This window comes from Lichenostomus cassidix, chromosome Z (genome assembly GCF_008360975.1).
Source record: "Lichenostomus cassidix isolate B80296 chromosome Z, HeHo_3.0, whole genome shotgun sequence".
Classification (NCBI taxonomy): Eukaryota; Metazoa; Chordata; class Aves; order Passeriformes; family Meliphagidae; genus Lichenostomus; species Lichenostomus cassidix.
In genome coordinates this window covers 74,151,325-74,356,043 of record NC_139511.1, presented here as the reverse complement: position 1 = coordinate 74,356,043, position 204,719 = coordinate 74,151,325, and the positions used below count along the sequence as shown (strand labels likewise).

The 204,719-nt window shown below is 51.3% G+C and overlaps 5 protein-coding genes across 19 annotated transcripts; 1 reads left to right on the top strand and 4 right to left on the bottom strand.

Moving 5' to 3' along the window:
* The first annotated feature begins 19,709 nt into the window (after positions 1–19,709).
* On the top strand, positions 19,710–27,021 carry MEX3C (mex-3 RNA binding family member C). The gene is made up of 2 exons (XM_085042401.1): positions 19,710–20,212; positions 25,489–27,021. Exons 1-2 carry the CDS (start codon positions 19,816–19,818, stop codon positions 26,712–26,714), a joined length of 1,623 nt encoding a protein of 540 aa, XP_084898527.1. The 5' UTR covers positions 19,710–19,815; the 3' UTR covers positions 26,715–27,021.
* A 13,216-nt stretch (positions 27,022–40,237) lies between these two features.
* SMAD4 (SMAD family member 4) lies at positions 40,238–71,647 on the bottom strand. Of its 2 annotated transcripts, XM_085043844.1 has the most exons (12): positions 71,455–71,647; positions 61,136–61,500; positions 59,462–59,636; positions 59,053–59,082; positions 54,993–55,208; positions 53,265–53,384; positions 53,021–53,131; positions 49,685–49,735; positions 46,686–46,869; positions 45,094–45,262; positions 43,880–44,018; positions 40,238–41,590 (listed from the first exon to the last, which is right to left on the bottom strand). In XM_085043844.1, the coding sequence occupies exons 2-12, from the start codon at positions 61,382–61,384 to the stop codon at positions 41,379–41,381; spliced, it is 1,656 nt and encodes a 551-aa protein (XP_084899970.1). In that variant the 5' UTR covers positions 61,385–61,500; positions 71,455–71,647; the 3' UTR covers positions 40,238–41,378. The 2 variants fall into 2 exon arrangements, with proteins under 2 accessions (XP_084899970.1, XP_084899971.1); XM_085043845.1 differs by lacking the exon at positions 53,265–53,384 and having other exon boundaries at positions 71,455–71,646.
* A 5,457-nt stretch (positions 71,648–77,104) lies between these two features.
* On the bottom strand, positions 77,105–83,941 carry ELAC1 (elaC ribonuclease Z 1). Of its 11 annotated transcripts, none has more exons than XR_014846764.1 (5): positions 83,915–83,941; positions 81,668–81,841; positions 79,859–80,326; positions 78,322–79,150; positions 77,105–78,288 (listed from the first exon to the last, which is right to left on the bottom strand). XR_014846764.1 is itself a non-coding variant. In XM_085042380.1 (4 exons), the coding sequence occupies exons 2-4, from the start codon at positions 81,822–81,824 to the stop codon at positions 78,687–78,689; spliced, it is 1,089 nt and encodes a 362-aa protein (XP_084898506.1). In that variant the 5' UTR covers positions 81,825–81,841; positions 83,915–83,941; the 3' UTR covers positions 77,105–78,686. The 11 variants fall into 11 exon arrangements, 2 of the variants coding, with proteins under 2 accessions (XP_084898506.1, XP_084898507.1); XR_014846766.1 differs by having other exon boundaries at positions 77,105–78,267; positions 78,338–79,150; XR_014846765.1 differs by having other exon boundaries at positions 78,349–79,150.
* Positions 83,942–84,866: 925 nt separating this feature from the next.
* On the bottom strand, positions 84,867–122,372 carry ME2 (malic enzyme 2). 2 transcript variants are annotated; one of them, XM_085043770.1, is made up of 16 exons: positions 122,219–122,372; positions 115,387–115,521; positions 105,229–105,362; positions 103,736–103,885; positions 101,215–101,290; positions 100,702–100,863; positions 100,084–100,187; positions 99,664–99,773; positions 99,457–99,554; positions 97,853–97,966; positions 97,648–97,762; positions 96,601–96,743; positions 92,208–92,310; positions 91,421–91,491; positions 90,660–90,758; positions 84,867–89,895 (listed from the first exon to the last, which is right to left on the bottom strand). In XM_085043770.1, exons 2-16 carry the CDS (start codon positions 115,492–115,494, stop codon positions 89,746–89,748), a joined length of 1,737 nt encoding a protein of 578 aa, XP_084899896.1. In that variant the 5' UTR covers positions 115,495–115,521; positions 122,219–122,372; the 3' UTR covers positions 84,867–89,745. The 2 variants fall into 2 exon arrangements, with proteins under 2 accessions (XP_084899896.1, XP_084899897.1); XM_085043771.1 differs by lacking the exon at positions 122,219–122,372 and adding an exon at positions 119,780–119,971.
* A 16,991-nt stretch (positions 122,373–139,363) lies between these two features.
* On the bottom strand, positions 139,364–188,857 carry MAPK4 (mitogen-activated protein kinase 4). 3 transcript variants are annotated; one of them, XM_085042062.1, is made up of 6 exons: positions 188,797–188,857; positions 164,446–165,151; positions 154,441–154,585; positions 149,041–149,202; positions 146,230–146,431; positions 139,364–142,808 (listed from the first exon to the last, which is right to left on the bottom strand). In XM_085042062.1, the coding sequence occupies exons 2-6, from the start codon at positions 164,989–164,991 to the stop codon at positions 142,121–142,123; spliced, it is 1,743 nt and encodes a 580-aa protein (XP_084898188.1). In that variant the 5' UTR covers positions 164,992–165,151; positions 188,797–188,857; the 3' UTR covers positions 139,364–142,120. The 3 variants fall into 3 exon arrangements, with proteins under 3 accessions (XP_084898188.1, XP_084898189.1, XP_084898190.1); XM_085042063.1 differs by lacking the exon at positions 188,797–188,857 and adding an exon at positions 188,510–188,702; XM_085042064.1 differs by lacking the exon at positions 188,797–188,857 and adding an exon at positions 182,561–182,713.
* Between the last annotated feature and the right edge of the window lie 15,862 nt (positions 188,858–204,719).

Here is a 204,719-nt window from a genome sequence, read left to right as displayed (position 1 = left end):
TTTTTTCTGAATTTTTTTGGATTTTTTTGGAATTTTTTCGATTTTTTTTCGATTTTTTTCGGATTTTTTTTCGAATTTTTTGGGATTTTTTTTGGATTTTTTTTGTATTTTTTGGGATTTTTTTTTTATTTTTTTGGGATTTTTTGAGGATTTTTTGAGAAATTTTTTTGGAATTTTTTTGGATTTTTTTGAATTTTTTGGTTTTTTGGATTTTTTTGGAATTTTTTGGAATTTTTCCGATTTTTTCGGATTTTTTTGAGTTTTTTTGTAGTTTTTTCGGATTGTTCTGGAATTTTTTTTGGATTTTTTTTCCAATTTTTTTCCCTATTTTTGGGAATTTTTTGGGATTTTTTGGATTTTTTTGGGATTTTTTTCGATTTTTTTTCGAATTTTTTCGGATTTTTTTTCGATTTTTTTCGATTTTTTTTGGAATTTTTGGGGATTTTTTTCGAATTTTTTTCGAATTTTTTGTGATTTTTTGGGATTTTTTTTCGAATTTTTTGGGAATTTTTGGGGATTTTTTGGGAATTTTTTGGAATTTTTTGGGATTTTTTTTGGTATTTTTTTTGGAATTTTTTGTTATTTTTTTGCAATTTTTTTGGATTTTTAAGGAATTTTTTCCGAATTTTTTGGGGTTTTTTTTGGAATTTTTTCGTATTTTTTTTATTTTGTCGATTTTTTTTCGATTTTTTTCGATTTTTTTTGGATTTTTTTGGAATTTTTTTCGAATTTTTTTCGAATTTTTTTCGGATTTTTTGGATTTTTCCTGATTTTTTGGGGAATTTTTGGAGATGTTTGGTTTGGTTGTTTTGGGATCGGGGTCTGGAACGTTCCAGAAAAGATTTTGGGAATTTTTGGGGATTTTTTGGGAATTTTTCCGATTTTTTTTCGATTTTTTTTGGATTTTTTTTGGATTTTTTTCTGATTTTTTTCGATTTTTTTCTAATTTTTCCTGATTTTTTTTCTAATTTTTTTCTGATTTGTTTTCCGAATTTTTTCCGATTTTTTCCTATTTTTGGAATTTTTTCGATTTTTTCCTATTTTTTCCGTATTTTTCTCTCAATTTTTTTCAATTTTTTCCCAATTTTTGGTCAATTTTTGAGATTTTTTGGGATTTTTTTTTGAATTTTTTAGATTTTTTTCAATTTTTCGAATTTTTCGGGATTTTTTGGGCAATTTTTTGAGAATTTTTTTGGATTTTTTTTAATTTTTTAGAATTTTTAATTTTTGGGGAATTTTTTTGGAATTTTTCCCCAATTTTTCCCCAATTTTTCCCCAATTTTTCCCCAATTTTTCCCCAAGGTCGGAGGGTTGGCAGAGGAAGCACAGGGAGGAGAAGGGAGGGAGGTTGGAGGCTGAAAGGAGAAAAATTTGGGAATTTTTGGGGATTTTTTGGGGATTTTTTTGGAATTTTTTTCGATTTTTTTCGGATTTTTTTCGAATTTTTTTCGAATTTTTTTCGAATTTTTTCAATTTTTTTCTGTTTTTGTTTTTCGATTTTTTTTTCGATTTTTTTGGAATTTTTTTGGAATTTTTGAGAAATTTTTTGGGAATTTTTTCGAATTTTTTCCTATTTTTTTCCTATTTTTTTCGATTTTTTTTCGATTTTTTTTTCGAATTTTTTTGGAATTTTTTGGGATTTTTTTCGAATTTTTTTCGGATTTTTTTCAGATTTTTTTCCTATTTTTTTTTTTTTAAAATTTTTGGGGATTTTTTTGACATTTTTGGGGGATTTTTTTGGAATTTTTTGGATTTTTTTCGATTTTTTCGATTTTTTTTCGATTTTTGGAATTTTGGATTTTTTCGATTTTTCGATTTTTCGATTTTTTTCGATTTTTTCGATTTTTTCAGAATTTTTGGGAATTTTTGGGAATTTTTTTGGGATTTTTTTGGGAATTTTTTGGGAATTTTTTCTGATTTTTTTTCGATTTTTTTTCGAATTTTTTCGGATTTTTTTGGATTTTTTTCGATTTTTTTTTCGAATTTTTTCCCAATTTTTTGGGAATTTTTTTGGATTTTTGATTTTTTTTCTGATTTTTTTTCATTTTTTTGGGATTTTTTTCGAATTTTTTGGAATTTTTTTCCATTTTTTTTGGATTTTTTTGGATTTTTTTCGGATTTTTTTGCGATTTTTTGGGATTTTTTATGGATTTTTTTGGGATTTTTGGAGGAATTTTTGGGAATTTAAATTTTGTTCTTTTCCAATTTTTTTTTAAATTTTCTTGTGATTTTTCTGGATTTTTTGGAATTTTGTGGATTTTTCCTGATTTTTAATTTTTTTGGGAATTTTTTGGGATTTTTTTCCGATTTTTTTCGAATTTTTTTCGAATTTTTTTCGATTTTTTTCGGATTTTTTTTCGATTTTTTTCGATTTTTTTTCGAATTTTTGGGGATTTTTTTCCGATTTTTTTCCTATTTTTTGGGAATTTTTTTGGATTTTTTTCCGATTTTTTGGGGAATTTTTTGGGATTTTTTTCGAATTTTTTTCGATTTTTTTTCGATTTTTTTTGGAATTTTTTTGGAATTTTTTTGGAATTTTTTTGGGTTTTTTTCGAATTTTTTTAAAATTTTTTCGGAATTTTTTCCATTTTTTATCTAATTTTTTCGGATTTTTTTCGATTTTTTTTCGAATTTTTTAGGATTTTTTTCGAATTTTTTTTCGAATTTTTTGGGAATTTTTTCGATTTTTTTCCGAATTTTTTGGGATTTTTTCCTGTTTTTTTGGGGAATTTTTTCGATTTTTTTTGGAATTTTTTTGGAATTTTTTCCAATTTTTTTCCTATTTTTTCCCAATTTTTTTCGATTTGTTTGGAATTTTTTTCCGATTTTTTTCCTATTTTTCTAGAATTTTTTTCGATTTTTTTCCTATTTTTTCCCAATTTTTCAGAATTTTTTACAATTTTTTCGGAATTTTTTCAATTTTTCTATTTTTTCCAATTTTCCCAAATCCCAGGTCGGAGGTTGGCCGGAAGCTCGGGAGAGAAGGAAGAGGTTGGGGCTGAAGGGAAAAAATTTGGGTAATTTTGGGGATTTTTTTGGATTTTTTTGGGATTTTTTTGGAATTTTTTTGGAATTTTTTTCGAATTTTTTCCGAATTTTTTTGAATTTTTTTCGATTTTTTTTCGATTTTTTTTTGAATTTTTTGGGATTTTTTTGGGATTTTTTCAGATTTTTTGGGGAATTTTTTTGGATTTTTTTCCGAATTTTTTGGGAAATTTTTTGGAATTTTTCCCGATTTTTTGGGGAATTTTTTCAATTTTTTTCGGATTTTTTTTCGAATTTTTTTGGAATTTTTTTCTTATTTTTTCGAATTTTTTTCGATTTTTTTTTCGATTTTTCTGATTTTTTCGATTTTTTTCGATTTTTTTTCTAATTTTTTCGGATTTTTTTGGAATTTTTTTCGAATTTTTTTGGATTTTTTTTTGATTTTTTCGATTTTTTTCGATTTTTTCGATTTTTTTTCGAATTTTTTTTGGAATTTTTTTCGAATTTTTTTCGAATTTTTTTGGATTTTTTTCGATTTTTTTCCGAATTTTTTCGGAATTTTTTTCGATTTTTTTCGATTTTTTTTGGAATTTTGGGGGATTTTTTTCCGATTTTTTTCCTATTTTTTGGGAATTTTTTTGGATTTTTTTTCGAATTTTTGGGGAATTTTTGGGGATTTTTTTGGAATTTTTGGGAATTTTTTGGATTTTTTTCGGAATTTTTTTCGAATTTTTTGGGAATTTTTGAGAATTTTTTGGGAGTTTTTTTGGATTTTTTTTTCGAATTTTTTCCGAATTTTTTTTTTTTTTCCGATTTTTTTTCGAATTTTTTGAGATTTTTTTGGGAATTTTTTGGGAATTTTTTTTGAATTTTGAGGGAATTTTTGGGGAATTTTTTGGGAATTTTTGGGGAATTTTTTGGAATTTTTGGGAATTTTTGGGAATTTTTTTGGGATTTTTTGGGGAATTTTAGGGAATTTTTTGGGAATTATTTAGGAATTTTTTGGGGAATTTTTTGGGAACTTTTTGGGGATTTTTTGGGAACTTTTTGGGAATTTTTTAGGATTTTTTTGGAAATTTTTTGGGGAACTTTTAGGGAATTTTTGGGGAATTTTTTGGGGAATTTTTGGGGAATTTTTTGGGAATTTTTGGGGAATTTTTTTGGGGAATTTTTGGGGAATTTTTTGGGAACTTTTTGGGAACTTTTTAGAAATTTTTGGGGAAATTTTTGGGGATCTTTTGGGGAATTTTTTGGGGAATTTTTTGGGACTTTTTTAGAGAATTTTTTGGGGATTTTTGAGAATTTTTGGGGAATATTTTGGGAATTTTTTGGGAATTTTTTGGGGAATTTTTGGGAATTTTTTGGGGAATTTTTTTGGGAATTTTTTGGGATTTTTTGGGGGAACTTTTGGGGAATTTTTTGGGAAATTTTTGGGGGATTTTTTGGTGAATTTTTTGGGGATTTTTTTGGAATTTTTTTGGAATTTTTTTGGAATTTTTGGGGAATTTTTTTGGAATTTTTGGGGATTTTTTTGGGAATTTTTTGGGAACTTTTTGGGACTTTTTTGGGAATATTTTAGGACTTTTTTGGGGGGAATTTTTTGGGAATTTTTTTGGGAATTTCTTTTTAATTTTTGGGGGAATTTTTGGGAATTTTTTTGGAATTTTTAAGGGAATTTTTGGGGGATTTTTTTTTCATTTTTGGGAATTTTTTAGGGGAATTTTTGGGGAACTTTTTGGGATTTTTTGGGATTTTTGGGGGATTTTTTTGGAATTTTTTGGGACTTTTTTAGTGAATTTTTTGGGGAATTTTTTGAGAATTTTTGAGAATTTTTTGAGAATTTTTTGGGGAATTTTTGGGGAAGTTTTTGGGAATTTTTGGGAATTTTTTGCGTAATTTTTTGGAATTTTTTTGGAATTTTTTTGGATTTTTTTGGGAATTTTTGGGGAATTTTTTGGGAATATTTCTGGAATATTTTTGGAAATTTTTGGGGAATTTTTTTTAATTTTTGGACAATTTTTAGAGAATTTTTTGAGAATTTTTTGGGGAATTTTTTGACAATTTTTGGGTAATTTTTTTGGTAATTTTTTTGGAACTTTTGTGGAATTTTTTTGGAATTTTTTGGGAATTTTTGGGGAATTTTAGGTGAATTTTTGAGGAATTTTTGGGGAATTTTTTGGGAATTTTTTGGGAATTTTTTGGGGAATTTTTGGGGAATTTTTGGGAATTTTTTTGGAATTTTTGGGGGAATTTTTGGGAATTTTTTGGGAATTTTTTGGGGATTTTTTTGGAATTTTTTGGGGAATTTTTTTGGGAATTTTTTGGAATTTTTTGGGGAATTTTTTTGGGAATTTTTTGGGAATTTTTTGGGGAATTTTTTGACAATTTTTAGAGAATTTTCTGGGAATTTTTAGAGAATTTTTGGGAATTTTTGGGGAATTTTTAGTGAATTTTTTTGGAATTTTTTGGGGAATTTTTTGGATTTTTTGGGGAATTTTTTGGGGCATTTTTGGGGATTTTTTTGGGATTTTTTTGGAATTTTTTGGGAATATTTTAGGACTTTTTTTGGGGGGAATTTTTGGGGAATTTTTTGGGATTTTTGGGGGAATTTTTTGGGGAATTTTTAGAGAATTTTTTGGGAATATTTTGGGGAATTTTTTGAGAATTTTTTGGGAATTTTTTGGGGATTTTTTGGGGAAATTTTTTGGAATTTTTGGGGATTTTTTGAGGAATTTTTTTGGAATTTTTTGGGGATTTTTTTGGGATTTTTTGGGAACTTACCAGGAATTCTGGGATAGGATGAGAACAGCAGGAAAATCCATGGGAAAGGAAATTTGGGAATCATAATTTTTCCATCCAAATTCCCCAAATTTTTTCGGTTTTTCTGGGAATTTTCGGAGTTGAAGAACCTGGAAGGGAAAAAATGGATTTTTTGGGTTAAAATTGGGAATTTTTGGGGGGAAAATTGGGAATTTTTTGGGGATTTTTTGGGGAAAAATTATTGGAATTTTTGGGGATTTTTTGAGGGAAAAATTGGAATTTTGGGGGGATTTTTTTGGGAATTTTTGGGAGAAAAATTGGGAATTTTGTGGGAATTTTTGGGGCAAAATTGGGAATTTTTTGGGGATTTTTTTGGGATTTTTGAGGGGAAAATGGGAATTTTTTGGGAATTTTTTGAGGGAAAATTGGGATTTTTTTTGGGAAAATATGAATTTTTGGGGAATTTTTGGAGGAAAAAATGGGAATTTTTGAGGGGAAAATGGGAATTTTTGGGAGGAAAAATTGGGAATTTTTGGGGGAAAAATTGGGAATTTTTTAGGGAATTTTTGGGGAAATTATTGGAATTTTTGAGGGAAAAAATGGGAATTTTTGGGGAATTTTTGGAGGAAAAAATGGGAATTTTTGAGGGAAAATTATTGGAATATTTGGAGGAAAAAATGGGAATTTTTGGTGGAAAAAATGGGAATTTTTGGGGGAATTTTTTTGGGAAAATTATTGGAATTTTTTGGGAGAAAAATGGGAATTTTTTGGGGAAAAAATCCCCTAAAAGTCCAAAAAAAATCCCAAAAAAATCCCAAAAAAATCCCTAAAAAATCCCAAAAAAATCCCTAAAAAAATCCCAAAAAATCCCCAAAAAATCCCAAAAAAATCCCAAAAAATCCCCAAAAATTCCCCAAAAAATCCCAAAGAAATCCCCAAAAAGTCCCAAAAAATTGCGGAAAAATCCCCAAGAAATCCCCCAAAAATCCCTAAAAAATCCCCAAAAAATCCCCAAAAAAATCCCAAAAAAATCCCAAAAAATCCCCAAAAAATCCCCTAAAATTCCAGGGATTTTCCCTCTTTTTTAGGCCCCAAATTCCCATTTTTTCCCCAAAAAATTCCCATTTTTTCCCCACAAATTCCATTTTTTTCCCCAAAAAATTCCCATTTTTTCTCCCATTTTTTCCCTAAAAATCCTGGAATTTGTGGCCTAAAAAGGGTGAAAAAATGGGATTTTTGGGGATTTTTTGGGGAATTTTTTGGGATTTTTTGGGGATTTTTTGGGGATTTTTTGGGGGATTTTTTGGGGAATTTTTGGGGAATTTTTTTGGGAATTTTTGGGAATTTTTGATTTTGTGATTTTTTGGGATTTGGGGATTTTTAGATTTTTTTGGGGATTTTGGGGATTTTTTGGGGAATTTTTAGATTTTGGGGATTTTGTGGATTTTTGATTTTGGGATTTTTTGGAGATTTTTTTTGGAGATTTTTGGGGATTTTTGGGGATTTGGGATTTTTTGGGGATTTTGGGGGATTTTTGGGGATTTTTTGGGATTTTGGGGGATTTTTTAGGGATTTTTTGGGGACTTTTTGTGGGATTTTGGGGATTTTAGGGATTTTTTGGAATTTTTGGGGATTTTTTTGGGATTTTGGGGATTTTAGGGGATTTTTAGGGAATTTTGGGGATTTTTTTGGATTTTTCCGCAATTTTTAGATTTTTTGGGGATTTTTAATTGGATTTTGGGGGATTTTTAGGGGATTTTTGGGGGATTTTTTTGGGGATTTTTTTGGGGATTTTAAAGGGATCTTTAGAGGTTTTTTGGGAATTTTTTTTTGGATTTTCAGGGGATATTTAGGAGATTTTTAGGGCATTTTTTGGGACTTTTAGGGGATTTTGGGGGATTTTTATGTGATTTTATGGGGTTTTTTGGGGTTTTTTTAGAGGATTTTTGGGGATTTTTTTGGGATTTTTAGGGGAATTTTTGGGGATTTTTTGCCGATTTTTTGGAGTTTTTTGGAGGATTTTTAGGGGATTTTTTGGGGTTTTTTGGGGGTTTTTTCCGAGTTTTAAAGGATTTTAAGGGGATTTTTTGCAGATTTTTGGGACATTTTTTGGGGATATTTTAGGGATATTTTGGGGATTTTTTGGGATTTTTAGGGGAATTTTTGGGGAATTTTTGGGGATTTTTAGGGGATTTTTTGCCGATTTTTTGGGGTTTTTTGGGGGATTTTTAGGGGATTTTTAGGGGATTTTTTGAGGGTTTTTTAGGAGTTTTTTGGGCACTTTTAGCGGATTTTTAAGGCACTTTTTGAGGCTTTTTTGGAGATATTTTGGGGACTTTTTGGTGACTTTTTGGGGATTTTTTGGGCTTTTTTGGGGGATTTTTTGGGGATTTTTTTGGGACTTTTGGGGGTTTTTTGGGGATTTTTAAGTAGTTTTTTGGGGATTTTTAGGGGAATTTTGGGGATTTTTTTATTTTCTTGGATTTTTGGGGATTTTTTGAGGATTTTTTGGGGGTTTTTTGCACCTTTTTTGGGGATTTTTTGGGGGAATTTTTGGGGATTTTTGGAGGATATTTTTTGGGGATTTTTAGGGGATTTTAAAGGGATTTTAAAGGGATTTTTGGGGATTTTTTTGGGATTTTTTAGGGGAATTTTAGGGGAATTTTTAGGGGGTTTTTTGGGGCTTTTTAGGGGATTTTTGGGGATTTTTAGGGGGATTTTTTAGGGATTTTTTGGGCATTTTTAGGGGATTTTTTAGGGATTTTCTTGGGGATTTTTTGGGGATTTTTTGGGGATTTTTTGGGGATTTTTTGGAGATTTTTGGGGGATTTTAAAGGGATTTTAAAGGGATATTTTGGGGATTTTTTTGGGACTTTTTAGGGGAATTTTAGGGGAATTTGTAGGGGATTTTTTGGGCCTTTTTAGGGGATTTTTGGGGATTTTTAGGATTTTTTGGGGATTTTTAAGGGATTTTTTGGGGATTTTTGGGGATTTTTTAGGGTTTTTTTAGGGATTTTAGGGATTTTATTGGGGATTTTTTTGGGATTTTTAGGGGATTTTTAGGGGATTTTGGGGAATTTTTAGGGGAATTTTTGGGGATTTTTTGGGGATTTTGGGGATTTTTTTGGGAGTTTTTAGGGGAATTTTAGGGAATTTTTAGGGATTTTTTTGGGGATTTTAGATTTTTTGGGGATTTTTAGGGGAATTTTTGGGGATTTTTAGGGGATTTTTTAGGGGAATTTTTGGGGGAATTTTAGGGGATTTTCTTAGGGATTTTTGGGGTTTTTTTGGGAGGATTTTTTGGGGATTTTTAGGAGATTTTTAGGGTCTTTTTAGAGGATTTTTAGGGGAATTTTTTTTGATTTTTAGGGGATTTTTTTGGAGATTTTTTTGGGGGATTTTTAAGGGATTTTTAAGGATTTTTTGGGGTTGGAAAGGAGGAAAAAATAGGAATTTTCTGGGGAAAAATCTCTGGGAAACAAAGCGAGAAAATACCTGGAATTCTCCTGGGAAAATCCTTGGAATTCGCAGCTGGACAAAGGTTGGAAAAATCCCGGAAAAAAAAGAAGGAAAAATCCCTAAAAAAATAAGGAAAAATCCGGTTAATAATAGGGAAAAATCCCCCCAAAAAATAGGGAAAAATCCCCAAAAAATAGGGAAAAATCCCCCAAAAAATAAGGAAAAATCCCCTAAAAATTAGGGAAAAATCCGGTTAATAATAGGGAAAAATCCTGGAAAAAATAGGGAAAAATCCGGTTAATAATAGGGAAAAATCGGGTTAAAAATAGGGAAAAATCCGGTTAAAAATAGGGAAAAATCCGGTTAATAATAAGGAAAAATCCGGTTAATAAATAGGGAAAAATCCGGTTAATAATAAGGAAAAATCCGGTTAATAATAGAGATAAATCCGGTTAATAATAGGGAAAAATCCGGTTAAAAATAGGGAAAAATTCCCCAAAAAATAGGGAAAAATCCGGTTAAAAATAGGGAAAAATCCCCTAAAAATTAGGGAAAAATCCGGTTAATAATAAAGATGAATCCGGTTAATAATGAGGAAAAATCCGGTTAAAAATAGGGAAAAATCCCTAAAAAAATTGGGAAAAATCCCCTAAAAAATAAGGAAAAATCCGGTTAATAATAGGGAAAAATCCCTAAAAAAATAAGGAAAAATCCGGTTAAAAAATAAGGAAAAATCCCTAATAAAATGAGGAAAAATCCAGTTAAAAATAGGGGAAAATTCCCCAAAAAATGAGGAAAAATCCGGTTAAAAATAGGGAAAAATCCGGTTAATAAATAGGGAAAAATCCCCCAAAAATTAGGGATAAATCTGGTTAAAAATAGGGAAAAATCCCCTAAAAAATAAGGAAAAATCCGGTTAAAAATAGGGAAAAATCCCCTAAAAATTAGGGAAAAATCCGATTAATAATAGAGATAAATCCGGTAAATAATAAGGAAAAATCCGGTTAATAGTGGAGATAAATCCGGTTAAAAATAGGGAAAAATCCCCCAAAAATTAGTGATAAATCCGGTTAACAATAAGGTAAAATCCGGTTAAAAATAGGGAAAAATCCGGTTAAAAATAGGGAAAAATCCGGTTAAAAATAGGGAAAAATCCGGTTAAAAATAAGGAAAAATCCGGTTAATAATAGGGAAAAATCCGGTTAATAATAGAGATAAATCCGGTTAATAATAGGGAAAAATCCGGTTAATAATAGGGAAAAATCCCTAATAAAATGAGGAAAAATCCGGTTAAAAATAAAGAAAAATCCCCTAAAAATTAGGGATAAATCCGGTTAAAAAAAGGGAAAAAATTCCCCAAAAATAAGGAAAAATCCCCAATAAAATAGGGAAAAATCCGGTTAAAAATAGGGAAAAATCCCCCAAAAAATAAGGAAAAATCCCCCAAAAATTAGGGAAAAATCCGGTTAATAAATAGGGAAAAATCCCCCAAAAAATAGGGAAAAATCCCTAATAAAATAGGGAAAAATCCGGTTAAAAATAAGGAAAAATCCAGTTAAAAATAGGGAAAAATTCCCCAAAAAATGAGGAAAAATCCGGTTAAAAATAAGGAAAAATCCCTAATAAAATGAGGAAAAATCCAGTTAAAAATAGGGAAAAATTCCCCAAAAAATGAGGAAAAATCCGGTTAAAAATAGGGAAAAATCCCCAAAAAAATAGGGAAAAATCCCCCAAAAAATAAGGAAAAATCCGGTTAATAAATAAGGAAAAATCCGGTTAATAATAGGGAAAAATCCGGTTAATAATAAGGAAAAATCCCTAATAAAATGAGGAAAAATCCGGTTAAAAATAAGGAAAAATCCCCAAAAAAATAGGGAAAAATCCGGTTAATAATAGGGGAAAAATCCGGTTAAAAATAGGGAAAAATCCCCTAAAAATTAAGGAAAAATCCGGTTAATAATAGGGAAAAATCCCCCAAAAATTAGGGATAAATCCGGTTAAAAATAGGGAAAAATCCCCAAAAAAATTGGGAAAAATCCGGTTAATAATAGAGATAAATCCGGTTAACAATAAGGAAAAATCCGGTTAATAATAGGGAAAAATCCGGTTAAAAATAAGGAAAAATCCGATTAATAATAAGGAAAAATCCGGTTAATAAATAAGGAAAAATCCGGTAAATAATAAGGAAAAATCTGGTTAATAATAGAGATAAATCCGGTTAATAATAGGGAAAAATCCGGTTAAAAATAGGGAAAAATTCCCCAAAAATTAGGGATAAATCCGGTTAAAAATAGGGAAAAATCCCCTAAAAATTAGGGAAAAATCCCCTAAAAATTAGGGAAAAATCCGGTTAATAAATAGGGAAAAATCCCTAATAAAATGAGGAAAAATCCGGTTAATAATAGGGATAAATCCGGTTAATAATAAGGAAAAATCCGGTTAAAAATAGGCAAAAATCCCCCCAAAAAATAAGGAAAAATCCGGTTAATAAATAGGGAAAAATCCGGTTAAAAATAGGCAAAAATCCCCCAAAAAATAAGGAAAAATCCGGTTAACAATAAAGAAAAATCCGGTTAATAAATAGGGAAAAATCCGGTTAATAATAGAGAAAAATCCGGTTAATAATAGAGAAAAATCCGGTTAATAATAAGGAAAAATCCGGTTAATAAATAGGGAAAAATCTTGGAAAAAATAGGGAAAAATCCCCTAAAAATTGGGGAAAAATCCGGTTTAAAATAGGGAAAAATCCCTAATAAAATGATGAAAAATCCGGTTAAAAACAGGGAAAAAATTCCCCAAAAATAAGGAAAAATCCCCAATAAAATAAGGAAAAATCCGGTTAATAATAGGGAAAAATCCGGTTAATAATAGGAAAAAATCCGGTTAATAAATAGGGAAAAATCCGGTTAATAATAGAGAAAAATCCGGTTAAAAATAGGGAAAAATCCCTAATAAAATGAGGAAAAATCCGGTTAATAATAGGGAAAAATCCCCAATAAAATAAGGAAAAATCCGGTTAATAATAGAGATAAATCCGGTTAATAATAAGGAAAAATCCGGTTAATAATAGGGAAAAATCCAGTTAATAATAAAGAAAAATCCGGTTAAAAATAAAGAAAAATCCGATCAATAAACACGACAAAAAACCCGAAAAAAATATTTAAAAAACCCAAACAAACCGAAAAAAATATATAAATTCACCTCAACGATCCAATCGATCCGGATGCACCGAAAATTAGGAGAAAAATCTCTTTTTTCTTCCCAAAAAATTAGGATTTTTCCATCCAGAAATCCTCCCCGCTCTCCATCGCCGCCATTCCAAGCGGAGAATTCCAAGGAAAAGGTGGAAAAAAAATAACAATAAAGAGGTTTTTTTTGGGGTTTTTTTCTTTTTGTTCTCCTTTAGCGCCGCCTGTGGATCCGGAATGGGATTTTTTTCCTGGTTTTGTTTTTTTTTATTTAAAGGAGAAGTTGGGATTTTTGGGGTTTTTTTATTCTTTGGGGTTGTTTTAGTCTTAATTATTCTGATTTTTTTGGGATTTTTTGGGATTTTTTTGGGATTTTTTTCCGATTTTTTTCCGATTTTGGATTTTTTCGGATTTTTCGATTTTTTCGGATTTTTTCGGATTTTTTCGGATTTTTTCGGATTTTTCGATTTTTTCGGATTTTTTTCCCATTTTCCCCCATTTTTCCCATTTTTCTCAATTTTATCCCATTTTTTCACATTTTTTACCCAATTTTTCCCATTTTTTTCCCATTTTTTCCCATTTTTTCCCATTTTTTCCCCATTTTCCCCCATTTTTTCCCCATTTTTTCCCATTTTTTCCTCATTTTTTTTCTGATTTTTTCCCATTTTTTCCCCATTTTTTTTCTGATTTTTTCCCATATTTTTCGATTTTTTTCCCATTTTTTCCCCATTTTTTCCCCATTTTTTCCCCATTTTTTTCGGATTTTTTTCGGATTTTTTTGGGATTTTTTCCCCATTTTTCCCCAAATTTTTCTCCATTTTTTTCCTGATTTTTTCCTGATTTTTCCCAATTTTTCCCCATTTTTTCCCCATTTTTTCCCATTTTTCCCCATTTTTTTACCATTTTTTCCCCATTTTTTTCGGATTTTTTGTCCTGATTTTTTCCCATATTTTTCCCCATTTTTTCCGATTTTTTTCTGATTTTTTCCTGATTTTTTCCCCCAATTTTTCCCCAATTTTTCCTATTTTTCCCCAATTTTTCCCATTTTTTCTCCTATTTTTGCCCATTTTTTCCTCATTTTTTCCGATTTTTTCCTGATTTTTCCCCCTAATTTTTCTCCTATTTTTCCCCAATTTTTCCCCATTTTTTCCTGATTTTTTCCCTATTTTTTCCCCAATTTTTCCTGATTTTTTCCCCATTTTTCCCCATTTTTCCCTATTCCGGAATGGGATTTTTCCTGGTTTTTTTTTATTTAAAGGAGAAGTTGGGATTTTTGGGGTTTTTATTCTTTGGGGTTGTTTTTATTGGTAATTATTGTGATTTTTTGGGATTTTTTGGGATTTTTTGGGGATTTTTTTCGGATTTTTCGGATTTTTTTCGGATTTTTTTCGGATTTTTTTCGGATTTTTTTTCGGATTTTTTTGATTTTTTCTGATTTTTTTCCCATTTTTTCCTGTTTTTTTCTGATTTTTTTCTGATTTTTTCCGGATTTTTTCGGATTTTTTTCGGATTTTTTTCTGATTTTTTTCGGATTTTCCCCCATTTTTCCCCATTTTTTTCCCATTTTTTCCCATTTTTTTCGATTTTTTCCCATTTTTTCCCCATTTTTTCCGATTTTTTTCCCATTTTTTCCTGATTTTTTCCCATTTTTTCCCCATTTTTTCCCCATTTTTTTCTGATTTTTTTCTGATTTTTTCCGTATTTTTTCCCATTTTTTCCCCATTTTTTCCCCATTTTTTCTCCTATTTTTTCTGATTTTTTCCTGATTTTTTTTCCCATTTTTTCCCCATTTTTTTCCGATTTTTTTCTGATTTTTTCCTGATTTTTTTCCCCAATTTTTCCTATTTTTCCCCAATTTTTCCCCAATTTTTCCTGATTTTTCCCTATTTTTTCCCCATTTTTCCCCATTTTTTCCTATTCCGGAATGGGATTTTTCCTGGTTTTTTTTTATTTAAAGGAGAAGTTGGGATTTTTGGGGTTTTATTCTTTGGGTTTGTTTTATTTCTAATTATTGTGATTTTTTCTGATTTTTTTCTGATTTTTTTCTGATTTTTTTCTTGATTTTTTTCCCATTTTTTCCCCGTTTTTTCTGATTTTTTCCCATTTCTTCCCATTTTTTTCCCATTTTTTCCCCATTTTTTCCCATTTTTTCCCCATTTTTTTCGATTTTTTTCCCATTTTTTCCTCATTTTTTTCGGATTTTTTTCGGATTTTTCCCATTTTTTCCTCATTTTTTTCGGATTTTTTTCCCAATTTTTCCCATTTTTTCCCCATTTTTTTCTCCATTTTTTTCTGATTTTTTTCTGATTTTTTCCCCATTTTTTTCTGATTTTTTCCTGATTTTTTTCCCCAATTTTTCCCCAATTTTCCCAATTTTTCCCCATTTTTTCCCCATTTTTTCCCCATTTTTTCCTATATTTTTCCTATATTTTTTCCCTTTTTTCCCTATTTTTCCCATATTTTTTCCTGATATTTTCCTATTTTTCCCCAATTTTCCCTATTTTTTCCCAATTTTTCCCAATTTACCCCCCAATTTTTTTCTATTTTTTCCCTATTTTTTCCCCATTTCCCCAATTTTTTCCCCAATTTTTCCCATTTTCCCCAAATTTTCCCCAATTTTCCCTAGTTTTCTCCAATTTTTCCCCATTTTTCCCCAATTTTCCCCCCAATTTTCCCCAATTTTTCCCTATTTTTCCCCATTTTCCCCCAATTTTCCCCAATTTTTCCCAATTTTCCCCCATTTTTTCCCCATTTTTCCTCAATTTTTCCCATTTTTCTCCTATTTTTTCCCTATTTTCCCCCCATTTATTCCCCATTTTTCCCCCAATTTTTCCCTATTTTTTCCCTATTTTTTCCCCATTTTTTCTGCAATTTCCCCCAATTTTTCCCCATTTTCCCCAATTTTCTCCAATTTTTTCCTAATTTTTTCCCCAATTTTCCCCATTTTTTCCCCAATTTTCCCATTTTTTCCACATTTCCCCCAATTTTTCCCCAATTTTCCCCATTTTTTCCCCCAAAAAATCCCCAAAAATCCCCCAGGGAATCCCAACTGCTCCTTCCCCATTCCCCCTTTGTCTTTCCAACCCTTTTTTCCATCACAATAAACCCAAAAAAAAAACCTGGAAAAGCTCAGCGGGAACAGCTGGAGAATGAAAAAAAACCCAAAAAAAACTTGGAATTTTTCCCAGCTGGCAAGCGAGAGGATTTTTTTGGGATCGATCCTGGAAAATTGGAGTTTTTTTCCCATTTTATTCCCATTTTATTCTTATTTTATTCTTATTTTATTCCTATTTTATTCCTATTTTAATCATATTTTATTCCTATTTTATTCCTATTTTATTCCTATTTTATTCCTATTTTATTCCTATTTTATTCTGATTTTTTGGGGATATTTTTCCCCATTTTTTCCGCGATTTTTCCCACTTTTTTCTGATTTTTTTTCCCATTTTTTTTTATTTTGGGACAAATGGGGAAAAACGGAGAAAATTGGGGAAAATTGGGGGAAAATTGGGGAAAATTGGGGAAAAATGGGGAAAAAATGGGGAAAAATTACCAAAAAAACAGGAAAAAAATATGAAAAATTGGGGAAAATTGGGGAAAAAATGGGGAAAATTGGGAAAAATGGGGAAAAAATGGAGAAAAATTGGGAAAAATGAGGAAAAATTGGGGAAAAATTGGGGAAAAAAGGGAATAAAAAAGAGGAAAACAGGAAAAAATAGGAATAAAAAGAGAGGAAAAATGGGAGTAAAAATGAGAAAAAATTGGGGAAAAATCTGGGAAAAAATAGGAAAAAAATCGGAAAAATGAGGAAAAATTGGGGAAAAAATGGGGAAAATGGGAAAAATGGGGACAAAGAAGGAAAAGAGAAAAAAAAACTTTTCCAGTTTTTCCGGATTTTTCCCAATTTTCCCTCATTTTTCCCACTTTTTTCTCTCACTTTTCCATCATTTTTCCCAATTTTTCCTCATTTTTCCTTCCGTTTTCCCACTTTTCCCTCATTTTTTCTCATTTTTCCCTCAATTTTCCCTCAATTTTTCCTGATTTTTCTCTCACTTTTCCCATTTTTCCTCACTTTTCCTCATTTTTCCCACTTTTCCCCTCATGTTTCCCAATTTTCCCTGATTTTTCCCACTTTTCTTTCACTTTTCCATGTGTTTTCCCAATATTTCCCCATTTTCCCCACTTTTCCCTCACTTTTTCCCTCAGTTTTCTATCATTTTTCCTCATTTTTCCCTCAGTTTTCCCTCATTTTTCCCACTTTTTCTCTACTTTTCCCTCATTTTTCCCACTTTTCCCCTCACTTTTCCCTCATTTTTCCCAATTTTTCCTCATTTTTCCCTCATTTTTCCCAATTTTTCCTCACTTTTCTCCCAATTTTTCCCTCATTTCCCCCATTTTTCCCCATTTTTTCTCACTTCCCCCCCAAAAACCCCCAAAATTCCCCATTTTCTCCTCCCTTCCCCCACCATTCCCAAAAAAAAACCTGGAAAAAAAACCCCAAAAAAAAACTCCTCTTTGTTCTCCTCCCTCCTACCGGCAACATCTGCTGCAAATCCCAGCAATAATTAGGGAATTATCCTCATTTTCCTGGGATTTTCCAGCCCGGGGAGGGGAAAATTCCCGCGGGAATTCAGCTCGGTTGCCATGGAAACGGCGGGAAATGGATTTTTTTGGGACTGATCCTGATTTTCCTGATTTTCCTGGTTTTTCCCGATTTTTTCCTGATTTTTTTTCTTGTTTTTCCTGTTTTTTTTCCTGATTTTTTGCTCATTTTTCCTCATTTTTTCCCAAGTTTTCCTTATTTTTTCCCTGATTTTTTCCTCATTTTTCCTCATTTTTATAGATTTTTCCTGATTTTCCTCATTTTTCCTCATTTTTATAGATTTTTCCTGATTATTTCTTTTTTTCCCTGATTTTTCCTGATTTTTCCCCATTTTTCCTGATTTTTCCCGATTTTTCTCGATTTTTCCTGTTTTTCCTGATTTTTCCTGGTTTTTTCCTTATTTTTCCTGATTTTTCCTAAATTTTCCTAATTTTTCCTGATTTTTTCCTCATTTTTTCCTCATTTTTCCGGATTTTCCCCTCATTTTTCCCGATTTTCCCTTATTTTTCCCAGTTTTCCCTTAGTTTTCCTTCATTTTTCCCAATTTTCTCTCATTTTTCCCAATTTTTCTTCACTTTTCCCTAATTTTTCCCAATTTTTCTTCACTTTTGCCTAATTTTTCCCAATTTTTCCTCATTTTTCCCTGAATTTTCTGAACTTTTTCCCTCATTTTGCCCAATTTTTCCTCATTTCTCCCAGTTTCCCTCAGTTTTCCATCATTTTTCCCAATTTTTTTTATTTTTCCCACTATTCCCTGAATTTTCCCCACTTTTCCCTCATTTTTCCCAATTTTCCCTCATTTTTCCCACTTTTCCCTCATTTCTCCCAGTTTCCCTCAGTTTTCCATCATTTTTCCCAATTTTTTTTTTATTTTTCCCATTTTTCCCTCAGATTTTCCTCACTTTTCCCTCATTTTTCCCAATTTTCTCTCATTTTTCCCACTTTTCCCTCATTTCTCCCAGTTTCCCTCAGTTTTCCTGGATGGTCTCTGGATTTTCCTTGGGAAAATGAGGGAAAATTGGGAAAACTGAGGGAAAATTGGGAAAAATTGGGGAAAACTGAGGGGAAATGAGGGAAAATTGGGAAAACTGAGGGAAAACTGAGGGAAAACTGAGGGAAAACTGAGGGAAAATGAGGGGAAATTGGGAAAACTGAGGGAAAACAGAAAGAAAATTGGGAAAACTGATGGAAAACTGAGGGAAAATTGGGAGAAATGAGGGAAAACAGAGGGAAAACTGAAGGAAAATTGGGGAAAATGAGGTAAAATTGGGAAAACTGAGGGAAAACTGAGGAAAATTGGGAAAACAGGGAAAACTGAGGGAAAAGTGAGGGAAAATTGGGAAAACAGGGAAAACTGAGGGAAAAGTGAGGGAAAATTGGGGAAAAGTGAGAGAAAATTGGGAAAACTGAGGGAAAAATGAGGAAAAATTGGGAAAACTGAGGGAAAAATGAGGGAAAATTGGGAAAACTGAGGGAAAACTGGGAAAACTGAGGGAAAACTGAGGGAAAACTGAGGGAAAATTGGGAAAATTGAGGGAAAACTGGGAAAACTGAGGGAAAACTGAAGGAAAATTGGGAAAACTGAGGGAAAAATGAGGGAAAAGTGAGGGAAAATTGGGAAAACAGGGAAAACTGAGGGAAAAGTGAGGGAAAATTGGGGAAAAGTGAGGGAAAATTGGGAAAACTGAGGGAAAACTGAGGGAAAATTGGGAAAACTGAGGGAAAACTGAGGGAAAATTGAGGGAAAACTGAGGGAAAATTGGGAGAAATGAGGGAAAACTGAGGGAAAACTGAGGGAAAATTGGGAGAAATTAGGGAAAATTGGGAAAACTGAGGGAAAAATGAGGGAAAAATGAGGGAAAATTGAGGGAAAATTGGGAAAATTGAGGGAAAACTGAGGGAAAATTGGGGAAAATGAGGGAAAACTGAGGGAAAACTGAAGGAAAATTGGGAAAACTGAGGGAAAAGTGAGGGAAAATTGGGGAAAAGTGAGGGAAAAATGAGGGAAAACTGAGGGAAAATTGGGAAAAATGAGGGAAAATTGAGGGAAAACTGGGGAAACTGAGGGAAAATTGGGGAAACTGAAGGAAAACTGAGGGAAAACTGAGGGAAAATTGGGGAAACTGAGGGAAAATTGAGGGAAAATTGGGGAAAATGAGGGAAAATTGGGAAAACTTGGGGAAAACTGAGGGAAAACTGAGGGAAAATTGGGAGAAATTAAGGAAAATTGGGAAAACTGAGGGAAAACTGGGAAAACTGAGGGAAACCTGAGGGAAAAAACTTGGAAAGTCTCCTCTTTTTCCATATTTATCCCTAGTTTTCCCGCATTTTCCCATATTTTCCCCTATTTTTCCATATTTATCCATATTTTTCCCATATTTCTCCATATTTTTCCCCTCTTTTGCCCCTATTTTGCCCACCTGTCAATCAATTAAAGACCACGCCCACTGGGTCAGCTGTCAATCGCTTTAAGCCACGCCCACTCCCTATTAAAAGCCTAGAGGTCGGGGTGAGGCTGACCTGTCAATCACACGAAGCCACACCCCTCATCCAGCCCCTGCACCGTGGCCATCACCTGTCAATCATCCAAAACCACGCCCCTCACCAGCCTGACCAATGAGCACCTCTCCATCCCTCCTCGCCCCGCCCACCTCCGCCCTCCAACCAATCAGCGCCCTCCCTCTCGCTCCGCCCCCCGCCGCTTCCTCCTCCGCCGAGCCGCCGCGGCCGCGCCGAGCCGCCATGGCACCTCAGCGGCCTGAGCGCTCCGGCCCGGCCGTGGCGGCTCGGCGATCCTAACCACGCTTTGCTCTCTCCGCCATGCCCAGCGGAGCCTCCGCCAGCACCGCCGAGCCGGCGGAGCCGCCGCTGCTCCTCCTCCAGCAGCGCTTCGCCGGGCTCGGCCTCGGCCAGCAGGGAGGAGACGGCGGAGAACCGGAGCTGGAGGAGGAGGAGGAGGATGAGGAGGAGGAGGAGGTGGAAGATGCGGCCGCGCTGATGTTGCTTCCCTCAGCGAGCTCGCAGCTGCTCTTCTCGCCCGGCCTCGACGCTGCGGGCGGCCGGGCCATGATGGCGGCCGTGCTGCCCCAGCCGTACGGCGGAGCTGCCGGCCTGGGCGGCGAGCAGGCGGCGCTCCTCCGCCGGAAGAGCTTCAACACCACCGAGTGCGTGGCCGTGCCCAGCTCCGAGCATGTGGCCGAGATCGTGGGGCGCCAGGGTGAGCTGGGGACGCCAAGGGAGCCGTGGCGGCGGCCGTGGTGGGGATTGCACCGGGAGGGATTGTTGTCTTCGCCCCCTGAGGGTTGGGATTCTCCTCTTCCTCTTGACACTTTTCTCCCCTCACGGCACCGGGTGGGAGCCTCATCTTCACCCCCTGAGGGTTGGGATCCTTCTTGTCCTCTTCCCACCATTTTGGGACACTTTCCTCCCCTCACACGCCTTGGTGGGACCCTCATCTTCACCCCCTGAGGGTTGGAACCCTTCTCTTTCTCTTCCCGCCATGTTGGGACCCTCATCTTCATCTCCTGAGGGTTGAGACCCTTCTTGTCCTCTTCCCGCCATCTTGGGACACTTTTCCCCCCTCACACCCCTTGGTGAGACCCTCATCTTCATCCCCTGAGGGTTGGGATCCTTCTTGTCCTCTTCCCACCATTTTGGGACACTTTCCTCCCCTCACACCTCTGAGTGAGACCCTCATCATCATCCTCTGAGGGTTGGAACCCTTCTCTTCCTCTTCCCGCTATGTTGGGACCCTCATCTTCACCTCCTGAGAGTTGGGATCCTTCTTGTCCTCTTCCCGCCATGTTGGGACACTTTCCTCCCCTCACATCTCTGGGTAAGACCCTCATCTTCACCCCCTGAGGGTTGAGACCCTCCTTGTCCTCTTCCTGCCATCTTGGGACACTTTCCTCCCCTCACACCCCTGGGTGAGATTGTTCTCTTCACCTCCTGAGGGTTGAGACCCTCCTTGTCCTCTTCCCGCCATTTTGGGACCCATTTCTCCCCTCACACCCCCACTTTGGGGACCTTCCTGTCCCTTTTCCATGCTAACCCTAAACCCAGCCTTATTACCCCTAAAAACCTGCCCTTAACAGCCCTTCTAAACCCTAATTCCTGTCCCGCCCGAGAATCCCAAATTCTCTGCCCCTCTTTTAAGCAAAGACAAGAAGTTTTTTCCCCTTCTCGTGGCTGCAGAAAAAATCGCAGAAATCCTGGAGCACCAGCATTGGGAAAAACCTCCGGGGCTGGGCTGAGCTGTTAAAGGAGCAGCTCTGCTGAGTGAGCTGTCGTGATGAAATGTTCTTACTCAATAAGATTATTTTACTCAATAAATCAGGAAAAAAATCCTGCCAAAAGTGTGGTGGAGGGGAGGGCAGGAGGACGTGATGGTGTTGGAGTAACTGTGAGGGAAAGTTTAGCGCAGAGATGTTAAAACCACCACTATCTCCAAGGAACCACACCTTATTCATATTTTTTAACTCTCTGCCTTGGCATCCTGTCTTTCCCATGGCCTGGGGAGCCCTAATTAGCCCAGGGCTAATTAACAAAATTAGCCTGGGGAGGCTGGAGCTGTCAGTGGTCAGGCCTTGCTCTCTCACGGGGTCTCTCTGCTTGCCTCTGGCTGCAGAAAAAGCTGGCATGAAAAGAAATGAACACCTCCCTCCGAAAAATTCTACTCTCCAAGTTAAGCTGCCTCTTAAAATCGGTCCGTCATTAAGTTTAAATATTTTTTTATAGCTCTTGTTCTTCAGATTACAGTGCTGGAGGGGTGATGAAGAGCTGCCTGGGGATGTGGATCTGAGGGGTTTGTGCAGACAAGTTGCTTTCATCATTTTCCTTGAATCCCCTGGTGCTGTTCACCAGCCGGTTGGATAAAAAGTAGCGTTGGCGAGTTGTAATTCTTCAGAGGTGTGAGGTGAATTATTCCATGCTGGGTGGAGGGAGAGGACAGCCAGCCAGCACCACCTCTGCCTCATCCCACGGGGCGTTTGGGTTTCCTGCTAACCCCAAACTGAGGGTGCATTTAAGGAGATTTAACCAGGAGCCATTTAGGATTTCACCTGCTGTCCCAGCGCAGTGTCACCTCGGCCTCATCCCGCGGGGCGTTTGTGGGTTTTCTGCTGTCTAACCCCAAACTGGGAATGTATTTCTTAAGGAGATTTAACCAGGAGCCATTTAGGATTTCACTTGCTGTCCCAGCGCAGTGTCACCTCGGCCTCATCCCGCGGGGCATTTGTGGGTTTTCTGCCGTCTAACCCCAAACTGGGGGTGTATTAATTACCCCCGCTGCTCTCTCCGGTGACTCGGGATCGCCTTTCGTCAGAAAACCCAGAAAAATCCGCAAATTAGCTGTTTCAAACGGTGGGTCAAACAACCCTCCGAGGGGAGTGAGGCTCGAGGCAAGTCCCCTTTCTGCTCTTTTTTTTTCACCCCTGCGCTTCGTAATCTTAGACACAGCGCCCTGGTGATTTATTGCAGCATGTGACAAAGTGAACTTGTCCCTTTGTCTTGCTGTCTCTGCGCTCAGGACACTGGGAGACATCCCTTGGCCACTGTGTAGGTGACCAGCCCTGTGTCACCATGGCCGGAGAGGGGACAGGACCGCCTGTGCCCCACAGGAGGGTGGGAAAACAGCCGCTGAGCGAAAGCAAATTAAAAGAGTTGCAGCTGATCCAGCTGGAGCAGCGTGACAAGCTGCCGACTGACGGCGTGTTTTGACCTGAGGGGCTTTCCAGCCCCCCTTGGAGGCAAAGCCCAGCGGGTAGTGAGTGAGTCGCTCAGAAATAGTGGGGTTTGGGTGCAGGGGCTCCCTTCAGCCCCTTCCTTCAGTCTGAGGTGACCGTGGCGGTGTGGGACACAGCTTTGCGCTGAGGCTGGGCTCGCCGCGCTGGAAAGCCTCGCGCTGTGCCCGTGCTCGGGAGCTGGGGCGGTTTGTCGCCTGCTTTCTAGGGATGTGACTCACAGCTCCGTGAAAGGAAAGCTCTGCCCGCCGCCGTCTCACTCGGCAGTCTGAGAGGTGGATTGGGAGTGCGGCTGTGGCACGGCAATCTGGGCGAGTTCAGCTGAGTGTGAAATGCAGCTGAAGCTGCAGACTTAGACTGGATACAAGTTTCTAAAATACGGGGGAAGTCTCGTCTTTTAAGGAGTCTGGAATTACCAGTCCCCGAACTGTGGTCTGTAACGAGGAATTGTATCGCTGTGTAGGTGCCGTGCTAGGTGCTCTCGGCGCTCTCTAGATGACTGTAATTTTTGTGAATAAGGAGACAGGCTGATAAGCACAGCTAGGTGGGATGGAGCGAACAGAGCGGCCTGCGTGGGCTGGGGAGGCTGCAGGGGAGCTGTCCCGCTGAGCAGCAGGGTGTGACAGGCCCGTGTTCGTTCCGGGAGCCCTGCTGGGTTCTGGTGTTGGGCTCCTGTGAGCCCCCCGCGTGTGCCGAGTGCCCGGGAAGGAGCGGGGAGCGGGGCGAGCTGCCGGGCGAGGTGCAGCTGCCTGGCCCGGCAGGGCTGGCGCGGCTTCAAAGCTCTGCCGCTTCCTCTGCGCCTCCCGCCCGGCTCTGCCTTTGTCCTTATGTGGCCGAGCGCCGCTGAGCCGGGTGTCCTGCCGCGTCCTGCGGACACTCCCTGCGCCCAGCTCTGCCTGCCCCCGGGCTGGAGCTGCCCGCGCCTCCCTGCCCCCGCCAGAGCTCGGGAGCTGCCCGGGATAACGAGCTTCCTCTCCAGCTGTGTCCTTGGGCTGCGGGCTGTTGTGTGCCCGCTGGGGCCCTGCGAGGAGCAGCCCTTCCTCCCCTGCGCCAGCCTGCATCGGCACCTTGCCGGCTTTTGTCAGGGCAGATTCCTGCATAAAGTGCACCCCAGGGGCTTTTTAGCTGTCACATTGTGTCTGCGAGGGGTGCGAGGGGCTGACAGACACTGCTTGGGGAGACTGCTGTGTGCCCGGGTGTCCTGAGGGACTCTGCTGTGTGCCCGGGGTGTCCTGAGGGACTCTGCTGTGTGCCCGGGATGTCCTGAGGGACTCTGCTGTGTGCCCTGAGGGACTCTGCTGTGTGCCCTGAGGGACTCTGCTGTGTGCCCTGAGGGACGCTGCTGTGTGCCCAGGGTGTCCTGAGGGACTCTGCTGTGTGCCCTGAGGGACTCTGCTGTGTGCCCTGAGGGACTCTGCTGTGTGCCCAGGGTGCGAGGGGCTGACAGACACTGCTTGGGGAGACTGCTGTGTGCCCAGGTGTCCTGAGGGACTCTGCTGTGTGCCCGGGGTGTCCTGAGGGACTCTGCTGTGTGCCCAGGGTGCGAGGGGCTGACAGACCCTGCCCTGAGGGACTCTGCTGTGTGCCCTGAGGGACTCCTGTGTGCCCTGAGGGACGCTGCTGTGTGCCCAGGGTGTCCTGAGGGACTCTGCTGTGTGCCCTGAGGGACGCTGCTGTGTGCCCTGAGGGACGCTGCTGTGTGCCCTGAGGGACGCTGCTGTGTGCCCAGATGGTTTGAGGCACTCAGAGTAAAAGAGGAAAGTGGAGCAAACTGCTGCAGGTGAAGTGAGGCTACAAGCCCTGGTCTGCAGTCGTTGCTTACGGCTGGTTCCAGATGAGGAGTGCTGTGAAGTGCCATCAGCATGTTCGGTTGGGTTTGATAGTGGCTGAGCTCTGTCAAGGCAGAATCCAGGGACTGTTGTCTGTTTCTGGGATGTTTCAGAATCCTGGGACTGCTTCTCTGGCCCTGTGACAGGTGAAAGGTCTTCTGTTTGCACCTCACCAAAACACCTGGAGCGTCTTAGGGAGGGGCTGGCTGTGCCACTGCGTCCTAGCAGACTTTATCGTTCACTCCCTAAAAATCAGAGGCAAGTGTGCTGTTAACTTCTTATGTCTGCTTCAGGCTGCATTGACTCAGGCAACGAGAGAAATCCCACAGAGTCCCGTTTGCAGGCAGCAGTCTGCTTGAGCTCCTGCTTGAGAGTGCAAGGAGAGGCTCCCTCATCCCACAGAGACAAGCAGAGTTTGAATAGCACTGATAACAGGAGACAATGAGGAGTTTTCAGTAAATTGGTGATTTTATCTGTGTCCCACACAGGCTGTGATGCAGGTCCTTCTCTCACTGGGAAGTGTTTGATTTCCCTTTGAGTTAATGATGGTTGTCAGCCAAGGGCTGATGTGTCAGCCGAGCTGTGTGTGTCTGAGAGGCTTTTGCATGACCTTAGGGACAGCTGAAGGATAGGGAAAAAGCTGCAATTCACTGATCTTTGCAGGATATCATGAGCGTGGCTGTCACAGAGGGAGAGCCATCGGTGTTTGTTCACTGTGTGGCACCGGCTGAGGAGGTGCTGGGGATGCTGCTGGGGATGCTGCTGGCATAGCTGTGGGCTCTGTCGGAGGCACCAGCTGCTGGCTCTCAGCTTGCAGAGGTACCAGCAGCACTCCTGGTTCAGCCCGTGCTTCGGGAGCAACACGCGGCTCTGGCGGCGTCCCGGCCGGGCTGCCGGCTGACTGCGTGTGTTTCCCCGCACAGGCTGCAAGATCAAGGCGCTGCGGGCCAAGACCAACACGTACATCAAGACGCCGATGCGCGGCGAGGAGCCGGTGTTCGTGGTGACGGGGCGCAGGGAGGACGTGAGCATGGCCAAGCAGGAGATCCTGTCGGCGGCCGAGCACTTCTCCGTGATCCGCGCGTCGCGGGGCAAGGGCGGCGGGGCGGAGGGCGGCCCGTGCTGCGCGCCCGCGCTGCCGGGGCACACCACGGTGCAGGTGAGGGTGCCGTACCGCGTGGTGGGGCTGGTGGTGGGGCCCAAGGGAGCCACCATCAAGCGCATCCAGCAGCAGACGCACACCTACATCGTGACGCCCAGCCGCAACAAGGAGCCCGTGTTCGAGGTGACGGGCATGCCCGAGAACGTGGACCGCGCGCGCGAGGAGATCGAGATGCACATCGCCATGCGCACCGGCAGCTTCGTGGAGCTCAGCGACGACGACGACTTCCACGCCAACGGCACCGACGTCAGCTTCGAGGGCGGCCCGCCCGGCCCCGCCTGGCTCGGCGCCCCCGCCGCGCCCCCCGCCCACGCCACCATGACCTCCGGCTACAGGAACGACAGCTCCAGCTCCCTGGGCAGCGGCTCCACCGACTCCTACTTCGGGGGCAGCAGGCTGGCCGACTTCAGCCCCACCAGTCCCTTCGGCGCGGGCGGCTTCTGGTTCGGGGAGGCGCTGCCCGCGGTGGGCGCGGAGGAGCTGGCGCTCGACTCCCCCCTGTACGACCCCCTGCCCGGGCCCCCCCAGGCCCTGTGGAGCCCCTTTGAGCCCGCATCCCCCCTGCCCGGCCTCGGCGGCGACCCCGCGGGCAGCGCCGCGGCCGCGCACCACGGCAGCCGGCCCTCCACGCCCTGCCTGTCGCCCACCTTCCCGGAGAGCCTGGAGCACCCGCTGACCTGCAGGGCGAGGAGCGACCTGCCGGGCTTCGGCCACCAGCCCGGGCTGCCCATCTACATCCCCGCCTTCTCCAACGGTACCAACAGCTACTCGTCGTCCAACGGCGGCTCCACGTCCAGCTCGCCCCCCGAGTGCCGGCGCAAGCACGACTGCGTCATCTGCTTCGAGAGCGACGCCGTCGCCGCCCTCGTGCCCTGCGGCCACAACCTCTTCTGCCTCGAGTGTGCCAACAGCATCTGCGACAGGGAGGCTCCCGCCTGCCCCGTGTGCCAGACCGCGGTCACTCAGGCCATCCAGATCCACTCCTGAGCGCCCCGGCAGCGCGGGCTGACCGCACCTGGAGCAGGCTGACCGGCTGCGGCTGCCCGGCGTGCGGGGCTGGGGCTGGAGCTGGGAACGGCTCTGAGTTCACAGCTGCTAGGGAACACTAAACACAGGGCTCTGTGCTCGGCGTGAGCAGGGCGTGAGCAGAGATGGGTCTGGGGGCATGGTGGGCACAGGGAGCCAAGGCACCAAGGGTCTCTGTCCACAGAGGAAAGGTCTCTGTCCCTGAAGGGTCTCCATCTGTCTCTGAAGGGTCACTCTGTCTCTGAATGGTCACTCTCTGTCCCTGATGGGTCTCCATCCCTGAAGGGTCTCTGTCTGTCCCTGAACAGTCTCTGTCTGTCCCTGAAGGGTCTCTGTCTGTCCCTGAAGGGTCTCTGTCTGTCCCTGAAGGGTCACTCTCTGTCCCTGAAGGGTCTCTGTCCCTGAAGGGTCACTCTGTCTGTGAATGGTCACTCTCTGTCCCTGAAGGGTCACTCTGTCTGTGAATGGTCACTCTCTGTCCCTTGCCCTGCTGCGAGGGCTCTGTGTGCTCAGCGCTCGCGTGGCACGCAGGGCTCCTGGCATCACTCAACACTTGCACCGCTGCCTTCTTTACACTGCCAGTGCGGGAAACAGGTTTGGGGAAACTCACTTTCTTTTGCTTCCTGCGACAACTTACGCCTAATCCTCCAGCACTGCAAAATCCTCTTTGTGTTTCGGTAGCAAGGTTTGATTTATGGCATGGATCGCAGTGAGGGGAGCTGCCAAACGGGCACAGCTCCCCAGCGGGCACAGCTCCCCAAACCAGGAATCCCAAACCGGCACAGCTCCCCAACGGGCACAGCTCCCCAACCAGGAATCCCAAACCAGGAACCCCAAACCAGGAATCCCCAACCGGGAATCCCCAACCGGGAATCCCCAACCGGGAATCGCCACGCGGGGCGCCGACATTCCGCTGGATCAAGCTGTTCGAAATTCCCTTTAGAGAGGCTGTAGATGGAAACGTGGAGCATCTTTGTGTTGGATCCACGTCTGTCTCGCACGTGTTGCAGATAAATGTTGTGTTGAGTGAGGAGCAGGAGAAACGGGGAGCTGTGCCCCTGTCGGGTTGCTCGTCGCTCAGCGGCTGTCACGGTGGCCCTGCAGTCAGTTTGCTTCATTTCAGAACTGTTTTTCTGATCACAAGTTTAAGGAAAAAGAGAAAGAAAGGAGTCTCTCGGATGCTCTTCTTGCTTTTCAACCTGTGGGTGTTTCTAGCTTTTCATCCTCTGTGTGTTCCCAGATCTGTGCTGGCATATGTCAAAACCACAAACACAAGCAGACAAGGCTAAATGAAAAACCAAAAAAGAAAAAAAAAGAAGATAAAAAGATATAAAATGGAGTTCTGGTGGATTTTTTCTAGTTTTTGTTTTGGTGGGGTTTTTTGGGGTTTTTTTTTTTTGGAAGCATTATTTTCCCACGACAAAGCATTTTTCTCAGTATAATGAAGAAAAAAAAAGAAAAAAAAAAGATGAAATGAAAAATACGTGCGTTGAGCTAGTAAATACACAGAAAACTTTATTTTTTCTTTCCACTTGAAGAGTTACATTTCGTACCGAAGTTTACAGATAAGGGTTTTGTTTTGTGATTCCCAGTGCGGAACCACCGGCGAGCACGGCGAGGAGCAGCTCTGGACAGCGTTTGCTAATTTTGCTACACCTTTGTTATGTATATGTAGGGAGGTCGTAGGGATTTCAGACCCAACCTGAGTAAAAAAGAGTAAAAAATACATCTATTTTATGATAAAGGGCCTTTAACTTGTGACGGCCAAAGCACTGATATTATATATTTGCTGTAAAGAGAATTACAAGAGTTATATTTTTCTGATGTTAAAAGTTACTTAATAAAGACTTGTTTGCATTAACTTGAACGCTTTGCTGCCTGGATGTCACTTGGGGAGCCTGGGGAGGTGCGGAGTGGCAGACAGACTGTCCCCAGAGCCACCAGCTGTGTGTCCCCAAACTGTCCCCAGAGCCACCAGCTGTGTCCCCAAACTGTCCCCAGGGCCACCAGCCTGTCCCCAAACCCAAACTGTCCCCAGAGTCACCAGCCTCTTCCCAAACCCAGCCTGTCCCCAGAGCCACCAGCTGTGTGTCCCCAGCCTGTCCCCAGGGCCACCAGCTCTGTCCCCAAACCCAAACTGTCCCCAGGGCCACCAGCTCTGTCCCCAAACCCAATCTGTGCCCAGAGTCACCAGCCTCTTCCCAAACCCAGCCTGTCCCCAGAGCCACCAGCTGTGTGTCCCCAGCCTGTCCCCAGGGCCACCAGCTCTGTCCCCAAACCCAAACTGTCCCCAGGGCCACCAGCTCTGTCCCCAACTTGTCCCCAGAGCCACCAGCTCTGTCCCCAACCCCAAACTGTCCCCAGAGTCACCAGCCTCTTCCCAAACCCAGCCTGTCCCCAGAGCCACTAGCTGTGTGTCCCCAACCTGTCCCCAGGGCCACCAGCTCTGTCCCCAGCCCCAACCTGTCCCCAGGGCCACCAGCTCTGTCCCCAGCCCCAACCTGTCCCCAGGGCCACCAGCTGTGTCCCCAACCCCAAACTGTCCTCAGGGCCACCAGCTCTGTCCCCAACCTGTTCCCAGGGCCACCAGCTGTGTCCCCAAACCTAGCCTATCCCGAAACCCACCCTGTCCCCAGAGCCACCAGCTGTGTCCCCAAACCCAGACTGTCCCCAATCCCACCCTGTCCCCAGAGCCACCATCTGTGTGTCCCCAAACCCAGCCTGTCCCCAAACCCACGCGCTCTTCCCTGTTCAGGACGGAGCAGAGCATCTCTCCGGTGTCACTGTGCCCAGCCGTGTCAGGGACAGCACAGCGCTGCCGTTTGTCCCATCAGGGCACGTGTGGTGTCACAGCGGCACAGCCACACGGGGATTGGGGACCCTGGCATTGTCACACGGGGATTGGGGACCCTGGCATTGCCACACGGGGATTGGGGATCCTGGCATTGTCACACGGGGATTGGGGATCCTGGCATTGTCACACGGGGATTGGGGACCCTGGCATTGTCACACGGGGATTGGGGACCCTGGCATTGTCACATGGGGATTTGGGATCTGAGCAGACTGCAGGATCTCATCATTTCCGATCAGACCAGCTCTGCTCTCAGCCATAGCAGAGATTTCGGGATCTCCTCATTCCGGGGCAGATCCGCACCGCGCCCTCCTCACAGCTTGTCCAGCAGAGCGAGGAGTGAGCGCTGCGGCAGGGCTGGGGGGCTGCGGGGCTGGGGGGCTGTGGGGCTGTGGGGCTGCACAGACTATGGAGCTGCACAGACTATGGGGCTGTGGGGCTGTGGAGCTGCACAGACTATGGAGCTGCACAGACTACGGGGCTGCACGGCTGAGCCCAGGCCCAGCAGCTCTGTCTCTCCCCACTCTGCCGTCCCGGGTCTGTTGTACCTGCCCAGGAGCGCCTGTGGAGGTGACTAACCCGCCTGGAATTCCCCCTCATGGGGAGGGAAGCGCTCGCCACCGGCCACCAGCCACCAGCCATCGGCACTCGCCACCGGCCACCGGCCATCGGCACTCGCCACCGGCCACCAGCCACCAGCCACCAGCCACCGGCCACCGGCCACCGGCCACCAGCCACCGGCCATCGGCACTCGCCACCGGCCACCGGCACTCAGCGCGCTCCGCGCCGCCGGTTAATTCCGTTTTTCAGAGTGGAAGCGCTAAACTCAGACCTTTCCCGTGCAGCTGCCGGAGCGCTGCGCTGCTTCCCCGGCGGGCCCTGCTGCTCCGGGAGCTCCGGCAGCGCCTCTGGGGCTCTGCGGGACCCGGCCGGGCAGGGAGTGCCGCGCTGCGGGGCTCTGCGGGACCCTGCGGGACCCTGCGGGACTCTGCTCTGGGCAGGGACTGACAGCGCTGCGGGGCTCTGCGGGGCTCTGCGGGACTCTGCTCTGGGCAGGGACTGACAGCGCTGCGGGGCTCTGCGGGACGCTTGGGCACGGAGCTCCATCTCTGCCCCCGCGGCTCTCCGTGCCCCGCGCGGAGCCAGGCCGGCAGAGCAGCTCGGGCTGATCGCGGAGCTCCATCGCTGCCCCTGGAGCTCTCCGGCAGGGCAGCTCGGGCTCATCGCGGAGCTCCATCGCTGCCCCTGGAGCTCTCCGGCAGGGCAGCTCGGGCTGATCGCGGAGCTCCATCGCTGCCCCTAGAGCTCTCCGGCAGGGCCGGCGGCGCTCCCGGGCGGAGCTCTGCCCGCGCTGCGCTCCCGGGCTGCCCTGCCGTGCCGCAGAGCTGTGCCCGGAGCAGCAGTGATGGCACAAGCTAAAAGTTAACGGTTTTGTCGGTTTTTCCCCCCAGAATAGCCCTGGACCAATTTCATTTTCAAATCCTGCTCGGGTAAAGTTTAAAGGAAACTTTACAGCAAAACGTCTGAAGGAGCTGCGGGTGCAGGTTGTGAAGGAAATAAACGGATTGGGGATTGGGGATTGGGGATTGGGGATTTGGGATTTGGGATTTGGGATGAGGATGAGGATGAGGATGAGGATGAGGATGGGGATGGGGATGGGGATGGGAATGGGGATGGGGATGGGGATGGGGATGGGGATGGGGATGGGGATGGGAATGGGGATGGGGATGGGGATGGGGATGGGGATGGGGATGGGGATGGGGATGGGGATGGGGATGAGGCTCCAGCTGGACACCGCCCATGTCCAGCTGTCCGGAGTCAGGGCGGGGTGAATCCAGGTCCGTGAGCTGAGAGCAGAAGGTGTGGGTTGAGGTGATCACGGATCCCAGGAGCCCCAGGGAGGACAGGGAATCATGGAATCGCTGGGGCTGGAAAAGCCCTGCGACCATCGAGTCCAACCATTGCCAGCACTGCCCAGGCCACCACTGACCATGTCCCCAAGTGCCACATCCCCACAGCTCTGGGGATGGGGACTCCAGTACTGCCCTGGGCAGCTGGGCCAGGGATGGACAACCCTTTCCATGGAGGAATTTGTCCCCAAGTGCAGCCTGAGCGCCCTGGGGTGACCCAAGGCCATTTCCCCTCCTGCTGTCCTGGGCTGCTCCAGGCCTGTGTCCCCTGTGCCACCACTGTCCCCCTGGTCACAGCGGTCACTCCCCCTGTGCCACCACTGTCCCCCCGGTCACAGCGGTCACTACCCCTGTGCCACCACTGTCCCCCTGGTCACAGCGGTCACTCCCCCTGTGCCACCGCTGCCCAGCTGTCCGTGGTGACGTCTCTGCCCCCAGGACAGCCTCACCCCGAGCCCCACGGTGCCACCCCAGCCCTGTCACCTGTCACCCCCTGTGCCTGGCTGTGCTGCTCGGTGTCACTTCGGCTGCATTTCTGTGACAAAGACCTTCACTGTGACTCCTCACATCAACAGAGCCACCTGACACTGCCCCGGGGTGTCCCCATTGTCACCAACACCCCAAACTGCCCCAAGGTGTCCCCATTGTCACCAACACCCCAAACCTGGCTCTGCCCCAAGGTGTCCCCATTGTCACCAACAACCCCAAACCTGGCTCTGCCCCAAGGTGTCCCCATTGTCACCAACACCCCAAACTGCCCAAGGTGTCCCCATTGTCACCAACACCCCAAACTGCCCAGGGTGTCCCCATTGTCACCAACACCCCAAACCTGGCACTGCCCCAAGGTGTCCCCAGGCCACTGACCCCCTGTGGCCATGCAGAGCAGCACTGGGACAGCACTGGGACAGCACTGGGACAGCACTGGGACAGCACTGGGACAGCTCGCGCCCCTCACCCACTGCAGGACGCTGCTGCTCCCAAAGCCACCAGGTCCCCATGTCACCACCCGGGCTGGGCCCGTGGGGCTGCTGTGGCCAGGACAGGACTTTGTCCCCCTCGCCCAGAGCACCAAGGACACCTGGTGGCACCAACCCCGCGGCCCCAGGGACCCAAAACCTGCCAGGACAAGGCCACTGCCACCCAGGGCTCCCCAGGACAGTGACCTTCTGCCCCTCGGGTCACTGCTGGGAATGAGGCTGGAACCCGGCGGGCAGGGGGTGGCAGGGGGACAGGGATGTCCCCAACCCCCAGGCAGGGCAGGGACACCTTGACCTCACAACACAAGGCTGGACAGTGCTGTGGTCACCTCCAGGACAGCACTGTGCAGCTGCAGCTGCCTCCGGCCTGGTGGCTCTGGTGGCATCTGTCGCCAGCCCTGCCAGGCCAGGGAGCCCCAGCGGCCCCAGGAGCCACCAGAGGCTCCACAAGGGGTGAGTGTCACCCACGGGAGCCACCAGCCCTGCCCCTGGGGGCTCTGGGGTGTCATTCTGTCCCCACGCCGTTCTGCAGGAGCAGCCAGGAGCAGCTCAGCTCTGCCGCAGTGCAACTGCAGGTGAATCAAAAGGAACTAAACAAAAATGTGTAAAAACCCCAAACTGCCAACACCTGCCGAGCAACCCCTCCGGGTTTTGCGGGATTTCAAACCTCCGCAGCCCGGCGCCCGATTGGCACCGGATTGTCGCCGGGCTCTGTCTGGGGTCCCTGCGGGGCAGGAGGGCAGAGCTGCCCCCGGAGCGCTGCGAGCCCCGCGGCCATCTGCTCGGGACAGCCCTGGGGCAGCGGCACAGCTCGGCCGGTGACATGTGGCACTGCGGCCAGCGCAGCTGGGCACTGCGGCCGGAGGGCGTTGGGGGTCTGACCGCGCTGACCGCGGCTGGGCTGAGGGCTCCGTCCGGCTCTGTCCGGCCCTGTCCGGCCCTGTCCGGCCCTGTCCCGACAGCTGGCAGCCGCGCAGGGCTCAGCGGGAGCTCCGCGGCTCCGCTCAGCCCAGACCCCGCAGCCTCTCCCTCCCCGCGCCCAGCGGCAGCGCAAACTCTGCTCGTTCCTGAAGCGCGTCTGTGGAGCCCCGGGGAGGGGAGAGAGCTCAGCCCGAGCGGGAAAGGGCTCAGCCCGAGCGGGGAAAGAGCTCAGCCCGAGCGGGGATACAGCTCAGCCCGAGCGGGGATACAGCTCAGCCCGAGCGGGGAAAGAGCTCAGCCCGAGCGGGAATAGAGCTCAGCCCGAGCGGGAAAAGAGCTCAGCCCGAGCGGGGATACAGCTCAGCCCGAGCGGGGATACAGCTCAGCCCGAGCCGGGAAAGGGCTCAGCCCGAGCCGGGAGCGCCGCGCTGCAGCCGCGGCTGAGGAGCAGCAGGAGCAGCAGGAGCAGCGCTCAGCCCTTCGCTCCCGGCTCAGCCCCGCGGCACAGACCCGCTCCGTGCCGGCAGCCTCAGGCCGCGGCCGGGCGGTCAGACGGGCAGCGGCTGGGCGTGGGGTGGCTCTGTGTCCAGCACAGCCACTCCAGCAGGCTGGCAGCAGCGCCGGGAAGGAGCCGCGGGGAAGCTTTTCCCGAGCGGGCAGCAGCTAAAGTGGGCTCCAGGCGGTGACTGGCGGCTGGCAGAGCGGCTGGGCAGCCAGGCGGGAACCTGCGGGAAGAACGGCGGGTTCGGTGTTTCCGCGGATGCAGGAAGATGTTTCGGGGGAATCTCGCCGCTCTCAGCCTGGCTCCTCAGGCCCTGCGGTGACTCCCGCAGCAGCACCCTCTGTCCCCGCGGCTCCTGGCGCGGCGCAGGGCACAGAGCGGGACATCCCACCGCGCAGCTCTCGCTGCTGCTCCAGAGCCCAGCGCTGCCTCAGAGGAGCAGCTCTGTCCCGCGCCGTGCTGGTGAGTCGCTGCGGCTCGCAGGGCTGCTCTGTCCTTGTCTCCTGGCTGTGATCAGACACAGCTGGGAGCAGAGGAGCCCCGAGGTGCCTCAGCCGCACCAGCAGCCTCCTGACCCATCCCTGCGCCGCACAGCCCGAGCCGGCTGGTGTTCCGTTCACTGTCTGGGGCAGGGGAGCTCCGGGCAGCTTTCAGCAGGGGACATCACCCACCCAGTGTCACCTGCCAGGTGTCACCCACCCAGTGTCACCTGCCCTGTGTCACCCACCCAGTGTCACCCGCCCATTGTCACCCGCCCAGTGTCACCCACCCAGTGTCACCTGCCCGGTGTCACCCACCCAGTGTCACCTACCCAGTGTCACCCACCCAGTGTCACCCACCCAGTGTCACCCACCCCGTGTCACCCACCCAGTGTCACCCACCCAGTGTCACCCACTAGTGTCACCCACCCAGTGTCACCCGCACAGTGTCACCCACACAGTGTCACCTACCCAGTGTCACCTGCCCGGTGTCACCCACCCAGTGTCACCCACCCAGTGTCACCCACCCAGTGTCACTCACCCAATGTCACCCGCCCAGTGTCACCCACCCAATGTCACCCACCCAGTGTCACCTGCCCGGTGTCACCCACCCAGTGTCACCCGCCCAGTGTCACCCACCCAGTGTCACCCACCAGTGTCACCCACCCAGTGTCACCCACCCAGTGTCACCCGCCCTGTGTCACCCACCCAGTGTCACCCACCCAGTGTCACCCACCCAGTGTCACCCGCCCTGTGTCACCTGCCCATTGTCACCCACCCAGTGTCACCCACCCAGTGTCACCTGCCCGGTGTCACCCACCCCGTGTCACCCACCCCGTGTCATCCGCCCAGTGTCACCCACCCAATGTCATCCACCCAATGTCACCTACCCAATGTCACCCAGCCAGTGTCACCCACCCACGGCACTCCCCCTGGCCCCCGATCCTCCCCCAGGCCGCAGCACACACTCAGCCTGGCCAGCGCATGAAAATAATTAATTTCCACCACCAGCAAAGCCCCTCAGACCTGCTGTGCCCCTCGGGCAGCAGCTGCAGGCCCACGCTGGACACTCGGCCTGGCCTGGGCTGACCACGCTGGCCCTCAGGGCTGCAGCCTGCCCGGAGCTCTCCCGGCCCCAGCCCTGCAGAACGGGGTAAACGCTCCTGCTGAATGAAACAAAGCAGCCAAGGACTGGAATCCTCACCTTTTTAATCAAAAACATACTCTGTTACAGAATTTCAGGGAAGTTAGCTACAGTGTATTATCCACAAACTAGGTCTAATTAAACAGACAGGAAGCTACAGAGGAACTACTGGGAACTCTGTTGACCGCTCATCAAAAGGCAATGGCTGGGAAAAACAAGTGCTTAGCCAGGTTTTCATGCTCAAAACCCCTGTCACGGTGAGCTCGGGGCGATGGGAACTCCGCAGCTCTCCCTCCAGCCGAACCACAGCCTCGTGGTGCTGCCAAACCTCCCCGGGATGCAGAGCAAGGGCCTGGAGCGAGACAGGGACAGCTGGACAATTTGGGAGCAATGGTCACTCGCAGGGCACAGCAGCAGCCAAGGGAGCCAGAGCCTCTGCAGCGCTGCCAGCGGTGACCCTGCTGTCCCCAGGGCTCACCCGGTGACACCTGCAGTGTCCTGGCGCCTCACAGCCCCACCAGGCAGCCGTGGGTCAGCACGGCCACAGCCCAGGAGCACACAGGAACCATGGTCAGCAGGGGGATGTGGGGTGGGTGACACACGGAAAGGGGATGAGCGTCCCACGGGATGAAAGGGAAGAGCTTTCCGTGGGTTTGGTGTCCCTGCCCAGCCCAGAGTGCCGAGAAGCTGCACGGGGACAGGAGGGACAGGCAGCGCTGGTGACAGTGACAGGCAGCTGGCTCGGCTCAGCGCTGGTGAGTGACCCCGTGCTGGTGACAGTGACAGGCAGCTGGCTCGGCTCAGCGCTGGTGAGTGACCCGTGCCGGTGACAGTGACAGGCAGCTGGCTCAGCTCGGCCCCAGCGCAGCCCTGGGTGCTCACCCTGTCCCCAGCAGGATCTGTCCAACCCTCACCCTCAGCTCCACGGGAGCAGCCAGCAGTGTCACCGCAGGGCAGGTTTGGGGCACGGTCACTGTCACTGCAGGGCACGGTCACTGTCACTGCAGGGCATGGTCACTGTCACTGCAGGGCACGGTCACTGTCACTGCAGGGCATGGTCACTGTCACTGCAGGGCACGGTCACTGTCACTGCAGGGCAGGCACTGGGGCACGGTCACTGTCACTGCAGGGCACGGTCACTGTCACTGCAGGGCAGGCACTGGGGCACGGTCACTGTCACTGCAGGGCACGGTCACTGTCACTGCAGGGCACGGTCACTGTCACTGCAGGGCAGGTTTGGGGCACGGTCACTATCACTGCAGGGCAGGTTTGGGGCACGGTCACTGTCACTGCAGGGCAGGTTTGGGGCACGGTCACTATCACTGCAGGGCAGGCACTGGGGCACGGTCACTGTCACTGCAGGGCAGGCACTGGGGCACGGTCACTGTCACTGCAGGGCACGGTCACTGTCACTGCAGGGCAGGTTTGGGGCACGGTCACTGTCACTGCAGGGCACGGTCACTGTCACTGCAGGGCAGGTTTGGGGCACGGTCACTGTCACTGCAGGGCAGGTTTGGGGCACGGTCACTATCACTGCAGGGCAGGTTTGGGGCACGGTCACTGTCACTGCAGGGCAGGCGTTGGGCACACGGGGAGCGAAGGGGTTTCTGCAGGGCAGAGTGACCCCACTTGGGAAGGTCCCACCCGCTGTCCCCAAGGGGCTCCATGGAGCAGGGACAGGCGATCCCAGCCGTTCCCTGCAGCAGAGATCCAGCGGGGCACAGAGCCCTGCCCGAGGCGCTGCTCCCGGGGAGGAGACCAAAGGGTCTCAGCAGAGACCCCTCAGGCTGTGAACGATGCCGGCAGGGCCTGGCAGCCACAGCCAGCCCTGTCTGCACCAGTGTGGGACAGGAATCCTGCAGTTCCCGGTGGCAGAAGGGGGTGACAGCCACAGCCAGCCCTGTCTGCACCGGTGTGGCACAGGAATTCTGCAGTTCCTGGTGACAGAAGGGAGTGACAGCCACAGCCAGCCCTGTCTGCACCAGTGTGGGACAGGAATTCTGCAGTTCCCTGTGACAGAAGGGGGTGACAGCCACAGCCAGCCCTGTCTGCACCAGTGTGGGACAGGAATCCTGCAGTTCCCGGTGGCAGAAGGGGGTGACAGCCACAGCCAGCCCTGTCTGCACCAGTGTGGGACAGGAATCCTGCAGTTCCCAGTGACAGAAGGGGGTGACAGCCGCTGAGCTGCGCAGAGGGGACAACGTGGGTGCCAGGGGTGTCACAGCGAGGGGATGGCCTGGGACATGAGGCACACAGCCCGTGCTGCTGCTGCTGCTGCCCTGCCTGCCGCCCAGGGATGCCGCGGTCACCCAGGGATGCTGAGGTCACCCAGGGATGCCACGGTCACCCAGGGGACACAGCGGTCACCGAGGGTCACTGCGGTCACCCAGGGGACACTGCTGTCCCCTCTCCAGGAGCTCTGCGGGGCCAGAGCCCCAGGGAATGTCTCACATCACAGCACCTGCACCAAGCCCAGAGGAGGTATTCAGGAATGGCCGTGGCTCCCCAGGGGACTCCTGCTGGAATCAAACGCTTCCAAACCATCCCAGCGGAAAGGTTTCCTCTCCTGCACCCCTAGCTGATAACTCGGAACGCCCTCAGCCTCCCGAGCAGCAGTGACAGGGACAAAGCCATCCAAACCCCGCGGCGCCAGTCCCAGCCTGCCGGCACACCCAGGAACCACAGAACTCCAGCGCAAAGGGCTGCTCGGGGTGAGCAGCACGGGGCAACCGCTGCAGCGGCACAGCCAGCGGGCAGGCGGGGAGCAGGAGAGGCTGCAGGCTGAACAAACACCCGCGGGGTTACCTGACGGGAGGATTCCTAGCTGGAGAGAGCCGCGGCACGCTGGCAGCGCTGCCGGCAGCGCTCACGGGACCAGCGCAGCTCTCGGGAGCCGCAGCTCGCCCGCAGCTCGCAGACATAAATGCAAGCCTGTCAAAAATTCACTGTCTGCTGCTGCCAAGCAGGTTCCAGCCCATTATCTGCTGCCTTTTATGCCTTGTCATAAAAGTACAAAAGTTAATTTAACAGCATATTAAAAACTAAGAATAAGATTGTCTCATTTTCCTTTAACAGCTGCAATTGCATCCTTTTGGGAACTGCTTGGTGGAGAAGATGAATTTTCAGGTTTTACTGCCTCACATTTCTCCTGATGTACATACAGCGATTTCCTGTAACAAAATCATCAGATACTATTTTTTTGTTCTGCTCTGAACATTTTGGGCCATCTAGGTACTCCACTGCAGGTGGAGACCTGCAAAACACCTGCCAAAAAATCCAACCTCAAGCAGTGAATGAAACGTTTGAGGATGTGACAGGAGCAGGACAGCGAGGGGCTGAAGCAAAGCTCTGTTTTGCCCGAGTTTGGCACAGTTACACCGTTTGGGTGAGCAGAGGAGGCTTTGAGCGAGGCAGCCCGGCAGGGATGAACAGCCTGCAGAGCTCCAGAGGGGACTTGGCCAGGCTGGCTGCAGCTGAGGAGGCTCGAGGATGGGGTCAGAGCCCTCCCCTCAGCTCCTCAGAGCAGCCCCAGCTGCCTCGGGGTCACTGGGGAGAGAGCAAACCAAACAGCCCTGCAGGAAAAGCCTGGAGAACAGCCAGCACTGCTTTGCCAGAGATCAGCTGCTGGCTGGGAGGGAAGGGAGAGATCTGGTGAGGAGCTGGCCTGAGGAAGGCACCAGCTAATGACAATCCGGGACAAAGGGATGCACTGCTGGCCACGGCTCTGGAGCCACCCGTGTGCTCTGCTCAGCACAGAGAGCTCCCAGCTCCCTGGGAAAGGCAGCACTGAGCCCTGCTGGCTGCAGGAACCCCACAGGAACCCCGCAGGAACCCTGCAGAAACCTCACAGGAACCCCACAGGAACCCAGCAGGAACCCCGCAGGAACCCCGCAGGAACCCCGCAGGAACCTCACAGGAACCTCACAGGAACCCCACAGGAACCCCACAGGAACCCCGCAGGAACCCCACAGGAACCTCACAGGAACCCTGCAGGAACCCCACAGGAACCCCACAGGAACCCCACAGGAACCTCACAGGAACCCCACAGGAACCTCACAGGAACCCCACAGGAACCCTGCAGGAACCCTGGCACAGAGCCCCTGGATAACCTCCGCCAGGACCTGTGCTCTGCTGAGCATCCAGCTGTGCCAGAGGAGCTCACAGGGAGCTCCTGCTGCTGCCCACTGACCTCCAGCTCCCTGCCCACGCCGGGGGAGAAGCCATTCCTGAGCTCCTGCTGCCCACTGACCTCCAGCTCCCTGCCCACACCAGGAGAGAAGCCATTCCTGCTCACACCCATCCAGCTGTGCCAGAGGAGCTCACAGGGAGCTCCTGCTGCCCACTGACCTCCAGCTCCCTGCCCAGGCTGGGGGAGAAGCCATTCCTGCTCACACCCATGCAGCTGCCCACACCACACATCTCCTCAGGACATGCTCCATGGAGAGGCAGCGAGGGAAGCTGGAGTTGTTTCATCTCAGGACATGCTCCATGGAGAGGCAGCGAGGGAAGCTGGAGTTGTTTCATCTCAGGACATGCTCCATGGAGAGGCAGCGAGGGAAGCTGGAGCTGTCTCCTGGCGAGTTCAGCCCAACAAAAACCCCCTGGCACAGTTGGCTGCTGCTGTCCTTGCAGAGGGGAGGAACCATCGCTCAGGACGGATGGTCTCGAGGTGCAGAATTACATATTGGAAGCAAACTACATTTGTATAAATCAGGGTTTCCATCCTTTTATTTGCACTACTAGCTAGAGAGAAAGCATACATGTCGTATCTGTCATACAGCTGATACATGTGCATGTTCTTCTACCGTAATTCTCTATACAAAGTCATTGCCAGTTGATTCGGTCACCGATGGCTTAGGGCAGAAAATAACCAGAGGTATAAAAACAGGTTTGCCATCTTGCCCTGAGTGGAAACCGCGAACAGTACAAAACTCAGTCCTACACTGACATGATTTCATGGTCTGTGCCAGTAAAAACAGTCATGCAAATTTCCCTGCGATACCTGGTGAGGGTAGCTGCACCTCACCGGATTTACCTGCAGTACCTGATAAGGGTTTTTTGGAAAACTGACAGAAGGCAGCAGTAATTATGGAAATACACTTCTGCCGTTAGGTACTCATGATGCAGTTTCATGGCAGCTTTGCAGGCTGGGTGTTTCGCGTTAAACCGAGCGCCAGCACTGAAAGTATCCACTTCCTTTAGTGTTTTAAAACTCACGTGGCTACATAAATAAAAATCTAGGATATCTTTTTTTTCAACACAAGTGAAGTTTTTGATGAATGCCAACAATGTATGTGTCATCCCCTCACTTTTTGGCAGTTGCTAGGCTTTAACCTGGAAAAATCATAACATGATCATCAGCAAAATAGAGAAGTCCTCTGATAACTACTGCTCCCTAAACAGAATATCACAAATCAGTTGGAATTTTAAAGTCGCTCTAAGGTAAATGTTTTTAACTACTAGAAGGAATTTTCAGATATAAATATATATATAATATATATTCTGCATACAAAAGGCTCCCGTGAGGCTGGTCACCAAGATGCCATCATAGAGAAGGAGAGTTTCAAAGGGAACAAACCCAACACTGTCAAGTCTCTATACAGCGTTTACCTTCCACTTCAAGCCCCGTATTACAGCCATTGAGTTCTGAGAGTAACTGAAATCCAAATTCTGCACGTTCAGTTTCCTTCTGCTAAGAGCAAGGCGGCAAACACATTTTTAACACCTGTTTTTAGGAGATTAAGCAGAACGAAAGTAGAGTATCTCTGAGGTTATAAACAGAACCGTATTTTACAGCGCAGCCTCCTCACGGCACGGCAGGGCAGGGCAGGGCAGGGCGGGTCAGTCCAGGGGCTGCGGGTCTGCGATGGGCATGGTGTGCAGCACCTCGTCCAGCAGCTGCAGCGCGCGGTGCAGGTGGATCTCGATCCAGCACGGCGTCTCCTTGATGCTCTGCCGCGGGTAGTCGGGGCCCCAGCCCTTCACAAAGCTCATCCTGAGAATGCACAGCCGCCGAAGGTCGTCCACGCCGATGCCGGCCGCCGCTGACAGGCCTGAGGGATGGAGGGGACAGGAGGGGACAGGATAGGAGAGGACAGGAGAGGACAGGAGAGGAGAGAAGAGGAGGCTGGTGAGTGCTCAGCGTGCTGCACAGCTGCCCCGCAGGCACTGCTGCACACACAGCTCCCTGCTCCAGCCCACCCTGACACAGCTCCGCTGCAATCAGTGCCCCTGCACTCCTCACAACAGTGCTGTTCTCACCGTTCTGCAGCCCTGCAAGGCTGCTGAGGCACAAAACTCCCTCTGAGCAGAACCACAGTGCCCCGGGTTGGGAGGAACCTTCAGAGCTCATGCTGTCCAACCACTGCCCAGTCCACTGTCCAGGCTGCTCCAAGCCCCAATGTCCAGCCTGGCGTTGGACACTCCAGGGATCCAGGGGCATCCCAGCTGCTCTGGGAATTCCATCCCAGCCCTCACCACCCTCCCAGCCAGGAATTCCTTCCCAATATCCCACCTAGCCCTGCCCAAGGCAGATGGGATGAAACCCAAATGCTTTACGTGATACAGGGCAGGTAAACCACTCAGGGGATGCAGTCAAAACCACCCATTTCTGAGGTTTGCCAAACGCTGCATTTGCAGGGTGAGAGCTCAGGCTGGGCACCTGCGGGGAGCTGGATTAACAAACAGCACCAATCGCAGCTGATACAACAAAAGGTAAACACAGCTGGCAAACGTCTAATCACGAGTATGGCTGAGACAAAGAAGTTAAACATGCCCCAAAATGCCTTCAACAATCTGCAGGACAGCTGCAAAGAGCCACACAGCAACACAGGCAATCCTGCGGCACACAAAGCAGCCTGAGACACGTGAGCTCTTAACACTTCCAAAAGTTCTTAGGAACAATTTAAAGAATCCAGAACCTAGAAACTGAGAATACACCAGCCCAGGATAACCATAAATAAATAAATAAATAAATAGAGAGGAAAACCAGCGTCAGTCCTCCTCAAGGACCTCAGTAGTAGCTGCTCCTACACCTGGTCAAGGACTTTGCTGCCCAGTAATCCCCGTTGTTTTGAGTAACAATTTCACGAGCTTAGATACAAAGATCATTTTTCAAGCTGTGTCGGAGCAGCCAGAAATACCTCAGTTTAAAGGAACAGTGTTACATTATTCCACCTCGCACAGAACAAGAGCTGTGCAGGACAACCAGCAGCCATGGGACATGCGACATTCCCTGGAGACCAGGGAGTGGAGTGGCGTGTGGGACAGGGACAAAGTTACCTACACTGACAGTGGGACAGGGACAGAGCTACCTACACTGACAGTGGGACAGGGACAGAGTTACCTACACTGACAGTGGGACAGGGACAGAGTTACCTACAGTGAGAATGGGACAGGGACAGTTACCTACACTGACAGTGGGACAGGGACAGAGTTACCTACAGTGAGAATGGGACAGGGACAGTTACCTACACTGACAGTGGGACAGGGACAGAGTCACCTACACTGACAGTGGGACAGGGACAGAGCTACCTACACTGACAGTGGGACAGGGACAGAGTCACCTACACTGACAGTGGGACAGGGACAGAGCTACCTACACGGACAGTGGGACAGGGACAGAGTCACCTACACTGACAGTGGGACAGGGACAGAGCTACCTACAGTGACAGTGGGACAGGGACAGAGTTACCTACAGTGAGAATGGGACAGGGATAGAATTACCTACACGGACAGTGGGACAGGGACAGAGCTACCTACACTAACAGTGGGACAGGGACAGTTACCTACAGTGACAGTGGGACAGGGACAGAGCTACCTACAGTGAGAGTGGGACAGGGACAGAGTTACCTACATGAATGGGACAGGGAAGTACCTACACGACAGTGGGAGGGACAGAGCTACCTACACTAACAGTGGGACAGGGACAGTTACCTACAGTGACAGTGGGACAGGGACAGAGCTACCTACAGTGAGAGTGGGACAGGGACAGAGTTACCTACACTGACAGTGGGACAGGGACAGAGCTACCTACACTGACAGTGGGATGGGGACAGAGCTACCTGCAGTAACAGTGGGACAGGGACAGAGCTACCTACACTGACAGTGGGATGGGGACAGAGCTACCTACAGTAACAGTGGGACAGGGATAGGATTACCTACACGGACAGTGGGACAGGGACAGTTACCTGCAGTGACAGTGGGGTGTGGGACAGCAACAGGAACAGGAACACAGCTGCAGCTGGTGCTGCTGCCCTGGTCCCAGCCCGTGTCCCACCAGAGGGAGGGAGGGAAGGCAGAAGTTAGGGAGGCAGCAGGCAGGAGGGAGCAGCAGTACTCACTGATGGCAGGGGCGATGCCCCCCACGGATCCCGGCCCCGGGATGTTGCCAGCCACGGCGGCAGCCTGGGCGGCGGCGGCAGCCTGGGCCGTGGCTGCCTGCTGCTGCATCTGGCGGTGGCACTGCCGCAGGTCAAACACCTGCAGGGACACCAGCAGCACGGGTCACACGCAGCCCGACACAGGGATCCTGCCCCCAGCCCCAGCCCCACACCCTGCCCCCAGCCCCAGCCCCACACCCTGCACACCCTGCGGTAAAGCAAACCCTCCCGACTGCGTTACTTTCTAACAGAAATAATCCACTGAAGGCTCTCAGAGATCCTGCTCACCATGTCACCACATGGCAATACCAACACCTGCCTAAAGCTGTGCCATGTGTGGATCACAGCCTGAAGGATGCTGCAGGCAGGTTAAATCCCAGCTTTCTTGTTAAATACCAGGATTTCCAGAAAAACAGGCATATGAATAAAAAAGCCAGCAAGTCCCACTTTACTTTACTGAAGTATGACAGTCCCTCTGAAAGAAACACCAGTAACTGACAGGGCCGAGGCTGCAGGCTTCAGGCTGGTGGCATTTTGTATCTTTGCCATCACCAAGCACTCCTTGCCACTGACATATCCTCTGGACTGTTTTCATATCAGAAAGCTCATACACACAGGCTGTGGGGTTTCCTTCACCTCAACTGCACAACTGCCTGCAACACTGATGCTTAAAAATAAACCCTGCAAACTTCAAGCAGTTTAATGCAAGACTGGTTTTTTATGTGTGACTTGTCCTGCACAAAGTATCAAGTCAGTCCAAGTAAGAATCTCCTCAGAATGATTTGTTTCCATGAAACTTCCCCTGACCTCTGGATCACTTCATGCTCTTGACACTTTAACACATGGCTTATACTTCTGCTGCTTTTATATTTACTTTCACAACTGTGCTTTTTTAGCAGAAAAGAAACAGATAACCTACACTAGAAATTTTAGCTGCAGTTAATTTAAACCTGTTAGGCTAAAAATACAAATAACTGCTATAACATTGTTTGTGACGAAGTACAAAATTAATTACTTCCATGGCACGCAGATGACACTTTGAGTTCAGAGCTGTTTTTAGAAGTCATCTCCAAGTGCCTTGCCGATGGAAACGGCTGGGGTGTTTGAAGGCAGAGCTGTGCCCAAGGCTTGTTTCTGTGCCCCAGCACAGGCAGGCTGCCCGGGGCTGCACTCACCTTGATGTAGGCGCTGGGGTAGATCTTGTGCACAGCGTCCCCCGGGGCTCGGCCAGCCTCCCTGTCCAGGTAGTAGCTCTGCACGAACACGGCGTGGTCGCTGAGGCACCTCACCCACACGTCACCCTCGCCCTTGCACTCCAGCTGCACGCCCTTGCCGATGTGCAACCTGCAGGGACACACACCTTACAAGTTCTGTGTAACTTTAGTCTAAGGGTTGGTTTGTCTTCACCCCGGGGAGAGGAGTTTTAGGTTTCTCTCCAGGCCATTGCTCTACCAGGTGAGGTGTGATGGACTCAGCAGATCAACAGGCTGGAGGAACCCAAAGCTAAAGAGCTCTCAGCAGAACATCAGCAGCCAGCAGTGGCTATCTACAAACAGCTACCCCAGAGCACCTCCAGCAGGGCTGAAGACATCTGGGCAGGAAAGGACTGAGAGGAGAATTGGAGAATGAAAAATCTAATGAACATCAGAGGTGAGGAGATTCAGATCCAATGGGAAACTGAATACTGGGGGTTTGCTCAGCTCTAGCCCAATGAACACTGACCCAATATATTTCTATGTATTTTGACTGTATAAAATATCTGAAAAATTAGTAAAATCATGTATCCTGGAATGATTCTCTGTGCACAGCCGGGCAGTGTGTGGATGAGATGATTTCTGTGGTACATCCTGGCCAGATAATAAAGCAATGCCTTGACTGTCTAACACTGAACTCGCTGCTGGAGGGTTTTGTTTTTCCCGCAGTTCCGGTGACAAGTGCCCCCTGCACATTTACAGAGAACAAAGCAGAGCTGCCAGCTCACACACACCTGCAGCACCTGCACTGCCACTTGAAATGGCATTATTGTTTGAGGTGTAAGCTGTATTTACGTGACTCTGTAAAGCAAAACCCACCTGTGACCTGTGTGAGGATCTGTGGGAACACAGAACACCTGACTAGCTGCTGCCACACTCACTGCCAACACAGCTGGGACACCAAACACTCAGCTCTCCCCAGAAGCATCAAGTGCCACGAGCACTTTTTTACAAAAAGTCACTCAGGAACACACACAGAGCCACACTTCAGTGAACTGTGAGTTTGTTTGGATGGCACCACGGCGATCCAACACTTTGATTGTCACAGTGTGACATTTCTGGAGATGTGGAATCATTTTCTTCCATCTCCTTTCAAAGAGGGGAAAAAAAAAAAGCTGCAGGATTGCTTCAGTTCTCTGCGCTTCCACTTCAAAGGCCAGAACATGCACGGTGAGAAGGAATGAAAACCAACAACTCTCCATCAACCTTCCTTAGCTCCTCTGACAAATCTATATCAGAGCTGTTCTCACATCGCGCTGTGGTGTGGAGAGCCGGCATTCAGCCTGCATACATAATGGCAGAGCTGCTAATTTTATCCCCGAGGAGCAGCCCTGGAAGCAAAGAAAGGCAATTGCTACAAACCCTGCAGGGCTTTGTCACACGAGTGGCCCAGAAAAATACACTCCGAGACGGTTCAGTTCAGACAGACAGACCCCACTTGACACTGGAAGGGAGGAAACACGCTGAGCACAACACGCTGTGCAGTCCCACAGCCAGCCAGCCCTGGGGAATACCTTGCTCTCTCGATGGCTTCTGTTCTGTGCACGTTGGACAGCTGGCCCAGGCAGAAACGGTCTCCTCCTGAGGGATCCACGTACCCATCCACAGTGACAATGGGACAGCTGGAAGGGACCTTAAATGTCTCCCCGACTTGCACGTCCATTTCAAAGTACGCGATGGAACACCAGTACTCTGGGGCTGAACGACAGACAATTAACTGGCTGAAAGGCACAAAGAACCTGCAAAACCATTGCAATCCATTCTGCAGCTGCATTTGTCATGCAGAGGAGAGGCCCTCATAGACAAAGACGTGTCTGCCAGCCCAGAAACACGCTGCATGCTACGGCAAACATGGCTTGTTTTCATCTGAGCACACACCAGCGCTCGAGGGTTTTGTTCTGAGGATCTCACAAGTTTGTAATTCCAGTCAGATTTTACAAGCCATCTGCATTCCCGCAGTCCAGGGCTGCAGCTCTGGCACGCAGCAGTACCCATGTGGCTCTGCAGGGACCACAGCAATCCCTGCCCAGGTGCAGCAGGGCTCCCCAGCCTCCTGCAGAGCACACCGGACTGGGAAAGGACACAGGAACGAGCATCAGAGACCTCACACTGGTCCTGTCTGCACAGCCTCAGGGACAGCAGAAAACCAGGGAGCACAGCCCAGGGAGCAGAACAAAATGGCATGTTCTGAAGGCAAAGAGGTGCCTTTCAACAGCTTTCATGTATTTGAAAAAGAAAATCTGGCTACAAAGGAAAGATGGCAACAGGAACAATCTACCTTGTGAGGAAAGAAGCCTAAGGCACTGCACTGAAATCCAAACACTGTGGTAAGCAGTGAAACCTGACAAAGCACACAGGGTGGTGGTGCACGAGTGTCAGTTACTTGTGTGCCACCTGGGAGCAGCTGGCCTGTCAACCCCTCTGGCTGTTGCGTGTGACAGTTTCTGTGTTTAGACACCCAAAACCTGGAGCTGCCCTGAGCTCAAGGCACTGTGGGTTCTGGGGAGCTCAGCACCTGTGCTGACTGTGAGGATCCTTTTCTGCAAGGGGGTAGCACAGCTGGGATCTGCTCGTTGGGAGCACAGAAAAACCATGGAATCTCAAAAGGATTCGGGTTGGAAGGGACCTTGGAGCTCATCTCATTCCAAACCCTGCCATGGCAGGAACACCTTCCACTGTCCCAGGGTGCCCCAGCCTGGCCTGGGACACTGCCAGGGATCCAGGGGCAGCCACAGCTTCTCTGGGCACCCTGTGCCAGGGCCTCACCACCCTCACAGGAACAATTCCTAATTCCCAACAGCCCATCTCACAGTCCCTCAGTAAGCCATTCTCCCTCGTCCTGGTGCTCCAGCAGCACCACAGAGCACTCAGAGCAGTCAGAGCTGAAGGAGGAATGACAGAACCTAAATACAACATCCTGACAAGCCAGGGGAGCAGAGCTCTCCCAGCACCCGAGTGACACTCATCCTGTACCAACAGCACACCTGCTTGCCTTAGGAAACTGCTCTGGCTTCCTCAGAAAATAATAAACCAAGATGCCTCAATTCCTTTGAGGTTTTTTACCTTCAAATAAACACTCCTGTCTGTGAGGACTCAGATGAAAACAATAGGGTGAAAGAGATACTAAACAATGTGGAATAAAATTCAGCTACAGTTAAGTTCACCCAGCAGTTATCACAATGGCATTCCTGGCACTGCTTTACTAACTGAACAAGAAACACGTTTAACTTTCAGGCTTTTCAACTAGGTAGCTCTGGCTCTGCAGACAAGTGTTACTGTTGTCACAAACAGAATTCCACCTGGCATGGGCAGTGAGACCAGAACCTCTCATTCCATGCAGTGCTACATCCAGAGAGAACCCGGAGCTTCCAGCCAAGGGCCACAGAGGGACAGCAGGGACAGCAGGGACAGCAGGGACAGGAGGGACAGGAGGGACAGGAGGGACAGGAGGGACAGGAGGGACAGGAGGGACAGGAGGGACAGCACTTCTGCTCAAGGTGTAGGGCTGTGATGACTGAGACTCTGCAGAGCTTCCAGCCAAGGGCCACTATGGGACAGGAGGGACAGGAGGGACAGGAGGGACAGTACCTTTGCTCAAGGTGTGTGGCTGTGACGACTGACTGAGACTCTGCAGAGCTTCCAGCCAAGGGCCACAGAGGGACAGCAGGGACAGGAGGGACAGGAGGGACAGCAGGGACAGGAGGGACAGGAGGGACAGGAGGGACAGCACCTCTGCTCAAGGTGTGTGGCTGTAATGACTGACTCTGAGACTCTGCAGAGCTTCCAGCCAAGGGCCACAGAGGGACAGCAGGGACAGCAGGGACAGGAGGGACAGGAGGGACAGCACTTTTGCTCAAGGTGTGTGGCTGTGATGATTGAGACTGTGCAGAGCTTCCAGCCAAGGGCCACAGAGGGACAGCAGGGACAGGAGGGACAGCTCCTCTGCTCAAGGTGTGTGGCTGTGACGACTGACTGAGACTCTGCAGAGCTTCCAGCCAAGGGCCACAGAGGGACAGCAGGGACAGCAGGGACAGCAGGGACAGGAGGGACAGCACCTCTGCTCAAGGTGTGTGGCTGTGATGATTGAGACTCTGCAGAGCTTCCAGCCAAGGGTCACTATGGGACAGGAGGGACAGCAGGGACAGCAGGGACAGCTCCTCTGCTCAAGGTGTGTGGCTGTGATGGCTGACTGACTGCAGGTGGGTCTCAGAGGGGTCTGGTGTCACCTGAGCTCCAGGACGCTCTGAGCAGGCACAAAGTACACCCATGGGCTCAGGGCAGAGGCTGGGATCAGGACAAGCAGGAGTCAGAGCCCCTGGCAGGCAGCAGCCAGGGCTGAGGTGAGGGCTGCAGGGCTCATCTCAGGGATCTGAACTGAACTCTGTTCACAGCTGTGTCCCCATTCCCACAGACACGCCAACCCAAAACAAGAGCTATCACAACAAGGTTCCTCTCCTGTCTCACAGTATCAGCACATCCCTCTCACAACAGCACATTTCAGGGTTTTACTCACCAGGATGATTGGATATAGGAGGCTGGAATGCAAGTTCATTGTGAACTGGCCCTTTAAAAGAAAACATGCAAATTGTTTCACATGAGCAAAAATAAGGTTTTCTTTCCCAAACTGCCTTGCTATGAAATCACACTTCATCAGCTTCATCAATCACACAAGTCGCCCAGCATGCTGTGGACTTGATCATGAGAAACAAGCACTAAAGACAGAAAAAAGCCCCAGAGAACATGTTTTCTAAGGAGAAATAAACTGAATACAATCTTGTTATCAGATTGCTCTCTCCCCTTTATGAGCTAGGTTCCCAAGAGGCAGCAGAGAACAGGGACGGAAGACTTAAACATTTATAAGTATTGTAAGTAACAGCAGCTTTTGCAACAAGATGTCATCGGGAGGTGTCAAAACACCAACTTCGGCAAGTGATAAACGGCAGCAGCCGAGAAAAGCTCAGTGTGGCACCAGCAGCCACTCAGATATGAATTCTGGAGACACACATGCACTCAGAAACACCCTCAGAGTACCTACAGCGCCACCAGCGCTTTTTACAGCCTGCTATTCCTGACAAATAATAACACAGCTGCAGGGGGATCCTAACAGAATGTAGTAATCAATCTCAATGTTTGTGTCTAAACCACAGTTTTACTAATAAAGACAGGCTGAAAAGTTATTCTGAGGTTAATTTATGATATACTCTCCCCTCCATTAACAACCACTGCTGCACACAGGTGATCTACATTAGAATATATATTCTACCACAGAAAATATACTATATATTCTACTATAGAATTTATATTATATATTCTAATATAGGGAACATTCTAAAATAAAGAAACTGTTATAAAAATAAAGAGCTATTATAGTTTTTTGCCACAAAATTTAGAAATCTTTTATTTACGTTGGAGTTTTTTTCCACTACGCTCTCATAATGCATTTACTGTGCTACACTCCTACAACAGAAGCTTGACTTTTTTCCCTTCCCACCTCCTGTGTCTTACAGTAATAGACAGCAGTCTTATTTCACAGATGAGAAAGGTTTTCAGGTTTGTGTGCCAGTGCCAGTGAACTGACAGGTCCTTTACTGCACAAGGCTTCACTAGGTGGGCATGGACATCACCCAAAGCTCAGGGTGACTTCAGAATCTCTAAAACATGAGACCAGGCGAGAATTTCCAGGTTTTGAAAGAAAGAGATATTTGAACAGCACACTGTGAATCAGGTTCCTTTTCTGCAAGGGCAATGCTCACTCCAAGGTGGCAAAGCTCCAGCAGCGAGGTGCAGAGAGGAAATGCTGTTTTTGTCAGGTGTGGGGTGGCTGTGACACTGATGGCATCAGCACAGCTATCTGAGTTTGGTCAGGCTGTGACACTGATGGCATCAGCATAGCTATCTGAGTTTGGTCAGGCTGTGACACTGATGGCATCAGCATAGCTATCTGAGTTTGGTCAGGCTGTGACACTGATGGCATCAGCATAGCTATCTGAGTTTGGTCAGGCTGTGACACTGATGGCATCAGCACAGCTATCTGAGTTTGGTCAGGCTGTGACACTGATGGCATCAGCATAGCTATCTGAGTTTGGTCAGGCTGTGACACTGATGGCATCAGTGCTGTATCTGAGTTTGGTCAGGCTGTGACACTGATGGCATCAGTGCTGTATCTGAGTTTGGTCAGGCTGTGACACTGATGGCATCAGTGCAGCTGTCAGTTTGGTCAGGCTGTGACACTGATGGCATCACTGCTGTATCTGGGTTTGGTCAGGCTGTGACACTGGTGGTCTCTGCTGTTTGGTTTGGTCAGGCTGTGACAATGGCATCATATCTGAGTTTGGTCAGGCTGTGACACTGATGGCATCACTGCTGTATCTGGGTTTGGTCAGGCTGTGACACTGATGGCATCACTGCTGTATCTGAGTTTGGTCAGGCTGTGACACTGATGGCATCACTGCTGTATCTGGGTTTGGTCAGGCTGTGACACTGATGGCATCACTGCTGTATCTGAGTTTGGTCAGGCTGTGACACTGATGGCATCACTGCTGTATCTGGGTTTGGTCAGGCTGTGACACTGATGGCATCACTGCTGTATCTGGGTTTGGTCAGGCTGTGACACTGATGGCATCAGCACAGCTATCTGAGTTTGGTCAGGCATGGTGTGGCTGTGACACCGATGGCATCAGTGCAGCTGTCAGTTTGGTCAGCCTGTGACACCGATGGCATCACCACAGCTGTGTGAGCTCCTGATCTCTGCTGCTCCCTCAGGTAGAGCCCACCCCATTTTCGCTGCCCCAACAGACTGACGCCACCCTGCTGGTTTGTCACCAGAATCAAAGGGTCTGAGCGACTGACCCTAAATGGCTGATTGACCCTAAAGGGTTGATTGACCCTAAATGACTGACTCACCCTAACTGATTGATTGACACCAAATGACTGACTGACCCCAATGACTGACCGACCCCCAATGACTGTCTGACCCCAGTGACTGACTGACCCCAATGACTGACTGACCCTAACTGACTGACTGACCCTGACTGACTGACCCTAACTGACTGACTGACCCCCAGTGACTGACTGACCCCCAGTGACTGACCGACCCTAACTGACTGACTGACCCTAACTGACTGACTGACCCCAGTGACTGACAGACCCCCAGTGACTGACTGACCCCCAATGACTGACCGACCCCAATGACTGACCGACCCCAATGACTGACTGACCCCAATGACTGACTGACCCCCAATGACTGACTGACCCCCAGTGACTGACTGACCCCCAGTGACTGACTGACCCCCAATGACTGATTGACCCCAGCGACTGACTGACCCTAACTGACTGACCCCAGTGACTGACTGACCCCCAATGACTGACTGACCCCAATGACTGACTGACCCTGACTGACTGACCCCAGTGACTGACCGACCCCAGTGACTGACTGACCCCAGTGACTGACTGACCCCAGTGACTGACCGACCCCAATGACTGACTGACCCCCAGTGACTGACTGACCCCAATGACTGACTGACCCCAATGACTGACTGACCCCAGTGACTGACCGACCCCAGTGACTGACCGACCCCAGTGACTGACTGACCCCAGTGACTGACTGACCCCAGTGACTGACCGACCCCAATGACTGACTGACCCCCAGTGACTGACTGACCCTAACTGACTGACTGACCCCAGTGACTGACTGACCCCAGTGACTGACTGACCCCAATGACTGACCGACCCCAGTGACTGACCGACCCTAACTGACTGACCGACCCCAGTGACTGACCAACCCCAGTGACTGACCGACCCCCGTGGCCAGCAGCGAGCGGAGCGGAGCCCCGCGGCGCAGAGTGCTTACAGTAGTGCCCGGGGTGCATGGGGGGGTGGTGCTGCAGGTGGCCGTTCTGGTGGTGTGGGATGCTGGGCGTGTAGGCGGCCGTCCGGCTCCCCGTCCAGGTGGTCGTGCTGTCTGAAAGAAAGACCAACGCGCCGTGGGTCTCACGGCAGCCCTCCCGCCGCGCCCTGCCAGCCTCTGTTCTCCTGAGCCAACGTCGGGAAGCTGCGATTAGGAGCTAAGGAGAGTGCACGATGTGAATACTCACTGTGGTGGTAAGTGGCTGGCTGAGCTGTGAACCCATTCTGCTGAGTTCCTGGCTGAGGCCCTGAAGCAATCTGTAAGAGTCCATCACTATGGCTACCTGTCAATATACTGGTCGGTTGACCTGGTAAAAGAACACACTACCTATTCATGAACGTTCCAAAATTTTGATTAAGAAGAGCTCAGCACTACTGGGTAGGAAAATACACCCCACTAAGGGCACTGCAATACACAGCTCCCACAAGTTTGGTTTCAGTATTTTTTCCACCCGCCAGAGTGTCTCAGGAAACTCGAAGCAAATGCTCTGCCTCAGATAATTTTGACTCTGACACCCTCACCAGTTCAGGAGTAGCAGTATGCAGAGAACTCTGTTTATCAACCACACTTCTGCTTTGGTCACATCTCATTTTTCAGATTGAACGGAAAGCAGGAGAGATGTCACAATTTTTACTGGGTGACATAACTGGGACATGTTTGGTGTGGATCCAAACAGGCCAACAGCAGGTCCAAATAAGCTGCTTGTTTTCACCATGTTTTAACTACTGTTCCTAAGGAGGACACTCACTGAAATTCACGTTCCTACAAAACATTCTGAACAGTATCTTATTTTTATAAACACTGCTTCAGTAGAGCTGCATACATCACTGGACTCAGAAAGTCCCTGCTGCTTTTTCTTTTTTTTTTTCCCAAATAAATATTTCAAGAATTGTCTAAGATTAATAGTAAAACTACATGCACTTTAGAACAGGTGAACAGAATCTGACTTTGCAAGGCTTCAGCTCAGCCATTAACACTAAACTTATCAACAGTTTCACAATTGCACTCTCAAACTGGTGTGGCTAGCAGAATTTAACACGTTGAGAACTTGAATTACAACATAAAAATGAACTTTTTTTTTAATGTCCACTTGCCTCCAACAATTATAGCACTGATGAGAAAAAGCTGCTGACTATAAACCATGGTGCAAAGGCAGTTAAACTAACTATCCATATCCTTTTCATCTCTGCTGGAGACAAACACAGACACAGTGTTTCAGCTTGGCTGAACCACCATCAGTTTTAGCCAGAAGTGGTCAGCTGAAATTAACGAGCATTATCAAGACACCGTGCCACTGTAATTCAAATCTGCTGCGGAAATCAGGGACAATCACACACGTTTCAGGTGAAACCCTCCAACCCTGGTGGTTTCCCTGCCCTTGGGCTGCAGGATGCTCTGGGAGCTTTGCTGTCCTGCTGCAGCGCAGGCTGGAGAGGTGTTGGACACCAAACTCTCCCACTGCACCGACACACTCACAGAGCAATAAGAACCTCAGGGCAGCGCTCAGACTTATGGAAATACTCACTAGGGCCATCATTTGGCAGCACAGTGAGCCATTGTACAAATAACTAACTGGGAACTGGAAAACTGAATAATTGCCCAAAATTCTCTCGACACTGCCCCCTGACAGTACATACACCTGTATATGCCAGGTGGCAGCATAGGTGTACTGACACCTGTATATACATTTGCTGTTGTGCTTGCTGCTGCAATAAATCAATAGAACCCCTCGATTTCTACAGCAATTATCAAACCACAGCCATAATATTGCTAGAGGTCAATGGGTGTAACATTCTGCCACCGAGCCGCTGGCACAGCCAACGCAGCGTCCCTTCAGGGAGAGAGGCTCCAGTTAATTAACACCTGTGCTAACGACCGCGCGCTCGCGCCGCTCAGGCGGCCGATGGCTCCTTACTTGTGGAGGCCACGGGAATGTTGGGGAAGTTGGTGGTGCTGGTGGTGCTGGCGTCAGCGGGCGGCAGCAGTGCCGGGCCGCTGTAGGGCTCCGAGGGCGCGCGGCTGCTGGGCGGGTGCTGGATGGTCTGCACCGAGTGACCCTCGGCCGACGACAGCGACGGCTGCGCCTCGTAGTCGTGCACGTACTCGTCCTTCACCAGCATGCTCGGCGGCGCTGCGGGGACAACAGTGTCACACCCTGACACACAGTGACACACACACAGAGTAACAGTGACACACACTGACACACACATTGACAGTGACACACAGTGACCCTCACAGTGCACGTACTCGTCCTTCACCAGCATGCTCGGCGGCGCTGCGGGGACAACAGTGTCACACCGGGACACACAGTGACACACACACAGAGTAACAGTGACACACACTGACACACACATTGACAGTGACAGTGACACACACAGTGACAGTGACACACACTGACACACACATTGACAGTGACAGTGACACACACACTGACAGTGACACACACACTGACAGTGACACACAGTGACCCTCACAGTGCACGTACTCGTCCTTCACCAGCATGCTCAGCGGCGCTGCGGGGACAACAGTGTCACACCGGGACAGTGACACACACAGTGACACACAGACAGAGTGACAGTGACACACACACTGACACACACACAGTGACCCTCACAGTGCACGTACTCGTCCTTCACCAGCATGCTTGGCAGCGCTGCGGGGACAACAGTGTCACACCGGGACAGTGACACACACACAGAGTAACAGTGACAGTGACACACACTGACACACACATTGACAGTGACACACACTGACACACACATTGACAGTGACAGTGACACACACACAGTGACAGTGACACACAGTGACCCTCACAGTGCATGTACTCGTCCTTCACCAGCATGCTCGGCGGCGCTGCAGGGACACCAGTGTCACACCGGGACAGTGACACACACACAGTGACAGTGAAACACACACACAGTGACAGTGACACACACAGGGACACACACACAGTGACAGTGACACACACTGACACACACAGTGACCCTCGTAGTCGTGCACATACTCATCCTTCACCAGCATGCTCGACAGCGCTGCGGGGACACCGGTGTCACACTGGGACACACAGTGACACACACTATGACAATGACACACAGTGTCACACACTGACACACACACAGTGACCCTTGCAGTCGTGCATGTACTCGTCCTTCACCAGCATGCTCGATGGCACTGTGGGGACAACAGTGTCACACTGTCACAGTGACACACACAGTGACAGCGACACACACTGACACACACAGTGTCACAGAGTGACACACGGAGTGACACACGCGGTGTCACACACTACCTATTTGGGTAGGTATACATGGGGACACGCACAGAGTCACACACACAGAGACACACACACACACAGTCACACACACACAGTCACTCACACAGTCACACACAGAGTCACACACACACACAGTCACACACACACAGAGTCACACACACACACAGTCACACACAGAGTCACACACACACACAGTCACACACAGAGTCACACACACACAGAGTCACACACACAGAGACACACACACAGTCACACACACACACACACACACACACACACACACACACACGGTCACACCCCCAGGCTCACACCCCGGCACAGCCGCAGCCAGCGCTCAGAGTCACACACATACACAGTCACACACACAGTCACACACACACAGTCACACACACACAGAGTCACACACATACAGAGTCACACACACAGAGTCACACAGTCACACACACACACACACGGTCACACCCCCAGGCTCACACCCCGGCACAGCCGCAGCCAGCGCTCACAGAGTCACACACATACACAGTCACACACACACACACACACACGGTCACACACACACAGAGTCACACACACAGAGACACACACACAGTCACACACACACACACACACACACACACATGGTCACACCCCCAGGCTCACACCCCGGCACAGCCGCAGCCAGCGCTCACAGAGTCACACACATACACAGTCACACACACACACACACACACGGTCACACACAGAGTCACACACACACGGTCACACACATACACAGTCACACACACACACAGAGTCACACACACACACGGTCACACCCCCAGGCTCACACCCTGGCAGAGCCACAGCCAGCGCTCACAGAGTCACACACACACACAGTCACACACAGAGTCTCTCACACACACACACAGTCACACACAGTCACACACACACAGTCACACACACACAGTCACACACACACAGTCACACACACACAGTCACACACACATACACAGTCACACACATACAGAGTCACACACACACACACACAGTCACACACACACACACACACACAGTCACACACACAGTCACACACACACACGGTCACACCCCCAGGCTCACACCCCGGCACAGCCACAGCCGCAGCCAGCGCTCACAGAGTCACACAGACAGAGTCACACACACAGTCACACACACAGTCACACACACACACACGGTCACACCGCCAGGCTCACACCCCGGCACAGCCGCAGCCAGCGCTCACAGAGTCACACACACACGGTTGCTGCAGGCAGCAGCCATGCCAGCTCCATCCCGGGGGGAGACTGAGCCACACGAACAGGGCTGGGGAGCTCCACATACAAACACACAGCCCCAGCAGCAGCAGGCACTCCGGGGCGGAGCTGGGCGGCAAACCAGGCTGTTTATTTTGCTAAATGCTCCTCAACAACAGCTCGGTCCCACAGCAGCAGCCTTCAAGGGCTGTTTGCTCCCCAGTCCATCACTGCCTGATCAGACGCAGCTAATACAAGGCAAAACATGTTTTCTCAAGCAGCTGAAGACAGCGAAGGCAGCAGCTAACAAACCAATCTCGAGAACACAAGCAGCAGCACACAAGGCTCCAGTGGAAAGGACAAATCTGTGAACATGGCACATAAACTTCATGCATCCCTGGAGTAATTTTAAGCAACTCCCATTCAAACTGACTGGAAGCACCCAACTCACATTCAAACAGCACGGAGCGCTGCTCTGTGCTCAGCAGTGTTGTCAGTAATTCAGACTATTCCACGCACAGCGCTAGGAAATCACTGCTATTGCTGCTACATCTGTTTTTTTTCTATATATGCTATAAAGCACATTCAAACAACTCTCACATTACCTCCCATGCCTGTTTCTAAAGAAGCCTAAAATATGTTTACAAATTTCTGTTTCCTCCTGCAAAACCAGGAGCAGGACAAGGAAACACTGAAGATGTATTTGATTCTGTACAAAAGGGTGAATTTTCAGAAGACACAGGCAAATGAGCACAAAATGAACTTGTGAGGTTAAGTTTGTTGGGTTGTTTGGTGAGGCTGTTTCAGCTCATTTTTCTTGGGTACTTCTAATAATGTGCCAACATCATCGCATCACAAATTTATTTCTCTGTGAGTTTCTTCTGGAAGGAGAATAAAATCAGTTTTGAAATAAATTGGTTACCAGCCTCACAATCTCAGATTTCTGAATAATGTTCATTTGAGAGCTCATGTCCAATTTCTCTCAATTTTCAGGGAAAGCTAGAATATTAGACTCCTCCATCCATCTGCACATTAATGGCAGAATTTCTATTTTCTTCTTCTTATCCTGCTTGTTAAACTGCATTTCCTATTCCCAATCAACTGATTAGCATATCCTGCAGGTGTGAGCTGTGGGTGTGAGTTTTGACTGATCAGCAGCGCTCAGTCAGTGAGGTTTTGTTTTTTGCTTTGTCCCCAGCAGTGTCCCAAGCCATGGGAACAGGGTGTAGCTACAAGCTGGGCTGAAGGAATTTATCAATATACTCTGGTATTTATCAATATACTCTGGTATTTATCAATATACTCTGGTATTTATCAATATACTCTGGTATGGTCCCTAGCTGGGCTTTCACAGCCAGACAGACAAACGCATTTCCATCTGCTCTTTACCCTCCTGGAGACACAGAGGAACAAACCCTGAAGGTTTAACTGACCCTCTGCCCACGGAAACACAGCAGCAAGCAGCTACTCACCAGAGCTCTGCAGTGTCAGTCCTGAGAGATCTTTAAAGAGAACAGAGAAAAGGGTGCAGGGAATATATTCAGAGACCTCCAAACACGTTTAAACATTTACAAGCCTTTAAAAGCCAGTACATGTCAGACCCCTTCCATCCCCTCCAGCCTCCCTGCTAGGTCATCCCTGACACACACCAGCTGCAACAGATGAGCAAGGCCAGCAGAAAGGCTTCCACTAAAGCCACCAGCTTTTCTTTCACTCTTTAGTGGAGTAATTCCACCAAGAAGACAGGTGAGAGTGTATGAGGGCAGTCTGTGATCAGACCATTAAATGTTAACGTTTCCAGTCTAGGCCTGTGTTTCCTACACTCAGAACCATCCCACATTTCATCCCCACTGCTCCACCTTAATTCAAGAGGCTACTTACCGATGCCAGGCGACACTACGCGCTCGTAATGGTAAGGGTTTACACAGACACTGTCACACTTTAGGTCAAAAGCATACTGACAATATTTAACATGCTTGAGTTCATTTTTATGAAGATCAGGCCACCTCCAAAGACGGGCGTAAATCACATGAGGGAATCCCTTGCGACCAGCCACCTGGAAAGCCAGACACAAAGGTTCATTGGGAAAGTAGCAAAGCATCGAGCTCTGCACAGTGAGAAGCACAGAGGGAAGGGACAAACAGCACCACAGCCTCTCCCCATCACCAAAATACATCAAAATAAAAATCAATAAAAGGTGGTGTACACTCTACCCAAGATCTGTGCTCAACGGAAATAAATTTCTAGTGGGGTTTAGCCACAGTTAAGTCACCACTGTGATTCTGAAGTCAAAAATACTGGGTACAAAATGGCAGAAGCAGAACTTGTGCTTAATGCAGTGCATTTGGCCACCTTGCCCACCGTGGATGCGAAGGAGCTTTGCCCCACAAGAGGAATGAGGCACCAAGCCACACCGTCAGGAATTTACAACACAAGAATGCCAATCTGTTGTAACAAAAAATAAATTTAAAAAAATGCTTCTAGGGTAGACAGAGAGCTCGCCAGCAAAGATGCCATGTGCCCTGCAAGAAGGCAGTCGCAGCCCCAGCAGGACAGGAACTGAGCTGTGACCATGCAAGGCCAGTGCAAATCCTCAGAGCTGAGACTCCAGCTCAGCCCGGGCTCACAGAGCTCCTCACCCTCTGACCCTCACACAGCTCACAGAGCTCACAGCAGGAGAGCCCAGCTCGGCACAGGAGCTGCTCCACTGCCACAAGCGCTCCTCCAGCACGGCTCACCAACGCCTCTGCTCCTCTGGGAAACAGCACAACTCCTGCAGCATGCAGAGCTCAGCCTCAGCACACCCGAGCAGGGCCAGGGCTGCCGGCAGAGCTCAGCCTCAGCACACCCCGAGCAGGGCCAGGGCTGCCGGCAGAGCTGCTCAGCACACCCGAGCAGGGCTGCCGGCAGAGCTCAGCCTCAGCACACCCGAGCAGGGCCAGGGCTGCCGGCAGAGCTGCTCAGCCTCAGCACACCCGAGCAGGGCCAGGGCTGCCGGCAGAGCTGCTCCTCAGCACACCCCGAGCAGGGCTGCCGGCAGAGCTGCTCAGCCTCAGCACACCCGAGCAGGGCTGCCGGCAGAGCTGCTCCTCAGCACACCCGAGCAGGGCTGCCGGCAGAGCTGCTCAGCCTCAGCACACCCGAGCAGGGCCAGGGCTGCCGGCAGAGCTGCTCCTCCTCAGCACACCCCGAGCAGGGCCAGGGCTGCCGGCAGAGCTGCTCAGCCTCAGCACACCTGAGCAGGGCTGCCGGCAGAGCTGCTCAGCCTCAGCACACCCCGAGCAGGGCTGCCGGCAGAGCTGCTCCTCAGCACACCCCGAGCAGGGCTGCCGGCAGAGCTCAGCCTCAGCACACCCGAGCAGGGCTGCCGGCAGAGCTCCTCCTCAGCACAACCCGAGCAGGGCCAGGGCTGCCGGCAGAGCTGCTCAGCCTCAGCACACCCGAGCAGGGCCAGGGCTGCCGGCAGAGCTCAGCCACAGCCCTCCAGGACTGTCACTCCCTGCTGTGTCACCCTGCTGCGCCAGGAGCAAACATCTCATTGTCACTGGTACTAACCTGAAGCCTCCCATCCAGCGTTCTCTGTATTGTAACACACTTGCTAGGATGAGCTCCATTTGTGGTTATGGCTGTAATCAAAGAATCCAATTCATCCTTTTTCTCCTTTAGCTTTTTAACTAAACTTTCGATCGCGCGTTTTGCAAAAGTTTCGCTCTCTCCACCTTGTCGATGGCACATCAAGCTGTGAACAATGCTCAGACAAGCATCATTACTTGTTGGTGTGTTAGTAATAGACATATTGTCCATTTGTCACAGCTTTTTCGTTCGGATCAAATGTCAGGTTGGGGGCTCCTATGATTTTCAAGCTGATGAACAAGAGGTGATCCAAGTTAAGTGTTAGATGTACTGTGTCTTGGTAAAACCTAGGAGGAAAAAATATCTACATTAGAATTGTTTTTAACAAATTGCAGATCATGTTTCTAAGGAAGTTTGTGGCTTTTTTCTTCTTTTCTTTTCAAGCTAAGTGCAGGATATTAAAAGCACATGAAAAAACTGCATTGCTTGTCCCATGATAGCTAAAACATGCCTAGAGGCTGCTTGCACAGTTTAGATATAAGATTTATTTTTCCCCTAGTAACAGTATTTAAAACGGGTTACAGTTTATATGCACGTACACCTAGTATGTGCATATAGAAATGCAGGGAATATTAAATGAATCAGGAAAGGAGAATGGTGACAATGATTTCCTGTGTTTGACACTGGCAGGATGAAAGCAAGTGAAAATACTGACTGGGGATGCAGGAGCATTGATTTAAACAAAGCCTGAGTAGTGAAGAAGCTGAAATGCACACCAGAATCGTCTGTCATCTTGACTGAGCAGCCCTGCTCATCATTCAGCTGTGTTCTGACCGCACACCAACTCCATTTCTCTTTGCTAAGCAGAAAGGCAAACTGTACCTGGCCATTCTCTCAATGCCCAGTCAGGTGAATCAATACCGTGTGCATTTCAGACACGGAAATCCCAACGTTTGGGTGGACCTGTCTTCACCTGTGTGCAGCCAGCCTTTCTGGATCCAGACAAAGCGGAAAAAGCCCTTCCAAAGGGTGACAGCCCTTGAGGAGTCTCAGTGACACCAAGACAGAGCAGGAAGGAGTCCCCAGCACCCCTGGCCTCGCACCGCGCCTGGGAAGGAGCTGCTGGTTCCTGGGCAGAGCTGCTCCTGCAGAAACCAGCAGAACCCATCCTCTGGAGCTCCTCCAGCCCCCAGATCACAGTGTCTGACCTGCCCAGGGCTGGCAGAGCTCCCCACGACCTGCAGCCTGTTTCCCCCGAGCAGCAGGGTCTGTGCAGCTGATGGTGCCACGGGAGCTCTCTGGGTTCTCATCACCACCAGCCAACACCCTTCCACAGGCTCTGACTGGCAGGCTCTGACTGCCCCAAAACACGGGTGACAAACACACAGCAGTGGTTTTACCACACTGCCTCAGTGAGCTTAAAATACGAGCCTTTCTGAAAACTGCCGCGTCGTTCTCAGCCACGAAAATAAAATATAGCTCATTCCAAAAGTTCAGGGGAACAGAACCTGCCACATTGTCTGAGGAACACATCCAGTCAAAGACCTGCTCCTGCGCTGGAATTTTCCATGTTACTGGAGGCGCAGAAGTAGCAGCTATTTATTGGAAACAAATGTGTTGCACAAAAATAAGAGTGGGATGTTAATTTAGAAAGGTATCGCATCACAGAAATTACAGTGTGAACGCATGGCTTCCCTCCTTGTAAAATGAATGCTGTCACACAAATCCAGCACAATTTTTAAAAGGAAACAAACTCTTTCTAATTCGATATTTTCTACAATTTTAACTTGAACACACCACGCTTTGGTGTACTTGAAAAAACACGCAGTGCAAATCCCTCCCCCTCCCTCCCTTTTCAAGCCTTTTCTTCTATTGTAAGGATGCTTCTGCACCTAATTTTTCCCAAAGGAAAACAATTATCTCCAGGTTTGAGCAGGATCACAGATTTTACCTAGCTATTAAAATTTCTCTGTCAGTGCTAGGGGTTTTTTTTGTGCTTCAATTCAATAAGCCCCTTTTAAAAGTCAAGCTTAACCTGCCAGTCATTCTCTATGGCAACTCACACTGGCACTAATCTGTAAAAGCCTGCCAGCTAAAGCAGAATAGAACATCATTTTCCTTAAATACAAGACAGCATCCCAGATAGATATGCATAACTAATCACAAATAAATGCCCTGATAAAGCTATTAGCTAAAAGAGCTTTAAATAAAGAGCTGATTAAAATTAGACACGCAGCTTTATCTCTCACAGCCTTAAAGCCACGAATGAGAATTCTGTTTGCTGACTTTCAGGAGGTTCAGATCAGGCAAATAAAACCTTATTTAAGTGGAATGGTCTTCAGAAACGTTGAGTCACCCCTCAGCTGCCACTGTGCTCAGCGGGAGCTTCTGGCTGCTCAGCACTTCTGAAAGCCAGGCCACTTGTTGAGGATTTAGGGCGCTGCTGCTGCGTGACCACACGGCAGGAATCCTGCCCACCCTGGACCCAGGAAAAGGGCTGAGGACAGCACTGATTGTCATCAGCACTGATACATGCTGTGACACATTTCTTGAGGAGCACCAGGAGCATCAGTGTACTGATGCAGGCAAGGCAAGGGTTCACATCCTACTAATTTAGTTTCTCACAAAATAGCTGGAGGAGCCCATCTTTAACTCAGTCACACATCTGGGAGGTGCCTTAGCACCTCCTCACTACGCTCTCCACGTGTGCTACAGGAGCAGAGGCAATCCTGGAGTCTGCACACACAGCCCAGCAGGGCCAGCACAGCAGGCAGGTGTTCCTCACACCACAGAGAACCTGACCTGTGCTACAGGAGCAGAGGCAATCCTGGAGTCTGCACACACAGCCCAGCAGGGCCAGCACGGCAGCCAGGTGTTCCTCACACCGCAGAGAACCTGACCTGTGCTGTGCCAGCCCTGCTGGGTGTGAGCAGTGATCTCCACACCCATCCCTGCACACCTGAGATCCCCAAACCCATCCCTGCACACACAGCCCAGCAGGGCCAGCACAGCAGGCTGGTGTTCCTCACACCACAGAGAACCTGAGCTGTGCCACACCAGCCCTGCTGGATCTGAGCAGAGATCCCCAAACCCATCCATGCCGAGCAGAGATTCCCAAACCCATCCCTGCACACCTGAGATCCCCAAACCCATCCCTGCACACCTGAGATCCCCAAACCCATCCCTGCACACCTGAGATCCCCAAACCCATCCCTGCACACCTGAGATCCCCAAACCCATCCCTGCAGAGCAGAGATCCCCAAACCCATCCCTGCACACCTGAGATCCCCAAACCCATCCCTGCACACCCGAGATCCCCAAACCCATCCCTGCAGAGCACAGATCCCCAAACCCATCCCTGCACACCTGAGATCCCCAAACCCATCCCTGCACAGCAGAGATCCCCAAACCCATCCCTGCAGAGCAGAGATCCCCAAACCCATCCCTGCACACCTGAGATCCCCAAACCCATCCCTGCACACCTGAGATCCCCAAACCCATCCCTGCAGAGCAGAGATCCCCAAACCCATCCCTGCACACCTGAGATCCCCAAACCCATCCCTGCACACCCGAGATCCCCAAACCCATCCCTGCAGAGCACAGATCCCCAAACCCATCCCTGCACACCTGAGATCCCCAAACCCATCCCTGCACAGCAGAGATCCCCAAACCCATCCCTGCAGAGCAGAGATCCCCAAACCCATCCCTGCACACCTGAGATCCCCAAACCCATCCCTGCACACCTGAGATCCCCAAACCCATCCCTGCACACACAGCCCAGCAGGGCCAGCACGGCGGGCTGGTGTTCCTCACACCACAGAGAACCTGACCTGTGCTGTGCCAGCCCTGCTGGGTGTGAGCAGTGATCTCCACACCCATCCCTGCACACCTGAGATCCCCAAACCCATCCCTGCACACCTGAGATCCCCAAACCCATCCCTGCAGAGCTGAGATCCCCAAACCCATCCCTGCACACCTGAGATCCCCAAACCCATCCCTGCACACCTGAGATCCCCAAACCCATCCCTGCAGAGCACAGATCCCCAAACCCATCCCTGCACACCTGAGCAGCAGTGGTGCCACACTCACAGCACAGTGACAAACACGGAGCAGGGATCTCAGCTCCTTTAACCAGGAACGAGTGACACAGGGCTTCGGGGAAAAGGGCACAAGGAGCAGACAGGGTGACAACAGAGTGACAAGGGCAGGACACAGCACAAGCTCGCAGTTCAGCCACCACACCACAGAAGGGGATTCTCTCCCTTCAGCCCTACGGGGATGCAAGAGTAACACATTGAAAAACCGGACAGGATAATATGAAAAAACAAGTTACAAAGTTGTAGAGAAGTTACAAGTTACAAACAAGTTACAAAGTTATGGAGAAAAACCTGACTCTGTTCAGTCTCAATGATTTTAACGTCTTTTCGAGCGCTAACAAGTCGATTATTCTATGTACACACAGGAATTCACTGCATTACCTAAGAATTAACAAGTGTGTTACAAAACAAGCAAACAAAATCCAAGCATCAGAGCAATAAGAACCTCTGAAGGGGAGATAAATCTGAAAGACAAAAGAAGTTTAATTGCCTTGTAATTAAAATCACCTTTGACGATCTGCAGTAAACTTCTATCTCAGAGAACCAAACCCAACTGCTAAGTAAAACTCTCCCAGACAGATGCAGGCTTGAACAAACCCCATTATTCTCCCGCACACCCTGCCTCGCTGAGGGGAGATGAGTCTTTTCAGCCCAGGCAATAAAATGCAAAACACGGAGCAGCTGTCTAAAACTGAAAATACAGCGCTGGTGCCACATGCCTCATTTTCATGCCTGTGGATAATTCTGCCAGAAATGGTTACCTGAGCAGTGCAAACAGACTCTAAGAATGCAAGCCTCTCCAGCAGCACGCTGCCCTGCAGAGCTGAAGCCAAGCCAGCACTGACTTACCCAGCGGAGGAAGGAGCTCCAGTGAGCTGCCAGGCTACTGCCCCTCACTCTACTTATACTTGTCCTGGGGGCAGGAATGCAAAACAAGCCCCCCACGGACCCAGACTGTGACACTGCTGGAGGACCAGCTGGGACATTCTCTCTCCAAACAGCGATTATCTCGCCGGGGTGACCAGATAACGACTGACGAGGTTTCACAGTCAGCATCTCCCCCAGAAGCTGCAGAAGGACATTCCCTTGAAGGAAGGCGAGGTGTTCCTGATCAACCAGAGAACACCAGGCCATGTACAAAGAGCAGATCAAGGGACAAACAACATATTTATGGAACAGAAACTTCATAAACTTGTGCGCCAGCATCTCCTCAGACAGCAGCACAGCTAGCACAGCCGAAGAACAAGTGCTTTTACGTGCCAAAAACCTAAAAAACGGGTAAGAAAAACATGGCTTGAAACACTCGCAGCAAATTAAGTGTTTAAGAGATACAATCACTTGGACAGCCTCACTTGAGGCCCACAGTTTGCTGAGGTATGTTCCAGCTTGAAATTCTTCCACCAAAAAACAGGCAGACACACACACAGACAGAGGAGACACACACTGATGTAGCCCGAAGAAGGTACAAGGGTTTGAGAAGGAGAAAAAAGTCCTTCTGTTTTTCATGGTTAGAAGAAAACCCACGTGGATTTAATTTCCTTGCTTTCACGGAGATGCTACCACAGCTGTGCAGAAGCACAAGGGCAGGGGCTGCTAAAAAATATCCCCAAAACCTTGCTACACCCCTGTCAAAGTGCTTTAGCCATTCAGCCACGCAAATTTTAAAACTTAGCTGGAAAATCCCTTTGTCCAAATAACTCCCGTTTTCAATACTGCAATCTGGCTGAAATCTGCTTTCAAGTTACGAATCCAGATCCTCAAAAACAACTCACATCCTCTTCTACACATTAAAAGCAACCTTAAATGAATACTCTACACACTCAGAAGTGGTTTATCTTCCCCCTCTCCTCCCACAAAAGCCACACTTTGCAATTTGGGGAGAACCATCAACCCCAAGCAAGAAAGTAAGAGACAAACCAGGCAGTTATGGATGGAGCTGGAAGTCAGGGACATAACCCACAGGAATATGATCCAGGCAGCCCGCAGTGCCACAGCCCGGGCAGGAGGGCTAATCCAGGCCCTGCAGCACAGGGGGTAGGCCAATGGCAGCTGCGCAGGGATCGGGTTCACCGAGAAACTCGGGCTAAAAATGTGACAGCCCAAATGCCACCGATAATTACTGTAAGATACAGGCCAACGCCCCCTCCATCTCACTTTCCCAGCATATGTGTTTTATTCCTTAACTTCCTACTAGGTGTTTTCCAAACGTGAGGCCCCTTGAGACTCTTGGGAGACCTCGCTGTTTACAGGGAGAATTGTGTGAGAGGCAGTGTGACTAGGAGGATCACGGAACGCTTTGCTGTTGAGAACTGAGATGCTGAATGTGCTGATTAAGGAAAAGAAAGTTGAAATACGTCACACAGCTTTGGCACAACTGGGAGGACAGTTCCGGCAGGTGTCAGGGCTGGCAAGGCCCGCTGGAAAGGTTCAGATGGAGGAAGGGAAGTGGTGCTGCAGATGAGCTCAGAAAGGTTCAGACACACACAGGGCTGCTGGGGAGGGAGATAAGCACAACAGGGAACGCACAGCACACTGACAACCAGAGGAACAATCCAGCACGGGTCTGCCACTGCACGCACAGGAAGCCCAGATACACCCTTGTGATGGAAATCCAGCCAGCCCGTGAAGCCAAAACCAAAGAAGAAAAGGTTTTACACATGCTAATGTGGCACGCTTGGGGCTCAGGAAGCCTGCAAGCAGCCAGGCAGAGAGAACTGCCATCTCTCTGCACAAACTGCTCAGGAAACAGCCTCGAGTCACCGCGGAGCATTTCAAACCATCATCCACACACAGCCCTCTGAGGTCCCTTCCAACCAAACTCCATTCCAAATCAGAGGTGTTCAGCAGCACCGGTGTGGAAATGCTGTCTGACACAAGGCAACCCCCAGGCCCCAGGGTTTTCAGTGCCAGCAGATCTGTGCAAAGTTACAAACAGGGATGATGGATGCACACGAGCCCGTGTGTCTGCTGGCATCCAGCAGGTACCACACTGCCCTCCTGCCCACGCTGTAAATCCAGGGATATCCTGGCCATCACCCACACCGCCCTGCCCCAGCCTGTCAGCAGGGCTGCAGGCTGAAATCCTGCACCGTGAGCCACGGCTGCAGGGAATACTGCAGCCACAGCTCAAAAAAACCCCAAAACCAACAAAGCTGCCACGTCAAAAAAGGAAATAAGGCATGGATGTTGCAGTAACCAAGACTGACCACAGCCAGATCAAGGGAAGGGAAGGATGTAGAGGATGCAGTTCTGGGCAGTCATGTGCCAGGGTGAGGAAACGAACTAATGCAAAACACAAAGATGTATTTCCAAGCTGCCGCTATGAAGGCAATTTTTGGGAAAATATATCAGAGATAAAACCCCAAGAATTGCTTGCTAAAAGCTGGCAGTGATGCTCTGGGAGGTGATTTAGGAGTAACAGCCATCCCAGACAGATTTCAGCGTTTTGATACCAGGCAGTAACGCGACACTAACGAACTGGCTAATTAGAATAGTGTGCAAATTGACATCTTGCTAGAACATTTCACACCAATAAAGGACAAGACAGGCTCCTGCATCAGCTGCTGCCTCCAAAATTAGACAAACACGAAGATGCCAGAGAAGCAGCATATACATTTGATGGCTTTTAACCACCAAAACATTACTTCAGAGTTTTGCTGTTTAATAATGCAAGGGCAGAAGTTTTATGATAAACACGATACAGAAAAATCCATAAACCAATGAAACGAAAAGCATCTCGTGATCTGACGAAGATATGAATAAGTGATTAAAGTGCAGATACTTTCCAGCACATTAGACTGTTATCCACTTGCCTGACGGGTGAACAGAACAAGATGTTTGCAGACATGAGAACAATTAGTGTTGAAGAGCACGGGAGAGAGCACCGGGAAGGCACCACACTCCCCGAGCTCCGTGCAGGGAGAGCTGACAGTCCCCAGAACACTATTTCTGTGCGTGCATCTGAATCATCAGTATCAATCCTCCCCACCTCACTGGCAGTAGCTACCGAAATTTAAGACACATGGCAGCAGCATAAAAGGAACTGGAGAGGAGCTTTAAGCAAACTGAGCGGCAACTGTGTTGTGTTAACACAGATTCACGTTTGGGAAGGAGGAGCAGCCATTTCTCGTGGAGAGGCTGGTCTGGTGTGGCTGCCCAGGGGTGTTTGCTCCTCTCAGCTCCTGCCAGAAGCACCTCACGAGAGCAGTGGCCTGGTGCAAACCTTCCTGCTGCACGGGCTTACAGGGTTTGCAATCCTGCCCAACACAACAGTGACACCACATCCAAACCCTTCTCTGCACGTGGGAAAAGGTAAAGCTGCTGTCATGATGTGACTGCACACATCCTTTAAACCCCAGGAAGATTTCTGCCCCTTCCCCCTTTCTCCTTTCTACGTTTTGAGAAAGCACACAGCTGAGGGAAACCTCCTCTTTTCAAGGCAGGGTTCTGTGTGGTCAGAGAAGGAAGAGCTGCACGTGTCAGCAGCACAGAAACTGGCCTGCAGCTCAGCCCCAGACACCTCCCTGCTGAGGGGAGCCCAGCACCCCACCAGGATGGCCCGGGCTCAGGGGGAGAGGAAATCCTGGGAGATGAAATCCTTCAGAGAGCAGAAGGTGCTGGAATTCCGTGTGCAATGACAGGGCAAACCTGATCCCGAGGGTCCTGCAAGACCCCATCCCTTCCTTCTGACAGCGATTTGTCCAAACCTCCCACCCAGGGGAAAGGGCTGTGGCTACAGCGAGCAGCAAAGGAAGAGTGGAGCCCTGTCTGCACAGCACTGCTGTGATTTCTCTGCTCTGTCACGTTCCATACCCCAGCAATAGGTGTGTTAGATAACATCTGCTCTTTGTTGTAATCTGCACGGGGACAATGTTCCCTGCACTTGTTAGAGCTTAAAAAAAAATCACCTCTGGGCAAAGCAAGCATGGAAAATTCCAGCCCCGACCAAAAGTACGGTTTTCACTAGGTTAGCAACACAGAGGAACAGAGCCCCAAAATTCCAGCAGGACCTTAGCATGCAGCTCCTCACCGGGATCTGCCCCCAGCACTTTGTTCACACCAAATCGGCTGATTCCTCTCAAAGCTCACATCCCCATTGTGCCAGCCGAGCCTGAATGCATTATGTAAAGAGTTATCTACTTAAAAACGGAATTCTAATCAGCGTGAGGCACTCAGCGCTTCTCCCGAGGCCTCAGCCCTTTGAAACAAAGTTCCTGAATCAATATTAAACATGCGTGCTTATGCAACAAGCAAATCCAGGGAGGCTCGTGAATGCAAAGTGAGGAGAAACTCCTCGCAGGCACGGGGGAAGGGGAGGGCCAGGGGGACAAGTTGCCACTTTATTCTGTCGCTGGAGAACACGTCAGGCTGGCAGGCCCGTTCCAGGGTCCTGGCAGAGCTGTTCCAGGGTCCTGGCAGGGCCAGCTGCACACTGAGGGGACAGGAGGCACAGGAAGCTCCCAGGCTAACAGGTGACAGGAGCCCTGAGCTCCCTGCTGCCCGCTGACAGCACTCCACACCGAGACCAGCCCCGCTGGTGCTGGCTGTCTGAGAACACAGCGTGAGCACCAGGCTGGGCTCCAGGTAGGAGCACACCTGAGCCGCAGCCGGCACGGCCACACACCAGCCAAACGCCCCGCCGAGGCTCAGCGAGCCGCCAGCCTTCCTCCCGCCAAGTCACACCCGCGGGGAGCACGGCAGCGAGGAGTAATGTGTAATTAGCACCGCTCTGTGCAGCCCCACGCCTGCGAACGGCTCACTGCACCGCTCTCTGCGCCCCACATAAGATGGCAGATGCCAGAGGACCGAAGAGCCCCCGAAAGCACCGGCGGGCTCTGCCGGCATGCGGCAGGGAGCAGGGACAGCGGGGACAGCCCGGCCGGGCAGGACGGCTGCACAGCGCTTCAAACACAAGGCTGAAAAGTTTGGCAGCGGGAGGGGTGCCTGTTTGGTTCCGGGCGAGGCACGGCTCGGGAGCGGGCAGGGCGCAGGGGCGGCAGGGCCGGGCCGGGAGGTGCGGTGAGGCGCGGGGCTCAGCGCAGGGGAGGTGGGCAGCGGGCCGGGCAGCAGGGCAGCGCGGCGGGGAGGAGCCCGGGAAGGGCCGGGGAGGCAGCCCGGCAAGGCTCAAGTGCCGGGAAGAGGCCGGGAAGGGCGGGGAGGACCCCGCGGGGATCGCGGCGGCGGCGGGACCGGAGCGGGGGTTACCTGGGCCGGCCGGGCGCGGCCCGGGCCGCCGTGAGGGGCGGCGGCGGGGCAAGGCCCGGGCCTCCGCCCCCTGCCCTCGGCGCGCCGGGGCGGGGCGGGGCGGCGCTCGCAGGGGCAGGGGGCACCGGCCGCCCGCTGCCGGCCGCCCCCGCCGCCTCCTGCCCGCGGTGGCCGCGCGGCGCTGGCGTTTGTTTGTTGTCGCTGTCCCGTCGCGGCCGCCGCCGACACCTCCGGCCGCCGCCGCCGCGCACGCGCCACATCCGGGTCCCGCCGCGCCTGCGCCGGCACAGAGGGGCGCGGGCGGGCGCGAGGCGCGTTGGTTCTGTGGTTGGCGGGCAGCGCTCCGGCGGCGCGGGGAGCGGGCGGGAGCGGCGGTGCGGCTGGGGATGGAGAGGGATGGGCGAGGATGGGAACGGAGAGGGATGGGAACGGAGAGCGGGATGGGCGAGGGTGGGGATGGAGAGGGATGGGGATGGAGAGCGGGATGGGCGAGGATGGGAACGGAGAGCGGGATGGGCGAGGATGGGAACGGAGAGCGGGATGGGCGAGGATGGGGATGGAGAGCGGGATGGGGATGGAGAGGGATGGGCGAGGATGGGGATGGAGAGCGGGATGGGGATGGAGAGGGATGGGGATGGAGAGGGATGGGCGAGGATGGGAACGGAGCGGGATGGGGATGGAGAGCGGGATGGGCGAGGATGGGGATGGAGAGCGGGATGGGCGAGGATGGGGATGGAGAGGGATGGGCGAGGATGGGAACGGAGAGAGATGGGGATGGAGAGGGATGGGCGAGGATGGGGATGGAGAGAGGGATGGGCGAGGATGGGGATGGAGAGCGGGATGGGCGAGGATGGGAACGGAGCGGGATGGGGATGGAGAGCGGGATGGGCGAGGATGGGAACGGAGAGGGATGGGCGAGGATGGGGATGGAGAGGGATGGGGATGGAGAGCGGGATGGGCGAGGATGGGGATGGAGAGCGGGATGGGCGAGGATGGGGATGGAGAGGGATGGGGATGGAGAGCGGGATGGGCGAGGATGGGAACGGAGAGGGATGGGCGAGGATAGGGATGGAGAGGGATGGGCGAGGATGGGAACGGAGAGGGATGGGAGAGGATGGGGATGGAGAGGGATGGGCGAGGATGGGAAACCCTGCGGGACAGGAGCCACGCTGTGCCCGGGGACAGCCCTGCCACCAGCCCTGAGCGCGCAGTGACACGGACAGGCCATCCTTGGGCACCTGCAGGGACGGGACTGCAAACCTGGGCAGCTCCTGCCAATCCTGAGCACCCTTTCCATGGAAAAATTCCTCCTGCTGTCCACCCTGCCCCTCCCCTGGCCCAGCCTGAGGCTGTTCCCTCTCCTCCTGTCCCTGTTCCCTGGAGCACAGCCTGACCCCCTGGCTGTCCCCTCCTGTCAGCAGCTGTGCAGAGCCACAAGGTCCCCCTGAGCCTCCTTTGCTCCAGCCTGAGCTCCTTTCCCAGCTCCCTCAGCCTCTCCTGGTGTTCCAGACCCTTCCCAGCTCCGTTCCCTTCCCTGGACACTCTGCAGCCCCTCAGTGTCCATCCCTGCCCATTCCAAGGGGCTCACAGTGCCCAGAGCCAGCACGGGGAACACACAGGGCCACCAAGGTGACCCTGCAAATGTGTGGCCATGGGACCAAAACCCCAACAAATGCACAGCAGAAGTGCAGAATCCCTCAAGTCATAGAACTGTGAGATGGTTTGGGTTGGAATGAACTTCAGAGCTCATCCAGTGCCACCCCCTGCCATGGCAGGGACACCTTCCACTATCCCAGGCTGCTCCAAGCCCTGTCCAGCCTGGCCTTGGACACTGCCAGGGATCCAGGGGCAGCCACAGCTTCTCTGGGCACCCTGTGCCAGGGCCTCACCACCCTCACAGACAGCAATTCCTTCCCAATATCCCATCTCTCCCTGCCCTCTGGCACTGGGAAGCCATTCCCTGGGTCCTGTCCCTCCATGCCTTGTCCCCAGTCCCTCTGCAGCTCTCCTGGAGCCCCTTTAGGCCCTGGCAGGAGCTCTGAGCTCTCCCTGGAGCTTCTCTTGTCCAGCTGAACACCCCCAGCTCTCCCAGCCTGGCTCCAGAGCAGAGTTGCTCCAGCCCTGGCAGCATCTCCGTGGCTCCTCTGGCCTGGCTGCAGCAGCTCCAGCTCCTTGTGCTGTTGTTCCCAGGGCTGGGGCAGCTCTGCAGGTGAGCTCTCGCCTGAGCATAGGGCAGAGGGGCAGAATCCTCCCCTCCCTGCTGCCCACCAGGTGCGGCTGGACTCAGGAACTGAGAGCCCAAAGCCAACAAGCACAGCCCTGCAAACACAACTGCTTCCCTTCCACACCACCTCACCCAGCAGAAGCAAGCTCCCCAAGGAAATTCAGCTGAAAAGGAAAATTTCAGAAAAAAAAAAGGAAAATTTCAGAAGCAGAATGTCCCATCTTCCTGCCTTTGTGGAGCTGAACCACCGTCAGAACACAAAACAGAATGGAAAGGTGTATGGAATACCTTATCCCCTGAAAATGCAATGTATTTTAGCTGGATACAGTGGGGTTTGGGCAAGGGGCTGCTGTGCTCTCACACCACTCTAACAAGAACCACGAATAATGGGAATTTTGAAAAACTGTTCTATTGCCCTATCTAAGTTTCCTGCTCACACTGTTCAGTCATTTTCAGTCACTCCCACCTCCCCCAGAGCTCAGCGTTCAGGAGCAATGTAAAATGCTCCCATATTGTCACCTATAGTGTCACCCTCTCCTGGGCAGATGTGACTGACATCTCCTCGGGGCAGGATCTGCTGAGTGCATCACAAACGTTCTGTTCCTACAAATCTGGCAGACCCAGGGGTGGGAGGTGAGCTGCAGCTCAGTGTCCCATGCAGGACTCTGGCACAGCAGCTCCGTGTGCAGAGCAGCCACTGCCCTGCCCTCCCTGGTGAAAAACACTTTATTGGAGCATTCATCAGCACAGCCTCTTCCCCTCCGTGCCTGCAGAACCTCCTGCAGCTCCCCATCCACGGAGATTTCCCCAAATGCAGGCAGGAAAGCTGCAAAATGCCACCAGGCAGGGCAAGGGTCAGATTTATCATGTGTGCAGAGTGGGAAATGGTCATTAAATACACTAGGTTGGATTTATTTTACAGGGTTGGGAATGTTCAGATTCATCATGTGTGTGGAGTGGGAAATAGTAATTAAACACACTATGTTGGGTTTATTTTTTAGGGTAGGGAATATTCAGATTTATCATGTGTGTGGAGTGGGAAATGGTAATTAAATACACTATGTTGGGTTTATTTTACAGGGTGGGGAATGTTCAGGTTTATCATGTGTGCAGAGTGGGAAATAGTAATTAAATACACTAGGTTGGATTTATTTTACAGGGTAGGGAATGCTCAGATTTATCATGTGTGTGGAGTGGGAAATAGTAATTAAATACACTACGTTGGGTTTATTTTTTAAGAATGGAGACGAAGGGGCACTGTGAAATTCGGGGCAATTTCAGTTTATTTCTCAAGTGAACAACTGCAAAGCCCCCAGGGAGATGCCCAGGTGACTGCACTGTGCAGCAGAGTGACTAACCCACCCTGCAGCACAGGTGTGTCAGATCTGAGGGGATCTGAGCTGGGAATCCTAGAAGCACTCAGTGTGTTTATAAAAATAGTCTGTTCCGAGGTTCACAGAGCAATTACTGTGCCCCACCCTGCTCCCCAGAATGCTTCCATCAAATTTCTGCTGCTTGCTGTACCTCAAGACGCCAATCGGTGCGTTGTCATTAATAATAAAATTAAAAAGTGTGTTTATCAATAATTAAGTTGTCCTGTGGCTGTGCCAAACAAACCACTGATTTCAGTCAGACCTGGGCCAGTCCCACCACCTCGCCAAAAACGGATTTCTAGAACCAAACCACCCGAGGTAAATAATTGATACGCTTCTCCTCACAGATGAACACAGTTCAGTAGGAGCCATTTCTTTTTAGAAGCCTGTTTAAAAAATCAGATCAGAAATGCTCCCAAGTGAAGCTCGTGTTTTTGGCAGCTGGAGAGTCCCCCGTGGGAGCGGCTGACAGCTGAACATCCACAGAACACTTTCCTCTCCACAGGAATCGCTGCCCAGCTGGGCTCAGAACCCAGAGTGGGGCTCAGGATCTCCATCCCCACACAGAGCCACCCCAGCCCTCCGTGCTCCCTGCTCAGCACCTCCTGCAGGCTCGGCAGGATGCTCAGCCTCCCCTGGGAGCACCTCTGCTGGGACAGACTCCCCGCAGCTCCTCTCCTCCTCTTCCTCTTTCCCGGAGTGAAAACAGCTGCTTCTGCAGTTTCAACAACTCCTTCCACTGATAACAGCTGAAAAAAAAGGGAACTAAGCTTGGAGGGACTATTCCAGGAAGCCAGAAGAATGTTTAAAATAAGTTATTCAGAGCTAAAAATCTTTTAAAAAAACATCTCCCCTTTCATACCCAGATCTTGCTAAACTCCCTCACAGTCCCTACAGGACCAGAGCAGCTCCTTGTCTGCTGTCAGATGAAGCTCTCAGATATATTTGAATATATTTGAAGGAATAAAATAATTTATTTTTTAAATTTATTTTATTTATTTATTTTTAAGGAATAAAATAATAAACTTGAATATATTTGAATATATTTGAAGGAATAAAATAATTAATTTTTATAATTTATTTTATTTATTTTTTTATGGAATAAAATAATAAATTTGAATATATTTGGAGGAATTTTGCTCTCTGCTAATCTGATTAATGGAAGGATAAACTCATTGAGAAAACAGGCAATTTATGGCCCAAACTTTTCCTTATGGCACACTGTTCCAATTAATCCAACCCGGGTCTCATTAGCAGCCAGATTTATGAAGCAATTTATCAATTTAGCATCCAGCAGAGCAGACCATGGTAAGCAAGGACACATCGGCCTGCTAGGAAAGAGGCAACTGCAACTTGTTTTCAAACACTGAAAGATATTAAATTGGAAATATAGAAATTCCGCATAACTGCAGCACTGAATGTACTCTGCTTCGCTGACATACCCAAAAGCAATCATTTTTTAAATTGATAGCGTCTGATCTGCCCTTGAGCGCAGACCAAGCAGCCTTCAGCTTTTCTCCAGTTCAGGGAAAAGGAACAGTTCCTGCCCTGACCTTCCATACAGAATAAATAGCATTAAAAATGCACTAGCAGATCAATTGCGCAACAAGGTCCCCAGAACTATTGCTGGGCAGGACCTGAGCTGCTGCTTCAGTTTGGTTCTCTCTTCCCCTGGCTGTCCTTTCCCCCAAATAACCCTAAAACTCGCTTAGGATGTAGCTGTACAGCAGGACTGACCCAGAGAATTCCCTTCCCCAAATCAGATGTGACACCAACGTTTCTGCACTGGTTTTTATCAAGGAAAGACAATTTATGGGGAGACAGAGCACATTACTGCGTGATTGCCATTGGTTTTTATCAAAGAAAAGAAAGACAATTTATGGGGAGACAGAGCGTCTTACCACGTGACCCACAGACTCTGCCAGTTTTACACAATATTCCTGAGAAAAACACAGAGATCAGTGAGTTTCTGCTCCACAAGTCACGTTCTTCAAGTCTGCAAGACATATGTAACAGATACAAAATATCTATAAGATGTAAAATAATACTTCCCATTATTATTTTTTAAAGAAACCAAAGAATCCCCGCAGGTTTGAGGCATATTTGAAGCACAAGTATTAATGCTGGTGTAACTGAGCTCTGATTTACCACAAGCACCAGCAAGGCAGAGTCTGTCTGAGGGACAGGGATAGGATGTAGGATTCACCTCGATCCATTCACGGGAAATCACACTCCTTTTTTGTGTTCTGAGGGCTTTTGCTGAACTACAGCACGGCAGCACCGGCACAGCTCTGGCACTCAAACCCGCTGCAGCTCTCAGGGCTCATCAGGGTTCGTTGGCTCATCATCCTAGGGGGTGCTCAGGTTTTTCAGGAACACTGATTTTGCTTTGGATCGGCAAATCCAGACCAGCTTTGGGAATCTTCAGCTTCTAGGCTGAGGTGGGGAGAAAAGGAGATGAAGTTGGGTCCTTAAGTGAAGGAATGAAGGCACTGCAGGAACAGACTGAGCACGTGCAGGTGGAATTCTCTTGCAGGGCTATTTCTACAGACACTAGTGCTTCTGTCGGGGTAATTTATCCTTTAAAATGCATTTTGAGGAACAGTTTAAGAAAGGTTATTTGCCATCTGCCTAGAGACTTCCAGAGCATACTTCTAAAACTATACTGGGTGTGCAAATTTAGTGCTGATGGTTTGGAGCTTTAAATGGATTGAACTGCTAAGGGTAATTCCCTTCTGCCAGGAAGCCTGAGCTGTGTTTATTTATGAGGAAACTTCCTGTGCAAGTGGAGGATTGAAGAGGTGCTGCACTGGAGCACAGCCCCAGCCCCAGTTACACACACCCAGCAGTGCTCTCAGTGCCCTGTGAATTTCAGTGTCCCCTCAGACAGCAACCGGGTGACAGTGACAGGGCTGTGCCCAGCTCTGACTGAGATGCATCCAGAGGGTTTTGCAGGCACAGAGCTGAAACGCTGCGCAGGAAAACCCTCCCGAGGATGCAGAGCTGTGCCCGAGGAACCAAGGGAAGCCCCTGTCCCTGAAGGTTGAGCTGCTGGGTGTCCATGGCTGACGGGTGCAGCCCGAGCTCCAGGCGTTGAGCAGCTGCTCCTCTCGCCTTGCAGGAGCACTGACTGCTGGGCTGCACAGATGGACCTCATGTGGACACCAAACACAATGGATCTGATGTGGACACCAAACAGAACAGAACACAACAGACCTGATGTGGACACCAAACACCCTGCTGTGCTGCACAGATGGACCTGATGTGGACACCAAACAGAACACACCTGATGTGGACACCAAACACTACAGACCTGATGTGGACACCAAACAGAACAGACCTGATGTGGACACCAAACAGAATGGATCTGATGTGGACACCAAACACCCTGCTGTGCTGCACAGAACAGACCTGATGTGGACACCAAATACAACAGACCTGATGTGGACACCAGACACCCTGCTGTGCTGCACAGAATGGACCTGATGTGGACACCAAACAGAACAGAACACAACAGACCTGATGTGGACACCAAACACAATGGACCTGATGTGGACACCAAACACCCTGCTCTGCTCTGCTGCTGTCCCACACCCCCTCCGTGTCCTCACAGGCAGCTCCCAGTGCTGCTGTTTTCACTTTTTCATGGGAATTTCTATGGTCATGAAGTCCTCAGCCAGCGTCACCTCTTGTCCATCCAGCACGGCCTCAGCCTGCCTCTTCAGCTCGGTGACATCGGCGTCGCTGTCCCCTGCGAGGGCGGCAGGCTTGTAGCGCTGGCTGAAGTGAGTCAGCACCAGCCTCCTGGCCTGGCACAGCCTGGCGAAGGCCGAGGCCATGGCAGGGGTGCTGTGGCCGTGCTCCCTGGCCTTGTCCTGCTGCGTGTCACCCAGGGTGGCCTCATGCACCAGGAGGTCAGCCCCGTGGCACAGTTGCACGGCGGTGTCCCCAACCACCCCCGAGCAGTCCCCCAAAATGCAGATCTTCCTGCCGGGAATGGCAGCTTCCAGCACATCTGAAGGAGAAATTGTTGCTCCATTTTCTAGAACAATCGCAGTTCCACTCTTCAGTTTGCCATACAGAGGACCTGGTTGGACTCCTGGCAGGGAAAGGCAAAAGAGATCCTAAGTATTATATTAATTATTAATTGTACTAGCGTCAGCTTTAAAAAAACAGCACCTGAGATGTGCTATGCATAAAGCTGTCTCACTGAAAACCCACAACCTCAACAGAAAAATCAACTGGTATTTCACATTTTGCACAGAAATTAAGAGCTTGTGACATCAGCAGGAAGTGTTTGAGGAAAATCACAGAATCGTAGAATGGTTTGGGTTGGAATGACCTCAAAGCTCATCCATGGCAGGGACACCTTCCACTGTCCCAGGCTGCTCCAAGCCCTGTCCAGCCTGGCCTTGGACACTGCCAGGGATCCAGGGGCAGCCACAGCTTCTCTGGGAAATTATACATATGATTATAATATATATAATTGGCTTTGTATTAAAGCCAATAAAATCATGCAAACGCACCGCCCATATGTTTTCCTGCAAGCCACACTGAGCTTTTTAAACTTCAGCACCTGAATTTATTCGCTCTTTCAGTATGAAATGGTGTTTAACATTAGCTGGCCCTAGTGTTACACCCCAATTCAGACTGCCACACGGGTGTCAAAATGTCTCTGACAGGAAATAGAAAACCGAATTAAAACAGGTTACGGGGAGAGGCAGCAGCTGTGACCTCCTGGGACACGCAGGACACAGTCACAAAAGCAGGTCACAAAAGAGGAGGGACAGCCAGCGGCGGTAGTTACCGAGGTGCTTGAGCTTGAGCACGTCGAGCCGGCCGGGGCGCGGCTTCTCCTGCAGCACGAAGCCGAAGGAGGGCACGCGGTGGAACAGCCGGAACGCCCGCAGCACCAGCTCCTCGTCCTCCAGCAGCACGAAGGAGCTCTCCCCGGGAGCCAGCCGCAGCACCGGCCCCGGGGGGCTCTGGGCACAGTCCCTGTCGCTGTCCAGGGCAGAGAAATCCCTGAACTCCTCGGCGGGGCATTGGTCAGGCGTGGGCACCAGCTCGTGCACGGCGTAGGCGAAGGGCAGCTGGCAGTGCGACAGCTCCAGGCTCCTCCGCAGGAAGCCGCGCAGCCCCAGCGGCCCGTAGATGTCCAGCGGGGCTCTGCTGGAGCCAGGGCTGCTCTGCAGGCCCAGCGTGCACAGCAGCCCGGGAAGCCCAAAAAAGTGGTCGCCGTGCAGGTGAGTTATGAAAATCTTGGTAATTCTGGCTGTTGATTAGAACGACAGGGAAAGGGAAAACCAGAGAAAGACAGCAAAACACACAAGGTAACAACTCAGAAATAATCACTGTTTGGCAAGGAGTTTGAAATAAGCAAGGAGGGAAATAAAAACAAAACAAATGTGTAAGAAACAAATCCCAACCCACAAGGTGTTTTTCTCCCCCATCCCTCCCCCACAAGGTTTATTTTGGCCTGATTTGGCAAGAAAAGGCTGTAGAGATGGAGGTTTTAGCTCCTTCTAAGCCAAGCATGGAAAGGAACCAGCTGGTGACAACTGCCATGCTGAAGGCAAGGAGGTGCTGGGAAGCATTTCAGCTTAAATGGTACAGGAAAACTGCAGACTTGTGAGGAACACTACATGGAATTGGTATTGCTCCTCCTTTTGACCCTAGCACACGAAATTAACACAATTAAAAAAAAAAAACCCAAACCAAAACCAACAAACCAGCACGGAGTTCTGATTGCAAAGTCCTGCAGGAGGCAAGAACCCCAGTTCCTGACTGATTCTTTTAAAACCAGTGCAGAATTGCAAGGGAAATGTCTGGGCTCTGTCTGGTGCCTGGGCTGTGTCGCCGAGCTGCCCCCTTGCTGGCCCTGACCCTGCAGGGGTAGAAAAGCCCAGAAGCCTCTCTCTTCACAGACACTCTGGTCTTTACTCTAGTCTTTACTGCCTCTGTCCCCTCTGCTGAACTCCCACTGCCACTCAGCAAGACATTTTCTCCATCATCCGTTGGGACTGAGCCACAGCAATGACAGAATCTCCTTTTGTTTTAAGATGAGTTCAGTAAAAATCAGTGGATTTAATAGAAATTAGTCTATCTACCTGTCATTAAGTTCCCTGATAGCTTCAGATTTTGGAGGAGCTTGTATTTGTGTCTGTAACTGACAATTCATCTTCACAGCCTGGGAGACAAATCAGCTCTGCCACTGCGGACTGTGACAGAAGCACAGTGACCAAAGGCGAGCTTATTTCCCACTTATTTTTCACAACGTGAAAGTTACCACAAACACACACAGCCTCACTCAAAGGTAACATTTGGCCGCAGGAAGGTCTTGTCGAGAGCTGCCTCCAGACAAACAACAAACCGTTCCTGTTCCAAGCCGGTCTGTGGCCCACGTCTGAAATCACCAAGCCCAAGGAATTAACTCAGGGAGGTTTGGCTCTGGAAGGCAGCTCCTCACACGGGGCAATCAGGGATCACCGCAGAGCAGGTTCGGCAGCCCCCTCCGGTGCTCACACCCATTGCTCTGCATCCAAACACCACCAGGGACTCAGCAAAGCACCGGTTTAGATCCCACGGAACTCCCTCCCCTCGCGGCAGCACCAACCTGCCCGGAGGTGGCTCCTCATGAGCTGTGTCTGCGTGCCCTCGCCGCAGTCGAAGAGCCAGCACTGCCCCTCCCTGCGCAGCACCAGCGCCGAGGCGCCGCGGCTCGGGGACGGGTAGGCTGAGCCCGTGCCCAGGAAGGTGATATCCAGAGACATCCCAGCGGGGAAAGCACCTGAGAGAGAGAGAGATTCGGAGCTGCAGGATGGCAGGCGCTGACCTCTGCTCCCTGTGACAGGGACAGGACGCAGGGAAAGGCTGGAGCTGTGACAGGGAGGGTCAGGCTGGGTATCATGAACAGGTTTTTCCCCCAGAGGGTGCTGGCACTGCCCAGGCTCCCCAGGGAATGGGCACAGCCTGAGGCTGCCAGAGCTCCAGGGGTGTTTGGAAAACAGGCACAGGGTGGGATTGTTGGGGTGTCTGTGCAGAGCCAGGAGCTGGATCAATGATCCTGTGGGTCCCTCCCCGCTCAGGAGATTCTGTGATTCCATGTATTTATACAGGGAAACCAACAAACATTTCTGTTTTAAATGAAAGCATCCTCCACAGTTCAGTGTGAGGATAAAATTCCCCTTCCCTTAAAACATAAAAAGAAAACCTCCCTGGAGCAGGATATGACTTTCCGACAACACATTATTTACAAGCAGAGATTTCCCTTTCATGTCAGAGGAAGGTTGCAAACACACAGCCCAAGCATAAGACCTTTGTGGATTACCAGAAAAAACAGCTCTATCCAGTTGGAACAGCTCTAATCTCTAACCCCACTATTATTTATTTTCTGAGCTCTGTTTAAATGTTGAGTTTTCCTTCCCTCTGGAAGCCTTTCCAGAATGCCTCTCAGCACACAGCCCTGATGGCATTCAAACACCATTCCTGGGGGTCAGGGAGCCCAGAAATGCAGAGGGGGATGGCTCAGCTCCCTCTGAACGACTTCCGAGCCCCCGAGAGGCAGGAGTGAGCCCAGGGCTGGGTGCCACAGGGAACCCCTGTGTCACCTGAGTGTCCGTGCAGCCACCTGCCCTACCCCAGCTGGGATGGCTTCACCCTCAGATGGTGTCTAGACAAAGAGCCTGGCTGGTCTGCAGCAGGACAGCCTCTGGAGAACTGCGTTAGGAGCAGAACGCCCACCTCATGGGGTGTGCTCTAGCCTAATCTTCCCAGAATTTGCTCCTGCCTTGTCCTCAGAAGTGTTTTAACTGATTTAAAACTCCAGCTGCCTCAACATCTTAAGATACCTATCAGAAGAATTACCATTTCTCAACTTAGTTGTTTTCAGAACAGCTTCAACAGCCTGGGATAGTGGGAGGTGTCCTGGGACAGTGGAAGGTGTCCTGGGACAGTGGAAGGTGTCCTGGGATAGTGGGAGGTGTCCTGGGACAGTGGGAGGTGTCCTGGGACAGCGGAAGGTGTCCCTGCCATGGCAGGGGTGGCACTGGATGAGCTCTGAGGCTCCTCTAACCCAAACCATGCTGGGATTCTGGAATTCCCTGCTGCACTTGCAGGGCTCTCCCAAGCACGCCAAGGAGCAACCGGACCTTGGGGGTTCAGGGGGAGCAATGATAAATGTCCAGCACACCCCAAAATGCAGAAATAAACACTTGGCAAATGAAAGTGTTTGTGTTTTCCTTTTACTCTGTGTAAAATCATGAAATCATACAAGAATTGAATGGTTTGGGTTGGAAGGAACCTTGAAAACACTTGCATTACAAACTCCCTGCCATGGGCAGGGACACCTTCCACTGTCCCAGGCTGCTCCAAGCCCTGTCCAGCCTGGCCTGGGACACTGCCAGGGATCCAGGGGCAGCCACAGCTTCTCTGGGCACCCTGTGCCAGGGCCTCACCACCCTCACAGACAGCAATTCCTTCCCAATATCCCATCTCTCCCTGCCCTCTGGCACTGGGAAGCCATTCCCTGTGTCCTGTCCCTCCATGCCTTGTCCCCAGTCCCTCTGCAGCTCTCCTGGAGCCCCTTTAGGCCCTGGCAGGAGCTCTGAGCTCTCCCTGGAGCTTCTCCTGTCCAGCTGAACACCCCCAGCTCTCCCGGAGCCCCCTCAGGCCCTGGCCGCACAGACCGTCCCTCAGCCAGCCGCGGCTCTGCCCGCGCTTCCCGGCCGGGGCTCGGGGGCACACAGGGGCTCAGCGGGGACACGGGGATGGCTGCGGGGTGTGGGTGAGGCTCGGCCCCGCTCCTAGCCCCCTCTCAGCCCCGCTCCAGCCCCGCTCCCGGCCCCAGCCCGGCCGGGCCTACCTCCGTGCCTGCGGCGCCAGGCGGGCGGGCGGCGGGCGGAGCCGTGAGGGCAGAGCCCGCCCTGCGCAGCGAGACGGGAGATTGCTTCTGGGAACTGATTGTGTTGAAAATGAACAGCGGCTGCAGCTGCACCCAGGCCAAGGTGACCCCGGTAGCAATCCAGGCTGGGATGAGCAGATGGAGCAGCCCTGGAGAAGGGAGAAGGTGCTGTGGGTGAGAGCTGCTCCTGCTCTGAACCCTCTGTGCCCTGGGCTGAGCCCAGCGTGGGCAGCAGGGAGGGGAGGATTCTGCCCCTCTGCCCTATGCTCAGGTGAGAGCTCAGCTGCAGAGCTGCCCCAGCCCTGGGAACAACAGCACAAGGAGCTGGAGCTGCTGCAGCCAGGCCAGAGGAGGCACGGAGATGCTGCCAGGGCTGGAGCAACTCTGCTCTGGAGCCAGGCTGGGAGAGCTGGGGGTGTTCAGCTGGACAAGAGAAGCTCCAGGGAGAGCTCAGAGCTCCTGCCAGGGCCTAAAGGGGCTCCAGGAGAGCTGCAGAGGGACTGGGGACAAGGCATGGAGGGACAGGACACAGGGAATGGCTTCCCAGTGCCAGAGGGCAGGGAGAGATGGGATATTGGGAAGGAATTGCTGGCTGTGAGGGTGGTGAGGCCCTGGCACAGGGTGCCCAGAGAAGCTGTGGCTGCCCCTGGATCCCTGGCAGTGTCCAAGGCCAGGCTGGACAGGGTTTGGAGCAGCCTGGGACAGTGGAAGCTGTCTCTGCCATGGCAGGGGGTGGCACTGGATGATTAAAATTCCCTTCCAACTCAAGCCATCCTCTGATTCTGTGATTCTGTGAAAAAGACCTTAAAGACCATCACATCCAGCCATTTACAAAGCCCCTTGGGAAAGGCACTTGTTTCAATCTTTGATAGGTAAAGTGTTATTTTTTTCCAGAATAAACAACATCAGGTACGACTTAGGCAAAGGGAATGCATTTTACTAAGAAAATAGAAGACCGGAACACACATTTCAATAGAGTTACAACGTTATAAAGTAGGAAGAAACCCCAACCAGTTCACATTTTACACACAGTTTTAGTTTCAGCTGAGCAACGACCCTCTCAGGCACAGCCAACCCCGCGCAGATCAGGCTGGAAATGTTCTCACAAGCGCCCCAGCAGCCTTACATTGATTTGCGTAAGGTAGATATGTTCAAGGTAGAAATAAACGTAGATTATTTTGCTGTTTTTTTGACAAACCAGCCCTCTTTAGTCCAAAGAGTATTTTTACTCCTGTTAGGCAGGATCTGCTCGAAGGATGGATGAGTCAAAGTCAGTGGTATGCGGAGAGCCGAGTTCAATCCAGTGCCAAGCTCACGTTTGGGGAGCACAACCACCCAGCTCAGGGCTCCTGCAGCGTGAGCAGAACAGCTGAGGACAGAGAATTCTTTCCTCCTTTTCCTTTGCCATCACCTCCGTGAGTCAGTGCCATCACCACGGAGAGTGACAGGGGAGTGACGGCTCTGAGCTGTGCTGATCACCCTGGCGCTCACCGCAGCATCCACAGGGTCTCAGGATCTCAGGATCCCCACATCAGGCTCCCGGGGACAGGCAGGTAGGTCAGGTGTGTCCACACGGAATCCATGTCCCCTCAGCAGCAGCAGCAGCTGAATTGCTCTGCTCACATCCAGCTGCCAGTCAGGTGCAATTAGAGCTTTGCTGATTTCCTCCTTGCTGCAGTACTCCGTGGAACACCATCCCCGCCTGCTGCATATGGCTGTTAGGGAGCAGAGAGCAGCACAGCTCATCCTGAGAGTCCAGAGGCGACAGTGGTTCTCCCCAGCTGGGGCAGCGCTGGCAGTGTCCCTGCAGTGTGACCCGAGTGCTGCAGATCCCCTGGTGTGAGGGCAGAGGAGCTCAGCCCTGCCCCGCAGCAGGCTGAGAGCTCGGAGCCAACGGGACACAGCTGGGACTGCCTGCCTGAGGCGCAGAGCAGCTGAACTGCAACACGGGTTGGAGCTGCACAGCAGTGATCCCCACGCTCCCTCAGGAACAGCGCCACGGAGGGCTCCCACGAGAAACTAAAAGGTGTATCGTTCATCTTTGCAGCTACTACCAGAGGAGTGTGACAGAGTTACTTTATCCCCATAAAACAGCGTGCTGGAAACAACAGTACAAGAGGAAAACACGCACCTACCACAGGAAACCTGCTACACACCACTCTGCAGGTAAAGTGTCACTTGGTTTGAAGCTTGGAAAACAAACACAACGCATCAGGATGCATCACTGCTCACAAACGTAACCGAGAACTTGTGCCACGAGTCACACCGGGGGTCAAAATCTATCAGACACAACGTTTTACTAATTCTTCTACATGTCACGTTGGCACCTGGGCAGAGGCTTCAGGAACACACAGACCCCTGTAACATCTTTGAACAAAAACACACACAGCTTGTAAAGAAAGGTGCTTCATGAGCTACCTTCACTATCCCCTAAACATTCCTGCAGGCTGCTGACAAGAGGCTCAGTCTGCTCCTGCTGATTTTAAGGAAGCAAGTATTGGACAAATCCTGGGAAAGACTGACCTCAGTGCAAGCTCCTGATCCTCTCAGAAGGGCTCTGCGTACCCCAAGGAGACATGGAAGACAGTCTTTTGTATCATTTGGAGGACTGTGTGGCAAGCTAGAGCACTGGTTGTCCTGTAGCTGATGTCTTTTTTTAACTTAACACTACGTAACATGACAAAATGCATCCTGGTGACACCTGTTTCCCTTTGCATACTGCGTAAGAGAATTTTCTGTACAGATAAAGGTCAGTAAGTACTTCTCAATAAGCCAGCAAACAGAAAAAAATCATGTTAAGTAGAATATGAAAAAGGAAACTGTGGTTCCTGACTAGGCAGCAAGATTAGCAGTTGTAATTAATGCAAGGATTAACTGTACCTGAAGAAAAACTGAATATGAACCCATGTATCTTGAAATTCCATGTGTCTAAAAAAAAAAAAACTCTGGAGAAGACGAAAGAGGGAGTGAAACAGACTTAAATCTCAGTGAGCTGACAGGTTACCTGTGGCCAATGGGAAGCGATGGCTGCACATCAGAGGGGAGATCCCACCTTGCCCACTGCAGGCTGCAGGAGATGCACAGAGCCTGGTCAGACAAAGCTCAGTGCATGTGTGCATGGACCAGCTGTGACTGCACCACCCAGCCTGTGAGGGTGACAGGGGACAGAGCCAGCCAGGCCTCCTCTGTCCCCTGACTGCAGCCTACAGCTCTGCAAGGGCTGCCCTTTCCCTCACCTGTGCAGTGGGATTTCCAGAACAACCATTATGCAGGAGCATTAATCCTTGGGAAAATCCCACTGCCAGTTCCCAGCAGTCCCTCCTGGCAGCTGCAGCAGGGAGCCTGAGCCAGAAAGGGAAAGGGCTGCACCTGGCAGAAGAGGCACCTTCCCTCAGCTGACGGCAGCCACTGCCTCCACAAGGGATCCATCCAAAAAACCCGCCGGGATCCACTGAGGATTCCCCTTTGGGAGCTCCCTTTGGGAACCAGAGCCCTGCTGCTCACAGGTAACGCTGCTTTCCCAAGGGCTGCAATGGACACTGAGCAGGGACAGAAACTGCAATTCTGGCCTGAAAATAACATCATCAGACTGAAGGGGTGGACGTGGATCTTTATTTCCCAAGTCAGAGTTAGGGACCGACTCCCCTGCCTCTGTGATCATTCCTAGCTGGGACATGAGATCAGTGCATTGGGTGTTTTTGTTACTCATCTGTCTAATTAGACAGTTGGCAGAAGGCAGGAAGTGTGTGTTCCCAGCACACTGGAATCCAACGGTGCACAACTCCGCTGGCACAGTACAACAGGCTTCAGATAGAGCTGAATTTTCAGAAGGCAAAAACAATTTGTACATTGAATAAATAATTTTTTTCAGTAAGATCACTAATTTAAATACAATAAAAACAAGGCATAGCAAAAATAGATGAAAAAAACATTTTTTGTAAAAACTTCCTATGTGTGTGTTGGTGTCTTTTGTACATTTAATTACAAGTGCAACTTCCTATCCAGATACATGGCCTGACTCAGCAATGCAGCACTTTGAGCCCCACCAGACAACACTTTACCACAGCTTGAATACCACAGTTTTTTCCCCACATCACTGTTTTCTGTGTTTAAATAATCAGTCTTCTTTGCCTGCTGAGGCAGAGCCTTGACTGTGCTTGTGTGAAGGTAATTTTAAACCAGAGATCAGGCTGTAGGCACCCAAGGGGGCACTGAGACCATTTTCCCTGCTCTGTTCTGGGCCTGTTGTGTGGAGACTGCATTTTGCTGTACAGCAGAGGATAAGAGAGCAGTGCTTGCCATGGGTAAATCCTGAGCAAGCATTACTTTATCTCTTTGGATTTCAGCCTCACGTTAGCCACTACAGTGCTGGCACATCTGCGGTCATTCACTGCTGTCCTTTCCTCGCCTTGAAGCAGCAAATGGTGGCACAGCTCAGTATCTTTATTGCTGTTGTGCCGTATCACTGTCACTGCCACAGAGGCACTGCGGCCCTCACGGGTGTCCTTGCTGCTGCTGCAGTGACGAGGACACCTCACCCTCACACCATGGACTCCCTGTGGGGTCTGACAAACCTGCAGGGCTGCCCACAGCCAGGAGAAGCTCTGCTCGGAGTGCTTGTTTTCACACAAGATCCGTGAGGACCCAGGTCTGTGAATGGAGGAGTAAGTCGGAGTGACCAGCGCAGAGCTTGTGGGCACTGCACGCTGTGAGCTCAGTACTCACACGATACAGGAGACTGAGGGCACAGGAGACACCCAGCGAGACACTGAAAACGGGTGGGACACACCTGACAGCAATTCCTGCTCCAGCCTCAGCAGTGCCTGGGGGCTGTTTGTCCAAACCGAGTCCACTCTGGAGTTTTCCAGTCAGCAATGCCAAAAAACATCACACACGAGTCTCATTTTGAGAACAAGGGGATGCAAGGCAGAAAGCAACCTGACTTAGAAGAAACAGAATCTTGAAAAAAATTCAAAAATTAAATAAAAATCCTTTGGTACATCATCTTGCAGTCCTCTCTGTAAAATCCCCTTGTAAAATCTCTAGAAGATTTCTGTAAATTACTTCCAAGTCCTATCTTTACCCAATAAAATTCATTCTGTGACAGTGCAGCTTTGTTTTTAAAAACTGTTAAGGGATTAGCATTATTTTCAGGCTTCCCAAGGATAATTTGAACTAGTTCACATTTTTCCTGAGGACAGTCGTGATGAAAACAAAACTGCAAACTTTGCTGCAGACTCCACACTTGCTGCTCCTCAAGGAAACAGCAGCCAGTGCCACAAGGATGTCTGCACATGGGCATCTTTAAACATTAAACAAAACAGAAAGCCCATGAGACTTAAAATTGTCTCTAAGTGTCCTATTTTTTTCCACATGTGGTCTCCCTTGACCTCACAGGTAATGCAGCATGGCAACACCAGGACAATTAGAAGACTGATTATTAAAGGCAGAAATAAATCATTCAGCAGTGATGAGAGAGCTATAGTTCATCATGTAGCTAAAATATCATGAATGGAATTCTTCAGCACAGTGCTGGCTCTAAGCTAGAAATGCAATATCATTATTTAAATTAATTTTGGAGGGCTCTCTCATCCCTGCAGCAGATGCCATCACCCATACAGTTTATCAGGTACTTGGGAGAAATCAAGTGTAAAACAGGGTATAAGGGGGGGGAAAAGGCAACAAAACGAGTGAAAATAAATTAGAGGAGTCAAAGATCATGATTTAACTTGGTCTGAGGAAGGGATCCCTGCAGAGTAGGAGGTACTGCCTGGGCAGTGCGTGGTGGTGCATCAGTGGACCTTGGACTCGGGCCAGTCGTACACGTCCGGCATGAAGGACTCGTACTCGTAGCTCCACACCTTGGAGCGGATGTAGCGGTTCTTGTCCTCGGGCTCGGGGTAGTGGAAAGCCATGTTGTTGGCGTACAGGAACTCCATCACCTGCACGGGGTGACACCAGAGCGGGGTGAAACCAGCGCAGGTGAAGCCAGCATGGGGTGAAAGCAGCGTGGGGTGAAACTGCGCCAGGGGAAAGCAGTGCAGGTGAAACTGCACAGGTGAAACTGTGTGGGGTGAAAGTGCACAGTTGAAACTGCATGGGATGTGATCACCATGGAGTGAAACTGCAGGGTGAAACTGCAGGTGAAACTGCACAGGTGAAACTGCATGGGGTGAAACTGCATGGGGTGAAACTGCACAGGAGAAACTGCACACAGTGAAACTGCACAGGTGAAACTGCACACAGTGAAACTGCACAGGTGAAACTGCACACAGTGAAGCTGCACAGGTGAAACTGCAAGGTGAAACTTCATGGGGTGAGAGCAGTGCGGGGTGGAACTGTGTGGGGTGAAACTGCACGGGATGAAGCCATCACCATGGTGTGCACTGCTGCTGCAGACACACAGCACCTGTGCCCAACACAGCAACACCAGCAGCTCTGTACAGCCTCCACACTGCTGATCAGGAACATGGAAAGTTCACTGTGGCAATCAAAGGGGCATCATTTTGGCCCATTGTCACTGTCACTGCCAGGCTGGAGCATCCAACACACTGAACATTTCAATGAGCACCTCTTACTGACAGCACACAGAGCGGGTGTTTTGTGCCCGAGCACCTCGAGTTCGAGGGTCACACTGTGTGATTCAGCAGGTTCATGTACACATAAACCACTTCTAGCACAGGGCAATTTTGTGTTTCACACTCACCTTGACAGCGATATGAATAGAAACTTCCCTGATATTGGACAGTGGAGGATAAAGCCTTCCTTGTGAGAGCTCTTCATCTGTCAGCTGCTCTGCCAGTGCCTGAGTTAGAAAAACAAACCCTTTTTATTTACTGCACCCCAAATGTGTCTAACACCACCCTAGAACACCTGAGACAATCCAGCTGCAGTGTTCTCCCCACCAGAGTGCCCCCAAAGCACTGCAGTTAGACAGTCAGGACCTCAAATACTTCCATCTGTGGAACTGAGAATCAGCACATTCTGACTGTAAGCATTTAGCAGGATAAGCAGTGGTATTTTGGAGGATGATCCCCATACCCATGGAAACTGTCAGAGCACAGCCACAGCACTGCCCACATGCCCAGCTGCTGATCCCTGGACACTCGGTGTGGAATGTGCTCCTGGCTCCAGGGCGGAACAGCAGGACAGGACAAGATGCTGGGGCCACCTGGTCACCATGCCAGCTGCAGGACCCGGGGCAGGGCAGGGCAGGGGTGGCCCTGCTGCCACAGCTACGAGGCTGGGAGGCAATTCACACAGGGACACACTTCCTGCTTAACTCAAATTGCCATGGAACCTGATTCTTCTCACAATTTTTTAAAATCAAAACACTTTTATTTTCCACCGTGGAGGGACAAGCCAACAGAAACCGAAGAGGAAAGCCCTGTGTTTCACCAAGATTTGACCACGACAAGCCATCCCTGTAGTGTCAGAAGCCACAGCCTGCTCTGCTCCCAGACTCACCTTGGCAGCCTCTAGGAAAACCTTGTCACTGATGTGCCGGACACTGCTGAGGATCACAGCCAGAGCCACGCCTACAAACAAATCATTGCCATTAGCACCACATCACTTTGAAATATGCAGCCTTCTGCTGAGAAGCTGCAAATCATCTAGAACGTTATTCTTAAAAACCTTCCCTTAGCTTTCGACACACACTGATAGAGTCATAGGATGGTTTGGGCTGGAAGAGACCTCAGAGATCATCTCGTTCCACCCCCTGCCTGGGCAGGGGAGCCTTCCACATCCACAGAACCATTACCATGTGGGCAGCCATTGGCCACAGCAGGAGGCTTTTGACAAGGGCTTGGAGCGCAGCAGCTCAGGGGGAAAGGGAGAGAAAGGGGAAGGCAGAGAAACATCCCCAGTGCTACTTCTCTACCCTCATTTGTGCAGATTTAACTAAGAACTGCTAACTTCAAGCACTACTAACACAACTTCAAGTGCATATTAACATTTATTTTCTGTGTTCCTCCCAAAACAAGCAGAAGAACCCACAATGCAGCAGGTTCCAAAGCCTTTAATTACAGCCTTCTGTTTCCTCAGAAACACCCAGCTGGGTTTGCTTGCTGTGCTGCGTGTGGAGCTGCACAGCCCAACACCCACCCCGAGCTGATTGTCATTCAGTCACTCATTCCCCAAGCGCTGGGCTTCAAACGCCAGCAGCACCTCCTTGTGCTGCTGCACTGTGCTCTGCGCAGCAGGGGAACCCGGGGAGAGGGGCAAGCAGCCCAGTGACAGCTTTATTTGTTACCTGGGAAAATGTAAGCGTTGTTTCCCTGGCCCGGTTTGAAGGTTCTGCCATCCCTCAGAGTGACCAGCTCGAAGGGACTGCCGCTGGCAAACAAGCACCGGCCCTGCGGACAGGGAATGGTCAGTCGGTCAGCTGTGAGAGCCGGTGGCACAGGGCGATCCGAGGGCTAGGGAGGAACAGCCACAGCGGCTGTGCAGCTCCCCAGGCAGGCAGGAGCTGCTTGTCTAACCACCATGGCTCCGTAAGGGCTGAGAGGAACTCACACAGAGTGGAGTGCCTGTGTGCTCACTGCTGTCCACCCAAAACCACACAGCAGCCACCACCACGGGGACCTGCAGGCTGAGCAGTGACCAGGGACACTTCTGAGGGACACTGCTGCACAAATAACAGGTCACTTTCCTAAGGCAGGGTGTGAGAGCAGAGGGAGGAACTGCTGTATCAGACTGCTGTTGCCAAGAGCTGTGAGAGGAGTGAATAATGTGGTTTGCTTATCCTTCCTTTGGAAACGATTTTAGTTGGCACAAAATATTAAAACACATCTAAATGTGAACTACACCCTCTAAATAAATTACTTTCTCAAGCAGTAAAACCACCGAGAGCAAAAAAATCTTGTTACTTTCTTTTGAGTAACAGGTTTAAGAACATCAGTTTGAAACCTTTAAGGCTCTCAAGGACCACTGTGTTTGAAAAAAAATTGCCAAAGGAGCTCCAGAGTTTGGAGCTGTGTTTGAATGTCAAGGCAAACCCACAAAAGAGCCTTTTTGTGTAGGGAGCAAAGCACATGGATGCTTCAGAGGACAGGACAGAAAGACAAAGCAATTAAAAAGCAGCAGAATATCCAGGGGCATCAATAGGCTTTTACAGGTGCCATCTAGTGGGAAAAAATAAGGAATGAAAGGTTAGCGATGGCGTCTTTGTTTCCTTGCTGCCTGAGGTCTCCGCCCAGGCAGGATCAGGCTGTCCCAAGGGCAGGGGACACGCGGGGTGACAGCTCTGATCCCCAGTGCCTGACTAATGGTATTAGCTACTGCACAAAGAGGGTGAAATTGGGGATTTTCAGAGAACCACACAATAGTCAGGGCTCTGGAGTACATTTCCTAGGTAATTACTGTACCTTGAAGGGAAAAATATATTTTGAAGGGCAAACTGTGGGTCAGCTGAGTGCATTTCAGAGAACCAAACAGCATCAAGAAAACAAACAGCAGAACTGGAAAACAGTTTAAAGAGACAGAAACATCACAAAATTTATGAGTAAGGACTGGAATAAAACTACACCCATCCATTTACTGACCAGCAGTCTTCATTGTCCAAATAACCCATGTGTATAAATAACTGGAAATATGGAAAATTATGAATAAAAAACGTATGGATCAAATACATAAGGATCCAATACAGAAAAAGAACCCCAAAAGATCTTCCAGATGCCACCACCCAACCCTAAGGAGCTCTGTGCTGCTTCTGCAGCTGACAGTGACAACAGCCCAGGCTCCAACACTGTGGGACTCAGCCAGGGGCAAACAGTCAGCCTCTGCCCTGGACACAGCTGCTGATATTCTGTGAAAAGTGCAGCCAAAAACTGGGCTGATTCCCCCTCTGGTTGTGCTCCTGGCCTCCTTCAGCTAGAGATGGCAGCAGTTTTTCATGTATTATGCCAGCTGAAGTCTTGGCTGGGTAACCAGCTCTTGTTTACCTTCCATCCAAGATGCTGGAATTTATACACTGGAACACTGCCCAACTCAGTGCTCTGGTTAATGCCAGATAGGTATCTGAGAGATATTAAACCATTGTGATCTAAAACTTTGTCCAGGGAAGGGAACAGAGCTGGGAAGGGTCTGGAGCACCAGGAGAGGCTGAGGGAGCTGGGAAAGGAGCTCAGCCTGGAGCAAAGGAGGCTCAGGGGGACCTTGTGGCTCTGCACAGCTGCTGACAGGAGGGGACAGCCAGGGGGTCAGGCTGTGCTCCAGGGAACAGGGACAGGAGGAGAGGGAACAGCCTCAGGCTGGGCCAGGGGAGGGGCAGGGTGGATATTTGAGAAAATCCCTTCATGGAAAGGGTGTTCATCCCTGGCACAGCTGTCCAAGGCAGTGCTGGAGTCCCCATGCCTGGAGGGATTTCAAAGCCATGTGGATGTGGCACTTGGGGACATGGGTTACTGTTGGCCTTGGCAGTGCTGGGGAATGGTTGGACTTGATGGCCTTGGAGGGCTTGTCCAACCCAACGATTCTGCTGTTAGAAGGTAAGATCTGGACTTTGTCCCGAGGCTGCTGCTGCTCCCTCTGAGCCACAGACTGCAGCAGGAGCTGACAGGCCCAGGGACAGGGAGCAGAGCCTGGGTGAGAGGGGGGACAGTGCAGTGCCACCCTCCGTGTGACACTGCCACTGCTGGGCTGCAGTGCTGGACACCGAGCCACGCTAGCAGTGCACAGGAGGAGCTCACAGGCTGCACCAAGATACTAGCAAAGACCTCCTGCCACCCATTTTCACGAGTCACTGGATTTGGGACTGTATTAAAACAGAAACTAAAGAAGTCCTTGGACAGTCCTGGGAGGGCAGGCCGGCCCTGTGGCAGGACAGTGCTCACAGCAGCTGCAGTGTCCAGCGAAGGCAGCAGCAGCCAGGCCAGAGGCTCACAGCCACTGCCCTGTCTGCAGTGCCACCCTGCCTTCCCCAGGCTCCCTTCACAGGCCAGCAGCCTCACACCAACACTGTGCACAAGGAAAAGAGACTTGCCCCACTAAAGGCAGAGCCAAGGTCTGGATGTGCTGTTAGATAACAACACAGTTATCAAGAATAGAACCAGCCCAAAACCCCGGCTTGCAAGCCCCACGAGGTGCCGTGGCTCCGAGGGAAGGGCTCCTGGCTGGCTCATTTCGGCGCAGGGTGGTGCCAGTGTGTGACACGGGCGCTGCGGCGGGGACAGAGCCACCCCTGCCCGGGTGACAGGGCCCCGCGGGTCACTGCTGATGGCACCTGCAGCCCGAGAGCACAGCACAGCCCCTGCCCTGCCGCAAGGACAGCTCCTGCTCCAGGCACTTCACTCGGCCGTTACACTGCAAAGCTGCACTGGTCTCTAGTAGATTGCTAAAACGCTTCATTAAAACACAAAATAGTGACACAGAGCAGGGAGAAACAGTTAATTGATCTCAGCCATGTAACAGTTCTGGTGATCATTCCCTCAAAAAAGTGGTAACAAGATTTAGGCTATTTTAAACGTAGCAAAATGTTGTTACCTAAAAATCAAGACCTGTTTTCACATCAGCCCCATTTACTTCTGGCAGAAGGAAAGAAAGATTTGTATGATGATGCACTGAGTCCAAGCACTAATGAAACAATCAGAGTTCTGGTGCTCAGACACTCACAAACAGTGCTACCCCTGACACCTCTGGATTTACACACCTCTGTTATCTGTGCAGGGTGAAACTGCATGGGGTGAAACTGCATGGGGTGAAACTGCATGGGGTGAAACTGTGCGGGGTGAAACTGCGTGGGGTGAAACTGTGCAGGGTGAAACTGTGCAGGGTGAAACTGCGTGGGGTGAAACTGTGTGGGGTGAAACTGCACGAGGTGAAACTGCATGGGGTGAAACTGTGCAGGGTGAAACCAGCATGGGGTGAAACTGTGCAGGGTGAAACCAGCATGGGGTGAAACTGTGCAGGGTGAAACTGCGTGGGGTGAAACTGTGCAGGGTGAAACTGTGCAGGGTGAAACTGCGTGGGGTGAAACTGTGCAGGGTGAAACCAGCATGGGGTGAAACTGCATGGGGTGAAACTGTGCGGGGTGAAACTGTGCGGGGTGAAACTGCACAGGTGAAACTGCATGGGGTGAAACTGTGCAGGGTGAAACTGCATGGGGTGAAACTGCATGGGGTGAAACTGTGCGGGGTGAAACTGCACAGGTGAAACTGCATGGGGTGAAACTGTGCAGGGTGAAATTGTGCAGGGTGAAACTGTGCAGGGTGAAACCAGCATGGGGTGAAACTGCATGGGGTGAAACTGCATGGGGTGAAACTGCATGGGGTGAAACTGTGCGGGGTGAAACTGTGCGGGGTGAAACTGCATGGGGTGAAACTGTGCAGGGTGAAACTGTGTGGGATGAAACCTGCATGGGGTGAAACTGCATGGGGTGAAACTGTGCAGGGTGAAACTGCATGGGGTGAAACTGTGCAGGGTGAAACTGCGTGGGGTGAAACTTTACAGGTGAAACTGCACAGGTGAAACCAGCATGGGGTGAAACTATGCAGGGTAAAACCAGCATGGGGTAAAACCAGCATGGGATGAAACTGAATGGGGTGAAACTAACATGGGGTGAGTCCAAGCAACAATGAAACAATCAGAGCTCCGGCGCTCAGGCACTCACAAACAGTGCTACCCCCGACACCCCCAGGTTTACTCACATCTGTTACTGTGTAAGCCTCCTCGGCAGTGCACTCAGCCTTCACGGTGGGGTTGCTCAGGGCAAAGATGATGGGTCGCTCGTTGATGGCAGCCATGGCTTGGAGCACGTCCTGGGAAAAGAGACGCCCTGCTCCCGCGACTCCTGCAGGAAATGGAAACACAGAAATGGAATCAGCCCTCGGCTGCCTCAGGGCAGGTGACAGCAACCGTGTGTTCTGCTCCTGTCAGCCCTCCAGCCTCCCACTCAGAGAAAAGCTGCTCTGGCAGCTGTGGATGGAAACCAGGCACTGCTCCTGGCTGATTGAAATTCACCATTTTCACGGGAACATCTACTGAATGTGTTCCCAAAGCCTATTGCTCGTTATTTTCTGGTGCTGATGTGCACTGTCCTGGGTGAGCAGGTGGGAATTGCAAGCTCTCTGTGGGTGATTCATCCCAGCTGGGTGTTAGCTGTGCAGTGCACACCTGGCTGGTGCTCCTGGCCACACCCAAACCCAGAGGTACAAAAATACAGCCATGCCATGTTTGTGCAGTGCCTACAAACGTCAGGCTAGTCAGCCAAAACCACCTTTTCTTTTCCAAATAAATCACATGCAAAGGAATTCGCAGTCATACCAGGAAATACCTGCAATCCTATCTGTCCTCTGCAGATACAACAGCTGTAAATCAATACCTACAGATGTCAGTGACCCAACAGGTGCTGGTCATCTGCAGCACCAAACTGCTCCTTCCAGCTGTGCAGCTGGCAGAGTCTGACCAGAGAAGCTGACGGGGGAAAGGAGGTCAGAAAATACCAAAACTAGCCCAGTTAGGGAGTGCCTGTGGAGCAGAACCAGGGTGGCTGAGGCTGCTCTCTGTCACCAAGGACACAGCATTCACAAGGAGCACCACAGCTCACAGTACCTTCATGCAGAAAATTGACCTCACATTTTCATCTTATTTACACCAGCAGAAATGCAGATCACTGCCACCGAGCTCCCTGGAGCCATGTTAGCAATTAAAGGCAGCAAATAACCAAATTATAGAAACAAAAACTCCTCACTTACCAATGATAGCTGAAGGCTTAAGTACATTCACTGCCTCTGCAAATGTACTTGGCATTTGCTCTGGAGCCCCATGTGCAAATGGTTCTTGGTTGGAATCCACCTTTTGCTCTCGGCCCTGTGGACAGAGCAGTGGTTTGGGCTGTGACAAGGACAGGGACAGCAGTGCCACCCACACCACGGCATTCCCAGCGTGCTGCACCCCTACCTGGAACAGCAAGCCGTGCTTGTCAAACATCCATATTCTCTGGTGGGCCTCCTCAGAAGAAAAGCCATTCTCCATCAAAGCCATAACAATGAGGTTGGCAATTCCCAGGGCAGCCTGGTGGATAAAAGCACTTTGATTTTTGACAGGTCACAGAACAGGTCTGTCCTCACAAAGCCCACCCTGTCGAGAATCCCCACAAAAACCCCTCAGTATGCCTAACTGAGACACAGCCAATGTGTCCCTGCACAGGGCAGACTCCTGGGACAGTGGTGACACATCTGCAAGGACCAGGGCTGGCACTATGTCCCTGTCCTGTTTCCCTGCATGGGCAGACTCCTGGGACAGTGGTGACACATCTGCAAGGACCAGGGCTGGCACTATGTCCCTGTCCTGTTTCCCTGCACAGGGCAGACTCCTGGGACAGTGGTGACACATCTCCAAGCACCGGGGCTGGCACTATGTCCCTGTCCTGTTTCCCTGCATGGGGCAGACTCCTGGGACAGTGGTGACACATCTCCAAGCACCGGGGCTGGCACTGTGTCCCTGTCCTGTTTCCCTGCACAGGGCAGACTCCTGGGACAGTGGTGACACATCTGCAAGCACTGGGGCTGTCACTGTGTCCCTGTCCTGTTTCCCTGCATGGGCAGACTCCTGGGACAGTGGTGACACATCTCCAAGCACCGGGGCTGTCACTGTGTCCCTGTCCTGTTTCCCTGCATGGGCAGACTCCTGGGACAATGGTGACACATCTGCAAGCACCGGGGCTGGCACTGTGTCCCTGTCCTGTTTCCCTGCATGGGCAGACTCCTGTGACAGTGGTGACACATCTGCAAGCACCGGGGCTGGCACCATGTCCCCTCTCCTGGCTCCCTATGCGCCCCTCTGCCCCTGCTGCCCAGGCTGGGGGACTGGCTCCATGTCCCCTCTCCTGGCTCCATGTCCCCTCTCCTGGCTCCATGTCCCCTCTTCTGGCTCCATGTCCTCACTCCTGGCACCGTGTCCCTGTCCTGGCACTGTGTCCCTGTCCTGGCTCCCTGCACGGGGCCTGGCAGCAGAAACAAGGCACGGCGAGATGCAGCACAGGGCTCAGAGCAGCACTGGCCAATTACTGCAATCAGGGCCTTTCCCCAGATGGAGAACTTTCCAGATAATTAAGTTATTTTGTCAGCACCACAGGAGCAATTGTGCTGATGGACCCAGAAGCTCAGTGCTGCTCCTGGCACTGCAGCACCAGTAACCAATTCCTGCTGCAAACTGAATCACCTTGCTGGGAAAAGCTGCCCTACTTCTCTCCAGAGCTATAAAAATTAACAAGGTGGGCTTACTGCATCATCATTTTATAGTGAGTTTCCCTTCAAATACAGTCCCTGATGCTTTTTTCAAGGCCATGCAAGCAAATGAAAAAAGTGAGTCCCTGCAGGTGATAAACACCTTTCACACAGTCCTGTTGAAGCAGAGTCCCTTCTGCTAATGTATTTCAGCCGGCCTTACATAAAAAGTTGTGCAATGGAATTCAGAGAATGCAAATCTCCACGAGTCCTTCAGGATGAGAAAATACACATTTAAATATCTCCTGCTGCTCTCGAGCCCTGCAGAGAACTGACCTCTCCTGCTCCAAGGAACAGCACTTTCTGGTCTGTGAGTGGTTTTCCAGTGGCTTTCTGTGCTGCCAGCAGTCCTGCCAAGGCCACCGCGGCTGTCCCTGCAAAAGCAGTGCACATCTAAGGGCAGCTGAACACATCTGCGTGGCAGGTTGTGGTTTTGGGCAAAGTTTCTGCATGTATATTGAGAAACACACACAAAGGGTATACCTTGAATATCGTCATTGAAGGTACAGTACTTCTCTCTGTATTTTCTCAAAAACCGAAAAGCATTGTGGTTTCCAAAGTCCTCAAACTGGATGAGTGTGTTCTGCCCATACCTACGGAACATGGCAAACATTTCCATCACTGGACAGACAGAGGAAAACAACGAATCCTGCACGTAACAAATTATCTCTGGGAGCAGGGTGTGCTCAGGCCTCTCGCTGCTGAGCGGCTCTGTCTCTGCTCTGTGCCTATTTACAGACAGCCACAAGCAGCATGTTCTAGGTCACTGAGGATGTCACTCCAGGGACAGATGCACACGCTGTCTCAGCCTCCAATCCTTTCCCTACTCCTTGAATGACTGCTCCAAGGACAGCATCAGGGATTTCTGTGCCATCCTTCTGCGCAGAGCACTCAGAGTCATACCTGTCTGTAATTGCTTCCATAAATTCATCTATCAGGTCGTCGTAGACCTGGGAGCGATCCCTCTTCTGGTACAGCCCCATGTAAAAGGGATCTTTCAGCAGTGTCTGGAAGAGAACAAACCAGAAGGAGCAGCAGGATGAATCACTTTCCCAGGATACACCTGCAGAGTTCACAGGAGCACATTTCACACCAGAGATAAGCATTTATACAGCCCAGTAACAGCCTCCAGTCTGTGGCACTGCTCTGCAATTTCAGCTGGCACTTGGGGCTGGTGATGGCTGCTTCTAAAATGGAACAAATCAATACTGTGAACAATAAACTGCTTTAATAAATCTAATTCCCACTCCCAGCTTCTTAAAGTCAGGTCAAAACCGACTGCCTATTTTGCAGTGTTCCAGCACTCCAATTACTTCCAAATGCACCCTTTCATGGACAAATCAACAGGCACTCTAAAATCACTGTATACTGAATTCCAAATAATTTACCTATTGCAAAAGTATTTGGGTTTATCTTAAACAAAAGTGCTCAAATAAAAACATTCTCTTTTAGCGCTGTAGGTTCTTTAAACACCCCTTTTAATAGGGGTAACTCATGGCAGGCAAAGCTCAGGCAACTCACAGGGTTATCAGTTCCCACGTCGATGCAGACAGGCAGGCATTTATCCGGACGTATCCCCGCACAGGCTGTGTACAAACACAGCTTTCCCACTGGGATTCCCATCCCGTACACCCCCAGGTCTCCAAGGCCCAGTATTCTTTCTCCATCAGTGACGACAACAGCCTGGAGGGGAAAAAAAAAGGTAGGTGAAATCATCTACGATCACTGAAATTTATAAAGATTCAATCAATGCCAGTTGCGGTTCTCTCCCAGGCAAAAATTCAGGCATGTTTGCACAGTCAGAGAAAGAGGAGAGTGCAAGGAGTATTTTCCTCAACCCATAAACCTCATACACAGGATAAAACACTGATCTTCAAGACATGCATTACCTTAATTAGCTGCACTTTGCTATTGTCATTAAACAGCCAAGGATGCATTATTTAATATTTATGTTTCCATCAAACACTAGTAAATCTTAAAAAGCTCAACTGAGATGAAATAACAGCTAGAAATTAAATCACACAGTGACAGTACCTTGACGTCGTTCTCTGGCCAGTTGTTCACAATTGACCTTATGTGGCCTCTGTCTGAGATAGAAATAAATAATCCCCTGAAAGAAAGAAAACCCACAAAACAGAAATATTTGATGTGTGACAATTAGAAATTTCACCTTGCTTTGTAAATCTAAATGTCAAATAAGACAATTTAAAATTCAAAGCGTTACAAGCACTGACATAAATCACTCAAAGGACAATATCTAATGAAAAAGTGCATTTGGATACTTTGAAAATCTAAAGTAAGAGTGCTTTTCATGATTCTACCTGGATTTTACACTACTGAAGACCTTTAATTATTGACCTTAAATTCTCCTGTAGTGTTTTAATCAATATGACAGGACCCCTCCACTCCCCTGTAAGGATATGAAACAGGATCCTAAAAGCTTGGCTTTAGCTCAGGGAATCTCCATGCTGACATTACAGAAGGGGATGGGAGGAGAGGAAACACAGAACTGAGCATTCTGCACCCCAGAGCTGGAGCAGAGCAGTGCTTTCCCTGCTTTCACTTCTCCTCCAGGGGAGAGGAAACACAGAACTGAGCATCCTGAGCATTCTGCACCCCAGAACTGGAGCAGAGCAGTGCTCTCCCTGCTCCTCCAGGAGAGAGGAAACACAGAACTGAGCATTTTGAGCACTCTGCACCCCAGAGCTGGAGCAGAGCAGTGCTCTCCCTGCTCCTCCAGGGGAGAGGAAACACAGAACTGAGCATTTTGAGCATTCTGCACCCCAGAGCTGGAGCAGAGCAGTGCTCTCCCTGTTCCTCCAGGAGAGAGGAAACACAGAACTGAGCATTCTGCACCCCAGAGCTGGAACAGAACGGTGCTTTCACTGCTCCTCCAGGAGAGAGGAGCAGAGGTGAACTGTCTGTGTTTCTCCTGCTGCAGCAAGCCCTTTGTGAGGAGGAAAGCAACACAAAGGCTCAGCTGAGCTGGGAACAGATTAATGACCAACACTTGGGAAGTGCTGGTTCACAGAAAGGAAGGAAGTGCTGGGTTCCAGCCTCAGCTCCAGTCTGTGCTGCTCTTTCTGCACAGACAAGAAACATCTCTGCGAGGTTGGGGTTAGTTTTCAAACTGATCTGTGACACAAACACAGATGAGGAAGAGAAAGGGAAGTACGTGAGAAGTAAAAGCAAATCTTTCACGTTCCCTGCCCCAGATCAGGAGAAAAACCACGAGTTTCTCACTGTCTTTATCATGGCAGTGAAGGATCAGCCCTTCCTCCACAGAGCACTAAAGCCCTCGAGGCAGAGAGCTCTGGAAACACTCTTTGAATTGCAGTGAGAATCTCATGGAAATGAGCTGGAATGGCTGCCAGCCTGAACTGGTTTGGCCACACAGAGCTGGTGACAGGAAGAGTTGTTTTGCAGCCCCTGCTGTGCCCAAACCAGATCCCAGCAGGCACACTCACCATGTCAGAGCAACTGCAAGCTGACTGCTGGCAGCACAGCTGTGGTGTGTGGGATTTGCACCCAGCAGGGCCTGCCGAGCTCAAACCTCTCCTCACACCCTGCTGCCCCTGCTCCTGCACCCCAATGTCACTCTGTGCTCTCTGCACAGCACCTGAGAACTCCTCCAGTGCTGCAGGGACTCCTCCACTGCTGCCACCACCAGGGACACAGGGATGGCTCAGGTCCTGCCAAGGCCATGCTCAGCCTGAACTGCTCCAGCACTTCTGCTCACGGGGGCAGGCAGCCCTGATCTGCCTCTGTGCAGGGCTGCACAGGACATGGAGCTACACCTGGAGTCACTGCTGCTGATCAGAGTGACAGGGATGGAGCTACACCTGGACTCAGTGCTGCTGAACAGAGTGACAGGGATGGAGCTACACCTGGAGTCAGTGCTGCTGAACAGAGCAGGGATGGAGCTACACCTGGAGTCAGTGCTGCTGAACAGAGCAGGGATGGAGCTACAGAACACCTGGAGTCAGTGCTGCTGAACAGAGCAAGGATGGAGCTACAGAACACCTGGAGTCAGTGCTGCTGAACAGAGCAAGGATGGAGCTACAGAACACCTGGAGTCACTGCTGCTGAACAGAGCAAGGATGGAGCTACAGAACACCTGGAGTCAGTGCTGCTGAACAGAGCAGGGATGGATGATGCCCAGAAATCCCTGTGAATCCACCCTCCCTTCTGACTACTGTGTCCTGACACAGACCCTCAGACCCTCAGGACTGTGGTAGTAGAGGAAATCCCCCCTGGAATTGCAGAGCTGTGTGGGACCTGGGGAGAGCTGGATATGGGGCTGAAACCCTGGTGTAATACACCCCTGCATGTGGGGTATTTACATGGTACATCACCCTGTCTGCTTTGCAGTGGCTGTTTCTCCATATAAACCATGTCTTGAGATCTATTTTAACGACCTTTTACTGCCCTCAGTTGGCACACGTCTTGCATAGCAGAATCCGAATGAAAATGAAATAAACCATTTCCAAGCCTGAGGCAAGAACGCAGAGAAATGCTAATAAAATCAGCAGTGATGTGTATTTTCTGTGCTTACTTTGGTCTCCTGAAGATGTGTCCGTACTGGGAGCAGGCAAGGCCCACTGTTGGAGTGTACACAATCGGCATCAGGCGCTCAATATCATCCTGCAGCACTCTGTAGAACAACTTCTCATTTCTCTCCTGGATTCCCATTATGTAGATGTACCTGTAATTAATCAAAACAAGGAAAAACACATCTTACTGTCTCCCATTTCTGCATACTTAAAGCAGTGTGAAAAAAGGGAAAGCAAAAAAACCGTGCTTTGTATTATTTCCTCATGAAAGTCCTACTCCCCCTCAAGTCAGGCTTTGAGCACTACACAAAAGTTGGAAAAGAGAGAGCAGCAGCACAAAAAGCTGAAATAAAAACACTGTCTGTGACACACCATGCATGCTAACAACGTAATGCACACAATGAGATTAAAGATAACCCACGGATTTACTGCAGGATGCAGCTGGGTGTCTCACTGCTACAAACAAAATTATCAGTGAAAGGATTTTTCATCAAAGAAATGTAAGTACCTTGTGAATCCCTACATTAACACGCACATTAACAAGTGAAGCCCTGACAGAAAGTTCACCCTGAAGGACTTACATAGGTGTGCAAATTAATCTGAATTTTTGCAGGTTTACCCACCAGTGTGCTGTGTGCCAATTCCTAGTCAGTCCTGCTGACCCAACAACATAAAGATAATGAATTAGCAATTTGTCCCAGGCTACAGCAGCCGGGCACCTGGCCAATACAGATGACACGACTGTTTGGGACCAGCAAGTGACATGATGTGGATTTAAGAGCCATCTTTCAGCTCTGATGAGAACAAAAGAGCTTTGATGTGGTCCAGTGAGCCCCAAACCACTCCAGTTCTCCTCCTGCCTGCAGGACACTGTATTTTTACAGGCAGATACACAAAAGATTATGTGAAAACAGTAATGGGATGCTAAAAACACAGCACTCTAAAAATAAAACACAGCAAAATCCTTTGCTGTTCACCAAATCAGTGGGTTAAATAATAAAAGACTGATATAAAAAATACACATTATGAGGCTTAAAATTCTAACCTAGTTCTTTTTTAGCAGTAACTACTGTGTATATTAAACAATGGTTTTGATATCTCCAACACTCAATTTACCTTCATTATCACACATTTTTATAGAATGGGCTAAACGCCACCTCCTGTGCTCTAACAACCTGCCACTCCATCTTACCTGTTACAGAAATATGTATTCCAGGTTACAGGCAGCTTCCTTACTAATTTTCACACATTCTCTTTTGCTATTTCATGACCATGAAATACTAAAAAAAAGCTCCCCAACCTCATTAAACCACACGATGAAAGCAGTTTTCTGTGCCAAAGTGAAAATAACACTCAAGAAGGGAGAAACCCAGCGGAGGCATGAGAAACCTTGTCTGGTTATCCCAACACAGTGTTTTCACATTTTATTTCATTCCCACTCCCAACATTCCCATCTCCTCACACAACATGAGGACGAGGTTGGAGCAGTGCTTACTTTTCCAAGGGGTCAGTCATTTTTGCCAAGTTCTTGTGGAAGCGTAAGGCCTGGATGTCCTGTGTCTCTATTTTGGGAGGTAGAAGTCCCTGCAGCCCGAGCATCTGCCGTTCGTGCAGAGTAAAGGCCATGCCCTGAAACGAGAGGTTAGGAACAGATTAGTCCTTCCTTCCCCAGCATTCCCAGGGAAATGGAGAATAACTGTGAGTAAAGGCCATGTCCTGCAACGAGAGGTGAGGAACAGATCAGTCCTTCCTTCCCTGGCATTCCCATGAAAATGGAGAACAACTACAAGTAAAGACCATATCCTGAAATGAGAGGTTAGGAACAGATCAGTCCTTCCCCAGCATTCCCAGGAAAATGGAGAAGAACAACCATGAGTAAAGGCCATGTCCTGAAACAAGAGGTGAGGAACAGATCAGTCCTTCCATCCCTGGCATTCCCATGAAAATGGAGGAGAACAACTACAAGTAAAGGCCACGTCCTGAAACAAGAGGTTAAGAACAGATCAGTCCTTCCTTCCCTGGCATTCCCATGAAAATGGAGAAGAACAACCATGAGTAAAGGCCATGCCCTGAAACAAGAGGTTAAGAACAGCAATCAGTCCTTCCCCAGCATTCCCAGCAAGAACAACAAGTAAAGGTCATGCCCTGAAATGAGAGGTGAGGAACAGATCAGTCCTTGCTTCCCCAGCATTCCCAGGAAAATGGAGAAGAAGAACTCTGAGTAAAGGCCATGCCCTGAAACGAGAGGTGAGGAACAATGACCAATTCCCCTGGCATTCCCAGGAATGCTGAGCTCCCAGCAGCCTCTCCTCAGGACAGCGTTTGGATGGGTTTGCCTCTGCTGGGGTTTCCCTCCACACTTGAGGATATTCCTTCTGACCACAACCTGTCCACATTCCTCAGGCTCTGTGCCTTTGCCAGATTTAATTTTCCATGTGTAAATGGAGAACAACTATGAGGTTCCACTGCAAACGGACTAGAAGTGAAATAACAGCTGCTTTTCCAGTTCTTTCATGTGGGTCACCCAGTCTGATCCCTACAATCACAGACAGTAGCATTTAGCCCACAGATTTTTACCTGAATTGCTCCATTTGCTGTTTTTTTCCTACACACTTTCAATAATACAGCCAGCTCCCAAAATTATTGAACTGCACAAACACTTCTAGTAAGATCACAGTTCAACCCAAATACTTAATTTTCACTTAGGGACAGAACTAATCTATTTGTCCACTACCAAAAAGCCTCATTTGTAGCAAATTAGAAGAGTTAAATTGTGAAAACTTCCCATTCCTCTCCGTTTCAGGGCGGACTAAGAGTTTAAATGCACTGTAATTTAAATACTACTTTGAATGATTCATGGGTGAGAGCAATAAAAGTGGTTTTGTGCCTGGTGAACACATCAGCCTCTGCAAGGGTGGTGCTGGCAGAGCCTGGCAGGCTCCTGCAGGAGCGCTGAGCTGCTGGTGTAACTGCAGAACACTCCTGATAAAGGATGGAGTGACAGCCAGCTGCCCCTCAGCGCTGACCCCACGGTGACAGCAGCACTGCTGGGGCTGCACTGCCAGGGCAGGGAGGAACTCTCCCTGTGCAGCCCATCCAAGAGACACAGCTCAGCGAATCCAACCCAGATTAGATCAGGATCTGCAGCCACGGGAGCTCAGAGCCCAGGGAAGCCCTTCCTGCGCCAAGGCTGAGCTCCTCATCCGTCTGTGGGAAAAGGGAACCCGGCAGGGAAAGGGCTGGAGAGATGCAAACCAGAGACAAACAGCTCTGCTCACAAGCACTGCCTCTGTTTGCTAGAGCAGCTACACCAAAAACCACAGCCACCGTTTCTCAACTTTCAGATTCTCACTGCCAGGTTAAAGAAACAAAATTAAAAAGGGTTTCTAAGGTTTGCTTTATGCGTTGTAATTACACTCCGGATTCCTCCTGCTATCAGAAAGGTCACAGAATCAGAATATCCTGACCTGGAAAGGACCCACAAGGATCATCAAGGTCCAACGCCTGAAGTTACAAGAAAAATATCAGTACTTTTCCACTTGACAATAAAATCATCAATTCAGAATAAAGCACAAATATTTTCAACCCTGCTTGTGTGAGAACAGACTTTTCACAGACATTTGTAGAAAGCATACCCATTACCAAAAATCTCTAAAAAGAGTCTAGATCTAGAATAATTCATCACACCTGAATGGTTTCTAAACAACGTGCCTTAGAGAAAAATATCCCAGCGTTAAAATAATTACTATTTCTACATGGTTTGCCTTTCCTTATTTAAATAATATTTAGTATCAGTTGTTTTGACTACTTTGACTTAAGCAGTCCACCTGCTTTTCTGTACTAATTCTAGACTATGTGCTACAGTAATAAAATACTCAGAAAATTAGAAAACAAGAAAAAAAAGAGACAAACCCAAAAACCTCCCATGTTTTGCAAAAAACACTTGCAATTACCTTCTCGCAGAAAACTCCAAGTGTTTAACCCTAAAATAAATTTGTTTTTCCCTGTATTTGTTTTCATTTCTGCCAATCTTCCATGAAGTAGATTGGACACTAAACACTGATTTCAATTTAACATTTTACTTCTAGGATAGTATAATTTTTCTACAAGTAGTTAGAAGTCATTTGCAAACCACAGCTTCCTTTCCCAATCTAATTGTTATTCTCCAGTATTCTTCAAATACTAAATATAAATAAATCTGAGATGATGTTTCATTCCTGAGGTTTTTAACCTTGCTGTTGGCTTTTTGGGGATTGGGGTTTTTTTTTTTGGTGGGTTGTAACAGTCACTTTATCCATTTTATTGGTATCCTCCTCAAAAAAGTGATTAGAATAATCCAACATTTCCACTGAGAACACAACCATGTAAAAAGCATCGACACAAGGAAAAAACCCACAAAAACACACTCCAAATGCCACAGTTTGTTTTTGTATATTGCAAAGGACCTACTTCAGCTCCACTTGTGCACACTTGACAACAAATATTGATTTTCTGTGAACATAAATGCATCTTCCACAGAAGCACACATCTCAGCTCCTCCCTTCTCCTCCACCACGGCTGGTTTGTTGCCATCAGCAGTTTGTGCCTTTTGAAAACAACTCTCTCCCAACACTGTTCTCACAGTGCGAGTGACTGAGGCTGCACAGCTGGGAAACATCTGCACTGTGTTGACTCTTACTTTAGACACCACAAAAACAGAAACGATGCCAAAATATTTACAGTGTTTAGAGGAAGAGGAAGAGAAAATAAGAAGTTTAGTCTCTGGTCAGCAAGGCCACCGGAGTTTAAAGCCTGTGGAAGGCCAGAGTCCCTCCAGTGGAGCCACAATGGCTACATGGATGTTTTATTGCAAATAAAGTGAAATTCCTCCCTAGCAAAACCTACATCCTCCCCTTCACAAAGTCCTGAGCCCCTTAAAAATAAAGCCTACCAAATTTCTGATTTCCACGGTAAGCATGACACCAGAAGGTGGCTTTTCTCCATTTCCCTGCACATTTCCCTGAAATTTTCCCCATTTCCCTGAAAACTGTGACCTCAAACCACCCAGGCCCCTAATAGTGCCCACGAGCCCCGAGCTCAGCTCCAGGCAGAACAGAGACCCCTCTTTATTCAGTGTATTCATTCTCTCCTGTCTGCAGGCAACCTGGCTTTTCAATGTATCTGGAATTACAATAACATCAAACGGGGTGAATTTCTAAGCGACACTGAGTAGTTTCAGCTGCTGATTTACATGACAATTACATCTCACCACATTAAAAGATGCTTTAATTTCTGCCTAGGCCTAACTCAGGAATAAGAATGACATCAGCCTTCACACAGAAATTCAGTCTTTGTTCCGATGGGAACAGAACAAGTTTGGTCCAGAGCAGTGTGATAAAACCGCGTGGGTACTCCAGTTTGTTATCTTTATCCATGACCGTGAGCTTGTTTTGGATTTGGGACACAGATTTGGGATGGCAGCTTGTTGCCCAGGCGCTATCTCACAGGATGGAGGATGGCCCTGAGCTGTAAGGGGGAGTAATGGGAGTGCAGAGTTACACATTTAGTAGATTTAGTACCTTTTACCTCCTTTTATAAGCCAGCACGGCTCGGCAGGCCCAGAGCCAGCCCGGTAAATCAGGAGGCACTCAGCCATTGCGTGGCACTGATGCTCTCAGAGGCACTTACGGCACTCAAGGGCCAAATCCCCTCTCGTTTCTCCCTGGATTAAGTGCTTAAGCACTCCAGCAGTCTGGGTTTGAGCACAGGGATCCCTTTCGGTTTCCTCTGACCCCGCAGCGCTGGGTGTCCTTTCCCCAGCGCGGTGTGCTGACTTTCACTTCGATTAGTCTCTGTAATCCTCTTTACAGCTCGGAACAAACAGGTGTCCTCCCGAGCCAGCACAGACAAAGCAGGCAGCATCCAGGAGGAAACTCAGCACACTTCAAAGCCTGCTGGTGAATTAATTAATTAACGTGCACGGACAAATTCACTGCAACAAAACCAAAGTTCTGCCGGGAGGGGGAAGAAAGCGCAAGTCAAGTGAAATGTTGGCAGTGTTTTAGTTAAGCTCACATCCAATCACCACGAACTTTATTCCACTAACTCTCTGGCACTGGGACCTTGCAGCAACTGGGCTCTACCACACAAAGCCAGTGCTGCTATAAATACCAGCATACACAAATTCTGGCTGCCTCTTTGCATGGAGCAGCCTGAATCCTGCAAGCACCATTTTTACAGCACCACTGAGTAAGTAACTCTCCGAGTAGAGAAGGAGCACTGGTGATAAGTTTTCCCCACTGGCAAAGTCTTGCAGCCACATATATAAGAGGGTGTACTTTTAACTGACCCAGAAATGGTCTCATATACAACAGAAACCCCACTCAGGGGGACTCCTGATAAAGATGTACATACAGATTATATCCAAACGTGCTACTGTTTGGAAAATGAGCTACTCTACTTCACAAAATATTTTAAAAATGGTTTCCATGTAACTCCTAGTAGTTGTCAGAACAGATTCAGCAGCGAAGCACAGCCTCTGAAGCAGCATCATAAACATCTTGAAAATAAAGTAGATTTGATGTTGGATTGTGGGCTGCTTCCCTTGACTTTGCTCCCCGAGGCTAAACACAAAGTTCAGTATTGCACAAGACGCCTCCACTGCAAATTCATAAAGTTCATTCATAAGAATCAAAGGTGTCTTTGCTATCTCTATCAGAGATTAAAAGTTCAAGGGAACAGGGTCAGAATATGAAAATCTTTGATTTCTTTCCTCCTTCATTCTTTTGGACTCCATTTCCTCCTTTAGTCTCCCAGAAACAGCAGAGTGGATCGCCAGGAGGGTGTGGCTGACCCAGCACAGCTCTGTGGAATAACCTGGGTCTCCATCAGCTCATTCACCCTTGGAACACCTCCATCCCTGCAGGCAAGGATGCCACCAGCTCCTGGCCCCTCCGCAGGAGTGGAACCCAACTTACATCCCTTTGGCCCACCGATGAGCTGCCTCATTTGCTAATGATGCAGCTGAAAGCATTTCCCTGCAGGCAAGGGGCAAAAGCCGGGAGCAGAAAGCCTTCAGGCACTGCCGAGGCAGTGACCCAGCCTCTCCCGGGTCTGTTTTCCGCGGTGATGGCAGAGCTGTACGCTGCAAATCATGAGCGTGATGATTGAAATGGCATCCCTGAGCACCTCGGGGACATCTCATTAAGCTGCTGTTTTTCCAGCTGAGCAGATGTGGCTGCTCTAGCTCTCCTTTAAGGGCATTAACCCTACAATAAAAAACCGACAGCAGTGCCCTTCCTCCTCCCCGCTGTCCCAGCAGAACACCTGATCCAAGGCAAATGAGGCTCCACACCCTCCTGCCACCTTTGGCACCTGGTTACAGATTAAACAGCTCCATCTCTCCACATTTAATTCCTTCTGAAAGCACGCAGATCTCGGGGAAGCTGATAAAACCCGCAGGTGCATGGCCATGCAGACTCCATCCAAAAACCCCTCTGTCTCCAAACCAGCTGGGCAGGACACAAAACTGTGGTGGGGCTTTTGTGCTGGGGGTGTGTGTGTGCACAGCTCCTGTCAGCTTCCTGCCTTCTGGGATCTTTCTCTGGCTGACCAGACGCTGTTAGCAACGTTTCAAGCACTGCATGTCTTAGCAACGAGAGGATCACGGTGTGCATTACATCTGCACGTCCTGTTTATCCCCGTTTCCCCAGGAAGGCACACGGGCATTGTGAACCCCACACCCTGCCTGCCCAGCCCAGCTGACTCTAAAACTAAAAAGTATTAAAATAAATTAAAAGTGTCAAAACCAGCATGGTGAGAAAGGGCAGGGGAAAGGAGCATCTGCTTTTAGATCTTCAAGCTAAGACAATCTTTTCTTTACATTCTCTTGTCCTAGCCCTTTTACTTTGTCCAAATAGCTTTGACTTTGGTTGGAGTTTTTTATTATTTTTTATTTTGGACTGGAAACACTCTGTTAGGGTATTTCCCGGAAGTCAATGAGATCACATACGAGTTTGTTAAGGAAACTGTCTCTTTACACAAAGGTAAATTTATCAGTTTCTAGAAGCATTCAGTAAGACACGGAAGAAAGTAAACCGGGCTGAAAAAGCTGAGAATAAACAGATGAAACGGTGAGCAAAATGTAACACATGAGAGGAGGACCACTCATATGGAAGACAGACACTGGGAAAGTTCCTCAGGATCAGTGTGGGATTAACCTGCCACCAGTGAATTCCTCTCTAACATTTATCATGTATTTCCATGCACACGTGCTCAGGCAAACACACAAATACCTGCACGTGTAATTCCTAAAGACACCTCCCGAAACTGGAGATTTGAGAGGCACTGTCAGTGCAGGAGGAGTTTTTGGACAACACAAGGGATTTTTTCACAGAAAGGGTGGTCAGACACTGGAACTGCCCAGGGAGGTTTGCAGTGCCCATCCCTGGAGGTGTCCAGTCCCATCCCAGGATGTGGCACTCAGTGCTCTGGGCTGGGGACAAGGTGGGCATCGGGTGACAGGTTGGACTTGGTGGTCTGTGGTCCCTCTCCATGGGAGGGTTTTTCCAACCTCACAGATTCTGTGATAACCTAACAACCTCAAGGAACAGAGTCACAGAAAAGGGAGCAATGGAATCAACTGTACAAAATACAGTCACGCACTTCTCCACAAGAATCGATGCCAAAACCAGAATCCCCGACCAAAATAGAGGAAGTGTCAGCAGTTATTCAGAGTCACAGATTTTCTGCAAGCCACAGAATGCAAACATACAAATAACATCACAGGTGATGTATCTCCAGTGCAGATAAGGACACAGTGATGGCTCTCCATGTGGCAGAACAGACATCTCCAAAGCCAGGGAACTTGTACTCCTGCATCATCTGTTCTGCACTGGAAGAACACATCCTGACCCGTGTGAAGCACCACACGATAAAAGTAACAATTTAACTGCCAGTACTACACCGATGAGATTGTCCCTGCAAGGCAGTCCTTGCCTTGGCACAGCAAGGATCTCCAGCAGAATAGAATGTCCTGAAGGCAATTAACTGCAATTGAATCCCTGTCGGGGCAGAAATCAAACATCACGGAGGACTCTGAGCACACAGAGGATGCCAGCAGCACTTACAGGAGGCTCTGCAATCGTGTGGCTGCAGCACTGAGGGCATGGCTGGGAGAGCTCACGGCCTCTTCCAGCCACCCTGACACTGACCATGTGAAATATGACCCTCAAACACAAACCCCAAACCAGCTGCTGCGGGTGTGGTGTCCACCAGCCAGAGACAGGGTGGGCAAGGAAGAAAAGAAGATTTTAAGAGAAGAACCTCCTCCAGTGGCAAAGAGCAACAGGTAAGTTTGCACAAGGGCTAGGGATGGTTTCTGCCCCAGTGATGTCCTTCTGCAGCTCTTGTTTCAGGGACACGTGTGCTAGGGGAAACCAAATGTTCTGTAGAGTTGATAGGGGACTGTAAAAATTAAATATAATCAAGTAAAACATGATAAAACTATCTCAGCAAGCTGCCAGCAGGAGATAACACCCTTTATCTGTGCCTGTATGTAGATTATGTACATGTATATATATATAAGCACACGAAGCACTTTGGGCAAGGAAAGCACGAGGGGTAAAGTACTTGGTGTGTTTAATAAATCAATTATTTCTCTGCTGAATATCCACAATGCATTTCCATACAGTTATGCAGCATGATGCAGTATCACTTAGTGAGCTTGCTGATGCATTCCAGCAGGAGTCAGCAGGAAGGACAGACTGATACAGCAGAGACAAACTAATGCACCACGGGCTTCCCTCTCACAAGTATAATTTCTTGGAGGCATTAAAAAATTCAAAAAATCAATTGCCATTAACCAGAAGCTCCCTACCTCCTCCTACTCCTCAAAAAAAAAAAAAATTGCATTGTGCTCAGTACAGCAGAAAATTCCAGGGTTAAAAAAAATAAAAAGGAAAGAGACTACCACTAGAAAAACAGTAAAAAATGACCTATTATTCTTGTTTCTGATTATGGTTGCATAATCAGCATTTGGAAAAGCTTGCAGAGGTTGAAGTAATTTCCACTGGCATGTCGAAGTCCTTAGAGCTCAGAAAGTCTCGAGATAATCTGATCTTGACAAATCACACCAATTTAGTCTTTTCTCCTTCTCTGACACAGCAATCTCAATTTTACTTTTGCAGTCAGCCAATCTCTAACTTCCACAGCTCTCTCTCTCTCTTTACAAGCCTGGATCCATGCAGGATTGAGGCATCTTGCACTCTACTGTCCAGGGAGGAAAGGGAAGGGGAAAAGAATCCTGTTTTCCACAGCTCCATTGCTCAGGAAATGCCCTGTCAGAGACAGGTGAATTTGTCACCTTTCCCGACCACTTCAGACATCTTGGATCAGCTACCAAAGGCCTTATCTGATTTCTTACCAGTTTTAACTTACACATGAATGGCCTCCAGAGTCCTGAAGGTCACTACAGCTCCAGGAAAAAAAAAAGAGGTTGAGGATGGGCTGGTGGACACAGGAACAGTTTTGTGAAGGGAACAAAAAAAGCTACTTCCTCAGAAGTTTGCCTCAACTCATGCAATTAACATGATATCTCTACCTCCCAGTCAGTTCCAGTAAAGGTTTATTTTTAGATGCTCTTTCAGACTCTGCACAGGGATGTGTCTAAAGTGACGTGGCTCAGTCCCAATTCTCCGTGTTCCAGGAAAAAGCCAAGACTAGGGCAGAGAAGCTAATACCTTCTATCATTAGCAAGACTGAATTCAGAGTTAATGTTTGCAAACTGTGAAGTGAGGTCTGTATCTGCTGAAGCTGTACAGCAGATACAGACCTCTGCTGTACTTCTGCTCAGCCAGCCCCAAAACAAGCCACTGGTCAGTCAGCAGCAGCAGCCCCAGTACTGACCGTGCAGGACACAGAGCCTGGGGCGGCCCAGGGACTGGCCGGAGCAGCACTGACTGTGCAGGACACAGAGCCCAGGGTGGCCCAGGCTGGCCAGAGAAGCACTGACCATGCAGGACACAGAGCCTGGGGTGGCCCAGGCTGGCCAGAGCAGCAGCACTGACTGTGTAGGGCCCAGGCTGGCCAGAGCAGCAGCACTGACCATGCAGGACACAGAGCCTGGGGCGGCCCAGGCTGGCCGGAGCAGCACTGACTGTGTAGGGCCCAGGCTGGCTGGAGCAGCAACACTGACCATGCAGGACACAGAGCCTGGGGTGGCCCAGGCTGGCTGGAGCAGCACTGACCATGCAGGACACAGAGCTCGGGGCGGCCCAGGCTGGCCAGAGCAGCAACACTGACCATGCAGGACACAGAGCCTGGGGTGGCCCAGGCTGGCCGGAGCAGCACTGACCATGCAGAACACAGAGCCCAGGGAGGCCCAGGCTGGTCAGAGCAGCAGCACTGACCGTGTAGGGCCCAGGCTGGCCGGAGCAGCACTGACCATGCAGGACACAGAGCCTGGGGCGGCCCAGGCTGGCCAGAGCAGAAGGTGAGCTGGCAGTCCTTGCCCCGCAGGTGTCCAGGCACTGAACTCCAGCCGATCTCCAGCTCCTCCATGCTCTGCACCCTCCTCTGGCCGTGTCCCAGCGCCGCAGGTGGCTCGGCCAGGGACAAGGTCCGCAGGACTGTCAGCAGAAGCAGACAGGGCATCTGGAAAGGACACAGCACCCACCTTGTTTGTGCGTGGGTTCAGCATGAGCGGCTTGCCCTTCTCCTTGGTGTGCAGGCTGCGCCGCGCCATGGCGCAGGGAGCCGCGGCTGCGCGGAGTCGGGACAGCATCCTCCCTGCTTCCTGCCGCTGCTGCACCTGCAAAGGGAGCCAAAGGGACACCTCAGACACCTCGGGCAGCACAGCTCAGCGCCACAGCGGCACGTGTGCTGCACAACAAGCGGCTCCTTGGAACACCACGAAGGAACAACGCCACGCTGCCCCGCGGCAGCCAGGAGCACGGCAAAGGAGGCAGGGCTGGGAATGCTGAGAGCACAGGGGTGGAGAGAACACGCCGGGATGCTGATGGGAGCTGGCACGGTGCTGTGGGCAGCAGCACTGCCCAGCATTGCCTTGCTGGTCACAGCAGAGAAGCACCAGCAGCAATTTAATCATCTGTGGTGACCCGTGGATCTGGCACGGCGCAAATGCCAGCCAGGACACAACAGCCTGGGAGAGCCACAAGGTTCACACCGAGACTCTCTGATAACTTTCTAACAATGAAATCTCCTGGCCCGGACAGCACAAAGGACAGAAACTGTGCAAACTGTGCCTGTCAGCGTATTAAAACTGCTACAACAACACAGGGAATTAAAACAGCCAAAGACTCCCCTGAACTGTGGATTCCAGGCTTAGATTTTTACAACTCCAAAATTAAAAAAAAACAAACTTATTTTCAGAGAGAACATATATCCTTTTCAGTAAAGGATATGTTTCCCTGAAAAAATTAGAAAAAAAGTTAGTATCACTCAAAAGCTTAGTTCTAATCCTGCACAAGTGACAGCAACCCCTGAGCTCATTTTACTCAATCATTGATCACAAGCCCTTTGGAGAAGAAATTATCATTTATTACGTGCTTCTATAAGGCAGGACCGGCAGGGAACGTGCAGTGGACTCCTCTCCCAGAGATTATTTCAGAGACAGAGAGACAGCAGCGGCCAAGCAGGACCTCCCACAGGAGCACAGTCCGTTTGGTGGCACACAAGGGGACACAAGGCCAGCAAGGGCAGCAGAGAGCCAGCAGCAGTTCCACCATCCCAGCTGCACATCCACATCCTACACAGGCAAGGACAGCAAAGCAGGGTAGGAGACATTTTTAAGGAATGAAATGATGCATGGCTTGGATTTTTAATTTCTTCCAGATGGGAGGCAAAATTGAATTAAGGAACAAAACTTCATTATCTTAAATATGGCCTGAATACTTTAGAAGACCTTTCTATAATCAAATTCGCACATAATCAGCTTTTAGGATGGCAGACTGGTCTTACAAGTTACAATCTCAGGATTTTCCTGAAAATCTTTCCAAGCATTAAAAAATATGCAAACATTTAACATTTTTTATCATCAGTTACGCCCAGGTTTCTCTTCTACCCACTATGAAGCATAGAGGGAAGCTGCTCTGAATCCAGAAGCATTCCTTTCCCTCATCCTTTACCTGTTTGTTTAGCTCTACAATTGACAGAAGTTCTGCTCAAAACCGCTGTGTTTACTTGTTTTGGGGTAAAGACCATGAATTTACTGTGTGGTGTGGGACAGGAGGCAGCACGACAAAGAAACACCGCCTTTAATGTGCTTATGCCTCCCCAAACCTGCTGGAGGACTGAGCACAGCTGGTCTGCCAGCACTCCGAGCAGCTGGAAATCCGGATCAGACAGGGGAAATCAGTTTTGTGCTGCCTTCAGGAGCACCAGTTCAGCTGTAATGGTTTAGCTCTGACTGCTCGTTTGCCATCACTGCACGGCTGCAGGTCCGTCTCCTCGTGCGTGGAAGGCTAAAAATGGTCTGTGACAGTTCCAGAGCCACCTCTGGAAAGTCACACGAGCAAACCTCATCCCACAGTCCCACCAGCCTGGTGCCAGGGCAGCTTCAGTCTGCCACCAGCAAACACCTTGAACAGGGAATTGAAAAGTAGGACAAACACCAAACCTTACCTGACTCTAATTTAAATTACTTCGTTGCAATTAATGAGCATTTAAGAACCAAACAAGATTGTGGCCCAGATTCATCCTAAGCTGATCAATTAACTCTAATCAAGGAGGCAGAAGGGAAAAGACTTTTCAGAGGTGTGATACAAATCTTGCTTTCTTCTCTAATGTGTGAGAGAGGAGACTTGCTCCTCTCTGAGGTGTCACACCAGCACCTAAAATTATTCTCTTGATGGAGGTATCTCAGACTCATAAAGGGGGAGAATCAAGTTTCATTTTCCACTCAGTCCTCTGTTTAGATCCAAGAGATATGATCCCAGTTAATTTATATCCAGCATAGAACCTGACTGGTTACTCAGTCCTGAGCTCTTCCTCCCCTAATTAGCTCTCCTAATTGCTCCCTATTTCTGTTTCCCATCCTGCACATCTCCTGTCACAGGCTTCTAAAAGTGGTTTAGCACGGACCTGCCTCCAAACCTCACCTGAGCATGCCCTACCCTGACAGCACAAACCAAGCCATGCTTCCCCATGCCCTGTCCACACTGCTCTGCAGGAATGCCAGGAGCTCTGTCACCCAGCCCAGCTCTGCTGGACACCACCCTTGTCCCCTGCACTCACAGGGAGGGACAAAGGGACACGAAGCCTCCTGCTCTGTGGCTCACATTTGCTGGGGAGCACTGGTTTCTGGGAAGCTCCAAGGATAGGTGTGGAACAAAGGTCCCCAGACCACCACCTGGTTTCGAGGAGCTGAAAGGGCTGGATCATGCTGCTGTCTGGGGAGGTTTTTAAATGGTTTATGATGGTTTTGTAGAAGAGTGGCCAGGCTTGAGAGGGTGACAGTTTAATCATAAGAAAAAAGAGAGATAATTGCAGTAGGAGAGGCTGACAGAGAATCCCAGAGTGGTTGGGGTGGGAAGAGACCTCAAAGTTCATCCACTCCCCCTCTGCCATGGCAGGGACACCTCCCACTGTCCCAGGTAGCTCCAAGCCCTGTCCAGCCTGGCCTTGGACACTGCCAGGGATCCAGGGACAGCCACAGCTTCTCTGGGCACCCTGTGCCAGAGCCTCACCACCCTCACAGCCAGCAATTCCTTCCCAAGATCCCATCTCTCCCTGCCCTCTGGCACTGGGAAGCCATTCCCTGTGTCCTGTCCCTCCATGCCTTGTCCCCAGTCCCTCTGCAGCTCTCCTGGAGCCCCTTTAGGCCCTGGCAGGAGCTCTGAGCTCTCCCTGGAGTTTCTCTTGTCCAGCTGAACACCCCCAGCTCTCCCAGCCTGGCTCCAGAGCAGAGCTGCTCCAGCCCTGGCAGCATCTCTTTGAGGAGAGGATGCGAATTGAGGGAAAGAGCAGAACTTGCAGTGATGTGAAAACTCAGAGGACTGAGGTTATGCAATGTCCTGTGAGGAGGGATTCAGGAAGAAAGCAGCAGAACTAAATGAGGAACAAATTCCTGCCCAAACATGTGTCAGCATAACTAGGATCTCTCTTCTGCCTTCAGTACTTGACAAAGGTGAGAACTAAACAACACTGTGGTGCACCTCTGGACTGAGTCCACCACAGCTGTAATTTTTGTCTTACTGTGTCACAATTTTAGGGGATTAAATTCTTCAACACACCAGACAAGAGCTCCCTGCTGTGCCTTATCAGGAGTCATCTGGCCAGGTCAAACTAATTACCAATATGCACAAGTGCCCTTATCTGGGAGCAAATGTTCTGCTGGTCCAATTATGGATTTGTTAAATGGCAAAAGCTACTCTTAAGGTCAGGTTCATCATACTCTTAAAAGGCAGAGCTGGTTAGGTCGGAGTGTCAGGAAGCTCAATGTCAATTAGAGCAAGGCCAGCTTCAATTACTGCCCAGGCTGCCTGACCTGTGGCTCTCCCTCAGTGCCAAGCAGTATCTGTCAGGGCACAGCAAACTTGGGCTGCATGACTCTGCAGTCTCCCTCCTGTCTGAAGGGTGGCTAAACAGAAATGCACTTCAGGTGCTCCTGAAATCCTGTCAGTCATTAGCTCCAGCCTTTCTTTCATGCACAGAAACTGACCCGCTGTTGAGGAGGTTTTTTGGGTAACACAAGCTGAAATCATTAATTCAAGGCCACAGAGGCCTCACAGAGCTCCCAATCCCAATCCCTCCACCAGTTTTAAGCCACAGACGTTCTCTCCTGTGCAGCCACAGCAATCCATCAGGTGAGTCTGCTCTACCCCAGCTCTGGTATGGATGCACCAATGCACTCCATTCTCTTTTTTCTCCATGATGAACAGACGAGCCTGGCCCACCCAAGCATGACACAAACCAGGCACACACGGGCTGGCTTCATCACCTCAGCAATCATAAACCAGTCTAAAATTATTACATTAGGCAAGCACCAGCTATAAGTGTGTCTCCCCACAAGACTTCCACCTAAAGAAAGCAGCTTTCCCTGCACTCACCACCCTTCAGCAGGCCAAGCAGTCCCTGGGGGTTTAGGGCAGGAGCATCCCAGGAGGAAGGAGCAGAGGGCTGAGGATGAGGGAGATGGCTCTGCACAGCAGCTCGGCACCTCTGGCTCCCTGAGCTGACCAGATGCTACTGTTGAGGGAAGTTAGCAGGAAACACTGGCAAAACTATTTCAGGTTCCCTCCAGCAAAGTCCTGAGCCACCACTTTAAAAGGACATTTCTAAGGCACCTTGAGATCTGCAGATTAAAAGGAACAGTCACGGGGAGGAGTTACTAGTAAAGTGTTTGGCAGAGGCAGGCGGGTTATTTTGGAAGCAGATCTTTAACATATTGAAATGACTTTTCCCTTTTATTCTGAGGCAGCCAGTTCAACAGGGAGAAAAGTTAGGTGTGGAGTACTGAAGCAGAGTAGGTTAGTCCACCACTCGAGGCTGGAAACATTCAGTAAACAAAGCACGCTTAGGTTCTTTGGTGCGAATGAGAATAATTTCAGAACACCTTCCTAAAAAGAGTATTTGTGAATTGCTGTAATTTACAGTATTAGAAGACTTTTTGCAGCACAAGCAGAAAGCAGGGCTGAATTGTTTGGCATTGGAATCTTGGATTGTAACAGCTCTTACCAGACAACATCAGAGAGCTGTATTTTTACACATTAGTAATCCTGACCTAAATATTCTGATTCTTAAGCATCAGAAAGTCCATTATCTCTTAGCAGCAGTATTTTTGACCCACTCTGACAGGAAAACTTATTCACATTCTTGATTTGTTTTCGTTTGTGTAGCTGGGAGGGCTCCTGGTGATAACCTTAGGGGCACATCTGTATGCAGGAAAAGGCCTGACCCTGAAATCCCCTCCGGAACATTGCAGGAATAAGCAGAGAGGTCCTCACGCTTTATTCTGGAGAATTGGTGCACCTCTGTGTTGGAGCTGCTCAGCTCAGAAATGCAGATTTTTATTTTGGATACAAGTAGAGAGCTGGACAAGGATGTTCTCAACAGCTGCTGCACATAAAAATGGGGGTTGTTCCTGGTAAAGCAGCTCAGCACTAAGCCCAGCTCAGAGAAACGGAGCTGCTTGCTAACTCAGTGCCAGTTCAGTAAAGTACAAGCCTGCCAATCACTGACTAACCACGGTGTGCACTGCTTAGGGCTTAAGGAAGAAACACCACCTGAATTACACAAAAACCTGAGAAACTATCCATGCACCACGAGCTACCAGTGCTCCTTCTGCTGCAGAGAAGGTGCTGGCACCCCTCGTAAAGATGAACATTCAATTAGTACTCACTCAAGCACGGCACACTACCACGCACTTTGACAGCTTCTGTCTTAGTTTGCACAAGAAAAAGCTCCAAATCTTGCCTGCACTCAAGCTGCTGACTCACAAGCCACCGCACAGGATTATCAGAAGTTTCCTCCTGTGACTGTAGCACACAGTTTCTTTTAAAATACATGCTCATGCTGAATTTCTGCAGATCTTATCGTGTCTAACGAGGCATTAGACACTGCTGGCTGCACACACATGGGCCACCTGCAGAGCTGCATGTCCTGCCCAACTCTTTCATTTGCCCACAGCTAAATACAGGTACACAGAAAACCTCCCTTTGATGTTCACTACTTTTTGGAATTAGGAACACGAAGACACCAAATAACCAACATTTGGTGGTTTTGATCTTGCCTGGCTGCAAGGCTGTCCTTCTTCATCAACCTTCTACCAATGTGCTGTAAGTTCGGCTGGTTTTTTTCCCCTATTAATTATGAGATTCTTGCCATGACACCACACCCCGGCTTGCTCAGACAACACCGCTTATTCAGTATTTTTCAGTGTTTCGGTGCAGCGAGGCCACGAGGAGCGTGGGGCCGGCGGCGTGTCAGCCACAGCCACTCTCTGAAGGAGCAGCCCAGAGGCCAAGCCCGAGCACAACTCGAGAGTACCAGCGGCGCTTCCTGCTCCAAGGCCGCGCCAGGGCTCCGCTCCTTCCCAGCTTCGCTCTCCACGGCACGGCAGCTCACGGGGCCGAGCAGCAGCGGAGCCGCACGGCGGGCAATCCCCGCGGCCTGGGGCAGCAGCCGGCGGGCCGGCGGGCGGCAGCTCCGTGTCACCGTCTGGCAGGGGTAAACAGCGCGGGCACGGCCGGGCTGCTTCCCCGGCTCCGGGCAGCTTCCCCGGCTCCGGGCAGCTCCGCACCTGCCGCAGGGCCCAGGGCTGCCCCCGCCCAGGCCGGGCCTCGGGGCCTCGCCCCGCCGTGCACTGCTGCGGCGCTACCCCCGCGGGGCCGGACCGGGGACACGGAGCATCCCGTCGGGCTCCATCCCCTCCCCGCGCCCGGGCGGCCTCCAGCCCCTCAGGACGCCCCGTCACTCGGGTTTATAAAGAGACAGAGGCCTGTGGTGCGCCGCCGCAGTTGTATAATTGTTACCAGAACGGGATCTACCTCCTCCTGAGGCTGCTGCCCGCTGAGCGATGCCGGCCGAGGACCTGATCGTACTGAGCGAGAGCAGCGCCCGCCCGCCGGAGCTGCGTCCACCACGGAACCCGCCACTGAATGGAGCGAACACGGAGGCGCCGGGGAGGGACACCCCGGGGGGCGGGGGTTGGCCGTGACTGACAGCTCGCACAGCCAATCGAAAGGAAGCGGGCGCGCAGGCAACGCTGGCGCTTGGCCAATGAACGCTTTGTCCCGCCCCCTCAGGGGGGAAAGCGGGACAGGCGCGGCGGGGCGGGGCCTGCCGCATGCTAATTAGATCTGCCGCTACAGCCAATCAGCGTGCAGGGGCGGGGCGAGAGAAGAGAGAAAGGCTGGGCGAGGTGAAGGGATGGGGATGGGGATGGGAATGGGAATGGGAATGGGGATGGGGATGGGAATGGGAATGTGGGAATGGGAATGTGGGAATGGGGAATGTGGGAATGTGGGGATGGGAATGGGGATGGGAATGTGGGGATGGGAATGGGGATGGGGAATGTGAGGGGATGGGGAATGTGAGGAGTTGGGGTTCACACTCAGTCTGGGTCCATGAGGGGATGGGCTGTGAGTGCCAAGTGGCACCAGCCTGGTGTGAGGCCATGGCTCCTGCGGGGCACCACGCTGGGGAGGAGGCTGAGGGGGAAAGGCAGAGCAGGAGGAAGGCAGCAGAGAGTGGTGCCAGGTAATAGGGTCACTACACACAGAGTTCCTTGAAGCCAAATGGAAGCTGCTCCCAATGTCCAGGGCCATCTGTCCATCCATTCATCCATTCATCCATTCGTCCATCCAACCAACCATTCATCCATCCATCCATCCATCCATCCAGCATCCATCCATCCATCCATCCATCCATCCAACATCCATCCATCCATCCATCCATCATCCATCCATCATCCATTCATCCATCATCCATCATCCATCATCCATCCATCATCCATCCATCCATTCATCCATTCATCCATCATCCATCCATCATCCATCATCCGTTCATCCATCCATCCATCCATTCATCCATCCATCTTCCATCCATCCATCCATCCATTCATCCATCATTCCATTCATCCATCCATCATCCATTCATCATCCATGCATCATCCATCCATTCATCCATCCATCTTCCATCCATCCATCCATCCATCCATCATCCATCATTCCATTCATCCATCCATCATCCATCCATCATCCATCATCCATCATCCATCCATCCATCATCCATCCATCATCCATCCATTCATCCATCCATCATCCATCCATCCATCCATCCATCATCCATCATCCATCCATCATCCATCCATCCATCCATCCACCATCCATCCATCCATCCATCATCCATCCATCATCCATCCATCCATCCATCCATCATCCATCCATCATCCATCCATCCATCCCCCATCCATCCATCCATCCATCATCCATCCATCATCCATCCATCATCCATCATCCATCCATCCATCCATCCATCATCCATCCACCAACCATCCATCCATCCCCCATCCATCCATCCATCCATCATCCATCCATCATCCATCCATCCATCATCCATCCATCCATCATCCATCCCCCATCCATCCATCCATCCGTCCATCCATCATCCATCATCCATCATCCATCCATCATCCATTCATCCATCCATCCATCCGTCCATCCATCCATCCATCCATCCATCCATCATCCATCATCCATCCATCCATCCATCATCCATCCATCATCCATCCATCATCCATCCATCCATCCATCCATCCATCCATCCATCATCCATCATCCATCCATCCATCCATCATCCATCCATCCATCCATCCATCATCCATCCATCCATCATCCATCCATCCATCATCCATCCATCCATCCATCCATCCATCCATCATCCATCATCCATCCATCCATCCATCCATCCATCATCCATCCATCCATCCATCATCCATCATCCATCATTCCATTCATCCATCCATCCATCCATCCATCATCCATCCATCATCCATCCATCATCCATCATCCATCCACCATCCATCCATCCATCCATCCATCCATCCATCCATCCATCATCCATCCATCATCCATCCATCATCCATCCATCCATTCATCCATCCATCCATCCAACATCCATCCATCCATCCATCCATCCATCCATCATCCATCCATCCATCCATTCATCCATTCATCCATCATCCATTCATCCATCATCCATCATCCATCATCCATCCACCATCCATCCATCCATCATCCATCCATCCATCCATCCATCATCCATCATCCATCATCCATCCATCCATTCATCCATCATCCATCCATCCATTCATCCATCATCCATTCATCCATCCATCCATCCTGGATGCCCTGCATGGAATATTGTCACTGTTGAACCGTTAGCAGAGAGAAGAAGTCCAGGTTCTCAGTGTGGCATCAAGAAGATAATTTTATTAATTAATTCCAACTTATATAGACTTCCAAAGGTCATGCAGATTGGTCAGTTCAAAACCTCCCCCTAGGCCCATTGGCCAGGCCTGAACTGTCCACATCTCGAGACACTATTTTAATAACATCCAAACTTTATCTTTGTTTATAAAACACAGGAAGAAGAGAGAAAGAATTCTCATAGGAAAGGTCTGTGTTTGCCACAGAATAGGGCTCCTCAAAACATGCAGAGCCACATGCAGCGCTGGGTGAAGCCCTGCCTCTTCTGCTGCCATGCAGAGCCTGCAGGGCTGGAACACCCTTGGACTCCAACAGAAGCTTTGGCAGAAGTTATCCAGGCAGCTAACACTGCAGGGCAGCACTGAACTCGTGGAAGAAAAGAGAAAAACCATCATTTTTCACAACAGCTCTGGGCTGTTTGTCCTAACAATGGCCTCACCTCAGGGGGAGTGATGCCCTTCCCCAGCTCAGCCTTCTGTGTTTGGAGAGGGAAAGCACAGGGGTGCAAAAAGTGACAGCTCAGCCCATCCCAATTCTCACATCTCTCTCCAGCCCAAACTCAGGTGTTCCCCAGTGCTGCAGATTTTGACTGTTCATCACAGAGTCCTGGAACAGTGTGGGTTGGAAAGGACCCTAAAGCTCATCCATGGCAGGGACACCTTCCACTATCCCAGACTGCTCCCAGCCTTGTCCAGCCTGGCCTTGGACACTGCCAGGGATCCAGGGGCAGCCACAGCTGCTCTGGGCACTCTGTGCCAGGGCCTCACCACCCTCACAGCCAGCAATTCCTAATTCCCAATATCCCATCTCTCCCTGCCTGCTGCCAGTTAAAACCTGAGCTTTTTATTTTAACAGGGACTTTTATTAAGAATTTGAACTCTCTGCCAGCACTGATCAGGATTTAAATAGCTTGATGCATGAAGGAGCACCGTGCAGTTAAAAGAAGCAGAGTCACTATAGTAACAGTATTAAACATGTAAACCACTTAATCAAAACCTCCTCACCTAATTATGGTTTTGAGGCCTGTCATAAAGAGCCCATTCAGTTGCTTTCCCCCTGTCAGCATGACTGTGGCAGCTTTGAAACGTTTCTGAATAATGCTGCTCTGCACCTATAAACAAAGGAGATTGTGAAAATAACCTGCAAGGTCATGACTTTGTGCCGGGCTAAAAATAGCCCAAATTGCGGGCGTTTAAAAACGCCTGGCCTGGTACCCAAACGGCATAAATCACTCGTGCTGTAAAGCCGAGCTGCTGCAGGATCTTGCCCAGTTTCACCTAATGAGCAGCTGGGGCCTGGGCGACACACGCTGAGCAACACTTTGTTGTGAAAGAATGGCTGTCTGGAGAGCTGCGCTGCAATTAGTCACAGCGGAGAAAAACCTGCGCCCCGGGGAACGCAATCTGGCAGGGCTGTGGGGCTGCAGCTCGGCAGCAGGGCTGAGGGGAGGGAGAGCTGTCATCTGCAGACAGCACCCACTGCTTTCGAGCTGCGTGCTCTCCCTGCGGGATGGGATCAGCTGTGCTCCTTCCCAAACCCAGCTCCAGCCCTCTCCCGAAGCACGGGCTGCTGTGGAGCCTGTTCCGTGCTTTGTGCCTCACACAGCCCCAGGGAGCAGCGGGATTGTGGAGCTGTGGAATCGTTGGGGTTGGAAAAACCCTCAGACCATCGAGTCCAACCACTCCCAGCACTGCCCAGGCCACCACTGACCATGTCCCCAAGTGCCACATCCACGTGGCTTTTGAATCCCTCCAGGGATGGGGACTCCAGCACTGCCCTGGGCAGCTGTGCCAGGGATGGACAACCCTTTCCATGAATAGATTCTCCCCAGTATCCAATCTAAATCTCCCCTGGCCCAGCCTGAAGGCAGTTTCCTCTCCTCCTGTCCCTGTTCCCTGGAGCACAGCCTGACCCCCTGGCTGTCCCCTCCTGTCAGCAGTTGTGCAGAGCCACAAGGTCCCCCTGATCCCCTTTGCTCCAGGCTGAGCTCCTTTCCCAGCTCCCTCAGCCTCTCCTGGTGCTCCAGACCCTTCCCAGCTCCGTTCCCTTCCCTGGACACTCTGCAGCCCCTCAGTGTCTCTGTTGTGAATCTCCATGCCACTGCCTGTGCCACAGAACAGGAGCAGCAGAACTTTTCTCCCCATATTTGGTGCTCAGCTCGCAGGAGTTTCTTCTGGCACACCGACTGTTGCTGCTCTGCTGTTGCCAGGAGAACAAGGCAAGCCCTTGGAGCTCCTGCACCAGCCAGCACGGATCTGCTCTCCCTCTGGCTGCTTGGAGCAGCCTCCACAAGCTCGCCCACTGCTCACTGAGAATTCATTCAGAAACTTTTAATGCAGCAGATGACTGTCTGGTGATCCCTGCACATTTGCTGCATGCACAGCCCGCTGCATTTTACCAGGGCTCCTTCCCCCCAGGAGCCAGCACCTTGTGCTGCAGTAAAATGCATCTCCCCAAAACCATCGCTGTTTGAAGGTGTGGTGAGGAACATGAACCACATAACGGTGGTTTCTTAAATAAACCACATATAGGTGGTTTCTTATTCATTTCCACCTTCCTAAAACGGTGCTCTATTTCTCTTTGGAATTTTCCTAGACTTCTGATAGTCTTCTGCTTGTTTTTCCTCTCTTAATTAAAGAGAACTCCCTGCTCCATTTTTCTGGTGATAAACCATACTCGTTGTAACCACTTATGCCTGATAAGGTAAACAGAAGGCCTTTGTTTCCCATCCTTGAGATAGTTTTCACTCTGCTTTCTGTAACATTTTCAGTTTTTCAAGTATCTTATTTAGTGTAATGTCACCAGCACTGGACCCTGTGTTCTTGTTTGCTATACCACTGATCCTTGATTCAAATACATAAATAAAAATAATCTCTGTTGTAATTGCCTAGATCCGTCCTTTCGCTCCTTCCTTAAAGCTGGGCTGTCACTCCCATAAATACACTGATAACGTAGCTCTGTGTATAGAGCTAACACAGAACAAATAATAGCTTCAGCAGTGAAATACCTGAAGGATTTTGTCTCACTCCAGTCTCAGAAGTTTCTGCAGCACAGACCAGCAGAACCAGGCATCCCTCAGAAGGCAGTTTCTGTGGTTTGATAAAAACCAGCCTCTTCACCTTCCGCTCTTTATTTTTGTTGTAAAGCAGAGTTGATTGTTAGCTCTGACACAGCCACACTCACCCTGCTGTGGAGAGATGACCCGAATGACTCTTCACATTTGCTGTAGCAGGAGCCAGGCAGCAAAGATGATGGTTACCCCGAGGCAAGAAAAATAACACCTTTTATTACACCAATTCCACTGAAAGCTATTACGTCTCTCCACAAGCTTTGCCCCTGTTACTTCATTACAGCAACAGCATTGCTAAATATGTTTACACTGTTTCCGTTATTTTGATTCAATTTCTGACCATCAATTTTATTCAATTTTCCAGCAATTCTCCTTAAAATTTTTCATTTAGTGTTTTTGGACTCCATCATGTCCAGAAGGGTGTCTGGCCCCAAGAGCAGCTCATGGGGAAATGCCCACACCGGTGCTGTCCAGGTGCTTTGCCATCCAAACCAGCCCCACCTGCAGGCTGTATTTTGGGAATAACGTGCTAATTCCTGCTCTGCCTGCGGGGATTGTTTGGGAAACGCTAGCAGGCCTTGCCCAGAGCTATGCCTGGGGCTGTGCTGATGATTCAACAGCTCAGGTGACAAAGCTCCGGCTCTGGGGACATTTTGTGGCACCGTTAATTCTGCCTGTTTTAGGGGTGGCCTTTCCTGAACACACACCATACATGTCTCTAAGGCTTCCCAGCTAGGGAGTCTGAGTCCCTCCTCCCCTCTGACCAATTCCTTTGTCAGTGACTCTCACTGTGGGTCAGCAGGTTTGTCTTTTGCTGCTTTCCATGTTTTGCTTCCCTTGTTTCTGCTCTGCAGCCTCCTTTTAGGCTGGTGACCTGTTTGACCTCAGATGATGGGTCAGCTCCACTCTGCTGCACTGCTGGACAGACAGACGTGGTGGGAAAACCTGAGGTGGGCTAGCCAGGTGATATTTACACTATTCAGATATTCAGATGAAAGGAAGAAGCTTTTAATAATGAGGGTGGTAAATTTAACGAGGTGAATTATAATGAGAGTGGTGAATTTTACGGCGAGGTTGGCAGAGGTTGGCCTAGAAAGGTGAAGGATGCTCCATCCCTGGAAACACTCCAGGCCAGCTGGGGTGGCAACCTGGGCATCCTGGTCTAGTGGAGACCACAGGTACCACCCTGAGTGGATTTCATGGGGGTGGCCACAGCCTTTTGAATGCTTCCATCCCCTAATAAACCTGCTCTTCCCCTGGGAATCAGGGTAACCCCTTCCTCCTCACTGCTCTGGTTGTATCCACTGCACAAACCCGGGTGTATTTATTCAAATGTGCTGCGGCCACCTCTGTGAGCTCTGTGAGCAGGAGCTTTCTTCCAGAAACCATCCCACACCAGCCCAGCCCTGCACCCCGAATAATCTTCCTCAACACTGTGCTTGCTGTATTTCGTCTGGAGTGGCTGAGCTGTGCTGTCCTGATGGGAGGACAGGACATTCAGGGGTGGGATTAGGGTTATTACTGGTATTACTCCTATTATCATTGTAATTCTCATTGTTATTATTATTATTATTACTACTCCGGTTATTATGAGGATTATGCTGATCCCGGATCGGTGTAATCGCACCCGTGCAAACCCGCAGCACGCACGGGGGTCTCGGAGGCTCAGTCGGAGTCATTATTATTCCGATGGTTATTCCTATTATTGCTAGGATTACGCCGATCCCGGTCGGTGTAACCCCGCAGCGCTCCCGGGCGTCTCTGGGCTCGATGGGAGCGCAGAGCTCGGACAGCGGGGGAGGACTGCCCTCTTCTGATGGCTCACCGCGAGCGCAGAGCTCGGACAGCGGGGGAGGACTGCCCTCTTCTGATGGCTCACCGCGAGCGCAAAGCTCGGACAGCGGGGGAGGACTGCCCTCTTCTGATGGCTCACCGCGAGCGACCGGCGCGCCTTCATGCCACCGCATCGGGAACAAAAGCGCCAAACCCGCTCAACCCACCGCCAGCTCGCAGGTCCCGAAGCGCCGCTGACCTCGGCTGGGCTGGGAAGAGGTGCGGCTCGGACACTCGGGGAGGCGGTGTGCCATCGGCAGCGCCTGGTGACATTGATCCTGAAAGCAGCAGCCAGTGCTTGCTGGTCTGTCTCACCTGGCAGGCTGTGCGTGTGCCCAGCAGGGCGGGGATGGACCTTGCAGGGACTGACCAGAGCCACAAGAGCCCTGAAGGTTAAAGGGTGAGCCCCAGCAGCCCAGCACACTCCATCACTCTTGTTTCTGCGTTTCAGCGATGGACACCCTGCTCTCAGCCTGGGCTCCCAGGCAGCAGCACTGGTACTGCAGGCTGGGCACTCTGTGTGCTGAGAACACTTTGCTTTTGTCTCTGCTTGGCAGCCACTGACAGAAATAATAGAGAAACCTGACAGAAAAGATCCATTAACCTTCACAGGTCTCAAATTGCACTGGCTTGGGAGGCTATGAAATGCGTTTTCCGTGCTTGTTAGCACAGTGCTGCTGTCTCAGCCCTGACCTCTCTGTGCCTAGCCAAGGATGACATCCTAACCAGTGCAAAATAGCTCAGTTTCCTACAAAACGAGACAAGAGCTGGTGAGCAGAGTGCCATCGTGGCGCTGAGGAGAAATGGCTTTTTCTCTTTGAGCTGTCATTCCTGCTGAGCACTGCTGAAGGCAAGGCAGTCCCTGGGACTCTGCTAAAGCAGCGTTACACTGCTGACCCTCAGTGCTCCTCCATGTCCTGCAGGACTCCTGCTGGACACTGCTGCTGACCCTCAGTGCTCCTCCATGTCCTGCAGGACTCCTGCTGGACACTGCTGCTGACCCACAGTGCTCCTCCATGTCCTGCAGGACTCCTGCTGGACACTGCTGCTGACCCACAGTGCTCCCTCCATGTCCTGCTGGACACTGCTGCTGACCCTCAGTGCTCCTCCATGTCCTGCTGGACACTCCTGCTGACCCACAGTGCTCCCTCCATGTCCTGCTGGACACTGCTGCTGACCCTCAGTGCTCCTCCATGTCCTGCTGGACACTCCTGCTGACCCACAGTGCTCCCTCCATGTCCTGCTGGACACTGCTGCTGACCCTCAGTGCTCCTCCATGTCCTGCTGGACACTCCTGCTGACCCACAGTGCTCCCTCCATGTCCTGCTGGACACTGCTGCTGACCCTCAGTGCTCCTCCATGTCCTGCTGGACACTCCTGCTGACCCACAGTGCTCCCTCCATGTCCTGCTGGACACTGCTGCTGACCCTCAGTGCTCCTCCATGTCCTGCAGGACTCCTGCTGGACACTGCTGCTGACCCACAGTGCTCCCTCCATGTCCTGCAGGACTCCTGCTGGACACTGCTGCTGACCCTCAGCGCTCCTCCATGTCCTGCAGGACTCCTGCTGGACACTGCTGCTGACCCACAGTGCTCCCTCCATGTCCTGCTGGACACTGCTGCTGACCCACAGTGCTCCCTCCATGTCCTGCTGGACTCTGCTAAAGTGACCAGCTGTGCTCCCTCCACGTCCTGCTGGACTCCTGCTGGACACTGCTGCTGACCAGCTGTGCTCTTCCATGTCCTGCTGGACACTGCTGCTGACCCACAGTGCTCCTCCATGTCCTGCAGGACCCCTGCTGGACACTGCTGCTGACCCACAGTGCTCCTCCATGTCCAGCTGGACACTGCTGCTGACCCGCAGTGCTCTTCCATGTCCTGCAGGACTCCTGCTGGACACTGCTGCTGACCCACAGTGCTCCTCCATGTCCTACTGGACACTGCTGCTGACCAGCTGTGCTCCTCCATGTCCTGCTGGACACTCTGCATTTCATCCTGCGTGGATTCTCACCAGACACGTGCTGCTAGCTGAGCCTGAAAATCCAGCTCCTCCTGCAGGAGAGTGCTGATACTAAAACACAGACACATCTGGGCTGGAAAAGACCTGAGCAAGGAGAGACAGGGATGTGACGAGTTTTTACATGTCATGCAAAGAGTGAAGGCCATAAATCCTTTATATCAATTGTGCATTTTATCACTTCACAGAACGCACAGATATGCGGATTTGGGATGGTGTCAGATGTCTCAGATATGAGGTCTCTGGAGAGGGAGTTATGAGCAGCTACAAAACCTCTGTTACAAAACAAGCTTTGGCACTTATTCACAAGCTCCTTTGTAGCTTAAATTACAGAGAACCTAACTCAATCAAGATTTCATCAACAATGGTGTGAAAGGAAGTCTCCAATTCTCGACAACTTCCAGAAACAGGATTTTTCCCTTTTCTGCGAGCAAGGCAGCTTGAGTCTCTTAAAAATCCAGACCTGCTCAGCTAACACATTTTGTTCCTTTTTTCTTTCCTAGTTTAAGCTTGTTCCCCTTCCTTCAAGGATCAGGTGGGCTGAGGCTGAATGAAATCAGGGGCAAAGGTAGGTGAGGATTAAAGATGGCAGGGCAGAGCTGTAGGACCACAGCCCTCGCTCTGCTCTGAGGGCTAAAGGCAATGTGCTGAAGGAAGAAAGCCATCAGGCAGCCAAGCTATTAGGAGCAATTTATGCTCCCTAAGTCTAGAGTGGCTCCTGAACTCCTTTACCCACTCCAGGCTCCCCAAAACGGCTTGCAGGAAGATTTGCTGCTCCATTTTCTTTGCAGGAGCTCAGCTTAGGCAGTGTGACCTGCAGGCTCAATGACCCCCCTCTGTCCTGAGGTGTGTTTTGGTGACCTCTGGCACCCCTGGTGTGATTTAATGCTCTCATTGAATGCATCCCCAGGGCTGCTCCTGCCCTGCTCGCAGCACCAGCTGAGGAGGTGCTGCTGGTCCTGGTGGGGACAGTGCCAGCAGCAGCTGCCGGGGGCTGCCAGCACCAAACCCCTCTGCTGCCAGCCCCACTGCAGCAGCCCCGGGTCCCTGCACGGCCAGGCCTGCAGTCAGGGTGTGTTTCCTGCAGGGCTGAGCCCACGAGGGTCAGCTCATTGCTGCTCCTCAGCCTCAGCCCTTCCCCACAGCCGTCAGGGAATGCTCACAGCAGCAGCGGCTGCACGAGCTGCTTTTGGGATATTTACTCTGCAGAAGTGCTTACACAGCCCTGAACAACAGCATGTTGTACTTTTTCAGCTTCTGACAAACTCGTGTGAGTGAGGTCTGTCCATCATCTCTGTCCCAAATATCTGGGAGATGCAGAGTTACAAGAAAACTGGAGGCAACTCCAGGTTACCGCTCAGAAAGATTTCAACTTCTCATTTTGAGCTTCTCCAAGAGATCATATTTCCCTCTACAAGATCAAAAGCAGCTTGCGACATAAATTTAAAAATATTGTTACAAATTATGAGCCTCTTGGGTTTTAAAAGCCACTTAATGTAGCAGGTACATCTATCAGCTCAGCCCTACACAGGGAGAGAAACATCATTCCTGCCTTCTGCCACCTTCGCAGAGAATGTGTTGACAACACTGGAGATGGGAATTTATTTATTTTAGCCACGCTGACACAATCCAGGAGACCTGCTCAGCGGGGACTCAGGTCTCCAGAAGCAGCAAAATTTCCTTTTCTGTCCTAACTTCTGCTGCAGACATCCCAACCCAGGCACACAAAGCGCAAAGCCATGTGAGTGCAAGCAACAAAGCTGACCCAAACGACTTTGCCGACCTTCCTGATGATGATGTGCTGAAATATTTTGCTGGAGAGAACCTGCCAGACACAATTCAGCAAGACAAAACACCTCCTGGTTCTCTTCACAGGAGCCGGGAACACTCAGCTCCCTGCCAGCCCAGACCCACACCCGCTCCTCACAGCTCACACACATCCGAGTAGGTGTGAGACCATTACTTTTCTCAGCAGGGAGAAAAGCTTGGTGTCAAACCACTGACCAGAGGTGCATCCTCCCGCGAATCTTCTGTGCATCACAGGCACTGAAAATGGAAATCTGCTGGAGCCTGTCAGGTGAGAGCAGGGCTCGGGCATGGGGCTGGGGGCTGATCTGCGGGGTTAGTCCAGGCGGTGGATGGGGAAAGCCAGAACCCAGGTTTGATGCATTTCCCTGCAGAGGGCAGCCTGTCCTCGCCTAAGGCAGCTTGCAGCTCCAAGACTTGCGGGACTCCGAAATCAAACCGTTTGAGGCAGGAAACACAACTATTCCCGCTTGCCAGCTGGGAAGGAGCTGCCTTGCAGAGTGCCAGTCCCGGCTTGGGGGCATCCCCCGAAAGGGGACCTTTGTCTGGGTGCAGCTCTGCACCCCAAACACTTCAGATGGAAACAGGCTTCTGCTGGGACTCCCTGAAACCCCAGACACTTCAGATGGAAACAGGCTTCTGCTGGGACTCCCTGAACCCACCACTCAGCTCTGCTCCTTCCACGGCTTCCTCTCTCTCAGGATGTCTCCCTTCACACCCTCCTTTCTGTCTCCACGCCCTCCAAGCGCAGATCCTGGCTCCTGGTGTTTGCTGCAGAGCAGAGAGCTCGGCGGGTGCAGCAGGAGCCTGGGCCAGACGTGGAGCCAGAGCAGCCGGGCTGTGTGGGCTCGGTGTCACCTTTCCCAGCTCAGCTGGGCGGCAGGTGAGCTCCCTGCAGGCTGCCTCTCACTGTAGCTCAGTGAGCCAGGTGACCTCCAAAGGCACCTTCCAACCCAAACCATCCCATGGCGCTGTGCAAGCCTCACAGCTGGAAGAGAAAACCAGAACACACCACACTCTTCCTCAGTCAGCCTCAAGGCACTTTTTCCATCCCCCTTCTTACAGGTGGGACTGAGCACTCACACACAGAGCTCGGCAGAGCAGGAGCGAGTCCCAGAGCAGCTCTGCTCGCTCCTACACACAGGCTGGGAGCACCAGGGCTGGCAGGCAGGGGCAGAGTGTGAGCTCAGCGGTGCTCATGTGAGCACCCAGCAGCACAGACAGACTGCACCGCTCCTGGGGAGCCACTCAAAGCGGCGGGTGAGAGGATGCAGCATTCAGCATCCCCTGGCAGCTCCTGCGTTCCAGGGACATAATTTGCAGAGACAAAGTACCTGCTGCGGGAGCAGACCCCTCGCCCGGCGCGGAGATGACAAACAGGTCTGCCCACGTCTGGCTTTTAATGAGCCAAGTTCAGTCGGTGTGAAATGTCAGCGGTGCCTCCGGAGACACGGCAGGCACAGCCGAAGGAAGACACCCAGGCTCCTGCTGTTCAGCCCCCGTCAGTGGCTCTGTGATTAAACATTTCAGCTCAGCAGCTCGCAGGCTGACATTTCTGCCACCATTGCCTTGGGCTTGGTGTTTGTTTATCCATCAGAGGCTGAAGGACAGCGCAGCATGTCTGAGGATTCGGGGGTGACACAAAACTGCCGCTGAGCTCTCTGCAGACACATCACCGAATGCCAGTGACACCTCTGTCCCCAGACCAGCCTCTGCCCCTGCCGTGGGATGGAGGAGCTCCCCCAGGCCGGGGGAAGGCTGTCCAGCTCTGGTGGCACTCGGAAGGTGTTAGGGAGCAGCTCTGGAGGCAGACAGAGGGACGAGATGCACAGCAGCCACAGCTCAGAGGAGACATGGGCCATGCACGGGCAACACCAGCCCCTGCCTTGCTGCTAATTTTGGCCAGAAAAGCCAATTTCTCTGCATGCTTTTGTAGGAGAATGATGAGCTCTCTGCGCTGTGGGACACAGCCGCTCAGCAGGCTCAATTAGTGGCAGAAGCACTCAAATGTGAGCCCTTGTTTCGCTGCAGTGGCAGACTTTCCAGCCTGCAATGAATAACCATCCTATACCATCCTCTCCGGAGAGAGAGGCTTTTCTTCTTCCTTCCTTTCACAGCTGACAGTCACATGGGAGCACACAAGGAAACTCTGGAGGCCCCTACAACTCCTATTTAACCGTTTCCAGGAGGGTTCTCTCGTTCACAGACCTCCCTGAGGGCTGTTTGCCCACAGCAGGCAGACAGCAGCAGCACGTGGGTCTCTCTTGCCTTGCCTGGCCTTCCTCACACCCAGCGGTGCCAAAGCATTGCCTCTGCAGCCTCAGGAGACATCCTCAGGTGAGTCCTGCAGGGACTGCTCTGGGGACTGATCAGTTTTCTGAGGTGGGATGTGAATGCTGCACATCCACCAACATCAAGTGCATCAAACTCCAGCAGAAACCTGGGCTATTCACTCAGGGATGGAAAAACTCCAGTATGGACCACCTCCAGCCCGCTGGAAAAGCAGATGGCTTGTGTATGGACAGCTCAGATCCTCTGTGCATTTCAGTTGTGGAATGTTGAGCTCCCGGTGGTTCTGCTCAGGCAGCAGCACAGAGTAATTCTCCTTATGGAGGAATTTTCATCAAATTCTCCTTATGGAGGAATTTTCATCTCCACAGGTGAAGAAGGGTGAGAAGATGTGGCTGAGCTTCGTGATGAGAAGGAAAAATGGAACTGTGAGGTTGGAAACAAACGTTCCCAACCTGGAGTCCTGATCCAGGGGCTCACCAGGCACCCAGCACGTGAAACACACGTGTTTATGTGCATAAACACACACACACAGGTGAGTTCTGCTGTGCCTGGCTGGGCCCAGGTCACACACACAGCACGTTTCCTTTCACCTTTCTCCTCCTCAACGCCACAGAGTGTTTTAGAGAAGGACTTACCTGGCTGGCTGGTGGCTTCCCAGCATCCAGCTGCTCAGGGGCACAGGGTTTTGCAGAACACACCAAGAATGCTTCAGGCTGAACACACCAAGAATGCTTCGGGCTGAAAGTATTTTCTTCCCTTGCTCCATGTTACTGCTTACTGGGGAAATGTCACCGTTCCTGGATGCTCACACGGGGTGTCACAGGGAGGTGCAGCACTGAACCTCTGTCACCCAACTCTGCTGGCACAGGAGCAGCCCACAGCAGCCAGCAGGATTTAGGGACAGACAGCACAGTCATTTTGAAGGGAGTATTTCTTCATGGAGTGTAATCCTGTAACCGATTTCACCCCATCCCTGTGACACTAACCCCCATTGCTCCAAGAGCAGCAGGCTGAGCACACGGAAACACGAGGGCACTGCCTGCTCCATCACAGCCAGGAATCCCTCCCCAGGATCCCACCCATCCCTGCCCTGCGGCCGTGGGCAGCCGTTACCCTGACCACAGTCAGTCCCACACACTGGTTATTTTACTGCTCCATTCCACAGGCTGCACTATCAAAGCTCTGTTTAATTACCCAGGTTTTGACAAAGGTGTTTATCCCACTGCCAGTGTGGCCTGTGCAGGGATTCCCAGGAGCACGAGGACAGAGCAGTGCCCAGCTCCTGAGTGACCATCAGATGGGCTCCAGCACCTGAGTGGCCACCAGATGGGCTCCATCTCCTGAGTGACCATCAGATGGGCTCCAGCCACCAAGTGGCCATCAGATGGGCTCCATCCCTTGAGTGGCCATCAGATGGGCTCAGCCCCTGAGTGGCCATGAGATGGGCTCCAGTTGCTGAGTGGCCATCAGACGGGCTCCATCCACCGAGTGACCATCAGATGGGCTCCATCCCTTGAGTGACCATCAGATGGGCTCCATCCCTTGAGTGACCATCAGATGGGCTCCAGCCACTGAGTGGCCATCAGATGGGCTCCATCCCTTGAGTGACCATCAGATGGGCTCCAGCCACTGAGTGGCCATCAGATGGGCTCCAGCCACCGAGTGACCATCAGATGGGCTCCATCCCTTGAGTGGCCATCAGATGGGCTCAGCCCCTGAGTGGCCATGAGATGGGCTCCAGTTGCTGAGTGGCCATCAGACGGGCTCCATCCACCGAGTGACCATCAGATGGGCTCCATCCCTTGAGTGACCATCAGATGGGCTCCATCCACTGAGTGACCATCAGATGGGCTCAGCCCCTGCGTGGCCACCAGATGGGCTCTGAGCAGGTCTCATCACGGGCACGGGAGCACACAGGGTGAGCAGAGCTCCCTCCCCACCCTGCAGCACCTGTACCCAAATCTGCTGCCATCTCTGTGAGGAATGTCACACACTGCTGGCTCCTCAAACGACACTGTGCTGTACACAAACGCTGCAGGCAGCACTGACACACACAGGAATTAACTCTGTTTTTCAGAATAGTCTGTGCTGTCAAAGATGTACTTGGGTATATTTTCTCCAAAGCTTCATAAAAATTCATATAAACTTCCTAAACCACAGAATTTTCACTGCAACATTAATCAAAGCAACCATTCCTAGATCCTTTTGTTGCAAGCTATTCCACCACAACTCAAGAGCTGACAGAGTAAGACCCTGTGTGAAAAGGCTGTATTTTTAAAGACAAAATCTTTTTTTTTTTAATAAATAAAAGCCTACTCTGAATTCAGCAATATGATTGTTACAAGCCAGTTTCACCGGTGTCCAGATGGCAGTTTAAAATACCGTGGTGAGCACAGCTTCAGAAAGGGAAGATGCACTTTGAGAGGACTCTATTCACCCGAGTATTATACTGCTTCAAAATCAAACTCTGCCTTCCAAAATGTCAAAGGCAACAATTCACAAGCAAACACCATATGGTGTATTTGTTCTCTTCAATTCCTCTTATAACCAGCTGAAAAAAAGAACATTTCAGAGCTGAAATGTCTGCATGCTACACTATACAGTGTTCTTACTGCAGGCTCTCAAAAACCAGAGATAGCAACTTGAAATTGCTCAAAGGGACAGAATTGATCATTTGCAGTCCACTCTCCAAAAAGTCCACTTGTAAAATTCACTGGCACTATGTTGTGGTTTTACTCGGGGATCTGGGTGGGATTTGCACAATAAAGGCTTCCCAGGATGTCCCCAAAAACCCTTCTAAAAGCTAGCTGAAGTTGGTATTTTTATTACTCTGATGGTAAAGCTCTGAAGATCTGGTTCGTGCAGCCCTGAGATGGTGTAACAGCTGCTGAATCCCAGCACGATTAAAAATAAACTGCAGTAAAAATAGTCACATATTTGTGACTGAGGAAGAACAATCCCTGGGCCAGCAACAGAACATTTGGAGACATCTTTCTGACATCCAAAGCAGTTTTTAAATCATCTCCCTGATGGATTCCCAGGCTCCAACTTGTGGCCAGTGGGTGGCTGTAGCGGAGGACAGATCCTTGCAAGAAGCCACCAGGAGCAGCTCCCACAGGTTCAGGGAGGGCTTTTTCTGCTGCCTCTGTTGTTCTTTAAACAAAACCCAGAATGGCTGGAGCTCTCATTCCAAAATCCAGGGTGTTCCCCATCCTGGGGCATTCATCTCTAAACCCAGGGTGTCCCCAAACCTGGGGCCACCATGCAGTATCATTGACAGCAGTGCTCCTGCGCCTCTTTTAATAAATGCCTTCTGCAAATTTACTGAAATACCTGATGGGTGATCCTGCACTGAAATGATTCTTCAAACTCCAAGAAATGCCACTGAAATGATTCTTCAAACTGCAAGAAATGCAGGTGGTGACAAACTCTAAATTCCCTCCCTGTGACCCTGAGTGCTCAGACAGCCTGCTTGTGCCAAAACAAAGCTGGGTGAAAAGCAGCCCAACACCAAGTAACCCCAGAATGCAAATATTCATGTTATGTGGGTATTCACGTTCATTCTTAAAGGTCTTTCCCATCCTAAATGAATTCTGTGATTTGCAGAGGAAACCCAGACACCAGGACTGGAATAAACGTTTCATAATTTTAAAAAATTATAAAATAATTACACGCCGCCACACAAGGAAGGCTCAGGCCTTACATTTTATTTCTGTAAATGAGAGACAGATCTGGCTTGTGATCAGCTAAGCACACTCAGGTAACAGATTAAAGCCATCCCTCTTATCCCCTTTTCCCAGCATGTGACGCTGAGGTTTTAGAACAACACTGAATAGCAGCTCACGAAGCGAGATGGGAAATCCAGAGTGGCGACAGCATGCTCCGTTTGCTTGTTATGAAGTCAGTATCACACCTGAACTGCAGGCCCTCCAGACAACACTCAAAGCAAAACTTTTTCTTTCATGGCCGTAACAAACAGTCCCACAGGCCTCTGGAGAAGCACCAGCCCATGGCAAATGGCTTCTGGTTGCAGAGGATGTGGGTGCTGAGCCTGGTGAGGACGAGCCGTGGCATGGGCACCTCTCCGTGCTCACCCCGACGGAGACGAGGAGCTGTGACATCTGTCAGGAGAGAGCTCCCAAAGGCTGCTCCCACCACGCTGGTCTCACCCTGCAGGCTGAGCTCTTCAGCTCCCCGCTGTGTGACCGCGAGCTGACCCGTCCAGCTGCAGCCCTGTGCCTCTGCCATGGCAGGATGGGCACTGTGCACTCCTGTGAGCAACCCGGGAGGCGATGGGACAGAGCTGTGCTGCTGCCACCTCCTCCCTCAGCACTGCCTGCCCAGAGCCCGGCAGTGCCTTCCCCAGCCTTGGCTGGCTGCTGCTGGGAGCACAGCACGGCCAGAGGGACCATGGACAGTGAGCCACGGGCTGCGGGGTGGCTCTGGGTCTGCTCCAGGGTCTGGGTGGCTCTGGGTCTGCTCCAGGGCAGTGCTGACTGTGCCTGGCATCTGAACCTCCCCCGCCACCAGTGAAAGTGCTCAGCTTTAGTTGAGGTATATCAATTATCTGCAACACACCAGAAACCAAACCTCTGCTCCTCTCTTGCTCCCCCTTCCCAGCCACTCTGGGGGACATCCAAACACCCAAAGCAGGGACCAGAGACAAAAGGCTTTGCCCTTCAGATGCCCTCTCCATCAGCTTTGCCTTCCAAATGTCCTGTGCACTCCCGGACTGGCACCCCATCCCACCCACACCACGGCTGCCTTCACACCAGCGCTGCTCTTGGGCTGCAGCAATGGCATTTCCATGCCCTGACGTGACATCTCCACAACCAGAACATGCTTTTGGGCTTGTCAAGGCCTGGTGCACACTCTGCTACAGCTACACCTGCACCCGATCCCAGCAGGAACAGAAACCAGGGTTAATGCAGAAAACGCTGCTGCTAGTTATCTGAGTCTCACGCGAGTTTTCTTCACATCTCAGAGCATTTAGCAGATTGCTTGTTAAAAGGGTGGAAATAATTCATGTAGGAATAGTTAAATATGGGCCTTGCAGTTACTAAACACAGCAGTTTCTCTTCTAGAAATGTGAGTAGTGCCACTGTGCTGGACAGCACAGCAACAGGATGGCAAGGAAAGCAGAGACTGTCTTTTATGGCACTATTTACAGATTTCCCACATAAAAAGCTGCTGGGTTTGATTAAATATAAGTATAGAACATTTCTTCCATATACAAACTCTTGTTAGCCGATTAATTATTAAGGTGCTCAGAAGTGTGGATGAAAACAGAAGTTACAGTAGATCAGTTGTGTCTTCATCTATTTACACACAGTTGCCTGCTGGCACTGGCATCTCCCACAGAAGCTGGAAGCCAAGTGGCCAGTTTCGAATCCAGGACCACAGGAACTGTTGTTTTCTTCACAAGATCTTTGTTGGAAGGAAAACCAGTAGTACTTTAATTCCTTTTTGAGTAGCGAAGCTGGGTGGGTGACCTTGCTGAGTCTGTCTGTGGTGGTGCTGGGCAGTGTCACACCATGTGACACAGCGTGGGACACAGCGTGGGACACAGCGTGGGACACCCCATTCCCAGCTCTCAGCTCCTGCCCAGCCCTTTCCTCTGGAATTTGCTGGCCTCGTGGGCAGCTGTCCGAGGCAGGGCTCGCAGCACCAGGTTGTTTCACTGAAATGCATCACATGTGCCCTCCTAAGGACTCGGAAAGCTCAGATCCCCGTGCATCCCCCGCTGCACCCCGTGCAACAGAAGGGAAAATTTTGGTGTGAGAAACCACAAACCAGCAAAATGCACTTAGCAAAAGTTTTGTCCTCCTATCAGAAAAAATAAAACAAATCCCCAATGGGCCATACTTTGTAGGTCAAATTTCTTCCCCATAAACATTCTCAGAGAGTTATTTTCCGACTGATGACCAAACTCTACCTCTAGTTCCACTCTCTGCTGACCGACGGCTGGCATCACTTTATTCTGTACCTGTATTCACACAGGTGCCTCAGAGGAGCTCAAAGTTCAGCGTTTTGGGAACCTGTCCAACCAGAAGGGTATGGGACCGTACTGCAAATGTTGATTTTGTCCTTGTCACTTTAAGTTGCTATAGAAAAAGAAAGGAAAATAAGTTGATTTGACTACTGTTTGTAAACCTACCATGTACTGTCATTTTCCCCCTCGTACATTTAAGTTTCAAACAGGTCCCAGAGATCGCAAGGCAAGATTGTTAAGGCAGTATAAGAAACTCAGTATTCGTTCACACCTCTTGATCCCCTTAGAAGCATTCCTAAGGCATCAAAAGGGGCGTGTGGTTTGTGCTTGCCTTTTCTGAAAAAGGCGTTTGGTACAGTGTAAAAAACAGATGCTCAGTGACAGCTGGAAGCCACTCAGCCCCGGGCAGAGGAGGAGGGAGGTCCAGCGGGGCTCCCCGGGCACGGGGCCCTCACCACCGCTCCTTCTGGTACACCTCTGCCTGCACCATGTCCCCAGGGTGCTCCGAGATGCAGGCGCCGTTGATCTCGTTGAGCTTGTTGTCTGGAAGATCCTCGGGTTTTGTGCAAAGCTTCAGCGCCCTGGAGATGAAGACATCCAAGTCAAACTTGGGGTCAGTCTCGCTGTTCACCTCCGTGGGCTCCTTGTGGAGACGGTGAGGAGAGGAGGGCAGGCTCCGCTCCTGGATCTCCGGAAGAGAGCTGGGACACTCCAGCCCCACCTGCGTGCTCTTCACCCACTGAGCAATCTCCAGGAAGAGGTTGGAAGGCTCCTCTTCCAGCGAGAGCTCTGCTGCAGGTGCTATGGTTGCCCTTTTCCAGTGGGATAAATCCAAGATCAGCTTGGGCTCTGAGTAGTGGTGGGGCTTACTGTCCCTCCACAGCAGCTTGTCCAAGTAGGAGGGTGACCCCACTTTGTAATCACAGGACTTCCCACAATCAGCATCGAACACTCGGTCCATGGATGAGTGGGACAGCTCCAAGAACCTCTCTGAGCTGCTCTGTGAGTATTTCCGTGGGTCCACCTGCGCTTCCTCAGCTGTGGGCTCGGAGCCTGCGCGGGGATCGCGCTGCACCTCGTCCATGTCGTGGTGTTTGTCGTGTCTCCAGTCCAGGTCAGACGAGAGGCTGATGTGGTACCTGCCAAAGACACCACACTGCTGTGAGACACAGGAAACAAACACCACACTGCTGATTGTCACACACAGGGACACAGAGACACCACACTGCTGTGAGACACAGGAAACAAACACCACACTGCTGATTGTCACACACACAGGGACACAGAGACACCACACTGCTGTGAGACACAGGGACACAGAGACACCACACTGCTGTGACACACAGGGACACAGAGACACCACACTGCTGATTGTCACACACAGGGACACAGAGACACCACACTGCTGATTGTCACACACAGGGACACAGAGACACCACACTGCTGATTGTCACATAGGGACACAGGGACACCACACTGCTGTGTCACACACAGGGACACAGAGACACCACACTGCTGATTGTCACACACAGGGACACAGAGACACCACACTGCTGTGACACACACACAGGGACACAGAGACACCACACTGCTGTGTCACACACAGGGACACAGAGACACCACACTGCTGTGACACACACACAGGGACACAGAGACACCACACTGCTGTGAGACACAGGGACACAGAGACACCACACTGCTGATTGTCACATAGGGACACAGAGACACCACACTGCTGATTGTCACATAGGGACACAGAGACACCACACTGCTGTGTCACACACAGGGACACAGAGACACCACACTGCTGTGACACACACACAGGGACACAGAGACACCACACTGCTGTGTCACACACAGGGACACAGAGGCACCACACTGATTATTGTCACACACACAGGGACACAGAGACATCACACTGCTGTTTGTCACATAGGGACACAGAGACACCACACTGCTGTGTCACACAGGGACAGAGACACCACACTGCTGTGTCACACACAGGGACACAGAGACACCACACCGCTGATTGTCACACACAGGGACACAGAGACACCACACTGCTGTGTCACACACAGGGACACAGAGACACCACACTGTTGATTGTCACACACAGGGACACAGAGACACCACACTGCTGATTGTCACACACAGGGACACAGAGACATCACACTGCTGATTGTCACACACAGGGACACAGAGACACCACACTGCTGTGACACACACAGGGACCCAGAGACACCACACTGATTATTGTCACACACAGGGACACAGGGACACCACACTGCTGATTGTCACACAGGAACCCAGAGACACCACACTGCTGTGTCACACACAGGGACACAGAGACATCACACTGCTGATTGTCACACACAGGGACACAGAGACACCACACTGCTGTGACACACACAGGGACACAGAGACACCACACTGATTATTGTCACACACAGGGACACAGGGACACCACACTGCTGATTGTCACACACAGGGACACAGAGACACCACACTGCTGTGTCACACAGGGACACAGAGACACCACACTGCTGATTGTCACACACAGGGACACAGAGACACCACACTGCTGATTGTCACAAACAGGGACACAGAGACACCACACAGCTGTGAGACACAGGGACACAGAGACACCACACTGCTGTGAGACACACAGGGACACTGCTGATTGTCACACACAGGGACCCAGAGACACCAGACTGATTATTGTCACACACACAGGGACACAGAGACATCACACTGCTGTGAGACACAGGAAACAAAGACACCACGGTGTCACACACAGGAACCACTGCTCCTGGGAACAGCAGTACTGAAACCAGCAGACACGCTGCTGCTGCCAGCTCTGCCTTTTGCTGGCTGATCCACTCTAATCTCTTTTTGATAGCACAGATATCTCTCCTGTGCGTTAAAAGCCAGGCCGGTGAGTAATTTATCGTGAGCCCGAGATGGGAGCAGAAGCAGGAGTAAAAGCCCAACAGCCAAACCCACTGGCCACTTCCTTCAGATGCCCTTCACCTCCCCTGCCCTCGGGATTATCCACAATTAGCACCATGAACAGCCAGTCTGTGCCTCAGCCCACAGACAGGCCCATGGCATGACTGCTCCCTGTTCGGTGCCATGGCAGTGAAAGACAGGAGCCTAAACCCCACCGAGACTGGACATCACCAGTTTATCCTGACATCAGAGACCAAGAGTGCTCCTGAAGGGTCACCTTGCTAAGTGACACCTTCTCAAACCGACTGAACTCTCTCACTTGGAGTTACCTGACAATGCCCATTCATGGTTTTCCAAGTGACTCCTGATTTACTGGTTCCTAATTGAGCTGCCTTTAAAACACACATTATCCCAGGTATTAGTTCTCTGTCACAGCAGTGAATTGCTCTTCAGCTGTCCCACAATGCACAGGCAAAGCCATTTCTTGTCCCCAAAACACTTGGCTTGTGCTGCAAAACCCACAGCCCTACAGCAGATGTCCCCAGCCAGGCAGCAGGACAGCCTCAGTCTCAGCTTCTTGTGCCACACCAAGAAAGCCAACAGATGAAAAGGTGACAGGGCGACCTCCAGCCACTGATCTGCTGCTCTGGGGGCTGCTCTGGGGGCTTCTGGCAGGGTGCTGGAACTGTGGGGACACACTGGAGATAGATGTCCTGCTTCCAGCTTTCCTCTTGACCTGACTGAGCTGGTTGTTCCCCCCAGCCTCCACCCTGATCCTTGTTCACTCAGGAAAGGAGACTAATGACAGCGAAGACAAGGGATTTCTTTAGGTAATTCTTTCAATGCTGGTGAAATATAGAGGATTAGGAAGGCGAGGAGATTTAACTGCTATGCAGAGAGGAACAATGCTGCAGACATCCTCAGCCAGTTCATCCCGCTCAGCTGGAAGGAGCTCTACAGAAAACTGAACCTCGTTAATTCTTAGCTGCTTACTTTGTCCTACCTGCTCCAGTCCTGGGACTGGCCCAGTAACTGGGGTAATCACCCAGGGCGTGAGAGACCTCAGCTCAAGGGTTTGATCTGTTCTAAACTTCCAGTATGGCTTTCAGCAGCCCATTTACATGTCAACACAATCCAGGATTTTTTACAAAACCAGATCTGTGGCCTCTGGGGCTTACACAACGTGAAAGGTGATGAATATAGCAGTGCAAATCAGGCCCTGTCCCCAAAAAGTACAAGAATGACATTGCTTTTTAACCTGGTCTATAGGGACAGAGGGCAGAGGGAAAGGCTGCAGAGCCACTTAAATTCACATGAAGACAACACAGGCTGTGAATAAAACCAAGAGCAGAAAGGTGCTCAGCAACCAGGATGTGCAGGCTCAGCTTGAGGTGCCTGTGGAAATCCATGGTGATCCCCTGGCTGGCCTCAGCGAGGTGCCAGCTTGGGCTGGAATTACAACATGGCACAAAGAAGGAAGAGCAGGTGTCTTTCATGGGTCTGGAACGTGTGATGGAATCCAGCCAGGAGCACCTCAGACACTCACCAGCCCAGTTCTGCCTAAAGAACCCAAGCCAGCGTCTGCTCTCTGGCCTGTCCTTGGTACTGTACCTGTCCCAGTTGGACATCTGGCTCTGGTTGGCTTCCATCAGCAGAATATCATCAATCTCGTCCTCGATGCGGAAGGGGTGCTGTGACACGGGCTCGTCCTCGGGGCAGGAGTAGGGGCTCATGTAAGGATGCTGCAGGCCCATCTCGGCCGTCAACCGATCCATCGGGTTAAATGTCAGTATCTTCTCCAGGAAATCAATAGCTGTGAAGCAGAGACAAACAAGCTCACTAATTCCTCAAAAGCAGCCAGAGCTCCCTTTCCAGGCCGAGTCTCGCGGAGCCCCCAGAACAAATCCCCTCGAGGTAAGGGATGAGTCACAGGTCACACCCCAGGTGGAGGGACACCACGCACTGCTGTCCTTGCTGCAGCCCCTGACCCCTCGGGGAGCTGTGGGCTGGCAGCAGAGCAGCCCTGCAGCCCTCAGGGCTCACCTGTGCCAGCACAGCAGGGCACCTCTGCCCCACCACACCTGCACAGGACAGTGCCCATGTGCCACACGTGGCAGGACATGCCCCCCACCTTCTCCTCTCTCCTTCTGCTCGATGGTGAAAGATAGATAACTCCAGTGGGGTCAACAGCCTGGCCAGGGTTATCTCTTAGTGACAGAAAGTCTAAGACCTCTAACCTTAATTCATATTTTGGAATGAAGAGAGAATGTGAAAAGAGAAACAATACTATTGTTGCTCACCAAGCAAGGCACACTTTTATCCTATAAAATCTCATGGGTTTTCACAAAGGTAGAAGCTTTTCTGCACGAACACCAGAGTGTGAGAAAGCCTCTCCCCAGAATCTGGATGCAACTCTGCAGTAACTTCTTGCAGGATTGAGAGAAGATTCTGATGTATCTCAGCACCAAAACTGGGTTTTGGTAAGATCATTGGTTTCCTAAATTGTATTCTTCTTTGCTAACAATAATAACAATAATAGGTACCTTTTGTGCACTGCATCCTTAGCTACTTGTAGTTTCCCTATTTTGGGCAATATATAACTGCTTAGCTATGATTAGTTTTCATACATTGTGTAGTATATAAGTTGTTTAGCTCCTTGTTCTGTTATTCCTTGTGTCTAATATAGAGTAATCCATTTTACATTAGACCTAATCGGCTGTCATTATAAGAACTTGCAAACGAGACTGCGTTTAGGGGGTGCAGGTCACTCTAAATAGGTTAACTGCCAGTTGTCACAGGCCTAGGAAACCAGCAGAAATCTGCCAACCCTCTGTCTCCATTCATAACACACACCCAGAGCGTGATCCCAGCAGAGAGCTAACATCTCACCCCAAAAAGGCCTCTGGATGGTGCTGGGATTTGACTCCACACCCTCAGATCCACTCGACAAGCACGCTGTGTTTCACACAACTGATTTCACATCTTACGCCCAACTGAAGTGGATTAGCTTTATTGCAATTTTTAAAAGCCTTCGGCGTGACCGACACTGTGAAATTATTTTACCCATTAATATCTGAAGAATTCCGAGTGGCTAAAATTATTTTAGAAAGACTGTGGTGCATGAACTCTTTCTATGATGAGAGAGGAAATTTAGGTGTAATTAAATCTAAACATGGAGGGTTTGCTGTGATTTCTTTGATGACTCCTTTCACCGAGGTTATGTGAAAAGGCAAAATGCTGTCACTGAAGTTGTTGCTAATCCAGTTGATCCTTTCACGGAACAGTCCCTTTGAGTTCAGACAATAAAAACAGGAATACACCTTTCTTCAGATACAGCTTCCTCTTGCACCCTCAGAAAAATCCCCATTAGAGGTGTAACTGCGTGAAAGGAACAGCTCCTTCAGGGGCAGAGCCCTCAGCAGACAGCACAGCCACACGTGTGCCTCAGTGCTCAAACATTAACCAATTTCCGGCTGTCTCCCGCGAGGTTACCTCATCGCTCGCGCTAATTAAGTGGGGAGCAATCAATAGCTCCGTAAGGTCACCACAGCAGGCACGGAGCGCGGCAGAGCAGCGCATTACAGGTGATATATTACGATGTATTACGGGTCAGAGAGGCAGGAAAACGACAATGAATTATGTAAGGGGCACGGGTGACCTTTCTTCCCGCGGTAATGGCAGGGAATAAATCTGCTCCTCCTGCTGGAGGCTGGTGTGGTCCCTGGGTACCTGGCCGAGGGACAGCGTGCTGCCAAGACCAGGATGTCTGACAGGGAACAGTGACACCAGCAAACACGAGCTGGGCTTGCTATTGACATCGTCCCAAAAGCAGGAGGCCAGGTCCAGTTCAACCCCCAGAAGGAGCGCAGGAGAGCACCTGGACAATGTTCCTGTCTGTAGGAACCCTCTCACGGAGCTGGGGTGTTTGTGGGGTGAAAGCCTGAGTCCTGCTGTGCTGCCCAGCTGTGTTCATGCCAGGAGCACAGCTGGAGAACAAACGGGGCTGAGCCATCGCTCACAGCTCAGCGAGAGGCACAGCAAGCCAGGGATGAACCTTCAGCGTGCCTTGGAAAAATATCGTGCCCTGAGGAGCTCCCTGTGGGCAAGCTACAGGGAGTGCTGTCCTGCACAGGACAGCCAGCAGTGCCTGGGGACAGGGCATTGTGAGGGCACAGCAGCAGAGACAGCGTGTCTGTGAGGGGACAGCATGGGGACAGCAGCGGGGACAGGGTATCTGAGAGGGGACAGCAGCGGGGACACATGAGCCACAGGTGGGACCACCCACTACAAACCCTGCAGACCTGAACCCCCTTCTCCAGCGCTCATGCCCTTGGCCTTGGAGCTCCTGTGACACCCCAGGGAAACAGTTCTGCTGGGAGAGACCCCAGGAGGACACTGCCCAGCCAGAGGCCACCACGGTACCTTCACTGTCCACCTCGGGCAGCAGCTTGCGCAGCGGCTTCCGCACCTCCCACGTGCTGTTGATGAACATGGGCATCACCTTCAACAGCTCCTCCTTGTCCTCCTGGTGGATAACGGGGATTGTCTCCAGAATCAGCTGCATCTGCTCCAGCTCATGGCCCCCTAAGCGGGAAGAGGACAGGCAGTGAGATGAGACACAGAGGTTAAATCGGGGCAGGGGGAGGTGTGGTGTTATCAGCCCAGGGGTGCCCAGGCTCCATCTTTCAAGGAGCACACATGTCCAACCTCTGCACCCTCCCCATGAGAAAGATGTTTGAGACAGACAGTGAGATGAGACACAGAAGGTAAATCGGGATGGGTGGGAGCTGTGGTGTTATCAGCTCCAGGCTCCATCTTTGAAGGAACACACATGTCCAACCTCTGCACCCTCCCCATGGGAAAGGCGTTTGAGATGGACAGTGAGATGAGACACAGAAGATAAATCAGGATGGGTGGGAGCTGTGGTGTTATCAGCTCCAGGCTCCATCTTTGAAGGAACACACATGTCCAACCTCTGTGTTCTCCCAGCAGGAAAGGTGTTTGAGATGGACAGTGAGATGAGACAGAAGGTAAATCAGGATGGGTGGGAGCTGTGGTGTTATCAGCTCCAATCTCCATCTTTGAAGGAATGCACATGTCCAACCTCTGCGCTCTCCCCGTGGGAAAGGCATTTTCTCCATGGGAAAGGCTCCCAGGGGCTGCTGGGCACCAAATCCTGGCTCTGGTGGTGGTGCTGCCCACAGCTGCTGTGTTTAATGCTTTTTAATGACGTGTTTAATGCTTTTCTTTCGGGATGTATTGACGCACACATCCCCTCAGCCCTGCTCAGGACTGGCTGCCCGTCAGCGGGAGCAGAGGAGCAGCAGTGCTGGCGGAGCAGAGCCGAACACCTCGTTAATGAGCACCAATCCCATTCTTCAGCACTCCTGTGGATGTGACTGAGGGCTCTGTGGCTGATTTCCAGCCTCCCCCACGTGTGAGAGGCAGCCTGGCAGCAACGCGGAGTCGCGCTATTGATTTTCCATCTGCCAGGAGGGACGGTTGGAAATACTCTGTCACGAGAGGCAGGACCATTGAGGCAGGGAGCTGTCTGGGGATGGCAAAACAACAGGGATTTTTGGGCTACCAAGCCCCTGCTGTCCCAGTCATGGGTTTCAGGTTGCTTCTATGGCAAGCAGGTCCCATCTAATGCATGACAAGAAGAGTCAACTAATTTCCAGCACAGCACTGCTGATGTGTCAGAGGGAGGGTGGAGAGGCAGCTCTCAGGAGATGCTGGAGGCTGCTTGCCCTGAGGCAGCCCTGCTCCTCTGCAGGCCCTGGCACTGTGCAGGGGTTCCCCTCCACAGCCCAGAGCTCCCTGTGCATCTGCAGGACCTCTCCAGACTCACACCGATGGAGCTGACCACAAACACAAACCCCTGGACAGGGGTAGGGCCATTCATGGTGGAAAACCCTCTCCTTCCATTCTGGCCTTGCCACTGCAACAGAGTTTGGTTCAATCAGTCATGGCCACTTCGACCCCAAATGGCAGAGCTCAGAGCCAGGAGAGGGCAGTGAACTTTGACAACCCCAAAGCAGCGCCGATGTTAGCCCAGCTGGTCACCATCCACCCAGATCAATGCCTTGGGAGAAGATAAAGCAATAGGAAAAGCCAAAAAGGCAAAGGGAGGGATGCCCTTCCAATACTAATCCTGGGCAAATTAATTCACTTTCCTACAGAAAAACTAATTTTAGGTCATTTAGAGATTCACAGTGTGACTCCAGGGGAAACTGAAGATAACTATCAGGAAATGAACACCTTGTTTGTCAGGCTAGTTCCCAAACTGTGATCAAAATTACAGGGTGACAAAAGTCACCAAGGCTTCGTGGCTTTTCTCCTGGAGCAGCCCCAGCCAGTGCTCACTGAAGATACCTGGCAGCCAAAGTCACCGTGTTCAGTCACACAAAGAAGCTGCTGATGCAACGCTGGAAGCCTTGAATTATGGCTCTCAAGAAACCCCATTCTCTCCTATTATCCTCTATTCATGTAATTCCCAGGGACCGTTTTCTGAAGGTATTAACTCCTGAAAAGGAAAACATGAGCTGCAGACAGAATAAACGCAGCATGCTGTCGTTACCCAAGGAGAGAACAGGGAGCTCTGCACCGTGTCTTGGAAAAGAGAACCTTCTCCAGGCTGGCAGCCAAGTCCCACAGAAGCACCAAGCCCTGATCCATGGGAAAAGCCCTGTGCCACCTCCTAGCTCTGGGTCACACTGGTGAACCCCATGGGGATCTGCGAGGACACATCTTTTCTCCTTTCCACTCTTCTTTCCTATTCACTCCTGCTTCCACTGGTGATGCTTTCGATGGAAAAGACACTGGAGGGAGCTGTGGCTGCTCAGCTAGGGACACTCTTCCCTGTTTTCCATGCTGCTGGAGGTGGGGAGCTCTCCCAAGGTCTGCCGACCAGACTCCAGCTGTTGCAGATGTGCTTCACTCTTGCAAGCTCTAGCACAGCCAGGTCTGGTGTGGCCTCCCGGGGCTCTGCCAGACCCAAAGCTGCTCCTGCCACTGCAGCGCCCAGGGAAGGGGCTTGGGTGGGGCTGGGGCTCCTTCTTGCTGGGTGCCCAACAATTCATGTGGGAGAATGGAAGCAGCGAGTGACATCCACTCCTAATAACTAATCACCTTAATTTACCTGCGTTGCTTAAGCACCCCAGATAGACTGCCGAGTTAATTACATTGATTTATGCTAAGCACTCAGTTTAAATTGCGCTGCTGACGCACACTCAGGGAACCATTTATCCAGCGCGAGGCACTTGCTGCAGGTTTGCAGCTCGCTGTGAACCACACTGCTGTGATTTCCCACGGGGCGGCTGCTGCTCACCCAGGGCTCTCTGGACCTCACCCTGCAGGGCTGGGGGTGCAGCTGGCTGGGGGAAAACTCCCTCTCCCCAAAAAAAGCAAAGAGGAGAGCAGCAGCAAAGAGGAATCCGTGCTGCAGTGCAAGTGTTGGTGAGTTTGAGCTGCTCGGAGGGGTTATGCTTTGCTCTGCTCCTCTCTGGAAGCACAGGTAAAGCACACCTCGGACATCCTGCCTGCTGCCAGCTCCCACACCAGCTCTGCTGTCCTTACCAGCCTCAAAGGAGGCCAGGAAAATGGGGCAGGGGGCCAAACCTTCCTGTCACAGTGAGATATTTTCAAAGCAACCAAAAAGAAGCTGGTATTTGGAGGCTGGTTTTGATCCCCACCCATTAACTAAGCATCCTGCCAGCACCTGGGGAGTCACTAAGTGCTTTCAGTGGGCTGGAAAGCAGAGCAGAAGGGATGCTCACAGTGTGTCTGGCTGAGCCCAGCCTGCGATGTGCCAAACCCCAGCTCCTGACCTCCACCTGCTGCAGGCTCTCAGACCAGCCCGAGGCTGGTTCCTGTCCAGCTCACCCCAGCAGCAGGGCAGGATGGATCTCAGCTCCAGCCACATGGAACACAGGCACAGGTGACCTCCAGATGCTCCTAGTGAGCCTTACCTGGAGGCATCAGCATTCCTAAGGCACAGCTGATCTCCTCCAAGGCACACAGCAAGGAGGGGCCAGGTGAATCCATCCTGGGGCTACTTCTGCCTCTGCCTTGCCATGAAATGAGCTAAAAGGACCCCCTTGGTGGTGTCAGTGGCGTCAGCCAAGGTCACTTACACCCCAGGATCCACAAAGAGCAAAAACACCCCAGGCTGGGGCTGACAGAGGGGACAAGCAGAGTTTGAAAAGCCAGGAATATTCGGGTGCTGTGCTGGGATGGTCAGTGGAGGACCTGGACAAGCAGCTCCTGTTTTGTTGTTTGACATGAAGATAAGTCCAGGAGAACAGAGACTGCAGCACCTCCCTGCAACACCAGACAGTGCCCTGAATGCTGAAGGACAAGTGGCACCTGGAGATGGCCCTGCTCCTAAAACACATCCCAAGGAAACATCTGGGGCAGACAGGTTAAATGTATAATCTTTAAAGCTGAAATCCCTGGACTTGAAAATTCCGGGGAAATTGAGGACAAGAAGAAAGAAGGAAAGGGAGGCAATTTTAATGATCTCTTCAGAATGATACTGACTGCTTATTTCTAAGCTCTCACAAAGGAAACATGGAAGCTGCAAGCAGGAGCGGGGAGGGAGCAACAGAGCAGCTGCAACCAACTCTGTGGAGCTGTGGTGCACTGAAATTTCTGTGAAGAAAACGTCCTCCTCCATTATTAATGGGTGTGATCATTTATTTACACAGCTCTGCAAACAGCTGCTCACAACACGCGTTAAACCTTGTCACTCAGAGCACCGACAGGCCATGGACAGAGCTGAGGAGGAGCAGGGCTGCAGCCTGGGCAGGGATGGAGCAGCTCCTCCAACAGGCAGCGAGCAGCTGCTCATCCCTGGGTGAACAGCTCCGTGTCCCGGCCGGGGAGCACAGCTCTGCTCCTCACACTGCGTTTTTGGGACTCTGCTAAATGAATTTTTGCTTCTCAGGAACACCAGGGCTGAGCTTCAGATGCTGCACTGACAACCTTGTGCACATGCATAACCTGATAACCATGTGCTCCTTGCTGGGCTTCTGTTGTCTTCTTTCTCTTGCACTTCACCTTTACACCTGCAATTCGTGATTGCAGCAAAATCCTAAAAATGGGTGGTGGCATTCAAATGTCTTCCCTCAAACGACAGAAAAAGCTAGAAGACACCAATCACAATTCAAATCCACAGCACAGAGCTCGAATCTCCTGGCACAGGGCACCTTTATCTCCTGTCCCTATACTCCACCCTAGGATTTTTTTTCAGCATCCTTCATCCCAGTAAAAAGCTCTTATTTTCTGTTGGAAACACAGAAATAGAAACAGATTTTGTTGTTTCTTCAGAATTATTCTCTGTTTGAGGTTTTCCTTTTGGCAGCAGATTGTCCCTGCCCGGCAAGGTGTGGTCTGGGGGCACAACCTGGGACACCCACAGGTGCCACCACACCCAGGCCACCACGGGGCACAGCCTGGGACACCCATGCATGCCACCACACCCAGGCCGCCATGGGGCACAGCCTGGGACACCCATGTGTGTCACCTCACTCAGGCCACCATGTGTCCTTCCCAGGGAATCATGAGCAGGCTGAGTGAAAACCGAGACCACAACTGTGCTCCATCCCTGATGGGAGTTTGCACCAGCCAAGGTCTAACAGCAGAGGCTGCACAAGCAAAGTTTGTTCTGGAAAAAACCCTCATGTCTCACAACCAACCACAGGATCCCTGCGGCAATGCTGCAGAGAGAGGGGAATTCCCTCTGCCATGCTAGAAATCCTTATAACTGGGCAGCAAGGAAGGAGGGAGGGAAAAATGAATCAGCAGAAGACAAAAACCTACCAGCAAAGAGCATCCTTCCAGTCAGCATCTCGGCCAGGATGCAGCCAGCTGCCCACATGTCGATGGCTTTGGTGTAGTTGTTGGGTGACAGCAGGAGCCGGGGAGAGCGATACCACTTGGTCACCAAGCCTTCAGAAAGGTACCCCTGAGAGAGCAGAGAGAGAGGGGTCAGCTGTGAGAGCTCCAGTACCCTCCCTGGTCACACAGAGACAGGGGTCAGCAAGGACAGCTCCTGCACCCTCCCTGGTCACACAGACAGAGAGGGGTCAGCAAGGAGAGCTCCTGCACCCTCCCTGGTCACACAGACAGAGAGGTCAGCCAGGAGAGCTCCTGCACCCTCCTGGTCACATAGAGAGAGGGGTCAGCCAGAGAGGGGTCAGCAAGGAGAGCTCCTGCACCCTCCTGGTCACTCCTCGCCACAGTCCCACTGCCAGGCCCCAAGGAAATCCTGTCCCCCAGGCCCGTGCTGTGGCCGTGGCATCCGGGGCTGTGTGCCCTGGGGGATCAGGGATGTGACACACGGCCGTGGGGACAGAGGTGCTGCAGTGCTCCACCAGGCACAGCACTCACTCGCTGTGTGTCACCATGGCACTGCAGCACCTTCTGCAAGGCACAGATGGCTTCAGCAGCACAGATTTGCAGATCACACCTGCCTGAGTCATGCCAGGTCACCTTCTGAGGACTTGGATGTAACCTACAAATCCCAATCCCCCCACATCTGAGACATTGTCCAGAAAAACAAAAGGGTGAGGGAGGATCACCAGCACAGTGTGGAGGGAAAGCCTCTTGGATCAGCGGATGTCTTTATGGGGAACATCACTGCCCAGGGTTCTCAGCCAAGACTCCTGCAAACAAGATGCCATGGGATAAGTGGGAAAACCCTTCTGGGGAATACCTAGCTGGTGCAGAGATGGGAAACCCTGCGTTTTCTGCGCTGAGCCTGAGCTGTGCCTCATAAATCACCTTCCTGTGTGTCCCCTGCAGCTAGGGCTGCATCGCCGCCAGCAGCAGGACTGCGTGGGCAGCAGGACTGCGTGGGCAGCAGGACGGTGTGGGCAGCAGGACGGTGTGGGCAGCAGGACGGTGTGGGCAGCAGGACGGTCTGGGCAGCAGGACAGTGTGGGCAGCAGCACGGTGTGGGCAGCAGGACGGTCTGGGCAGCAGGACTGCGTGGGCAGCAGGATGGTGTGGGCAGCAAGACAGTGTGGGCAGCAGGACAGTGTGGGCAGCAGCACGGTGTGGGCAGCAGCATGGTGTGGGCAGCAGCATGGTGTGGGCAGCAGGATGGTGTGGGCAGCAGGATGGTGTGGGCAGCAGGATTAGGGTTAGTGTTAGCAAGACGGTGTGGGCAGCAGGATTAGGGTTAGTGTTAGCAGGATGGTGTGGGCAGCAAGACATTGTGAGCAGCAGGATGGTGTGGGCAGCAGGACAGTGTGGGCAGCAGCACGGTGTGGGCAGCAGGACGGTGTGGGCTGCAGGATGGTGTGGGCAGCGGGACGGTGTGGGCAGCAGGACAGCATGGGCAGCAGCATGGTGTGGGCAGCAGGACGGTGTGGGCAGCAGGACAGTGTGGGCAGCAGCACGGTGTGGGCAGCAGGACGGTGTGGGCAGCAGGACAGTGTGGGCAGCAGCACGGTGTGGGCAGCAGGACGGTGTGGGCAGCAGCACGGTGTGGGCAGCAGCACGGTGTGGGCAGCAGCACGGTGTGGGCAGCAGGACGGTGTGGGCAGCAGGACGGTGTGGGCAGCAGGATGGTGTGGGCAGCAGGACAGTGTGGGCTGCAGGATGGTGTGGGCAGCAGGACAGCATGGGCAGCAGCACGGTGTGGGCAGCAGGATGGTGTGGGCAGCAGGACAGTGTGGGCAGCAGCACGGTGTGGGCAGCAGCACTGTGTGGGCAGCAGGACGGTGTGGGCAGCAGCACGGTGTGGGCAGCAGGACGGTGTGGGCAGCAGGACGGTGTGGGCAGCAGGACGGTGTGGGCAGCAGGACGGTGTGGGCAGCAGCACGGTGTGGGCAGCAGGACGGTGTGGGCAGCAGGACGGTGTGGGCAGCAGGACGGTGTGGGCAGCAGCACGGTGTGGGCAGCAGCACGGTGTGGGCAGCAGGACGGTGTGGGCAGCAGGACGGTGTGGGCAGCAGCACGGTGTGGGCAGCAGCATGGTGTGGGCAGCAGCATGGTGTGGGCAGCAGGACAGCATGGGCAGCAGCACGGTGTGGGCAGCAGCATGGTGTGGGCAGCAGCACGGTGTGGGCAGCAGCACGGTGTGGGCAGCAGCACTGTGTGGGCAGCAGGACGGTGTGGGCAGCAGCACGGTGTGGGCAGCAGGACGGTGTGGGCAGCAGCACGGTGTGGGCAGCAGCACGGTGTGGGCAGCAGGACGGTGTGAACAGCTCCTCACCGTCGGTGCCACCGCACTCACATCCAGGGTGGCTTTGGGATGCTCCAGTGCTTCCCAAGGAGCTCCCAGCAGCATCCAGGGACAAGGTCACGGCCCACATGGGACATTTGTCACCAGGGCCAGGTGCTCAGTGGCCCTGGCTGGAGCCAGGACACATCTCCAAGGCTCCAAACAACACGGACACCAGCGCCCCTCACTGCCACACTGGCCTTGGACACAGATGGTTATTCCATCGGGATGGCATCGGAATATTTGTAAGTGGCATTTTCTGTATTAAATATAACACATCAGCAGTAGGAGTTGGATTGAAATGCAGCAGAAGCAGCAAAATAAAATTAAATTATAAAGTTGAATTGCATTTAAATGCCACGAAGCATTTGGAGAATGTCAAAATGTAAAGACAGTGTGAATACAGTTCACATAAAAGCTAAGTTAAAAACTCCATCCCTACTGATTCAGCTGCACGGACTGTTTTCAGCTGCAATGTGACTGAAGTTGTGCTGCACAGCATTTCCTAGGATGCTGTGGGATACATCTCTGCACCTAAACACGAGAGCAGTGCACCACCACAAACACCACGAGGCTGAGCACACTCCTCTTCCCCCGGCGCAGGTTTCTGTGCCAATTCCCAAATGTGCGAGTCATCAAGCTTTTAATGATAAAGGGCTTGCTTTTAAAAGAACATTTTAATTTTGGCCTTCTCATGATACGTTGTAATGGAGACTGATTAGCTGAGGAGTTTCATTTAATGCTGTTATATTTTTGCTAATGCTGCTCAATCAGAACCAGCACAAAAGCCCCCAGGCATTACCCGATCAAACCACCACTTGTCAGCTACTGCAATTATTCCCAACAATGGAGACGCCGGTATTTATTGGAGAATCCTACGAAAATAAACTCTGAGGATAGTAATCCAGGGCAATTCTTAGCTGGAGTGATTTCTTCCATATCCCAGGAAAAGAATGCCACCCTCCTCACAGATTTAACACTGTTCCTATGTTTCTCCTCTCTGACAGCAAGACGGATTTGAGTTCTCGGGGGTGTGTGCACCATGCAAAATGCATGAGCAATATACTGCAAATATCTGAAAGTCACAACAAGCCAAACATTTTCCTCCCCAGGCATGTCTAATGCATCGGAGAAAATTCCCTGCAAAAACTCACTGAATACTTCAGACACATCTTCACCCTCCCTGCTGCCACGTGAGGCTCCTGGTGGTAATTAATGAGCAGCAGCTCTCGCCGTGCTCCCCTCTCCTGTCACCCATCACCCCATATCTGACTGCCCCAGCACTGCCAGCCACCTCCCAAGCAAGGCAGGGCTTCAGCACGAGAATTCCACCATTTATGTGGATCCAACCAGACAGAGACACCGAGAGCCGGAGCATATTAATTAGTTCTAATTAAGATGGAGCATACATCTTCATGACAATATTCTGTGGATTCAGCACGGCCCTTTCCGCGGTGAAGAACCACTAGGATCTCTTTGAAAAACAGCATAATAGAGTTAATTGAAAAATTAAATTGAAAAGTTCAAGTCTAAGCACTTCCATTCTATTTTTTCCTTGCAGTTTTCAAGTATCATTTTCCTGCTTCTCCTCTTCTCCTCCAGTGTGGCAACAGCTCAGGCAACCTACAAAGGTGATGAATTCACTACAGGTAGGATAAGAATCAAGTCATATCAAACAGCACAGCAAGGGAACTGGAAAGAGGAGAAAAATGGATGTTTTTTCTAATCTTCACACAACACATATTTTGTGTTTTGCTGGAAATAGCAGAAGGAGAAACAATTGAGGGCAGGTGGTGCTGCATCCTGGCATCGCCCTGGTGACAGTGAGCTGAACCTGCATCCCATGGGAATCTGGCACAGCATGGCAGCACATGGGGGACAACCTTCATCCAAGCCTGGAGCTCCTCCTGGGGCTGCAGGGATCAGGGGACAGCATGGCAGCACATGGGAACAACCCTCATCCAAGCCTGGAGCTCCTCCTGGAGCTGCAGGGATCAGGGGACAGCATGGCAGCACATGGGGAATAACCTTCATCCAAGCCTGGAGCTCCTCCTGGGGCTGCAGGGATCAGGGGACAGCATGGCAGCTCATGGGGAACAACCTTCATCCAAGCCTGGAGCTCCTCCTGGGGCTGCAGGGATCAGGGGACAGCATGGCAGCACATGGGAACAACCCTCATCCAAGCCTGGAGCTCCTGCTGGGGCTGCAGGGATTGGGGGGCCAGCATGGCAGCTCATGGGGAACAACCTTCATCCAAGCCTGAAGCTCCTCCTGGGGCTGCAGGGATCAGGGGACACAGGGATTCAGGATCCCAGCCCCCACAAACCAAGCAGCTCCCACGCCTCAGCCCAAGGCTTCTCCCAGGAGTGCCTCACTCCAGAATCCATCTTTCTGCAGTCAGAAAGCTGTGGAGGTGCAGGCCAGGTGCTCACAAACTGGAAATCCATCAGGATCCAAGCACAGCCCTGAATCTGTGCCTCCATCCTCTACCATGATGGGGATTTCTGCTGCTGCACCCGTGGGAGCCGGATCAGCTCCTGGTGCAGATGGGGGGCTCAAAATAGCAACAAGCCCAAGCTTTTGGAATAATCCCGGAGCAGCAGCAAGCTTCTGCCTCTCCACAGCAGGGTTTTTAACCTTGTTTTTCCAACTGCAGGTAGGACAGCTGCAGGAGGGGCTGTGGAAGACGCCGGGTTTGCAGGAACGTTGCTCCAAGGAGAACAATAGGGAGGCTGTTGCGCGTGGCTCCGGCAACGTGACATGTTCTGGTCTGGGATGACAGAGTGCATTTATTTCAGGAGCACAGACCATTGCGTGCCTCGTCAGAGGATGGAGCAGGAGAACAAACAAGCCGGGGTCACAGCAGGGAGGGTCAGCACCGGCTGCATGGGCCATGGCCAAGGGCTGGACGTGCAGGGTGGTCCTCTCCAGAGGGCAAAGGAGCAACACCCCACATCCCCAGCTCCTCTGAAGACCTCCTCACCACGACCCACTTGGGAACTCTTGTTATTTTACTGCATGAACTGGAAGCAATTATGTTTTCAAACTTTGTACAGCAAGTACAAAGCTAAGGGAGGACCTCAAAGCTTTGAAGAAGGTCTGTAAAGTATTTACCACAAGCACTCCCCCCAAAAGGGCTGATACACCTCCGTGGTGAGGGATTTCTGCCAATTAATTCCATAATGAACATTGCCAGCAGGCGAAGGGAGAGCGGGTCCTCTGGTGACCCCACACAGATGTCCCCAGGTGCTCTGGAGCACCAGGTGCAACCCCCAGAAGAGACAATTTGGCTTTCTTGTACAATTCAGGGAGGATGAGGAATGCTCTAGTTTGTGGTCTGGTCATGCAGGCACAGACATTCAGCAGCTCTCTGTGTCCCCAGCAGCAGAAATCACACAGGTGCAGACATTCAGCAGCTCTCTGTGTCCCCAGCAGCAGAAATCACACAGGTGCAGACATTCAGCAGCTCTCTGTGTCCCCAGCAGCAGAAGTCTCCTGTCCTTCCCAGCCAGGACCACCCAATACTCTGACGATGCCGCAGGGCTGGACATGCCACACGGGATGCACAGCCAGCAATGAGTCTGCCCTCCAAAACATTTGTTATTTTAAAGTCTAGACATCCATGGGTATTTGTGCCAATTTTTAATGCTCAACTTCGCTGTGTCCTGCTGTCCCATGCCTCCTGCCCACCACAAGCTGAAGGAGCTCAGGGCAGGACAGCACCTCACCATAACACGCGCCTCCCTCCCAAATTTGGCGTAGATTAATCTGGACTCTCATTTGGAGCCAAAGATGTTTGTTAGGGCCAAAGAGCAGGACTGGACGGCTCAATGGACAGCTGGCCAGCCCCGTGTCCCTCTGCAGATTGCAGGCAGGGACTGGGCCATGGGGGCAGCTCTTCTCTTCATCTCCAACCCTCCTTTGCTCACTGGCTGGGCACCAAGCTGCAGGGCGAAGGCTTCAAACCACACACGGCAGCAGCCAAGGGAAAAAGGCAGTAATGTGGAGATGTTCTAGAGGAATAAACTTCCAGGGATTAAGAGGAGAGAGATGGAAAAGAAAGGAGCCTGCACAGCTGGGTGGTGAGAGCCTCGGGGAAGAGACAGGATGAGAGAGAGAGGTGAATGCTCAGGATCATCTCCCGAGGGTCCTTGCCTGCCACACCTGACACTCTGTGCCCTAAAGAGATGTCTGCAAGTGCTTAGGAGCTCATGCATCTGAGACAGGGCTAGAATTTGTCTGGTCTGAGCAGCCTGTGAAGGTGCAGACCGAGATCTGGATGTGACCTTGGCAGCTGGAAATTAATTTTGCTCGCTATGGAGCAGTTTCAGACAAAGAGGTGTCCCCATGCTGCTCTGACCACACGGAGAAAGGTGCTTGAGCAGCAAGCAGCAGCCAAACAGTGGGAGAAATGCAGCCAAAGCTGCTCAGCTTCAGGGCTGGGGCAGCTCAGCTCCTCACTATGGCTCAGGGCATCTCCTGGAGCTGGGGACTCTCCCTTCCCCACCTCATCCCAATTCAGCATCCCCCAGAGCTGGGGACTCTCCCTTCCTCACCTCATCCCAATTTAGCATTCCCCAGAGCTGGGGACTCTCCCCTTCTGACCTCATCCCAATTCAGCATCCCCCAGAGCTGGGGACTCTCCCTTCCCCACCTCATCCCTATTCAGCATCCCCCAGAGCTGGGGACTCTCCCTTCCTCACCTCATCCCAATTCAGCATCCCCCAGAGCTGGGGACTCTCCCTTCCCCACCTCATCCCAATTCGGCATCTCCCCTTCTGACCTCATCCCAATTCAGCATCCCCCAGAGCTGGGGACTCTCCCTTCCTCACCTCATCCCAATTCAGCATCCCCCAGAGCTGGGGACTCTCCCTTCCCCACCTCATCCCAATTCAGCATCCCCCAGAACTGGGGACTCTCCCTTCCCCACCTCATCCCAATTCGGCATCTCCCCTTCCCCACCTCATCCCAATTCGGCATCTCCCCTTCCCACCTCATCCCAATTCCACATTTTCCCGCTGAAAGTCACATAAACAAGCCATCTTGCCAGGCAAGGGGTATTATTTAGGTGGTGTGTGTACTTCTAGGCAGTGTTTAAAATTCTGCTCACAATCCAGCACGGTTCTTATTTGCCACTTTAACACTCAGCAGGGTGGTTTGGGGTTTGAGAAACATCAGGTCAGAAGAGATGTGACCTTTGAGACAAATAACAGCAACACAACCTGCAATCTTTTGTGTTAGCAGAACCCAGCCACCAGTGCAAGCACATTCCAGATACAAAACATGCTAACAGAAAAAAAAAAAATCCAAGTGCTTAAGAAGAGCCTTCCTCACTTCACAGGCTTGCAGGAAACCATTGTGATTGAGGCGTGGCTCTGCACTGCCTTCAGAGGTTCGGATCTCCTGGGTCTTTGGGCAATCAATTCCCCAGGGCTTGGGATTTCATCAGCCTTTGGGCAGCTGTGCACGAGCAGCCTGGCAGCTCAGAGCCCGGGTGTGAGCATCCCTGCCCTGCTCTGCTGGCTCAGCCGCCCCAGACACGGCGATGCTCCACTCCTCTGCCTCCTGCTGCTGCTTCCTGCCAGAGCACGGCCACGGAGCTCATAAATCTGCACGAGCCTTGCAGCTAAGAGGAGCTTGAAACAGAAATATGGAAAGGAATTGATTTCTCTGAGTCATCTGAGAAGCGCTGGACATCAAAGGCAGGGCTGACCCGAGCCCAGCTGTGCCCTCCCGTGGTAGCTCTGCCCGTGCAGGGCCTGGCACCCAGCTCTGGCACACAGCCCTGCCCAGCGCCAGCAATCACCAATAACTGACACCGCCTGCTATTTTCAGCTCGGCTCTCCAGCAGTATCCAGGCTTCTCTGCACACTCTGATGGGTTTTTTTGCACTGATGCTCCAGCCTCCCACCCCATGAGGAACTGGAGGATGCTCATGCAATGGCATCTGGCAGAGCTGAACACCAACATGAAGCTGCAGCCCTTGACAGCTCCTTCCACTGCACTGGCTGCTATTGAGGCAACAGAGAATTGCTTAGAAATAACAATAATTCTGCAGCAGACACGAACAGATGACTCCCACCCTGATCCCGTGGTCCTTGACAACATGATGCTCCTTAAATCAGAGGCTTTCTGTGTTCGTGTAGCCTGCCTTGTTTGCAGGGGTTTTCTCTGGGAGTTACCTGATTTTAAACAAACAAAGCACACATTTGAGGAGCCAGGAGCTTCCTCCTGAGCTGGGCCATAGCTAGCTGCTGAGGGAAGGAGCACAGAAAGGGCAGGCAGCAGCGACAGGGACCCTGTGCTCGCTCCCTGCCGCCTCATTCCTTTTCCCCAAGCTCTGCTTCTCCCCACAGCCCAACTCGTATTCAGAATAAATCATCTCAGCATCATGAGATTGTCTTTTTGCTGTCCTCTTCTGCCTCCCCTTCCATGCCTCCCTTCACAAAGCAATGCAAAGTGTGTTTGAGCCTCGGCACAGGCACTGCAACAGAGCCATGGGAGACCCCAAACTCACCCACGGACACATCCAGATCAAGAAAATAGATTTTAGCTCATCTTACAACACCGAGCTGTAACTGTAACCAGAAGCCAGCTGCAGACCATGCCATAACATTGCTTTCTCCCAGGAACACGTGGATCCCCGAGCTGATGAAGCCTCCACCACGTTCCTCCACTGCTCAAGAGGTCGAGCCTGGAAGGCAACCTGCGTTACACATCTGCAGCTCTGTTCCAAACCCATCAGCACCAGGGCTGTGTGTCACAGAGCCTTGTCACCCACGCTGCCTGCCCGCTGTCAGCACAGCAGGCTGCCCTGGTCACTCACAATTACTATTGCTTTGTAATGCACTGCCTAAGCACCAAACAGCAGAGAATTTCATATCTTATTTGGGTGTTGACCTCAGATGAAAGAATTTGACTGAGCCTCAAAGACACACTCCTCTCTCCCTATGTTAAATGAATGTTATTCCAACAAAACCAGGTTTTTCAGACGCCGGTTGGCACTGAAGTGGGACATGCTGGGTGCCCCTTCCACGTGCTTCCAGCAGCTTGTGCTTTTTAACAGCAGCAAGCAAGAAACAGAGCTTAGTCATTTCAGCAGAGCAAGCAAACACACGCCTCCCCACAGTCCACTGCTGAGACAGAACAAAACACTTGAGCACGTATTTGATACACACAATGTCAAGCATGAAAGACAGCTGAAGGGCACTCCAACCCTTCCCGTGCCCTCTTTGCAGCGCTGGAGAGCACTGAGGATGTTTGGCAGAGCCCAGTGCATGGGCAGGGCCCAGAAAGCATTCCAGGCTGGGCTGGACAGGGCTCTGAGCAACCTGATCTGGTGGAAGGTGTCTCTGTGCATTGCTGGGGGCTGAACTGAATGAGCTCTAAAGGTCCCTTCCCACCCAAACTATGACTCCACGAGCACATCTTGGCTTGGGGCACAGCAGTCACCAGCAGCGTCCACCCCAGCAGGGCTCGCGGCTGCCCAAACTGGCTCAAGGACCATTTCCCCCAGGAAGATCTGCCATGACCCAACCACATCACCCTACAAGTGCTCAACACCTCCCCGAGCCGGCCAGCCGGGCACTGCCTACCTTGTGGGAGTAGTGCTGATCCACGATCCTGGCCAGCCCGAAGTCACCGATCTTCAGCACCAGGTCCTCCGTGCTGATGAAGATGTTGGCGGGCTTGAGGTCGCGGTGGAGGACGTTGGCCGAGTGGATGTACTTGAGGCCGCGCAGCAGCTGGTACATGAAGAGCTTGGCGTGCTCCTCGGCCAGCTTGCCCTGCTCCAGCAGCCGCGCCAGGTCCGTCTCCATGTACTCCTGCACGATGTACACCATGTTGAACTTGAAGAAGTCCCCGCGCAGGTTGGCGCCCTTGGGGCCCAGCACCTCGTAGACCTTGACGATGTTCTCGTGGTCGAGGCGGCGGATGATCTTGATCTCGCGGAAGGCGTGCTTCACGCTGCGCGCGTCGCCCAGCGTCAGCTTCTTGACGGCCACCTTGCGGCAGCTGCGGCTGTCCAGCGCCGACAGCACCAGCCCGTTGGCCCCGAAGCCCAGCGGGCGGAAGTTGACGAAGCGGCAGCCCAGGTCGTACCCGTACATGCTGGCCAGGCAGTCGCACTTCTCTGCCATCGCGCTGCGTCCCTTCCTGCTCCTCCTTCGTCACTCGCAAAGCCGGCAGAGTCCGAGCGCCGCCTGGTCCAGAACGAAGCTGGCAATCAAGCCCCTCATTATTCCTTACAGGTCTCGCTCTGAGCCCATCACTTCACGACGACACACGGTGAAAAGAAATCTGAGGACACAAACACACACACACAGAGAAATAGTGTTCTAAACTGGGTGAGAAATCCAGGGGTAGAATAAACTCTCTAAGCAGTGTAGAGAAACGCAGCCCAGAGATATCTAGCAAAGCAGAAAGGTTATTCTTTTGAGACTTAAAAATTAGCACTGCTACATTTTGTGACCCCTGCTGTGCTTCCCTTCTGCGTTACGCTGCAGACAACGCCGAGGCACAGGGCTGGTGGCACAGGGCTGGTGGCACAGCCGATGCCTGTCCCCAGTGTCTCAGTGCTGGGGCAGCCAGCTGGCCCTGCTGTCCAGCAGAGCCCAGAGCAGCCCCTCGGCCCTGCAGTGCCCACAAGACTGGGCAGTGCTTTCCCCACTGCTGATGCACACCCAGGCGCTGGCCGGACTCCCCAGTGGTCAGCAGAGCCTGGCCCTTCCCATCGCTCCCCTTCCAGCACGGGCAGCCCCCATGTTCCCCCTGGCACACACAGACACTGACAGCAGCAGTGTGTGCAGGGCAGAGCTCAGTTTTCCAGCTGCCCTCAGCACAGAGAGCTCACATTTGCAGCTCCAGCTCCTTCCCCTGTGCGCCTCTCCCCGGCAGAGCCTCCCGAGGAACTCGGGCACTGCACAGCCCAGTTACCCTCAGCCGTTCCCAGCCTCGCTCCTGCAGGAGAAGAGATGGATCCCTGGAAGAGTGATCCCAGCACTGCCTGTCCCCTGCCCACGGAACAGCTTGCTGAAGGTTAACCACGAGCACAGCCGTGACCTTTTGGAGGCTCATTAGTTATCTCCTCCCAACGCACACAGCATCACCAGCATTTCTCAGCTGCTTAATTTTTCCTTTTCCATTTGTAAGACACAGAGAACTGTAACTCTTCCTTTCCCCTTTTTTCGCTTTTAATTCTTTTTAGTTTGCTTGGAAATGTTACGGAGCAATTTGCAAAGGCTGAACAGTGCGTTGTGCTTGCCCGTGTAAACCACATGGCAAAAAAAGCACAGAAAAGAGGGTGCAGACCCTCCCTGCCGAGCAGCTGAGAGGCCATGGAGTTTTTCAGCTTGTAACACCCAAAACTGCTCAGGCAAATGAGGCGATTTTTGCAAAGTGCTCTCAGACCTGTCTGTGAGGATGTGGCACCCTCTGAGCCCAGGGTCCCACAGCAAACATTAGCAGCAGCCCGGGGATGCCACCCCTGGTCCTCTCCAAAAGCACAACTGAACAGGCAAACGAAGCTATATTTAGATATTAATGATATAAAATCGAAGTAATTTTTTTCACCCTCAATGGCATTAAGCAGGCGGGATTGATGAATGTGGGCCCAGCAGAAGCTGGGTGAGCAGTGGCAGCAGGCTGAGGCATCTCTGGAGCACGGTCTGTGTCTCAGAGCCTCTCTGCCTCCTGGCTGTGCCGGCACACGCTGCCGTGAGCACCGCAGGAATCTCTCATCACCACGCAGTGGTTTTTAAAGAAAAGACAAGCAGCAGAGGAATCTGCTGGCACCACGGCAGCCCCTCGGCGCCTGCTGGCAAAGCCATAATGGGCAAATACCAGCATCTGCTGGGGATGAGGTTGTGCATTCAGCCGGAGGATCCCTGTATTTGGGGGATTTCCTGACAAAATGTCATTGTCCGGTGACAGGTGACCATGCAGCAGTGGCCCTGGGCAAGGGGCTGCTTCTCACAGCAGTTTCAGCTGGGAAAAAACAGTTCAAGACCCTCAAAGTGCTGCAAGTTTTCACCGTGATTTTCGCCTGCAAATACTTCATTCAGAAACAGAATGGAACAAAAGGCCTGAAGCACTAGGAAACAGCTGGGCTTTCTCTTCCAGATGATCAGCTCAAGGTCTCCCACCTACCACAAGGTCTCCCTGCAGCTGTTAGTGAACCTCAGAGGGGCAAGGACACCTCTCCTGCCTGACCATGGCCCCATCCTGCTCCCAAATGCCCCTGACATCTCATTCTGCTGCACCCCATCCTTGTCCTTGCGCCACCCACCGAGGGTCCTGCTGAGCCTGGGGACACCCAGGGACCAGCCAGCTGCACAGGGGCTGTGACCTTGCACAGCGAGGGCCCAGCTGGTCCCAGCGCTGCTCTGAGGAGGAAAATAAAACAGAATAACTGTGGATCTGCTCCTGTTGTGTTCTTCATGCCAGAATGATGCCTCTGCTAGAGCCCTTAATCACCAGAGCTGCTCCATTAACCCGGCAGTGGGTTCACAGCCCGAGCACTGCCCGTGGGACCCTCCTGCTCCCCGGCAGAAGTTAGCAGGAATAACAAAATACCAGCTAAAATATTAAACGCTGAGCAGTCACCCACTGCTGAAGGTGGACGAGAAACGCAAGGCTCCAGGGCAGCAGGGAGCAGCTCTTTGAAGGGGGAGCCAGTTAACAGTTAAAATGAAGCCATACGGAGCATCTGACGGCAGGGAGGATGTGGGCAGGGCAGGGATACCCTCTGAAGAGCATCTGCCAGCAGTTACCGAGCCGTTTGGCAAGCACCGCCTGCTCCTGTAGTCGGGAAGCAAAAATAATTACAGCCTCTTTTCAATCCAGCAATTATCTAATGCTGGCTTTTGCACGCAAGGACTGAGCAGAGAGCTGCTGTGCTGTCAGGGAGCGCGGCACAGACAGAGATGTGCCTCTATCCACAGCCAGACCGGGGAAAAAACCAGACAGGGAACAGGGAGAGAGGGGGAAAGGAAGGTAAATAAACCCTGAGGCTCCGCAGGGAAAGAGCCTCCTGTGCAGGAAGGTGTCCCTGCATGGTGACCCAGCTGGGTGGCCACGGAAAGGGAGCACATTGCCCACACCACTGAGAGCTGCTGCTGGAGGCTCTGAAAACAGCCTGGGACAGCCTGGGACAGTCTGGGACAGCCTGGGACAGCCTCTGATAGCTTGGGACAGCTTGGGACACTCTGGGAGAGCCTGGGACAGCTTGGGACAGCCTCTGACAGCCTGGGACAGCTTAAGACAGCCTGGGACCTGGCGAGCAACCAGGGGGCTGCAGCAAAAGCGGGGCTTTTCCACTTGTGGGGAATCACCTGAGCTTGCTGAGCCTGCGCTGGTGACCTCAGTCACTGCACAGGTAGCCACGGTGGCTTTGAAACCCATCTCTGCATGTCAGACCCACCACGCTGCTCACCTCTGTGGCACTTTGGTCCCATGGATGTCCCTGCCCAGGGCAGGGGGGTGGGATAGGGTGACCCTTGAGGTCCCTTCCAGCCCAAACCCTTCTGTGAGCCCCTGAGCTGAGCTGCACAGGGCTGCTGAGCCTAGGTAGGGTGGATGGGATCCTCTGCAAGCTCCCACACCGAGCTTCTTGGCTTACTCAAGATGCAATGGAAAGAAACCAAGTTTTGCCTCGTCAGCCTAATTATTAATAATTAGTAGAGCTCTAGAAGCACTGAAAGGGAAAATGCAACACATGAGACTAAAAGGGAAGAAAGAGCCCTGTTTTATCTCATCAGCAAAGCGATGGCCTTTGTGGTGCTCCTGGCTGAGTCTCACTCCCCAGCTGAGGATGGCCCTGCTGCTCCTTCTGACATTAGAGGGCTGAGGCAGAATCACCCCAAAAGGATGGCCCTGGAGCCCCACGAGCCACAGCCCTGTCCCTGCTCTCATGGCTGTGTCTCTCTCCCTGAACATCCAGGCAAAAGCTGCTGGCAAATCCAGAGAGATGCTCCCTGGCCAAGGGACCAGCAGGCAACATGGGAGGGGGAGAGAGGCAGGTCAGGGGAGGATTCTGCCCCTCTGCCCCACCTGCAGAGCTGCCCCAGCCCTGGGAACAACAGCACAAAGAGCTGGAGCTGCTGCAGCCAGGCCAGAGGAGCCACGGAGATGCTGCCAGGGCTGGAGCAACTCTGCTCTGGAGCCAGGCTGGGAGAGCTGGGGGTGTTCAGCTGGACAAGAGAAGCTCCAGGGAGAGCTCAGAGCTCCTGCCAGGGCCTAAAGGGGCTCCAGGAGAGCTGCAGAGGGACTGGGGACAAGGCATGGAGGGACAGGACACAGGGAATGGCTTCCCAGTGCCAGAGGGCAGGGAGAGATGGGATCTTGGGAAGGAATTGCTGGCTGTGAGGGTGGTGAGGCCCTGGCACAGGGTGCCCAGAGAAGCTGTGGCTGCCCCTGGATCCCTGGCAGTGTCCAAGGCCAGGCTGGACAGGGCTTGGAGCAGCCTGGGATAGTGGAAGGTGTCCCTGGCCGTGGCAGGGGTAGCACTGGATGACCCTTAAGGTCCTTCCAACCCAAACCCTTCTGTGACTCAGTGAGTGACCTGTGACTGCATCTGCTGCTCTGATCTCTGCTTCCTCCATCCGAGACAACCCGAGCAGATCAGGCTGACAGCCTCCCCTGAAAGCCTGCAGAGTTTATTTTTCCTGCTTTCCCCATTTTCCAAATCACACCTGACTTCTGACCAGCTCTTCCACCAGCAGCACCGAAGAAATGCCAGTGCAGTGCACACAGCCTGAGTGCTGCTCCCAATCATCCGGGCAGCTGGGCTGGACACTGCAGCGGGGAAATGACCACTGACCACTGAAATGTGCCCTTCCAGCCACAGGCTGCAGGGACACAGAGGGAGCTCCACAGCAGCAGCAATCCCAGCTCCTCCTCTCTCCCCGCAGCTCTCCAGGCTGCTGTAATGACAAAGTGTGTTTTCGGTGGCCTAATGAAACTCGCTGCCCATTCCAGCAGTGGCCATAAACCAGCCGTGTGGTGTTTGGCTGCCCAGGACAGAAAATGTGGTCAGCTTTTATGGAGCTACAAACCAGAGTCCCAGCGGCTTTTCGATGAGGCCAGGATCTGATACCCACTTAGGAAGCCAAATTTGATGTGAACTTCAGAGAAAGCTGCAGCAGAACACAGCCAGCAGGTCCTGCAGCACAACAGAGCATCAGAAGTAGCAGAATTTGTGGTTAAACCATGCAAGGAAATAAATGTGACCTGTTGATGGTGGAGGCACCCCAGCTGTGTGCTGATGAGCTCTGCAGAGGGCTGTGCTGGCGGGCTGGGAGACAAGGGGACCCCAGCTCTAAGGGGTCTGACTGCATTCCCATCCCCTTTCCCACTTCCCAGCAATCCTAGTTCACAGCTAGGACCATCCTGGGCTACTTCCAGAAAGCACACAGCAGTGATTCTCCTGCTGGGCAGACTGTGAATCCCAAAAATTTAATAAATAAGTGTCCAAGTCATTGCTCAAGCCCAGCCTGAGGGAAGGGCCAGGAGCCCCCGTGATGCCACCAGCCTGTCCTGTGGCCATCTGGGAACAGATGGACATGGGGAGCTGACCAGGAAACCATGGGGCTGCTGATACAGAGAAATAAACCACATCATAAAAAAAAAAACCACTCTGCATTTAAGAGCAATGCAGGAAACGTAGAGTAATTCCCTCCTGATGAACACTGACTGTGTTTTACAGTTTCAATTTACCTCTCACTCGCTTCTTCCCCAAGCTGCAGCAGCTGCCTCTGCACAGGCACAGATTTTATAATTGGTACCCCTAGTGCCATAAAACACACATGAGGGAAGAACAGAGAAGTTTTCTTTTATTCTTCCATTCTTCCTCTCTCTCTCCCACACTCCTCAGCGCAAGGGAAGCATTTGCCCTGATGATGCTGCTGGGATTTGCACCAACCTTTCTGCTCCCTGCACACCTCTGAAGGCTCAGGGGGACTCAGGATGTCCTCACAGAGCTCAAGTTGCCCTCACAGAGCTCAGGGAGTCCTCACATAGGCTCTCTGCTGTCCTATCCCAGCACACCCCAGCACAAGACCCAAGGGTGACACTCAATGAGCTCCTTGTCACCAACCTTGCTCCGAGGGGCAGGGAACTCTGCAGCTGGATGAATCCATCAAAGCTCAAGGTCTGAACAGGATGTCTGCCATTAACAGGGCACCACAGGTGCTAATTAGAGTGGGATAACAGTGATCCCTTGCCTGCACATCTTGCAGATCCCACAAACCATTACCCTCACATCGGGTAGGTCTGGCAGGAGCACAACGAGATTCGTTTCTTCCTCACTTATCTTCACCCCAGCATTCCTCCCTCACAGCAAAAGCCTTCCAGACATCCTTTCTCCCTGTCCCACTGCTGCTGGGATGCCTTCAGACCTGCTAAAGACCTGCCTGTCTTCAGGAAATCTCTCCAAGCTTCAGCCACAGAGCTGGAGCTCCTGAAGCAGCGGGAAATAAGGACAAAGCTCCTGCTGCTCTTTGCTCCCACGCCAGGGACTGCTCCAAGGCTGGAATTTAATTATTCCTGACCATCAATAAACACGGCTGCTGCTGCTCAGCCCTGCAGAGCATCCCACGGAGCACCCCGGGGAGGGTGGAGATGAGGGGAGATGAAGGCAGAGCTCTGCTATGCTCTCGGCAAGCAGCCCTTCCCCTTCCCCTTTCCCTTCCCCTTCCCCTTCCCTTCCCCCTTTCCCAGCCCCAAGTCCCTGGCTCCTTGCTCCACAGCCCCTCCTCTCCCAGGAGCACCAGGGGTCTGTCACAGCTCTGTGGTGGCTCCGTGTCCTGCCCCTCCTGCCACCCTCACACCCCGCCTGTGTGGCACCCTGGGACACCAGGAGTGGCAGAGGACATCCCAGGGAAAGCACGGGGTAAGAAGCCATCCCGACAGAACCAGCCTGCCTCCCAAGACGCTGTTCAGAGAGTCATTACAGATGGAAAAGACCTCTAAGATCAACAAGTGCAAACGCTGACCAGGTGCCACCACAGCACGTCCCCAGATGCCACCTCCGCATGCCTTTAGAGCACTCCAGGCTCCCCAAACCTCGTGGGGGATTCACCAACACACTGCTCATCCTGCAGGACACTGAAGAAACGGGCTGCTCCTGCTCCACGTGTCCTCTGCCACCTCTGTGCCGGGGACACACCCAGTGTCCTGTGCCACCTCTGAGCCGGGGACACATCCAGTGTCCTGTGCCACCTCTGTGCCGGGGACACATCCAGTGTCCTGTGCCACCTCTGCGCCGGGGACACACCCAGTGTCCTCTGCCACCTCTGTGCTGGGGACACACTCAGTGTCCTGTGCCACCTCTGCGCCGGGGACACACCCAGTGTCCTCTGCCACCTCTGTGCCGGGGACACATCCAGTGTCCTCTGCCACCTCTGTGCCGGGGACACAGAGGGGACTCTGCCGGAGACTCTGCCAGCCTGCCCTGGCCCTGCAGAGGTGTCCCCAGCCTGGCACCCATGTGACACCCAGCCGCTCTGAGTGAAGCTGCTGCTGGTCCCCAGCAGCAGAATCAGAGCCTCCCACGCCAGGGCTGCTCACAGCAAAGAGCACAGATCACCAGTCGAATCAAGGAGCACACGGCAGCTTTCTGAACATGGATTCCACCCTCCCAGCCCCCCGGCGCTGCAGATCCACGGCACACAGCTGCCCTTGGTGGTCTGAGCTGCCTGTTTTCCCCAAAGCCTGTTTCTCTTGGGTATCTACACTCCCTGACAGCCTGGATCTGTACCAAAGAGCAGCCAAGCAACCTGCTTGGGAGTGGATCATAGTCCTGTTCCTCTGAAAACGCTACTGATCGAGATGTCTTTAATACAGGAACAGAGCAGAAACTCACTAACGAGAGCAGCAGATGTGCCGCCAGCTAAACCAGAAGGCATCAAGCAGCACTGTCACAGAAGGAGGTGAAATCTTCATGAGCCTGTGGGAGAAGCCAGAGGGAAAAGGCAAAACCAAAGGAAAACAGCACAAAACGACCCTGAAGTCCAGCCATGAAGAGCCATAAAACAGTTTTCACATGCAATGTAAAAGAGCAGAGCAGCATCACTCAGCACTGCAAAGCCACCTCTGCTGCCCACACCTCACTCAGGAAAACAGGAATTTTCCTCCTTAATAGTTAGGGCAATTGTGGACAGGCCAAATTACACTCAGGAAAAAAAAATAAAAAGAGAAAGAAAAATCAGACAACGCTCATTAGCTCCCAGAAAGAACAGAAAACAAAGAAGAACTTGCTGACACTCACAGGGGCTTTAAGCAGTGTGGGAAAGCCACCCATCTGTCCCTGAGCAGGCAGCTGGTCCTGGTCAATCAGCCATGGAGGGGCTGTGAGTGGCTGAGCAGAGCCCAGACGTGGGGAAAAGCCTCGTTTCCTACTGGGACCAGCGAGTGAAACCGCTCAGGGCTTGGCTGTGCTCAGCCAGACAGCAGCCAGACTGCCCTGAACAAACACGGCTGGGCCTGCGTGCCCAGTGCCAGCAGGGCTGCTCCAGCTGCCTCCCACCTGCCTGGCATGGCACTGAGCTGGGACAGCACTGCTGTACCCCCAGGGCACAGCCTGGCATGGCACTGAGCTGGGACAGCACTGCTGTACCCCCAGGGCACTGCCTGGCATGGCACTGAGCTGGGACAGCACTGCTGCACCCCCGGGGCACAGCCTGGCATGGCACTGAGCTGGGACAGCACTACTCCATCCCCGGGGCACAGCCTGGCATGGCACTGAGCTGGGACAGCACTGCTGCACCCCCAGGGCACTGCCTGGCATGGCACTGAGCTGGGACAGCACTGCTCCATTCCCAGGGCACAGCCTGGCATGGCACTGAGCTGGGACAGCACTGCTGCACCCCTGGGGCACAGCCTGGCATGGCACTGAGCTGGGACAGCACTGCTGTACCCCGGGGCACTGCCTGGGCCACACACCCCTACAGCTGCAGGGACAGGCAACAGCTCCTGTACCTGGAGCTCAGTCCCTCTCCCTGGTCAGCCCCAGTCCTGCTCTCCCTGGTCAGTCCCAGTCCCTAGTCAGTCTCACTCCCTCTCCCTGGTCAGTTCCACTCCCTGGTCAGCCCCAGTCCCAGTCCCTGGCCCATCCCCGTCCCAGTCCCTGGTCAGCCCCAGTCCCAGTCCCTGGCCCATCCCAGTCCCAGTCCCTGGTCAGCCCCACTCCCTGGCCAGTCCCAGTCCCAGTCCCTGGTCAGCCCCACTCCCTCTCCCTGGTCAGCCCCAGTCCCAGACCCAGTCCCAGTCCCTCTCCCTGGTCAGTCCCTCTCCCTGGTCAGTCCCAGTCCCAGTCCCTGTCCCAGTCCCAGTCCCAGTCCCTGGTCAGTCCCAGTCCCAGGTCAGTCCCAGTCCCGCCAGCTGTGGTTTCCATCCCACATGGGCTTTTGCTGGCTGACAACACATAGATTTAAAACCAGCAGAATTATCTCCGTTACCAAAATAAAGCAGTTCCTGGAATGGATGACTCAGAAGCCTCTCCCCTCGCCATAAATCAGAGCAGAAACATGATACCTCATTGGGGCAAATCACTTTGCCCTTTTGGTTTGGCACCTACAGTCTTGTCTTCTAGAAAAAAGAGATTTGAAATCCACTCTGAGCCGACACTCTGTCAGAGAGCTGAGCCTTTCCTCCCTGGGACGTCACAGGTCAGGGCTTTGCCTGTGTTATCACTGGAGGGGCTGGACTAAGATAAGCAAAAGCAGGATGGTTATTAAAAAAATAATTTAAAAAGAAGATACAGAAACAGCCCTAGAGGTTTTCCATTGTGTCTGAGAAGCCTGCACCAGGAATTTGCCCCAAAGGAGGTATGTGCAGCATGTGCCAGCAGGCAGAGAGATGGCAGAGCAGCTCCAACCCTCCACGGGCCCCAGGAGATAGGTATCTGTGTGAGGGAGAGCCTGATGTCCTCTCAAAACACTGCACTGGGATCTCACAAAAGTGCTTGCACAGAGCCGCTCTGTAGCCTCCCCTTTAATCCTCCTGCTCACTGACAAATCTCATCCCGTTTATTCTGGGGGCCAGGGCCGGACCGCTTGCAGATCTGCATGCTCAGCTTGGGCAAACAACGAAGACAGGCTTTATGGAGAGGAAAAAAACCTGCATTTGTCTGCACAAACCTTTTGGTGGAAGGTTTCCACCCTCAGAGCTCTCACCACAGCCCCACAGCAGCAGTCCCACAGCAGCAGCCCCACAGCAGCAGTCCCACAGCAGCAGTCCCACAGCAGCAGCCCCACAGCAGCAGTCCCACAGCAGCAGTCCCACAGCAGCAGCCCCACAGCAGCAGTCCCACAGCAGCAGCCCCACAGCAGCAGCCCCACAGCAGCAGCCCCACAGCAGCAGCCCCATGCTGCCGCAGCCCAGCCTGGCAGGACACTCTCCCACAGTGATGGGAAAGGGGCAAAGCCATGCAGAGAGGAGAGCTGGGCTGTGCCCCACCAGAAACACCCCAGTGCTGACCTCTGCTTCCTGTGACAGGGACAGGACCCAGGGAAAGGCTGGAGCTGAGCCAGGGGAAGTTCAGGTTGGATATCAGGAAAGGCTCTTTCCCCAGAGGGTGCTGGCACTGCCCAGGCTCCCCAGGGAATGGGCACAGCTGAGGCTGCCAGAGCTCCAGGGGTGTTTGGAAAACAGGCACAGGGTGGGATTGTTGGGGTGTCTGTGCAGCACCAAGAGCTGGATCAACGATCCTGTGGGTCCCTCCCAGCTCAGGATATTCTGTGATTCTGTACCCAAGGCGCACTGCAGCGAGCAGAGATGAGCTGAGCACACAGACAGCTGCACCCCACCCTGCCCAGGCACAGCAGCCAGGCCTTGAGGAGCACAGCAGCCTCTCCAGCACACTGCCCAGGAGCACAGCAGCCCCTCCAGCACACTGCCCAGGAGCACAGCAGCCTCTCCAGCACACTGCCCAGGAGCACAGCAGCCTCTCCAGCACACTGCCCAGGAGCAGAGCAGCCTCTCCAGCACACTGCCCAGGAGCACAGCAGCCTCTCCAGCACACTGCCCAGGAGCACAGCAGCCTCTCCAGCACACTGCCCAGGAGCAGAGCAGCCTCTCCAGCACACTGCCCAGGAGCACAGCAGCCTCTCCAGCACACTGCCCAGGAGCACAGCAGCCTCTCCAGCACACTGCCCAGGAGCACAGCAGCCTCTCCAGCACACTGCCCAGGCACAGCACAGCACAGCAGCCTCTCCAGCACACTGCCCAGGAGCACAGCAGCCTCTCCAGCACACTGCCCAGGCACAGCACAGCACAGCACAGCACAGCACCTCCTGTTTGCCCACTGCTCAGCCAGCCCTCGATCCAAGCACACAGAACACCAGTGAGGAACCTCTCCTGGGAGATGCCTCTCTCCAGGGAGGGCTGAAGCTGCCTTTGCAGCCCAAACTGCTCTGCTGCTCCTCCGGCCAGGCTGCCGTGGTGCCTGACTCCCACACCCATCCCAAAATCCGCATTTTCCTTGGTCTGACTCCCCTGAGAGTAGCACCATCCCACACCTGCACACAGATGCTGGACACCAGGAATCCCACACTACACATGGCTAAGCTCCCCCTCATCCACTCTGGGGAAAAAAAAAAACCCAACCAAATCTCTGCTGCTTAATGCTTCCCAGTAATTTTGGGAGACCCTGTTGCACAGCCATGGGATGCCAGCAAACAGCAAAGCTGAGACACAGTGGCAAAGATGTGCTGGCATCATCATAAACAATGCAGCACATTCTCTAGGGAACTAAAACAAAAATATTGTGAGTACTGCTCCTAAAATAGCCTGACCAAACCCAAAATGTGCTCCCAGTGACTTTTAGCCACCCACATAATAGATGAGGAGTAAAGAGCTTTGCTGGACCACTGCTAAAGCTTGCTGTCAGTATAATCACCTACTACTATAATGAGATTACATGGATTAGCTGTATTTTAAGGAAACATCAATGAACTGGACAGCCTTCCTAGGCAGGTTTTTAGAACTGCACATAATAATACCGGAAAAACCGGGAGGCTATTTTTAGAAAGCATTTCTCCAAATAACCTAGGTGGAGGGAGATCACAAGGCAGCAGCAGAGGTGTGTTAGTGCGGGCAGGAGCTGAATGAATGAGCGCTGCAGAGCAAAACACATCCATCCCTGGTTTCCCTTGGCAGAGCCGCTCAAGAAATTACTTGAGCCGGACCCAAGCTTGCATTCCTCCTTGCTGTGCTGTGAAACGACTGGAGGGCTGGAGGGGAGCAGGAGCACAGGACACGCTGTGCTGGGCGAGGACACCATGGCCAGGCTGCCCCGGGTGAATGTGCTGGGGCTGCTGCCTGCTGCCCCCAGGGAACCTGCACTCCCACCGAGCTGAGAGCCCCAAGCCCTCTCTGGCTAGTTCTCGGGAAAACGTTCCCAAAATGAGTCTGAAATTAGGCTTCACTGCCACCATGGCATCCATCACCACTGGGACCAGCTGGCACGGGATGCCAGCGCTCACCTGGAGGAACAGGTCTGCTCTGCAGTCATCACACTCGGGCTCAGGAAATCCCACACTCACCTACACACCCTCATTTTCTCCCAGCAGTCCCCAGGATTTAAGAGGAACTCTCAGACAATCTGATTTTTTCACTGCTTTTTGTCCTCAGAACTTTCTCCTACAAAATGCCCATCAACCATCCAAAACAAACTGTACATGCCATTTTCCAAAGTCCTTTTCTTTTCCAGGATGGATCCAACCTGGAAGCCTTGAGGAACTGCAGCCTGGATATTTCGCTCCCCATGTTCCATTGAGCCTTAACCCCACACCTTCTCCCTCTTGTTGTGACTCAGCCAGAGCTCGTGAATAAAACCCAATTAGGGATTAAACATCAGAGCAGCACAGCAAAAGGATGGCCCCTACCCCAGGCAGCTCACAGCCTGGGATCTTTAGCTCCCACCATGGTGAAGCGACAAAAAGAACCCATTAAAAAGTCACTTTAATTGCCTTGCCAGTGGTTTGCACAAACTCCAGCTAACGCTGGAGGTAAAAACGAATTAGAAGCCTTAAATAGAAAATTCTCTTTCATTACTCCCACTTTTACCCTTAAATTTTAATGGGGTCTTGGTGAGGGAGGAAGCACATCCAGCCAGTCCTGCAGCTCCTGTGCAACTAGGGCCAGGCTCAGTTCTGCTGGGTTTGCTCCCCCACAGGCTCCTGTGTGGGCAGCTCTGAGGTTCATATTCCTCATGCCAGGAGAGCCTTTAACAGAACAACATTTAGAGGGTGCAACCCCACAGCAGAGTCCCCCAGAGCCCTGGGAAGTTCTGCTCTGTCCCACACGTGGCTTGTGCAGCAGTCCAGAAGGTGAGGGGCTGATGTGTGTGTCCCAAACACTGACAGCTGGGCAGCCCTGGAGCCAACCAAGGATTTTTGGGAATAACAGCCAAGGGTTGTTGGTAAAAACACAGATGAGAAAGACCAGGATGTGGCTGGAGAAGAGACCATAAGGAGGAAGGGCAGCATTTTCTGGGACAAACCTCCTGGTTGTGGCTCCTGCAGAAAAGCACAACCCTGTTCAGTGCAGGTGTAGGGAGGAGGCTGAGAAGGACCACAGACTGTAGGGAGGAACAAGACTATCCAAGACCCCAAAGCCTCCAACCCATTTCCAGAAAGGTCTGAAAGAACCAACTGTGCATGAGAACTGATTTGCACAAGAAGTGAGAAACTTCTCTCCAGGGAGGGGAAGACTGAAGAGGTGCCCCACAAAGGTGCCCCACAAAGCCCAGGGCCTCAGGAATATGGACATCCCATCAGCTGGATCGACACTTTCTTTATCAGGACTGGTCATCTCTCTCTTCCTTCCTTCCTTCCTTTCTTTCTCCCCCTTCTTTGATCCAATTCTCTCTCTGTCTCCTCTCTTTCTCCCTTTTCACCACACCCCTTTATCCAAACCCCATTGTGACAAACACACCGATTTCCCTGCCAAGTGTGTAATTTACTAACAAAACTTTGAGAGCTTTTGTTGCTCCTTTCAGCCTAGGAGTCCTGGGTGTTCTCTCCTCCCTCGCGGTGGGACAGCACAGCCAGCACGCTGTGTCCAAGCTGGTCACGGCTCAGGAGGAGAAGTGCTCCACCACCACACTTCTGGTGAAGGAAAAGCCACAAGCAGGAGGTGAGCAGAGGTCTCAGAGCCCAAAGGGCCTCTCAGGATCACAGCAGAGCCCTGCCCACCCCTGCTGCACAAGGATCATCTGAATCCAGCCCTGGGTGCTCACAAGGGAGGAGGGAGTGGGACAGCAGCTCCACAGCAAACCTGGGAGCTTGCTCGTGCTTTGGGCTGGTTTGCTCTGTTTCCAAACCTGATGGTTTAAATGCAGGCTCAGAGCACTGAGAGCAATGCAGTCGATGCCCTCTGCACCAGCCTGGGCTCTAGACACCCAGCGCCCACATTTATCCAGCTAAATATTGCTCTGAAACAGCCCTTCTGCCCTGCCCAGGGCTGTGACAGAGCCATCAGGATGGAGCAGTTTCACAGCCTTAATCCCTTCCTTCACTTTTGGCTCCAGTGGGCAGCAGGATGACCATTTTGCAAAAGGAATCATGCCAAGGAAACCTGGCTGAGCCGTTTGGTTTGCAAGACTCAAATCCCAGAGATTCACTTTTTTCCCTCCCCTTTCAATCTCTGTTGCTCAAAAATTCTCATGTTTCCAAAGCATTTTGCAGCTCTTACAGCACTTTGCTGGGATAAAGAAAGGCTGACACACATACTACGGCAATAAAGATTATTTTTGCTGTCTGACTAGCAGCAGACACGTGAGATTTATTCAGATAAAGGAGGTCAGAGTCGGAAATGAGCTTAGATTCCAGGCTGTGAGTCCAAACCACGGGGAGATTTGGCGTCTCCGCGGGGGACAGGCGCCCTGCATGCCCAGCAGGGAGTGTCCCGTGTCAGCATCACCCCGCAGCCTCCCGGGCTCTGCAGGGCTGCCTGACCCTCCGGCTGATGGGGCAGAGAGATGGGTGAGATGAGCCCAGACACCAACCCGAGATGCTCCACAGGGAACAACGAGCTCTCCAAACTTTGCCCTGGCGTTTTCCCCCTGCCTGCTCAGCCACGGCATTAATCCCACAACCGCTCCCGGGATCTGCTGAAACACACAACATTCTCATCTACTCAAAAGATCTTGCAAGTATTATAATCGGAATTTCCTCGCAGCTACTTCTCTTTTTCCTCAGTACGCCCTGCGTTTGAAGCAGACAGCAATTAGCTTTCCAGCTCAGAGATATGTGATTTTTTTTTATCCTAACACCCATCTTTAACAGAAGAGATCGGGGCTCTCCTAATGATTCAAAGACACAAAGACTCTAAAAGCCTTTCCCGACAGCAGATTTGCCTCCGTGCTCTCCAAACACACGAGATAAGGAGTCTCTCCAAGCGCTGTGCTGCAGCTCCAGCCCTGCCTGTGCCGGCACAGCTCACCCCGCTCGGCACAGCTCCCCGCAGCACTCTCCCCGCGCTGATCGCTCGGTATTTACCGAAACCCGCCGGGGTGTCCCCGCCCGGGTGCCTCCGCAGGGATTTGGGGTGCAGGTGAGGCCACCTCGCCACCCTGGGCAGCTTTCTGTCCTTTTCGGGGCGCAGGACGAGCCCGCAGGACAGCACCTGCCCGACCACGAGAGCAGGTCAGGCGCGGAATGTGAGGCCAGTCCAAAGTCAGTCACATCAAACAATGGCATTTTTTGGCAAACCTTAACCCGCCTAGATGCCCTTTGAGATTCCCTGCCCCCTTCTCAAGCAGAAGGGAGATGACTCAGAGATGGCACACATCTCCATCCCTGCACAGCCACCGTTTGCGACTCCAGCTTTGTTTTCCTGAAGGAGTCTCGTCGAACTTCACATTTCTACCAAAGAGCCCAAAACTGATGTCAGGTGTGGAGTGAGCACAGGCGGGAAAAAAAGAGAAACCTCAATTTTGCACTAAAATGAGCTCACTGAAGTTTAGCAAATGGTGGCACAGGCCTGAAGGAGAGTGGAACACATCCCAGCTCCTGCTGCTAGCACAGCTGGACGCACATCTGGCCCAGCCCTGCAGCATCCCTACCAACTGAGCAGAAACTCCGGGAGCTGCAAGATCCCTCTCCATCCCACAAACATTGCTGCTTCACAAGAGCTCTTTTCTTGGCTCCCCCAGGAGCAGCTCCATTCCTGCTCCCTTAGCAAGAGGAAAGGTCTTGCCTGCTTCCACAGGAACAGCAGTGCACTCCATCCCTACAGCCTTTCTAAAAGCACATCATTATTTCTGATTTATGGCAGTTCTGCACTGGTGGCCAAGCTCAGCCTGGGAGATTATGTGGAAAGAAACTACGCCTGGCCTGCTTATTTCAAGCTCTGGATAAAGTCTCTCTCAAGTTGATATAACCTCACATTAAAAAATATAAACAAACTAACAAAAAACTACGGAGAAAGCATGATTCCCAGAGAGCAAAAAACTGCAATTCTTGGAAGAAATTGCCTGAAATACTCTCCTGAGCAGAGGTGCCTGAAAACAGGTCAAATTCACTGCTTGTAAGTGAGATGCAAACCAGGGACAGTCCCAGAATGGCTAAGGGTGGAAGGGACATCAAAGCTCATCCAGTTCCACCCCCTGCCATGGGCAGGGACACCTTCCACTATCCCAGGTTGCTCCAAGCCCTGTCCAGCCTGGCCTGGGACACTGCCAGGGATCCAGGAACAGCCACAGCTTCTCTGGGCACCCTGTGCCAGGGCCTCACCACCCTCACAGCCAGCAATTCCTTCCCAAGATCCCATCTCTCCCTGCCCTCTGGCACTGGGAAGCCATTCCCTGTGTCCTGTCCCTCCATGCCTTGTCCCCAGTCCCTCTGCAGCTCTCCTGGAGCCCCTTTAGGCCCTGGCAGGAGCTCTGAGCTCTCCCTGGAGCTTCTCTTGTCCAGCTGAATACCCTCAGCTCTCCCAGCCTGTCCTCTGACAATTTCTGGGGCTCTCCTCTGACAGAGCATCCACTCCTGTCCAGGCCTGAGGAGCTCCAGCACACCCACGATGTGATGAAGCTCTGTGGCCCCAGGAGCACAGCTCTGACCCACAGCCCCATCCCTGCAGCCCCTTCCCCACCTGCCCATCCCAACACCATTCCCTGGATGCAATGTGGGCATTACAGCCACAGCAACCCTGAAACACCACCAGGAGCAAACCAACCTCACTGGACACCCGTGGGCAGTGGGGAGAAGAGCCCAGCCCCAACACTTCAAGCTGCAATACCGATAGAAATGCGAAGATAACTTCTTTTTTTCCCTTGTCCCATTCTCCTTGATCTCATTTTAATTGGAACCGGTCCCAGCTGGATCAGATGCCGAGAAGTCCAGCACCTACCCTCTATCCTTGAAGTCATTTTAAGCCAGGACCTATTTCCACATTCGCATTTCCAGCCCTGCCCCCTCGCAGCAGGCAAAGGGCTTAATTTACGTCTAATTTACCTTTACCCAAAGGCACTTTGTGATGGTTCAGAACTTTCCGTGTTTCCCAGGACGGGGCAGGGGCAGTTAATGGAGCACAGAGCCCCGGCCAGGGGCTGGGCACAGCTGGTGCCACGGCGGCAGGCAGGGGGTGATCTCCCCCCTGGCTGCCAACCCGCCCTGCCTCCTCTCCTCCATCCAGCTCCAGGCCTGGAGCATCCCCCGCTCCCTTCGGAGGCACCCAAGGGAGGGACAGGGAAAGGGGCACACCTACCCAAAAGCTCAGCCTGCACAGCTCACTGCTGCATTCCGCCAGCCCCATTTCACTCACACACAGGAACAAGCCTCGCTCAGGGCCTGGAGGTGACCTGCAGGGTTTCCTTTGGGAAGGGATTTCAGGAGAAGAGCTCAGGAAGCCTCCAGCTGGAAGCAGCCTACACTCCAAAACATGCAATTTGATTGGCCTCTTATCTTAGTTTACATAGCTAATTGTCGCAGGTGTATCAGTTACCATGAAATTAATCCTGTTGTAAAACCAGGTGTAGCCAAGAATTAAATTGTGCAAACATTGTGAGCAGCTGGGACAGATGGACACCAACAGCAACCAGCACGGGGGGATTGTTTGCTGTTCCCCGAATTCAGAGGGGTCATAACGTGATGCTGAGACACGGGTGAAGCCCTTTGCTGGGGGATCACAGGGCGTCGCAGTGTGCCATCCTCACCCGGGAGCACAGCCAGGGCTCGGGGCACAGGAGGGAAATGTTTACAGGCAGCAGGTCAGGGCAGGTGAGGCGAGGCAGGCTCTGGGTGCGAGGCTGGGGACACCGGGGCAGGGTGAGTGTCCCGGGAGGTGACAGCTCGCCCCGGGAGCGCAGGGACCCGCGGTGGGCACACACCCAGCGCTGCCGGGGCACAGCTCCCTGCCCAGCTCCTGCTCCCTCCCTGCTGCCGGGAACGCCCCGAGAGAAGGGAAGAGCCGGCGGCTCCCGGCTCCGCAGCGGCGTGGGCTGGCCAGCTTCCTACGGAGATGAATGTTGTGTATAATATAGAAACTGAGCTGCCTGTTCCAAGCACAACCACGCCGGCTGCTTTTTAAAGACAGCCTCGGCTCGGGTGGAGGAACAGGCAGCCTTCATTCCCCACACAGCCTCCAAGCCAGGGCAAGCTTTCCGTAGGGAGATTTGGGAGCTCGTCCCGCTCCTGATGCAGCTCTGGGGACAGCGAGCGATGGCAAGGTCACCCTGGCACCTTTCAGCCGGGCTGAAATCGGCTCCTGTAAATCCTCACATGCAATCCTACCCGGAAAGCCCTCGAAGCAGATCACTGTTTAATCTCAGCCTGGCACTGGTCAGTGGTCAGGGGCAGCACTCGGTGGCTGCCCGGTGCCAAGCCTGGGCTGCACCAGTGGCAGCACACCTGCTGGTCAGCTCTGAGGGGTGCTGTGGTCACTCGAGAGAGCAGGACGAGGACATCGAGGCACAAAACAAGAGTTCAGCGTGCCAAAATAATTCAGCCACGTGGAGTATGTGGTTTCCTTCCGCAGTGGTGTCAAAAACACCCAAAGACCATAAGCACCGAATTTCACTCTTTTATGGATGCAAGAAGGATGTCTCACCACCATCCACCAAATCCACACACCGGGGGGCAAATAAAAACACACAATGCAAACAGCTCTTGAATAACCGATACCAAACCCAGGCAGCACACAAATCTTTCGGCTGAGAAGTCGCTGCTGGCGCACGGAACAGGTCACGTTTCAGCGTTAATTGTCCGTGGAGTGCCAGCAGGTCTGCGTGACAAGGATGAGGCCAACGTGAACTGCCATGTCTGATGCAAGTCTTCTTCTATTATGGTTTCTTTCTGTTCCTCTGCTACTCACAGGAACGACGAGCCCAAAATAACGGCAGCAGTGTATGACTTTAAAAGGGCAAATTTTAACAAGCCCTGAGCAGTCGTTGGCATCACTGAGAGCAAAGGACTGACTTCAAGCTTATACCGAAGACCCCAAAAGTCACAAACCCGGAAAAGCAGCAGGATTTAAATAATGAAAAAGCCATTCTGGCAAAAATGAGATGTGGAAAATGCATGGAAACATCATCTAGACACAGAAAAGGAGAGAGAAATGGCACTGAAAAAGAAACGTCCAGTATAGGTGACTGATGGGGACCTCTAAAGGAATCCATTAAATCTGTACACCCAACAGAATTAATTGAAAAATAAGGCACTTTTTAAGCATGCTAGGAATAGAGAATTAGATAGCTGCCAGATTCACTACTAGGTACCATCAGTAAAACTGGATGCAGGCACTGTGCTGAGGTGGGATCAAACAGGTACCAGAGAGGGCAGAGAAACCCACAGATTAACCACGTGCACCCCACGGCGCAAATCCAGGGATCTTCCCACCAACCTCCTGTGCAGCCTGCCTTAAAACCCCTAAATGACCCCTTAAAGCCCCTTAATGGCAGAAATTTCAGTATTGCCAGACGTCTGCCAAAATAAAGTGTTTTCAGACTGACTGGTGAAACTCGGAAACTTTGTGTAGTCATGGTATTTAGGTAAAAGGCAGGAGCAGCAGGCAACCCGGGGTCAGCTCCAGCTAGAACAGCAGGACAGAAATTTCAGGTAAATACACGAACTGGAGACTAAAAATACAATTCCAATCAGCCAGCTGAGTTTCCTGGAATTAGATCCATTTAAAAGACTTATTATCTACCTGAAGACATTATTGTTGCCTCGACACAGTGTTTGCCCACATTTCTCCAGAGCACATAATATTCCGGGGATGAATCTCACAGCAGGTGTACCCAGCTCCACACACATCAGGTGTGAGCGAGGGGAAACAACATCCCAACACCTTCTTTGGGGTTTTTGTCACTGCCCAGTCTCATCTGTGATCCCTCCTGGGGGATTGTGTTAACTGTAAATCTGTAACACAAAACCCCACAGTAACTCGTGAAGGGTTGGTCGATGACCCAAATTGCCTCAGCAAGGCCACAGTCCAACAGACCATGTTTTTGTGTTGCAGGGTAACACACGAGGCCAGGAAAGAGACCTCTGCCAGAGCCAGAGAAGAGTCTGGGATGAGCAGCCGGCATCCCCTGCGTAAGACATCACAGCAAAGCCAAAGGTGGGCGTTGAAGGTGCAGCCATAAGAAGTCAAAAAGCGAGCTCACACCAATGGCTGCACCCAGATGGACACCTGGGCAACACGGCCACACCAGGGACATCCCAGAAAAACCGCACAAGGAGGAGCAGGAACCTCAGTGTGCGGTGACAGCACCTAAAGCTCCTGAGGAGGTGACCCGGCCACTGCGGGCAAGGAGCAGCGAGTGACGAGTCACCTCTGTGACAAGGACACAACAACATCCCCCCTTTGCAAGTCAAAACGAGGTAAGTTCAACCTTGAAATGAGATAGCATCTCTCCAGAGTGAGAGCAATTAAATGTTGGCACGAGGTACGGAGGAAGGGGGCGGGGGGACTCACCATTGCTCAGAGCCATTAACACAAAATTAACAGGCTGTTTTTTTAACCCAGGCTTCTGTGTCTGCAAGGAGGATGAGCTGCAAATGCTTCCCTGCAGTTGCATTTCTGCAACACCTCCCACCTGGGGGGGTGGAAACTTTCAGAAGCATTTTTTACGCTTCAGAAGAGTCCTCAGTGGTAGGAGAACAGCAGGGTCATGCTAAAAAAAGGAAAGATCAAGGCGAAAAGTCTCAAAACCAAGCTTTGCAAGCGCCGGGTGAGATTCATCTCACTTAAATTTAGACCTCTCAAGCTCAGATATCGAAATCAGAACCAGCGCCCTGAAAGGCGTTTGCCTGGCCTGCGTATGAGGCTTTCCAGAGAGTGAGACAAACCCCATTTGGAGGGGCCTGTCCCCCCGTGTGGTGGGGGGCAGTGCAGAACAGAGGCTTTCAGATGCCCAGGCAGGGGCAAACAAACAGCATCCACTAAAGCTGCAACTGCAGGCGAGTTGGCTCACGCGTCCTGCAAAACTGAGAGGTGATTTCAGCCCGTAAAGCCAGTTCTGGAGATGTTGCCTTGCAGCCCAGCGCCCAGGGCTGGGAGCAGGGTGAGGAGCTAGCCCAGCTCCTGCAGGCAGGGCTTCATGTCTCGGTTCAAGGAATAGAGAAGAGACAAACTCGACCCTCTGCATTGAACATTTAACCTGGAGAGCTTGCGTTGGCTGAGATGTTCCCAGATCGATGTCATTCTTTCTGAACACAGGTTATCTGAGTGGGATTTCAGATTTTATCAGTCCTTACTCACAGGCTGGGCTCGGCTGCAGGAGGGAAAGGACTGCAATGAATCAGTCATAGACTCGTTTAGGTTGGAAAAGCCCTTCAAGATCAGCGTGTCCAACCATCAGCCCTGCACGGATAAACCCACAGCTAACACGTATCTCTAAGTGAGCCAACTCCTCGCTGCTTTGGCTCTCCCAAACACAAGGGAACCGATGGAACATGGATTATCGTGTCCCCTTACTGTCTTCTCTTCACAGGGATGGGGAATGCTGATGCTCACCTGCTGGGTTCAAGATTTATCCTCAAAATGCTAAGTTCAACACTAGCCCTTATTCCTGCAATATCCTCATTACAGTCCTGACCTCCCTTTCCCTGCAATCCTTCGCCCACACACCTCCACGGGGCTTCTCACCTTCACCCTGATGGACACCTGTCCAGCCAAAACAAGGACAGTGCACTGCAGGTCTAAGCTGCAACCTGATGGTGTCTGAGGGGGTGAAAAAGATGTCACTGTCCCCAGGCCTCGTTCTACAGGAGGCTGGGATCCTGCTGCAGACCAGGAGAGGGGAAAGCACTCTGGTATCCTGGGAAGTTCCCAGCGCCAGATAGGATTAGTTGTGTCTGATTAACTGTGAGGAGGAAGCAGCCAGAGCTGAATGCAGAGTCTGAGACCCCCCTCGGCACCAGCCAAGCTTTGTGTGTCCACTACTGAGCAGCTGCTGGGGCAGGAGAAACCCTGGACACTGCACATCCCCTCCTCTGGCTGTGACAGCCCCCGAGCACACAGCCCACACAGGCACAGGTACCCAAACACCTCCAGCCCCCAGGAAAGGCTGAGTTCTGCATGCACACCAGAGTCTGGGGATCCTCTCCCCCAGACAGCCGCACACCTCGGGGCTGGAGGGTTCCTCTGGGCAGCCAGGTGGGGACAGCTCATCAGAGCCACTGCCACACCAGCGCTGGGTTTTCCTCCCCTCTCAGGTACTCACACCACAGCAGCTCGGGATGAATGTCCCCAGCCAAACACACCTTCCCCACATGCCAGGCACACGGTGCCATTAAAGCCTGGACTGTCACCACCTGCCACCTCCACACGAGGGTCTGGCTGAGGTGAGAGGAAATAAATCTGACCGAATGCAAACGCAGCCTGCCTTGGAGCAGGAGAGAGGGAAACAATTTTCTCTCTCTGGACACAGGGAAGGGTCCGGGGAGCCGCCAGGCACGCTGACACCAGGTTTGCCTGCGCAAACCCACGGGTCTGTGTGTAGGGACACATAGAGTGTCTGGGGACACACACAGGACCTAGACACCGCTGGGGCACGTATGGACACATAGGGACCCATAGATCCACAGGGGATGCATAGACCAATGGGGCACATACAGACCAACAGGGCACACAGAGACAAATAGATCACCCGACGCACTCAGGGGTGCGTATGGACTCGAAGGGCAGATACAGATCCAGAGGGGACCTATAGGCACATCGAGCACGTATGGACTGGCAGGACACGTATGGACACAGAGGGTACGTGTGGACAAATAGGGCGCCTACAGACACACAGAGCCCGCACGGACCCGCGGGGCACGGACAGACAGACAGACAGGGCACCTACAGACACACACAGCCCGTACGGAGCCGCGGAGCACGGACAGACAGACAGACAGGGCACCTACAGACACATACAGCCCGTACGGAGCCGCGGAGCACGGACAGACAGACAGGGGCACACACAGTGCCGCGGGGCACGGACAGACGGACAGGGCACACACGGGCACATACAGAGCCGCGGGACACGGACAGACAGACAAGGCACCTACAGACACACACAGCCCGTAGGGAGCCGCGGGGCACGGACAGACAGACAGGGCATACATGGGCACATACAGCACGTACAGAGCGGCGGGGCACGGACAGACAGACAGGGCACACACAGGCACGCAGAGCCCGAAGAAACCCACAGGGCACACAAAGACCCACCGAGCCCGTGTAAAACCGCGGAGGAGAAGCAATGCCGCTGTCTCCGCTCGCCCTCGCAGGCGGCGAGCCGGCGCTCTCACGGGTCTGAGTCCCTCCGCTCCGGGGAAGGGGTCCGGGCACGGGAAGGACGAGCGGCACCGCACCGGCTCCGCTCCCAGGACGCTCCCGCGGGCGGTCCCGCACGGGCACCGAGCCGCTCCCGCCCCCGCGCCGCTCCTCCCGCCCGCCCTCGCTCAGCGGCAGCGCCCGGCGGGGCTCGGGGGCAGCACCGGGGCCGCCGCACTCACCGGGGCCGCCGCGCTCGGCTCCGCCATGGCCCGGCCGGCACCGGCACCGCGCCCGCCCCGCCTGACGTCACCCCCGGCCCCCGCCGCGCCGGCACCTGCGGGGGGCGGGGCTGGCAGCCGCCAACCCCCCATCCCCGGGGGGACCACCGGGGGTCCGGGCATCCCTCGCCATCCCCGGGAAAAGCCGCCGGAGAGGTCGGCTCTGCCCTCTCCATTCGCGGGAGGAGCCGCCCGGGGGTCCCCTCCTCCCTCTCCATCCCTGGGAAAAGCCTCCCAGGAATGGGGTTCCCCCCACCCATTCCCGGGAGGAGCCGCCCCAAGGTCTGGTCATCCCTCGCCATCCCCGGGAAAAGCCGCCGGAAGGGTGCGAGTCCCTCTCGCCATCCCCGGGAGGAACCACGCAGGGGTCCGGTCATCCCACGCCATCCCCAGGGAAAGCCGCCCCAGACGTCCGGTCCCTCCGCTTCCCGCTCCCCACCCCCGGGAAAAGCCGCCCTAGGGGTGCGGACCCCACTCGCCATCCCCGGGAGGCATGGCGCGGAGAGGTCCGGACCCCTCTCGCCATCGCCGGGGGGAGCCGCGGGAGGCGATCAGTCCCTCCGCTCCCCCCTCGCCATGCCCGGGAGGAGCCCGACGGGTGCGATCATCCCTCGCCATCCCCGGGAGGTGCCCGACGGGTCCGACCATCCCTCGCCATCCCCGGGAGGTGCCCGACGGGTCCGACCATCCCTCGCCATCCCCGGGAGGAGCCGCCCCAGGGGATCCGCTCCCTCCTTCCCGTTCTCCGGAGGAGCCGCCCCAGCGGATCTGTTTCCCCTCTTCTGCCACAGCCCCTGTGAGGAGCCGAGGCAGGGGAACCCCACCTGGCCCCCACCTCGGGGCATCCCTCACAGCGGAAGGTGCTGAGCACTCAGACCCTCCTGGTTGAGCTTTCTGCCCTCTCCCCTGCCCGTACCCAACGTGTATTTGCTCATCAGCTTTAACCTGTGGGTTTCCGGCTCTGCACCAAGCCATTGTCCCTGCAGGACCATTCTGGGGCCCACTTTGGCTCCTGGAACTCTGCGGTGTCGTCGTGTCCATGCGCTCCTGAGCTGTTCCCAGCGGAGGAGGTGTGATGGATCACAGGTGAGGCAGCTGAGCTATTGCTACCTGCGAGTGGCTTCGCCCACTGAGCAGCCTCAAAGGAAAAAAATTCACCATACGCTGTATTTACAGTGTGAAAGAACAATTAAAGGAAGCTGCTTCAACAGTCTAAGTGGAGGAAGCGCTCTAGCTCAATAGTTATTGATCCCCTCCAGACAGGCATGCTGCTTTGTGGGAGCTGAAGGAGCCTTGCCTGATGCAAGGGAAGTGGTGAGAAAAAATAGAAAATAGTCAGGTAAATTAAAACTCCCAGGGAATTACATGGGAGGAAATGAAGGTGTATAAGCAATTTTTGGTGGCACAGTAATCTGTAACTCCACTGTTTGGCTGTCTAGGATTAAAATGAATGTTTCCATCTGGTTATCCCGTGAGCAGGAAGATATTTAATAGGTGCTTGTGCCTGTGGATGGAAGGGTGGAAAGAGAGCAGAAAGAAGAATAGGAGCATTAGCAGTTACTGTTAAAACCTCCCAGCCAAACTGGCTCCATGTGCTCTCTGTGCAAAGTGTGGAAGTTATTCCCCTGATTTGTCCCCAGGTGACAAACACCCAGCCAGGGAAAATTAAGGCCATCCTGGGGCTCTCCTGGCAGGAGCTCAGTGATGGAAAACGGGGTGTTTGGGCAGAGGTGTTCTCAAAGGGGACTGTTGTCCTGCAGTGTGCTCCAGGGTGTCATTGCAGTGACACACACGGTGACACACCTGGCTCCAGCTCCCTGATCCTGGTCTGGTGTCCAGCTGTCCACCACTGGAGTGGCCAGCAAAATGCAAAGTGTGAATAGAAAGTAGCTGCCCATGAAAGCTGCAGGGTGAGGCCGAGGCACACAAACCCCACACAAACCCACAGCACTCTGTGCCTGTGCTGGCTGGACTGAGGTGGGGGTTTGGGGGCTCTCCTTCCACAGCTCCAGCCCTTTGGTTTGTGGCACTGCCAGGGCTGCTCTCTTTGAACAGGTAGGCCAGGGATTTCTGCAGCGAGGCCAGAGGAGGTCACCAAGATGATCAGAGCACTTCTCCCACGAGGAAAGGCTGAGACAATTGGGATTGTTCAGCCTGGAGGAAAGAAGATGTGGGGTGACCTAACTGTGGCCTTTCAGGACCTGAAGGGTTTCCAAGGGATGGAGGGACAGGACAAGGGGAATGGGTTCACATTGAAAGAGGGCAGAGTTAGATGGGATCTTGGGAAGGAATTGCTGTCTGTGAGGGTGGTGAGGCCCTGGCACAGGGTGCCCAGAGAAGCTGTGGCTGCCCCTGGATCCCTGGCAGTGTCCAAGGCCAGGCTGGACAGGGCTTGGAGCAGCCTGGGACAGTGGAAGGTGTCCCTGCCATGGCAGGGGGTGGAAAAAGATGGTTTTCGAGTTGCCTTCTAACCCAAACCATTCCACAACTCTACAATTCCCTCTTCCAATTAGCAATAATAGCACAGAAACACATTTATATTTTCTTTTCAAGAGTGGGCACTCGTTTGGTTGGTAGGAGCTTGGTTTGGGTGAAGAGACTGAATATTTATTACCAGAGCTGCAGGAAACCAGGGCAGCACCTCGCAGGACCTTGGCAGCTGTCCCCGGGCGCCCTGAACAACAAACCCTGGCAGTGCCCCGGGCTCTCACACCAGCCTGGCAACAGCGAGGCAGCTTGGCAGGATCAGTCCCAGCCCTGCCGGACAAAGGGGCTCTGTGCAGAGCTGTGATTAACTCCGGGCCGCTCAGTCAGCCCCTCGTGGCCGCGGAGCATCCTGGCCATGCTGTGCCACCGGCTGCAGGCTCTGTCACCTGGGCTGCTCCTCTCGGGAGGCAGGAGCCGCTGCTGCCCGGCCTCAAGTGGGTGCCAGGGCAAGCGTTTCCAGGCAGGATGGAGCTAGACAGCATGACAGCACGATAAACAACTTAATTAACCACCGTGGAGCCTGACTAGATAATCACGGCCCCTGACTAGATAATCTGTGCTGCATCCTCAAGCACGAGGGATTGTGTCTCTTTTCAAGCAGGGGGAAGCAAAGCTCTCAGAAAGCTGGCTGAGTGTTTACATCAATTTCCTGGTGATTGGTGAGGAGGGACCTGGCACACTCCATCAAAGCCGGCAGTGCTGGTGCCTGAGGTCTGTGTCAGAAGCAGGAGCTGTAACCATCTCTTTTTCTCACCCTGGCACAGCGTGGTTTTTAATCCAGGCTCTTTCCCTCCCCTGTGTCAGACAGCCACAAGCACAGGTAGGGCGGGAAGGTGTGGTGTTAGCCCTGCCTTGCCAGGCTATCGGATGCCTGCAGGGTCAGGGAGCTTCTTTCCACTACATCCATTTCTAACACTTATTTTCATTGACACAGAGAGCATTTTGGTCACCTTATCACAGCACATGATGCCTGAGATTCACCCCTCTCACAGGCAGAGAAGCCAAAACCTACAGGGGTGACATTCAGACTGTTCTGTGGGGCTCCTGCCTGCCCAGGGGTGACATTCAGAGTGTTCTGTGGGGCTCCTGCCCTGCTTAGGGATGACATTCAGACTGTTCTGTGGGGCTCCTGCCTGCCCAGGGGTGACATTCAGACTGTTCTGTGGGGCTCCTGCCCTGCCTAGGGGTGACATTCAGACTGTTCTGTGGGGCTCCTGCCTGCCCAGGGGTGACATTCAGAGTGTTCTGTGGGGCTCCTGCCCTGCTTAGGGATGACATTCAGACTGTTCTGTGGGGCTCCTGCCTGCCCAGGGGTGACATTCAGACTGTTCTGTGGGGCTCCTGCCCTGCCTAGGGGTGACATTCAGAGTGTTCTGTGGGGCTCCTGCCCTGCTTAGGGGTGACATTCAGAGTGTTCTGTGGGGCTCCTGCCTGCCTAGGGGTGACATTCAGAGTGTTCTGTGGGGCTCCTGCCTGCCCAGGGGTGACATTCAGAGTGTTCTGTGGGGCTCCTGCCCTGCTTAGGGATGACATTCAGAGTGTTCTGTGGGGCTCCTGCCTGCCCAGGGGTGGAACTCATCATGTTTGTGGAAAGGCTGTTATTCTCACTGCAAAATGTTTGTCTTACATCATAACACTCTGTCTCCCATTACAGGATGTATTCCACATCGTTTGGGGGTTAAATCTCTGGCTGCCAAAATCCAAGGGACCCGAGTGTCTCACCATGAACAAGCTTCAGACGTGCCCTGTCAGCTCTGGGCTCGCTGGCACCAGTGAAGTGACACGAGTCAGCCTGGCACTGTCGTTTCCCACTGGGTACAGCAAACTCAGCACATCCTCCTCGACACCCCTAACACCACCTTCTCCAGACACATCCCTGCTACTTTATCAGCCCTTGGAACACGGTGCAAAGCTGCTCCCAGCCTGCAGCAGCACACCCCGGGATGAAGGCTTCACAGGCCCAGACAAAACAGGCAGAGCATAAAGACTATTTTTTTCATACCAAATTCTATACAATGAACAACTGGTGTAAAAATGGCCACATTTCCAGTGGTGCTAAGGCCTGGCTGCTGAGCAGCATCTCAGTACCCATGAGGAAAAAATCAGCACTGCGTGGGTTGCCTTCTCTCTCCACAGATGGGGAGCACTCAGGAATTGCTCTCCTCAGATCAGCTTCCTCACAGAGGTTTCCAGTTGGGTGCTGAGCACCTCCAAGGATGGAAAACTGTACCGTGGGGTGAAGGGGATGTAAGAGCCGGGTTTTGTGTGTGAGGCAGCTAAAAAAGAAAACAGTGCTCCTGGCCTCAGCAGCCTCCTCTCCCAGCTGCAGGCTGCCTACCCCACATCCACACACACTGCTCACTAAATTTTAGCTTTCCTCAGCACTTCGAGCTCGCAGCCCAATTTTGTTCCGTCAGCTGTATTATTAATCAGCAGGCTGCAAATTATGTTTCTATAACCCACGTACTTTTTATATTTTAAACTGAAAATGAAATAAATTGGTGCATAGTAAACAAATCCCAGCTTTCTGGGAGCAGCATGAGGCTGAGCAAGAGAAGCTGTGGGGGATCTGGGGCCAGGACAGATGGGAGCCCACAGAGAACCAGCTCATCCAGGCTGGCCCCTGGGTCAGCAGATTGGGAGTGGGATTGTCCAGACAGGCTCTCTGTGGATCCCAGGGCAGTAAACACACCCATGAGATCAGCTGTCTCCTGTCCTCCCTCGAGCCACCACTTGCTCTGTGCAACTGGGATGGAAGACCCCAAACACCCCCTGTCCACCTCACCCCCACTTTAAGAGAGACCTGGAGGGGCTGCAGAGTGTCCAGGGAAGGGAACGGAGCTGGGAAGGGTCTGGAGCACCAGGAGAGGCTGAGGGAGCTGGGAAAGGAGCTCAGCCTGGAGCAAAGGGGATCAGGGGGACCTTGTGGCTCTGCACAGCTGCTGACAGGAGGGGACAGCCAGGGGGTCAGGCTGTGCTCCAGGGAACAGGGACAGGAGGAGAGGGAACAGCCTCAGGCTGGGCCAGGGGAGGGGCAGGGTGGATATTTGAGAAAATCCCTTCATGGAAAAGGTGTTCATCCCTGGCACAGCTGTCCAGGGCAGTGCTGGAGTCCCCATGCCTGGAGGGATTTAAAAGCCATGTGGAAGTGGCACCTGGGGACATGGGTCAGTGATTGCCTTGGCAGTGCTGGGGAATGGTTGGACTCGATGGTCTGATGGTTTTTCCAACCCCAATGATTCTGTGATTGTTTGACTTCAGCCCAGCTGAGCAGCCACACAGAATTACCCAGAGAGCTAGCACAGCACCTGCCTCAGTCATCGCCTCAACCCCCAACTGCCCTGAGTGAGCAACTCTCTAAACAGGGCCTGGGAAAAAAGGACAACATGAAATATTTAAAAAGCTCTTTTGACTTCCTAACCTTTCGTGCAGAAGGATGCACAAGAGTACTGGAGAGGCTGATTGATGGTTGGACCAGAGCGAGCCTCCCGTGTCCATGTTTCATCTTCAAGCCTCTATAAAGGTCAGTTTATATTTCTAGCACATAGAACAAAAATACCATTTAATAATGCATATACCTTTTGTGCCCTGCCTTACTGAGAGGTGCATTGCTTAGCAGAGCTCTGGCATGGCCTTGGTGGTGGTTTGCACATTGGTGTAAAGTGGCCCAGTTGCATTAGCCCTGGGTTAGTCACTCCTCTGAAACTACTCTGTCTTTGCACTGATGCCATCAGGAAAAGATGAATTCTCCAGGGGAATCTGTGGCAGCAATGTGTGATCAACTGCCCCAGAGTAGTATTAATATACAAGAATAAAGTGGAAATTAAAAACAGCAGGACAGGAAAATGCTGTGAGTGTCAATCTGGGGAAATAAAACCTCTCTGACTCGCCATGTGCACTGCTCCATCCTTCATGCACACTCTGATGTCTCCCCTAAGTGTTATAAATCAAATTGATACTTAAATATTGGTGTCTACAGAGCAGCTGGGCAGGTAAGCCCTGGCTGGTGAAGAGACGTGGATGGAATGGAGCAGCAGCAGCAGCCCTACAACCATCAGGGGTGGTGCTGCCCTTCCACTGCCTGCCATCCCTTCCTTCCTTCCTTCCTTCCTTCCTTCCTTCCTTCCTTCCTTCCTTCCTTCCTTCCTTCCTTCCTTCCTTCCTTCCTTCCTTCCTTCCTTCCTTCCTTCCTTCCTTCCTTCCTTCCTTCCTTCCTTCCTTCCTTCCTTCCTTCCTTCCTTCCTTCCTTCCTTCCTTTCCTTCCTTCCTTCCTTCCTTCCTTCCTTCCTTCCTTCCTTCCTTCCTTCCTTCCTTCCTTCCTTCTTTCCTTCCTTCCTTCCTTCCTTCCTTCCTTCCTTCCTTCCTTCCTTCCTTCCTTCCTTCCTTCCTTCCTTCCTTCCTTCCTTCCTCCTCCCTCCCTCCCTCCCTCCCTCCCTCCCTCCCTCCCTCCCTCCCTCCCTCCCTCCCTCCCTCCCTCCCTTCCTCCCTTCCTCCCTTCCTCCCTCCCTCCCTCCCTCCCGAAGTCTGCCTCTTGGAAACAGGAATGCTTCGGAGGAGGAAATGTCAGAGCACAAAATCTGCCAGGCTCAGGTGAAGTATTACCCCCAGTAATTACTGCTGGCTCCTCCAGCACTCTGCGAGCAGTGAGAACTGCGTGGAGGAGGAAGGGTGGGAGACACTTTGGAGCAGCACTGGATCCAGGGCTGGGAGATGTGGCAGAGGATGCACAGAGCAGCTGGTGTGAGGAATAATGGAGTGGTGAGCAGATGTGATGTCCAGGCGCAGAACTCCTGGGATTGGCTCTGTGTGGCAAAAGCAGTGTCACAGCACAACCTACCTACTTCTTATTTATTGCAAATTCTTGTCCATGCTTTGTGCCCACACAGTCTGTCCCTGCTGCCCTCCTCCTTGCTCCCACAGCTGCACCCAGGCCCCTGGCATCCTGAAGTAACAGGTTCTTCACTTCTTCCTCCGTTTTCCCAATCACACTTGATTTAATGCTGGTATCAGAGCACCCACCTACCACCAAGCCAGGGCAAGAGTGGCAAGCATTGCTGTGAGGGATCCCAGCCTGCTCCTTCCACTTCACTGGCAGCAAATACTAGTCAAGAGCAAGGCTTCTAATTTCCCAAACTGTCATCAATTTAGCATCAACTTCCTTGAAGGTTTCCTTTTCCTTCTTTTCTATTAAAGTGACCTAAAACTGCCAAGGCGAAGAAAAAAGATGAAGTCTCTCTCACATCGTAGGCAGCCACCTTGGTAGATCCTTGGGAACAAGCTTGTCACAACTCTGTGGCACTGGGGGATGCCACTAGAGCAGCTATTCTCTGCCCACCCACATTTCCCATCATTTTTCAGCTCCTGCTGTTATTTTTTGTGTGCACTGTAACCAGCCTTTTCACACTACGAACATCTGGGAGCGGAGAAAGGACACCCCTGAGGTGACTCCACTGCCAGCTCCACGTGCTGGGAGCCTCCAGGGATGGCCTCAGGAAGACCAGATTTTGCCACAGTCCCTGTCCCAGCCCAGAGACAGTGCCAGGAGAAGGAGGAGGTCTGTCCTGGCTTAAGAGACAAGGCCTAACCCCCAGCAAGCTCCCTCACACCACAGCACCTCCTCCCTTGCCCACCATCCTTCCCTGCTTGCCACACAGGCCATTGATCCCAGCACCTCGCCCATTAATAAAGGTTCTAATTAACAGCACAGTCTCTGCCTGCTCACAACCCCCAGAGCTCCTGGTTTAGCCCTGGACACTGAGGCTGTAATGGACAGGGAGAGTCCAAGCAGAGCAGGAAGGCACCACACAGGGTCTGCAGCTCTGGGTTCAGGTGCCCAGGTCAGCTGTACTCCTGATTGTACCACAACAGAAATCCAACCACAAGAAAAAAACCCATGGAAATATTATTTTCAAACGTGTTTTTCCTTCTAAAAGCAGAGGCTTTTCTTTTGCCCTGGCTGTCCCCAGCGTGTCAGATCCAGATGATGCCCAGATTAAACAGCACCACCTCAAAACTGCTGCTCCCCCACCTTGGAGCAAAACCCTTGCAATACCTGGATCCCAGCTGAGCATTAACAAAGAGCTACCTCAGGAACAGCTCACCTGCTCACCTGGTATTCACGTGCTTTACCAGCTCCCAGCATTTGCATTCTTGATGGTTTGCAGGACTGAGCCTGCAGAAAATGAGCAGCCATGTTATCCATTGCGTGGACTTTCACAGGGCAGTGCTCCAAATTATCTGGGAGAAGCATGGGAAGCAGAAAAGAAATAAAAGTGGGGGTTAGTCATGGTCTTTCTATTTATTCATAGATTATTTTACCCGTTAATTAAAACAGAGCATGCTTCAGAATGGGAACTGCTTCCCTGAGGTCCCAATTAAGCAGGATGGCTTTGCACCAGCCTCAGTGGGTATCTGAGGGACTGGGCTGGGGCAGAGGGATTGATGGATGGTAATAATGAAGGAGCTGTCTGAACATGTGCAGGCAAAGTTCTCAAGTGACCTTCAGCAGCCTGTTTTGGGCAGGCTGCAGTGCGTGTGCCAGGAGATGCTATCTCCTCGGAGAACAGCCCAGATGAGGCATCCTCCGGCCCTTTGTGCTTTAGATCCAGAGCCTTGGGAGTGTTCCAACGTCAGAAATCACCAACGCCAACTGCACAGCAAGATAATTTTTTTTTAACTCCCCCAGGACTGGCCATTCTCCTGCATTGCTGTTCTAATTGCAAATAGTGGTTTAGAGCTCAAGAACCTGTTTTGGAAGCGATGGAAGCTGTCCAGCCTCCCAGCCTCTCTGATCCCGAGACAAACTGAAGCGCAGCAGTATTTATCTGCATTATGTTTGTAATAGTGGGGCAACTTGAATGCACAGCTCAGCCCCAAGCACCCCAAAGCTGGGAATGCAAAGGGATCAGGGATCTGACACTGATGACAACCTCCCTGCAGAGAAGTTCCCAGCCCAACACTGAGAGCAGCACCTGGATGTATCACAGGGAGCATGTTTGAGATAATGCTCAAGATAGTTTGGGGAGTGAGCTTTTAATTAGTGCTGCTGTGCCTTTTCTAGAGATTCTTAGCTGAGAGTTCACGAGGGCTATGCAGGCAGCGATGCAGAGCTGCTCTCTTCCCACCAAGCTGAGGACATGCAAGTACCCTACACCCAACCCTACCCCTTTATCCAAACCCCACTGCTGTGTGCTTACACTGGGAGATGAGGGACCAGCACAACCGTTTCCATGCCAAATGCCAAATTTACAAATAAAACTTCAGGAGTTTTTGTGGACTCTCTGATTTTGTAGTTCCTTTCAACCACGAGCATTTACAAATCTTAGGTGTTCCCAGCAGCCCGAGGATGGGATGTGGGAAGTGTGGATTGCTGGCACGTGGCACACCCCTGGCAGCATTGGGAAATTTGGCTGCTGAGGAGGTGCTAATGATGGCAGAGCTGAGAGCTTGCCTTTTCCTGCCAGCCATGTGGGCCTGGGCAAGCCCGGTGAGCCCTGGTCATCGCTGGGGCACTTGAGCCCCAAAATCAGGCATGGTACACGAGGCAGGGCTGAGCTGAGGGTCCCCAGCTCTCCAAATCAATCCCAATCCAGGTCCCTGCAGCTGGGTTTTGCTGGAGGAGTTGTCCGAAAGGAAGGTGGAGGCAACAGCTCCCTCTCTGCTGTCTTCTCCTGGTGAGCTGCAGGCACTGTTTTATGTCTGGAACCTGCCAGCCAGCCCTGTGTGTCCCTGCTGGTCGCTGCAGGAACACTGCTGCTGCTGCTGCGGGGGACAAGTGGGCTGCTCATCCCAGCCTGTCCTTTCCCAGGTGACTGCAGACAAAGGTGTCACTGTGCTGGGGATAGAGGTGATGTTAGGGCTTCACCCCTCAGCCTGTGGCTGCCGTGGCTATGCTATGCTATCGATGCTCCCCAAGAGCAGGCAAGGGCTGCTCAGCCCTACCAGGACATGGCTCATCACTGGGAACGGGTCTGGGGTAGCCAGGGCAGCTTTTGTGAGCGCTGAGGGAAGCACCCGTGTCTCTGAGTGTCACACAGACACTCAGAGCCCTGAAGTCTTTTCCACGGCTACTTTTACTTCACTGGTCCTCCCAAGTTACCAGACACTTCCAGCTGCAGAAGAAGCCAGAATAACCAGCTGGGCTGCTGTGCCAGCCAGAGCCTTTGGGCTGGAGAGGACTCCAGCTGCCAGGGCTTGTGCCAGAGCCAGTCCTGTGGCAGCCTGGGCAGGCTGGAGATGGAAGAGGCAGGACAACCTGCACAGACCCCAAGCACCAACCCTCAGCACAGCTGTCACTGAAGGACACAGTACCAGCAACAAGGTGTGAGGAGCAGGAAGGCACTGCAGGACTTTTTCGTGTGCAACAGATTGTTCTGTAATTTGATGTTTTCAGCCAGGGCAATTCTGCCTCCTCTGAGGAACACTATTTGTATATTCTCCGTGTGTTTGTGGGTTGCTGCTCACACCAGCTGAGGCTAAAGCTTGGCCTCAGCAAAGGAGAATAAGAGATTGGAAATGCTCCCATGGAAAGGATGAGCAGCCTGAGGAGCTTTGTGTCTGGGTGCTGCCATTAATCAAGCTAATTCACATAAGTGAGCCGTTCAAGTGATATTAGGCCCAGCAAGAGCAGACAGAGAAAATTAATTAAGGCTTTAGGAGAATAAAGAAGACTCCTGAAAACACAGATCAGATTTCTGATGGTTTTTGTGGGCATATGTAGGAAGCCAGAAAACCAGAGGAACTGAGGGCCTGGAAGCCCAGGACATAGCTGGGGGTCAGAGCATAGAGGATTTAGTGGCCACACCAAGCAAGAAGGACCCTTCAGTGGCTGGACCTGGGTGAAGGTTGGTGCAATGGTGCATTTTTTAAAATGAAGTGGTTCACCTGGATATTTCTAAGCACTGAGAGCTCACTTGCCTGCCTCTGAGGTCAGAGATAGGAATAAATTAGAATTTACCATCTTTGCAAGAACCCTCCCTGCGGCCACCCCAGCCACCACTGCCCAGGTCCCCTCCCAGGTGTCATCCCCCAGATGTGGGTGCAGAGAGGAGCCAGAGCTTCAGCCCCTTTCCTCACTTTTTGGGGTGAGAAAACATTTGGTAGATCTTTTGCACCACCCCACACCAGGGTTAGATGACAGGGAATAAAACAAGGGAAAGCAATGGATAAGAAGTGCTGCTCGAGCCATCTTATCATCCCTTTGTCACCTCCCTCTGTGTTTTTTGTGCCTTGAAGTGGCATCTTGTAGAGGTGGAAAGAAAAGGGATTGTCTTCCCCAGCCTCCAAGGGAAGAATTCCCTGCGTGGGCTCCCCATCCTCCATGCAAGGCAGCCTGGCTTCTTCCCATGCTGCCAAAAAGTCAGGACCTCAGCTTTGACAGGATGAAAATATCCCCACTGAAGGCAGATGAGTGGAAATATTGAAACTAGCATCAAAACAGCTTACTGCTGTGGTGAGCTGAGCAAAGCCTCCCAAAATCTGTTTTAAGCTTGATCTGCTCCAAAAGTTGGCTCTACAAAGCTCTGCAGGTTTGCATCCCCCCCTCCTACCTCTGCACTGCGTGCTTCCAGCTTTTAAAAGAAGGCTGTTTTGCTGTTTTCTGATGCTTCTGATAATATTTTGCAGAGCATCTCTTCTGTGTGCTGTTTCCAGGCGATCTTCCCAAGACTTGTAAAAAATCTGATTATGGGGCTGAAAAACAACATCCAAGGGAGCAAATCTGAAGCTCAGGTGAGAGACATACAGACGCACACGGCTACACGTGAGGAAGAGCTCCTGCAGCAGCATCTGCATGGGATTTGGAGGCAAGGAGCCACAGAGATGGTGAAATTTCCCATTTTTCACCTGCTTCCCACTTCTTCCCCACTTCTGGGCACAGACACCTCAAAGACCCAGAGGAAAGAACCAGAGGAACTGTACAAGCATAGAGAAAAACCCCAAATCACAGAAAATGCACATCCTGCATGCTCAGATAAGAACCCAAATTAAAAGATGTAAACTTTTGGTAACCAAATGAAGCTGGTGGAAAATTCACCACTTTCAGCCCAGTGTCCGTGGCCACTAGTAGGGTTTGTGATGTTTGGCCCTATAAATGGTGGCACCAAATTCCATGGGGCAAAGTGGGAAGGCAGATTCCTACCAATTCCTGGCAGCAGCATCCCTGGCTGAGGAGACACCAGGGCGAGGAAGGAGAGCTGGTCTGGCTTAGAGAAGAGGGAGACATGCGGGATCAGATCTCTCACTAAGCAGCCTGCAAGGCCAGGCACAAGGACAAAGGTTTTTCTCAGCCAAGGCTGGATTTAAGCTGGATATGGGGAGAGGTTTTTTCTGTTGCAGACAGAAACAACAAGACGTCCCAAGCTGAAGGGGCAAAGGTGAAGCCAAGTGCTTTTACCGTGGAGCTTTCAAGTCCATGAGCAAAAGGCTCATCACTCCTCAGAAAGGGATTTGCGAGGTGAGAGCTTGGGGGAGCATGGGGAGGTGGCAGCCAGGGATGAAGCACTTTGTGTGCAGCCTTAACCACCAGCTTGTGGGGTGGCCTTGGAAAGCACTTAAATACCCTGACAGCTCATCTTCCTTTTGTGCAACAGAGGTAACACTTCTAACCCAAGCTTAGGAACACCTCCACATTAAGGCTTAATCACAAGAGAACCCCTCCTGGTTCCCATTGCAGCACAGAATATATTAAGTAATTTGTGACAATCTGGGGGTGGGAAATGCTGAGCATCTGGCACAGGTGCTTGACAGCTCAGCTCATCCCCTCACAGAAGCCCCACGAGCTCACCACGGCAGGTGATGGAGCAGCCAAAGCTCCTCAAAACCTCCAAACAGCTCCAGGAAGGAAGGTCAAGCAGCCACGGGGCCAGGCAGGGCTGGGGGAGCCGTGGAGCTGGGTGCCCACCAGCACAGACATCCCTCCAACACTCCTATATTTTATTCATAAACAGGGGTCCCGCCCCACAGGCTCGCTCCCCGCATCGGAGGCAGTTTAAATTTTAATTGGCGTGCGCGTGTGCATCCATACCCAACCAGCTGCTGCCTGAGATGTTGCCATGGCACCTCCCAGCCTCTGCCCCAGAGCCCCAGCGCTCGGAGCTGAGCATCCGCACCCGGCGCTGCCGCGGAGCGTGCGGGGATCGCAGCTGGGATGCCCCACAGCGCGGTGAAACTGGCTGCGTTTGTGTCCATCGGGTTTTAAAGTCGGTGAAATCACTGCTGTCGTGCCTAATTACCCACTTCATTATCAGCGGGGAAAGAAACGCTGAAACTCCAGCCATTCGCAAATTTCCCAGCTGCTTGGAGGGGAGAAGTGAGGAGCTCGGTGGGGCTGGCTCAGCAGCAGAACCCCAGCGCTGGGCTCGGGATGTATCCTGTGACGAGGCCCTCCAGGAATTCACCGCACGGCCAGCCCTTCTCCAGCTGCTCACATGTACATTCCCCTCTCCCCTCCTCCGGGAGCAGCCTGTGGGCAGCTCCTGGGGCTGTTTCCCAGCGGGAAGCAATCCCTGAGCCTTTCTCTCCTCAAGCGACTGAGCCACAACCAGAAGGAAACGCTGCTGCGAAGAATAAACACAAAACCCAGCGTATTTCCAGCTTGTAACAGTCAGCATAATATTTAATTAAAAAACTCTGTTAAGATCAGTGTGACTTCCCAGAGGGAAAACATATTTAAATTATTTCAGCAGCTGAGGCTCACTGCTGTTACTGTAAGGCAGGGAGGCAGCTCTGCCCCAGACACCCTCTGCACCAAAGAGTGACGAGAGGAGGAGTATTTTTAATGCCATTTCCTTGTGCAGTCAGGTTACAGGGCCACCTTCACCTTGGTGAGTCTTCCCAAGAGGCAGCATAGGCTGAGAATTTACAACCCATTTATTCAGACATGCTTAAACAAGTAACCTTCTCAACCCAAGGCTTATTTTGGGTTTAAAAGCCTTCTGAGTCCTAGGATATTGCAGGGATACATTACTGGGCACTGCTAAAGAGCTAGAAAATGTAATTTTGATTTAAGCACATCTGAAGGCAGATAACTGCATCATCTAGAAGAGCAGTTTTCCTTACCAAGAAACTCTGACCAGGCACGACACACCATCCCAAATAGTTTTAATAAAATAAAGCTGGTTTATCCACCATGGGTGTCATCAAAAGATGTGGGTCTTGAGCACAGTATTATACAGAAATTAGAAACTCTTATGGCAGCAGCAGGGAATGAAGGGTCCCATTAATCCTTTGGTTTCATTTATTTCCTTCCTCTTTAGCAAGGGTGCAGAATGGGCTCGTCAGACCTTCGATCCAGGCTGCCAAGACGACCGGCACAACCACACTCTTCCCAGATGGAAGCAGACAAGAGACTAGCAACAAACCTGCTCTTAATTAAACATTTGTCTTGCAATTACATACTTCTGCGTAATTATCGCCATCAAGACAAACACCAACTGGATTACAGCAAGAAAAGACAGACGGTAAAGGTTAATGGGCCTTTTTCTCCCTTTGCAATTATTCCCCAGATCTCACAGAGGGAAGGGCAGGACGTCCGGGGTGCCACTGCCACTGCAAGGGAGAAACAAGCCCATTCAAGGAACAATTAGCCTGAACTAGCAGACTCTGAAATTACATGTCCGAGAGGATGGATGATGAATTCTTTGAGGTCTTGCTGCAGGCTCGGTGCAACCTAGAGCATGGCCAGCTCCAGTGCTTTTGCATCATTCCTCTGCATTCACACCTTCTTGTGTTTTATTACCCTCAAGGTGCACGAGGGTAAACCTGAACCCACTGCTAAGGGTTCTGCATCTCTCTGTACACTAAGCAACCCAAAATCCTTACTTTTCCCTTTCACCCCATTTTAGCCATCCTCACTGCCATCTAACAGCTTCTCTTTAATTTCTCCTACCAGGCAACAAGGACCTCATAGAGAAAAGGTCCAAGCCTAGTTCTCACCTGTAATTACGAGGCTGACTGACTGCTTTCCATTTCTAACAGTTTGGTAGACCCAGATCTTATCTCTGTTTACTGGCTTACTTTGCAATAGCCACACAAATGGATTCCTGCTTTAATCTGTAGTCTGCTGTGACCGTCAGATCTCCTCTGATTTACCACTGCTAGCCAGCTCATTCCCAACCTGCAAAGTGATTCATTCCCAATCTGCAAAATTTCTCTTTCCCATGGGTATCTCTGCCTGCCATCATCCCAGGACGCTGCACCAGAAGGGGAGGCAGTGCTAGATGCATGAGGTAGGGAAGCAGGGATGTCTAGATACTGGATTTACTGGATTTTAACAAATTTCACCAACACAGTACCTTGAATATCTGGATAATTCATCGCATCCACTTGTAACTGAGAAGAAAAGGATGCCCATATATAATCCATGCATAACTAGACAGGCTTTTAGCACTCTTATGCTC

Excerpts from the sequence above, each read along its gene's own strand:
- MEX3C (XM_085042401.1), top strand. The coding sequence starts at position 19,816 with ATGCCCAGCGGAGCCTCCGCCAGCACCGCCGAGCCGGCGGAGCCGCCG. Across the intron at positions 20,213-25,488 it reads CGAGATCGTGGGGCGCCAGG|GCTGCAAGATCAAGGCGCTG; the intron begins GTGAGCTGGGGA and ends TTCCCCGCACAG.
- SMAD4 (XM_085043844.1), bottom strand. The coding sequence starts at position 61,384 with ATGGACAATATGTCTATTACTAACACACCAACAAGTAATGATGCTTGT. Across the intron at positions 55,209-59,052 it reads ACTGACACTGCAGAGCTCTG|CGCCGCCGAGCATGCTGGTG; the intron begins GTGAGTAGCTGC and ends TTGTCCCCGCAG. Across the intron at positions 53,132-53,264 it reads GCCAGCCACTTACCACCACA|ACAGCACGACCACCTGGACG; the intron begins GTGAGTATTCAC and ends TCTTTCTTTCAG.
- ELAC1 (XM_085042380.1), bottom strand. The coding sequence starts at position 81,824 with ATGTCTCTGGATATCACCTTCCTGGGCACGGGCTCAGCCTACCCGTCC. Across the intron at positions 80,327-81,667 it reads GAGGAGCCACCTCCGGGCAG|CCAGAATTACCAAGATTTTC; the intron begins GTTGGTGCTGCC and ends TCTAATCAACAG. Across the intron at positions 79,151-79,858 it reads GCTCAAGCTCAAGCACCTCG|GAGTCCAACCAGGTCCTCTG; the intron begins GTAACTACCGCC and ends TTTCCCTGCCAG.
- ME2 (XM_085043770.1), bottom strand. The coding sequence starts at position 115,494 with ATGCTGTCCCGACTCCGCGCAGCCGCGGCTCCCTGCGCCATGGCGCGG. Across the intron at positions 100,864-101,214 it reads GGCCAGAGAACGACGTCAAG|GCTGTTGTCGTCACTGATGG; the intron begins GTACTGTCACTG and ends TTTCCCCTCCAG. Across the intron at positions 99,774-100,083 it reads ATGGAAGCAATTACAGACAG|GTATGGGCAGAACACACTCA; the intron begins GTATGACTCTGA and ends CATGTTCCGTAG.
- MAPK4 (XM_085042062.1), bottom strand. The coding sequence starts at position 164,991 with ATGGCAGAGAAGTGCGACTGCCTGGCCAGCATGTACGGGTACGACCTG. Across the intron at positions 149,203-154,440 it reads TGGAAGGATGCTCTTTGCTG|GGGGCCATGAGCTGGAGCAG; the intron begins GTAGGTTTTTGT and ends CTTCCCGCTTAG. Across the intron at positions 142,809-146,229 it reads CAGATGTCCAACTGGGACAG|GTACCACATCAGCCTCTCGT; the intron begins GTACAGTACCAA and ends TGTCTTTGGCAG.